The sequence below is a fragment of the Bos indicus x Bos taurus genome, chromosome 3, assembly GCF_003369695.1.
Source record: "Bos indicus x Bos taurus breed Angus x Brahman F1 hybrid chromosome 3, Bos_hybrid_MaternalHap_v2.0, whole genome shotgun sequence".
Classification (NCBI taxonomy): domain Eukaryota; kingdom Metazoa; phylum Chordata; class Mammalia; order Artiodactyla; family Bovidae; genus Bos; species Bos indicus x Bos taurus.
Window position 1 is genome coordinate 103035503 of NC_040078.1, and position 288358 is coordinate 103323860.

Below are 288358 nucleotides of genomic sequence, written 5' to 3' on the forward strand. Positions count from 1 at the left end.
TTTGTTTCCAAGGCAAACCATTCAATACCATGGTAATCCAAACCTATGCCCCAACCAGTAACACTGAAGAAGCTGAAGTTGAATGGTTCTATGAAGACCTACAAGACCTTTTAGAACTAACATCCAAAAAAGATGTCCTTTTCATTATAGGGGACTGGAATGCAAAAGTAGGAAGTCAAGAAACACCTGGAGTAACAGGCAAATTTGGCCTTGGAATATGGAATGAAGCAGGGCAAGGCTGATAGAGTTTTGCCAAGAGAATGCACTGGCCATAGCAAACACCCTCTTCCAACAACACAAGAGAAGACTCTACACATGGACATCACCAGATGGTCAACACTGAAATCAGGTTGATTATATTCTTTGAAGCCAAAGATGGAGAAGTTCTATACAGTCAGCAAAAACAAAACTGGGAGCTGACTGTGGCTCAGATCATGAACTCCTTATTGCCAAATTCAGACTTAAATTGAAGAAAGTAGGGGAAACCACTAGACCATTCAGGTATGACCTAAATCAAATCCCTTATGATTATACATTGCAAGCAAGAAATAGATTTAAGGGACTAGATCTGATAGACAGAGTGTCTGATGAACTATGGATGGAGGTTTGTGACATTGTACAGTAGACAGGGATCAAGACCATCCCCATGGAAAAGAAATGCAAAAAAGCAAAATGGCTGTCTGAGGAGGCCTTACAAATAGCTGTGAAAAGAAGAGAAGCGAAAAGCAAACGAGAAAAGGAAAGATATAAGCATCTGAATGCAGAATTCCAAAGAATAGCAAGGAGAGATAAGAAAGCCTTCCTCAGGGATCAATGCAAAGAAATAGAGGAAAGCAACAGAATGGGAAAGACTAGAGACCTCTTCAAGAAAATTAGAGATACCAAGGGAACATTTCATGCAAAGATGAGCTCGATAAAGGGCAGAAGTGGTATGGACCTAACAGAGCAGAAGATATTAAGAAGACATGGCAAGAATACACAGAAGAACTGTACAAAAAAGATCTTCACAACCCAGATAGTCATGATGGTGTGATCACTCACTTAGAGCCAGACATACTGGAATGTGAAGTCTAGTGGACCTTAGGAAGCATCACTATGAACAAAGCTAGTGGAGGTGATGGAATTCCAGATGAACTATCTCAAATCCTAAAAGATGATGCTGTGAAAGTGCTGCACTCAGTACACCAGCAAATGTGGAAAACTCAGCAGTGGCCACAGGACGGGAAAAGGTCAGTTTTCATTCCAATCGCAATGAAAGGCAATGCCAAAAAATGTTCAAACTATGCACAATTGCACGTATCTCACATGCTAGTAAAGTAATGTTCAAAGTCCTCCAAGCCAGGCTTCAGCAATATGTGAACCATGAACTTCCAGATGTTCAAGCTGGTTTTAGCAAAGGCAGAGGAACCAGAGATCAAATTGCCAACATCCACAGGATCATCGAAAAAGCAAGAGAGTTTGAGAAAAACATCTATTTCTGCTTTCTTGACTATGCCAAAGCCCTTGACTATGTGATTCACAGTAAACTGTGGAAAATTCTGAAAGAGATGGAAATACCAGACCACCTGACCTGCCTCTTGAGAAACCTATATGCAGGTCAGGAAGCAACAGTTAGAACTGGACATAGAACAACAGACTGGTTCCAAATAGGAAAAGGAGTACGTCAAGGCTGTATATTGTCACTCTGCTTATTTAACTTATATGCAGAGTACATCTTGAGAAATGCTGGGCTGGTTGAACCACAAGCTGGAATCAAGATTGCCAGGAGAAATATCAATAACCTCAAATATGCAGATGACCCCACCCTTATGGCAGAGAGGGAAGAGGAACTAAGGAGCCTCTTCATGAAAGTGAAAGAGAAGAGTGAAAAAGTTGGCTTAAAGCTCAACATTCAGAAAACTAAGTTCATGGCATCCAGTCCCATCACTTCATGGCAAATAGATGGGGAAATAGTGGAAACAGTGCCAGACTTTATTTTGGGGGGCTCCAAAATCACTGCAGATGGTGACTGCAGCCATGAAATTAAAAGACGCTTACTCCTTGGAAGGAAAGTTATGACCAACCTAGATAGCATATTGAAAAGCAGAGACATTACTTTGCCAACAAAGGTCCGTCTAATGAAGGCTATTGTTTTTCCAGTAGTCATGTATGGATGTGAGAATTCGAGTATAAAGAAAGCTGAGCACCGAAGAATTGATAGTTTTGAACTGTGGTGTTGGAGAAGACCTTTGAGAGTCCCTTGGACAGCAAGGAGATCAAACCAGTCCATCCTAAAGGAGATCAGTCCTTTAGGATGGGTGTTCATTGGTAGGACTGACGTTGAAGCTGAAACTCCAATACTTTGGCCACCTGATGTGAAGAGCTGACTCATTTGAAAAGACCCTGATGCTGGGAGGGATTGAGGGCAGGCGGAGAAGGGGATGACAGAGGATGAGATGGTTGGATGACATCACTGACTCAGTGGACATGAGTTTAGGTAGACTCCAGGTTTGGTGATGGACAGGGAGGCCTGGCATGTTGCAGTCCATGCATTTGCAAAGAGTTGGATATGACTGAGAGACTAAACTGAACTGAACTGAAGATTTGAGAAAGTCCTAACTGCCATACATTCAGGGCTTAGACTACTTACTATTGCTTGATTTTACAAAATATGAATATTACTTTTAGGTAAATCTGTGCTCCCACTAGCAATGTATGAAGTCCATGTTTCGTTGTATACTGGCAAACTCTGATATGTTGTCTTAAAAACTCTGCCAGTTTCTGAACATGAACAAGTGTTATCTCACTGATGTTTTATTTGCATTTCTTTGGTGCCTACTGTGGTGTTATTTCCCCATATGTTTATTAATTATATGATTTTTTAAAAAGAACTGTTATCTGCTTTCCTGATTGTTTATATTTTCTTTCCAGTTTGTCAAAGCTCCTTCTGTGTTAATGATTTTATTCATATGTCTATATGTATGTTGCAGTTATGTGCCCTGTGTTGTTATTTGTCTTTAATTTTGTTTCATTATTTATAAAACACTCTAGCACCTGGATGGTAGAATTGTATAATACATTGGGGATGTTTTGAACCTGCACCCTTGGCATGGCCCATGTCCTCTCATGGAGGGGACAGACATTCATGTTATATTTTTTGGTCAGCCTGGATGATTATTTTGCAAGGAATTTCGTAGGCAATGAATATCAGTAAGAGGCTTGGAAAGATGAACCCAAGGGGGCAACATGTTGGCTTATGGGACAAGTTTCCAGAAACTCGTGGGAATTGCTTTGATGAGTGCTGAAGTTCCTTGGCACCTAGCAGTCAGTAAATATAGGTGATGCTCAGTACATAACCCTGCAGATCTATGAAACATGGGAAAAAAGGATTCATATCTGTAAAGATTCTATGAGAAATAAACATTGTTTCAGGGAAAGTCCCTTCAAGCAAGAGAGAACAGAGCAAAAACTCCCCACTGAATATTTAACCTCTCTCTCTTAATTCTCTAATTTTTGCATCCAGGGGTTGTACTCACCTCCCCCCCACCACACACAATTTCTCTCATCCTTAAGTGGACAAAGTCCCTTCTCCTTGAGACTACCCAAGAGAGGCTATAGTTTTCAAAAATGGACACTATTATTAGTAGAAACAAGGAGAAAAGGGAAATCAAGAGTATAAAACTACAAAAGAACAGAAAAAAATGGTGGTAAAAGAATTTTTGACTTTCTCAGACAACTTCAATTGACCCTAGATGATCTAACTGACACAGCTTGTGAATGGGTTATGTAGGTTCATTTCCTCCTCTTCAAGTCCCTTCTGCACCTTAGAATCTCCACTTAACCATTTCTGAGTTTCTCCTTCTTCCTCTCTCCCCCCTTCACCACCCATTTTCCCCTTTCTCTCTAGAGATCCATTCGCTTCCACAGACCAGGAAGATCATGGCCATATAAGAGTTGGTAATTCATCCCTGAGTAAAAAATTTTAGAAATTAAAACTAACATTTGCTAAAAAATTACTGTATGACAATTCTGTACCTTTAGTGTACTATCACATTTAATTATTACAACTTCCTTGTGAGGAAGAGGTCTAAACCTTAGAATTAAGTTAAATGAGCTGCAAGAATTCAGGTGCCTAGTGAGTGGTAAAGCCAAGTCTCTCATCCTGGTCTGCCTGGCACTAGAGTTCAGGCTCTTGACCACTGTGTTAGATCTGGATCCTCTTTGTCTCAAACCATACCACCATACATAATGCTGATGACCAAGCACCCTATTCTCTCCCACAGGCCCAGGGTGGACAGTTAGCTATATGAAGACCATCACTTCAGGTCTCGTGAAAGTGTGTTTGAGGAGTTGATGAGTGTGTGTTCTGCATTGTAAGACTTTCCAGATCTTCATCTTTAGAGTGTCACTCTGGGGCCCTGCCCCTTCCCATCAGTTTGAGGAAAGCATTTTTCACATCCTTATTCCTCAGACTGTAGATGACAGGGTTGAGGAAGGCTGTGGCAATGTTGTAGAAAAGGGCCATTTTCTTGCCACTGTTTGACAAGGAGTCAGAGCCAGGGCTCATGTACATGATGATGCATGGAATAGCAAACATGGTGACCACAGTGATGTGGGAGGCACAGGTGGAGAAAGCCTTTATCCGCCCCTGGGCTGAGTGGATCTTCATGATGGTGGCAAAGATGTTGACATAGACAAGGACAATCAGGGAGAGTGGGACCACAATGACATTGAAGCCGGTGATGAAGTCCACCAAATCATTGAGGGATGTGTCTTCACAGGCCAGCTTCAGGACCGCAGGGACCTCACAGAAGTAGTGGTCAATTTCATTAGGACCACAGTAGGAAAGGCGCATAGCAAAGAAGGTATCAGTCAGGCCACCCAGCACACCATAGGCTGCACAGATGCCCACCATGAGAAGGCACACCCAGCGGCTCATGATGACCTTATACCAGAGAGGGTGGCAGATGGCCACGGACCTGTCCACTGACATGATGGAGAAAAGCCAGGACTCAGTGATCCCAAAGAGGAGGAAGATGTACATCTGGGCCACACATCTAGCAAAAGAGATGGCTCTCTTCTTGCTGAGAATATGCACGAGCATCTGGGGCACAGTCGTGGTGGTGTAGCACATGTCCAGCATGGAAAGGACACTGATGAAGAAGTACATGAGCGTGTGGAGGCGTGTGTCCTGGTGGATGAGGGTGATGAGGAGGCTGTTGCTCACAAGGATCAGCAGGTAAAAGACTAGAAAGAAGGTGAAGAGCAGAGGATTGGTCCTGGGGTTCGAGGCAAAGCCCATTAGGATGAATTCTGTCACAGTGGACTGGTTGAGTTCCTGCATTGTGCTCTGCCTGTTTAAAGAGTTTGAAGTATATGTAATTTATTGGGTTTCAGTGCCAGGGAATTTTCACACTTATTTCATTTATGTCTCCTAACAGGAAGTTTAAATTAGCAGTTGGGGGTACTACTGGATATGTTCCCATAATAACTTGAATGATTTTGGGGGTTGGTTTGGGATTAAGTTGAGGGTCATTGTTATGAAACGGAGAAGACTAAGTCAGGGACGTGCTGTATTCGATGTTCCATTCTGTTAACTCCCTTCCTGAGACAAAATTACTTTTCTTTCTGTTATTCATCCCATTTTCTGTTTTTCTTGGGACAACAGAGGTTTCTAAGCCTTGGTTTAAGGATCAGGATTAGGACTATTATACTCATTATTTGGGTGAAGGTTTTTATCACTGTTAGGATTAGCATTTAGAATTGGGGATTAAAGTGAATTCTGCATGAAGTTTTGACTTCATGCTTAACATTTACCTTTCTCTAGTGAACAAAACTTTACTGGTATTCATTAATGATGTCATTGATTCATCATGTTTTCGCCCAAAACTTACCATTTGTTATAAATCAGAGAGGTAAGGAAGAGTTAAAAATAATATGGGCGGAAAAGTGATTTCACACAGTCTACCAAGATAAATTCTAAATATGTCAAAGAGTTTAACACAAAAAATATGATTATAAAGCAACCTAGGAGAAAATACACATGGGTGAATATTTATTTTATGATGGGACAGAGAAAGGCTGTTGGCATCACCAGAATGTTCTAAGTCCTTCAACCTCATGGTGTTGACCCTTTTTCCTCTAATAAGCAAACAAAGCAACATTTGAGTTGCTCTATATTTCCTCAGTATTGTTGAGGGATTCTTATGCATTTCTATTCATTTTGTTCTAAAATCTGTGCTGCTGTTCAAACCTTGACCCCCCCTAATTGACCTTCTTGTGTCAGTACTGACCTCCTCAGTGGTTCACCCCTATTCTCTTTCTCCTTTATGCCCCAAAGTTCACCAACACAAGGATGCTATTTGTAAGACTCAACCTGAAGGTGTAGGTTAAAGGATGATGACATACACTGAAGCACAGAACAGAAAATGATTTTACAAATGAACACAGTATTGTAAAGTCCGTAAGTCATCTGTGCAGCAGATTTTCCTCTCTATCCTCCAGCCAGCTCTTTCTAACATCCTTCCTGGAACTTCTTCTCATCTCTTTTTTGTCTCCCTGCTCTATGTTTCTCCTTACTCCTATTACCAGGGCAACCAGCCACAAACCCCCAATTCCTCTAACTCAGTGCTTTTAGACTTTCCTGTGCTTCAGAATCACCTGAAGGGCTTGTCAGATGCTGCTATGCCTCATACCAAGTTGTGGTTTGGAAAATCTTGCGTGGAGCCTGAGAATTCTCATTTCTAATAAGTTGCTAGGTAATGCAGATTCTGGGGGTCACACTTTGAGAACTGATCTACTTAGTTGTAAAGGGAAATTTGGTTCTTTCACAATTTGCCTGTCTCTACATTATGCTCAAGCTGCTATGTTCCCCATGACCCAAACCAATATTTTCTTTCTTTCACGTAAGCATAAAAATAAAGGAAGAAAATTAAAGAAAAAGATGAATACTCCTGGATACATAAAAAGGAAATTTTTCTCTAAGTTAAAAAAAAAATGAATAATATCTGTTGCATATGTGGAATACAAGTGATTAATATCATTAGAATATAAAGATCATTTCATCATAAAGAAAAAAAATAACCAAGAATATGAATAATCCATTTACAAAAGAGGAGATTAATGAACTATGAAAATTTAAACTTAATAGTAGTCAAAGACTGAAAATTAAAACATCAATGAAATAGTTTTAACCTAACATTGACAAAAAATTATTTTAAAATGATAATATCTGGCATCAACCAGCTTACAGAAAAAGAAAAATTCTTATATATTGATACGAGAATTCATATGGGAGTAAATTACTCTACTCTTTCTGTAGGAAAATTTGACAGTATGTAATTTCACCTGTCATAGCTCCTTGGAAGAAAAGCTATATATGACAAACCTAGACAACATGTTAAAAAGCAGAGACATCACTTTGACAACAAAGGTCCATATGGTCACAGCTATGGTTCTTCCAGTAGTCATGTTCTGATGTGAGAGTTGGATCATAAAGATGACTGAGTGCCAAAGGATTTATGCTTTTGAACTGTGGTGTTGGAGAAGACTCTTGAGAGTCCCTTGGACTGCAAAGAGATCAAACCAGTCAACCGTAAAGGAAATCAAATGTGAATATTCATTGAAAGGACTGATGCTGAAACTGAAGCTCCAATACTTTGGCCACTTGATGTGAAGAACTGACTCAGTGGAAAAGACCCTGATGCTGGGAAAGATTGAAGGCAGGAGGAGAAAGGGATGACAGAGGATGAGATGGTTTGGATGGCATTACCGACTTGATGGACATGAGTTTGAGCAAGCTCTGGGAGTTGGTAATGGACAGGAAAATCTGGCATGCTGCAGTCCATGGGGTCGCAAAGAGTTGCACACAACTGAGTGACTGAACTAAATGGAACTCACCTTTAAGAATTTTGCATAGGGAAAAATGAGAGATGTGGGGAGAGACTTTCTTCAAGAAGGTTTATTAGAGTATTATTTCTAATGGGTAAAACTGGACAAAACATAAATGTCCTATAACAGGTAGTTGGTTAAATCAATTATGGTCTATTAATATGATTAAATACCTTGTAGCCTTTAAAAATGGGCTTCCTGGGTGGTTCAGTGGTAAAGCACCTGCCTGCCAAGCAGGAGACACAGGAGATGTGGTTTTGATCCCTGGGTTGGGAAGATTCCCTGGAAGAGTAAATGGGAACCCACTAAAATATTCTTGCCTGAAAGATTCCACAGACAGAGGAGCCTGTTGGGCTACAGTCCATGGGTTGCAAGAGTCAGACACAACTGAGCAACTGAGCACCCACACACCAACCTTTAAAATAATGTTTTGTAGATTATGTCACATTGTAGAGAAATGCTCTAACAGATTGTTAAGTTAAAAAGTAGAATATGAAACTATATATATCCCAATCCTAATAGTACAAAGATTATACGCACAGACTAAGAATTGGAAATAATTATACAAAAACATTAACAGTGGTGATTTCTGGTGATTAAATTTACAGGTGATATTTTAAAAAATTCTTTGTTGGTGGTGGTGTTGAGTTGCTCAGTCATGTCTGACTGTTTGCAACTCCATGGACTGCAGCATGCCAGGCTTCCCTGCCCTCCATCATCTCTTGGAGCCTGTTCAAACTCATGTCCATTGAGTCAGTGATGCCAAATCAACCAACCATCTCATCCTCTATTGTCCCCTTCTCCTCCTGCCTTCAGTCTTTCCAAGGATCAGGGAATTCTTTGAACTTTCCAATTTTTATACAATAAACATAAATAACTTTTATAATAAGGAATAAAGTTTGAGTGATACTTCAAAGATAGAATATATAGGGATTTGGCTTCTCCATTCAGACTAGTTAGATAAAAGGGTGGATATGAGAGCGGAAGATCAGAGATGGAGAAAGACATGTTGGACCTAGATAAAACTGGAAGAGGATGGAAGGGAGAGCTTCTCCTTTTTTCTGAGCTCATCCCCTCCACTGAGCTGCACTTGGAAATCAGCTTATATAGATTAATACACATACATTTACTGCTTAAGGTGAAAGTCTTTTGTATAGGAGATAATCCTGAGAGATGGAAACCCTTGAACAAAGTTCCTGGTGATGAGAGGCTGCCTAGTTTTTACCTCCAGCTTGTACCTGCAGGGTTGGGGTAGAGGAGATGTGGGTGACAGAACTCTGCCTCCTGGGACTCCTTGCCCTACGAAGAGTTTGTGTCTTTGTCCTAAGTGGAGCCTGGGGACTGATTCCTGCCATTACTTCGCTTGGCTGGTTTGCTCTGTGTCTTAAGGGTCATTTACTTGACCTCTCTGAACCTCGGGTTCTGACCCTGCCACAACCAGATTTGACAAAGAAACGTTACCAATGAGTAGTCAGAAATGAATTCAGTTCAGTTCAGTTCAGTTGCTCAGTCATGTCCGACTCTTTGCGACCCCATGAATCGCAGCACGCCAGGCCTCCCTGTCCATCACCAACTCCTGGAGTTCACTCAAACTCACTGTCCATCGAGTCAGTGATGCCATCCAGCCATCTCATCCTCTGTCATCCCCTTTTTCTCCTGCCCCCAATCCCTCCCAGCATCAGAGTCTTTTCCAATGAGTCAATTCTTCGCATGAGGTGGCCAAAGTACTGGAGTTTCAGCTTTAGCATCATTCCTTCCAAAGAACACCCAGGGCTGATCTCCTTCAGAATGGACTGGTTGGATCTCCTTGCAGTCCAAGGGATTCTCAAGAGTCTTCTCCAACACCACAGTTCAAAAGCATCAATTCTTCAGCACTCAGCTTTCTTCACAGTCCAACTCTCACATCCATACATTACTACTGGAAAAACCATAGCCTTGACTAGACGGACCTTTGTTGGCAAAGTAATGTCTCTGCTTTTGAATATGCTATCTAGGTTGGTCATAACTTTTCTTCCAAGGAGTAAGCGTCTTTTAATTTCATGGCAGTCACCATCTGCAGTGATTTTGGAGCCCCCAAAAATAAAGTCTGTGTGATTGCAAATTCCTGGTAGGGGTGAGCCGCTAGTTGCCAAATTGGTTATAGCTGGGGCTACCAGCCTTGTTCCTTGTTAGGATGTAGAAATTAGAAAAAAATTGTTTTCTTTTCGCATTGGACCCTTATATTTATCTTCTACTCACATACCTACTCTCCTGCAGCACAGGTTAAGAGACAGAAGACTCAAAGTAGTCTTGAATTTTCACTTTTGACATTGAGAGCCATGATTCTGAGCAGGTAATTGTTTCTTATCTGTAAAAGAGGAGGTTTATTGCAATAATACATGATTCTGTCAAGATCTGAAGATACGTTTTCTCCTCCCTTCTCCTGTCGTCAGCTCTTCCCACTTTCCCTGATACCCTCCTGCAGCATCAGCACCAACCTGCAGGGGCTAAGAATGACTCAGAAATAGATAAAACTAGAGAGCAACAAAAGCAGAAAGAATGATGGGAAAAGATACAGAAGTTCAGAAGGCAAGAAGAAACACAAATACAAGAGGCAAGAAGGCAGAGAGAGGCACTGAGAACCAGAATCTGGGGCTGGGGACACAAACAGGAAGAGAGGAAAATGGATGGTGGGCATGTAATTGACATCAACAGGAGGAGAAGAGGAGACTCAGAAGGAGGAAGAAGATGGGACAATGTTTTTTCTCTTTGTGTAAGGAGTGGACAAAAGACTAGAGGAAAGAGGCAGAGAGATATGAGACCCAAAGAGTCAGGGGACAGAACAAGATGAAGACACAAAAGGAGAAAGAGGCAGAGAGGCAAGGGAAAGACAGAAAGGGATGTCGGAGAGGCCGGGAAGGTGGAGTGTGAGCCAGGTCTGAGAGAAAGAGGCACCAGAGGTCAGAGCAGGTTGTGACTGGAACAGCAAAGAGCCTCCAGAGACCAGACAGGGGGAAAGAGAAACAGGCAATCCACAGGGCAGGTGGAGAGAGGAAGGGACAAAGCCAGTCTCCCAGGGAGAGAGAGGATCTGGAAGAGAGGGCAAGGGCAAAAAGAGAGGGGCAACTGCAGAGAAGGGAGAGCAGGACAGAGGGGTGGAGGCAGAGAGAGTGGGAAGGTGAGGGAGATTCACAGACAGTGGAAGAAGGATGGCAGAGAACCGGGCTTCCAGGCTAGACCCAGAAACACTTGTGAGTCAAGGGGGCAGCTGCAGACTAAAGAGAAGAGGTAAAAAGCAGGGTGGCTGGAGATGACTCTACTGCAGGCAAATCCAGTAGCACAGTGAGCAGTAAACATATGTCAAGTTGGAAAGAAAGGCAGAGAGTGAACTGAAGACCCAGTCAAACAGAACGCTAAAGCTACATACTCAGGAAAAAAAGTCAGGGGATAGGGGATAAAGACTTTGGATGCAGAGAAACACAGAGACAGCGAACAGAAATAGAAGCAGAAGGAGAAAGATGGAGATGGATAGAGAGTAAGAAAGAAAAGGAAAAGCAGAGACAGAGAGATAATAACAGACGCAGAGACAGAGAGATAATAACAGACCCAGAGACAGAGAAAGGGATGGATGGATACACAAAGAAAGGGATGGATGGACACACTCACATAGATGTAGAGAGAGAGAGACCAAAGTGAGCGGGAACTGCAGACCAGGCTGGGCTCCACCCCAGAGCTCCCAGCATGGCTTGGGAGCAGTTCAGGCTGACTTGCTCTACAGAATGGTTGGGGCACTGTTGTCACGATCTTGTAACTCTGCTGGGAAGGGGGTTATGGGCAGAGCTCCCTCAGATTCAGGGGCCACTCATGAGTGGCATGTGGCCCCAGGGCTCTAGCCAGGAGCCACAGCTTCTGCAGTCCTTTCCTGTGGTCAGGGAGGAAGAACCAGAATCCCATTCAGGAGCATCACTCCTGCTCAGGCCAGGCCCTTCTGGAAGCTCAGGTAGGGTAGCCAGAATGTAAGGCTCAGCTGGGACAGGAGTGTTGCCGAGGGGAAGGCATGTCCTGGGACTCAGGATGTGCTCAGAGGACAGGTCTTTTCTCAGCTGCTCCTCCTTCCCCAGGAAAAGAAAAATGAGCTCTCCCGGGAGGTGTAGCATGAAGGCCATGAAGTGGTCCTCTCTCTCTGCCAGGTGGCATTCCCAGGGCTCTTTCATCCATTAGAAACTGTAGGCAAAGTGTCTAGGGTCCTGGAAATTTAATCTACAGACATATTAGAGACATGAATGATATTTGAGTCAAAATAAGGATCCCGCAAAATAAAATTAGTAAATAGCTAAATAACTAGTAAATAGAACTTTTTATCAGTTAGTCAATGGCAATTCATTCAACTCTTAGATAGTCATATATTAGAAGTGATATTTTCATTATATTTGATGTAGGACATGGTACATTTATGGTGCCCATGAAGCTACCCATTGGCCTCTTCAGTCTCAGACCTATAAGGGTGTATTCTGTCATTTCAAGTCAGTTGATGGGAAGCTTTTCTCAAGCAGAAGAGAAGGGGCCAGGTGCCTTTGTGGCCCCTCACTTGGCAAGGACTGTAGCATCAAGGACCTGTGATGGGAAACAGGAAGAACTTGCCTCCTGCAATTTTGAGAGAGTGAGGTAACAAGGAAGTCTTTGGAGCCCCCTTTTTGATATCTCTGGCCAAGGGGTAGTGAGCTCAGTCCTGCCTGAAGGCAAAAGAAACTTCAGGCTCCATCCTTCCTGAGCATGAGAAGGTCTCCTGCCCACACAGAGCCCAGGGGGATTGGAGTTACATTTGTTTCTTGGGCCAATATTTCCCCACAGGAGCCAGACTGGGGTTTGGGCTGAAAGCTGGGAGACCCAGGGGAGAGACTGATGACAGCAGAGCCCATTTGCAAAGCCTGGCTTCTGGGAAAAGCAGTCTCCTTAGGAGGGGGCACCAGGCACATTCCAGCCCTCACTGTGTCCTACACTCCCCAGATGAAGTCCCTTCTTTCTCCTCCTTACTGGTCACTCGAACAATTCCTACTGGGTGACAGTTTCTCTTCTGCTCCCTAGATCCTGATCCTGACCCCAGTGTGGAGTCCACTGCGGCACTGACTAGGTCCTGGAGGCCTCTTCCTCCACTGGAGGGGAGTTCAGGGTTTGGTGTTTTCCACGTCCAGCTAAATCTGACTTCAGCTCCCTCTGAGACCCTCAGGTCTCAAAGGAAGGTCTTTGCTTGCCTCCCATTCTATCGTCATATCTCTGGAAGGCTGTATCCTTCCTCACATTCCCCTGGCCCAGCCTGGAACACTCTTCCCCAGGCTGCCCACTCCAAGCAACCAAGGTTTCCAGGTGTGTGACCTACCTCACTTCTCAAATGGCAGGGCATGGATTCAACAACAGGCTCTGGGGGCGGTAAGCATTCCCATGGCTGCTACAGCCAGCTTTCTAACCTGCAGTTCTGACTTTCCTCCCCCTGGCCACAGCCCACATTGGTTCCATGTGTAGTTCCTTCGTCCAGCTGCCAAAGACCTTCCCGCCCTGAATCTTGTCCACCTCCGCAGCCTTCTGTCTTGCAGATCAAGGAAATCTTTGACATATGTTTATTTGATAAAAACCATAAGGAAAAGACTCATAAGTTCATTAAGAATTCTATTCATTATAAGTCATTATGCTATTCTATTCATCAAAAAAGTGAAAAGAATGCTTTTCAGCAGTGAAAAAAATCAATGAGGAAAAATGTCAAAACATAATGAATGAGTGAATAAATCAAGTAACAGAAGTAACATACTGTGTAAATGAATTTTAAAAATCATGGAAACAATAAATTGCTTAAGAATTGTGTTACATTTTTCAAAATATTAATAAAAGCAATTAAAAACATTTAGACCTTAAAGTGTTAACTATTGTTGTCTCCAAGTCTAAGATAATAGCTATGTGTTTGCATCTATTATATAATTTTAAGAATTAACTTATATGACTTTTGCAATAAAGAAAACAAGTAATAAACTGAGAGAAGATATTTTCTTTTTAAAATATTTATTTGTTTGGCTGTGCCAGGTTTTAGTTGTGGCATATGAATCCTTAATTGTGGCATGTGGGATCTAGCGCCCCAACCAGGGATTGAACCCAGGCTCCATGGATTGAGAGCATGGAGTCTCAGCCATTGAACCACCAGGGTAGTTCCCAAGAAGATATATTCAGAGCATGAGAATAATAGCGAACATATGATAAGCTACAAATTAAGAAAAGGTGAACATATCTCATACTCATTGAACAGTTAGTATTTGTTTTTTATTACAATAAGTGCTTTCATGTATTATCTCATTTAACCCTTCTAATACCCCTCTGGGAGAAGGCAATGGCAACCCACTCCAGTACTCTTGCCTGGAAAATCCCATGGACGGAGGCTAATAGGCTCCATGGGGTTGCTAAGAGTCGACACGACTGAGCGACTTCACTTTCACTTTTCACTTTCACGCACTGGAGAAGGCAATGGCAACCCACTCCAGTGTTCTTGCCTGGAGAATCCCAGGGACAGGGGAGCCTGATGGGTTGCCGTCTATGGGGTTGCACAGAGACAGACACGACTGAAGCAACTTAGCAGCAGCAGCAGCAGCAACACCCCTCTGAAGTCTATGGTGTGTTCTTTCCATTAACAGATGAGGCAACTGAGACTCACAGAAGTTAGTAACTTGACCATCATCACTGAGTTAGTAAAGGGTTAGCTGAGGTTAGAATACAGAAATCTGATTCCAGGGTTGACTTCACTACTCATACTACCAATGATCTTATGAAAAGATGTTAAATTCACTAGCAATCAGGGACTTACAAATGAAGCAAAAACAATGTCACCATTTTCCATCTATGAGATAGATAGCAACTTTAGAATGATTGAGACAGATGATATTATCAAGTGTTGATGAGAATGAATGGTGTACATTAGTATAACTACTCAGAATAATAATTTAGGAGTATGTAGTAAATTTGAAAGTTTTAAAATCCACCACATTCACTGGAAAAAATACTTACCTATGGAGAAATGTCCAAAGACATTTGTCACAGAATTGTTTAAATAGTAAAAAGTTGGAAATGAACAAAAGTTCAATAATAAAGAATTAGTAAATGAAATGTGGCAAATTAAAATGCTTGTTAAAGAGAATGAGTTAGGGACTACCCTGGTGGGTGAGAACCTGCCTAAAGCAGGGGAAATGAGTTTAATCCCTGGTCTAGGAAGAATCTGCATGCCAGGGAGCAACTAAGCCCATGTGCCACAACTACTGAGCCTGTGCTCTAGAGACTTCAAGATGCAACAACTTAGCCCACTCAAACTCCATGTCCATTGACTTGGTGATGCCATCCAACCATCTCATCCTCTGTCATCCCCTTCTCCTCCTGCCTTCAATCTTTCCAAGCATCAGGGTCTTTTCCAATGAGTCAGTTCTTTGCATCAGGTGGCCAAAGTATTAGAGCTTCAGCATCAGTCCTTCCAAAGAATATTCAGGACTAATTTCCTTTAGGATTGACTGGTTTGATCTCCTTGCAATTTAAGGGACTCTCAAGAGTCTTCTCCAACACCAAAGTTCAAAAGCATCAATTCTTTGGCTCTCAGCATTCTTTATGGTCCAACTCTTACATCCATACATGACTACTGGAAAAACCATAGCTTTGACTAGATGGACCTTTGTTGGCAAAGTAATGTCTCTGCTTATTAATAAAATCTTAAATGCATACAAAAAATTCTATGGATATAATAATATGTAAGCAACAGTTTTAAAACACCATGAATAGACCACAATTTAATGATAGTGGTTGACTCAGAGTCCATTATTTCTAAAATGTCCTAACTGGTAAATGTGGGACCTGATTTCCAAAATCCTCTTCTTATTTGTTTTGGGGTTTGGCCTGCAGAAGTGAAGTAGCCGTTCTTATTGTTGGATTGAAAGTCTTCATGATCAGGTATAGTGATGGCTAGACACTGAGGCTCATTTAGTCTTAGTTTGTCCTTATTTGTAAGCTTATTTTATTGAAAGCTGACCCTGGAACTAATAGTAAAGCCTGGACTACACCTAAATCCTTGGCTGTGGACTCTCAGAGGCAACAGGTTTCCAGAGACCTCTTTAAGAGTTCCCCTGTCATGGTTCAGTGCTAAGGAATATGTCTGCCAAGCAGGAGATATGGGTTTGATTCCTGGGTTGAGAAGATCCCCTGGAGAAGAAAATGACAATCCACTCTAGTATTCTTGCCTGATAAATCTGATGGACTGAGGAGTCTGGTGGGCTAGTCCGTGGAGTTGCAAAGAGTTGAACAGGACTTAGCTACTGAGCACACAGGAACAGCATTAGGGATGGATAACGTTTTGGTATATATGTGTGTGTGTGTGTGTGTGTGTGTGTGTGTGTGTATATAATACAATGGAATATTATTCAGCCATAAAAATAAACAAATTGAAGTCAGTTCTAATGAGGTGGATGAACCTGGAGCCTGTTATACAGAGTGAAGTAAGTCAGAAGAGAAAAACAAATATCTTATATTAAAGCATTTATATAGGTTCTAGAAAAATGGTGCTGATGAACCTATTTTCATGGCAGGAATAGAGATGCAAACATGGAGAACAGACTTGTGTACACACGGGGTAAGAAGAGAGTGGGACTAGTTGAGAAAGCAGCACTGAAGCGTATACGTTCCTTTGTATATAAAATATATAGCTATTGGGAAGTTGCTGTATAGCATGGGAAGTTCAACTTGGTGCTCTGCGACAACCTAGAGGGGTGGGATGGGGCAAGGGGTGGGAGGAAGGTTTGAGACGGAGGGGACATGTGTATACTTATTGCTGATTCATGTTGTTGTATGGCAGAAGCCAACAAACATTGTAAAGCAATTATCTTCCAATTAAAAAACATTAAAGAGAGAGAGAGTTCCCCTGTCAATGAAACTGAGTCAGCTGAAGTGATGTGGATGAACTTAGAGCCTGTCATACAGAGTGAAATAATTCAGAAAGAGAAAAACAAATATCACATATTAATGCAAATATATGGAATCTAGAAAACTGGTACTGATGAACCGATTTTTGTGGCAGAAATAGAGGTGCAGGCATAGAGAATGAACTTATGGACATCGGTGGGGAAGGAGAGTGGAGGAAGAATTGAAAGAGCAGCGTTGACATATACACACTGCTATGTGTAAAATAGCTAGCTGGCAGGAAGCTGTACAGCACAGGGAGCTCAGCTCTGTGCTGTGATGACCTAGAGGGGCAGAATGGGATGGTGGGAAGGCGGCTTAAGAAGGAGGGGGTATATGTATGCATATAGCTGATTCGCTGTGTTGTCCAGAGAAACTAATACAACATTGTGAAGCAATTATATTCCAATTAAAAAAGATCGTTCCCCTGTTATAGTGTGTTAATGGATTGGATCTGGGGCTTCTCACACCTTCCTGTAAGCTCTGACTTGTCTGCCTTTACCAGTAGATCATGATAAAGTACTAGTGACTTTATTCTGATCCTCCAGTGCCCCCTCCTCAGTCTTGCCACAGTTGTGTAAGGTCTCATCCCTAAAATAAATTCTTAATCCATAGCACATGCAGTGTCTATGTTTCTTGAATGAACTCCAATTGCTACACATAACAAGTTTGTGCAGAGCTAGCCTGCCAGGCATGACCTTATAGCAGGCACCTCCTCTGCCTGGTGGAAAACTTGAACCAGCTCGATTTAACCAAAATGGTAGTAGCTCTGAACTTGCAAAGCTTCTTGAACTGTGAAATAGAGGAACTATATTGGGGACTGGCCCTGCAGGTCACTAGAGGTTGGCCAGGAGATACCACTTACTCAGGGCTCAGTACAATTCAGTCACTCAGTCGTGTCTGACTCTTTGCAACCCAATGGACTGCAGCACGTCAGGCTTCCCTGTCCATCACCAACTCCCGGAGCTCACTCAAACTCATGTCCATTGTGTTGGTGATGCCATCCAACAATCTCATCCTCTGTCATCCCCTTCTTCTCCTGCCTTCAATCTTTCCCAGCATCAGGGTCTTTACCAATGAGTCAGTTCTTTGCATAAGGTGGATAAAGTATTGGAGTTTCAGCTTGAGCATCCGTCCTTCCAATGAATATTCAGGACTGATTTCCTTTAGGATTGACTGGTTTGATCTCCTTGCAGTCCAAGGGACTCTCAAGAGTCTTCTCCAACACCACAGCTCAAAAGCATCAATTCTTCGGTGCTCAGCTTTCTTCATAATTTCTCCAACTCTCACATCCTTACATGACTACTGTAAAAACCATAGCTTTGACTAGATGGACGTTTGTCAGCAAAGTAATGTCTTTGCTTTTTAATATACCGTCTAGGTTGGTCATAGCTTTTCTTCCAAGGAGCAAGCATCTTTTAATTTCATGGGTGCAGTCACCATCTGCAGTGATTCTGGAGCCCAAGAAAATAAAGTCTCACTGTTTCCATTGTTTCCTCATCTATTTGCCATGAAGTGATGGGCCCAGATGCCTTGATGTTAGTTTTTTGAATGTTGAGTTTTAAGCCAGATTTTTCACTCTCCTCTTTCACTTTCATCAAGAGGCTCTTTAGTTCTTTGCTTTCTGCCATAAGGGTAGTGTCATCTGTGTATCTGAAGTTATCAACATTTCTCCAGGCAATCTTGATTCCAGCTTGTGCTTCCTCCAGCCTGGCATTTCTCATGATGTATTCTGCATAGAAGTTATATAAGCAGGGTGACGATATACAGCCTTGACATACTCCTTTCCCAATTTGGAACCAGTTCATTCTTCCATGTCCAGTTCTAACTGTTGTCTCTTGACCTGCATACAGATTTCTCAGGGGGCAGGTAAGGTGGTGTGGTATTCCCATCTCTTTCAGAACTTTCCACAGTTTGTTGTGATCCACACAGTCAAAGGCTTTGGCATAGTCGATAAGGTAGAAATAGATGTTTTTCTGGAAGTCTTGCTTTTTTGATGATCCAACAGATGTTGGAAATTTGATCTCTGGTTCCTCTTCCTTTTCTAAAACCAGCTTGAGCATCTGGAAGTTCATGGTTCATGTACTGTTGAAGATTGGCTTTGAGAATTTTGAGCATTACTTTGCTAGCCTGTGAGATGAGTGCAATTGTGGTGTAGTTTGAACATTCTTTGGCATTGCCCTTCTTTGGGATTGGAATGAAAATTGACCTTTTCCAGTCCTGTGGCCACTGCTGAGCTTTCCAAATTTGCTGGCATATTGAGTGCAGCACTTTAACAGCATCGTCTTTTAGGATTTGAAATAGCTCGACTGGAATTCCATCACCTCCAATAGCTTTGTTCATAGTGATGAACAAAGGCTTAGGGCTTCCTAAGGCCCACTTGACTTCACATTCCAGGATGTCTGGCTCTAGGTGAGTAATCACACCATCGTGGTTTTCTGAGTCATGAAGATCTTTTTTGCATAGTTCTTCTGAGTACTTGGCACTTTAATGTGGGGACAGCATCCATTGTGTTCATCAGAAGCAGACCTAGCACTTCTGTGATCAACACTCCCATCACCTTCTAGCAGCCAGAAGAACATAAGGTATCCCATTAGAGACACAGAGGAATCTGTAACTGCAACCAGTTCTGACAGGTATCCCTCTGGGAACAGATGAGGACTCCCTGTAAGAGGAAAGTAATGGAGTAAGGGGTGATGTGCCTGGTGCTTCTGCTCTGCAGGTCTCTAGTAATCATGACCCCCAGAGCTGGAGACAATGTCAGAGGTCATCCAGGTAGGTTTCCTGGGCTGCGTCAGCCTCACCTCCGCTGCCCTCTTGACCAGGTTCAGAGTGAATAACCACTTCTACATCCTTATTTGTAGCCTGCTGCTGAGCTGAGTATATCCGGGATTGAGTTGAAATTTTCTTTGCTGGTTTTCCTGCTTTCAGCGTTGACTTTCTGTTTGACCACGTGTTCTAATGGAGCTAAAACCTAGAGTATGAACACGGCTGACTGCATAGAATTAAATGTCTTCTGCAATGCTCTGGCCATAGACTGGGCATTGTGAAGGTCTTTGCTACTATACAACCAGCACCTAGACTGATTACTATCAATTGGTCGTGTGAAATATGAATGTGCTTTTTAGGTCAATCTGTACTCCGACTGGCAATGTATGAAAATCCATGTTTTATTGTGTTCTCAATTTATTATTGAGGCCACCTCTCCTCTATTGTGTAAACTCTGCCAGATTCTAAAGGTGAAAAAGTGGTATCTCACTGATATTTTAAATTGCATTTCTTTGGTGCCTATTATGGTATGATTTCCCCATATGTTTATTAACTTTTTGGACTTCTTTTTTATAAAGTGTCATATCTGTTGCCAGTTTTCCTAAGTGTGTATATTTTTCTTACCAATTTGTAAGAGCTTCTTTTGTGTTAATGATTTTATTCATGTGTCTATAAGTATGTTGCAGTTATATGCTTTGTGTTGCTATTTGCCTTTAATTTTGCTTCATTATTTATGCAATGCTCTGGCTCCTGGATGGTGAGTTCGGGTAATAGCTTTGGGGAATTGTGAACCTGCACCTTTGACAGGGAGCCTGACCTGTTACAGAGGGAACAGACATTCATGTTATATTTTTTGGTAAGCCCAGCTGATTTTTTTTGTAAGGAGTTTCATAGACAGTGTACATCAGCAAGAGGCTGGGAAAAACCCAAAGGGGCTCCATGCTATCTTGTGGGACATGCCTCTAGAACATCAGGGGAATTGCTTTGTTGGGCTCTGAAGTTCCCGTGGCAGCCAGCAGTCAGTAAAGATGGGTGATGCCCTGTACCATGACCCTGCAGATTGATGAAACATGGGAAAAACAATTCATATTTGTAAAGATTCTATGAGAAATAAACATTGTTTTGGGGAAAGTCCCTTCAAGCAAGAGAGAACAGAGCAAAAAAACTCCGCTGAATTTTTAACCTCTTTCTGAACTCCCTAAATTTTGCATCTGGAGGTCACATTGTATTCATCCTCTAATTTTTCTCATCCTTAAGTGCGCAGAATCTCTTCTCCTTGAGATTATCTAGAGAGGCTATTGTTTTTAAAAATGGATGTCATTAGAAAAAAAAAGGAGAAATGAAGAGAGAAAAATATGAGAACAGTAAAAAATGGTCATAGAGGAAAATTTTGCCCCTTTCTAAGATACTAATAACTTCAACTGATCCCAGATGCTCTAACTGGCGCAGCCTATAGATGGGTACACATAGGCTCATTTCATCCTTCTCAAGTTCTTTTCCAACCATAAAAATTTCCGCTTTACAGTTTCTGAGTTCCTCCTTCTTCCACTCTCCGACTCCATCACGCTTTTTTTTTTCACTGTCTCTCTAGGGATTCAGTCACCCACTAACCAGGAAGATCATGGCCATTTAAGGGTTGATAATTCATCCACGAGTAAAAGATATTGAAATTGAAACTAACATTTCCTAAAAAATTACTGTATGTCAGGCTCTGTACAAAGAACATTTTGTGTATTATCTCATTTAATCATTACAACTTCCCTCTAAGGGAGAGATACAAACCTTAGAGGAGTTAAGTGAGCTGTAAGAATTCACATGCCAAAAAATTAATAAATAAAAACACATGATTAATTATGTTAATAGAAAAAATTCACATATCTCATAATTGATAAAGCCAAATGTGCCATCCTGATCTGCCTGGTGCTAGAGTCCTGGCTCTTGACCACTGTGTTAGATCTTCTGGATCGTCTTTGTCTCAAACCACAGCACCATAGACAATGCTGATTGCCAAACACACTGTTCTCTCTCACTGAGGAGTTGAATGGTTAGCTTTATGGAGACCATCTCTTCCAGGTCTTATGGAAGAGTCTTTAGGGAGTTGGTGAGTGTACGCCCTCATGTAAAATTTCCCAGATCTTAATCTTTAAAGTGTCACTCTGGGGCCCTGCCCCTTCCCATCAGTTTGAGGAAAGCATTTTTCACATCCTTATTCCTCAGACTGTAGATGACAGGGTTGAGGAAGGCTGTGGCAATGTTGTAGAAAAGGGCCATTTTCTTGCCACTGTTTGACAAGGAGTCAGAGCCAGGGCTCATGTACGTGATGATGCACGGAATAGCGAACATGGTGACCACAGTAATGTGGGAGGTACAGGTGGAGAAGGCCTTGATCCGTCCTTGGGCTGAGCGGATCTTCATGATGGTGGCAAAGATGTTGACATAGACAAGGACAATCAAGGAGAGTGGGACCACAATGACATTGAAGCCGGTGATGAAGTCCACCAAATCATTGAGGGATGTGTCTGCACAAGCCAGCTTCAGGACTGCAGGAACCTCGCAGAAGTAGTGGTCAATTTCATTAGGACCACAGTAGGAAAGGCGCATAGCAAAGAAGGTATAGGATGGACCACCCACTACACCATAGGCTGCACAGATGCCCACCATGAGAAGGCACACCCAGGGGCTCATGATGACCTTATACCGGAGAGGGTGGCAGATGGCCACGTACCTGTCCACTGACATGATGGTGAAAAGCCAGTGCTCAGTGATTCCACAGAAAAAGGAAGATGTACATCTGGGCCACACATCTAGCAAAAGAGATGGCTCTCTTCTTGCTGAGAATATGCACGAGCATCTGGGGCACAGTCGTGGTGGTGTAACACATGTCCAGCATGGAGAGGACACTGATGAAGAAGTACATGGGCGTGTGGAGGCGTGTGTCTTGGTGGATGAGGGTGATGAGGAGGCTGTTGCTCACAAGGATCAGCAGGTAAAAGACTAGAAAGAAGGTGAAGAGCAGAGGATTGGTCCTGGGGTTCGAGGCAAAGCCCAACAGGATGAATTCTGTCACAGCTGAATGGTTAAGCTCCTGCATTGTGCTCTGCCTGTTTAAAGATTTTGAGGGATATGTAATTTATTGGGTTTTGGTACCAAGGAACTTTCACGCTCATTTTTCATTCATGTTTCTTAACAGGAAGTTTGGGCTAGCAGATGTGCACTACTGGAGAGGTCCCTGTAGTAGTTTGAGTGGTGTCAGCATTTGGTTCTGGATTAAGTTACAGTCATGGTGATGAAAGAGTGAAGGCCAAGTCAAGGAAATGCTGTGTGCTGTGTTCAATTCTGTCTCTTCTTTTCCAGAGACAGCTTTGCTTTTCTCAGACTTATTTGTTCCATTTTATGATTTCTCCTGGGACAGCAGAGGTTTCTAAACCTTGGTTTAAAGATCAGGATTAGAACTATTACACTCATAAAATGGGTTAAGCTTTTCATCACTGTTAGGGTTATCATTAATGTTAGACTTTTTCTGGTGAATGAAACTTTACTGCTGTTCATTAATTATGTCATTGATTCAACATAGTTTTTGCCAAATGCTTATTATTTGTTGTAAATCAGGGGGGCAAGGAAGAGTTATAAATGATATGGGTAGGAAAATGATTTCATGCAATCTACCAAGATAAATTCTAAGTATGTTAAAGAGTGAAATGCAAGAAATAATATAGTAAGACAATCTTGGAAAAATATATGGGTGAATATTTATTTTATGGTGGAAGAGATGCCTTTAAGCATCAACTGATTGTTCCAATCCCTTCAGCCTCTTGTTGTTGACCCTTATCCTCTAATAACCAAACAAAGCAACACAGCTCCTCATCAGACCTGCTGTCTATTTACTCAGTAGTTTTGAGGGCTCCTTGTGATTCCCAGGTCATTTTGCTCTAAAATCCTTGGTCTCATTGAATCCTTGACCTACCTTGCTGCCTTGCTTGTGTGGGTACTGAACTTTTCAGTGGTTCATCCCTATGGTCTTTCTTCACCATGTCCCCAAACCTCACTAACACAAGGATGATATATGTAAGACTTGTCCTAAAGGTATGGGTAAAAAGAAAGATTTATAATGCAGTACAGAACAGAAAACTCTTTTTTTAATGAACATTTAATGCTGTATAATTCCTAAGTTATCTGTGCAACACTTCTTCCTATATAGCTCTCAGCCAGCTGGCAGGTGACTGGAGACTAGTCTACTTCTTGGAACCTCCTCCCATCTCCCCTTGTCTCCCTGTTCTAGGACTCTCCTTACTCCTGTTACCTGGGCCATGAGCCATGAATCCAATGCTTCCAAGTCAGTGCTTTCAAACTTGACTGTGCTTCAGAATTACCTGGAAGGCATGTCAGATGCTGCTGCTGTGTGTCATAAGGAGATTTGAATTGGAAGATGGGGTTGGAAAGTGAGAATTTGCATTTCTAATAAGTTCCCAGGTTCTTCACATGCTGGGGGTCACAGGTTGAAAACTGATCTACTTCATGGTAAAGAGAAAGTTGGTCCTTTCTGAATTTCCCTGTCTCCACATTATGCTCAATGGCATTATGCTCATTGCACATCCTCTATCTAAATGCCACTATTCAGTGTTTTCATTCTTTCGTTTAAGCATAAGAATAAAGGAAGAAAAGTAAAAAAGAAAAAATAAATATTTTTGGCAATATAAATATAAAAAATAATTTTTTCTTTAAGTTAAAAAAAGAATAATAGTTGTATATGTGGGATACAAGAAAGAGCAAGGAAATTTCATATAAACATCTACTTCTGGTTCATTGACAACACTAAAGCCTTTGACTCTGTGGATCACAACAAACTGTGGAAAATTCTTAAAGAGATGGGAATACAAGACCACCTTACCTGCTTCCTGATAAACCTGTATGCAGGTCAAGAAGTAACAGAACCAGACATGGAATAATGGGCTACTTTCAAATTGTGAAAGGAGTACATCAAGGCTGTATATTGTCAGTCTGCTTATTTAACTTCTCTGCAGAGAACTTTCATGCTAAATCTTGGGCTGGATGAATCACAAGCTGGAATCAAGATTGCCAGGAGAATTATCAACAACCTCAGACATGCAGATGACACCACTCTAATGCAGAAAGTGAAGAGGAACTAAATAGCCTCTTTATGAGGGTGAAAGAGGAGAATGAAAAAGCTGGCTTAAAACTCAACATTCAAAAAACTAAGATCATGGCATTGATCCCATCATTTCATGGCAAATAGATGGGGAAAGAATTGAAGCAGTGACAGATTTTGTTTTCCTCGGCTCCAAAATCAATGCAAATGGTGACTGCAGCCACAAAATTGAAAGACATTTGCTCCTTGGAAGAAAAGTTATGACAAACCTAGATACCATATTAAAAAGTAGAAACATCACTTTGCCAGCAAAAGTCTGTATAGGCAAAGCTATGGTTTTTCCAGTAGTCATTTATGGATGTAAGATTTGGACCATAAACAAGGCTGAGTGCCAAAGACTTGAAGCTTTTGAATTGTGGTGCTGCAGAAGACTTTTGAGAGTCTCTTGGACAGCAGATAGATCAAACCAGTCAATCCTAAGGGAAAACAACCCTGAATATTCATTGGAAGGACTGATGCTGAAGCTGAAGCTCCAATACTTTGCCCACCTGATGCGAAGAGCCCACTCATTGGAAAAGGCCCTAACGCTGAGAAAGATTGAGGGCAAGAGGAGAAGGAGATGACTGAGGATGAGATGGTTGGGTGGCATCACTGACTCAATGGACATGAATTTGAGTAAACTCCAGGAGACAGGGAAGGACAGGGAAGCCTGTCATGCTGCCATTTACAGAGTTGCAAAGAGTTGGACATGACTTAGTGACTGAACATTAACAACAATGTGGCCTACAACTTATTAAAATGATTAGAATATAAAGATCATTTCTTCATAAAGAAAAGACTAATAACCAAAATTGAGACATGCATAATCAATTCACGAAAGAAGAGATTCATAAATAATGAACCCACAAAAGTTTAAAGACTGCCTGTTAAAACATCAGTGAAAGAGCCTTGAACCTATACATTGGCAAAAAATTCTTTTAAAATGATAATGCCTGACATCCAGTTTACAGTAAAGGAGACATTCTTGTATGTTGATATGAAAATTCATATGGGAAATAAATGACTGCAATCTTTCTGCAAGAAAATTTGACAGTATGTAACTTCACCATTAAGAATTTTTCCTAGGGAAAAATGAGACATGTGGGGAGAGAGTTGCATTGGAAGGCACAGTCTTAACCACTGGGCCACCAGGGAAGCCCCCAGTGATACTGTGAAGATGGAATATATAGGGATTTAACTTCTCCGTTCAGACTAGCTAGGTAAAAGGGTGGATATGAGTGAAAGATCAGAGATGGAGGAAGACGTGCTGGACCTAGACAAGACTGGAAAAGGACAGAAGGGAGAGCTTCTCCTTTTGTCTGAGCTCATCTCCTCCACTGAGTTACACTTGGGAATCAGCTTATATAGCTCAATGCAAGTACATTTACTGCTTAAGATAAAAGTGTTTTGAATAGGAAATAGGTCCTAAGAGAGAGATAATTGAACAGGTCCCGGTTGGTGAGAAACTGCCCAGTTTTTACCTCCAGCTTGTCCTTTCAGGGTGAGGGTAGAGGAGATGTGGGTGACAGGACTCTGCCCCCCAAGGACATCTTGGCCTTTGATGAGTTTGTGTCTTTGCCCTAAGTAGAGCCTGGGGACTGGGTTCTAACTTTACTTTCTTGGCTGACGTATTATGTGTCTTAAGGGCCAGTTGCTCGACCTCTCTGAACCTTAGGTTCTGACCCTGCCACTCCAGGTGTGATAATGACCTGTGACCAATGAAAAAACAGAAATGAATCATGTGATTGCCAAGTCCTGGTAGGGATAAACCTCCAGATTCCATTGGCTGGATCTGGGGCTAGAGATGCCAGCCTTGGCTTCTTGTTAGGATATAATAGAAATCACAGAAAATTTGTTTTTGTTTTAATTTTGGACCCGTATACTTATCTTTTATTCAAATACCGACTCCCTTGCAGCACAAGCTAGGAGACAAAAGACTCAAAGTAGTTTTGAATTTTCACTTTTGCTGTTTACTGCTGTCACTCTGAGCAAGTAATTGTTTCTCATCTGTGAAATAAAACAAGAGGTTCATTGCAATAATACATGGTTCTGTCAAGTTCTGAAGATATGTTTTTCCTCCTTTCCCCTTTCTCCAGCTCTCCCTGCCCATCCCCTCCTCCAGCATCATCACAGGCCTGCAGGGACTAAAAATGACCCAGGCCATGCTCAGTGTGTGCATGCTCTGTCACTCAGTCATGTCCAATAAACAGACAAAACCAGAAAGAAACAAAAGCACAGAGAATGATGGGGAAAGATAGAGAGGCCCCAAAGGGAGGGAGAGACACAAACACAATTGGGAAGAAGGCGGAGAGAGGCACAGAGAACCAGAATCTGCAAGTGGGCTACAGACAGGGAGAGAGGAAAATTAATGCTGGGAGTATAATTGACATCAGTGGGAGGAGAAGGAGGGGGCTCAGCAGGAGGAAAAAGGTGGGAGATTGTTTCTTCTTCTCTTTGTGAAAGAAGAAGTAAAAAGACTAAAGGAAAGGGGCAAAAGACATGGAGACCCTGTTGGAGAGTCAGGGGGATAAAACATGGTGAAGATGCAGACGAATAAAGATACAGGGAGACAAGGGAGAACACAGGAGGGAATATTAGAAAAGCTGGGAAGGTCGTGTGTGAGCCAGGCCTGCGAGAAAAAGGCACCAGAGGGCAGAGGAGGGCAACTGGAGCAACAGAGAGCCTGCAGAGGCCAGACAGGGGAAAAGAGAGACAGGGCAATCTACACGGCAGGTGGAGAGAGGCAAGGGCAAGTCTCCCAGGGAGAGAGAAGGAGATGGAGGGGAGGGCAAGAGCAAGAAGATGGGGTGACTGCAGGCAAGGGAGGGCTGAACAGAAGGGTGGAAGCAGAGGGAGCCGGAAGGTGAGGGAGATACACAGACAGCGGAGGATGAGGGCAGAGAACTGGATTCCAGGGGGAGACCCAGAGAAACCCTGCAGGGACGATCCCTGTGAGTCAAAGAGGCAGGTACAGAGCGAGGAGAAGAGGAGAGAAGCAGGGAGGCTGGAGATGACTGAGCTACAGGCAAATCCAGTGGCACAGCAAGCAGTAAACTGATGTCAAGAGGCCAGAAAAAAAAAAAAAAAGGCCCAGAGTGAGCTGAAGATCCAGTCAGGCAGAACACCAGAGCTACACACTCAGAAAGAGGATCAGAGAGATGAATGAAATCTTTGGAGGCAGAGAAGCCCGGAGACAGCAAACAGAAAAAGAGACAGAAGGAGGCACGTGGAGAGGGATGGAAAGTAAGAAAGAGAAGGAGAGGCAGAAAGAGAGAGAGAGAGAGATAATAATAGACCCAGAGACAGAGGAAGGAATAGATAGACATAAAGAGAAAAAGAGGCAGACTCAGCCAAGGAGATACTCACATAGATGTGGGGAGAGAAAGCAAGGTGAGCAGGAACAATGGACCAGGTCCTACCTGGAGCTTCCTGCAAGTCTGGGGGTGGGGGGCAGTTGCAGCCTGGCTTGCTCCCCAGAATGTCTGTGGGCACTGCTGTCCTGAGATTATAAACTGTACAGGGAAGGGAGCGGTGGGCAAAGCTCCCTCAGTCTCAGGGGACCACTCCTGGGTGACATGTGGCCCCAGGACTCTAGCCAGGAGCTAAGTTCCTTCAGTCCTTTCCTGCTGGGGAGGAAGCCCCAGGCTCCCACTCAGTAGCATCACCCCTGCTCAGACTAGGCCCTTCAGCAGACCCAGGGAGGGCAGGGGGAATGTAAGGCTCACCTGGGACAGGACTGTGGACGCTGGAAAGGAGGCATGCTTGGGAACTCAGGAAGGACCCTGAGGGCTGGATCTTTTCTCAGCTGCTCCTCCTTTCACAGGAAAAAAAAATGAGGCCCCCCTGGGAGGTGTAGGGTGATGAAGGCTGTGAAATTGTCCTCTCCTTCTGCCAGGGTGCATCCCAAGGGCTGTTTTATCCATTAAAAACTGTAGGAAAATTTTCTAGGGCCCTAAAGCTTTAGTCTACAGACATATTAGAGTCACAAAAGATATTATCGACTCAAAGATAGGGACCCCACAGAATCAAAAGTGGTTCGCTGTTAAATACAACATTTTATCAGTTAGTCAGTGGCAACTCATTAAACCTACATATAATCATATCAGAAGTGATATATTAATTATATTTGATGTGGGACATGGTACATTTTTTTGTATCTAGTAAATAACAGTGCCCATGAAGGGTTGAAACTACCCAGTGCCTCTTGGGTTTCAGCCCCGTGAGGGTGTGTTCTGTCATTTCAAGTATTTGGTGAGAAGCTCTTCTTAGAGAGGAGAGAAGGGACCAGGCTCCCAGTGTGACCCCTCACTTCACAAGGTCTGTAGCACCGAGGACTTCAGACAGGTAACAGGAAGAACTTGCCTCCTGCAATTGTGAGTGAGGCAGTGGTAAAACCTTTTGGAGCGTCTTTGTGATGTCTCGGACCAAGGGGTAGGGAGGAGTTCAGTCCTGCCTACAGGGCAAAAGAAAATTCAGGCTCCATCCTTCCCAAGCATGAGAAAGTCCCCTGCCCACACACACCCCAGGGGAACTGGAGTTACATTTCTTTCTAGGCCAGGTATTTCCTCACAGGAGCCAGACTGGGACTTGAGGTGAAAGCTGGGAGCCAACAGGGGAGAGCTGATGAGAGTGGAGCCCAAGAGCTTAGCTTCTGGGACAGCAGGCTGCTTAGGCTGGGCCACTTGGCTCATTCTAGCCCCAACTGCACTCTGTACTCCCCAGATGAAGTCTCTTCCCTCTCCTCCTTACTGGTCATGCCTGTGACCACACAGAGTGCCGAGCATTTCCTCCTGGGTGATGGTCTCTATCCTGCTCCCCACTCTCCTGATCCTGACCCCAGAACGGAGTCCATTGCAGCACTGACCAGGCCATCCCCTCTTCCACTCAAGGGGAGCTCAGGGTTTCATGGCATCCACGTCCAGGTAATTCTGACTTCAGCTCCCTCTGAGACCCTCAGGGCTGAAGGCCTTTACCTACTCCAAAGGGAAGCGCCAGCCCAGGGGACTCCTCACACCTCTGGAAGGCTGTTTCTTTTCTCACATTCCACTGGACCAGCCTGAAAAGCCCTCGCCTAAGCTGTCTACCTCAAGGAATGAGGGTTTCCAGTTCTGTGACATTCACATGGTGGCTGTAGCCATCTTTCTAATCTGCAGCTCTGATTTTGTTCCCCCTGTCCCAGAGGCCTCATTGGTTTCCACGTGTGGAATTTAGTCTCAACTCCTTAGTTCAGATGCCAAAATCCTTCTTGCTCTGAATCTTGTCCATCACTCCAGTTTTCCTTCCTGCAGCTCAATGAAGCCTCTGACAAATGTTCATCTAAGAAAAATCATAAGGAAAAGACTCATGAGTTCATTAAGAATTTGATTCATTCAAAGTCATTATTCTATTCATCAAAAAAAAAAAAAATGAAAGGAATACTTCTCAGGAGTGAAAATAATGAACATGGAAAAAATATTAAAACCTATATTGAGTGAAAAAAAATCAAGCTACAAAAGAATATATATATTGTGTAACTCAATTTTAAAAATTATAGAAACAAATAATAAATTATCTAAGAATTGTGTTATGTTTCTTCAAAAATATTAATGAAAACAATTAATAACATTAGACCTTGAAATGTTAGCTATAGTTCTTCTTGCTTCTTCTGTCTGCTCTCTGGTGAATGAGGCTAAAAGTCTTGTAGAAGATTGTTGATTATAGAAGAACTATGATCTGGCAACTGCCTAATGAAAACCACCTCACAGAAAGTTAATCAAAATGAAAATGACAGAGGGTTAGGTCCCAGATTTAGGAACAAGCTAAAATCCCAGAAAACCAACTAAATGAAGTAGAGATAGGCAATCTTTCAGAAAAAGAATTCAGAATAATTATAGTGAAGATATCCAGGACCTAGGAAAAGCAATGGAGAAGATGCAAGAAATGTTTACCAAAGACCCAGAAGAACTAAAGAACAAACAAACAGAGATGAATAATACACTAGAAGGAATCAGTAGTAGAATAACTGAGGTGGAAGAACAGATAAATGACTGGAAGACAGAATGGTGGAAATCACTGCTGAAAAACAGAAAGAAGACTGAAAAAAAGTGAAGGCAGAGTAACAGAACTCTGGGACAACATTAAATGCACCAACATTCATATTATAGGCATGAAGGAGAAGAGAGAAAAGACCTGAGAAAATATTTGAAGAGATTATAGCTGAAAACTTCCCTAACATGAGAAAGGAAATATTCAGCCAAGGCCAGGAAGCACAGAGAGTCCCAGGCAGGATAAACCCAAGGAGGAACACACTGAACAGATAATAATCAAACTGACCAAAATTAAAGATAAAAGATTAAAAGCAACAAGGGAAAAACAACAAATAACATACAAGGAAACACCCAAAAGGCTATAAGCTGATTTCTCAATCGAAACTCTACAGGCCAGAAGGGGATGGCACAATATATTTAAAGTGATGAAAGAGAAGACTCTGTAACCAAGAATACTCTACCCAGCAAGACTCTTGTTCAGATTTGATGGAAAAATCAAAAGCTTTACAGACAAGCAAAAGTTAAGAGAATTTAGTACCACCAAACCAGCATTATAGCAAATGCTAAAGGAACTTCCCTAGGCAGGAAACACAAGAGAAGAAAAAGATCTACAAAAAATAAAAGTCACTAACTTGTGTCCGACTCTTTGAGACCCCATGGACTGCAACATGCCAGGCTTCCCTGTCCTTCACTATCTCCCAGAGTTTGTTCAAATTCGTGTCTATAGGATCATACATATTGATAATTATCTTAAATGTAAATGGATTAAATGCACCAACCAAAAGACATAGACTGGCTGGGTGGATGAAAATATGTGTATGTATGCATTTCCACTTACCACATCACTCTACTTAATCCCTAAATTGTATGTAATTATTTTATACTGTTAGGTTAATCATGTTTCCATTATGGCTTGCAATTGTAATTATCTTTTTTTTTTTTTTTTTGGTCTGGCTATTGATTGTGAAAACTGATAAACCGCTTTTACTATTGTGATTAGATTTGTGTTTTAGATGCTCAGTTGTGTACAACTCATTGTGACCCTGTGGGCTATAGTCCACCAGTCCCCTCAGTCCATGGAATTCTCCAGGCAAGAATACTGGAGTGCGTAGCCATTCCCTTTTCCAGGGGATCTTCTCAACCCCAGGATCAAATCAAGGCCTCCCACTTTGTGGGCAGATTCTTTACCTTCTTAGCCACCAGGAAAAGCCGGTGTAACTATTATTCATTTTAATACAATTGTATCACAATTGGTCAACAGAGGATAATAGAATTCTATATCACTAAAACTACCATTTAATAGAAAAACCTGTAATCACTTTTTAAAATCCAGATGCACATTAGAATTATCTTGGAGTTTTTTGAAAAATACAAATGCCCAGGTATTGTTTTCTTTCTCCAAAGCTCCAGATGTGATTCTAATGAGCAGCCGTGTTTAAAAACTACTGAACTATATATCTTTCACTTTTATCTAGTTTGTTTCACTTTTTTCTATTTCATATTCAGTACTCCCATTTCATCTAGTTTATGTTTCCTAATTTCTCTCTTATTTTTTGTTGTTCTTTCTCAAACCTTTACCAAGTATAGTAGAAAAGCTATTATATACATATATTACTAAATAGTACATTTAATATTAATATTAAATTCAATAATAATTAATATTAAATATTAATTAAACATATACATTCAATATATATTTTAGAAAACTTACGAATTTTTGCCTGGCTAAAAGTTTTATGACTTTTTGGTTTCATTTGTTTGACTAAGATGAATAGAATGCTAGATTTCTAATTTATATTCACTCAATACTTTGATGTAGCTCCATTTATTCTGGCATCTAGTATTACTGCTAATGGCAAAGGGCATGGCAACCCATTCCAGTATTCTTAACTGGAGAATCCCATGGACAGAGGAGCCTGGCTGGCTGCAGTCCATAAGGCTGTAAAGAGTCAGACACAACTGAGTGACTGAGCATGCATGCATTACTGCTAAAAGTCTAGAAAGCTTTTTATCTTAGTGATTTTTAAAAAAAACAAATTTGAATGAGGCTTGACACTTCTGATCCCATTCTGAAAATATAAAGAAATGCTATGTTGTAAAAATAAAAAACAATCAATGCTAACTATAGGGTTTTAATCTGTTGTACCTGTCACTTCCAGAGCATCTCCCTCTTCTTTGTTTATTTTGGCTTCCTCCGTTTGCAAGTCTCTTCAGTGTCTAATTTCCACCCTGACATAAGGAGGTGAAGGTGGTCACTTATTTAGGCTCACTTGTTCAGTTGTGCTGTGGGGAGGGAGGAACACTACAAACAAATATCACTAGTGTGGGGGCACTACTTGCAGTGTATGGACCACTCACTAGTGTGGGGGGACTACTTGCAGTGTATGGACCACACTGGGTTTGCCCCAGCTCATGGTGCCTGTGCTTTCCCCCTCTACACTGCTCAGGCTCCATGTTGCTCTGAAGGGAAACTGTCCAAAGCGGGCCCTGGGTTGCGTGCTCTTCTCAGGTCTAAGCTGCTGAGGTTCAGGTTCTGGGGTACTCCACAAAGACACAGACTCGGTTGGGCTTGCATTTTGTGCCCTTCCCAGGTCCGAGGAGCTCAGGCGACCAGATGTTTGGTGAGCACACTATTCCAGGTGTACAGTGCGTCTTTTCACCTACCCAGTCCCAGCTGCTTGATTTCCTGGGTGCGCTGCAAAAGCGCCATCTCAGGTGTGCTGTGTGTCTCCTCTGTGGGGCTGATCTCAAATGGATGAATTCTTAGAAAAGTATAACCTTTCAAAATTGAACCAGGAAGAAATAGAAAATCTTAACAGACCCATCACAAGCACGGAAATCAAAACTGTAATAAAAAAATCTTCAAACAAACAAAAGCCCAGGACCAGATGCCTTCATAGCTGAATTCTACCAAAAATTTAGAGAAGAGCTAACACCTATCCTACTCAAACTTCCAGAAAATTGCAGAGGAAGGTAAACTTCCAAACTCATTCTATGAGGCCACCATCACCCTAATACCAAAACCAGACAAAGATGCCACAAAAAAAGAAAACTACAGGCCAATATCACTGATGAACATAGATACAAAAATCCTTAATAAAATTCTAGCAAACAGAATCCAACAACATATTAAAAAAATTATACATCATGACCAAGTGGGCTTTGTCCCAGGGATGCAAGGATTCTTCAATATTCACAAATCAGTGTGCTACACCACATTAACAAATTGAAAGATAAAAACCATATGATTATCTCAATAGATGCACAGAAACCCTTTGACAAAATTCAACATCCATTTATGATAAAAACCCTCCAGAAAGCAGGCATAGAAAGAACATATCTCAATATAATAAAAGCCATATGATAAGCCCACAGCAAACAGTATCCTCAATGGTGAAAATTTTAAAGCATTTCTCCTAAAGTCAGGAACAAGAAAAGGGTGCCCATTCTCACCACTACTATTCAACATAGTTTTGGCCACAGCAATCAGAGAAGAAAAAGAGATAAAAGGAATCCAGATTGGAAAAGAAGAAGTAAAACTCTCACTGTTTGCAGATGACATGATCCTCTACACAGAAAACCCTAAAGACACCACCAGAAAATTACTAGAGCTAATCAATGAATATAGTAAAGTTGCAGGATATAAAATTAACACACAGAAATCCCTTGCATTTCTATACACTAATAATGAGAAAACAGAAAGATAGATTAAGGAAACAATTCCATTCACCATTGCAACGAAAAGAATAAAATACTTAGGAATAAATCTACCTAAAGAAACAAAAGACCTATATATATAAAACTATAAAACACTGATGAAAGAAATCAAAGATGACACAAATAGATGGAGAAATATACCATGTTCATGGATTGGAAGAATCAATATAGTGAAAGTGAGTATACTACCCAAAGCAATCTATAGATTCCGTGCAATCCTTATCAAGCTACCAACGGTATTTTTCACAGAGCTAGAACAAATAATTTCACAATTTGTATGGAAATACGAAAAACCTCGAATAGCCAAAGCAATCTTGAGAAAGAAGAATAGAACTGGAGGAATCAACCTGTCTGACTTCAGGCTATACTACAAAGCTACAGTCATTAAGACAGTATGTCACTGGCAAAAAGATAGAAATATAGACCAATGGAACAAAATAGAAAGCCCAGAGATAAATCCACGCACCTATGGACACGTTATCTTTGACAGAGGAGGCAAGAATATACAATGGAGAAAAGACAATATCTTTAAGAAGTGGTGCTGGGAAAACTGGTCAACCACTTGTAAAAGAATGAAACTAGAACACTTTGTAACACCATACACAAAAAATAAACTCAAAATGGATTAAGGATCTAAACATAAGACAAGAAACTAAAAAAGTCCTAGAGGAGGTCGTCTCCAGGAGCCCTTAGAGACAGAGTCCCTGGCAGCGGCAGTGGCGGCAGGGGCAGTGCACTGGCAGATTCATTCCATCACCTAAAAACTGGTGAAAACCATTAACTGAAGATGTCGAGCAAGACAGCCAGTACCAACAACATCGCCCAGGCACGGAGGACTGTGCAGCAGTTGAGAATGGAAGCCTCCATCGAGAGAATAAACGTTTCAAAGGCATCAGCAGACCTCATGTCCTACTGTGAGGAACACACCAGGAATGACCCTCTGCTGATGGGGATACCAACTTCAGAAAACCCTTCAAGGATAAGAAGACCTGCACCATCTTATAGAGAAGTAGTGAAGTGGATCCTCCCCTCTTCTCAACAAAGCAAATGATGAGCAGCTCTTTGAAAAGATTTACCTTCAGCTTATTTGGTAACCACTGCTAATAACTAAAATGCTCTTAACTTGGATTATGGACTCTGAAGTCTTTACCTTCCAAGTTTTTCTTTCTCTAAATAAAAAAAAAAAAACTCCTAGAGGAAAACATAGGCAAAACACTCTCTGACATAAATCACAGCAGGATCCTCTATGACCCACCTTCCAGAGTAAAGGAAATAAAAGCAAAAATAAACAAATGAGACCTAATTAAACTTAAAAGCTTTTGCACAACGAAGGTAACTATAAGCAAGGTGAAAAGACAACCTTCAAAATGGGAGAAAATAATAGCAAATGAAGCAGCTGACAAAGAATTAATCTCAAAAATATACAAGCAGCTCCTGCAGCTCAATTCCAGAAAAATAAATGACCCAATCAAAAAATGTGCCAAAGAACTAAACTGACATTTCTCCAAACATACAGATGGCTAACAAACACTTGAAAAGATGTTCAACATTACTCGTTATCAGAGAAATGCAAATCAAAACCACAATGAGGTACCATCTCATGCCGGTCTTAATGGCGGCTATCAAAAAGTTTACAAACAATAAATGCCAGAGAGGGTGTGGAGAAAAGGGAATCCTCTTACAATGTTGGTGGGAATACAAAGTAGTACAGCCACTATGGAGAACAGTGTGGAGATTCCTTTAAAAAATGGAAATAGAACTGCCATATAACCCAGCAATCCCACTACTGGACATACACATCGAGGAAACCAGAATTGAAAGAGACACGTGTACCACAATGTTCATCACAGCACATCACACGTCCCCTTCTCCTCCTGCCCTGAATCTTTCCCAGCATCAGGGTCTTTTCAAATGAGTCAGCTCTTCACATCAGGTGGCCAAAGTATTGGAGTTTCAGCTTCAACATCAGTCCTTCCAATGAACAGCCAGGACTGATCTCCTTTACGATGGACTGGTTGGATCTCCTTGCAGTCCAAGGGACTCTCAAGAGTCTTCTCCAACACCACAGTTCAAAAGCATCAATTCTTCGGCGCTCAGCTTTCTTTATAGTCCAACTCTCACATCCATACATGACCACTGGAAAAACCATAGCCTTAACTAGAGGGACCTTTGTTGGCAAAGTAATGTCTCTGCTTTTGAATATGCTATCTAGGTTGGTCATAACTTTCCTTCCAAGGAGTAAGCATCTTTTAATTTCATGGCTGCAGTCACCATCTGCAGTGATTTTGGAGCCCCCAAAAATAAAGTCTGACACTGTTTCCACTGTTTCCCCATCTATCTGCCATGAAGTGATGGGACTGGATGCCATGATATTAGTTTTCTGAATGTTGAGCTTTAGGCCAACTTTTTCACTCTCCTCTTTCACTTTCATCAAGAGGCTCTTTAGCTCCTCTTCCCTTTCTGCCATAAGGGTGGTGTCATCTGCGTATCTGATGTTATTGATATTTTTCCCCACAATCTTGATTCCAGCTTGTGCTTTCTCCAGTGCAGCGTTTCTCATGATGTAGCATATAAATTAAATAAGCAGGGTGACAATATACAGCCTTGACATACTCCTTTTCATATTTGGAACCAGTCTGTTGTTCCATGTCCAGTTCTAACTGTTGCTTCCTGACCTGCATACAGGTTTCTCAAGAGGCAGGTCAGGTGGTCTGGTATTCCCATCTCTTTCAGAATTTTCTGCAGTTTACTGTGATCCACACAGTCAAAGGCTTTGGCATAGTCAATAAAGCAGAAATAGATGTTTTTCTGGAACTCTCTTGCTTTTTCCATGATCCAGTGGATGTTGGCAATTTGTTCTCTGGTTCCTCTGCCTTTTCTAAAACCAGCTAGAACATCTGGAAGTTTACAGTTCACGTATTGCTGAAGCCTGGCTTAGAGAATTTTAAGCATTACTTTAGTAGCATGTGAGATGAGTGCAATTGTGCGGTAGTTTGAGCATTCTTTGCATTCCCTTTCTTTGGGATTGGAATGAAAACTAACCTTTTCCTGTCCTGTGGCCACTGCTGAGTTTTCCGTATTTGCTGGCATATTGAGTGCAACACTTTCACAGCGTCATCTTTCAGGATTTGAAATAGCTCAACTGGAATTCCATCACCTCCACTAACTTTGTTCATAGTGATGCTTCCTAAGGCCCACTTGACTTCACATTCCAGGATGTCTGGCTCTAGGTGAGTGATCACACCATCGTGATTATCTGGGTCATGAAGATCTTTTTTGTACAGTTCTTCTGTGTATTCTTGCCACCTCTTTCTTAATATCTTCTGCTTCTGTTAGGTCCCTACCATTTCTGTCCTTTATTGAGCCCATCTTTGCATGAAATGTTCCCTTGGTATCTCTAATTTTCTTGAAGTGATCTCTAATCTTTTTCATTCTATTGTTTTCCTCTATTTCTTTGCACTGATAACTGAGGAAGGCTTTCTTATCTCTCCTTGCTATTCTTTGGAACTCTGCATTCAAATATTACTCAGCTATTAAAAATAATGAATTTGAATTAGTTCTAATGAAGTGGATGAAACTGGAGCCTATTATACAGAGTGAAGTAAGTTAGAAAGAAAAGCAACAATACAGTATATTAAGGCATATATATGGAATTTAGAAAGATGGTATCGATGACCCTATATGCAGGACAGCACAAAAGACACAGATGCAAAGAACAGACTTTTGGACTCTGTGGGAGAAGGTGAGGGTGGAATGATTTGAGAGAATAGCACTGAAACATGTTTATTACCGTATGTGAAACAGAATCGCCAGTCCAGGTTCGATGCATGAGACTGGGTGCTCAGGGCTGGTACACTGGGATGACCCAGAGGGATGGGATGGGGAGGGAGGTGGGAAAGGGGTTCAGGATGGGGAACACATGTAAACACATGGCTGATTCATGTCAATGGATGGGAAAAACCACTACAATATTGTAAAGTAATTAGCCTCCAATTAAAATAAATAAAGTTAAAAAAAAACAGGAAATTAACATGTGATACAGTATTGTTAACTAAAGTACAGACTTTATTCACATTGCATGAAATTTTATGCTAGTGTCCATTGTTTGATTTCATATCTTTTTCAAGATTTCACATTGTATTTAGTTGCATTGAGTAGCTTCAGCTGCATGCATCAAATTCTGATAAATTCTCTTTTCATTTTGATTTTCTTACAAATATCTCTAATTTTTCTTATTATGGTTTCTTAGACATACATAACTTTTAAATGCAGACATTTAAATTTCAAATACATGTTTTTAAAGTATCTTTAATATTAATTTCTCATTTTGATATTAATTTCTTATTTAAATGCTTTCTTCTTTGCAATCACCCTTTATGTTTTTTCAAACTTTTAACTTTATGGAGGCTTTCAATGGCTAAGTCAAAGATCTCTCTTGGTAAGTGTTACATTGCACTTGAAATTATGTGGGTTATTTTCAAATATTTTTTGATATTGATTTCTAACATAGTTCCATAGTGATAAGAGAACAGATTCTGTATAACTTCAATACCTGTAGACCATGAAATGCTTGTACCTTGTTTTATGTCCCTGGATATGTTCCAGGGTCTCCTAGTTTAGTCTAAGGGAACTTGAATAGAATTTGTATTCTGCTGTTGTGTGAAAATTGTTTAAATCTTAATCATGTTCAATTGGCTCATAGTGATATTCAGGTCTGCTATATCCTTCTACTTCTTTGTGTATTCATCCTATTAACTTTCGACAGCTTGTTATTTATTCCAAGTAAAAATTTTAATTTATCTACTTAAAAATGATTGTAATATATAGTGGAAATATATGTAACTTTGTTCTGTATTTTCCAAGTCTCCTATAAGTGTGTTATCATACTTTCATAATTTAAAAAATACAAAAGAAGCAGAAAATAAATAAATGTTAATTGTAGTTATCTCCAAATCTAAGGTAACAGTTTTTTGTTTGTATTTATAAATGCAAAGTTTTCAGAATACATATATACTACTTTTGCAATAATGAAAACAAGTAACAGACTCGGACAAGATGTTTTCTTTTTTTTTTTTTTTTTTTCTATTTTTATACATTTGGCTGTGCCAGGTCTTAGGCATGTGAACTCTTAATTGTGATCTGTGGAATCTAGTTCCTCCACCAGGAATGGGACCCAGGCTGCCTGCACTAGAGTACAGAGGTCCAGCCACTGAGCCTCCATGAAAGTGCCCGAGGAGATATTTTCAGTGCATGTAATAGAGCAAGAACAATAGCCAGAATATTTAATAAACCATAAATAAGAAAAGGTAAACATATCTTGTATTCATTGAACACTTACTATTTTTTATTATGCTAAATGCTGTACATGTATTATCTCATTTAATCCTCCTAACACCCCTCTGGGAGAAGGCAATGGCACCCCACTCCAGTACTCTTGCCTGGAAAATCCCATGGATGGAGGAGCCTGGTGGGCTGCAGTCCATGGGGTGGCTAAGAGTTGAACACGGCTGAGCGACTTCACTTTCACTTTTCACTTTCATGCATTGGAGAAGGAAATGGCAACCCACCCTTGTTCTTGCCTGGAGAATCCCAGGGATGGGGGAGCCTGGTGGGCTGCTGTCTATGGGGTTGCACAGAGTCGGACACGACTGAAGCGACTTAGCAGCAGCAGTAGCAGCAGCAACACCCCTCTGAGATCTATAATATATTCTTCCCATTAACAGATGAGGAAACTGAAACTCACAGAAGTTAGGTAACTTGCCCATCATCACTGAGTTAGTAAAGGGTTAGCTGAGGTTAGAATACAGAAGTCTGACTCCAGGGCTGACTTCACTGCACAATACTACCAACAGTCTTACGAAAATATGTTAAATTCATTAGCAATCAGGGGATTATAAGTGAAACAAAAAATGTCACCACTTTCCATCTATGAGATAGACTCTTTTAGAATGGTTTAGATAAACAACATTATCAAGGGTTGATGAGAATGAAAGTTGTAGATTGGTATCAGTACTTAGAAGGATAGTTTAGGGGTATCTAGTAAATTGGAAAGTTCTAAAAACTACTACATTCACTGCTATACATGCGTCTTGGTAAAAATTTTTACATATGGAGAAATGTCCAAAGAAATTTACCACGATATTATTTAAATAGCAAAAAATTAGAAGTAAACAAATGTCCAATGATAAAGAATTAGATAAATGAGATGTGGTAAAATGCTTAAAATTCTTAAGAGAATTATTTAGACCTTTAAGTATCCAGTGGGGGATGTCAGAACCATGATGCTGAGTTAAATTTTTTCATAGTGGGACTGATATCTTGATACCATTATAAAATGTTAAGTTTATACAAAAACAATTTTGTCTATTGGTTATGGATGTGATTACATGTAAGCAAAAGCTTTGAAACATAAGAGAATAGACGTCAATCTAATAAAAGTGGTTGATTCAGAGAAGCTGGAAATTGTCAAAGAGCACTTCAATTTTATCTGTAATTATTTAACCCTTTTCTAAAGTATAAAAAAGACTCTGACTAAATATTGCAAAATACTAACATATTTATTTTGAGTGTGAGAAAACAGAGAAAAGAGAAAACTCTTTTCTATAATTTCTTTCTGCATATTTCTGACTGTCTGATATCTCATTATATACCTAAACATAAAAAGAGAGATACATAGGAAACTTCCTTGCTGGTCCTGGTTAAGAATCCATGCTTCCAATGCAGGGGACCCAGGGTCTATCTCTGATCAGGGATGTAATATCCCACACGCCATGGGGCAGCTAAGACCCAGGCATCAACTACAGAACCCGCATGCCACAACTAGAGAAGTGCATGTGCCACAGCGAAGACTCAGCCAAAGACACACATGAAGAAGAGCCAAAAAAAAAAAAGATGCAGGTATATATACACATGTATTTTCTTTTATGAAATGTATATTTATAAAAGTGATATTTAAAGTATAAAATCAGCTAAGAGTCAGTTTCACAAGTTGAAGAGAATATTATTGGCCATATTGTTCTACAGATGTGTCTAAAATAACTCTAACTTAGATTTTATACCACTAAGTGCAAAAAGCAATGCTAATATTACTTCTGAGTGCTTGTCAGAGAGTAACGCAAGACTGTTCCTACATAATATGTCCACTCTTTTTGTCATCTTCACCCCCAATCCTTTACACCATTGAAAAGCACATATGCATGATAAACACTTGGCCATGATATATTGAACTGACATAATTTTCCAGAGTTGAGGAGAGAACCAAGGAAAAACAATAAAGCAATAACCTTGGACTGTAAGGACATACTTATCGTAAATCAAATCCTTTGTCTTAAATCCTCGACTGAGTCTGTAGGCAGTAGTAGCTGAAAATTTTCCAACCAGTGGGGAGAACTTCAGGGTGACCTCACCCTTTTTGGGAAGTTCAAAGACCCAGAAATGCTGGCCAGAACCTGATGTACTTTCATGATACCACATGAGCCTCATCAAGTCGGCCCATGATTCTGGACAACTTCTGAAACATCCTGGGTCATTGTGCTGTCCCTCTCTGGCCAAGCACTTTCAGAAAGGCCCTCTTTACATCTTTGTTCCGGAGACTGTAGATGATGGGGTTGAGGAAGGCAGAGACAACATTGTAGAAAAGGGCCAGCTTCTTGTCTCTCTCTGGGTCATACCAGGACCCAGGCCTCATGTACATGATCATGGCTGGCCCATAGAACATGGTGACCACAGTGATGTGGGAAGCACACGTGGAGAAGGACTTGAGTCTCCCCTGGGGTGAGCGGATGCTTAAGATGGAGACAAAGATGCGAACATAAGAGACCAGGATGAAGGAAAGTGGTATCAAAAGCAAGATGAAACCCAGGATGAAGTCCAACCAGTCATTGAGGGATGTGTCTGCACAAGCCAACTTCAGGACAGCAGGGACCTCACAGAAGAAGTGGTTTATCTTGTGGGGGCCACAATAAGGCAGACGCATGGTGAAGACAGTATAGATCAGGGCCCCAGCTATGCTAATAAGCCAACAGACTGTGACCATCTTGATACAAATAGGATAACTCATCAGTAGAGTATAGTGAAGGGGGAAGCAGATGGCCATATACCTGTCATAGGCCATAATGGCATAGAGGACACACTCAGCAATGCCCAGGATCAAGAAGATGAACATCTGGGCTGCACAAGCTCCCCAGGAAATGGTCCTCCTTGGATATACCAGATTAATCAACATCTGGGGCACAGTGGTGGTGACATAGCTCATGTCTACCAGGGAGAGGATGCTGAGAAAGAAGTACATAGGCATGTGAAGGTGTGTATCCAAGTAGATCAGGGTGATGATGAGTCCATTGCCTAGAATGGTGATAAAGTAGAGGATAAGGAAAAACGTGAACAGAGCCATTCTGACCTGAGACTCACTGGAGAAGCCAAGGAGGATGAACTCAGATACGGAACTGTGGTTCTCCTTGCCAAGGCTCTGCATGGTGGTCTGCCTATCAAGGAGACAAAGACCAATCTATTCTTTCCTCAGCCTTGGGGGAAGGAGGACACAGCTGACTGAACCAGAGCCACACACAGCCCCTTGCACAATAGCTTGAGATTCAGTCAAATCTTTGTTGAGTTGGGTGAAAAGGTGTAGTAAACTAAGGTAGCTCCTGAACTGGGAGAGCCATCAGAAGATCTGGATTTATGCTTGTAACAGAATATAAGATGCTCACAGGTCCTTCCCTGGAACCCACCTTCATCTATAGAAGGCAAGGCATTAGATAGCTATGTCTGAAGCAGGGGAACCCAGCCAGCCTCTGATCACTGCTAAATGCTTCCAAGCGCGTATACTTGTCTTGGTCTGGAGAACAATTTTCTGCTGAAAATTTTAAATGATGACATTGAAAGTCTGTGTCACTGGGCCGTCGGTGCTTGAGGTACAGTCAATCCAGAGCTGCTGTGCTGGCGACCCGAAGTCACAGGGGAGCTGGAGTTGTAGAGAACAGTGGAGGTCTTACAGAGATGAGAGCCGGCATGCTGGGAAGGAGAGAGCAGAGACCTCACAGCCCCGAGAAATGGAAAGAGTGATTTTGATTCCTAACTTGTCCTGAGGTCTGTGATTGAATGTCTGTGGGATTTTCTGTCAAATCCTTATAATTACCACCCTATGATAACATTTAAAATTCAGCTCTTCCTTCAGACAGAAGGCTGTCAATTACCCATCTGTGTGAATTTGGGCGAGTCCCTTCACCTCCAATGGCCTCAGTATCTTCCTCTGTTAGAAATGAAACATCCATGGCACAGGGTAATAGAAAGAGGCATATGACATACCCTATCTCAATAAATTTTGCAAAATACCAACACTAGACAAGTAAAAGGGTTGGTATAAGTGGGAGGACTCTGGAAATCAGAAGAGTGGGGCTGGTCATAACTCTGCACCTAATTCGCTGTGTGATTTTGGGTAACTCTGGTGGTCTTGATGACTCCAAGGGACTCTTCTGGGTCTGCTATTCTCTGGTCCAAGGAACACCTGGCTGGAGACCTGTGATAGCATCAGTGTCATGAGAACCAAGGGGAGGGCTGGGCTGAGCAGTCAGCTGAACAGGGTTGTGTTAGCAGGAGATTCCTTCCAGGAGTTGGAGACACGAGACCAGGGCATAGATTCAGGTGTCAACACACCTTCATTTCATATCCTCTTTACCCACTCGTAAGTCACTTAGCCTCTCAGGGTCCCTTGTGCTTTATCTGTAATACCTCGTCCAGAATGGAGTTTGTGTGAAATGCATCTGGTCTATGGAAAGTGCTCAATAAATGGTAACAATTTACATAAGGTAGTCTTAGTGGAAGTAGGAATGAAGGGAGAATTGAGGAGCCATCGTGATATTTTCAAGCATCTAAGTTCCAGAGGACAATACTGAAAACAAGACTATGAGGCCTGATTGCTGCAGAATTCTGGTGAAGGGTGAGGGATGAAGAAGTTGTCTGAGGCTATGAGCAAAAGAAGACAGTGTGATATTTTTGTGCTGAGCTTTAGGGAACACCAGTAACTGGACAAAAATAAATGGAATAAGAAGGAAAATGATTCAGGTCAGGAATGTTTATGAAGAGAAGAGAACTAGGAAAGCTCAGCATCTTGGACTTTCAGAGGGGTCACATTCAAGAGACAAGGATTTGTCAGCTGTGCAAACAGCTGAAGCCAGAATGATGAGGGATGAGAATGGGGAGAGGCTCACATCCTCCATCTCATTAGTCCACATCCAGATCTGGGCTTCCTGGTCCACCCACCAGCAGATACTGCTTCATCTTTCATGCCCATTCTCATGCCTCCTTAGACTATACTAAGACATTTCTCTTCTGGTTCTGACCAATTTTCAAGTCTATAGCATTTTTTGTGACTCAATGAGAGTTCTGAGCCATGATGAGCAGGACCACCAAAACATCCTCATCTGAGCATCTTGGGGGCCCCTCTTCTCTGACCCACAGATCCTCCAAGCTGCCTGGCTTTCTCAGCACCTGCCACATATGCCATGCAAATCTCACCATTCTTTCCTTAAACTGTTTATCTGTTGGGATGTCTCCCATGATCCCTTCTTCCTCCTCACATCCCACCAGCTCTCAAAGCCCAGTTTGGGGTTCCCTCCTCCTCACCTGACCAGTCAGCCTTGTGGGGTTTGTGTATTGTCTTCCCACGCAGGCTACAGGCAGAGGCTGTGTCCATTAGACCTATCTCTCCACCATATTTAAGTGAGATCAACCGATTTCTTCTGGAGCCCTGTTCCAGGACTAGTTTTCTCTGCTTTAAGACCAGACTCTGCTCTGCCTTCCTCCAAGCTAATGAGTGGTGGTCCCAGGCCTTATGCTAGATTCTCTGGGTGCACAGCTTGCCAGGCTCTTAGCCACTGCTCTCTCTGCTGCCTCCCTCAAAGGCACACATGAAGGAAGAATTACATCAGCCTTTGAACTATGAGAGCTCTGTTTCTAATATCTGCCCTCCTTTCCTCCTGCCAACCCTTCACTTGTCCTTCTCAGCCTCTGCTCTTCTAGTAGACAAGAAAAAGAAGAGGGACTTCCCTGGTGGTCCCATGGCTAAGACTCCTCACACCTAATGGAGGGGGCCCAAGTTTGGTCCCCGGTTGGGGAACTAGATCCCACATGCTGCAGCTAAGTCCTGGTGCAGTCAAAGAAATAAAAACATTTTTTTTTTTTTTAGAAAAAGAAGAAAGAAGATCCCTTGTCAGGGGTCCCCCAGAGTGCCCCAGGACCAATTTAGGGAATGGGGGTAGGTGATGCTCCTGAGGGCCACTGTTTGAGTTTGAAAATGGCCATGGAGTTGCAGTAGAGATTCTACTCCTGTTTATGAGGGCAGGAGCCTCCTCCCCCTCCCCCAGGGAGTGGGGCAGAGAAGACTAGGGTGATCCCTTGTCCATTCTTGGGGGTGCCCTAAGAAGGTAACTCACCTAGTTCATCCCTCATTCCTACTTACAAGTGAACAGCGCGCCATTCTTCACCCCCTTCAGCCCTGCAGCAGCCTTCGCCTGGTGTCTCTTGGTCTCAGTGGTGCAGTGGAAAGCGGTCTCTCTTTCTCCTTTGCACGGTAGCCCTACTAGGGAGATCTGTGCCTTTATTAAGTGTGTCAAATGCATAGCATCCCTGGAGGGAGGGCATTCTAGCAGGCAGACCCAGGGGCTTCCTTCATATCAGCATGGGGTTGGAGAGTAGATTTCCTATCCCTGAAAGCCCTGAAGATCTCCTGCCCATGCTGGTACATGCAGCACAGAGCCACTGGGCTGGGTGAAAGGCACAGGCAGGAAGCTTAATGCCCCCAAGGCATTTTGGGCTCAACTTCTGGAGTTAGTGAGCCGGGCATCCTTCCAAAATCTCCATGTAGGGACTGAAATTCCTTCCCACTGAGACTTTGAGGAGGGAGGAGTCTTACGGTTGAGTGGCTATATCCCTGTGTGACACAGTGACAGTACCAAAACAGTGTGCTTTGTTTCCTTCTGAAGCAATTTTGTTTGCCTTTTAAATCCATATTCATCTTATCCAAGGCCACCTATGGAACAGAGATAAAACTGAGGCTTGGATATAGACAACATAAATGCCGCTAATACAGAGGAACTAAAAAGCCTCTTGATGAAAGTGAAAGAGGAGAGTGAAAAAGTTGGCTTAAAGCTCAACATTCAGAAAACAAAGATCATGGCATCTGGTCCCATCACTTCATGGGAAATAGATGGGGAAACAGTGGAAACAGTGTCAGACTTTATTTTTCTGGGCTCCAAAATCACTGTAGATGGTGACTGCAGCCATGAAATTAAAAGACGCTTACTCCTTGGAAGGAAAGTTATGACCAACCTAGATAGCATATTCAAAAGCAGAGACATTACTTTGCCCACAAAGGTCCGTCTAGTCAAGGCTATGGTTTCTCCAGTGGTCATGTATGGATGTGAGAGTTGGACTGTGAAGAAAGCTGAGTGCTGAAGAATTGATGCTTTTGAACTGTGGTGTTGGAGAAGACTCTTGAGAGTCCCTTGGACTGAAGGAGATCCAACCAGTCCACTCTGAAGGAGATCAGCCCTGGGATTTCTTTGGAAGGAATGATGCTAAAGCTGAAACTCCAGTACTTTGGCCACCTCATGTGAAGAGTTGACTCATTGGAAAAGACACTGATGCTGGGAGGGATTGTGGGCAGGAGGAGAAGGGGACGACAGAGGATGAGATGGCTGGATGGCATCACTGACTCGATGGACATGAGTCTGAGTGAACTCCAGGAGTTGGTGATGGACAGGAAGGCCTGGAGAAGGAAATGGCAACCCACTTCAGTATTCTTGCCTGGAGAATCCCAGGGATGGGGGAGCCTGGTGGGCTGCAGTCTATGGGGTCGCACAGAGTTGGACACGACTGAAGCAACTTAGCAGCAGCAGCAGCAACCAGAGAGTCAGATAGAGTCAGAAATATGCAGAAAGAAATTATGGAAAAAAATAAAGCAAAGATCCCATTTTCTCACATCCAAAATTAAGACATCAATATTTTGCCATATTTAGTCTGAGTCTTTCTTTTCCTTTTATAAAAACGAGACTCAGTTCAGATCAGTTCAGTCGCTCAGTCGTGTTTGGCTCTTTGCGACCCCATGAATCACAGCACGCCAGGCCTCCCTGTCCATCACCAACTCCCGGAGTTCACCCAAACTCATGTGCATTGAATCGGTGATGCCGTTCAGCCATCTCATCCTCTGTTGTCCCCTTCTCCTCATGCCCCCAATCCCTCCCAGTATCAAGGTCTTTTCAAATCAGTCAGCTCTTCACATCAGGTGGCCAAAATATTGGAGTTTCAGCCTCAGCATCAGTCCTTCCAATGAACACCCAGGACAGGTCTCCTTTAGGATGGACTGGTTGGATCTCCTTGCAGTCCAAGGGACTCTCAAGAGTCTTCAACACCACAGTTCAAAAGCATCAATTCTTCAGCACTCAGCTTTCTTTATAGTCCAACTCTCACATCCATACATGACCACTGGAGAAACCATAGCCTTGACTAGATGGACCCTTTGTTGGCAAAGTAATATCTCTGCTTTTCAATATGCTATTTAGGTTGGTCATAACTTTCCTTCCAAGGAGTAAGCATCTTTTAATTTCATGGCTGCAGTCACCATCTGCAATGACTTTGTGGGGAATTTGAAGTGATCAAATCACCATCAGCAGTGATTTTGGAGCCCCCCAAAATAAAGTCTGACACTGTTTCCACTGTTTCCCCATCTATTTCCCATGAAGTGATGGGACCAGATGCCATGATCTTAGTTTTCTGAATGTTGAGCTTTAGGCCAACTTTTTCACTCTCCTCTTCCACTTTCATCAAGAGGCTTTTCAGTTCCTCTTCACTTTCTGCCATAAGGGTGTTGCCATCTGCATATCTGAGGTTATTGATATTTCTCCTGGCAATCTTGATTCCAGCTTGTGCTTCTTCCAGCCCAGCGTTTCTCATGATGTACTCCGCATAGAAGTTAAATAAACAAGGTGACAATATACAGCCTTGACGTACTCCTTTTCTTATTTGGAAGCAGTCTGTTATTCCATGTCCAGTTCTAAATAGTTACAAATAAAGTTGACGTGCTCTTGAACTCAGCTCCTCTGAATCAACTGCTATCATTAAATTGAAGTCTACTTAGTGTGTTTTAAAGCTTTAGCGTACGTATAAATTTATCCATAATCAATACATACAATTGTTTTTGTATGAACTTGAAATTTTATAATGGTATCAAGATATCAGTTCTGTTCTGAAAAATTTAACTCAACATGATGTTTCTGATATCTCCCATCAGATACTTAACAGGTCTAACTCATTTTGTAAAAAGCATTTTGATGTATCACATTTCATTTTATCTAATTATTATGGAACAGTTATGCATTTAAAATTTTTCACTACTTAAACAATCTGTGACAAATATATTTAGACATTTCTCCATGTGAAAGTGTGAAAGTGTTAGTCACTCAGTCGTATCCGACTCTGCAACACCGTGGACTGCAGCATGCCAGGCTTCTGTGTCCATTGAGTTCTCCACACAAGAATACTAGAGTGGGTAGCCATTTCCTTCTCCAGGGGATCTTCCTGATGCAGAGATTGAACCCAGGTCTCCTGCATTGCAGGAAAATTCTTTACCATCTGAGCCACTTCATTATTTAAACAATTCTGTGACAAATGTATTTAGACATTTCTTCATAGGTAAGTATTTTTTCCTAGGATTTATGCATAGCAGTGAACTTGACAGAGTTTACAATCCAAGAATTTTCAAACTTATTAGATGCTCCTAAACTATTCTTCTAGGTATTTATGCCAATCTACACCTTTCCTTCTCATCAACACTTGTTCCGACCTAACAGAAGCAGAAGATATTAAGAAAAGGTGGCAACAATACACAGAAAATCTATACAAAAAGATCTTAACAACCCAGATAACCACAATGGTGTGATCTCTAACCTAGAGCCAGACAACCTGGAGTCCAAATTCAAGTGGGCCTTAGGAAGCATCACTACACATAAGCTAGTGGAGGTGATGGAATTCCAGTTGAGCTATTTCAAATCCTAAAAGATGATGCTGTGAAAATGCTGTACTCAATATGACAGCAAATTTGGAAAGCTCAACAGTGGCCACATGACTGGAAAATGTCAGTTTTCATTTCAATCCCCAAAAAGGGCAGTGCCAAAGAATGTTCAAACTACCACACAGTTGCACTTACCTCACATGCTGGCAAAATAATGCTCAAAATTCTGCAAGCGAGGCTTCAGCAGTACGTGAATTGAGAACTTTATGCTGGATTTAGAAAAGGCAGAGGAACCAGAGATCAAATTGCCAACATCTGCTGGATCATAGAAAATGCAAGAGAGTTCCAGAAAAATATTTACTTCTACTTTATTGACTATGCCAAAGTCTTTGTGTGGATCACAACAAACTGTGGAAAATTCTTCAAGAAATAGGAATACCACACTACCTTACCTGCCTCCTGAGAAATCTGTATGCAGGTCAAGAAGCAGCAGTTAGAACTGGACATGGAACAATGGACTGGTTCCAAATTGGGAAAAGAGTACGTCAAGGCTGTATATCGTCACCATGCTTATTTAACTTCTATTCAGAGTACATCATGAGAGATGCTGGGCTGGAAGAAGCACAAGCTGGAATCAAGATTGCCAGGAGAAATATCAATAACCTCAGATATGCAGATGACGCCACCCTTATGGCAGAAAGGGAAGAGGAACTGAAGAGACTCTTGATGAAAACCAAAGAGGGGAGTGAAAATCTTGGTTAAAACTCAACATTCAAACATGGCATTTGGTCCCATCACTTCATGGCAAATAGATGGGGAAACAATGAAAACAGTTTCAGACTTTATTTTCTTGGGCTCCAAAATCACTGCAGATGGTGACTGCAGACATGAAATTAAAAGACACTTACTCCTTGGAAGGAAAGTTATGACAAAGCTAGACAGCATATTTAAAAGCAGAGACATTACTCTACCAACAAAGATCCGTCTAGTCAAAGCTACGGTTTTTCCAGTGGTCATGTATGGATGTGAGAGTTGGACTGTAAAGAAAGCTGAGCACCAAAATATTGATGCTTTTGAACTGTGGTGTTGGAGAAGACTCTTGAGAGTCCCTTGGACAGCAAGGAGATCCAACCAGTCAATCCTAAATGAAATCAACACTGAATATTGACTGGAAGGACTGATGCTGAAGCTGAAGCTCCAATACTTTAGCCATCTGTTGTGAAGAACTGACTCATTTGAAAAGACCCTGATGCTGGGAAAGATTGAAGGCAGCAGGAGAAGGGGACGACAGAGGATGAGATGGTTAGATGCCATCACTGACTCGATGGACACGAGTTTGAGCAAGTTCTAGGAGTAGGTGAGGGATAGAGAAGCCTAACGTGCTGCAGTCCATGGGGTCAGATAGAGTCAGACATGACTGAGAGACTGAACTGAACTGAACACTTGATAATGTCATTTGTATTGACCATTCTAAAATTGATATCTACCACATAGATGGAAAGTGGAGGGCATAGTTTTCGGTTTCATTTATAATCCCCAGATTGCTGGTGAATGTAACATCTTTTCATAAGATTGTTGGTAGTATTGAGTAATGAAGTCAACCCTGGTGTCAGACTTCTGTATTCTAACCTCAGCTAACCCTTTACTAACTCAGTGATAGTGGGTAAGTTACCTAACTTCTGTGAGTCTCAGTTGCCTCATCTGTTAATGGGAATAATATGCCATAGACCTCAGAGGGGTGTTAGAAGGACTAAATGAGATAACACAAGTAAAGAATTTATTGTAATAAAGAAACAATACTAAGTAATCTCAATGAATATGAGATATTGTTTATCTTTTCTTATTTGTAGTTTATTATATATCTTGGGATATTATTCTTTGTCTATTACATACATTGAAAATATTTTCTCTCAGTTACTTGTTTGCTGTTCTGTGCTGGGCTTTGTCACTCAGTTGTATCTGTCTCTTTTTGACCCCATGGACTGCTGCATACCAGGCCTCCCTGTCCATCACAATATCCTGGAGTTTGTCCAAGTTCATGTCCATTGAACTGGTGATGCCATCCAACCATCTCATCCTCTGTCACCCTCTTCTCCTTCTGCCTTCAGTCTTTCCCAGCAACAGGGTCTTTCCCAGCAACAGGGTCTTTTCCAATGGGTTGGCAGTTCGAATCAGGTGGCCAACATATTGGAGCTGCAGCATCAGTCCTTCCAGTGAGTATTCAGAGTTGATTTCCTTTAGGTTACTACTCTAGTATTCTTGCCATGAGAACCCTATGAACTGTATAAAAAGGCAAAATACAGTATATGTTTGTTCTCATAATTGTACATGCAAACAAATACTCATTACCTTAGACTAGGAGATAACCACAGTTAATCTTTCAGAGTCTAAAATCTTTAAAATTACTTTTATAAATATTTTTTAAAAATAACAACACAATTCCTTAAAAATTTATTATTTGTTTCCATGATTTATAAAACTGAATTTCACAGTATTTATTCTTTGGTACGGAGAAGGCAATGGCACCCCACTCCAGTACTCTTGCCTGGAGAATCCCAGGGATGGGGGAGCCTGGTGGGCTGCCATCTATGGGGTCACACAGAGTTGGACACGACTGAAGTGACTTAGCAGTAGCAGTAGCATTCTTTGGTAACTTGATTTATTCACTCAATATGGGTTTTAACATTTTTGCATGTTGATTTGTTTTCACTGCTTGAAAAGTATTCTTTTCACTTTCCTGATGAATAGAATAATGACTTTTGAGTGAATAGAATTCTTAAAGTGAGTGAAGTCGCTCAGTCGTGTCCGACTCTGCGACCCCATGGACTGTAGCCTACCATGGGATTCTCCAGGCAAGAGTACTGGAGTGGGTTGCCATTTCCTTCCCCAGGGGAATCTTCCCAACCCAGGGATCGAACCCAGGTCTCCCACATTCCAGGCAGACGCTTTAACCGCTGAGCCACCAGGGAAGCCCTATAGAATTCTTAATGACTTTGTAAATCTTTTTTATGGTTTTTTTTTTTAATAGAAACATATGTCAAAGATTTCATTGAGCTGTAGGAGAGAAGGCTGGGCAGATGGACACAATTCAGGGCAAAAAAGATTTTGGCAGCTGGACAAAGGAGTTGAGATGAAACTTCACACTTGGGAACCAGTGAGGACTCTGGAGCTGGGCGAAAAAAGTCAGAGCTGCATATTAGAAAGATAGCTACAAAGAAGACATACGGATGGCTAACAAACACATGAAAAGATGCTCAACATCACTCATTATCAGAGAAATGCAAATCAAAACCACAATGAGGTACCCTTTCATGCCAGTCAGAATGGCTGCTATCCAAAAGTCTACAAGCAATAAATGTCAGAGAGGGTGTGGAGAAAAGGGAACCCTCTTACACTGTTGGTGGGAATGCAAACTAGTATAGCCACTATGGAGAACAGTGTGGAGATTCCTTAAAAAACTGGAAATAGAACTGCCTTATGACCCAGCAATCCCACTACTGGGCATACACACTGAAGAAACCAGAATTGAAAGAGACACGTGTACCCCAGTGTTCATCACAGCACTGTTTATAATAGCCAGGACATGGAAGCAACCTAGATGTCCATCAGCAGACGAATGGATCAGAAAGCTGTAGTACATATACACAATGGAGTATTACTCAGTCATTAAAAAGAATACATTTGAATCAGTTCTAATGAGGTGGATGAAACTGGAGCCTATTATACAGAGTGAAGTAAGCCAGAAAGAAAAACACCAGTATAGTATACTAACACATATGTATGGAATTTAGAAAGATGGTAATGATAACCCTGTATGTGAGACAGCAAAAGAGACACAGATGTATAGAACAGTCTTTTGGACTCTGTGGGAGGGAGAGGGTGGGAAGATTTGGGAGAATGGCATTGAAACATGTATAATATCATATTTGAAACGAATCACCAGTCCAGGTTCGATGCAGGATACAGGATGCTTGGGGCTGGTGCACTGGGATGACCCAGAGGGATGGTACGGGGAGGGAGGTGGGAGTGTACCTCAGGAAGGGGAACATGTGTACACCCGTGGCAGATTCATGCTGATGTATGGCAAAACCAATACAATATTGTAAAGTAATTAGCCTCCAATTAAAATAAATAAATTTATATTAAAAAAAAGAAGATAGCTACAGCAGCTGTCGGAATGCTTATAGCCCCCAGAGCCTGGTTGTTGAATTTAGGTCCTGCCACTTGAGAAAGAAGGTGGGTCACAGACCTGGAGACCTTGTCACTTGAGGTGGGTAACCTGGAAGAGGACATTCCAGGTTGGGCCAGGGGAATGCCAGAAAAGAAACAGCCCTCCACAGGTGTGAGGAGGCCCCTGGGATAGGGGATTCCCTATGGCCCATGCAAAGACCTTCTGCCCTGAGGACCTCAGAGGGATCTGAGGCCAGAAATCCCTGATGTGGACACCACCAAACCCTGAGCTCCCCTCCAGTGGAGGAAGGGGCCTCCACGGCTGGTCAGTGCTGCAGTGGACTCCACACTGGAGTCAGGATCAGGACAGTGGGGAGCAGGAGTGAGACTGTCACCCAGGAGGAAGAGATTGAGTAGCCAGTAAGCAGGAGAGTGCAGGGTGCAGTCGGCTGGAGTGAGCCTGGTGCCCCTGCCTAAACAGCCTTCTGTCCCAGAAGCCAGGCTGTTGGATTTCACTCTCATCAGCTTTCCCGTGTGTGGCTCCCAGCTTTCAATCCAAGCCCCAGTCTGGCTCCTGTGGGGAAATGCCTGGCCAAGTAACAAATGTAACCCCAGTCCACCTGGGCTGTGTGTGGGCAGGGGACCTTCTCATGCTCAGGAAGCATAGAGCCTAAAGTTTCTTTTGCCCTCCGGCAGGACTGAACTCCCTAACCCTTCGCCAGAGACATCATAAAGGAGGTCCAAAGGCTTCCCTGTTGCCTCACTCTCTCAAAATTACAGGTGACAGGAACTTCCTATTTCCTGTCTTAAGTCCTTGGTGCTACAGTCATTGCAAAGTGAAGGAAAATACAAGGAGCCTGTCCCCTTCTCTCCTGCCTGAGTAAAGCTTCTCACCAAGTTACTTGAAATGATAGAACACACCCTCAGAGGCCGCTGGGTAGTTTCAGAACTCCAAGGGCACCATTGTTTACTAGATACTTATTAAAATGTACCACATGTGTGCATGATAAGTCGCTTCTGTCCTGTCTGACTCTTTGCTACCCTATGGACAGTAGCCCGCTAGGCTCCTCTATCCATGGGATTCTCCAGGCAAGAATTCTAGAGTGGGTTGCCATGCCCTCCTCCACAGGATCTTCCTGCCCCAGGAAATGAACCTGCATCTCCTGTGGTTCCTGCACTGCAGGCAGATTCTTTACCACTGAGCCACCAGGGAAGCCCAAAATGTACCACGTCCCACTTGAAATATCTGAAAGAAGATTTAAGAGTCTAATGAGTTGCCAGGGACTAGCTGATTAAATGTTGTATTTAATAGTCATTTGACTCATCACTAATTTTATTCTGTGGAATCTCTATTTTCGGACCAATAATATCTTTCTTATCTCGAATATGTTTATAGACACTGAAAGCTCAAGGACCCTAGACATTTTGTCTGTAGTTTCTCATGGATAAAATGGCCCTGGGAATAACACCAGGCAGAGGGAGGGGACCATTTCATGGCCTTCATCACCCCACACCTCCCAGGGCCTCATTTATTTTCTCCTGGGGAAGGAGGAGCAGCTGAGAAAAGACCTGCCCTCAGGGCCCTGCCAGGACACGCCCCCACCCCCACCCACCCCCAGCACTACACTCCTGTCCCAGCTGAGCCTTACGTTCCCCCTGCCCACCCTGTGCTTCCAGAAGAGCCTTGTCTGAGCAAGGGTGATGCTCCTGAGTGGGAACTTGGGTGCTTCCTCCCTGGCAGGAAGGGGCTGCAGGAACTGTAGCTCCTGTCTAGAGCCCTGGGGCCACATGTCACTCAGGAGTGGTCTCCTGAGTCTGAGGGAGCTCTGCCCACAGCCCCCTTCCCAGCAGAGTTATAAGCTCAGGATAGCAGTTATAAGCCCTGAACCATTCTGGGGAGCAAGCCATGCTGCTGGCTACCCCGCATGCCCAGCCTTGCCTGGAGCTCTGGGCAGGACCTGGTCCACAGTTCCCGGTCATCTCGGTCTCTCTCCCCACGTCGGTGTGAGTGTGTCCGTGGCTGTCTCTGCCTCTTTCTTTCTGTGTGTCCATCCAATAATTTCTCTGTCTCTGGGTCCGATATTATCTCGGTGTCCTGCCTTTCCTTCTCTTTCTTACTTCCCATCCCTCTTCATCTGGCTCCTTCAGCCTCTGCTTCTGCTGGCTCTGTCTGGGTTTCTCTGCCTCCAAAGATTTTGTCCATCTCTCTAGTCCTCTGACTCTGGCTCTGGTGTTCTGTCAGACGGGGTCTTCTGCTCACTCTGTGACTTTCTTTCCCTCTTGATGTCTGTTTACTGCTCACTGTGCCTCTGGACTTGCCTGCAGTGTCGCCTCCTTCAGACATCCTGCTTCTCTCCTCTTCTCCTCACTCTGTACCTGTTCCTTTGACTCACAAGGATCATCCCTGCGGGGTCTCTCTAGCTTTCCCCCTGGAGCCCAGTTCTCTGCCCTCATTCTCCACTGTCTGGGAATCTCCCTCACCTTGCTGCTCCCTCTGTCTCCACCCCTCTGTCGGGCTCTCCCTTGTCTGCAGTCACCCCATCTTCTTGCTCTTGCCCTCTCTTCCAGCTCCTTCTCTCTCCCCAAGAGACTGGTCTTGCCCCTGCCTCTCTCCACCTGCCCTGTGGATTGCCTGTCTCCCTTTTTCCGCTGTCTGGTCTCTGCAGGCTCTTTGCTGTTCCAGTCACAACCTGCTCAGCCCTCTGGTACCCTGTTCTCATAGTCCTGGCTCACATGCCATTCCAAGAATCTCTGACATTCCTTCTTGTCTTTTCCTTTGTCTCCCTGACTTTTTCCTTTTGTGTTGTTCTGTCCTCTGACTTGCCCCTTGGGTCTCGTGTCTCTCTGTCTTTTTCCTCTAATCTTTAGTCTTCTTCTTACACAAAGAGAATAAACATTCTCCCATCGTCTTCCTCCTTCTGAGCTCCCGCCTTCTCCTCCTGTTGATGTCAATTACATGCCCACCATCCGTTTTCCTCTCTTCCTGTCTGTGCACCACCCCCAGATTCTGATTCTCTGTGCCTCTCTCTGCCTTCTTGCCGTTTGTGTTTGTGTCTCTCCCTCCCTTCAGGGTCCTCTCTATCTTTTCCCATCATTCTCTCTGCTTTTGTTGCTTTCTAGTTTTATCTGTTTCTCTGGCTTATTTTTAGCTATGCAGGTCTCTGCTGATGCTGGGGGAAGGGAAAGGGAAAGAGCTGGAGAAGGTGAAGGAAGGAGAAAGCATACCTTCAGAACTTGACAGAATCATGTATTATTGCAATAAAGCTTTTTTTTTTTTTTAATTTTACAGATAACAAACAATTACTTGCTCAGTCGTGGCAGTAAATGGGAAAAGTGAAAATTCAAAGCTACTTTGAGTTTTCATCTCTTAGCCTGCACTGCAGGAGACTAGGTATGTATTGTTGCTTAGTCACTAAGTTGTGTCCGATTCTTTTGCGACTCCATGGACTGTAGCCCACCAGGCTATTCTGTCCATAGGATTTCCTTGACAAAATTACTGGAGTGGGTTGCCATCTTCTTCTCCAGAGGATCTTCCTGACCCGGGGATCAAACCCATGACTCCTGTACTCCTGTATTGGCAGGCGGATTCTTTACCCCTGAGCCACCAGGGAATCCTATAGGTATGTGAATAGGAGATAAATATAAGGATCCAAAGTTACAAAGAAAACCAATTTTCTCTAATTTCCATTACATCTAACTATGGCCTGAGGCTGGCACACCCAGCCCCAGCTCCAACCAATTTGAGGACTGGGCACTCATTTCTACCAGGACTTGTCAGTCACACAATCCCTTTCTGTTTCTTCATTGGCAACAGAAAATGAAAGTGAAGTTGCTCAGTCATGTCCGACTCCTTGTGACCCTATGGACTGAAGCCTACCAGGCTCCTCCGTCCATGAGATTTTCCAGGCAAGAGTACTGGAAGAGCCATTTCCTTCTCCAGGGGATCTTCCTGACCCAGGGATCGAACCCAGGTCCCCTGCATTATAGGCAGATGCTTTTACCATCTGAGCCACCAGGGAAGCCATTGGCAACAAGTCATCATCAAATCTGGCTGTGACAGGGTCAGAACCTGAAGTTCAGAAAGGCCAAGCAAACAGCCCTTAAGACACACAGCAAATCAGCCAAGGAAAGTAAAGGTAGAAACCATTCCCCAGGCTCCATTCAGGAAAAAGACACAAACTCATCAAGAGAAAAAGGAGTCCTGGGGAGCAGAGTCCTGTCATTCACATCTCCTCCTACCCTCAACCTGCAGGCACAAGCTGGGGATGATGACTGGGCAGCTTCTCATCACCAGAGACCTTGTTCAAGGATCTCTATCACTCAGGACCTATCTCCTAGTCAAAACACTTTAACCTTGACCAGAGAATGTACTTGCATGAAACAGTTGATTCCTAAGTGTAGGTCAGTGGAGGGGATGAGCTCAGACAACAGAGAAGCTCTTCCTTCCATTCTCCTTTAAACCTTGCTAGGTCCAGCATGCCTTTCTCCATCTCTAATCTTCCTCTCTCATATTCACCCTTTTATGTAACTAGTCTGAATTGAAAAGCCAAATTCCTGTATATTCCATCCTCAAAGTATCACTCAGGGACTTCTCTGGCAATCCAGTGGTTAAGACTTTGCCTCCCAATGCAAGGAATTCTGGTTCCACTCCTGGTCTGGGACCTAAGATCCCACGTGCCTCACAGCCATAAAACCAGGACATAAATAACAGAAAGAAAATTATGAGAAATTCAATAAAAACTTTAAAAATGGTCCACAGCAAAAAAAAAAAAAAAGTTCACTTGAACTTTATTCCTTATTATAAAAATTGCTTGTGTTTCTTGTAATAAGTTTGGAAAGTTCAAAGAACTTTAAGAACTAAATATCACCTATGAATCTAATCACCAGAAATGACCACTGTTAACCTATTTCATATATTTCTTTTAAATTTTAGTCCAATTTTATAAATCATTATAATATTTGAACTGGGTCATATATAGTTTCCTATTCTGCTTTTTAACTTAACAATCTGTTGAAGCATTTCCCCATAATGTGAAATAGCCTGCAAAGTACTATTTTAAATGTTATAAGGTATTCAATTATATCAGTAGACCATAATTTATGTAATCAGTCCCCTGTTATAGGATATTTAAGTTGTGTGCAGTTTTCCCCATTAGAAATAATACTGCAATAAACCTCCTTGATGAAAATCTCTCCCCACATCTCTCATTTTTCCATAGGCAAAATGAGCCTTCTAAATTAAAACTCTGTGTGAGGCACAATAGCATCTGACAAACCATCCAGGTGACTCAGATACACAGTGAAGTTTGAAGCACTGAGTTAGAGGCACTGGGTTTGTGGCTGGTTGCCCAGGTAATGAAAGTAAGGAGAGTCCTAGAATAGGGAGACCAGGATAGGTGGGAGGAGGTTCTAGGAAGAACAGTCTCCAGTCACTTGCCAGCTGGCTGGGAACTAGAGATGCAAAACTGTTGCACAGATAACTTAGGGACTTTACAACATTAAATGTTCATTTTAAAAATAGTTTTCTGTTCTGCACTACCTCATAAGTCATCTTCCTCTTACCCATACCTTCAGGGCAAGTCTTACAAAGAGCATTCTCGTGTTGGTGAGGTTTGGGGGCATGAAGAAGAAAGAGCATAGGGATGACAAGAAAGGCAGTGAAGGGAATCAAAAATTCACTGAGAACAAGGATTTTAGAGCAAAATGACCAGGAATGCCCAAGAAATCTTCAACAATACTGGGGAAATATAGAGCAGCTAAGATGAGGAGTTCTGTTGCTTTGTTTGGTTATTAGAGAGAAAAGAGTCAATATCATGAAGCTGAAGAGCCTTGAACAGTCAGGTGAGGCTTCAAGGCCTTTCTCTGTCCCATCATAAAATAAATATTCACCCATGTATATATTCTCTTAGGTTGTTATAGTTTCATTATTTGCCTTGAACTCTTTAAAGTATTTAGAATTCATTATAGTCGACCGTGTGAAAACTTTCCCACTCATACTGTTTTTGACTCTTCCTTGTTCCTCTGATTTATAACAAACAGTGAACATTTGGCAAAAACATATTGAATCAATGACATAATTAATGAACACCAGTAAATTCCATTCACCAGAAAAAGTAAATCTTAAATTCTATCGCTAAACTTTACAATAGCCTTGACTTTAATCACCATTTACAACCTTAATGCCAATCCTAACAGTAATAAAAACAACAACCCAAATAATGAGTGTAATAGTCTTAACTCTGATCCCTGAAGTGAGTCTTAGCAAGCTCTCTTGTCTCAAGAGAAACAGAAATTGACGTGAACAACAGAGGAAAAAGCATGACTGTCTCAGGAAAGGGAGTAACAGAATGGAACATAGACTACGGCACTTCCCTGACTTGGTCTTCACCATTTCATCATGATGACCCTCAACTTAATCCTGAACCAAATCCCATGAACAGTAGTGCCCCCATCTGCTAATCCAAACTTCCTGTTAGGAAACATAAATCAAACTAGGATGAGAATCCCTTGGCACCAAAATCCAATAAATTACATATCCCCCACTCTTTAAACAGGCAGTGCACAATGCAGGAACTCAACCAGTCCACTGTGGCAGAATTCATCCTAATGGGCTTTGCCTCGAACCCCAGGACCAATCCTCTGCTCTTCACCTTCTTTCTAGTCTTTTACCTGCTGATCCTTGTGAGCAACAGCCTCCTCATCACCCTCATCCACCAGGACACACGCCTCCACACGCCCATGTACTTCTTCATCAGTGTCCTCTCCATGCTGGACATGTGCTACACCACCACGACTGTGCCCCAGATGCTCGTGCATATTCTCAGCAAGAAGAGAGCCATCTCTTTTGCTAGATGTGTGGCCCAGATGTACCTCTTCCTCCTCTTTGGGACCACCGAGTACTGTCTTTTCTCCATAATGTCTGTGGACAGGTACGTGGCCATCTGCCACCCTCTCCGGTATAAGGTCATCATGAGCCCCTGGGTGTGCCTTCTCATGGTGGGCATCTGTGCAGCCTATGGTGTGGTGGGTGGTCTGTGTTTTACCTTCTTTGCTATGCGCCTTTTCTACTGTGGTCCTAATGAAATTGACCACTACTTCTGTGAGGTCCCTGCGGTCCTGAAGCTGGCCTGTGCAGACATATCCCTCAATGACTTGGTGAACATCATCACCGGCTTCAATGTCATTGTGGTCCCACTCTCCTTGATTGTCATTGTCTATATCAACATCTTTGCCACCATCATGAAGATCCGCTCAGCCCAAGGACGGATCAAGGCCTTCTCCACCTGTGCCTCCCACATCACTGTGGTTTCCCTGTTCGCTATTCCATGCAGTATCACGTACCTGAGCCCTGGCTCTGACTCTTTATCAAACAATGGCAAGAAAATGGCCCTTTTCTACAATATTGCCACAGCCTTCCTCAACCCTGTCATCTACAGCCTGAGGAACAAGGATGTGAAAAATGCTTTCCTCAAACTGGTGGGAAGGGGCAGGGCCCCAGAGTAATGCTTTAAAGATAAAGATATGGGGAGACATACAATTCAGGAGTTGCACTCGCACCAAAGACTCTTCCATAAGTCCTGAAGTAATGGTCTCCATAAAGCTAATGCTTCACTCTGGCTCAGTGGGAAAGAACAGGGTGCTTGGCAATCAGCATTATCTGTGGTGATGTGGTTTGAGACAAAGATGATCAGGAAGATCCAACACAGCGTTCAAGAGCCTGGGCTCTAGTGCCAGGCAGACCAGGATGAGAGACTTGGCTTTGCCAATCACTAGGCATGTGAATTCTTACAGCTCTTTCAGCTACTTTAAGGTTTGTATCTCTTCTTCATAGGGAAGTTGTAATAATTAAATGAGATAATACCGATACAACAAAGGTACTTAGTACAGAGCCTGCAGATGTTAGTTTTAATTTTCAAGAGTTTTGACTCAGGGTTGAATTATCAATCCTTAAACAGCAGTGATATTCTGGTCTTTGGAAGTGACTGGATCCCCAGAGAGAATGGGAATCAAAAGGGTGTTGTAGGCAGAGAGTGGAAGAAGGATAAACTCAGAAACGTCAACTGGAGATTCTTAAGGTGCAGAAGAAACTTGAGGAGGAGGAAATGAACCTATATAACCCATCTAAAAACTCAGTCAGTTAGAGCCTCTGGGGGTCAATTGAAGTTCTCTCAGAAGGGGAAAAATTATCTTTTATGACCATGTTTTTTTGTTCTCTAGATTTCCTTGTTTCTAATAACATGCATTTTTGAAAACTATAGCCTGTCTTGGGTAATCCCAAGAGAAAGGGACTCTAAGGATGAGGGAAACTAGAGTTAGGAGGATGAATATAATGTGACCCCCAGATGCAAAATGTTGGGAGCTCTGAGAGAGGTTACAATTTCAGTGGGGAATTTTTTGTTGTGTTCCTTCTTGTTTGAAATGACTTCCCTGGAACTGTTTATTTCTCAGAGAATCTTCACAAACATGAGTTGTTTTTTCCCACACTTCACCAACCTACAAAGATCATGTTACTGGGCATCACCCATATTCACTGCCTGCTGGCTGCCACAGAAACTTTAGCATACAACAAAGCTCCCATGAGGTTCTAGAGGCATGTCCCATAAACTAACCTGTAGCCCCTTTGAATTCTTCTTTCTGAGCCCTGTGTTGATGTACACTGCCTGTGAAATCCTTCGGGAAAAAATAATTAACTACTCTGGCCAAAAAATATGACACGAGTGTCTGTTTGCTTCCGGAGAGGCCATGGCCCATGCCGAGAGTGCAGGTTCACAATATCCCCACAGGTATTACCAACCCAACACCCAGAAGTCAGAGCATTGCATAAATAATGAAGTAAAATTAAAGGCAAACAACAACACAGGACATATAAATGCAACATATTTACAGACATGAATAAAAGCATTAACACATAAAGGACTCTTGGGAAGTGGTAAGAAAAAATACAAACACTCAGAAAAACTAGCAACAGGTGTGAACAGTTCATGAAAACAAAATCCAAATAATCAATAGAGACATGGGAAAATCAAGCACAGTAGGGATCTAAGAAATGAAAATTAAAATATCAATGAGATACTATGTTTTCACCTTTTGAAACTGGCAGAGTGCTTAAACAGACTCAGAGGTGGCTGAAAGTGAAAGTAAAGTGAAAATAGCTCAGTTGTATCCAACTCTTTGCAACCCCATGGACTATACAGTCCATGGAATTCTCCAGGCCAAAATACAGAAGTGGATAGAATACAATAAGACATGGATTTTCATACACTACCCACGGGAGTACATATTGACCTAGAAAGCATATTCATATTTTGCACAACCAAGTAATAGTAATTAGTCTAAATTCTAAGTGTATGGCCGCCAGGACTTTCCTAAAACCCAGTCTGTGGCCAGAGCTTTGTAGAAAATAAAAGGTTTATTTATATGCAGTCAGCCACATTAATAGTTTAGGTTTTAGCACAATTTGAATGTGTGGTAGGACAGAAAGTAAGTTAACTGACAGCAGAAAAACCAGCAAAGCAGATTTCTTCTCAATCCCAGATGTACTCATGCTCAACAACAGGTTACCAAATGGAGTATTGGAAGCAGTCATTCACTCTGAGCCTGGTGTAGAAGGCTGCAGAAGTGAGGCCCACAGGTATGAGGTGACCTACCTAGATGACCTCTGACACTGTATCCAGCTCTGAGGATCATGATTACTCAGTTCAGTTCATTTCATTTCAGTTGCTCAGTTGTGTCTGACTTTGTGACCCCATGGACTGCAGCACGCCAGGCTTACCTGTCCTTCACCAACTCCTGGAGCTTGCTCAGACTCATGTCCATCAAGTCAGTGATGCCTCCAACCATCTCATCCTCTGTCATCTCCTTCTCCTCCTGCCTTCAATCTTTCCCAGCATCAGGGTCTTTTCCAATGGGTCAGTTCTTCGCATCAGGTGGCCAAAGCATTGGAGTTTACCAGATTACTAGATTTGTAATTACTAGATTACTAGTAACCAGATTTTACCAGATTACTAGATTTGCAAAACAGGAGTGCCAGGCACATCACCCCTTCCTCCATTGTTTTCCTCTTACAGGGAGTCCTCAAACATTCCCAGAGCAGTATCTGTCAGAATTGGTTGCAGTTTGATGAGGGAATTCCCTGGTGGTCAAGAATCTGTCCTTCCACTATAGGGGTCATGGGTTCAATTCCTAGTTGGAGAACTAAGATCACACAGACCATGCCATGTGGCAAAAAAAAAAAAAAAAAATTGGTTGTAGTTATAGATTCTCCTGTGTCTTAATGGATTTTATGGCTGCTAGCAGTTGATGGGACTGGTGCTCACAGAAGCGCTAGGCTCTGCTTCTGATGAACACAAAGGATGCTCTTTCCATATTAAAGTGCCACTGGCATTGAGTAAGTAGTATCTCATGGGCAGGCTCCAATAACTTGCAGGGCTCAGCCCCCAGTTAGCTCCTCTACTTCACAGTTCAAGGAGATTTACCAGATTAGAGGTACTACCATTTTGGTTAAATTCACTTGGTTTGTGGTTTCCGACAGGCAGAAGAGGTGGCTGCTACAAGGCCATGTCAGGCAGGCTAGTCCTGTGCAAGTTTCCTATATGTAGCACTCAGGTTCACTCAAGAAAGATAACTTCTGGACATGCTATGGATAAAGAGCTTATGTTAGGAATTAGACCTTACACAACTGTGCCAAGAACTGGGGAAGTGTCATTGGAGATGAACTAGAAGGGTCATTGGAGGATCAGAGTAAAATCATTACTCATTCATCTTGAACCGCTGGTAATGTTAGACAAGTCAGAGCTTGTAAGAAGATCTGAGAAGCTCCAGATCCACTTAATAGATCATAACAGAGGTCTTAAAGAGGTTTCCGGAAACCTATTGCCTTTGAGTGTCCATAGCCAAGCATTCACTTGTGGTCCAGGGGTTACTGTTGGTCCCAGGGCCAGCTTTTGGTAAAATAAGCTTACCAAGGAAAACAAGGACAAACTAAGACCCAATGATCCTCAGCGTCTAGCCATCACTTTATCTGATCATGAAGACTTTCACGCCAACATTAAGAACTGCTACTTCACTTCTTCAGGCCAAATCCCAAAACATACAAAGAAGAGGATTCTGGAAAACAGGACCCACCTTTACCAGTTAAGGATTATTTTAGGAATAATGTATGTATTTTAGGAACTGAAACTTACACAATTGTGGGAGGAAGTGTGACCCAAGTTGACAATATCACAATCCAGCCGCCTTTATGGCAAAACATCTTTATATTTTTCATTTCTTTTTTATTCAGGAATTATTGGAAGTAGTTTTCAAATTTCGAATATGGGGAGGGACTTTTGTTTCTGGACATGATTAACATGTATTAGAACTACCTTCCATTATTAAAAAAAAAAAAAACTAACTATAAAGCAGAAGAAAATTTATGAAGCAATGCTTTTCAGGCATTGGACAACAGACAGTATGTATCAGTTTACCAGGGTTGCCATAACAAAATACTGTAGAATGAGTGGTTTAAACAAGACAAATTTATTATCTCACAGCTCTGGAGGCTGGTACAAAAGTAATTGCAGTTTTGGACTGTGATTTTTAAATCACTGTAACTAAGCTTAAAATAGGGTTGATTAACCTTATTAATCAAAATATGAACAATTACAATCAACACATTTTTGCCAATGAGAAATAAGTTTGCTTATTCCTATAGCATAAAAATCCATGCCTTGGGATTCAGCGAACTCTTGGAAAGCATTTTCTGTCTCCTGCTGGTTGTGGAAATGGTTTCTCTGCAAAAAGTTATCGAGATGCTTGAAGAAGTGGTAGTCATTTGGCAAGAAGTCAGGTGAATATGGCAGATGAGGCAAAACTTCATAGCCCAATTTGTTCAACTTTTGAAGCACTGGCTGTGCAATGTGCTGCTGGGCGTTGTCGTGGAGAAGAATCGGGCCCTTTCTGTTAACCAATGCCAGCTGCTGCTGGTGCAGTTTTCAGTGCATCTCATTGATTTGCTGAGCTTGCTTCTCAGATATAGTGGTTTTGCTGAGATTCAGAAAGCTGTAGTGAGTCAGACCAATAGCAGACCACCAAACAGTGACCATGACCTTTTTTTGGTACAAGTTTGGCTTTGAAAAGTGCTTTGGAGCTTCTTCTCAGCCCAGCCTCTGAGTTGGTTGTCACTGTTTATCATATAAAATCTGCTTTTCATTACACATCACAATCCAATGGAGAAATGGTTGTCGTTGCATAGGATAGAGAAGATGACACTTCAAAACAACGGTATTTTTGATTTGTGGTCCCCTCATGAGACACCCACTTATCGAGCTTCTTCACCTTTCCAATTTGCTCCAAAGGCCAACCAACCATAGAATGGTTGATGCTGAGTTCTTCGGCAACTTCTCAGGTAGTTGTAAGAGGATCAGCTTTGATGATTCTCTTAGCTGGTCGTTGTCAACTTCTGATGTTTGGCCACCATGCTCCTCATCGTCAAGGCTCTCGTCCCCTTTGCAAAACTTCTTGAACCACCACTGCACTGCAGGTTCTTTAGCAGTTCCTGAGCCAAAGGCAGTGTAAATAGAACAAGTCCCTGTGTGGGGACTGAAATTCCTTCCCACTGAGACTTAGTGGAGGGAGGAGTCTTACAGCTGAGTGGCTACATCACTGTGTGGCACAGTGACAATACTAATACAGTGTGCTTTGTTTCCATCCAAAGCACTTTCATTTGCCTTTTACATGCTTATTCATCTTATCCAGGCCACTTATGGAGCAGAGATAAAACTTAGGCTGGATATAGATAATATAAATGCTGCTAATACTTATTAGTGCCCTCATAACTAGCCAGGCTTCAGCAATATGTGAACCGTGAACTTCCAGATGTTCAATCTGGTTTTAGAAAAGGCAGAGGAACCAGAGATCAAATTGCCAACATCCTCTGGATCATCAAAAAAGAAAGAGAGCTCCAGAAAAACATCTATTTCTGCTTTAGTGACTATGCCAAAGCCTTTGACTGTGTGGATCACAATAAACTGTGGAAAATCCCAGACCACCTGACCTGCCTCTTGAGAAATCTGTATGCAGGTCAGGAAGCAACAGTTAGAACTGGACATGGAACAACAGACTGGTTCCAAATAGGAAAAGGAGTACGTCAAGGCTGTATATTGTCACCCTGCTTATTTAACTTCTATGTAGAGTACATCATGAGAAACGCTGGGCTGGAAGAAGCACAAGCTGGAATCAAGATTGCCGGGAGAAATAACAATAACCTTAGATATGCAGATGACACCACCCTTATGGCAGAAAGTGAAGAGGAACTAAGGAGCCTCTTCATGAAAGTGAAAGAGAAGAGTGAAAAAGTTGGCCTAAAGCTCAACATTCAGAAAACAAAGATCATGGCATCTGGTCCCATCACTTCATGGGAAATAGATGGGGAAACAGTGGAAACAGTGTCAGACTTTATTTTTCTGGGCTCCAAAATCACTGTAGATGGTGACTGCAGCCATGAAATTAAAAGACGCTTACTCCTTGGAAGGAAAGTTATGACCAACCTAGATAGCATATTCAAAAGCAGAGACATTACTTTGCCCACAAAGGTCCGTCTAGTCAAGGCTATGGTTTTTCCTGTGGTCATGTATGGATGTGGGAGTTGGACTGTGAAGAAGGCTGAGTGCTGAAGAATTGATGCTTTTGAACTGTGGTGTTGGAGAAGACTCTTGAGAGTCCCTTGGACTGCAAGGAGATCCAACCAGTCCATTCTAAAGGAGATCAGTCCTGGGCTTTCTTTGGAAGGAATGATGCTAAAGCTGAAACTCCATTAATTTGGCCACCTCATGCGAAGAGTTGACTCATTGGAAAAGACTCTGATGCTGGGAAGGATTGGGGGCAGGAGAAGAAGGGGACGACAGAGGATGAGATGGCTGGATGGCATCACTAACTCGATGGACATGAGTCTGGGTGAACTCCAGGAGTTGTTGATGGATAGGGAGGCCTGGCATGCTGTGCAAAGAGTCAGACACGACTGAACTGAACTGAACTGAACTATCCAGGGGCTTCCCTGGTGGCTCAGTGGTAAAGGACCCACCTGCCAATGCAGGAGATATGGACTTGATCCCTGGGTCGAGAAGATCCCCTGGAGAAGGAAATGGCAACCCACTTCAGTATATTTGCCTGGGGAATCCCATGAAGAGAGGAGCCTGGTGGACTACAGTCCATGTGGTTACAAAGGGTCAGGCACGCGTTACCAACTAAACAACAACAGCACTATTTTCAAAGACCATGTACCTAATTGTGGTCTAAATGCTACTAAATCTATTACTATAGCAACCACCACATATTATTGAACACTTACTCTTTTTAAATTTTTTAATTGGAGGAAAATTGCTTTGTAATGTTGTACTGGTTTTTGCCGTACAACAATGTGAATTAGCCATAATTATGCATATTGAACCTCCTTCCCCTCCCTGTGTCCCACCCCTTGGTCATCACAAATTGCCAGGCTGGGCTCCTTGTGCTCTAGATAGATAACTGACGAGCAGCTTCTCACCAGTTACCTACTTTACACATGATAGTTTCAATATATTGATGCTACTTTCTCCATTTGCCCCACTCTTTCCTTCCCCCACTGTGTCCACAACTCCATTCTCTACATCTGTGTCTCCATTCCTTACCTGCATATAGGTTCAACAATACCATTTTTCCATGTGCCATATATATGTGTTAATATACAGTATTTATTTTTATACTTCTGACTTATTTCACTCTGTATAACAGGCTCTAGTTTCATCTACCTCACTAGAACTGACTCAAATTCATTCTTTTTTATGGCCGAGTAATATTCCATTGTATATATGTACCACAGCTTCTTTACCCACTCATTTGTAGATGGGCATCTTGGTTGCTTCCATGTCCTGGCTATTGTACAGTGCTGCAATTAGCATTGGGGTACATGTATCTTTTAGAATTGTGGCCTTCTCAGGGTATATGCCCAGTAGTGGGATTGCTGAGTCATATGATAGATTTATTCCTAGTATTTTAAGGAATCTCCATACTGTTTTCTATAATGGCTGTATCAGTTTATATTCCCAACAGCAGTGTAGGAGGGTTCCCTTTCTCCACATCTTATCCAGCATTTATTGTTTGTAGATTTTTTGATGGTGGCCATTCTGACTCGTGTGAGGTGATACCCCATTGTAGTTTTGATATGCCTTTCTCTAATTATTAGGGATGTTGAGCAGCTTTTTATGTGAACACGTACTCTTATCAGATGCTACACTGGGTGCTATGCATAATGTAATTAATCCTCAGGACAAGGTAGGTAAGTCACTTGATTTGTCAGCAGACACAGAGAGTTTAAGAGAATTAAATGACTTATTCATACCACATAGCAAATAAATTGTGTAGTAGGAATTTGAACTTGGATCTTCCAGATTCCAAGTCATTCTACTGTAGCATCTCTGTTGCAATGCTGACTTACAGGGTATGTATAGTCAGATGATAGCATGTCTGCAAGGCTGGGTGTAGGAACCAGGTGGTCAGAGGCCAGGACAGAGGCACAGTCTTCCTTGGACCCACTGGAAGGATGCTCCCCAGCAAAGTACCCTCTTGGGTCCTACTGGAACTCTAGGAGAGAAAAGCATCAGACTAGGTTGGCTTCGTTAACTGCTGCAGTTATGTATTTTACCCATGATGCCACTCTTTCTTGTGCAACACAGAAAGCAAAAGACCAGACAGCCAGACATACTGGTGGCTGAATGCAGCCTCACTGGAAAGGAGCCTGTTTCGTGGGTGGGAGGCAATGACCAATTGTGAGAGATGATCTAGCCCTTCAAGGTGGAATTCAAATTCTGAAGGGTGTGGTGATGAAGGTGAAACTCAGGGCAAGGTGAAGTACAGCTTGGGCACCTGGGGACTTAAGGCCAACGCAGAATACTTTTACCTTGGTAGAGGCCAGTGATGAATCCAGGTGGAGTGACACTTAGTGGTAAAAGGGTATCTGTCTGTAGGAGGATGGCCTGAGCCACTGCATGGTAACTGAGCACAGAACTGGATGAGTCCTGCTATGGAAGGGGTTCTAGAAAGGGCATGTCATCTTAAAACAGGTCCCCAAGGCAAAGACCAAAAAAGTCCTATTAGTATCCATATAACTGGAACATGAAGTTGGACAAAGCAGCAGCTGAGCATGCCTGGATGTTATCTCAGAGTAATGGGCCGGAATGCTTAGGTGCCCAGAGAAATAGCACATTTATCCAGGTAAGATGGATTTTAGGGCTAAAAAGTATCAACTATAGTGCTTGTTTCCAACTATGGGGAGAGAGTAGGCTAGCCAAGGATGGGATTGGATAGGGTGATCGCATACCCTAGTTTTCATGGGACAGTTACGGTTTATGCCTATTATAGATCAATTAATTTCTGTAATTAGTTAAAACTCTGCCTTTCACTCTCGAAGTGTGTCTGAATTTGGACATTGTATTGTTTCAAAGATTAGAAGGCCATGGACCTGGTAGATACCTGATATGGGGCAGCCCTGCCCATGGAACATGCCATAGATACTGTGTAATATACTCATAAATTAAAAAAAAATTTAGTTGAAATGAAGAATCAAAAATTTTACATAGAATCACAAAAGTCTCTGAATTGCCAAAGGAATATTGAGAAAAAGACCAAAACTGGGGATACTATACTCTCTGCCCAGACTATATATGAAGAAGATAAAAGTACTAATTCTGAAAGATACATGAAACCAATTTTTTATAGCAGTATTATTTATAATATTCAAGATACAGTCGTAGATCTTGATATATTTTATCTCTTGACAATTTGTTTCCTTCTCTGGATATGGTTCTGAAGCCCCAGAAAATACAATGCCTCTCTCTCTTTTGCAACACAGAAAACAAAAGACTAGACAACCGGACAGACTGGTGGCTGAATGCCGACTCCACTACTTCCTAGCCATATGGCCTTGTACAAATCACTTTCCCTCTCTGAGCTTCATTTTCATCCTGTTTAGAATGGAAAGCAGTGCTATGAGTGTTAAGAAGTTACCTGTAAGACACTTAGCACAGCTTATGGTACACAGAGGGGCTCAGTCAGTGGTAAGTCTTCTGACAGCAAAAAGTGAGCAATATTAAGGGCCAGCCCTGATCTCTGGTGTGACACCCAGACATCTTGTGGTAGGGACAGGAGCCTGGAAGCCTGCGACCACAGTAGAGGACCCCTGCCCAGGCCACACACTTCTCTAGCTGGTGGGAGGAGACACTGCCTGTGTGGTGGCAATGTCCTTCCTCCCTTAAAGAGAGTGGGCCTCATGAATGTGACATTCTTGGATTTCAAGCAGAGATTTACTGTCCAAGAGGGGACTGCACCTCCTTAAACAGATAAACAAACAAGGAAGTTTGTCTAATGTGACAGGCAGTGCTGTGTCAACTGTTTAGTGTTGTTGCCTCACTGAATCCTGATCTAGGTTCAAATCCCCATTTGGTCTCTATTAGAAAATCAGGCAGCAACTGGGCTGCTTCTGAGGTGCTGCTTGAGTAAGTTCCAATAAGGGCCACCATCACCCCATTAAGGCTCAGCTCCTGGACTGGGTCGTCTTTGCAGCTCAAGATCTAGTCCTCTTCCCAGTCCTGGCCACCCCAGATCCATTGCTGCTTGTGGCATGGACTGAGTGGGGCCGGGTTTCCCTTGGCTCCAATGGGGCATTGTGAGGCTGTCTTGGGAAACCCAGCAGACAATTACTTAAGCAGACTTCTCTCTGTCCTGTCTCAGGGGCAAGCCTGCGGGCAAGCACTCCTCATGAGCAAAGTCCAGGTTTCCCCAGTCTTTCTGCCTGACCCAGCAAATCCCCAACCAGCCAAGAGAGCTTGTCTTCTCCATGTAGAACCCCAGGACTGGGACATCCAGTCTGTGTCTTGACCTGCTCACTCCCCAGGGTGGGTATCTGCAATCTCCCTTTTCCCAGGTCTCCTCTCAGGGGCACAGGGCCTGACCCGATCACTTTTCTTCTATTTTCACCCAGTTACATGTATATGTTTCTTAAAGACCTGGTCGTACAGGAGTCCCTCTGCTGGTTTCCAGTTCGTTTTCAGAAAGAATTATTCCATATATAGATGTATTTTTGATGTGTTCATGGGGATATGTGAACCCCATACCCTCTTACTTCGCCATCTTGATCTCCTCCCATTGAAGACTATTCTTTCTTCATGTTTATTTATTTCCATTTTCTGTTGTGATCCCCCATCTATCCACTCATTATATCCGTATTTTCCTTCAACAATTCTTTAGTGTGTTTATTAGACAAGCTGTTTTAAAGTTTTTCTGTTAATTTCAATGTCCACATCATTTCTGTGAATGTTTCTGTTGACTGTTTTTTCTCTGATTCTGAGTTACTTCCTCCTGCTTCTTTATATGTCTAGTAAAATTTGATTTTTTTTTAGGGAATTATTTCAACTTACAGGATGCTACAGAGTTGATAGTCTGCATTATGTTGTTTCCCTTCAAAAAATGTTGAAGGTTGTCTGACAGAGCGCTAACTTATTGTCATATCAGTTTGATCCTGTTGAGGCTTTGCTTTTGGCTCTCACAGTAAGTCAGGAGCAACTCTTCCTTTAAGGACTGAATAGCTCTACTCCTAAGATAGAGTTATTTTGGGACCCTGGAGTATATAGTGAGTTAGCTCCACTTTGGATGACGACTTCAGTGTCTCCCTGCATGGTACAAGCACCTGAATTTTCATTCACTTCACAGACCCAAGTAGTTGTTTCTTCCATGTCTCATTTCACCCTGTGTGTATGCTTGTCAGTGATTTGCTAATGGCTGAAGGAGGCCTCTATGTAAATTTCTGGAGTCCTTTTTCTGTAAAGTTTCTTCTTCTCTCAAACCTGTGTTTCACAAATTCCTCACTGTCTCAACAGCTCACAGTTCTGATCTTTGTTTCACCCAGTATAGGAATTACTGCTCTCTGCTTGGTTTCCACTTACTTGTGGCCACTTGCTTGTGGTACCCTTGGCCAAAAATCTCTTCCTGCATATCTCCTTTTTTTTCAAGAATTACTGTCTTACTCTGTGTTTTGGACTGAATTGTGTCTGCTCCCTACTGTTCCAATTTCATATGTTGAAGTCCTAGCCATTCCATATCTCAGAATGTAACCATGTTTGGATATAGGCCCTTTTAAGAAATGATTAAATTAAATTGAGGACTTGACTGTGGACTCTCAAAGGCAACAGGTTCCCAAGGAGCTTTTTAAGCACTCCCCTGTTATGGCCTGTTAAATGACTGGATCTGGGGCTTCTCAGATCTTCCTGTAAGCTCTGACTTCTCTACCTTTGCCCAGTGATTCATGATGAATGAATAGTGATTTTACTCGGATCCTCCAATGCCCCTTCCAGGTCTTTACTTCCCCAGTTCTTGGGACAGTTGTTTAAGGTCCCTTAAAAAAAATAGTTTTTTTTTTTTACCCATAGCATGTGAAGTGGCTATCTTTTTTAAGGGAACACTGACTGCTATGTATAGCAAGCCTATGCAGGGCTAGCCTGCTTGGCATGGCTTTGTAGCAGCCACTCTTCTGTTTGGTGCAAACCTTGGACCACCTGAATTTAACCAAAAGGTAGTATTTCTGATCTTGCAAAGCTTCTTGAACTCTGAACTAGAGGAGCTAATTGGGAGCTGGTCCTTGCAGGTCACTGGAGCCTGACTATCAGATACCACTTACTCAATACCAGTGACACTTTAATGTGGGGACAGCATCCATTGTGTTCATCAGAAGCAGAACCTGGCACTTTCTGTGATCACCACTCCCATCACCTGCTAGTGGCCAGGAGATAATTATGCATCCCATTAGAGACACAGAGGAATCTATAACTGCAACCAGTTTTGATAGGTACCACTCCGGGAACAGGTGAGGACTGTCTATAACAGGAAAGTAATGGAGGAAGGGGTGATATGCCTGGTGCTCCTGCTCTGCAAATCTCTAGTAATTATGACCCTCAGAGCTGGAGACAGTGTTAGATGTCATCCAGGTAGGTCTCCTGGGCTCTGTGGGCCTCATCTCTGCAGCCTTCTTGACCAGGTTCAAAGTGAATGACTGTTTCCACAACTCCATTTGACAGCCTTCTGGTGAGCATGAGTATATCTGGGATTGAGTTGAAATCTAATTTGCTGATTTTTCAGCAGTCGGTTGACTTTAAGTTTGACCACACATTCAAACTGAGTTGAACTTAGAATATAAACATGGCTGACTGCATAGAAATAAACTTTTATTTTTCTTCCCTGCAATGCTCTGGCCACAGACTGGGCCTTGGTAAAGTCCTGACTGCCATACAATCAGGGACTCAGCTAATTACTATCACATGGTTGTGTGAAATATGCATGTGCTTTTTAGGTCAAACTGTACTCCCACTGTGTTATGTTAGTTGCTCAGTTGTGTCTGACTCTTTGTGACTGCATGGACTGTAGTCCACCAGGCTCCTCTGTCCATGGTATTTTCCAGGCAAGAATAGTGGAGTGGGTTGCCATTTCCTTCTCCAGGGGATCTTCCCCAAGCAGGGATTGAACTTGTGTCTCATGCATTGGCGGGCAGATTCTATACCACTGTGCCACCTGGGAAGCCCTATTTAAGTGAAGTGGAAGTCGCTCAGTCACGTCTGACTCTTTGTGACCCCATGGACTATACAGTCCATGGAGTTCTCCAGGCCAGAATACTGCAGTGGGTAGCCTTTCCCTTCTCCAGGGGATCGTCCCAACTCAGGTTCGAACCCAGGTCTCCTGCACTGCAGGCAGATTCTTTACCAGCTGAGCTATCAGGGAAGCTCATACTCCACTTAGCAATGTATAAAAATCAGTGTTTTATTGTTTTCTGGCCATCTCTGGTTATTGTTTAAATATTCTTCCAGTTTGTAAAGGTAAAAAATGATATCTCATTGGTATTTTAATTTGCATTTCTTTGGTGCCTACAGTGGTGTGATTTTCCCATGTTTATTGTTACTTGGATATCTTTTAAATAATGTGTTCATATCTGTTTCCAATTTTCCTGAGCGTTTGTATTTTTTTTTTTACCAATTTGTTAGAGCCCCTCTGTATTAATGTTTTTATTCACATGTCTGTAAATATTTTGCAGCTATATGCCCTGTCTTTTTATTTTCCCATAATTTTGCTTTATTGTTTATGCAACACTCTGGCTCCTGGATAGCAGGGTTAAGTAATATCTTCAGGGACATTGTGAACTTCCACCCTTGGCATGGAACCTGGCCTCTCATGGAGGGGACAGACATTCATATTATATTTTTTGGCCAGCCTAGCTGATTTTTTTCTGAAAAGAGCTTCGTAGGCAGTGTATATCAGCAAGAAGCTAGGAAAACAGAACCCAAAGGGTCTGCATGTTTGTTTATGGGACATGTTTCTAGAACCTCATGAGAATTGCTTTGTTGGACGGTGAAGCTCCTGTGACAGCAAGTAGTCAGTAAATATGGGTAATGCCCAGACTGGTGAAGCCTGGGGGGGAAAGCAATCAAGTTTGTAAACATTCTATGAAAAATAAACATATTTTCAGAGAAAATCCCTTAAAAAAATTGGGGAATAGAGCAAAAAGTTTCCCCACTTAATTTTTAACTAAAGTCCCTTTTTTTTCATTGTCACATTATAGTCATTCCTCTCCTCTCTAATTTCCTACATCCTCAAGTGGACAGAATCCCTTTTCCTTGAGATTACCTAAGAGAAGCTATAGTTTTCAAAAATGGACATTATTAGAAACAAGAAGGAAAGGGAAATCAAGAGGTATAAAACTACAAAAGAACAGAAAAAAATGGTCATAAAAGAATTTTCAACTTTCTAAGATAACTTCAATTGACCCCAGATGCTCTAACTGGCACAGTTTGTAGATGGGTTATATAGGTTAATTTCCTTTTTTTCAAGTCCCTCTGCACCTTAAGAATCTCCACTTTACAGTTTCTGAGTTTCTTCTTCCGTTCTTCCCCTCCACCAGCTTTTCCCCACCCACCCGCCAACTTTCTCTTTAGGGATCCAGCAACTTCCACAGATCAGGAAGATCATTGCCATTTAAGGATTGATAATTCATTCCTAGTAAAAGTAACATTTGCTAAAAGAAATTATCTATGCCGTGCTCTGTACATTTTCTGTATTATCTCATTTAATCATTGCAATTTCTCTCTGAGGAGAGATACAAACTTTGGGCAGTTAAATGTGTTGCAAGAATTCACATGCCTAGTAACTGGTAAATCCAAGTCTCTCGTCTTGGTCTCTCTGGCACTAGAGTCCAGGCTCTTAACAACTGTGTTAGATCTTCCTAATCATATTTGCCTCAAACTACAATGCCATAGAAAATTCTGATGATCAAGCACCTTGTTCTCGCTCACTGGGCCAGGGTGAAGAGTTAGCTTTATGAAGACCATCTCTTCAGGACTGGTAGAAGAGTTCGGGGTGAGTGTGCATCCTGCATTGTATGGCTCCCCACATCTTCATCTTTAGAAAGTCACTCTGGGGCCCTGCCCCTGCCCACCAGTTTGAGGAAGGCCCTGTTCACATCTTTGTTCCTTAGGCTATAAATGACAGGGTTGAGGAAGGCTGTGGCAACGTTGTAGAAAAGGGCCATTTTCTTGCCATTGTTTGACAAGGAGTCAGAGCCAGGGCTCATGTACATGATGATGCATGGAATAGCAAACATGGTGACCACAGTAATGTGGGAGGTACAGGTGGAGAAGGCCTTGATCCGTCCTTGGGCTGAGCGGATCTTCATGATGGTGGCAAAGATGTTGACATAGACAAGGACAATCAGGGAGAGTGGGACCACAATGACACTGAAGCCAGTGATGATGTTCACCAAGTCATTGAGGGATATGTCTGCACAGGCCAGCTTCAGGACTGCAGGGACCTCACAAAAGTAGTGGTCAGTTTCATTAGGGCCACAGTAGGGAAGGCACATAGCAAAGAAGGTATAGGACAGACCATCCAGCACACCATAGGCTGCACAGATGCCCACCATGAGAAGGCACACCCAGGGGCTCATGATGACCTTATACCGGAGAGGGTGGCAGATGGCCACGTACCTGTCCACGGACATGATGGAGAAAAGACAATACTCAATGATCCCAAAGAGGAGGAAGATGTACATCTGGGCCACACATCTAGCAAAAGAGATGGCTCTCTTCTTGCTGAGAATATGCGCGAGCATCTGGGGCACAGTCGTGGTGGTGTAGCACATGTCCAGCATGGAGAGGACACTGATGAAGAAGTACATGGGCGTGTGGAGGCGTGTGTCCTGGTGGATGAGGGTGATGAGGAGGCTGTTGCTCACAAGGATCAGCAGGTAAAAGACTAGAAAGAAGGTGAAGAGCAGAGGATTGGTCCTGGGGTTCGAGGCAAAGCCCATTAGGATGAATTCTGTCACAGTGGACTGGTTGAGTTCCTGCATTGTGCTCTGCCTGTTTAAAGAGTTCGGGAAATATATGATATTTGGGGTTTTGGTGCCAACGAATTTCACTCATTTTTCATTTATGTTTCTTAACAGGAATTTTGGATTATTAGATGGGGGCACTACTGAATACATCCCCATAGTAGTTTTGTTAGGGGAAGCACACTGACTAAAACCGCCCACCCTGGCCAGGCACCATAGTAACCATTTACATGAGTTGTTTTATGCAGGAGATCCTCGTAAGGAACATGGAACTAATAAGCCACCACCAACCGGAAGAGTTCAGGAAACGTCAAAAGGAGACACCACACATCCGACCACCTCCCAGAATCCTTCTGTCTGGCATCCATCTTGGTTGAACAAGGCATGCACCACCAGGAAGGATTCTGAGCCAGAATGATTGGCTAAAGACATCCCGGAAACTAATCCCATCATCATAAAACCTGAGACTTCCAGCCATGTGGCAGAGCTGTTCTCCTGGGTTCCCTTACCCTACTGCTCTCCACTCAGGTGCCCTTTCCCAATAAAATCTCTTGCTTTGTCAGCACATGTGTCTCCTTGGACAATTCATTTCCAAGTGTTAGGCAAGAGCCCAGTTTCAGGCCCTGGAAGGGGTCCCGTTCCTGCAACAGTTTGAGTGGTGTCGGGGTTTCGTTCAGATGTAAGCTGAGGGGCATAGTGATGAAATGGAGAAGACTGAGTCTGGGAAGTGCTGTGTGCTGTGTTCCTTCCTGTCTCTTGCTTTCCCAAGATAGCTTTGCTTTTCTCTCTATTATTCATCCCATTTTCCATTTTCTCTTGTGACAACAGAGGCTGTTTAGCCTTGATTAAAGATCAGAGTTAAGACTATTACACTTATTATTTATGTTGAGGTTTTCATCACTGCTAGGATTACCATTGAGGTTAGAATTGGGAATTCAAATCAATGCTATGTAGATTAAAGTTTATAGTTAATATTCAAGATTTAACTTTTCCTGGTGAAAGAAACTTTACTGGTGTTCAGTAACTATGTCATTGATTCAACATGTTTTTACCAAATGCCTACTATTTGTTATAAATCAGAGGGGCAAAGGAGAGTTATAAATCGTATGGGTGGAAAAGTGATTTCACACAGTTAAATATGTTAAAGAGTTAAATGCAAAAAACAAAAGTATAAGGTAACCTAAGAGAGAATATATGAGTGAATATTTATTTTATGATGTGACAGAGAAAGGCCTTCAAGCATCACTTGAAGGTTCCAAGTCCTTCAGCCTCTTAGTGTTGACCCCTTTCCCTCTAATAAGCAAACAAAGCTGCACAGCCCTCATCTGACCTGTTCCATATTTCCCTAATGTTGTGAAGGATTCTTGTGTATCCCTGGTCATTTTGCTTCCTAATCCTCACTCTCATTGACTCCTCAACTCCCCTTATTGCCTTCCTCATGGAGTACTGACCTTCAGTGGTTCATCCTTATTCTCTTTCTCCATTATGCCCCTAAACCTCACCAACACAAGGGTGTTATTTGCAAGACTTGTCCTGGATGTATGGATAAAAGGAAGATGACTTACAATGCAGCACAGAAGAGAAAACTATTTTTAAAATGAACATTTAATGTTGCAAAGTCCCTAAGTTATCTGTGCAGAGGTTTTTCCTCTCTAGCCCCCAGCCACCTGCATATGATTGGAGACTGGTATCCTTCCTGGAACCTCCTCCAATCTTCCCTTGTCTTCCAGTTCTAGGACTCTCCTTACTCCCGTTACCGGGGCAAGCAGCCATAAATCCAATTCCTTTAACTCAATGCTTTCAGACTTACCTGTGATTCAGAATCACCTGGAGAGCTTGTCAGATGCTCCTGCACTTCATATGGAGTTTTGATTTGGAAAGTCTTGGGTGGAGGTTGAGAATTTGCATTTCTACAAGTTCCCAGGTAATGCAGATGCTGGGTCCACACTTTGAGAACCAATCTACTTAATTGTGAAGAGTAATTTGGTTCTATCTCAATTTCCCTGTCTCTACACTATACTCAAGCTGCTCACATTCGTCCTGCTTAAATGCCAATACTTTCTTGCTTTCTTGTGAGCATAGAAATAAAGTAAGAAAAGTAAGAAAAATATGAATATTTTTGGCTATATAATAACTTATGTATAATAACTTATGTAAGTTAAAAAATGAATAATAAGTTGTTGCATATGTGTAATACAAGTGATTAATATCATTAGAATATAAAGGTCTCTTCTTTGTAAGGAAAAAACTCATAACCAAGAATGAGACATTAATAATCAATGCACAAGAGATTAATGAAAAAATGAATCCACCAAAGTTTAAACTTCCTAATAATTAAAGACTGCAAATTAAAACATCAATGAAATAGTTTTAACCTGACATAGGCACAAAATTCTTTTAAAATGATGATGCCTGGCATTGACCAGTTTGCAGTAAATGAGAAATTCTTATATATTGATTTGGAAATTCATATGAGAAGCAAATTACTCTGTTCTTCTGCAGGAAAATGTGATAGCATTTAATTTCACCTTTAAGAATATTGCATGTGGAAAAATGAGAGATGTGGGGAGAGATTTTCATCAAGGATGTTTAATTGCAGAATTACTTTTAATGGGGAAAACTGGATAGAACCTAAATGTCCTATAACAGGGGACTGGTTGAAATAATTTATGGTCTATTGATATGATTGAATACCTGATAACCTTTAAAATAATATTTTGGAGACTATTTTGCATTGTGGAGAAATGCTCCAACAGATTGTTAAAAAGCAGACTGAATCTTAACAGTATACAAATTTATATGCACAGCATAAAAATTAGAAAGAAATATACCAAAACCTTACAGGGGTCATTTCTGGTGATTAGATTTACAGGTGATATTTATTACTTAAAGTTCTATGAACTTTCCAAATTTCATACAATAAACATAAATAATTTTTATAATAAGGAATAAAATTCAAGTGGTACTTCGAATTTGGAATATATAAGGATTTGGCTTCTTCATTCAGACTAGTTAGATGAAAGTGTGGATGTGAGAGAGGGAGATGAGAGATGGAGAAAGACATGCTGGGCCTAGACAAGACTGGAGGACACTGAAAGGGAGTGTATCCTGTTGTCTGAGCTCAACCCCTCCACCGAGCTACACTTGGGAATCAGCTTATACAGTTTAATACAAGTACATTTGCTGCTTAAGGTAAAAGTGTTTCGGATAGGAGGTAGGTCCTGAGTGGTGGAGATCCTTGAATGAGGTCCCTCGTGATGAGAGGCTGCCCAGTTTTTACCTCCAGCTTGTACCTTCAGGGTGAGGGCAAAGGGGATGTGGGTGACAGGTCTCTGCTCCCCAGGACTCCTTGCCCTAAGATGAATTCATGTATTTGTCCTAACTTTTTTCTTCTGCACTTTGTGCTGTGCTTGCTAAGTTGTTTCAATCATGTCTGAATCTGTGTGACCCTATGGAGTGTAGTCCACCAGGCTCCTCTGTCCATGGGATTCTCCAGGCAAGAAAACTGGAGTGGGTTGCCATGCCCTCCTCCAGGGGATCTTCCTGACCCAGGGATCAAACCCATGTCTCTTATGTCTCCTGCATTGGCAAGTGGGTCTTTACCATTAGCACCACATGAGTAAGTGAAAGTCATTCAGTTTTGTCCAACACTTTGTGACCCCATGGACTGTATAGCCCACCAAGATCCTCTATCCATGAAACTCTCCCAGCAAGATTACTGGAGTGGGTAGCTGTTCCCGTCTCCAGGGGATCTTCCCAACCCAGGGATCAAACCCAGGTCTCCCATATGGCAGGAGGATTCTTTACCATCTGAGCTACCAGAGAAGCCCCATATATTTATCTTCTTCTACATACCTACCCTTCTGAAGCACAGGTGGAGAAACAAAAGGCTCAATGTAGTTTTGAATTTTCACTTTTGCCATTTACTGCCATGATTCTGAGTAGGTAACTATTTCTTAACTGTAAAAAAAAAAAAAAAAAGAGAGAGAGAGAGAGGTTTATTACAATAATATATGATTCTTTCAAGTTCTGAAAATATGTTTACTCCTCTCTTCCTTTTCCTTAGCTCTTCCCCCACCACACACACCCTCCCCCAGCATCAGCACAAACCTTCAGGGGCTAAGACTGACCTAGAGAAACAAATAAAAATTAGAAAGCAACAGAAACAGAGAAAATGATGGGAAAAGATAGAGAGTTCCAGAAGGGAGGAAGAGACACAAACATATGTGGCAAGAAGACAGAGAGAAGAATAAACCAAAATTTGAGGGATGGGGGATACACAAGGAGAGAAGAAAACGGGTGCTGGGAGTGTGATTAACATCAACAGAAGGAGAAGGAGATGGCTCAGGGTTCCAGTGGCAGATAGAGAAGCACTGCAAGGGCAGATCCTTGTGAGTCAAAGGACGATGCTGCAGGCAAATCCAGACCATAGCAAGCAGTAAACAGACATCAAGAGGGAAAGAAAGTCACAGAGTGAGCTGAAGACCCAGTTAGACAGAACACCAGAGCTACACAATCAGAAAGTGGATCAGAGAGATGGATGAAATCTTTGGAGGCAGAGAAGCCCAGAGACAGCAAACAGAAAAAGAGGCAGGAGGAGACACATGGAGAGGGATGGAGATAACAAAGAGAAGGAGAGGCAGAGACAGAGAGATAATAACAGACCCAGAGACAGAGAAAGGAAAGGATGGACACACAGCGAGAAAGAGGCAGAGACAACCATGGACACTCTCACATAGACATGGGGAGAGACACCAAGATGCACAGGAACTGTGAACCAGGTCCTACCCAGAGCTCCTGGCACGACTGGGCATGGGGGGTCAGCCGCAGCCTGGCTTGCTCCCCAGAATGGTTGTGGGCGCTGCTGTCCTGAGATTATAACTCTACAGGGAAGGGAGCTGTGGGCAGAGCTCTCTCAGACTCAGGAGATCACTCCTGAGTAACATGTGGCCCCAGGGCTCTAACCAGGAGCTAAGTTCCTGCAGCCCCTTCCTGCTGGGGAGGGAGCACTAGGTTCTTGCTCAGCAACATCCCATAGGAGTTCAGTTCTGCCTGGTGGGAAAGAAACTTCAGGCTCCATTCCTCCTGAGCATGAGAAGGTCCCCTGCCCACACACAGCCCAGGGGCACTAGAGTTACATTTGGTTCTTGGCCCAGTGTTTCCCCACAGGAGCCAGACTAGGGGGGTTTGGGATGAAAGCTGGGAGACCCAGGGGAGAGGCTGATGAGAGTGGAGCCCATCTGCGGAGGCTGGCTTCTGGGAAAGGCAGTCTCCTTAGGTGGGGGCACCAGGCACATTCGAGCCCTCACTCCCCAGATGAAGTCTCTTCTTTCTCCTCCTTACTAGCCTTCTTCTTGGGTGATGGTTGCTCTCCTGCTCCCCACTATTCTGATCCTGACCCCATTGTGGAGTCCACCTCAGCATCGATCAGGTCCTGGAGGCCTCTTCCTCCACTGGAGGGGATCTCAGGATTTGGTGAATATAACTTCAGCTCCTCTGAGAACCTCAGGGCTGAACGTCTGTACCTGCCCCCTACCCCAGGGGTCTCCTCACAACTGTGGAGGGCTGTTCCTCTCCCACATTCCCCTGGCCCAGCCTGGAACTCATCTCCTAGTCTGCCCACCCCAAGCAACCAGGATTTCCAGGTCTGTGATTCATTTGCCTTCTCAAGTGGCAGGGCCTGGACTCAAAGAGCAGACTGTGTGGTCAGTAAGCATTCCCATGGCTGCCACAGCTGGATTTCTATCCGGCAACTCTGCCTTTGTTCCCCTTCCTTCAGAGTCCTCACAAGTTTCCATCTGGGGAATTTAGTCTCAGCTCCTTAGTCCAGCAGCCAAAACCCTTCCTGCTCTGAATCTTGTCTACCTCCCAGCCTCTCCTCTTGCAATTCAATGAAATTGTTGACATATATTCATCTAAGAAAAAACATAAGGATAGATTCATAAGTTTATTAAGAATTCTATTCATATAAAGTCATTATTCATTTCTATCCATCAAAAAGTGAAAAAAAATTTTCAACAGTGAAACCAAATGAAAACAGAAAAATGTTAAAACCTATACTGAGTGAATAAATCACGTGACAGAAGAATAAATACTGTGTAATTCAATGTTAAAAATCATGGAAACAAAAAATAAATTGTTTAAGAATTGTGTTACGTTTCTTAAAAATATTCATAAAGACAATTTTAAAAAATTTAGACCTTGAATTTTTAACTGTAGTTATCTGCAAGTCTAAAGTAATGGGTATTTGTTTGCATCTGTTATAAAATTTTAAGAATAAACATATATGACTTTTGCAACAAAGAAAAAAAATAATAAACTGAGAAGATATTTCAGTGCATGTAACAGACAAAGAACATTATCCAATATATAATAAATTACAAATTAAGAAAAGGTAAACAGTATCTTACATTCACTGAATACTTATTATTTGTTTTTTATTATGATAAATGCTTTACACGCGAGAAGGTAACAGGCAGGAAGGCTAGGGGTCTCCAAAAGCAGGATATAGGCTGCAAGTGTTAGACATTTTTTATCTCTCTCTTAAGCAGCAGGAGGAAACAAACAGGTGTCAGATTTTAATCATCACTATGAACAAACCTAGTGGAGGTGATGGAATTCTAGTTGAGCTATTTCAAATCTTGAAAGATGATGCTGTGAAAGTGCTGCACTCAACATGTCAGCAAATTTGGAAAACTCAGCACTGGCCACAGGACTGGAAAAGGTCAGTTTTCATTCCAATCCCAAAGAAAGGCAATGCCAAAGAATGCTCAAACGACCGCACAATTGCACTCATCTCATATGTTAGTAAAGTAATGCTCAAAATTCTCCAAGACAGGCTTCAGCAATACATGAACTGTGAACTTCCTGATGTTCAAGCTGGTTTTAGAAAAGGCAGAGGAACCAGAGATCAAATTGCCAACATCTGCTGGATCATAGAAAAAGCAAGAGAGTTCCAGAAAAACATCTATTTCTGCTTTAGTGACTATGCCAAAGCCTTTGACTGTGTGGATCACAATAAACTGTGGAAAATTCTGAAAGAGATGGGAACACCAGACCACCTGACCTGCCTCTTGAGAAACCTATATGCAGGTCAGGAAGCAACAGTTAGAACTGGACATGGAACAACAGACTGGTTCCAAATAGGAAAAGGAGTACATCAAGGCTGTATATTGTCACCCTGCTTATTTAACTTATATGCAGAGTACATCATGAGAAACGCTGGACTGGAAGAAACACAAGCTGGAATCAAGATTGCCGGGAGAAATATCAATAACCTCAGATATGCAGATGACCCCACCCTTATGACAGAAACTGAAGAGGAACTAAAAAGCCTCTTGATGAAAGTGAAAGAGGAGAGTGAAAAAGTTGGTTTAAAGCTCAACATTCAGAAAACGAAGGTCATGGCATCTGGTCCCATCACTTCATGGCAAATCGATGGGGAAGCAATGGAAACAGTGTCAGACTTTATTTTTGGGGGCTCCAAAATCACTGCAGATGATGACTGCAGCCATGAAATTAAAAGACGCTTACTCTTTGGAAGCAAAGTTATGGCCAATCTAGACAGCATATTAAAATCAGAGATATTACTTTGCCAACAAAGGTCCATCTAGGCTATGGTTTTTCCAGTGCTCATGTATGAATGTGAGAGTTGGACTGTGAAGAAGGCTGAGCGCCGAAGAATTGATGCTTTTGAACTGTGGGTGTTGGAGAAGACTCTTGAGAGTCCCTTGGACTGCAAGGAGATCCAACCAGTCCATTCTGAAGGAGATCAGTCCTGGGTATTCTTTGGAAGGACTGATGCTAAAGCTGAAACTCCAATACTTGGGCCACCTCATGCGAAGAGTTGACTCATTGGAAAAGACACTGATGCTGGGAGGGATTGGGGGCAGGAGGAGAAGGGGAGGACAGAGGATGAAATGGCTGGATGGCATCACCGACTCGATGGACATAAGTTTGAGTGAACTCTGGGAGTTGGTGATGGACAGGGAGGCCTGGCATGCTGTGATTCATGGGGTGGCAAAGAGTTGGACACGACTGAGCGAGTGAACTGAAACAAATTTAAAATATTTCTTTTATTTTTTTTTTCTTTTTAAATTTTATTTTATTTTTAAACTTTACAATATTGAATTAGTTTTGCCAAATATCGAAATGAATCCACCACAGGTATACCTGTGTTCCCCATCCTGAACCCTCCTCCCTCCTCCCTCCCCATACCCTCCCTCTGGGTCATCCCAGTGCACCAGCCCCAAGCATCCAGTACTGTGCATCGAACCTGGACTGGTGACTCGTTTCATACATGATATTATACATGTTTCACTGCTATTCTCCCAAATCTCCCCACCCTCTCCCTCTCCCACAGAGTCCATAAGACTGATCTATATATCAGTGTCTCTTTTGCTGTCTCGTACACAGGGTTATTGTTACCATCTTTCTAAATTCCATATATATGCATTAGTATACTGTATTGGTGTTTTTCTTTCTGGCTTACTTCACTCTGTGTAATAGGTTCCAGTTTCATCCATCTCATTAGAACTGATTCAAATGTATTCTTTTTAATGGCTGAGTAATACTCCATTGTGTATATGTACCACAGCTTTCTTATCCATTCATCTGCTGATGGGCATCTAGGTTGCTTCCATGTCCTGGCTATTATAAACAGTGCTGCGATGAACATTGGGGTACACGTGTCTCTTTCCCTTCTGGTTTCCTCAGTGTGTATGCCCAGTAGTGGGATTGCTGGGTCATAAGGCAGTTCTATTTCCAGTTTTTTAAGGAATCTCCACACTGTTCTCCATAGTGGCTATACTAGTTTGCATTCCGACCAACAGTGTAAGAGAGTTCCCTTTTCTCCACACCCTCTCCAGCATTTATTGCTTGTAAACTTATGGATCGCAGCCATTCTGACTGGTGTGAAATGGTACCTCATGGTGGTTTTGATTTGCATTTCTCTGATAATGAGTGATGTTGAGCATCTTTTCATGTGTTTGTTAGCCATTTGTATGTCTTCTTTGAAGAAATGTCTATTTAGTTCTTTGGCCCATTTTTTGATTGGGTCATTTATTTTTCTGGAGTTGAGCTGTAGGAGTTGCTTGTATATTTTTGAGATTAGTTGTTTGTCCATTGCTTCATTTATTATTATTTTCTCCCATTCTGAAGGCTGCCTTTTCACCTTGCTAATAGTTTCCTTTGTTGTGCAGAAGCTTTTAAGTTTAATTAGGTCCCATTTGTTTATTTCTTTTAAAATTCTGTGTTGCCATGATGATACCTTGTTCCACCTGAACTTAACTTTTCTCAAACCTTGAGCTAACCAATGTGTTTTTCTTTTTCTTTTTTAATTTATTTACTTTAATTGGAGGCTAATTACTTTTCAATATTGTAGTGGTTTTTGCCATACATTGACATGAATCCACCACGGGTGTACACGTGTTCCCCATCCTGAATCCCCCTCCCACCTCCTTCCCTGTACCATCCCTCTGGGTAATCCCAGTGCACCAGCCCCAAGCATCCTGTATCCTGCATCGAACCTGGACTGGCAATTCATTTCTTATATGATATTATACATGTTTTAATGCCATTCTCCCAAATCATCCCACCCTCTCCCTCTCCCACAGAGTCCAAAAGACTGTTCTATACATTTGTGTCTCTTTTGCTGTCTCACATACAGGGTTATCATTACCATCTTTCTAAATTCCATATATATGCATTAGTATACTGTATTGGTGTTTTTCCTTCTGGCTTACTTCACTCTGTATAATAGGCTCCAGTTTCATCCACCTCATTAGAACTGATTCAAATGTGCAATGTGTTCTTTTTAATGGCTGAGTAATATTCCATTGTGTATATGTACCACAGCTTTCTTATCCATTCGTCTGCTGATAGACATCTAGGTTGCTTCCATGTCCTGGCTATTATAAACAGTGCTGCGATGAACACTGGGGTACACGTGTCTCTTTCAGTTCTGGTTTCCTTGATTTGTATGCCAGCAGTGGGATTGCTGGGTCATAAGGCAGTTCTATTTCCAGTATTTTAAGGAATCTCCATACTGTTCTCCATAGTGGCTGTACTAGTTTGCATTCCCACCAACAGTGTAAGAGGGTTCCCTTTTCTCCACACCCTCTCTGACATTTATTGTTTGTAGACTTTTAGATAGCAGCCATTCTGACTGGCATGAAATGGTACCTCATTGTGGTTTTGATTTGCATTTCTCTGATAATGAGTGATGTTGAGCATCTTTTCATGTGTTAGCCATCTGTATGTCTTCTTTGGAGAAATGTCTGTTTAGTTTTTTGGCCCATTTTTTGATTGGGTCATTTATTTCTCTGAAATTGAGCTGCAGGAGTTGCTTGTATATTCTTGAGATTAATTCTTTGTCAGTTGCTTCACTTACTATTATTTTCTCCCATTCTGAAGGCTGTCTTTTCACCTTGCTTAGAGTTTCCTTCATTGTGGAAAAGCTTTTAAGTTTAATTGGGTCCCATTTGTTTATTTTTGCTTTTATTTCCAATATTCTGGGAGGTGGATCATAGAGGATCCTGCTGTGGTTTATGTCGGAGAGTGTTTTGCCTATGTTCTCCTCTAGGAGTTTAATAGTTTCTGGTCTTACATTTAGATCTTTAATCCATTTTGAGTTTATTTTTGTGTATGGTGTTAGAAAATGTTCTAGTTTCATTCTTTTACAAGTGGTTGACCAGTTTTCCCAGCACCACTTGTTAAAGAGACTGTCTTTTCTCCATTGTATATTTTTGCCTCCTTTGTCAAAGATAAGTTGTCCATTGGTGTGTGGATTTATCTCTGGGCTTTCTATTTGTTCCATTGATCTATATTTCTGTCTTTGTGCCAGTACCATACTGTAGCTTTCTAGTACAGCCTGAAGTCAAGCAGGTTGATTCCTCCAGTTCCATTCTTCTTTCTCAAGATTGCTCTGGCTATTCGAGGTTTTTGTATTTCCATACAAATTGTGAAATTATTTGTTCTAGTTCTGTGAAAAATACCATTGGTAGTTTGATAGGGATTGCATTGAATCTATAGGTTGCTTTGGGTGGTATGCTCATTTTCACTATGTTGATTCTTCCAATCCATGAACATGGTATATTTCTCCATCTATTTGTGTCATCTTTGATTTCCTTCATCAGTGTTTTATAGTTTTCTATATATAGGTCTTTTGTTTCTTTAGGTAGATTTATTCCTAAGTATTTTATTCTTTTCATCACAATGGTGAATGGAATTGTTTACTTAATTCCTCATTCTGTTTTCTCATTGTTAGTGTATAGGAATGCAAGGGATTCATGTGTGTTGATTTTATATAACGCAACTTCACAATATTCATTGATTAGCTCTAGTAATTTTCTGGTGGTGTCTTTAGGGTTTTCTGTGTAGAGGATCATGTCATCTGCAAAAAGTGAGAGTTTTACTTCTTCTTTTCCATTCTGGAGTCTTTTTATTTCTTTTTCTTCTCTGATTGCTGTGGCCAAAACTTCCAAAACTATGTTGAATAGTAGTGGTGAGAATGGGTGCCCTTGTATTGTTCCTGACTTTAGGAGAAATGCTTTTATTTTTTCACCATTGAGGATAATGTTTGCTGTGGGTTTGTCATATATAGCTTTTATTATTTTGAGGTATATTCCTTTTATTCCTGCTTTCTGGAGGGTTTTTATCATAAATGGATGTTGAAATTTGTCAAAGGCTTTCTCTGCATCTATTGAGATAATCATATGGTTTTTATCTTTCAATTTGTTAATGTGGTATATTTGTGATTGATTTGTGAATATTGAAGAATCCTTGTATCCCTGGGATAAAGCCCATTTGGTCATGATGTATGATCTTTTAAATATGCTGTTGGATTCTGTTTGCTAGAATTTTGTTAAGGATTTTTGCATCTATGTTCATCAGTGATATTGGCCTGTAGTTTTCTTTTTTTGTGGCATCTTTGTCTGGTTTTGGTATTAGGGTGATGGTGGCCTCATAGAATGAGTTTGGAAGTTTACCTTCCTCTGCAATTTTCTGGAAGAGTTTGAGTCGGATAGGTGTTAGCTATTCTCTAAATTTTTGGAACCAATACAATATTGTAAAGTAAAAATAATAATAATAATAATTTTTAAAAAATAAATTTGTGGTAGAATTCAGCTGTGAAGCTCTCTGGTCCTGAGCTTTGGTTTGCTGGAAGATTTCTGATTACAGTTTCAATTTCCATGCTTGTGTTGGGTCTGTTAAGATTTTCTATTTCTTCCTGGTTCACTTTGGGAAAGTTGTACTTTTCTAAGAATTTGTTGATTTCATCCAAGTTGTCCATTTTATTGGCATATAGTTGCTGATAGTAGTTTTTAATGATCCTTTGTATTTCTGTTGTCTGTCGTGATTTCTCCATTTTCATTTCTAATTTTGTTGATTTGATTCTTCTCCCCTTGTTTCTTGATGAGTTAAGCTAATGGTTTGTCAATTTTATTAATCTTCTCAAAGAACCAGCTTTTAGCTTTGTTGATTTTTGCTATGGTCTCTTTTGTTTCTTTTACATTTATTTCTCAGTGCATTTTTCTTATGAAAATGTTTTTCTTCAGTTCAGTTCAGTCTCTCAGTTGTGTCCAGCTCTTTGCAACCCCATGGACTGCAGCATGCCAAGCTTCCCTGTCCTTCAGCAACTCCCAGAGCTTACTCAAACTCACGTCCATCGAGTAGGTGATGTCATCCAACCATCTCATCCTCTGTTGTCCCCTTCTTCTCCCACCTTCAATCTTTCCCAGCATCATGGTCTTTTCCAATGAATAAGTTCTTCACATCAGGTGAAGATCATGTCATCTGGTCCCATCACTTTGTGGCAAATAGATGGGGGAAACAATGGAGACAGTGAGAGGCTTTATTTTCTTGGGCTCCAAAATCATTGCAGATGGTGACTGCAGCCAAATTATTAGAGTTTCAGCTTCAGTATCAGTCCTTCCAATGAATATTCAAGATTGATTTCTTTTAGGATTGATCCAAGGTTGGATCTCCTTGCAGTTCAAGGGACTCTCAAGAGTCTTCTCCAACACCACAATTCAAAAGCACCAATTCTTCAGCACTCAGCTTTCTTTATAGTCCAACTCTCACATCTGTACATGACTACTGGAAAAACCATAGCTTTGACTAGACAGTCCTTTGTTGGCAAAGTCATGTCTCTGCTTTTTAATATGCTGTCTAGGTTAGTCATAGCTTTTCTTCCAATGAGCAAGCGTCTTTTAATTTCATGGCTGCAGTCACCATCTGCAGTGATTTTGGAGCCCCCAAAAATAAAGTCTCTCACTGTCTCCATTGTTTCCCCATCTATTTGCCATGAAGTGATGGGACTGGATGCCATGATCTTGATTTTCTGAATGTTGAGTTTTAAGCTAGCTTTTTTACTCTCCTCTTTCACTTTCATCAAGAGGCTTTTTAGTTCTTCTTTGCTTTCTGCCATAAGGGTGGGGTCATCTGAGTATCTGAGGTTATTGATATTTCTCCTGGCAATCTTGATTCTAGTTTGTGCTTCATCCAGTCCAACGTTTCTCATGATGTACTCAGCATATAAGTTAAATAAGCAGAGTGACAATATACAGCCTTGACGTACTCCTTTTCCTATTTGGAACCAGTGTGTTGTTCCATGTCCAGTTCTAACTGTTGCTTCTTGACCTGCATACACATTTCTCAGGAGGCAGGTCAGGTGGTCTGGTATTCCCATCTCTTTAAGAATTTTCCACAGTTTGTTCTAATCCACACAGTCAAAGGCTTTGGCATAGTCAATAAAGTAGAAGTAGGTGTTTTTCTGGAGCTCTCTTGCTTTTTTGATGATCCAGTGGATGTTGGCAATTTGATCTCTGGTTCCTCTGCCTTTTCTAAATCCAGCTTGAACATCTGGAAGTTCATGGTTCACATACTGCTGAAGCCTGGCTTGGAGAATTTTGAGCTTTACTTTGCTAGCATGTGATATGAATGCAATTGTACAGTAGTTTGAACAATCTTTGGTATTGCCTTGATTTTCTTAAGCTATGTTAATAAACTATGTATTTACCCTAGACTCTGTCTTCAAGTCAGTTCCGCCTAAGATTCAAAGCTGACTTGACAAACCAGTATGTTTTACTCCTGCAAATGGTCTCTTAAGCTATGTTAATGAGACTATGTATTTGCTTGAAAAACTGCCTTTCTTCAAGATTCACATCAATAGTTTTATGGCCCCAGACAACTCACCTTGTGCCAATGTTATCTCAAAATGCATGTTGTGGGTGAGGGGCTTGGTGCCAGTCTCTGAGTTTTGAGACATTTCCTCTCTCTAATTAGCAGCCTGCTAGTAGCTATATAACATCAGCTAAAGACTAGCAGGGGGGCACTCTTTCTGCCCCCTTTTGGTGTCTATGTCAGAAGCTTTCTCTTTTATTCTTTAATAAAACTTCACTACACAAAAGCTCTGAGATCAAGCCTTGTCACTAGCCCCAGATCCAATTCCTCTCCATTGGAGACCAAGAATCCTGGTGTCTTTCACAGCTCAGCAACAACCTTTCACACATATTATCTCATTTAATCTTTATAACAACCCTCTGTGATCTATAGTATATTCTTCCTGTTAACAGATGAGGAAACTTAGAGAAGTTAGGTAACTTGCCTATCATCGAGTTGGTAACATATAGAGCTGAGGACAAAATACAGCAGTCTGACTCCAGGGCTGAATTCACTATGCAATAATACCAACAAGCTTATGAAAAGGTGTTAAATCCACCAACAATGAGAGAACTCTGAATAAAACAGGAAATCATGTCACCACTGTCGATCTGTGAGATAGAAACTTTAGAATGGTGGAGATAGATAATATCATCAAGTGTTGAAAATGAAAGTTTTAGACTTGTATAACTACTTAGAAGAATAATTTAGGAATGTCTAGTAAATTTGAAAGTTCTAAACTCTGCCATATTCAGGTTACACATAAAAGTCCTGGAAAAAATACTTACATAGGAAAAAATGTCTAAAACATTTGTGGCAGAATTGTTTAGATAATGAAAAACTGAAAATAAACAAATATTCAATAATAATTAGATAAATGAAATGCAGTACATACATTAAATGCTTGTTAAAGAGAAAGGGTTAGGCCTATATGTGTTCAGTAGGTAGATGTCAGAAACATGATGTTGAGTTAAATATTTTCAGAGTGGTACTGATTTCTTGATATCATTATAAAATTTTCAGTTCAGTTCAGTTCAGTCACTCAGTCATGTCCGACTCTGCAACCCCATGAATTGCAGCACGCCAGGCCTCCCTGTTCATCACCAACTCCCGGAGTCTACTCAAATCCATGTCCATTGAGTCGGTGATGCCATCCAGCCATCTCATCCTCTGTTGTCCCCTTCTCCTCCTGCCCCCAATCCCTCCAGCATCAGAGTCTTCTCCAATGAGTCAACTCTTCACATGAGGTGGCCCAAGTATTGGAGTTTCAGCTTTAGCATCAGTCCTTCCAATGAACACCCAGGACTGATCTCCTTTAGGATGGACTGGTTGGATCTCCTTGCAGTCCAAGGGACTCTCAAGAGTCTTCTCCAACACCGCAGTTCAAAGCATCAATTCTTTTGTGCTCAGCTTTCTTCATGTCCAATTCTCATATCCATACATGACCACTGGAAAAACCATAGCCTTGACTAGACGGACCTTTGTGGGCAAAGTAATGTCTCTGCTTTTGAATATGCTATCTAGGTTGGTCATAACTTTCCTTCCAAGGAGTAAGTGTCTTTTAATTTCATGGCTGCAGTCACCATCTGCAGTGATTTTGGAGCCCCCCAAAATAAAGTCTGACACTGTTTCCACTGTTTCCCCATCTATTTCCCATGAAGTGATGGGACCGAATGCCATAACTTCGTTTTCTGAATGTTAAGCTTTAAGCCAACCTTTTCACTCTCCTCTTTCACTTTCAACAAGAGGCTTTTGAGTTCCTCTTCACTTTCTGCCATAAAGGTGGTGTCATCTGCATATCTGATGTTATTGATATTTCTCCCGGCAATCTTGATTCCAGCTTGTGTTTCTTCCAGCCCAACGTTTCTCATGATGTACTCTACATATAAGTTAAATAAGCAGGGTGACAATATACAGCCTTGACGTACTCCTTTTCTTATTTGGAACCAGTCTGTTGTTCCATGTCCAGTTCTAACTGTTGCTTCCTGACCTGCATATAGGTTTCTCAAGAGGCAGGTCAGATGGTCTGGTATTCCCATCTCTTTCAGAATTTTCCACAGTTTATTGTGATCCACACAGTCAAAGGCTTTGGCATAGTCAATAAAGCAGAAATAGATGTTTTTCTCGAATTCTCTTGCTTTTTCCATGATCCAGCAGATGTTGGCAATTTGATCTCTGGTTCCTCTGCCTTTTCTAAAACCAGCTTGATCATCAGGAAGTTCACGGTTCACGTATTGCTGAAGCCTGGCTTGGAGAATTTTGAGCATTACTTTACTAGCATGTGAGATGAGTGCAATGGTGCGGTCGTTTGAGCATTCTTTGGCATTGCCTTTCTTTGGGATTGCAATGAAAACTGACCTTTTCCAGTCCTGTGGCCACTGCTGAGTTTTCCAAATTTGCTGGTGTATTGAGTGCAGCGCTTTCACGGCATCATCTCTCAGGATTTGAAATAGCTCAACTGGAATTCCATCACCTCCACTAGCTTTGTTCTTAGTGATGCTTTCTAAGGTCCACTTGACTTCACATTCCAGGATATCTGGCTCTAGGTCAGTGATCACATCATTGTAATTATCTGGGTTGTGAAGATCTTTTTTGTACAGTTCTTCTGTGTATTCTTGCCACCTCTTCTTAATATCTTCTGCTTCTGTTAGGTCCATACCATTTCTGTTCTTTATCGAGCCCATCTTTTCATGAAATGTTCTCTTGGTATCTCTAATTTTCTTGAAGAGATCTCTAGTCTTTCCCATTCTGTTGTTTTCCTCTATTTCTTTACATTGATCATTGGGGAAGGCTTTCTTATCTTTTCTTGCTCTTCTTTGGAACTCTGCATTCAGAAACACTAAATAGACATTGATATAATGATACTGGTAGATTCAGAGGAGCTGGGAATAATCAAAGAGCACTTCAAAGACCAAATTAATATGGCAAAATAGTAAACATGTTTTGCTATACTCTTTTCTATAAATTCTTTCTGCATATTTCTAACACTGACTCTCTCATTATATAAATATACATAGAGAGAGAGATGCAGATAGATAGATAAATATACATGTATTTTTCTTTCATGAAATAGACATTTTTATTTTCTGAGAGTAAAAGTGATATTTAAAATGTAAAACCAGGTAGGAGTCAGTTTTACAACCTGAGTCAGACCAAATTGTTAGCCACACTGTTCTACAGATGTGTTAAAAATAATTCTAGCTTACATTTTATAGCACCAAGTGCAAAAAGCCATGCCAATATTACTTGTGAACCCTTGTCAGACAGTAATGCAAGACTGTTCCTACATAATCTGTCTACTCTTTATGTCATCTTCACTCCCAACCCTTTAGACTGCAGAAAAGCATGTATGCATGTTGAATGTTTGACTATGATTATATTGAACTGATAAATAATTTTCCAGAGAGGTGAGGTGAGAACCTAGGAAAACTGCCGGGGTCCAGCCCCGGCTGATCCAGGGTATTTGAAGGAGAGATGGCATCGGCGACCTATTCAAATATTCATAAAAGATATAAAGAGTAATAGAATGAGGATAGCTCAGCAGGAAAATTCAGTGGAGAAAAGAGGCTGAGTAGCTTGGTTTATGCGGAAAATCAATATAACCTGTGACACCAGGTTAGCTCTGACCACGGAGGCCGCAGGCGCCCTCTCGAATAGCGGAAGGTGCCCTACCTTAGACACCTTCTCGAGTGGGTCTTAGAAGCCCAGGCAAATAAATGGTCGCAGAGGACCTCCGCGCTCCAGATGGAGACTCAGCTGGAAATTGAGGAGAAGAATGACATGGGGAGACCAAGCTTTGGTGAGCAAGGCCCGTAGCTTTATTTTCAACAGAGGCTTTTATACCCTAAGTTACACATAGAGGATAATAGGGGATGCAAAGTCAGCAGTCTTTGATCTTTATCAAAAACCAGGGTTTCTTTCCTGCAAATTTATCGTATACAAATGGTTTAGGTGATTTACATCATCTTCTGGCCAGAAGGCCTATTAACATTTTATGACTCTTGAAAAAGGTTTGTCAACCGTAAGACTTATTTTCTCTAAGAGTAATTATTTTAAGGTTTGGCGCCATCTTCTGAAAGTGTTAGATAAAATTGCATTCCTATAGGGCAGAGGTGTAATGGGTTTACAACAAAGGAAAGAATTTATTACCTTAAAGGTCTAAAGTTGCTTACAACAAGGCCACTACTTATTTTTTCTACATACCAACTATATTAATTAATACACATTCAAGGATACAATACAGGGGATGTGGAAACTTGGCAGCAAGCATTGGCTCATCAATGAAATCTTTTACTAGTTTTATTTTGACAGTTTCTAACTCTCTGAGAGGCTCTAAGCTATTTGAATATCTTAAGCTTCCCGTGCCTCTCGAGGCTGGGAGACTGTAAACAATCGTATGCATAGCTGAAGGAGTCTGGGTAAACTTGTCAGGCAAATTAGAGAGCTATCTGAGGGGTTTGGATTTAAACACTCCTAATTGCCCAGGAACTTTATTAATTGGAGCTGTAAGTTAACTCTTTGACAGAGAGAGCGAGATGGTGGTGGGGGACAGCCCCCAGTAAAGTCAGAGCTGAGAGCACAAAGCAATAAAGTAGGCAGACTCTGGTTTTGGGGGGTAGATGCTCAAGAATATCCAGGGGGACTCCTGAGGCTCGATCCCGCCTTTGCGTATGCCGAGCCTCCTTCCTCATGACCTTTGTCACGAGTGGAATGCCTCTCGCCGGCTCCCAGCAGAAAACCAATAAATCAATGGCCTTGGACCATAAGGACATCCTTGTTATCATAGAAATTCTTTGCCTTCAATACTCAACCAGGTCCATTAACGGTAGCAGTTGAAAAGTTTTAAACCTATGGGGAGGACTGCAATGTAAGAGCGGCCTCACCTTTTCTGGGTGTCTCATAGATACAGAAAGGTTCAGATTGGGCAGAAATTATGTGCTTTAATGATACCACATGAGCCCCATCAGGTCTGTCCATGATTCTGGACAACTCTGAAACATCCTGGGTCATTGAGCTGTGCCTCTCTGGCCAAGCACTTTCAGAAAGGTCCTCTTTACATCTTTGTTCCAGAGACTGTAGATGCTGGGGGTGAGAAAGGCAGAGATGACATTATAGAAAAGGGCCAGCTTCTTGTCTCTCTCTGGGTCATACCAGGACCTAGGCCTCATGTACATGATCATGACTGGCCCATAGAACATGGTGACCACAGTGATGTGGGAAGCACATGTGGCAAAGGATCTGACTCTCCCCTGGGATGTACAGGTGCTTAAAGTATAGGCAAAGATGCAAACATAGGATGCCAGGATGAAGGAGAGTGGGATCAAAGGCAGGATGAAACCCAAAATAAAGTCCAACTGGTCATTGAGGGATGTGTCTGCACAAGTCAACCTCAGGTCTTTAAGCACTAGCTCCCTGGACGCCCTGCTTGGCCCCTGCAATAAACTCTGCACTTTCCTTTATCACAGCCCAGTGTCAGGAGATTGGCGTTACTGCTCAGGTGAGCAGACCCAAGTTTGGTATGGCAATAGAATTTCTTTCTTAAAGCTCTGGTAGAATTCACAAATAAAGCCATCTAGGTCTAGAGTTTTCTCTGTGAAAAAATTTTACTCAACATTCCATTTAAAAAATAGATATATGGCTATTTGGGTTTCTTATGTATTTTCCAATGAGTTTTGATAGTTAATATTTTTCAATGAATTTGTTCATTTTTTTAAGATATATATTTTTTGGAATTAAGTTCTTCATACTATTTTCTTATTAATCTTAGCTTCCCTCATCCTCTGGTGTTTCCTCATATGCATGCACTGATCAGCCCTCATCTGAAGACTGGAGAGGGGCCTTATGTGGATTCCTGGGCTTGCTCTCTGTGAGGCTTTCCTCTCTAGTCCTCTGCTCTGAATTCTAGCCACCTTGACCTCTGTCTTAGTCAATTCAAGCTACTATAATAAAATACCACAGACTTGGTGGTTTAAATAACAAGCATTTATTTCTTGCAGTTCTGGAAGCTGCAGGTTGGAGATCAAGGTAAAATGTTTATCACATATTAAGTTTTTAAAAGGTAGAATACTTGATTCATTAGGATTTGCCTGCACAACCCAGAAAACCCATCTAACAGTTGTTCAGATATACAAGAATTCATTTTTTCACTAAAGAAAAAACCTTAAATGGTAAATGCATCATGTATTAGCTCATAGATGGATGATGTTGATGAGAGGACCCCTGTGATTCTCTGAGCTCTTTCCTCAGGATCTCAAGACAGGTGCCCATTTCCACTTATGGCATCTCATTCATGGTGATAGAAAGGAGGTTTGAGGGAAGAGGTTTGTATCATAGTCACTTATTCCCTTTTTGTAGGAAAATAAATATTTCACTAACATTCCTCAGCTGAATTCCTCTGGAGTCTTGCTAGAAAGGACCAGCTTACGTCGCTGCCCTCACTGAGAGGAATTCTGGGAAAGGGGGAAATGGAACCACAATGTCTGGGCTTGGTCCAGGATGTATTCACTGCACCTAACAAGGGTTGTCAGCGAGAGGATGATTCTCTCAGCAAAGAAGGAGATGGATAGTCATTCAACTAGCGTCTGCCATGATAAAATGTATGTAAAGCGTGATATCACTGAGGTGAGAAAAAAATCCACTTTCATTTAAGGATAGGAAAAAATTTGAGAAATATCCACAAGTCATAACTAAAATTTTCTTTGTCATGTGGAAGGAACTAGAAGGTAATTATGTTCTCTTTTCTACCTTCCTGGGTCTGTGAACTTTCCTTGATGAACACGATCACTGTTGTAACTCAGAAACAAGGGAAGACTCTCTCAGGAGTTATCCTGGGTGTGAAGGAATCCATGGGGGAAGGACCTTCAGACTGAGAATCAGAATTTTCGATTTCCCATTCAGCCTCCACCACCTTGCAGCTCGGGTAGAGTCTGGAGAAACAACTCAGGACCCTGGAAATTCTGCAGTCCAACTTAGGGGGAGGGGTGTTAGTAAAGCCTAGGGAAGGGCTGCAGGTGAGAGACTTGGGTGGTCCTGACTTGTCATCCCCACTGCCCACATCAAGCAGAGAGTGCTTGAGGCCGTTTACAATCAAGCAGACCTAGATTGGGATCTCAGCCATTTGACCTTGGAGATGGCATTGCATGGCTCTGAACTTTGGTGTCCTCATCTTGAAATTGGAAATAATATGCTTCCTGTACAGAGTAGTTGGAGGACTAAATGGAATGATGCCTCTGAAGTGCTGGGCACACAGAAGGTGTACAGTAAATGTTGGTTCCTTTCCCGTCCTCCTTGTCTAGCCCCAGGAGTACATGTATCCGATGGAAGCCCCCAAAGAGCTTGCTGCCTTCAAAAGTTGCTGCTCTTGAGTTTAGAGTGAGAGTCAGCCACTTTCCACTGTACGTGTGACTCTGTCCTTCCCACCCTAGAGGCTATGAGGCTCCCCGCCTCTGGTCTGACTTGTGATGGATCATGACAGTGGGTTCAGTGCTGGTTAGGAGCAGAGCCTGGTGGTCTGACAAGAATCCCAGCTCCTCACAGCCTACTTAGTGCTCCAAGTTTCCTTTTCTGTACCTGTAAAATGAGGGTAATAATACTGCATGAATTTAGGATACATCAAATGTCTGGCCCATAATCACTGCTCGACACAAAGAAACCCAATGAGAAGTATTGTTATGCTACGGGGAACACAGCTCCATTTCAAAGAGAGGAAGCTAAATGACTTGGCCAGGTCACAGTGACCGGATCGCTCTGATGACAAATCCCTGTGCATCTGATGTTTCCCCAGAGGTTGTTCCTGGGAGCCCTTAGCCACTGAGCAGAAGGGTGGGGCCATCCCTGTGATGCCAGCCAGAAGTCTCTTGGGGCTGCTGCCTGGCATTAGATGCAAGAGATGGGAGTATGGATCAGCTTAAGCAGAAAGGGCGGAATCAGGGCATCAGAGCTTATCAAGGGGAAGAGGATGACCCAGACAGCCCCACTTACCCTCATAAGCAGAGGTGAGACAGGTAAGCCTATGACATTGAAGTGCAGACTGGGGACTCAGGAGAACAAGGGAGAGGTGGGAGAGTGCAGGGGCAGAGTCTGAGGCAGAGGGGTGCTTCAGAGAGCACATCACTGGGGTCATAATGGACCATTACTTAGCTTTAGCTCAGAATGAGAAAGTATTTTATGAAGGGTAGATTCAAGGCTACATAAGCTTCCTTGAGAGGTAAGGAGCCTGATGTCCTTGGAAGAATGTGAACAGGAGCTGGAGCATCTGTTGCCAGGTAGGCTACAGAGAAGATGTGTGCCCTGCTAGGGGCTGGATTCTCCAAGACTGCCTCCAGTCCCAAGTTCTGATGAATCTCTGAAGTTGCCCAGAATAGATCTGTGGGGTGTCACTGAAGACTCAGGGAGAGACCTGCAACACGGAACACAACAAAGCAAGATGCTCTGGACTGCTTGCTCTGGACCTGGGCCCGAAAATATTCTGAGCTCAGCATCAGCCACTGTAGACTCAGGCCCCTCCCAGACACAGACCTGAGAAGGACTGGGTGAGCCCTATTTGACAGGGAGGGGAAGACCAGGGCTGTGTCAGGGTCATACTCTGAAGGCAGCATCTGCCTGCAGTGTATGGGGAGGCTGAAAGTTTCTGGCATTTGTGCAAAGTGTGCCCTGGCAAAAGTGGGTGGATGAAGGTGGCAGCTGCCCCAGGCTTTCTCCAGAGGCTCTTGAGAGCCAACACTGCTCCCTGGGGGTAGGCTCCATGGGCTCTCTGGCCCATGGTTCTGTTTTCAGTTTTCAACCTTTTTCAGTCTAGTGGTACTGCCCAGCTCTTTTCCTTCTTCCCACACTGAGAGATTCAGAGCACTTGGGGCCAACTCTCTCAATCTTCCTCCTTTAACCACCTTATGCCCTGATTTCTCCCGGGTGACTTGTGACCTCTAGACACAGGTAATCTTCTCTGCATCTCTGAGGAACGGGAACAAAAAGTGTAGGGAGAGAAAGAATGTCTATATTCTTTCTTTTCTGTTTTTACACTGGCTTCTCCACATCTCCCTGTATGTAGATCATTCAATAAGCACTTACCAGATCTTACCATCTGTCAGGCTCTGCATTAAGTAATGAAGTTACTATGGGAAAAAAATAAAATTATGCACAGTGAAGTCAAACTGCTTATGGGGGATATGTCTGACTTGCAGAATTTCCAAGTTTTCTTTGGCTTGCCTTAAGTTAAGACAGAACCCAAAGAGCTGGCCAGCTGACATCCTGGAGTTCTGGGTCCTCATCTCTGCGACAAAACCCCACTGTGACTTGGAATGCATCTCCTTTCCATGTCTCCTCCTTGTGCCTGGCATCTCGGGCCACTGTGGTGCCCTGTTTCAGTCCTTGCAGCAGCTGGAGATCTCTTTAAAATGTCTGATCTACCTTGGAGTCTGGTGAACAAAACTGAGCCTTGCTTTAAGGAGTAAAGCCAGGGTATTTGTCTACCTCTCTTAGACTTTTCCCTGTAGGCAAGGGAGTCACCAAAAGGTTAAAGGGGGGCCCAGTCAGATTTTTGTTTTAGAACAGGTACTCTGAAGGCCGGGGCAGAGAAAATGGGCTGAAACCAGACTCTTAATAGCAAACACATTCATTGACTATATGTGAAAACTGAAAACTTAGAAATGGCAGCAAGCACATTTGCCAACTCTTGGCGCCAAGAGAGAATATTCTCATATCTTTGGAATTCCTCTAAGGAAGAATGTTGCTTGTAAGATAGATATTTTTATTCCCATTTTACAGTTGATGTAACTGAGGCCTAGGAAGCAAACAACCCAAGTTCACATAACAAGTAAAGCCAGAATCAGGATTCAAATAGAACCTACTGCCTCTAAATCTTTTGCCCTTTCCACACTACTCTGTGGTTTCTCTTCTTGGAAACCACCTACCCCAAATACATAATACTTTATATGGAAACTGAGGCCAACTTGTTGGTACAATGTGACCTACAAAGTCTCTATCGTGCAAGGGATTTAGTAAGAATAATTACCTGCCAGCTACTGGATAATGTCTGTGAAGGTCTTAGAAAAGGGCCTAGCATATGGGAGGTTCCAACTGTGTGCAGTCCTTTAGCCGAAGTCAAGAAGCCATCCACTGTGGTGCATGTAGACACAGGTTCTTGTGAAGACTCATTCAGGGTATCTGAAGGAAAACAAGCAGCTTGGAGAACAAATAGGTTGAGTCAAATAAAATTGTTCCAGGAGAAGGAATAACACTGACAGCATCGAGACTGCTTCACTCCCTGAGCACTGGCAATACACACGACACCTCTTCAGTGATGCTGGCTTCTTCCTGTTCTCCATGAAGAAATGAAGGTTCAGGAAGGTTAAGTTGGGGAAGAGCTAAGAGTCAGTAAGAAGCTAAAGGACGGAATGAAATGCTGGCTTTTGTGGGGAGAAGAAACAGAAGGTAGGCCTCTAGGGGAGTGGAAGTTGATTGTGAGCATCAGATATGGTGAAGTCGTTCTCAAGATGTTTGCTTGCATAGCTTGGACCTGAATCCCAGTCCCTGTATATGGAGAACCATCCAGAAATGCAATTTACATTTATTACGTATCTATCACATTAGGTCCTCTGTGTGATGATTTCATGCCAAAATATCACTCAATCTTTGCAGCAAATTTGTAACAAAGAGATAATTACTCTCATTTTGTACTCAAGGAAGTGGCCTCAAAGGGTTAGAGGGCGGGGTAAAGGGCTTACTCAAGGTCATTCACTGAATAAACCTTAAAACCGGGACTTAGAACCCAGTGCGCCTTCTAACACACCATGACTTGTGATGGAGTAGGTGATGGTCAGAGAGCTGTCCTTGCTGGGAGCAATCTGAGGGTGTAACTAAAGTGGAAAAATAAATTGATGTCCTCAACAAGACCAAGTAGTTTTTCTCACTGTAATTTGCCAAATTGCATAATCTGTATGACAATGTTTATCTCTAAACACCTGGCTGCCTTACTAAGGAGAAGGGGATGCTAAGAGGAGGTAGAGATCCCCTGCCCAGTGCTTTCACTTCATAGCTGAGTAAAGTGAGGCTGAGATGAGCAACTGCTGGTGGGCCAGAGGCAGAGCCAGGCCAGATGTGGAAGCCCTTTCCTCTTCATAAATTTCCTGCGAGTGGTGGCAGTGGACAAGGGGAGGTAAAACAACCTGTCGTGGGGTCACGATGTTTCATTATAACTGGACACTGACCACTACCCCAACCCCATCAGCAACCCTTATCCGGGTACGTAGTTCAGCTAATCTTCTGTCTAAATTGGTGTCTTTCTTTTTCATTCAGAAGTAGAACACAATGCAAGAGACTAATCAGTCTTCTGTGACTGAATTCATCCTTCTGGGTTTCTCCTTCAGCCCCAAAACCACTCCTCTATTTTTCTCAGCCTTCCTGACAACCTACCTGTTGATCATTCTGGGCAATGGTTTAATCATCATCCTCATCTCCCTGGACTCGCACCTCCACACACCCATGTACTTCTTCATTGTCACCCTTTCCACGTTAGATCTGGGCTATGCCACCACAACTATGCCCCAGATGTTGGCACATCTGGCAAGCCAGAAGAAGACCATCTCTTTTGCCAGCTGTGTGGCCCAAATGTACATTTTCTTGGTGTTAGGTGTTACTGAGTCCTGGCTCTTTGCCATCATGTCTATAGACAGGTATGTGGCCATCTGCCACCCACTCAGGTACAAGGTCATCATGAGTCCATGGCTGTGTAGGGTAATGGTCTTGTTCTGTGGACTCTGGGGTGTCGTCTCAGCTCTTGTCTACACTGTTTTTGCCATGCGTCTGCCCTACTGTGGTCCCAACAAGATCAACCACTTCTTCTGTGAAGTCCCTGCTGTCTTGAAGCTGGCTTGTGCAGACACCTCAGTCAATGACCAGGTAGACTTCATTCTTGGTTTTAGTGTCATCCTGGTTCCACTTTTTCTCATCCTCGTCATTTACATCAATATCTTCATTGCCATCTTAAGGATTCGTTCAGCCCAGGGGCGGCTGAAGGCCTTCTCCACCTGTGCCTCCCACATCACTGTGGTCACCGTGTTCTGTGTGCCAGCCATGGTCATGTACATGAAGCCTGGCTCAGAGGCCTCCCCAGAAGAGGACAAGAAGCTGGCCCTGTTCTACAATGTCATCTCTGCCTTCCTCAACCCCATCATCTATAGCCTCCGGAACAAAGATGTGAAGAGGGCTTTCCTTAAGGTGATGGGCTGGCGCAGAGCCCCAGAATGAGGCTGTGAAAGAGGTGCTGGGGGCTCAGAGGAACAAGACTCATGATACACAGTCAATGCCTTAAACACTCATTCATATGACCCAGCAGCACCACTACACCATCCCCATGCCCAGCCAGGAGTCTCAGCTTCATTCAGGCCCTTGGGGAGCAGACCTACCACAAAATCTCTTCCAAGCATATCAGTCTTTTATTTTCATCTTGTTCTAGTCTTGGTGATTTACAAAAGAAGGGTCTCTGAGACACTAAAATCTTTGATTGAGACAGAGGAATGAGCATTGGGGAATGACCTGTGGCTGAATCTTGAGAAAGGTACATGCCCTCTGGAAACTGCACTCGTGGTATTAGGTCAGATGGAGAGAAGGGCGAGGACACTGACATCGCAGGATTCCTGGCCAAGGGAGGAGACAGGGTGAATGAGGCCGTGTACAATCTGGCCCCCGTGGCCTCCCCAGGCTCATCTCACTCTGGTCACTCTGCTCCTCTTTCTCTCACTCCAAGTGAGCTGGATTTCTGTCTTTGCCTTGGAGGTGCAAAGACATGCTCTTTCCCATTCATTTCAGGGTTTCTACATAAGCTATTCCTTCTCTTCTCACCCTTAACCTCACCCCTTTATGCCATTGATGTCCTGTTCATCTGCCAGGTCTTGGCTTAAACTGCAGCTGCTCAAAGAAGCCTTTCCTTGAGCTCCCAGAGTGAGTTAGCCTTCCAAAGCATGCAGTACCTCTCATAATAATAAAGGCACATGATTCTGAGTTCTCTATTAGACAGCAAATTAGTAAATCCACAAGGCAGGATCATTATTGTCTAGTTGAGTGCTGTATCCCTCGAATCTAGCCCATGCCACTTATCTACTAGCCTTCAATGGATATTTTATGAGTGAAGGAGTAACAGTCCACCCAAACAGTCGGAGAGGGAAGATGAAGTCAGTAAGTGGAAAAGTTGATGGATTCAGACTAGCAAAATGTAAGAAATAGTGGCAGATGCAAAAAGTGTGTGTGCATACTCAGTCGTGTCAGACTCTTTGTGACCCCATAGACTGTAGCCTGCCAGGCTCCTCTGTTCATGGAATTCTCCAGATAAGAATGGGGAGGAGATAAAAAGGATTATATCTTGTTCAGCTATCATCACATAGAAGAAATGTTTTGCTTTTGTTATTAATAAATATGAATTGAATCATTTTCATCATCAAACTAGCAAGGATTAGGAAAATGATGATGCCCAGTGCTGGGAAGTGTGCAGGAAGACTTACACTCACGTTTGTTACTGAAAAGAATATTATTGGCTCTACCTTTTCAGAGCAGTGCCTTCTACAGAGTAGGCACTCAATATATCTGTTAAATAAGGAATTATGTCTGTATTTATTAAATACTTATGTGCCAATAAAGTTTTAAGAATTTTATATATGTTCATTTATGAAATAAAAATATCATATGACAAGCATATAACAATCTGTATCATACCTTCACAGTGTTGTTATAAACAGGTCCAGAAATTTCACTTCTAGGAATTTGTCCTAATGTGACAGAGTCCCAGCTTGCTGACTGAGGAGATGGTAGATTGATGTCTCGAAAGAAGCATCTTATCTATCGAAGTCTGGATGCCAGGTTCTTTTGTATCAGAGATGGGGGGAGGTGAGGAAACAATATAAAAACACCATTTAATCTTGCAAGAATCTCCCAGAATGGCAAGTCTCAGGCAGGGAATGTGTTAATTTCTTCCTTCCTGACATCTACACAAGTACAGAGTTCTGAACAGATGCACTTTAACAGTCAGGTAGAGGGGCAAGTCCCTTGGACAGCAAGGAGATCCAACCAGTCCATCCTAGAAGAAATCAGTCCTGAATATTCATTGGAAGGACTGATGCTGAAGCTGAAACTCCAATACTTTGGCCACCTGATGTGAAGAACTGACTCATTTGCTGGGAAAGATTGAAGGCAGGAGGAGAGTGGGACGACAGAGGATGAGATGGTTGGATGGCATCACCGACTCAATGGACATGAGTTTGAGTAAACTCTGGGAGCTGGTGATGGACAGGGAAGCCTAGCATGCTGCAGTCCATGGAGTCACAGTCGAACTCTGACTGAGTGAGTGAACTGAGTGAGGGGGCAAGATTCTGAGGCAGGCCATTATGTATGATTATAATAACAAAAGCAATGAAAAGCAAGTCAAAGTGACAGTTCCAACAGGGAGTCAGAACTGGCTTTTCCTGGCAATACTAAGAACAAAATCAGAAACACGGACCAAATTTTATGTTCAAATATGTTCATCAGACTCTTTGTGACCCCATAGATTAGCCCTCCAGGCTCTTCTGTCTATAGGGTTCTCCAGGCAAGAGTACTGGAGTGGGTTGCTGTGCCCTCCTCAAGGGAATCTTCCCGACTCAGGGATGGAACCCCAGCCTCTCATGTCTCCTGCAGGCAAATTCTTCACCACTAGCGCCACCTGGGAAGCCCAAGATCCCACGTGCTGTGGGGCAAAAGAGCCCACGTGCCTCAACTAGAGAGAAATCATGCTCCACAATGAAAGGTCCCACATGCCATAACGAAAATCCTGCATACCACAGCTAAGACTCAAAGAAGTCAAAAATAAAATAAATAGTAGAATAAATATTTAAAAAAATGACTGGAAACAGCTGCAAATATGATACATCAACTTTATGAAACAGTATGCAACTAATATTATCTATCATATTTAAAGCATTATTTAATTACAGTGAAAAGTATATATAACATTAGGTGGAAAAATTCAAAATGTAAATTTGTATGTATAAAGTTAATCCAATTTTTATAAAAATGCATACATTCATTTTTAAAAGCCTGAAAGGATATACATTAACATGTTAACATTGGCTCTCTCTGGGTAGTAAGATACCAAGTGATTTTTATTTTGGGTCATATTTTTCTCTACTTTCTAAAATTTCTACAATCAGCACAGATTGTCTTTATAGCAGAAAGAAATAAAGATGACTTGAAAAATATCTGTTATCAGAGAAAAGAAGGTGAGCCATGATGTTGGCATCATTTATTCATTCATCAAACAGAAATTGATGCTTACTGGAATTGCATGTCAGGCTTAATGCTAGGTTCTGTGGATGCAGGCATAAATAATGCAAGTCCCAATCTAATGGGGGAGAGACACATACCAAGACAAGGATGTTATAAGGTGCTGCTGGAAACATATTCAAAACTCTGAAAGAGTGGCAAGGAGGTGGTCCAGGCTCTAAAGACAGAGTTAAAGTTCTGCTGGGTTTTCAAAGCATGAGTAGAAGTTTGATAATTGGATTAAAGGGCAGGGAGCAGAGGTTGAAGTGTTCTGGAAGAGGAAATAGGATGCTGAAAGCCTAGAGACACAGAGGTTTTGGAGAATGGGCAGAGTGGCTGGAATGTAGGCCCAGGCAGGGGAGAGTAGATGTGACAGATAGGGCCTGGAACATTGTGTTGAAAAAATTAGATTTTTTTCTCTAGACAAGCACTTTTCAAGGATGTTACCTGAAACTCTGGTCCTGAGAAACATTTTGTGACAAAAAGATTTCTTGTCCAAATAGGCTTAGAAACATTGTTCTATTCATGCTTCATGCAATAGTAGAGAGTCTTGAGAATTCCGAGATTGTCTTTAGAGCCTGGACCACTTCCTTGCCACTCCTTCAGAGTTTTGAATGTGTTCCCAGCGGCACCTTATAACATCCTTGTCTAAGTATGTGTCTCTCCCCTACTAGACTGAGACTTGCATGATTTATGCCTGCATCCACAGAACCTAGCATTAAGCCTGACATGCAATGCCAGTAAGCATCAATTAATGTTTGATGAATGAGTAAATAGGAAGCAAATAGGTAAATGAGCAATGAAAAACAAGGAAAATACACACTGAGTCTATTTAACATAATATTTATCAAGGTTGAGTCATAAAACCCTTGCTTTCAGGAACATTTATTAGTTAATTAAACTTTGTTGTTGTTTAGTTGCTCAGTCATGTCCGACTCTTTGTGACCCCATCGACTGCATCACGCCCGGCTTCCCTGTCCTTCACTATCTCCCAGAGTTTGCTCAGATTCATGTCCATTGAGTCGATGATGCCATCCAGCCATCTCACCCTCTGCCATCCCCTTCTCTTCCTGCCTCCAATCTTCCTCAGCATTAGGATCTTTTCCAATGAGTCAGTTCTTTGCATCAGATGGTCAATGTATTGGAGTTTCGGCTACAGCATCAGTCCTTCCCATGAATATTCAGGGTTGATTTCCTTTAGGATGGACTGGTTTGATCTCCTTGCTGTCCAAGGGACTCTCAAGAGTTTTCCACAGTTCAATGTATATGCAGAGTACATTGTGCAAAATGCCAGCCTGGGTGCATCACAATCTGGAATCAAGATTGCTGGGAGAAATATTAACAACCTCAGATTTGCAGATGATACCACTCTAATGGTAGAAAGTGAAGAGGAACTAAAGAACCTCTTGATGAGGGTGAAAGAAGAGAGTGAAAAAGTTGGCTTAAAGCTAAATATTAAAAAAACTAAGATCATGGCATCCAATCCCATCACTTCACACCAAAAAGATGGGGGAAAAGACCAGCAGAGCAGCTAAAACTTGGGTCCTGGTATTAACTGCTTAGCTGTACTCATCTAGCATGCCCCCACATGGAGGTCTGAGTAAAGGGACAAAACTTCACACTGCTTCTGTAGTTCTAGTTCCCCCCAAATCTTAGGATTCCTTGGGGCATGTTCAGCCCTTCTATCTCTAGTCTGATGACTCCCTCCTTACTGAACCTTCCCCTGAGGAATGGTATCCCTTAGGATTAGAAGCCTCCTAAGGTGACATCAGGATCTATTTGGCTGCATCCTTAGGGACTCTGATCCCCAATACCCATGGGCCTCATTAATACACCAGCTAGGTATTTCCCAGGGAGCTGCTGAGATGTGGCAACTTCTCGAGAGTAGCTAAAACAGGATTCTCTTATACCCAAGGCAGTTGTGGGACATGGGTGTGGAGGAAGGGTGTGTATTGGACTTGGGATAAGGTGAGAGTGAAAAGACAGGTAAGGGGCATGAAAGACAAAACCAGAATCCTGGGAAGGGTTCTCCCACCAGATCGCTGTCAGCAATAGTCCTAACAGAACATCACCTGTAGATGGTGCAGAAGCAGCAGAGCCCAGTGAAGAGTGGCCTTTGGAGAAAGATCTGGGTTGTGCCCTTTAATACTGTGCAACATCAGAAAAGCTATCCTGTTTCCCAATATCCTTTTTTCTAAAAATTCATAATTTTTGATAAAAACTTGTTGTGGGATAAAATAGTAATAATAATAGTAACTACTGGCTTTAGAGCAATACTCTGCAGGCATAGTGTTAAGCAACTTTACATGTGCTATTTCAATTAACCATCAGGACAATACTTTGAGATTAGTACTATCATCATCACAGGTTTCTAGGAGAGGATGTAGACACACACAAGAGGTAACTCTCCCAAGGTCACTCTACTAATGAGCGATGGAGTCAGTACTCAGACCCAAGTCTGATTCTAGTGCCATGTGTGCTGTGTCCAGTTATTCAGTCGTGTCCGACTCTGGGACCTCATGGACTGTGGTGCCATACTCTTAATCGTTTTCTTATCCTGGGTGTAAACTAATTGGCCCACAATGAGCGCTTAGTGAAAATGGGTTCTGTCTCTGGTTCATCCCCTATCTAATGACATGTCTAGTTGCCCAGACTAAGCCTGGAAGAGAAGCACATTTGAAGAAGATAATACAAGGACTGCCTGTGTGTTCTTGATTTCATTTTTTCTGTTTTCAAACTTTATTTCAGTTACCAACTTGCTGAGAAGAGGATTTTAGTTATTCTGGACATGGATAACCCAGGTAGACATCACCAAGAAGATCTGGGTAGTAATTTTGAAAGAGAAAGTGATGGGGAAACCATTGGACTGGGAGTCCAGTCTTGCAACAAACTCACTCTTATGCCATTGGCATAACTTCTTAAAGTCATTAATTTGACATTCATTAGCAACGACCCATACCTTGTGCTAAGAATTGGAGACAGAAAGGTAAGATATGGTTTTTCATCTTCAAGGAATTCCACAAACTTGTGTGTGTGTGTGAGAGCATGGGGAATAATAAAAGTACATTAAAGGTGTTATCAGAGCCCAGAGGAAGAAGTTATGAGGGGAATCACAGAATACTTCCATGATTAGGGTTTTTACCAAGAGATGAAAGCAGAGGAGGGCATTTCATCTGGAGGATGATTTAACATTAGCAGTAATAATAACTGACACATTGCTATAGTATTACATACACTTAAAATATCATTTAATCTTCACAAAAACCTTCAAGTTATATGTTATTCTCCCAGTCTTAGAGACGATGAAATAGGGTTTGAGATTAATGGCTTTCTCTGGGTTGTGCTGTTGGTAAGTGGCAAAGCGAAACTCAAACCAAATTTGACCCCAGAGCCTCTACTCTCTCCTTAGAACATACTGCCTCATGAGAAATAGATTTGTGAAAGGACCTGGAATATTTGGAGGGTCATGAATGAGCTGGTTTGCTTTCAGCTAGAGTCAGCAGACCTTTCTTGTAGGGGACCAGATCATAAATATTTTAAGTTTTGTGGGACATACATGATCTCTATTAGAGTTTCTCAACTCTTGTTGTAAGGCAAAACAGCCACAGACATAAATGAATATTTTTTCAACCATATTAAAAAGCAAAAACCATTCCATTCCTAGATAGCAAGCCATATAAAGCACACAAGGTGAGTAGGTAAGTAATCAAGTTACTTACCAGGTTAGGTAAGAATTAAGTTCCAAAGTTACCTACCAGGTAGGTAAGAATCAAGTTCTTACCAGGTAGGTAAGATGAGTAGGTAAGTAATCAAGTTACCTACTAGATAGATAAGAATCAAGTTCCAAAGAGCTTTGAAAACCAAGCTAAGGAAATTAGACATTAGCTCATAAATAATGGGAGTTGCTTTTTTTTTTTTTAGGGTTTGTAAACAGGGAAATATCATGATCATCTCTGTCTTTTTTGAAACTCACTCTGGCAGTGTGTAGATTGGGTTGGATGAAAGAAAGGCTAGAACAGGAAAGATCAGGGAAGATACTCCTGTTCTCCTTCAGTGAAAATATTCTTCTGAAATGTTTCTCATCTCGACTTTGTCTTGGATGTTGTATAGTCCTCCTGTGATTTAAATATAGTTGCTACTTAACAACTTTTAAAATTGTATTTTCCTAATTTGATTCTTAGAACATTCTCTCAAAGGACACAAGAATAAAGAATTTTAAACAAGAAAGAATAACAAAGATTTAATGCAAGTTTTATAATAGTGTTTTCCCTTCAGCTTGTAGTCTACTATTTTTCTTAACCTTTCTTCTTTCTGGAAGAGACTATGTGGGACCTTCTGGGGGGCAGGAGAACAACCCTGCCTGGATACCAATCATAGCTCCCAAGGGAGCTCCATATCTGCACAAATAAGACAGTAGGAACTTAAATTATATCTTGAATTTTTACATTACACTTGATAAATACTGTTTTCTCACTTTCTTTCAATCTTCTTTGGTTCTCATTATTAGCATATGACTTTGTTTTGAAACCTAGCCTCTGTTATGAGGTTGGGTACATAGTGAGAAGTCACCCCTAAAATCATAGATTCTCTGAATCTTGGTGTCATTGAGCTTTAGAATCTTAGGATGTTTATGGCAAAGTTGAATTTTAATGTAGTACATCATGATTTCACATCCAAAGCAGTGATACCACACCTGAGTGACATGGCCTTACAGCTTATGCTTGAAAACTAAAAATGGAGATACTACTCATTATTGAGTAGTATTACTCACTAGAAGTTTCTTGCCTTTTTTTTGTAACTGAGCTTAAAATTTCCCCTTTTACAACTTTTGCCACACATTTCTAATTTTCTTCCCTCCAGGAACATACAGTACACATTTCTACCTTTTTCTGCATGACAACCTTCAGAATATTTAGTGAGCTCTCTTAAGTTCCTCATAAGTCTCCCAGCTAAGCTTTCTCAGTCTCTTCCATTCTTCCATAAATAACAAGGTTTCATGGATTCCTTACTGATAAGCTCTTTTCTCTGTATAGAGAAGCTCTAGTTTGTGTTTTTTTCCTTTTAAATTGCAGGTTCAAGAGTTAAAAACAGTTCTCTGGGTGGCTCTTGGTTTTTTTGCTTAACTCTGATAAATACCAGTTTCCTTAGTTGTAAAATGCAGCTAATAGTAGGTATTGACTTTGTGGGATGACCATGGATAATGTATGTAAATGGTCTGGACCAGTCCGTGTTCAGAAATCTGGTGTTGTTTAGTCTCTAAGTCATGTCTGATTCTTTTGCAGCCCTATAGACTGTAGCCCTCCAAGCTCCTCTGTCCATGTGATTTCTCAGGCAAGAATACTGCAATGGGTTGCCATTTCCTTCTGCAGGGGATTTTCCCAACCCAGGGATCAAACCTGTGCCTCCTTTGTCTCTTGCATTGCAGCTGGATTCTTTACCACTGAGCCACCAGGAAAGAAATCTGTTGATAGATATGTAAATCCAAAGGAAAGCCTCAGAATGAGGTCAACTCCATTGCTAGCTCACTAGGAAGCAAAGTTCAGCAACAAGGATAGCTCCCATAAGTACAAATAGCAGCAACTGGTGCCCTTGGTGGGCCAGCTCGGACTCAGCCCTTTCATTTATCCGGCACTTAAAATACCTACTATACGCTAGGCACTGCTCTAGAATCTGGTAACATACAATAAATCAAGAAGATAAAAATTCCTGAATTCTTGTGAGGGAAACTGATGATTTCGAAAAATTATTTTGTACATTAGAAGTTGCTATTATGAAGATAGATAAAACAGAAAATGTACGGAGTATGGGATATTTCAGATTCAAACAGGATGATCAGGAAAGATTCAAGTCTTCCCTGCAAAGATCACAATTGAGTAAATTCTTGAAGGAGAGAAGAGCATGAACCATATCCACTAACTCTTATACTACTGCAAAGAGCCTCTAATGTGAGTATTAATATCATTTTTCTCATTTATCCAAGCCTGAGTCCCGTCCACAGCTTTATGTAGTGTTATTTTAACACAAATTGAGAGCTATCAGCCAGCCTTGTCATGCCATTGCAATGCTTTAAATGTTGAAATTCTGATCCAAAGTTTTGAGATTCTCTATGAAAACCACTTGATAATTTGCAATGTTTTGCAATATGAACTTTCTGCTCTCTATAAGTGTTGATACACAGGTCAGCTCTTTCTCTCATAATGTTACCTAAAATGGGTCTATTTTGTGCTTGTGTGTTCTTAGTCACTCAGTTATGTCCAACTGTTTGTGACTCCATGGACTATAGCCCATCAGGCTCCTCTGTCCATGGGATTTTCCAGGCAAGAATACTGGAGTGGATAGCCTTTCCCTTCTCCAGGGGATCTTCCTAACTGAGGGATCAAACCCAGGTCTCCTACATTTGCAAGTGGATCCTTAACCATCTGAGCCATCAGGGAAACCTGCTAAACCCTGCATGAAATTGGTGTGAGGGACACATTTGGGACTTGGACTTTGAGTCCTGGCTCCGTCATTTACTCTGTCTGACACTGGACAGGCGATTTTATGAAAAGGAAGTAGTGATACTGACCTCAGTGGGTTGTGGTGATAATCAAATAAGATCACCTTTATTAAAACATTTTCATAGAATGCCATTTCATAAAAGACGATTTCCTTCTTTGGTGTCTGGAAAAGGTGTGTATCTAGCAGTTATGGTTCTGTTGCAAAAGGACTAAGAAAAAAGGACCGGTCAGTATTGTGTTCTGCTGTCTAGGCCTCAACGTGAGATCTAGCATGGAGTTCAAATCACCTGAAGATCCATTCCCACCCAATACTCAACTCTCTCCTGTGAGCAACATGGCTGTGGAGGAGTCCTTACTAGTTTTCAAGAAAAGCTTCGAGACACACAGGCACCTAATTTCCAGGTAAATAAGCTTCATTTTCTTGAGAAATGCCAGGAGCACAAACATGTTCTCTAGGTTTCGATTCTTGAGTCTCTGGCTGTCTTTATACGTCAATTTATCTTTATAGTTGTAACCACTGCAGGTAATGCTGGAATGGTGGGGGTGAGGGAAATAAAAGTTCTAGAGGAAAGATTTCTTTTCCCAAAAAAAGCTTCCTTGAAACTCCCCCTTTTTCTGAAAACTAATGGTATGTGGCCTTTCAAAATTATAGCATCAGAGAGGAAGACAAAGGCAAGAAGCAAGGGTTTTTGTTTGTTTCACATTTACACTGTCCTTGGTAGCACCTGCTTGTCTTGACATTTGAAAGAATGACTTTAGGAACTATAGAGTGCTCTACAACTTTTTGGTTTACCGTAAAACATTTTACATTTCCCTAGCCTCCTTCCTTTGATTTATGGGATGGGTACTAGTGTGCGTTCTTCAAAATAAGATTTATGCCATGTACAGTTTTTCCATTGGGCCCTTGGAACTTTATTAAAGCTAGTTAGACAGATCAAAATCATTTCTATAATCCTTATCAAGTGCCTAGAGCAATGCGAAGCCAATTTGGATAGAATGTTCCCTGGCATGGAGGAGGAGATCTTGGTTTGATTGCTTTCTTAGTTCTGCGATGCCTTCAGTCCCTGCAGCTATGGATCTTACATGGCATTCTCTCACTGAGACTGCAGGGTATTTAGGAATATGTCCTCTTCTCTCCCCAGAAGGAAGGCCACCCATAGCCAAGGTTGGAAAAATCAAAGCTCTGTAACCGAGTTTATCCTCCTGGGCTTCTCCAGAAATCCCAGAACCAATTGGATCCTTTTCTTCCTCTTCCTCTTCCTTTACTTATTTACAGTCCTGGGCAATGGTGTCATTGTTACTTTGATCAGAGTAGACGCACGCCTCCACACCCCCATGTACTTCTTCCTGAGCATCCTCTCTCTGCTGGATCTCAGCTATGCTACCACCACAGTGCCCCAGATGTTGATCCATCTAGTAAGCAAGAGTAAAACCATCTCTTATGTTGGGTGTGTGGTCCAGATGTACATTTTCCTAACCTTGGGCATCACTGAGACCTGGATTTTTGCAGCTATGGCCTATGACAGATATGTTGCCATATGCTACCCACTCCATTATAGGGTCAAGATGAGCCAAACCCTGTGTGTACTCCTGGCAGTCAGCTCTGCCTTTTGCGGTCTCACCTGTGCCCTCGTCTACACAGTCTTTGCAGTGAATCTGCCCTACTGTGGCCCCAATGAAATCAACCACTTCTTTTGTGAAATTCCTGCTGTCTTGAAGTTGGCTTGTGCAGATACATCACTCAATGACCAAGTGGACTTTATCTTGGGCTTTATCTTGCTCCTGATTCCATTGTCCCTCATTCTGGCCTCATATGTTCGCATCTTCACTGCTATCCTAAAGATTGGCTCCACCCAGGGGCGAATCAAGGCCTTCTCCACCTGTGCCTCACACATCACTGTGGTCACCATGTTTTGTATTCCATGCATGGTCATGTATATGAGGCCTGGCTCTGAGGCCTCCCCAGAGGATGACAAGAAGCTGGCCCTGTTCTACAATGTCATCTCTGCCTTCCTCAACCCCATCATCTACAGCCTCCGGAACAAGGATGTGAAGAGGGCTTTCTTCAAGTTAGTTGGAACGAGTGCAGACACTCAGTAAGCCACAGATGAGGGCTGTCTGTGGTGCCTCTGGTCTCTGTCTATGACACTCACACGTTCACTGAAATCACTGGACTTAAGAAGGAGCCCAGGATAGGGAAGATATCTACAAAAAAACACTTTTTCATTTTATTAGGCTACTGGAAACATTAGGAAAGAAAGAATTGTGTTCAGGGATGAAACACATCATTGACTTTCTGTTGTTTTGAAAACGTCAACTCATTTCTCTGAGGTTTAATTTTTATATCTGTACAATGTGTTCCAGAATATTCTTTGGGCCTAAATAAGAACTACCTTTATCGATCACTTTCTACATGACAAGCATTGTCTAAGTACTTTATATGTACTTTATATTTTAATTCTTATAACAACTCCAGAGGTATGTATAATGATTTTCTTCATAAAGTTTAAAAATAGCAGCAACAACAACAAAAAAAAACTTAGGCACAAGATTAAACAAGTTGCAAAGGCCACCCAGCTGGAAAGTAACACAATTGAGATTTGACCCCAGGTAGTATAGTTCCAGAGTCCAGGCTCTTCTCTAGTATATCATGCCATATCTCAAGGATTCATTAGAGCTTTTGGAGGCTCAGCTGAGATAATAGATAGGATACCATTGAGGAAAATTCAAAATATTTAGGATTATGATTTTAAGTCATAGCTATAGGGTCAGATCCATCAAGTCAGAGCTCTGCTGGCTAATTTAGATCTTCCTCAGCAGCGTTTCATAGCCTAAGCAAGTAGCATCTTGCAGTGGAATAGTAACTTCTCAATAAATGTTTGTTGAGTGATTTTCTGGCCCTTCTCCATCCCTGGTCTGTCCACTTCTGCAGTTCTTTTAGTTCTTCACTTTCATGGATCCCTCTCTGATTTCCATTGTACCTACCCCACCATGGCTTTCAGCAATCCAGATCTTTATTTACAAAAAGAGTATGTTGGTTTCCATAACTGACTTACCCTTAAATTTCCTCTGCCACCTTAGAGAACAAGGGGAAGGGCCCCAAACTTTAGTCTTGACTTAATTTGTTGAGCTCTTGGAAAAACCACCTAATCTCTCTGGAGCTCAAGCCCCTATCCATAAAATGGAGTCTGATGTGGAGATAATGACTGTACTATAATATTAATTTTAGGTTCAAGTAGAAATAGGCCTTAGAACTTAAATAATTATATAAATTTTATCATTAGATAGTCATTGTCTTCAAAGCCAGATACCTTAGAAAATAGTTATTACCTTATTAACTGTAGCTTGTATTTGTCAACTACAATGTTAATATCAGGCTTATTGTGAGGTCAGAATATATGGGTTGGATACTAATGATGGTAACTGAAAGCATATAAAGGCTTCCTTGGTAGCTCAGATAGTAGAGAATCTGCCTGAAATGCAGGAGACCTGGGTTTGATCCCTGGGTCTGGAAGATCCTCTGGAGAAGGGCATGGCAACCCACTCCAGTATTCTTGCCTGGAGAATCCCATGGACAGAGGATCCTGGCGCACTATAGTCCGTGGTGTCACAAAGAGTCAGACACAACTACACAACTAACACTTTCTCCTTCATACCTTCAGCACACACACACACACACACACACACACACACAAACACACATCAAAATTAGTGGGATGCAATCACATCAGTTTTCATTCCAATCCCAAAGAAGGGCAATGCTGATGAATGTTCAAACTACTGCACAACTGCACTCATCTCACATGCTAATAAAGTAATGCTCAAAATTCTCCAAGTCAGGCTTCAAGAGTACCTAACCATGAAATTCCAGATGTTCAAACTAGATTTAGAAAAGGCAGAGGAAACAGAGATCAAATTGCTAACATCCGTTGGATCATTGGAAAACAAGGGAATTCCAGAAAAACATCCACTTCTGCTTTATTAGTGGCTTCCCTGGTGGCTCAGATGGTAAAGCATCTGCCTGCAAGGCGGGAGACCCAGGTTTGACCCTTGGGTTGAGAAGATCCTCTGGAGAAGGAAATGGCAACCCACTCCAGTACTCTTCCCTGGAAAATTCCATGGACAGAGGAGCCTGATAGGCTACAGTCCATGGGGTTGCAAAGAGTTGGACATGACTGAGCGAATTCACTTTCTTTCTTTCTGCTTTATTGATTACACCAAAGCCTTTGACTGTGTGGATCACAACAAACTGTGGAAAATTCTTAAAGAGATGGAAACACCAGACCACCTTAACTGCCTCCTGAGAAATCTGTATGCAGGTCAAAAATCAACAGTTAGAACCAAACATGGAAAAATAGACTGGTTCCAAATTGGGAAAGCAGTAAGTCAAGGCTGTATATTGTCACCCTGCTTATTTAACTTATATGCAGAGTACAGCATGAGAAATGCTGGACTGGATGAAGTACAGGCTGGAACCAAGATTGCTGGGAGAAATATCAATAACCTCAGATATGCAGATGACACCACCCTTATGGCAGAAAGTGAAGAGGAACTAAAGAGCCTCTTGATGAAAGTGAAAGAGGAGAGTGAAAAAGTTGGCTTAAAGCTCAACATTCAGAAAACTAAGATCATGGCATCCAGTCCCATCACTTCATGGGAAAAAGATGGGGAAACAATGGAAACAGTGAGAGACTTTATGTTTTGGGGCTCCAAAATCACTGCAGATGGTGACTACAGCCATGAAATTAAAAGACGCTTGCTCCTTGGAAGTAAAGCTATGATCAACCCAGACAGCATATTGAAAAGCAGAGACATTATGTTGCCAACAATAGTCCATCTAGTCAAAGCCATGGTTTTTCCAGTAGTCATGTATGAATCTGAGAGTTGGACTATAAAGAAAGCTGAGCACTAAAGAATTGATGATTTTGAACTGTGGTGTTGGAGAAGACTCTTGAGAGTCCCTTGAACTGCAAGGAGTTCCAACCAGTCAATCCTAAAGAAAATCAGTCCTGAATATTCATTGGAAGGACTGATGCTGAAGCTGAAGCTCCAATACTTTGGCCACCTGATGCAAAGAACGGACTCATTGGAAAAGACCCTGATGCTGAGAAAGATTGAGGGCAGGTGGAGAAGGGAATGATAGGGAATGAGATGGTTAGATGGCATCACTGACTTGATGGACATGAATTTTCGCAAGCACTGGGAGTTGGTGATGGACAGGGAAGCCTGGCGTGCTGCAGTTCATGGGGTGGCAAAGAGTTGGACACGACTGAGCAACTGAACTGAACTGAACTGAACTGAATCACATCAGCTGCCACATTAACCAGGAACTAATCTCGTGCTATCAAAGTAAATTTAAATTTCTCTCACTCTGGGGTCAGATAAATATTAATTGCTTTGTAAAAAGCAATACAAGATAAATCTTGTAAATCGGCTACTCTCTACAAGTCTAATAGGATTCAATTATCAAAATATTCTAATTGCACTTAGTTGCTTAGAAACAAGTTTTATTTGTAGACCAAGGATTATCTGGATGTTGAGAAAAACGAGAGGGTACTAAATGCTAAGAGTGCATTTTGTTTATTAGCAACTTTCTCAAGAAGATAAATTTAGGGGAGTTGACAGCCTGGAGAGCTCTTAGCAATCCCCAAGCATTAAGGGAACATAGGCCCTAAGAGTGATATGGATGGATTGTGAGAAGGGAAGAACCTACTCTGGTCCCAGGGTTTCCTGCCTGAAGGCTGTAGCCTCTAAGAAGAGAAGTGCAGGGGAAAGAGGAGCCTTGATTTTCTGGAGAAAAAAAGAATGAAATTGTCAGCAAGACATTCTGACTGTGTTTCCTGAGGACTTATTAAGAAAATTGTTCTGGGGCCATTAGAAAGGATATGTGAGAAGATTTCCCTGGCAGTCCAGGGGTTAGGACTCCATGCTTCTAAAGCACAGGGTGCAGATTTGATTCCTGGTTGGGGAATTGAGATCCTACATGCTGCATGGCACGGCCAATAAATAAATAACTAAAAAGGAAGGGTATGTGAGGATTATCTGCTGAAATGACTGGACCTTATTTTTCAGAGCTCTCAGGGCAGTAGAAACCCACAGCAGGCCCCTCTAATTTCCCCACCTCCCAACATGATCCCTTACTCTGGGCTAGTCCTGACTCCCCAGGTCTTTGCATAGGCTACCCCACCTGGAGTGTCCTCTCCTCACTCTCGCCTACTGTCCCCTTACTTGTTCATCAAGGCCTCGTATGGGTCTCTTCTCAGGAAGCTTTCTAACTACTTTCATCTAGGATGAAAGATTTTTTCTACTCCCCAAACTCAGTGCCACCAACTAAGCACTCAACTTTGGCCTCAGAAACACATGGAGATCTTAAAGGCTCTAACTTTCGTCTCGTCCCTGAGCCCCTTTGAGAACAAGAACTACTAACACATCATTCAGATGTATTTGCATAAAGCTATTTCAAATGTTTATGACTTTGAATGTCCTTTCCCCACAATGATGATTTGGAAAAAAAAAAAAACCTCAGTGAACTGGAAATAAAAGGAAATTTCCTTATTCTGACCAAAAAAAAAAAAAAAAAAATCTATATTAAAAACCTCCGACTAACATCACAAAATGATGAACAATTAAATGTTTTCCCTCCTAAAATCAGTACCAAAATAAGGATGCTTGCTCTCAACAATCCTATTCAAAATAGCATGGTAAACTTTAGCCAGTATAACAAGGCTAGGAAAGAGAATACAGGAAAGGAAGAAGTAAAATTTCATCTATTTTCAAATAACCTAATTGTCTATGTAAAAAATCAAGGATTCTACATTAAAACTCCTATAATTAATTAATTTAGTAATGTTACAGGATTCAGGATGAACACATAAAAATCAATTTTATTCCTATATACTAGCAATGAACAATTGGAAACTAGAATTAAATACATAATATTATTTATGATGGACTTCCCAGGCAGTTCAGTGGTAAAGAATCTGCTTGCTAATGCAGGAACCGCAGGAGATGCAGGTTCGATCCCTGGATCAGCAAGATCCACTGGAGAAGGAAATGGCAACCCACTCCAGTATTCTTGCTGAGATAATCCTATGGACAGAGGGGCCTGGTGGGCTACAGTCCATGGGGGCTGCAAAGAGTCAGAAAAAACTGAGCAACTGAGCATGCATGAACACTATTTTTAACTTCATAAAAGTCAAATGCTTAGACATAAATTAACAAAACATGAACTATCATACCCTTCAAAACAGCCTAAAGACGGTAGATTTTGCAGTAATAGAGATAAAAGGCATGACATCATCCATTAAAGAACCATGACATTAGATTTACATCTGGAATGATCACTCTGGCTCTCATGTGGAAACTAAATTGAAAGAGAAGGATACCAGCTGCTGCACTCACTCAGGCAGGAACAGATGAGAAGCTGAACTGTTGAATAAAAGAGCAGCTACTGAACATGAGAGGTTGGTATTAGATAAGAGGTCTTTATGAGGTAGACTCATTAGCTAGGTAGGTATAGGTAGCTCATTAGGAAATGGTGAGGTAGACAGAGGAGTCAAGGGTGAATCCCAGGTCTGGTTAATCAAGTGGGTGATGGGGGATGAGTGCAGAGTGTAGCCCTTTCCTGCCCTCCAAACCCATTCTTTATGGTGCATAGAAACTCTCCCTGGCTTGCCTGCCCAGGCCTCCCAACCCCCCGCCATTTCTCAATTCAAGCACTTGGTCTAATTGATATTCATATTTCTGGCCCTTTAGACTATGAAGCTGAGAAGGGAGCACCTGAGAGGAACAGGAGGCATTGGGATGGGAGGATCAGGCTCTTGAGTGTTTGGTCTTGAGTGCTACACTGGGAGGGTGAAAAGTGAGCTTGGGGCTTGGGAAGGCTGCTATGGGGCCTGGAGAATGCCACAAAGGCTCATTAAAACATCTGATCTGTCCTCCCTGAGGATCAGGAGCAGAATACTAAAGGAGGACCCAGCAGGCCCCCAGTGCATCCCACCCTGAGCCCAGCACCAGGTCAGGAGAAGGGCCTGAGGCAGGGAACTGAACCATGCTCACCCACTCCTGGGCAGCCCTGTGTTCCCCATATGTCTGACTGTGTGCCTGCCTGCTTCCACCTCCTTTCCATCCTTATCAGGCCACCCAGGCCTGTTCCCTGAACTCTGTCCTCCTCTGTTCGCTGACTTCTCTGTGTACAGTGGTCTATCCGACTCTTGGTCATTTTCTTTCCTTCCTTTTTTTTTTTTTTTTGAATATTCAGAGATTTAAATTTTATCTTATTTTTAAACTTTACAATATTGTATTAGTTTTGCCAAATATCGAAATGAATCCGCCACAGGTATACCCGCGTTCCCCATCCTGAACCCTCCTCCCTCCTCCCTCCCCTACCCTCCCTCTGGGTCGTCCCAGTGCACCAGCCCCAAGCATCCAGTACTGTGCATCGAACCTGGACTGGCGACTTGTTTCATACATGATATTATACATGTTTCAATGCTATTCTCCCAAATCTCCCCACCCTCTCCCTCTCCCACAGAGTCCATAAGACTGATCTATACATTGGTGTCTCTTTTGCTGTCTCGTACACAGGGTTATTGTTACCATCTTTCTAAATTCCATATATATGTGTTAGTATACTGTATTGGTGTTTTTCTTTCTGGCTTACTTCTCTCTGTATAATAGGTTCCAGTTTTCCGAGTGAGCTCCTCAGCTGAGGGAGAGAAAAGTAGAAGAAAGTGAAGGCTGTTGTATGGAGCTGAGGCATTTGACTCTCCTCTGAAGCCCACTGAGGATAGAAGTCAAGACACTGGTAAGGATAGATCAAGGTATTGATGACAAGTTAATAGAAGTTAGAACCTGGAAGGGGACATTAGAAGTAGGAAGAGCTGTGAAGTTCTTATTTAGGAAGGGGAGAGATGTAACTGCTTCTAAACAGGATATTGGTATCCTAGCACTCTTTTCTGGTACAGCCTTAGGCCAGGCCTTGGGATGGATGGGAAGAAGGCTCATAGTGGGCTTGAGCTCCCCATTCACTTGCTCCTGGTCCTTCTATCCCACTGCACATTCCTCAGTTTTTCACCATAAGACTATGAGTGGGATGCTTACTGAGAGACTACTACAGTGGTCCAGGCATCAGGTCCAGATGAAGCTGAAAGAAGAAGCGCACAGAAGGATGACCTAGAGAGAGTGAACCAGAGACCTTCCCACCTGACCAGCCGCACTAGTCCCAATGACACTTTGCTTGATCCTCTTATGGGGTCAGCAAGTTCACTATCTCCCAGGTCAGTTGATCCTATCCGTGATCTGCCCTCACTAATGTAAGTTAGTTATATTTTGCTGGAATTTACCTCCCTAGTAGAATTCGCAAGTGCACTTTTTAGGACCTGGAACAAGTCTCATCCATCTTCCACATGAAAGCCTTTCAGAGAGTAGGCCCTCAGCTTCCAGAATTCTCCTACCCTTTCATTCCATGTGGCAAACACCCCCACTTGCCTCAACTCTTCCTCACATCATGTTGTTTCCAGATGTTTCTCTATAACCTCTTTCAACTTACCTATCGTCCCCTTAAAACGTGGCCCCAGAAGGTGGTCTGGCTTCTACAGACACAATTCCATGATACCTCCTGTGATCTCACAGCATCTTTTCTCAGTTTTGTCACTTTACAATGATGTTTTAGGAACATCCTTGCATTGATCCCTTTCAGTCTTCAGTTATTTCTCAGCTGAGCTGGCTAGGTATGGCTGGCTTTGTGAGCAGAGGGGCAGGGAATTTTACATTGGTGCTACAGCATTTTTTGTTGTTGTTGGCGTACGCTTCTTGTTCTATCCAGTTGAGACTTGAAATCTGATTTGCACTGACATGATCAGATCTTCTTCCTCACCATCTACACAAGATGTGAAGAAAGAACCTGTGAGACTGGTCCATGGGAATGTATCTTGAATTTTCTGGTGCTTACAGTTAGATGTCAGACATGACTGAGTGCATACACACACACACAGTTAAATGATCTGTATCCTCCTCATTCATACATCTTCCCCTTTGTTTATGCTCTATTGAAACTGCCTCTCAAGACTTGTGTTCTTAGTTTTGTTGCTGTCTGCTTCCTCAGAGACCATGCACTAGCACCTCTTTCCCTTCTTTCGGACTTCCTCCAGTGTAATACACATTCTGAACTTTTACCTTAAGAAAATGACAAAGGAAACAAAGCACTCCCCTCACCTTATGTCCCAATCTTAGATATCTCCTCATCTCAGTCCTTCTCTTTATAGCCAAGTTCGCTCCTCATAACCCACTGATTTCTGCCTTCATCACTCCACAGAAATTTCCCACATCCAAGCAACTAATAAGTCTAGCATTATTGCATTTTTTGAAAAGTTTTAATTCCTCTTGCTCTCTCTATAGCATTTAGCATCATATACGCTCTTGGAGATGGTAGTTCCCTGAGCTTACACTGTCAAGCTCTCCTGCCTCCCTGGATGCTCTTGTTCAAGCCCATCTCTTCTCCTGCTGATCTCTCCAGTGTTCCTCCTCCCAGGTTGCGTCTTTGGAGCCTCTGTACTCTCTCTGAGGTACCCCTGAGAGTTCTCATCCATTCTGTGCCTTAATTACCTTCTAAAGTTTGATTTTCTGCTTAGATCTCTTTCCTGAGCTGCAAGGCAATCTGTCTAACTCTTTGATGATCAGATCCTCCAGGACACTCGATGTTTCAAACTCTGCATGTCTACAATAGAATTAATAATGACTTTCTGACCATTTTCTCCCCACCCCATCACTCTTTCTTTCACCTCCACCTGTCCTGTAATGGTGTTACTGTCAACTTAGCTTCCCAGGTCTGAAACCTCAAACTCATGCTTGTTTCCTCCCTCTTGCTCATCTTCTGTACCGCTCGGTTACCAAGTCTTGTCCACCTCTCTCTCTAATCTCTCTTCTCTTCTTTGTTGTCTGGAATGTTACCGTTCTCCTGTCTTTCCTTCATACCTCTCAGCTGGTCTTTCTCCAATGTCTTTTCCTAACTTCCACCCAAATAGTGATATTTCTAAAATCTAAGTAGGAAGTCAGGAAACACCTGGGGTAACAAGCAAATTTGGCCTTGGAATACAGGATGAGGCAAAGCAAAAGCTAACAGAGTTTTGCTCAGAAAACACACTGGTCATAGCAAACACCCTCTTCCGACACAAGAGAAGACTCTACACATGGACATCACCAGATGGTCAACACCAAAATCAGATTGATTATATTCTTTGCAGCCAAAGATGGAGAAGCTCTATACAGTCAGCAAAAAAAGACCAGGAGCTGACTGTGGCTCAGATCATGAACTCCTTATTGCCAAATTCAGACTGAAATCGAAGAAAGTAGGGGAAACCACTAGACCATTCAGGTATGACCTAAATCAAATCCCTTATGATTATACAGTGGAAGTGAGAAATAGATTTAAGGGACTAGATCTGATAGATAGAGTGCCTGATGAACTGTGGAGACAGGGTACAGGAGACAGGAGTACATTGTACAGGAAACAGGGATCAAGACCATCCCCATGGAAAAGAAATGCAAAAAAGCAAAACGGCTGTCTGGGGAGGCCTTACAAATAGCTGTGAAAAGAAGAGAAGCAAAAAGCAAAGGAGAAAAAGAAAGATATAAACATCTGAATGCAGAGTTCCAAAGAATATCAAGAAGAGATAAGAAAGCCTTCCTCAGTGATCAATGCAAAGAAATAGAGTAAAACAACAAAATGGGAAAGACTGGAGATCTCTTCAAGAAAATTAGAGATACCAAGAGAACATTTCATGCAAAGATGGGCTCGATAAAGGACAGAAATGATATGGACCTAACAGAAGCAGAAGATATTAAGAAGAGGTGGCAAGAATACACAGAAGAACTGTACAAAAAAGAGCTTCATGACCCAGATAGATAGTCATGATGGTGTGATCACTCACCTAGAGCCAGACATCCTGGAATGTGAAGTCAAGTGGGCCTTAGGAAGCATCACTATGAACAAAGCTAGTGGAGGTGATGGAATTCCAGTTGAGGTATTTCAAATCCTGAAAGATGATGCTGTGAAAGTGCTACACTCAACATGCCAACAAATTTGGAAAACTCAGCAGTGGCCACAGGACTGGAAAAGGTCAGTTTTCATTCCAATCCCAAAGAAAGGCAATGCCAAAGAATGCTCAAACTACTGCACAATTCCACTCATCTCACATGCTAGTAAAGTAATGCTCAAAATTCTCCAGCCAGGCTTCAGCAATACATGAACCATGAACTTCCAAATGTTCAAGCTGGTTTCAGAAAAGGCGGAGGAACCAGAGATCAAATTGCCAACATCCACGGGATCATCAAAAAAGCAAGAGAGCTCCAGAAAAACATCTAGGTCTGCTTTATTGACTATGCCAAAGCCTTTGACTGTGTGGATCACAATAAACTGTGGGAAATTCTGAAAGAGATGGGAATACCAGACCACCTGACCTGCCTCTTGAGAAAACTGTATGCAGGTCAGGAAACAACAGTTAGAACTAGACACGGAACAACAGACTGGTTCCAAATAGGAAAAGGAGTACGTCAAGGCTGTATATTGTTACCCTGCTTATTTAACTTATATGCAGAGTACAGCATGAGAAACGCTGGGCTGGAAGAAGCACAAGCTGAAATCAAGACTGCCAGGAGAAATATCAATAACCTCAGATATGCAAGTGACATCACCCTTGTGGTAGAAAGTGAAGAGGAACTAAAAAGCCTCTTGATGAAAGTGAAAGAGGAGAGTGGAGTCCCTTGGACTGCAAGGAGATCCAACTAGTCCATTTTAAAGATCAGTTCTGGGTGTTCTTTGGAAGGACTGATGCTAAAGCTGAAACTCCAATACTTTGGCCACCTCATGTGAAGAGTTGACTCATTGGAAAATACCCTGATGCTTGGAGGGATTGGGGGCAGGAGAAGAAGGGGATGACAGAGGATGAGATGGCTGGATGGCATCACCGACTCGATGGACATGTGTTTGAGTGAACTCCAGGAGTTGGTGATGGACAGGGAGCCCTGGCGTGCTGTGATTCATGGGGTTGCAAAGAGTCAGACGTGACTGAGCAACTGAACTGAACTGAAGCCTTAATGAATTATTTCTCTGCTTAAGACTCACCTGATGCTTGCCATGGCCTAAATGATCGAGTCTATGCTCATTACCAAGGTACCCAATACCTTTTTCTTCCTATTGTTTGCAAACCAGCCTGCCCTCAGACCTTATCACACGTGTCCCCTGGTTGTACAAAACTCTCTCTCGTTTGATCCTTTGTAACTACTACTCCATTTGCTTGCAAAACTCTTCCTAGTTTTCCAACTTCCTACTCTTCTTTGCTTAGCTAATTCCTATTCATCTTTTAAGATTCACATCATGGGCCCTGTTTTTGGAGAAGTTTAGCTTTCAAAGGCTAGTTCAGGTGCTTCTTTAATGGGTCCCCATGACCCTCTATACTTACTCTTGTCATAGCACTTACCACTTGAGTACCATTCATTGTTTATCTGTCTCCTTCCTATGTGTGTTCTTTGAGGGTAGAAATTTTTTATTTCTGTATCCCTAGTGCTTAACACAGCATTGGCTGCCAGCCCATATTTCCATCAGAGGGATAAATACATTGGAATGTGATTTGTGTCTTTATTCTTCTATTTCCCCCAAAACACTGTGAGCTTCTTCAGGATTAGGAGTATACCATGTTTGTTCTGGTCTCTTTCAGTTTTGTTTACCATTTGATATACAACACCAGGAAGATAATTTGACTGGAATGAACATCACTGAGCTTCCACTTTGTGCTAGCTACAGTGCTGTGTGTGCCATGCATATCATATATTACTTCTCACAGGTTCTGTTCCTGTTTCTGGTAGATATTATGTAGATTTTACAGAGAAGGAAATGAGGTTAAAGGAGACTAAATTACTTGAACTGGCCACAGTTGAAGTACCAAGACTTGAATGTCAATCTTCTGATTCCAAATCCCATGTTCCTCCACTAGAACCACTTCCTATGATGCCAAAAATGAAGAATCAGCTCTAACTTTTGAGATATAAACTAAACTTTGGAGCTCCCTGACTGTCATAAGTCTCGACTCTAGGAGAGAAAGAGACCCCAAAGTATAGATTACCACTGGGAAGGTATTCCCATCAAGCTGAAAGAATCAGAGATGCCAAAGCTGACTTCAAGCCAAAAAGACAGCTATTATTCTGCCTCAATTATAGTCTGAGGGTCAAGCAGGAAGACTTTTTTTCTGTTGTGAATAAGGCCAGGAAGAGGCCCAGTGGTGAGCAACTCCATCTGAAATAAAATCAGATATGAGGAAGCTTCCAGAGACACCAAAGATTCAAGAAACACAGACCTGGATAAAATTTTCAAAAAAATTTTCATATTCTGGAGTCATATAATCTTGCCCATATTTCTGACTTGCCCTGCCTGTATATATGTAGTGATTTGAAGTTTAAAGCACCAAAGGAAAGAGTTTTGAGTTATTTGTTTTTTGACAGGAGGGAGAAGGAAACTTCAAATCTTCGTCATCACACTCTACACTGAAGACTAAGGCAGAAGAACCTCAAGCAATGTGCTATGTGGTTGTGGCTCCTGAAGCACAAGAGAGCAGATGGCCTTGCTAGGACTAAGAGAGGAAACACAATGAGAAACTGGAAGTTCTGATGAAAGATTCACACTTGAGAGAATGAAAATCTCATAAAGTTTTCCCTGCCCTTCCCTAATTTAACCTCATCCTAGACAGACCTCAGTCAATGACCTGATATTAGTCCCGAGTGAGAAGGGGACGACAGAGGATGAGATGGCTGGATGGCATCACTGACTCGATGGACGTGAGTCTCAGTGAACTCCGGGAGTTGGTGATGGACAGGGAGGCCTGGCGTGCTGCGATTCATGGGGTCTCAAAGAGTCAGATACGACTGAGCGACTGATCTGATCTGATCTGAGTATCTAAATAAAATCATCGACCTTGCCAACAACTGAACAATCATGGTGATTGATATGCATCCTAAGCTGGGACAATAGTTGGTTCATTTCTCTTTCTGCAGCTGTAGGAGAATGCAGGATTTCCTCTGGGAGAACCAGAGCTCCGTGTCTGAGTTCATCCTTCTGGGCTTCTCCAAGGATTCCCAAATTAATACAATCCTCTTCAACATCTTCCTCTTCCTCTATGTCTCTACTCTTGTGGGCAATGGGCTCATTGTCACCTTAATCCACCTGGACTCCCGCCTCAATACACCCATGTATTTTTTCCTCAGTGTCCTCTCCATGCTGGATATGAGCTATGTCACCACCACTGTGCCCCAGATGTTGGTGCATCTGGTCTGTCAGAAGAAAACTATCTCTTATGTTGGGTGTGTGGCCCAGATGTACATCTTTCTGGTGTTGGGCATCACTGAGGGCTGGCTGTTCTCTGTCATGGCCTGTGATAGATATGTGGCCATCTGCTACCCACTCAGGTACAATGTTATCATGAGCCCATGGCTGTGTGGGGCAATGGTGGTCTTTTGTGGACTGTGGGGGGTGAGCTGCTCTCTAGTTTACACTGTCTTCACTATGCGCCTGCCCTACTGTGGCCCCAATGAGATCAACCACTTCTTCTGTGAGGTTCCTGCTGTTCTAAAGCTGGCCTGTGCAGATACATCCCTCAATGACCAAGTAGATTTCATCCTAGGTTTCATCCTTCTTCTGGTACCCCTTTCCTTCATTCTGGCTTCTTACATCCGCATCTTTGCCACCATATTGAGAATTCGCTCGGCCCAAGGTCGGCTCAAGGCCTTCTCCACCTGTGCCTCCCACATCACTGTGGTCACCATGTTCTGTGGACCCGCCATGTTTATGTACATGAACCCTGGGGCAAATGCCTCCCCAGAGTGGGACAAGAAACTTGCCCTGTTCTACAACGTCATCTCTGCCTTTCTCAACCCCATTATCTATAGCCTCAGAAACAAAGATGTAAAGAGAGCTTTCCTCAAGCTAACAGGCTGGGGCAGGACCACTGAATGAGGTCACTGGAACACAGAAGGCTACGACCAGACCTGAAACCATAGGTTCTGTGGTCCTTCCACCCCATTCCCTACCATAACCCTATAGATAGGCAAGAATCACTGACTGTTAGGGGAGATGATATGGAAAGTAGGTACCTGGGTGGGACGTGATGACTCCAGTGGGCTCTCTTCAAACATCAAGAGACTAAACTATGGACATCTTGCCGAGGAAAGATCCATGTCTAATTTTTTCCTGTTTCCCCAGGGCCCATCAAAGAGCCTGACAAATCAAAGCATTTACTCAAAGCAAATGTTGAGTAACTGAATTCATGAGGATTGGACCTATTAAATCAACTCTAGGTAGATGGGACAAGATGGGTCATAGGACCCAGATTAGTGAACTTTATTTTATCTCAATAAAGAGCATCAACAGATCTAAAGAAACAGTTTCAGGGTAAAGGAAAGGTGACCTTTAGAATGGGATTCAAGGGTTGGTGATTGTCCATCCAGTATTTCCATGATGTGCCCCTGCTATGGTGAAGAGATACTTTGAGGGAGTCTCTCAGTGATACAGGTAAAATGTCACCCAAAAGAAATTGTAGTGGGTCAGAGCTCATACTTTGCAGCAAGCCATCACTTTGTAGGATTGTTGTGAGAAGTCAGTGTAGGTAACATTCTCAAAACAGTGCTTGATACACTGCTTGCTTTACATAAACATTGTCCTTCTTCTTGTTATAGTTGACTTCTTTTTCCTAACACCTCAGTTACCAAGCAAACAACTGAGACCATTTCCACTTACAGACAGTAGCCATTCTGCTCTCTGGAAAGGGATAGCTCGCAATACAATTGAAAAGGTTGGTATTTGTGTATACTTCATCCTTACGTGGATTTAGTGAGTTCGGTAAGTAGGATCTGTCACCAAGAAGCTTATCAGCGAAACTATAGAAAAATAATATCCCTTCAAGATACCAAAAGAGAGGCCCTGATTGCAAACAACCACTGCTCCTCAAGGATACCTCCATTGATATTCTCCCAGGGTAGAGCTTTCAAAATAAATATTTGTCTATATCTGAATTGAGTAATGATGGTGTTAGTAGAGTACTTTATTCAAGAGGATATCAACAGGTATGGAAAGAGATGGATATCATAAAGGGTGCTGGTTCCTCTTACCAGTGCCAGAGCCTTTTACCCATGGCTGTGGCCCCTGAGAGTCCCCAGCACCCTCTAGGAGGCACAGAAAAACTGCTCCACAGAATCTTAGGAATTGTACTGGCCACACAGCATCTATCATACCAAGAAAGGCAGGTAACACCGCAGTGAGGCCTGAGTCAGAGAAGTAAGCTTTCACCTTTAAAGAATCACCTGCAAGTTTTGGTTTCACTCTTTCTACTAACTAGAGAACAAACAAAAAGGAGGCAGGAGTTCCTGGCATTTATTTTATCCTTGTCATCATCCTGACATCCCACAGTTCATAGAGCCATCCCAGTCTTTCCCATTCCAAATTTAGCTTTGAATTTGAAAGTCTAGATCACCTAGTGGAACGAAGGACAGGTTATTCAAGGAAACGGTGCCATGGCGAAATATTGTCAAATTCTTACTTTGAACCCACAGGAAATTTAAAGCCATTAGGCTCCCTTCTGACAAATATTAGGCCTTTTTAGCATCAGAATTGTTGAATCGACATTAATTAACAGTCCTCAATAAAAAAAGTGATGGTTCCCATGAAGGTGATACAGATTCAATCTAACTGAATATCAGTGAAGCTGCTTTGGACTCAGTAAGAAAGTACTGGTGATTGTGGTGTTGATGACAGAATGAATATAACTTGTAGAGGAAGAATAATGTTTGACCTTCCCACTCCACAGCATATTATAGGATGTTTGTTGACCATGTTTTGAAAAGTAGTAAGGAACAGGGTTTGAGGAGAGATCCTGGGGCACTGGGAGAGCAAGTGAGCAGGAGTCATGTACAAAGACTGGAAGGATGCACCAAGTCCCCCAAATCACAAACGCAAAGGAAGGATAGGAGTTGATGATGCTATCCAGGCTACATCAAGATACTAGTGGGATGATAGGAAAAAATGGGAAGACAAAAGGGTTTGATTAGGCCAGACAACAGCATGGTAGGATTAGAAGTTGAAGAGAACAAGAAGAGACTGGGTTGCGGAAAATTTAGAATTGAGAGTGAAAACTCTTGAAAGAGTTTATGAATAAGCCCATCTGAGAGTGTTGTCCCTAGGGAAGTTTCAGATTTTTGGTAAAGAGATAGAAGGCAAATTCAATGAAGAGATTTGGGGTGTGGTTTAATTTTAGGAAACAGGATTTCCGAGAGAAGTTACAGGGAGAAGAGATGAAGCTCAGTATGGGATGGAACATATGGGATGCATGGATGCTCAGTGGCTGAATATTTTGGTAGGCCAATATTTTGTATTGGCCATATTTTTGGCCAATACATTGGCCAAAGATGAAACAGACAAAACAGGCTTGGAAACCCAGCTCCTTCGTTTACCATTTTTGAGACTTTGGCTGTGGTTCCTAATCACAATGAGCATTTGTAATTCGAGCTTCAGATTTTCTCTTCAGTAAAATGGAGATAATGATACTTATTTTGAAAGGTTTAGAGAGATTGTAGCTTTCTAGGTCCAAAAAAAGAGATACCTCTTTAGGTCCAAAAGATTACACAAGGGAAACTTGATGTAAAGGAGTGTTAACCACAATAAAATAACATATAAGTAACTCAGCGTGGTACCCAAGGGCCGAGGGATAGTAGCCAAGGAAGAATAGACCTGGGAGGGATTCAGACCTCATTGGAGAAGGTATGGTTCAGGCACTGAATTGCAAAGGAGTTCACGGATTTCTTCTTGTTCTTCCCTGTAGCTCAGATGGTAAAGAATCTGCCTGCAATGTAGGAGACCTGGGTTCGATCCCTGGGTCTGGAAGATCTCCTGGAGAAGGGAATGGCAATCCACTCCAGAATTCTTGCCTGGAGAATTCCATGGACAGAGGAGCCTGATGGGCTACAGTCCATGGGATCACAGATGGTCGGATACAACTGAGTGATTAACATTTACTTACTTCATGGATTTAGACAAGCCAGAGTTAGTCTGGAGTTGCTAGGCAACCTATAGGTCACCTTTCAGGGTGCAAGTAAGCTGAAACTATATATTTTTAAAGAAATATGTGTTGGACATTTTTAGCTATTGGTTTGCTTGCATTCTCTGAATTCTGAAGCTATTTTAGTAGCTTTGGAAAGTTCAGTTCAGTTCAGTCACTCAGTCGTGTCCGATTCTTTGTGACCCCATGGACTGCAGCACGCCTGGCCTCCCTGTCCATCACCAACTCCCGGAGTTCACTCAAGCTCATGTTCATTGAGTCAGTGATGCCATCCAACCACCTCATGCTCTGCCATTCCCTTCTCCTCCTGCCTTCAAACTTTCCAGCATCAGGGTCTTTTCAAATGAAAGTTGACTTTGGAAAGTTCACTCTTTTTAAACAATATCTTCTTTATTTTTTTTTTAATTTTCTCTTTCAACTACTTACTTTTGTAAAACACAATATGGCTTTATCACTAGGAAATGAGGAAACAACACAACTGCACTCTTTGCCACATATATGTGAACTGAATAACATGTGCAGTGACCGACAGTCTTTGAAAGAAGTGATAACCGTTCACTAATCATTATGCATCTGCTATTTATGTAGTGATTTATGGCCTGAAGAGCTGGTAGTAAGCTGTATTTACTCAGTTATTTGGTGAACAGTGTTGTTGAGAAACTACTATTATTCAATTTCACCTTGAGAGCTGAAGTCCATGCATGTTTGTAGTTGCTTAGTCGCTACGTTGTATCCGCCTCTTGTGATCCCATGGCTTTAGCCTCCCTGGCTCCTCTGTCCATGGGATTTTCCAGACAAGAATACTGGAGTAGGTTGCCATTTCCATCTCTAGATCTTCTCAACCCTGGGATTGAACCTATGTCTCCTGCATTGGCAGGCAGATTCTTTACCACTGAGCCACAAGGGAAGTCCCCTATGCATGTTAAAATCATGCAAAACAAGAACACCCTGGACTCGGTATTGGGAACTGCTGGTTCCTGCCTGTCTTTCAATGTATGGAATTGTATTTTAAACCAATATGAGGGGTAATACTTCCTACACCCTGCTTACACTTTATTTAAGGGCTGTAATGGCAGAGGAAGTGATGTAAATGAGTTCTTTGAAGTATATCTCTCAAATTAAGTGAATCAATTCCATTTTCTATGCAAAAAAAGAAAAAGACAGAGGAGCAGGAAAGAAGGAAGGTACATAGTTTTCAAATCCTTTAAAGTACTTGCATCAGTAACTTACTATTGGCCTTACCAGTGTGAACTGCTGTCAGACTGTGTTCTCTTTTCCCAAAACTCTCAATACGTCCCATGTATAATCCAAAATCTCTGGTTAATTACTTATTAATTATTATGTGTGCTAAGTTGCTTCAGTTGTGTCTCTGACTCATTGCAACCTTATAGACTGTAACCTGCATACTATACATTAACCCATTCAATATGGTGTAGATTGTCAAATATAGATCAGGGTAAAACACTGTGGTATTCAGAAAATGTGACCTGTTTGCTCAAATTTTTGGTCATTGAAATTAATTTACAAAAATAAAATTCACTCTTTTTGCACTAGAAAGTCATTTTCATAAAGCTGTAAGAAAGGAAATGATGCAAAAAAAAATTTTTTTTTTCTGCTTGAGAATATATAGTTCTCAGATATCTCTAGCTTCCTAAAAGTATGGTTTCTAAACTGGAATGGACAGAAGGAGAGTCAATAAGCTGCCTTCAACACAGAGGAAAGTCTAACGGCTAAGGGGGCCTGCCCGCCTCGTCCCCTAGCATTTGAGAACCTCTCAAATATGTACCACCAGGGTTCAGCAGACATTAAGAAAAACCACCTCATCCAGCAAAAGAATCCTTTTGCTGGGTATATTCTTGCCATATGGCAGGCAATGTTCTAAGGGTTTTGTATATATAGTACCTCACTTAATGCTGACAGGAACCCTCTTTGGTAGATACTATTATTACTTCTATATGCAGATTACAAAGTATAGAAAAACAGCAAGTATGAAGCAGAGCCAGGTGTCAAACCCAGCAGCATGGCCCCAGAGTCCACATTATCAACTTCCACGTGGCTCAGCACGAACAAAGGAGGCTGAAATACACAGGGAGGGGCTGAGAAAACAGAATGAAGAGAAGAGAAGAAAACTTTTTAAAAACCAAAACTATAAATCATTTCCTGAAAGATATAATTAAATATATCATCTATAGAATAAGTAAATGATATGAAAGAAGAGCAATTAAAGAATACAGAACTCTCAGGTGATAAAATAAAAAATTAAAATTAAAATAAATATTCAGTGACATGGTTAGAAAAAAAAAATCAAAGAAATCTTTCTTCTAATTAGAGCTAAATCAAAAAAGGTTCAAATCTGAGTAATAGAAATTCCAGAGTTAGAACAAAGAAAATAAGAGGGAAGTTGTAAAATAAAATTTCCCATAATTGTAGAATCTGAATCCTTCCAAATTCCCTAATCCAGGAATGAAAACAGGCCCACACCAAAGCAAATCACCACAGAACTTCAGATGCTGGGAGAAGGAAGCTTCTAGAGAGGAGAATGAGAACTAGCATGGCACTGATTCTCAATGGCAGCACATGGGGCTGTGAGGCAAAAAAGCAGTGCCTGCAGTATTCTCAGGAATAATCCCACACCAGCCAAATTAAAGGCAACTGCAAGATGCAAGCAGACACAAGTCCATCTCCCATGGCCCCTTTCCTACCAGAAAGTGGTATACAGCAGAAGAAGGCACAAGCTAAGACAGGAAAACATGGGATCCAGGAAATAGTGGACCCAAACTAGAAGCTCTAAAGAGACAGGGGACAGGTGTATGACAGATCTAGATTAGAGTGGGGAAATTATAAGGTGGATAAGATGGCAAAACATCAAGAAGAAATAAGGATAAAGAAGGAAAACAAGGCACAGAGAAAGATATAAGGTGATAATTAACTCAGGAAAAAAACAAAAGCTGTACTACAAAGTAAAGTATTTTATAGTATACCTACTGTAAAATGATTGGTATTTAAACAATCGTAATGACATAAAACAAGACTGGGAGCTGACTGTGGCTCAGATCATGAACTCCTTATTGCCAAATTCAGACTTAAATTGAAGAAAGTGGGGGAAACCACTAGACCATTCAGATATGACATAAATCAAATCCCTTATGATTATACAGTGGAAGTAAGAAATACATTTAAGTGACTAGATCTGATAAACAGAGTGCCTGATGAACTATGGATGGAGGTTCGTGACATTGTACAGGAGACAGGGATCAAGACCATCCCCATGGAAAAGAAATGCAAAAAAGCAAAATGGCTGTCTGAGGAGGCCTTACAAATAGATGTGAAAAGAAGAAAAGTGAAAAGCAAAGGAGAAAAGGAAAGATGTAAGCATGTGAATGCAGAGTTCCAAAGAATAGCAAGGAGAGATAAGAAAGCCTTCCTCAGCAATCAATGCAAAGAAATAGAGGAAAATAACAGAATGGGAAAGACCAGAGATCTCTTCAAGAAAATTAGAGATACCAAGGGAACGTTTCATGCAAAGATGGGCTCGATAAAGGACAGAAATGGTATAGACCTAAGAGAAACAGAAAATATTAAGAAGAGGTGGCAAGAATACACAGAAGAACTGTACAAAAAAGAGCTTCATGACCCAGATAATCATGATGGTGTGATCATTCACCTAGAGCCAGACATCCTGGAATGTGAAGTCAAGTGGGCCTTAGGAAGCATCACTATGAACAAAGCTAGTGGAGGTGATGGAATTCCAGTTGAGGTATTTCAAATCCTGAAAGATGATGCTGTGAAAGTGCTGCATTCAATATGCCAGCAAATTTGGAAAACTCAGCAGTGGCCACAGGACTGGAAAAGGTCAGTTTTCATTCCAATCCCAAAGAAAGGCAATGCAAAGAATGCTCAAACTACTGCACAATTCCACTCATCTCACATGCTAGTAAAGTAATGCTCAAAATTCTCCAAGCCAGGCTTCAGCAATATGTGAACCATGAACTTCCAGATGTTCAAGCTAGTTTTAGAAAAGGCAGAGGAACCAGAGATCAAATTGCCAACATCTGCTGGATCATCGAAAAAGCAAGAGAGTTCCAGAGAAACATCTATTTCTGCTTTATTGACTATGCCAAAGCCTTTGACTGTGTGGATCACAATAAACTGTGGAAAATTCTGAAAGAGATGGGAATACCAGACCACTTGACCTGCCTCTTGAGAAACCTATATGCAGGTCAGGAAGCAACAGTTTGAACTGGACATGGAACAACAGACTGGTTCCAAATAGGAAAAGGAGTACGTCAAAGGCTGTATATTGTCACCCTGCTTATTTAACTTCTATGCAGAGTACATCATGAGAAACGTTGGGCTGGAAGAACACAAGCTGGAATCAAGATTGCCAGGAAAAATATCAATAATCTCAGATATGCAGATTACACCACCTTATGGCAGAAAGTGAAGAGGAACTAAAAAGCCTCTTGATGGAAGTGAAAGAGGAGAGTAAAAAAGTTGGCATAAAGCTCAACATTCAGAAAACTAAGATCATGGCATCTGGTCCCACCACTTCATGGCAGATAGATGGGGAAACAGTGGAAACAGTGTCAGACTTTATTTTTGGGGGCTCCAAAATCACTGCAGATGGTGACTACAGCCATGAAATTAAAAGACGCTTACTTCTTGGAAGGAAAGTTATGACCAACCTAGATAGCATATTCAAAAGCAGAGACATTACTTTGCCGACAAAGGTCTGTCTAGTCAAGGCTATGGTTTTTCCAGTGGTCATGTATGGATGAGAGAGTTGGACTGTGAAGAAAGCTAAGCACTGAAGAATTGATGCTTTTGAACTGTGGTGCTGGAAAAGACTCTTGAGAGTCCCTTGGACTGCAAGGAGATCCAACCAGTCCATCCTAAAGGAGATCAGCCCTGGGTGTTCATTGGAGGGACTGATGCTGAAGCTGAAACTCCAATACTTTGGCCACCTCATGTGAAGAGTTGACTCATTGGAAAAGACCCTGATGCTGGGAGGGATTGGGGGCAGGAGGAGAAGGGGACAACAGAGGATGAGATGGCTGGATGGCATCACTGACTCCATGGACATGAGTTTGGGTAAACTCCAGGTGTTGGTGATGGACAGGGAGGCCTGGCGTGCTGCAGTTCATGGAGTTGTAAAGAGTCGGACACGACTGAGTGACTGAACTGAACTGAACTGAACTGATACCTCTATCACATCTGCAGATGCTTGCCTAGGTCTCTAGCATGGAACAATACATCCCCTGTATCCCCGCCACCCACACACACTCTGTTACACACCCAACCTTTATTCCCACATTAAGATTCAGTGGAAACAGTGACAGATTTTATCTTTGGGGTCTCCAAAATCACTGCAGATTGTGACTGCAGCCATGAAATTAAAAGACACTTGCTCCTTAGAAGAAAAGCTATGACAAACCTAGACAGCATATTAAAAAGCAGAAACTAGTTTGCCAACAAAGGTCCATATAGTCAAAGCTACGGTTTTCCAGTAGTCATGTATGGATGTGAGAGTTGGACTGAGTGCTAAAGAAGACTGAGTGCTGAAGAACTGATGTTATTTAACTGTGGTGTTGGAGAAGACTCTTGAGAGTCCATTGGACTACAAGCAGATCAAGCCAGGCAATCCTAAAGGAATCAGTCCTGAATGTTCATTGGAAGGACTGATGCTGAAGCTGAAGCTCCAATCCTTTGACTACCTGATATGAAGAACTGACTCATTTGAAAAGACCCCGATACTGGAAAAGATTGAAGGCAGGAGGAGAAGTGGACAACAGAGGATGAGATGGTTGGATGGCATCACTGACTCAATGGATATGAGTTTGAGTAGGCTCCAGGAGTTGATGATGGACAGGGAAGTCTGGCGTGCTGCAGTCCCCGAGGTCACCAAGAGTCAGACACGACTTAGCAATTGAGCAACAACAACAAGGATCCAGCTTAGTATCCATTCCACTAGGAGGCCTTTTCAGACCTATTCCACCATCTCCCACTCCCAAACCTTGATTAGGTGCTTTCTCTATTTCTCAGAACCCCTTGTGGTTATTGGCAAGTTATAACCCTGGTAATCCTAGAAGGTTCTGATAAAAGGTTTAGGCTCTAGCATCTCGGGGAAAAAATTTTCCCTCTCATATTAACTTTGTTCTCACTCATTGACCTGGAATATCTATTATAAAGTATGGATAAAGGTATGAGTATATAACCTCCTTTCAGAAATAGTAATAGCTAATGTTATTCATGGGGTTACAAAGAGTCGGACACGACTGAGTGACTGAACTGAACTGAATGTTTAGAGAAAACTTTCTATGTGCCAGGCATTGCTATATGAACTTATCCTCATAACAACTCATTGAGGTAAGTACTAGTACCTCCATTTTTATAGATGGAAAAAAATAAACTAAATCATACAGAAAGTAAGTGATTCACTCCAAATTATAGGATTTCTGTGATGGACCTGGGATTTGAACCAAGGCATTTTGGCTTCAGAGCCAACTCTTAATCATTACATTCTCCTGCTACATGGAAACAGGCTCTAATTGGGAGAGGTAAAGAATGCAAACTGCGCCTGTCTGCTCCTCCATTTGAGTCCCTTGAAGTTTGGCACGAGATACTACACAATCATGGCCTATAATTTATGACCACCAGATAAGACAGAATCAGACTCCTCCTAGGACAAAGAGCTAAGCTGGCAGCCATAGACTCTCTCTCCTGATAAAGCTTCCTCCATCTCCCCCATCACTTGGATGTGGGAGCCATGGGGTTGCATTGGAAGCAGAGGGAATCCATAGAAAGAGACTTGGGAAATACCATCCTGCATGCCATCCTCAGTCACTTCAGTTGTGCCCAACTTTTTGTGAACTATGGACTATATAAGCCACCAGGCTCCTCTGTCTATGGGATTCTCCAGGCAAGAATATTGGAGGAGGATATGCCCTCCTCTAGGGGATCTTCCCGGCCCCAGAATTGAACCCATATCTCCCATGTCTCCTGCAGTGCAGTCAGCTTCTTTACCCACTGAGCCACCTGGGAAGTCAATTACTGGATTAGAGCTTAGTAAATCCTTGTAAAAGCCTCCCTCCGACTCTTTGCGACCCCATGGACTGTAGCCTACCAGGCTCCTCTGTCCATGGGATTTTCCAGGCAATAGTACTAGAGTGAATTGCCATTTCCTTCTCCAGGGGTTCTTCCCAACCCAGGGATCAAACCCTAGTCTCTGGCATTGTAGACAGACGCTTTACCATCTGAGCCACCAGGGAAGTCCAGTTACCGGATTAGAGCTTAGTAAATCCTTGTAAAAGCCTCCCTCTTAGTCAACCTTGATTTCCGTAGGAATGGGGACATTATTTAATGGAAAAAAAAAAGTCTCCTAAGATTTCGTTAGCCCAGCAGTCTCTGTCACAACTTGCAACAGCCAAGGTCTTTAGAGAACAGGGGAGTGGGTCCTAATCATTGTGGTCGCTGATATCATTGTTAAAAGCTTCTCCCAGCACAACCATCATTGTCCTTTCATGACATCTCTTAGCTGGACTTGGAGATCTGGAGCTTAGGAAATTCATCTTCTGTTTCTAACTCCTAGAACATGGGTTGGCAGAGAGGACCTTCCCATATATATTTCCTAAATGAACAAATGGAAGAAGGTGGAGGTCTAGAAAGAAAAAAGGGGAAGGGACAGAAGTATGAGGTGAGGAGGAAAGAAGAGTGGGGAACAAGGGAGGGGCTAGAGGGATGTTGGGCACAGCACAGAGAGGACCCAGTGGCTGGGTGACCTGGCCACTGCTGACCTCCAGCCCCCACAGATGTCTGGATCCCACCCATAGCCCCAAGCCCAGTGACCATCTCACCCTCTGGAATCCACAGAAACAGGTCACGGAGAGAGACAGCCACTTGTTCTTAACGGAAAGAGACTGAACAGGAAGTACTCAGGGCAACTGATTCCAATGAGGCAGGATTCCAGGCAACCCAGTCTCCAGAAAAACACTAGGCTTCTGAGAGGTGGAAGGATGAACTCCTTGCCTTTTCTCCATTGTTCAGCTCCTTGCACTTGACCTGACCAGCCCTGGCTCCTAAAGGCCGTGCCTGTCAGGTTCTCAGGTGTAGATGGAGGGAGCCTCAGCCAATTCAAGCTCCTCTCAATGGACCAAGCTACTGAGGCTTTATGGTCCTGCTTCCTTACCAGACTTTCCTGGGAGAGCAAGGGGAGGACCATCCCCCTCCCTCCTGCCACTACCATCCCTGTGCCCCGTGAAGATGCCAGTTGGAATTCCCTGAATGTTGTCAACAAGAACCCTACAAGGAAGAGGTCCCTGTGGACAGAGCAGGAGAAAACCTCCCTATTGGGAAGGCATAGTGACCTGTCAATTTCCTTTTCCAGACTTCTGAGGGATATGACCAGCCTAGGGGAGAGGATATTATACCTGGTCTTCTCATAGAGATGTTAAGAACCGAAGGCCTCGTGTTGATTCTCCTCTTACCTCCAAAACCCCTGTGCCCAAACTTGTCAATTAGAACATGTTTGGGTCACACCCTTATTTCTTCTGAACAAACTTGAGCAAATCAAAATCTCCCTCTATTCCTGACCAGAATAACAACTCTACTGAACTCTAACAGAAATTCTTCCTGCTGTCCCAGAGCCGGTTCTGATTACCAGTGGGGTTGGGCCAGCCATTGGTAGGAGGAGGAAGGCTGGACTCTGGATGCTGAATTTTGAGTCAGGTGGGCCTGCAGACCTCAAGGAGAAGAGGGTGGGCTGGCAAGAGAGGAGAAGCTAGGGCTGTGGCAATCCTAACAACCGGGGACTCTCTGTGGAGGTTGAGAATGCCTCTGGAAGAGACTCTTGTGGGAATTAGCTCTCATTTGCTAAAACAGGTACCTTAGAAGGTTTCTGGGTTTGTGTCTGGGGAGGGAGCTGAGGGAAATGGCAGGAGGTGATGATGGTACTAATGATCAAGAGCACATTAGTGGTCCTTCGGGACAGCCTCACACACAAAGCACTTTCATGCATATTTTCTCGCCAGGTCCTCCTGGCACACCTGGGAGGGAGTGTTGTGATCCTTGTTTTACAGATAATGACAATGATGGCGACCCACTGAGTGCTCATGATGGGCCAAGTCTTGGAATCAGTGATGCTCATTTTAGTCACTTCACTGCTAAGTCATTAAGGGCCTTCAAGGTCAGCATGTCCATTTCCTTACTCTCTTTTACAGCCATGAAAATTAAAGCTCAGAGAAGCAAAGTCACTGCCCTGCATGAGTTAGTGTAGGTGATTCAGACTTAGAAATCCTGCCTCCTAGCCATGTCCCCATTCCATTGACCTCACACTTCTTCTGCTTCATTCTCTATGAATTGGCAGAAAAAGCTGTCTACCTGTCCAGTGATAATTAGTTAATTTCAGCCATCTCATCATGCATGCCCTCAACATTTTTATCCCTGGGAATTTGTATCCCCCAGTGCTGTAAATCTTGTTTGAGCCAATGAAATACACAAAGCTCAGATAAGGTAATAGGATAGTAATAATAATGATAAGAACAGCAACAACAAAACAATAACAATAGTGATGTTAATTATTATGTGCACATGCATGCTAAGTCACCTCTGTGGGGTCCAACTCTTTGTGATGCTGCAAGCTATGGCCTGCCAGGCTCCTCTGTCCATGGGATTTTCCAAGCAAGAATACTGGAGTTGGCTGCCATTTCCTTCTCTGGTTATTATAATAATAGTAAAACGTTATAGGTATTGTTTCATATGTGCTTTACTTATAATAACCCATGCAATATTCAAAGGTCTCAAGAAGACATCTCATCTTGAAATTCAGTGGAAACATTGTTTTGACCACCAGTGGAAACACTCAGTACTGGGACACTAACATCTTCAAGCTAGCAGAGCTCAGAGTTCCTGAAATAGGAAACACATATTCTGTGAGTGAGTTACTGGGTATAAGAGTCACAGAATCCACTCCCATTTCACGGCTTGATTCCCATGTCCATGCATTCTGGCACTGAGGAAACAATGCCATATAGTCTCTGACTCAAAACTTAAACTTAGCATCATGTTTAAAGAAATATGTAAGATAGGGTCCTATTCTTTCACATTGTTGTTCCCTACCAATAGCGATAACCGAATCTTAATAAGTCATTTCATCCTTCAACTTGTCCAGCTTATTCCAAGTGTTGGAGGCTAGTTAAGGTCACTGATTCTATAATTATGAACCCACAGAAGTGAAATGAGTTTCTTGATCAGATGCAATGCTGTCGGGATTCTCTGATGGTGGATTAGGCACACTGTGAATTCATAGATAATGATGCTAGCAAAAGCTTTGTGGGCAAAGGAAGCAAATTCATATCTAGAATCTGTATATGTTCCCATGAAGACAAATCACTGTCCCCTCCCTGATGGAAGAGATCCAATATAATCAAACCGCCACCGGTGACAGCTGTTCTCCTGAGGCATGGTGTCATAGGCTTGATCTCTGCTATTTGTGACTTAAGCACTCATCAGTAGTGGCAAACAGGTCAGCCGTGGAAAAAGGAAACCCTGGTCCTAAGCCCGTATGAATAGCCTCCATCCTCGCTTAATGGACGTTTTGCTCATATGCCCACTGAATGAGGGTCTCGGGAAAAAGCCCAACTGACATTCACAGAACGTGTCATTTTTCCCACCTGATTTGTCTCCTCTGAAGCTAACAGCCTTTCATGAACATTCACTTGGGACACACAGATTGTGTCCACTCTAAGGAGGTCCATCCACATATCTCTCCTTTCCCCAAACTTTCTTGCCACCAATCTTTGTATCTTGTGGCATGGTTACTTAGTAGCTTTTGCTCATTTTTGCATTTTCCTATGGAAATCAATCTGTGAAAACTTTCTATCTTTAAAAGTTTTAATTTTGGTAATGTATGTCTCCCTTGGAAAATATCCATTCCATCTAAGTTTGCAGTTTTATTTGCATAGGGATCAGTAAACAGAGAAAGCAGAGTTGGGGAACTTAAGTTTCTTGCATAGGAATACACAGCTGATAAGTGGTAGTTTACCAATCTGCCCAAACAGCAACTTTGAGATCATTAGTGCAGAAATGGATCAAAAGGGAAAAGAATTGGAGAGGCTGACATTTCAGTCTAGTAGCAAAATATTTCCCCCAAATAGATGAACTGAGTCCCACCAGACAGGTGCTATGATCCACTCTGCCATTTTCTTTGTTCAAGGAAACAGGAAAAAGTAAAAATAAAACAAAAAACAACAATCCTCATAGCGACCAAATTAACAGAGAATTAATTAACAACATTTTTTTAACTCCACCCCTTAGTACTTGTACACTTCCTAAGAACTGCTGGTTTGTGGACTGCAAATTCCATGAGGACAGGTGTTGTGACTCTCTGTCACCAGCACCAGGAATCAGTGATGACAGTCGACAATTAATGGCTCCCATCAGTGAACTACAGGGAATCAGAGATACTGGTAAAGCTGGATTAAAACTCTGATAGCTTCCTTGATTGCTCCCTTTTTTACCTCCACACCCAAGTCATCACATGCTCTTGCTTCTTTCCCTGTCACTTCAGCACTTCCCCACTCACTGCCACCATCAAGTCTAGAATCTCAGAAATTATGCCTAGGTCTACCCCCACTAAATGTTCCTCTTTAACCCAACCCCCTCATCCATGGTCCCAAGCCATGCTTCTGAAAATACTGAGGCACCCTCTCTCCTCTACTCTGGTCCATATCCCAGGTTCTTAAAAATAGAGATTGTCTATCTTTAAGATAAAATCTATTATCCTGAATTACAAACTCTATTACTATCTACCCAAGTAGAGAGACAAAAAAAAGCTCATCACTTCACCCACAAGACTCTCACTACTACCCTGATTCCTGACTCTAGCTGTAGCAGAGCCACCAGGTAGACTCCACACCTTCTGGAAGGAACTCCAAGAGCCAATAAGACCTCTTCCATAGTATCCAGGCAACCCCCTTCCCCAAAGCCAGAAACAGAAAGTTCTCAAAATTTTAAGTCCTTCCCACCAGCCACATAGCTCCCTACCCTCTCCCTGGATGGAGGGAACGCTCCAACAGCCCATGGGACCCTTCACTTTCTGCCTGAAACCTCCTGGAAAAGTTGCCTGGAACTTTGCCACACCACTGGTGCTGTGGTACGCACCTACCTAAACCCCTGCTTAGCTCAGCGCTGTTACATCTTCCATCCGCAAGACATCTGAGCTTTCAATGAGGCCAGAAAGAAAGCTAGATTCCCATGCTAACTCTGAGGCTTGTGCCAGGGTTCTTATAGAGTCTCATATGTCATTTAGGTCCCTAGAAAGAATCAGAGGCACTGCTTACAATGTACTATACCTGTAACAACTTTAATTCTTCTATGGCTTTGTAATTCACCCTATGGTTCACAGAAAATACACTAGTTTATAGCATTTGATTTCATGCATTTCACCTACTGTGACACAGAATTTTGGAGACACAGAGGTCTTAGAGACCTTTCAATTTGAGGTGCTCATTCTATAGATAAATTAAGTGAGATCCAGAGAAAGGAAGTAAATGGCCCAACCATTTAGCAAGGTTGGGACTAGAACGCAGGTCAATTAATGTCAAGTTTGGTTCCTTCCACAAGATGATGTATAGTACAAGGTATCAGCCCCATAAACCATATTGCTTCCATGCATCAGGCCAGGTCCATGGGTTACATTGGCTCCACATACCATTGGCTTAATTTTCAAAGTTGGTCACACATATTTATTATTTTCCTGTACCACTATGATTGCCTACTACTTGACGTTCTGCTATGTCCATATACCACATCACTTTCAGGTACCATGCTTCACGGTAGTTACATGCATACTATTGGTCCCAGTGCCTCCGTTGTAGATTATATTATCACCCACAGTATTTGCTCCTCTCACTGTAGAGGGAATACACATCCATCCCCATGCCACATGACTTGCATTACTTTTCTGTGGGAAGAAAATACTTCCTGGCCTTTTTTCAGAAGGCCTACACATAGGACTTGCTTTGGCCAATAGGATGTCAGCACAGAGATGTGTGTTCAGTTCAGTTGCTCAGTCGCATCCACCTCTTTGCCACCACATGGACTGCAGCACACCAGGCCTCCCTGTCCATCACCAACTCTGGGAGTTCACTCAAACTCATGTCCATTGACATGTGTGTTACTTCTGAGCAGAAGCTTTAAGTGTCTTCATGTATTTCAGCCATTGTTCCCTTCTCTTTCTCATAAGTCTGACCTTTTCCAGATAGGGCCTCCTCCTTCAGGCCGGATCCAAGAATCCAATGGCAGAAGGCCACAGACTACTTACAGCTGATTGGAACATGACAAATAAATGGACTTTTACTGTGTGACCCCATGAGATTATGGAGTTGTTTCTAACTGCACCACAATGTAGAAAGATGATCAAGACAGCCATCCATGGTTTCATGTTCCACATTTGTTCCACTGACCAAGTACTGTGTTGGTTCTATTGTATAATGTTGGCTTCATATGTTATAGATGCTGTCCCTTTCCTCATCAATGAACACTTTACCTCAGACTCCTCCTGTCTCTCAGTTCAGCAGGCCAGTCTACCTCCCCATCACTTTGAGAAAAGCCCTCTTCATGTCCTTATTCCTCAGACTGTAGACCACAGGATTAAGCAGAGCAGTGAAGACATTATAAAAGAGTGACACCTGCTTGTCTTGCTCAGGGGAATAGCTTGAATTGGGCCTCATGTAGAGGTAGGTGGCTGGAGCATAGAAGAATGTGATCACAGTCAGGTGGGAGGCACAGGTGGAGAAAGCCTTGCAGCGGGCCTGCATGGACTTCAACTTGAGAATGGCCTGGGCAATACGGATGTAGGAGGCCACAATGATCAAGAGTGGGGCAACAACCATGAAGACACTGATGACCAGGTCCACCATTTCAATGACGTGGGTATCCATGCAAGCCAAATTTCGTACTGAGGGGCCTTCACAGAAGTAGTGGTTGACCATATTGGGCCCACAGTATGGCAGTCTCATGGTGAAAAAAGTGTGGATCAGAGAGAAGAAGAAACCACAGGCCCAGGTCCCAGCTGACAGTCGTGTGCACAGGCCCCAGCTGAGGATGACAGTATAATGCAGTGGATAGCAGATGGCCACATACCGGTCAAAGGCCATGACGACAAATAAAATGCACTCAGTCAGGCCCACGGCACCAAAGACATACATTTGTAGCCAACAAGCAGCAAAGGAGATGGTCTGGGATTGAGAAAGAAGATGCACCAGCATCTGGGGCACAGTGGTGGTGACATAGCCCATATCCAGCAGGGAGAGGATACAGAGGAAGAAGTACATGGGAGTGTGGAGATGCGTGTCCAGGCATATCAGGGTGATGATGAGCCCATTGCCAAGGACTGAGCTCAGGAAAAGAAGAAGGAAGGCACTGAAGAGGGTCCTGTTGGTCATGGGGTCACTGGAGAAGCCAAGCAGGATAAATTCAGAAACCCAGCTTTGGTTCTGCCCTGGAGGCATCCACATGGTGGGCCTATAAGAGAATGATATGCATTTAAATATCACCTAAGATATGATAGTTTAGTAAGATCTGGAGGGAGGCAGCTGTAATATTAATTCTGAGCCCACTACCTACCTACTACCTTTTACAGTTACTTCACTTTCTGAGCCTCAGCCTCTTCTTCTGTAAAATGTGGCTAATAATACTCATCTCTCAGGGTGTTTAGGAGGAGTTGGGGAGTTGTATGTGAATCATCTCCTACAATGCCTTAAAACATTAAATAGTAGTAAATGCTCATTTGCAATCTCCCCAGGCTTATTCCCAACCCCTCAGAGCAAAGATTAGTTGCTCAAATGTCTAGTAACAATCAACTTAACACAGCATCTGCTCCAGCCCCCAAAACCTGCAGATGTGAACTTCCTGTCTACCTTAGAGATCATTTGTCTGGATGTGCGACAAGCCTCTCCTCACCCTGTAAATTTGTCTCTTTGACAGCTGACGATAAGAGGCATTACCAATAGAGGGCGGGGCTTCCTTGTTGGCTCAGGAGGTAAACTATCTGCCTGCAATGCAGGAGACCTGGGTTCGATCCCTAGGTCAGGAAGAGCCCCTGGAGAAAGGAATGGCAACCCACTTCGGTATTCTTGCCTGGAGAATTCCATGGACAGAGAATCCTAGCAATGTGATGATGGTAGGAGGGAGGCTCTGAGGTTGAAGCTTCAATTCTCCTTCCTCAGTTGCTCAACTAGAGAGCCACTGGGTTGGTAGCGTCCAACCACAGTCACATACTCAGGCCACACACACTCTCCCTACCAGTGGTCACTTCTAGGAGAGCTCTGGCCTGTGGCTCCATCCCCACTCCCAGTAGCAGACTGTATCCTGTGGCAGTCACACCCTTTTTGAAAAAGTCTGAGCTCAGTCTTCCTTTTTCTGATCAGGGAAGATAGATAGTGGTGTCAAGAGCAGGGGGAAGGAGGGAAGTAACTCTTAAATCCTTAGTCTCAGTGTACTCTTCTTTAGCAGTAAGGCAGTAGCTGCTTTTTCTTTTTTTAATTGCTACTTATGGATCTCTTCAAGTTCTTTTCTAAGGCTTTTAGCAGTTATCAACCTTTAACTAGCTAACAATTCTGTATAGTAAATTTTCCCTGTTCACATCACTGGCATGTTCTGTCTCTTCTCAGGATTGAACTGATGCAGATGCTAAATCTATGGGGAATGAATTTGATAAAGAACAGACTGTTATATAATTACAAGCTATCTATCCATAAAGTAATTATTAATTACAAAAGTAAAAAGTGGTAGCTATCAGTGGAGAAACTGAACAACATCTTAACTGAGTGATTACAATTAATGACACCGATAAGGAGCAGATAGACACCTGGTGTTTCCATATGTGAAAACCAACAATGACTTATATATTGTTTCAGAACAAAGAAACAAAACCTGAATCTAACCATGAGAAAACATCAAAGAAACCGAAGTTGAGAAATATTCTACAAAATAACTAGCTTCTGAAAGTGAGAGTCGCTCAGTTGTGTCAATTCTTTGCAACCCCATGGACTTCTCCAGGAATTCAGTCCTGGAATTCTCCGGGCCAGAATACTGGAGTGGGTAGCCGTTCCCTTCTCTAGGGGATCTTCCCAACCTAGGGATTGAACCCAGGTCTCCCACATTGCAGACAGATTATTAACCAGCTGAGCCACCCTAGTCTTCAAAAATATCTATCATGAAAGACAAAGAAAGTTCTAATCTGTAATAGAGGCAAGGAGACTAAAAAATGTATAACAACTATTGCAAAATGTAAAACCGGAAGAGTGGAATACTACAAATAACATTAATTTGACAACTGGTAAGCCTGGAATTTTAATTAGATTAGTTTAGATAAGTATCAGTGTTAAAATGCCTGAGTTTGACAACTACTATGTGAGAGAATATCCTTATTCTCTTACATTTTAGAAACTATTCTCTGAAGTATTAAAGGGTAAAGGAACATGATGTTTACAAATTATTCTCAACTAGTTCTGAAAATTTACAGTAACAGCAAGCTAAAAATTTAACACATCTTGTCATGGGACATACAGGTTTCTTTGTAGTATTCTTTCAGGTTTTCCGAGGGTTTTTATTCTAATCCCAAAGTTTTCATTCAAATCCCAAAGAAAGTCAATTCCAAAGAATGTTCAAACTACTGCACAATTGCACTCATCTCATACACTAGTAAACTAATGCTTAAAATTCTCCAAGCCAGGCTTCAACCGCACATAAACTGAGAACCTCCAGAGGTTGAAGCTGCATTTAGAAAAGGCAGAGGAACCAGAGTTGAAATTGCAAACATCCATTGGATCATCAAAAAAACAAGAGCTCCAGAAAAAAATTCTTCTTTATTGACTACACCAAAGCCTTTGACTGTGTGGCTCACAAAAAACTGTGGAAAATTTTCCAAGAGATGGAAATACCAGACCACCTTACCTGCCTCCTGAGAAATCTGTATGCAGGTCAAGAAGGAACAGTTAGAATAAGACATGGAACAACAGACTGGTTCCAAACTGGGAAAGGAGTACGTCAAGGCTGTATATATTGTCACCCTGCTTATTTAACATCTATGCAGAGTACATCATGCGAAATGCCAGGCTGGATGAAGCACAAGCTGGAAAGAGGAGCGTGAAAAAGCCGGTTTAAAACTCAGCATTCAAAAAACTAACATTATGCCACCTAGCCCCATCACTTCATGACAAATAGATGGGGATAAAATAGAAACAGTGAAAGATTTTATTTTCTTGGGCTCAAAAATCACTGTAGATGGTGACTGCAGCCATGAAATTAAAAGATGCTTGCTCCTTGGAAGAAAAGCTATGACCAACCTAGACAGCATATTAAAAAGCAGAGACATTAATTACTTTGCCAACAAAGGTCCATCTAGTCAAAGCTATGGTTTTTCCAGTAGTTATGTATGGATGTGAGAGTTGGACTACAAAGAAGGATAAGGCTGAAGAATTGATGCTTTTGAACTGTGGTGTTGGAGAAGACTCTTGAGAGTCACTTCGACTGCAAAGAGATCAAATCAGTCCATTCTAAAGGAGATCAGTCCTGAGTGTTCATTGGAAGGACTGATGTTGAAGCTGAAACTCCAATACTTTGGCCACGTTATGCAAAGAGGTGGAAAAGACCCTGATGCTGGGATAGATGGAAGGCAGGAGGAGAAGGGGACAATGGAGAATGAGTTGGTTTAATGGCATCACTGACTCGATGGACATGAGTGAGCAACCTCTGGGAGTTGGTGATGGACATGGAAGCCTCGAGTGCTGCAGTCCATGGGGTCACAAAGAGTCGGACATGAAAGAGTGACTGAACTGAACTGAACTGAGGGTTTTTAATTCCAGAAAAAAGATTTTGAAAAAAATTTAAATGTGAAATAAAAATTCTTTCAGAAAAATAAAAAGTAAAATAATTTAAAGGGAGTTCTTCAGGCGGAACAAAAGTGACAGAAACACAAAAATGCAAAAAGGAATGGAGAGTCTCTCGAGGAAAGGGTAAATATAAAGTAATAATGAATATAAATCAATAATCAAGTTTTGTGAGATTTAAGACAAAAGACTAGAGATTATGGCAACAGTACACAGCAACGAAAGGGGTAAATGGAGTTAGGATCTAAATATTTAGCATAATTAGAAAAATGGTAAAACTAATATCTAGCATTTTTTCTGCTCAGTTACTCAGTTGTGTCTGACTCTTTGCAACCCCATGGACTGCAGCATGACAGGCTTCCCTTACATCATCTCCCAGAGTCTGCTCAAACTCCTGTCATTGAGTTGATGATGCCATCCTACCATCTCGTCCTTTGTCACTCACTTCTCCTCATGCCTTCAATCTCTTCCACCATCAGAGTCTTTTCCAATGATCACTTCTCTGCTTCTGGTGGCCAAAGTATTGGAGTTTCAGCTTCAGCATCAATTCTTTCAATGAACATTCAGGGTTGATTTCCTAGGATTCACTGGTTTGATCTCCTTGCAGTCCAAGGGACTCTCAAGAGTTCTCCATCACCATAGTTCAAAAGCATAAATTCTTCAGTGCTCGCCCTTCTTTATGGTCCAACACTCACAACCATACATGACTATGGGAAAAGCCATATCTTTATATAGACATTTGTTGGCAAAGTAATGTCTCTGCTTTTTAACATGCTGTCTAGATTGATCATAGCTTTTCTTCCAAGGACCAAGCGTCTTTTAATTTCATGGCTGCAGTCACCATCTGCAATGATTTTGGAGCCCAAGAAAATAAAATCTGTCACTGTTTTCATTGTTTTCCCTTCTATTTGCCATGAAGTGATGGGATCAGATGCTATGATCTTCATTTTTTGAATTTTGAGTTTTAAACCAGCTTTTTCACTCTCCTCTTTCACCCTCATCAAAAGGCTCTTTAGTTCATCTTTGCTTTCTGCCATTAGAGAGGTATCATCTGCATATCTGAGGTTTTAATATTTTTCCTGGAAATCTTGATTCCAGGAGACTAAAGCTTGTGACATCCAGCCCAGATTTTCAAATGATGTACTCTGCGAGTTAAATAAACAAGGACAATATGCAGCCTTGATATACTCTTTTCCCAATTTGAAACTAGTCCATTGTTCCACATCCTGTTCTAACTGTTGCTTCTTGTCTTGCATACAGGTTTCTCAGGAGGCAGGTCAGGTGGTCTGGTATTCCCATCTCTAAGAATTTTCCACAGTAGCTGAGATCCACACAGTCAAAGAATTTAGCCTAGTCAATGAAGCAGAAGTGGAAGTTTTTCTGGAATTCTCTTGCTTTTTATATGATCCAACAGATGTTGGCAATTTGGTTTCTGAGTCCTCTGCCTTTTCTAAATCCAGCTTGTACATCTGGAAGTATGGCTTGAAGGATTTTGAGCTAACATGTAAAATGAGCACAGTTGTGCAGTAGTTTGGACATTCTTTGTCATTGTCCTTCTTTGGGGTTGGATAAAAACTGACCTTTTCCAGTCCTTTGGCCACTGCTGGGTTTTCCAAATTTCCTGGCATACTGAGTGCAGCACTTTCACAGCATCATCTTTTAGGATTTGAAAATGCTTAGCTGGAATTCCATCACCTCCACTAGCTTTGTTCATAGGTGGGCTTCCTAAGGCCCACCTGACTTCATGCTCCAGTATGTCTGACCCTAGGTGAGTGACCAAACCTTGTGGTTATCCAGGCTATTAAGACCATTTTTGTACAGTTCTTCTGTGTATTCTTGCCACCTCTTCTTAATCTCTTCTCAGATCTGTTTCACCATCTCCCACTCTCAAACGTTTATTAGATTGTTTCTCTGTTTCTTAGAACTCCTTGTGGTTTTTGGCAAGGTATAACCCTAGAATGTTCTAGATTGTTCTGATATAAAGTTTGAGCTCTAATACATTGAGAAAAATTTCTCCCGCTCATGGTAACTTTATTCCCATTCAGTGAGTTGGAATATTTATAATAAAGTATGGATAAAGGGGTGAGTGGCAGGCTCCCCCGTGGCTCAGTCATAAAGTATCTACCTGCAAGGCAAGAGTTGCAGGAGACACGAGTTCAATCCCTGGGTCAGGAAAATCCCCTGGAGAAGGGAGTGGCAACCAACCCAGTATTCTTGCCTGGAGAACCCCATAGACAGAGGAGCCTGGTTGGCCATAGTCCATAGTGTCTCAGAGAGTCAGACATGACTGAAGCGATGGGCAGGCATGCACAAAGGAGTGAATATATAAACTTCGTTCAGAGATATTAATAGCTACTGTTTAGTGAAAAGTTTCTGTGTGCCAGGCATTGCTACATGAATTGATCTCAGCCTCATAGCAACCCATTGAGGTAAGTACTAGTACCTACACTTTTAAGATGGGAAAAAACAAACTAAGCCATAGAGAAAGTAAGTGATTCACTCCAAATTAAACTGTTTGCGTGATCGAACCTGGGGTTTGAACCAAGGCAGTTTGGCTTCAGGGCCAACTCTTAATTGTTAATTTCTCCTGCTGGAGGTGAACAGGCTCTAAGCAGGAGGGCCAAAGAATGCAAACTGCCCCCATCTGCTCCTCAATTTGAGCTTCTTGAGGCTTGGCACAAGGTACTTTAGAATCATGGCCTACATGTTACAGCCACCAGATGAGAAAGAATCAGATCTCTCCTAGGATAAGGGAATAAAGTGGCAGCCACAGACTATCTCTCATGATAGTGTCCTCCATCTGCTCCCATCACTTGGAGGTGGGAAACCATGGGGTTGTACTGGAAGCAGAAGGCATCCATAGCAAGAGACTTGGGAACTGATTACCATACTAGAACTTAGTAAATCTTTGTCAAATCCCCTCTCTTAGTCAACCTTGATTTCCAAAGGGAATGGGGACAGTCATTTAGTGAAAATTAAAAGTCTCCTAAGATTCCATTAAGCCAACAGTCTCTGTCCTAATTCACAAAAGCCCAGGTCTCTAGTGAAGAGGGGAGTGGGAACTAATCATTGTGGTCGCTGATGTCATTGGTGAAGGCTTCTCCCAGTATAACCATCATTGTCCTTTCATAATGTCTCGTATCTGGACTTGGAGATCTGAAGCTCAAGAAATTCATTTTCTGCATCTAACTCCTAGAACTTGGCTTGGCAAAGAGGACCTGTCCATATATAGTTCCTAAATGAACAAATGGGAAAAGGAAGAGGCCTAGGAAGAAAGAATGGGGAGGGGACTGAGATGTGAAGTGGGGAGGAAAGAAGAATGAGGAACAAGGGAGGGGGCTAGAGGGATGTTGGGGAACAAGCATGGAGAGGACCCAGTGACTGAGTGACCTGGCTACCTCTGAACCCCAGGCCCACAGATGTCTGGATCATACCCATAGCCCCAGCCCAGTGACTACCTCACCCCTCACTCATTCACACATCACAGAGAGACTGTTACTTGTCCTGAAGAGGAAGAGACTCAACAGGAAGCACCCAGGGCAACTGAGTCCAGTGAGGCAGGATTCCAGGCAACCCAGTCTCCAGAAAAACACTAGGCTTCTGAGAGGTGGAAGGATGAACCCCCTGGCTTCTCTCTATGATTCAGCTCTTTGCACTTGACCCGGCCAACCCTGGCTCCTGAAGGCCTTTCCTATCAGGTCCTCAGGGTTAGATGGAGGGAGGCTTGGCCCATCCATCCTTCTCTCAATGGACCAAGCTGTTGAGGCTTTATGTCCTGCCTCCTTACCAGGCTTTTCTGGGAGACAGAGGGGAGGGCCATCTTCCTGCTTCCTGCCACTGTCTCTGTCCCTGGTGGGGATGCCAAGATGGAATTCTCCAAATGTTGTCAACAAGAATCCCACAAGAAAGAGTCCTTTAGGGTTAGAGCAGGAGAAAACCCACCCCGTTGGGGAGACACAGTGACCTGTCCTTTCTTTTTCCAGCTTTCTGAGGAATATGACCAGTCCAGGGGAGAGGAAATTATACCTGGTCTTCTTGCAGAAATGTCAAGAACTAAAAGCCTCATGTTGATTCTCTTCTTACTCCCAAGCCCCTGTGCCCCAATGTGTCAATTAGAACATGGCTGAGTCATACTCCTATTCTTTATGGTGGGAGATTCTGAGCAAATCAAAATCTTCCTCTGTTACTGACCAGAATAACAACTCTACCTGAACTCTAATTGAATTTCTTCCTGCTGTCCCAGAGCTGGTTCTGATCACCAGCAGGGTTGGGCCAGCTGGGGCATTGGTAGGAGGATGAAGACTGGACTCTGGATGCTGAATTCTGAGCCAGGTGGGCCTGCAGGCCTCAAGCAGATGAGGGTGGGCTGGCAAGAGGGAAAAAGCTAGGGCTGCGGCAGTCCTAACAATGGGGGACTCTCTGCGGAGGTTGAGAATACCTCTGGGAAGGACTCTGGCAATTATCTCTTGTTTGCTAAGACAGGTGCCCCAGAAAGTTTTCTGATTTTATGTCTGGGGATGGAGCTGAGGGAAATGGCAGGAGGTGGTGATGGTAATAATGGTCAAGAGCATCTCAATGGTCCTCTAGGACAGCTCCATGCACAAAGCACTTTCATGTGACTTTTCTCACCGGGTCCTCCCAGTACTCCTGGGAGGGAGGTCTTATGGGAGGGCAGTGTCGTGGTCCTGGTTTATAGATGATGACAATGATGTTGGTTCACTGAGCACTTGTGATGGGCCATGTACTGAGGGAGTCAGCAATACAGGTTTTGGTCATTTAGTGCTCTCTAAGGGATAAAGGGGCTTCAAAGTCAACATGTCCAGTTCCTTATTCTCTTTTACAGCCATGAAAACTACAGCTCAGAGAAGCAAAGTCATCGCCCTGCAGGAGTTAGTGTAGGTGATTCCGACCTAGAAGTCCTTTTTCCCAGTCAGAGACCCATTCAATGGACCACAGCCTCCTTCCCCTGCTTCATTCTCTAGGAGTCTGAAGAAAAACTGTCCACCTGTCCATCTCATCGTGCATGCCTTCAACATTTCACCCCTGGGTGTTTGTATCCCCCGATGCTATAAATCTTGTTTGAGCCAATGAAAGTACACAAAGTTCAGACAAGGTAATGGTATAGTAATAATAATGGTAAAGAAAAAAACAGCAAAACAATAGCAACAGTGGTGATAATGATTACGGTTGCATGCATGCTAAGTCACTTCAGTGGTGTTCAACTCTTCATGATCCTATGTATTGGAGCTGCCAAGCTCCTCTGTCCATGGGATTCTCCAGGCAAGAATACTAGAATGGGTTGTCATTTCCTTCTCCAGAAATTACTATAATAATAGCAAAACCTTATAGGTTTTGTTTCTTATGTGCTTTACTTACAATAACCCATTTATATCCATCTAGAGATGACTTCTCATCTTCAACTTCACTGGGAACATTGATTTAACCACCAGTGGAAAAACTCTCTACTGGGACACTAAGATCTCCAAGCTAGCAGATTTCAGAGTTCCTAAAATAGGGAAAAATATTCTGTGAGTGAGTTACTGGGTATAAGTGTCACAGATTCCACTTCCATTTCACTGCTTGATTCCCATATTTACGCATTCTTGGATGGGAGGAAACAGCGCCATATAGTCTCTCTCAAAGCATAAACTTAGCATCATGTTCACTTTAAAGACATATGTAAGATAGGCCCTATTCTTTCAAGGAATTTTTACTGACGTGTAACAATAACTGAGTCTTAATAAGCCATTCCACTTTTCAATTAGGCCACCTTATCCTAAGCAATTCCAAAGAATGCTCAAACTACCACACAATTGCACTCATCTCACACGCTAGTAAAGTAATGCTCAAAATTCTCCAAGCCAGGCTTCAGCAATATGTGAACCGTGAACTTCCTGATGTTCAAGCTGGTTTTAGAAAAGGCAGAGGAACCAGAGATCAAATTGCCAACATCTGCTGGATCATAGAAAAAGCAAGAGAGTTCCAGAAAAACATCTATTTCTGCTTTATTGACTATGCCAAAGCCTTTGACTGTGTGGATCACAATAAACTGTGGAAAATTCTGAAAGAGATGGGAATACCAGACCACCTGATCTGCCTCTTGAGAAATTTGTATGCAGGTCAGGAAGCAACAGTTAGAACTGGACATGGAACAACAGACTGGTTCCAAATAGGAAAAGGAGTTCGTCAAGGCTGTATATTGTCACCCTGTTTATTGAACTTCTATGCAGAGTATATCATGAGAAACGCTGGACTGGAAGAAACACAAACTGGAAACAAGATTGCTGCAGAAATATCAATAACCTCAGATATGCAGATGACACCACCCTTATGGCAGAAAGTGAAGAGGAACTAAAAAGCCTCTTGATGAAAGTCAAAGTGGAGAGTGAAAAAGTTGGCTTAAAGCTCAACATTCAGAAAACGAAGATCATGGCATCCGGTCCCACCACTTCATGGGAAATAGATGGAGGAACAGTGGAAACAGTGTCAGACTTTATTTTTCTGGGCTCCAAAATCACTGCAGATGGTGACTGCAGCCATGAAATTAAAAGACGCTTACTCCTTGGAAGGAAAGTTATGACCAACCTAGATAGCATATTCAAAAGCAGAGACATAACTTTGCCAACAAAGGTTCGTCTAGTCAAGGCTATGGTTTTTCCTGTGGTCATGTATGGATGTGAGAGTTGGACTGTGAAGAAGGCTGAGCGCCAAAGAATTGATGCTTTTGAACTGTGGTGTTGGAGAAGACTCTTGAGAGTCCCTTGGACTGCAAGGAGATCCAACCAGTCCATTGTGAAGATCAGCCCTGGGATTTCTTTGGAAGGAATGATGATAAAGCTGAAACTCCAGTACTTTGGCTACCTCATGCGAAGAGTTGACTCATAGGAAAAGACTTTGATGCTGGGAGGGATTGGGGGCAGGAGGAGAAGGGGACGACAGAGGATGAGATGGCTGGATGGCATCACTGACTCGATGGACATGAGTCTCAGTGAACTCTGGGAGCTGGTGATGGACAGGGAGGCCTGGCATGCTGCAATTCATGGGGTCACAAAGAGTTGGACATGACTGAGCGACTGATCTGATCTGATCTGATCCTAAGTATACAAAAAAGATCTTCATGACCCAGATAACCATGATGTTGTGATCACTCACCTAGAGCCAGACATCCTTGAATGTGAAGTCAAGTGGGCCTTAGGAAGCATCACTACGAACAAAGCTAGTGGAGGTGATGGAATCCCAGTTGAGCTATTTCAAACCCTAGAAGATGATGCTGTGAAAGTGCTGCACTCAATATATCAGCAAATTTTGAAAACTCAGCAGTGGCCACAGGACTGGAAAAGTTCAGTTTTCATTCCAATCCCAAAGAAAGGCAATGCAAAGAATGCTCAAACTACTGTACAATTTCACTCATCTCACATGGTAGTAAAGTCATGCTCAAAATTCTCCATGCCAGGCTTCAGCAATACATGAACCATGAACTTCCAGATGTTCAAGCTGGTTTTAGAGAAGGCAGAGGAACCAGAAATCAAGCTGCCAACATCTGCTGGATCATCAAAAAACAAGAGAGTTCGAGAAAAACATCTATTTCTGCTCTATTGACTATGCCAAAGCCTTTGACTGTGTGGATCACAATAAACTGTGGAAAATTCTGAAAGAGATGGGAATGCCAGACTACCTGGCCTGCCTCTTGAGAAATCTGTATGCAGGTCAAGAAGCAACAGTTAGTACTGGACGTAGAACAAGAAACTGGTTTCAAATAGGAAAAGGAGTACATCAAGGCTGTATATTATCACCCTGCTTATTTAACTTATATGCAGAGTACATCATGAGAAACACTGGGCTGGAAGAAGCACAAGCTGGAATCACGATTGCCAGGAGAAATATGAATAACCTCAGAGATGCAGATGACACCACCCTTATGGCAGAAAGTTAAGAGGAGCTAAAGAACCTCTTGATGAAAGTGAAAGAGGAGAGTGAAAAAGTTGGTTTAAAGCTCAACATTCAGAAAACTAAGATTGTGGCATCTGGTTCCACCACTTCATGGCAAATAAATGGGGAAACAGTGGAAACAGTGTCAGACTTTATTTTTGGGGGCTCCAAATCACTGCAGATGGTGACTGCAGCCATGAAATTAAAAGACGCTTACTTCTTAGAAGGAAAGTTATGACCAACCTAGACAGCATATTAAAAAGCAGAGATATTACTTTGCCAACAAAGGTCCGTCTAGTCAAGGCTATGGTTTTTCCAGTAGTCATGTATGGATGTGAGAGTTAGACTATAAAGAAAGCTAAGCACCAAAGAATTTATGCTTTTGAACTGTGGTGTTGGAGAAGACTCTTGAGAGTCCTTTGGATTGCAAGGAGTCCATCAGTCCATCCTAAAGGAGATCAGTCCTGGGTATTCACTGCAAGGACTGATGCTGAAGCTGAAACTCCAATATTTTGGCCACCTGATGAGAAGAGCTGACTCATTGGAAAAGACCCTGATCCTGGGAAAAATTGAGGGCAGAAGGAGAGGGGATGACAGAGGATGAGATGGTTGGATGGCATCACCAACTCAATGGACAGGAGTTTGGGTAGACTCCAGGAGTTGATGATGGAGAGGGAGACCTGGCGTGCTGTGGTTCATGGAGTCACAAAGAGTCAGACACGACTGAGCGACTGAACTGAACTGAACTGATCCTAAGTTTTGGAGGTTAAGTAAAACTATTGATTCTATAATTATGAGCCCATAGATGTAAAATGAGTTTCTTGATCAAATACAATGCTGTGGGGATGCCCTGATGGTGGGATTAGGCATGCTCTGAAATCAAAGATCATGATGCTAGCAAAAGCTTTATGGGCAGGGGAAGAAAATCTGTATCTAGAATCTGCTTATGTTCCTATGAAGACAGATCATTGTCCCCTCCATGGTGTAAGAGATTCAGTGTATCATACTGCCACAGGTGGCAGCCTGCTCTCCTGGAGAATGGTGTCATAGAGTTGACCTCTGCTCTTTGCCCATGAAGCACTCGTTAGTAGTGGTAGCCAGGTCAGCTGTGGAAAGGGGAAGTCCGTTTTGAGCCCATGTGGACAGCCTCTATGCTGGCAACATGGGCACTTTGCTCATGTGTTTACTGAACAAAGGTCTGGGGGGTAAACCTGACTGACATCCACAGAGTGTGTCATTTTGTTCCACCTGATTTGTCTCCTCTGCAATTGATACTTTTTTATGAATATGCATGTGTGACACAGTCTGTGTCCACTCTGAGGAAGTCCATCCACATACATCTCCCCTCTCTCCAAACTTTCTTGCCAGATTTCTTTGAATCTTGTAGTGAGGTAGTTATTTAATAGCTTTCTCTGGTTTTCTCATTTTCCTATGCATCAGTCTGCTAACACTTTCTATCTTTTAAAAGTTTTAATTTTAGTAATCTACATTTTCCTAGAAAAACATCCATTGCCTCTAAGTTTGCAATTTTATTTGCATAGGGATCAGCAAACAGAGAAAGCAGAGTTGGGGGACTTATGTTTCTTGCACAGGAGTGCACAGCTGTTAAGTGGTAGTTTACCAATCTGCCCAAACAGAAACTGTGAGATCATTAGTGCAGAAATGGATCAAAAGGGCAAAGAATTAGAGAAGCTGATGTTTCAGTCTACCAGCAAAATATTTCCCCCAAATAGATGACCTGAGTCTTACTAGACAGGGGCTGTGACAACTCTCTGCTATTTTCTTTGTTTAAGGAAATAGGAGGACAAGTAAAATAAATAAATAAAACAAAAAAACAACAACCCTCATAGAGACCAAATTAAAACAGAATTAATTAACAATATTTTAAAACCCCACTCCTAAGTACCTATACAATTCCTAAGAACCGCTGGTTTGGGGACTACAAATTCCATGAGGATGGGGCTGTGACTTCCTGTCACCAGTGCCAGGGATCAGTGATGACAGCTGACAATCAATGGCTCCCACCAGTGAATTATAGGGAAGTAGAGATAGTGGTGAAGCTGGCTTAAAACCCTGATAGTTTTTTATTTCTCCCTTTTCACCAACACACCCAAACCATCATGTGCTCTTGCTTCTTTCCTCATCACATCATTCAGCATGTCCCTACTAACTGCCACCATCAAGTCTAGCACCTTCAGAAATTATGCCTAGGTCTCCCCACTAACTGTTCCTCTTCACTCCAGTCCCCTCATCGGTACTCCCAAGCCATTCTCCTGAAAACACTGTGGCACCTTCTCTCCTCCACCCCAGTCCTCATCCCAGGTTCTTTTTTTTTTTTTTCATCCCAGGTTCTTAAAAATAGAAGTTTTCTATCTTTAAGATAAAATCTATTATCAGTGTTTTATAGTTTTCTACATTAATCAAAGATGACACAAATAAATGGAGAAATATACCATGTTCATGGATCAGAAGAACCAACATAGTGAAGATGAGTATACTACCCAAAACAATCTATAGATTCAATGCAATCCCTATAAAGCTACCAATGGTATTTTTCAGAGAACTAGAACAAATAATTTCACAATTTGTATGGAAATACAAAAAACCTTGACTAGCCAAAGCAATCTTGAGAAAGAAGAGTGGAACTGGAGGAATCAACCTGCCTGACTTCAGACTATACTACAAAGCTACAGCCATCAAGACAGTATGGTATTGGCACAAAGACAGAAATATAGATCAATGGAACAAAATAGAAAGCCCAGAGATAAATCCACGCACATATGGACACCTTATCTTTGACAAAGGAAGGAAGAATACAGTGGAGAAAAGGCAATCTCTTTAACAAGTGGTGCTGGGAAAACTGACCAACCACTTGTAAAAGAATGAAACTAGAACACTTTCTAACACCATACACAAAAATAAACTCAAAATGTATTAAAGATCTAAATGTAAGACCAGAAACTATAAAACTCCTAGAGGAGAACATAGGTAAAACACTTTCTGACATAAATCACTGCAGGATCCTCTATGACCCACCTCCCAGAGTAATGGAAATAAAAGCAAAAATAAACAAATGGGACCTAATTAAATGTAAAAGCTTTTGCACAACGAAGGAAACTCTAAGCAAGGTGAAAAGACAGCCTTCAGAATGGGAGAAAATAATAGCAAATGAAGCAACTGACAAAGAATTAATCTCAAAAATATACAAACAGCTCATGCAGCTCAATTCCAGAAAAATAAACGACCCAATCAAAAAATGGGCCAAAGAACTAAATAGACATTTCTCCAAAGAAGACATACAGATGGCTAACAAACACATGAAAAGATGCTCAACATCACTCATTATCAGAGAAATGCAAATCAAAACCACAATGAGGTCTGTCATTCAACCACAATGACTGTCATATGGCTGCAATCCAAAAGTCTGCAAGCAATAAATGCTGGAGAGGGTGTGGACAAAAGGGAACCCTCTTACACTGTTGGTGGGAATGCAAACTAGTACAGCCACCATGGAGAACAGTGTGAGATTCCTTACTACTACTAGTACTACTACTACTAAGTCACTTCAGTTGTGTCTGACTGTGCGATCCCACAGAGGGCAGCCCGCCAGGCTCCCCCATCCCTGGGATTCTCCAGGCAAGAACACTGGAGTGGGTTGCCATTTCCTTCTCCAGTGCATGAAAGTGAAAAGTGAAAGTGAAGTCGCTCAGCCGTGTTCAACTCTTAGAGACCCCATGGACTGCAGCCTACCAGGCTCCTCTGTCCATGGGATTTTCTAGGCAAAAGTACTGGAGTGGGGTGCCATTGCCTATTCCTTAAAGAACTGTAAATAGAACTCCCATACAACCCAGCAATCCCACTGCTGGGCATACACACCAAGGAAACCAGAATTGAAAGAGACAGATGTACCCCAGTGTTCATCGCAGCACTGTTTACAATAGCCAGGACATGGAAGCAACCTAGGTGTCCATCAGAAGATGAATGGATAAGAAAGCTGTGGTACATATACACAGTGGAATATTACTCAGCTATTAAAAAGAATATATTTGAATCCGTTCTAATGAGGTGGATGAAACTGGAGCCTATTATACAGAGTGCAGTAAGTCAGAAAGAAAAACACCAATACAGTATATTAACACTTATATATGGAATTTAGAAAGATGGTGACAATGACCCTATATGGGAGACAGCAAAAGAGACACAGATATAAAGAACAGACTTTTGGACTCTGTGAGAGAAGATGAGGTTATGATGATTTGAGAGAATAGCATTGAAACATGTATATTACCATATGTGAAATAGATGATCAGTCCAGGTTCAATGTATGAGACAGGGCACTCAGGGCCAGTGCACTGGGATGACCCTGAGGGATGGGATGGGGAGGGAAGGGGGAGGGGTTCAGGATGGGGAACACATGTACACCTATGGCTGATTCATGTCAATGTATGGCAAAAACCACTACAATATTGTAAATTAATTAGCCTCCAATTAAAATAAATAAATTAATTTTTAAAAAATCTATTATCATCTTGAATTACAAACTCTGTTACTATCTATCCAAGTAGAAAGACAAACAAAACCTCATCACTTCACCCACAAGACTCACTCTTCACTACCCTGATTATTGACTCTAGTTGTAGCAGAGCCACCAGGTAGACTCCACACCTTCTGGAAGGAACTCCAAGAGCCAATAAGACCTTTTCCACAGTATCCAGGCAATCCCTTCCCCACAAAGCCAGAAACAGAAAGTTCTCAAAAGTTTTAAGTCCCTTCCACCAGCTACATAGCTTCCTACCCTCTTCCTAGAAGGCAGGAACACTACAACAGCCCATGGGACCCTTCACTTTCTGCCTGAAATATTCTGGAAATGCTGCCTGGAACTTTGCCACACGATTGGTGCCAGTACTCATCTACACAAGCCCGTACTTAGCCCTGTCCTGTTACATCTCTCATCCCTAAGACTTCTGGGCCATCAATGAGGCCTGAAAGAAAGCTGGATTCCCATGCTAACTCTGAGGCTTGTGCCAGAGTTCTTATAGAATCTCTTATGTCATTTAGATCCCTTGAAAGAATCAGAGGCACTGCTTAAAATGGACTGTACCTGCAATGACTTTCATTCTTCTGTGGTGTTTTAATTCACCCTACGGTTCACAGAAGATACACTAGTTTACTGCATTTGGTTTCATGCATTTCACCTACTGTGACATAGAATTTTGGAGACACAGAGGTCTTAGAGACCTTTCAATTTGAGGTGTTCATTCTATTTATGAGTAAGGTGAGATCCAGAGAAAGGAAGTAAATGGCCCAAAGTGACATAACCAGTTAGCAAGGTTGGGACTAGAACCCAGGTCAATTAATGTCAAGTTTGGTTCTTTCCACCCATGATGCAGAGTACAAGGTATCAATCCCATAAACCATATTGCTTCCATGCATCAGGCCAGGTCCATGGGTTACATTGGCTCTGTATACCATCGGCTTAATTTTCAATGTTGGTTGCATATATTTATTATTTTCCTGTACTACTATGATTGCCTACTACTAGACATTCTTCTATGTCCATACACCACATCACTTTCGGGTACCATGCTTCACGGTAGTTACATGCATACTATTGGTCCCAGTGCCTCCATTGTAGATTACATTATCACCCTTAGTATTTGCTCCTCTCACTGTAGAGGGAATACACATCCATCCCCATGCCATGTGACTTGCATTATTTTTCTGTGGGAAGAAAATACTTCCTGCCCTTTTTTCAGAAGGCCTACACATAGGACTTGCTTTGGTCAATAGGATGTCAGCAAAGAGACATGTGTTACTTCTGAGGAGAAACTGTAAGAGTCGTCATGTATTTCAGCCATTGTTCCTTTCTCTCTGTCATAAGTCTCGCATGTTCCAGATAGGGCCTCCTCCTTCAGGCTGTATCCAAGGGTCCCATGGCAGAAGGCCACAGTCTACTTGCAACTGACTTGGAACATGACAAAAATATGGATTTTTACTGTGTAATCCCATGAGATTATGGAGTTTTTGTTAACTGCATCACAATGTTGAAAGTTGATCAAGACAGCTGTTCTTGGTTTCACGTTCCACATTTGTTCCATTGACCAAGTACTATGTTGGTTTTATTGAATAATGTTATTTTCATATGTTATAGATGCTGTTCCTTTCTCATCATTGAACACTTTACTCCAGACTCCTCCTGTTTCTCAATTCACCAGGCCAGTCTACACCCCCTCATCACTTTGAGTCCTTGTTCCTCAGACTGTAGACCACAGGATTAAACAGGGAAGTGAAAGCATTATAAAGAGTGAAATCAGCTTGTCTTGCTCAGAGGAATAACTTGAGTTGGGCCTCATGTAGAGGTAGATGGCTGGAGCATAGAAGAATGTGATCACAGTCAGGTGGGAAGCACAGGTGGAGAAAGCCTTGCAGCAGGCCTGCATGGACTTGAACTTGAGGATGGCCTGGCAATATGGATGTAGGAAGCCACAATGAGCGACAGTGGAGCAACAGCCATGAAGACACTGATGACGAGGTCAACCATCTCAATGACATGGGTATCCATGCAAGCCAAGTTTTATACTGAGGGGCCTTCACAGAAGTAGTGGTTGACCATGTTGGGCCCACAGTATGGCAGTCTCATGGAAAAAGTGTGGATCAGAGAGAAGAAGAAACCACAGACCTAGGTCCCAGCTGACAGTCATGTGCACAGGCCCCAGCTGAGGATGACAGTATAACGCAGTGGATAGCAGATGGCCATGTACTGGTCAAAGGCCATGACTACAAGGAAAAAACACTCAGTCAGGCCCACGGCACCAAAGATGCACATTTGTAGCCAACAACCAGCAAAGGAGATGGTCTGAGATCTAGAAAGAAGATGCACCAGCATCTGGGGCACAGTGGTGGTGACACAGCCCATATCCAGCAGGGAGAGGATACAGAGGAAGAAGTACATGGGAGTGTGGAGATGCATGTCCAGGCATATCAGGGTGATGATGAGCCCATTGCCAAGGACTGAGCTCAGGAAAAGAAGAAGGAAGGCACTGAAGAGGGTCCTGTTGGTCGTGGGGTCACTGGAGAAGCCACGCAGGATAAATTCAGAAACCCAGCTCTGGTTCTGTACCAGAGGCATCCACATGGTAGGGCTATAAGACAATCACATTCATTTAAATGTCATCTAAAATGTAATAGTCTAGTAAGAACTGGAAGCAGACCAGCTATGATTTTTAATTCTGATCCCATTACTCACCTAGTGCCTTGCACTTACCTAACCTCTCTGAGCCTCAGTCTCCTCATCTGTAAAATGTGGCTAGTAACACTCACCTCAATGGCAACCCACTCCAGTACTCTTGCCTAGAAAATCCCATGGGCGGAGGAGCCTGGTAGGCTGCAGTCCATGAGGTCACGAAGAGTCTGGCATGACTGAGCGACTTCACTTTCAATTTTGACTTTCATGCATTGGAGAAGGAAATGGCAACCCACTCCAATGTTCTTGGCTGGAGAATCCCAGGGATGGGAGAGCCTGGTGGGCTGCCGTCTATGGGGTCACACAGAGTCGGACACGACTGAAGCAACTTAGCAGTAACACTCATCTCTCAGGGTTTTTAAGAGGAGTTGGGGCGATCCATATGAAGCATCTCATGTAAAAAGTGCTTTTAAAAAGTGCCAGTCATCCAGTTGTATCTGACTCTTTGCAACCCCATGGACTGTAGCCACCAGGCTCCTCTGTCCATGGAATTCTCCAGGCAAGAATACAGGAGTGGGTTGCCACTCCCTTCTCCAGGGGATCTTCCTGACCCAGGGATTTAACTCAGGTCTCCCACATTCTTTATCATCTGAGCCACCAGGGAAGCCCAAAGCATCTCATCCAATTCACTAAAGAGCAGTAAAATGCTCATTTGCCATCTGTCCAGTCTTACTCCCCACCTCTCAGTGGACAAACTAGTGACTCAAATGTCTAGCAACAATTTACACCACATCTGCTCTAACCGCCAAACCTGTAGAGGTGGCCTTATCTTCTTCCTTCTCCTTCTTCCAGATCATTTGTCTGGATGTGTTACAAGCCTCTCCTCACCCTGTAACGTCAGTTTTGGCAGCTGAATATGGGAGGCATTACCAGTAGAGGACGATAGAGGGGCATGTGATGATGGAAGAAGGCATGTACTTAAGGTGGTTCTTCAGTCCTCCGTTCCTGATTACATAGGTGGAGAGCCAGTGGGTTGGTGTGGACCAACTGCAGTCACATACTCAGTCACACATACCCTCTCCACCTAGGGGCCACTTCTATGCAAACTCTAGTATGTGGCTCCACTCCCACCCCCAGCAGCTGACTGTGTATCCCTGTGGCAGTCACACCCTCTTTGAAAAAGTCTGAGATCAACGTAAATAGATACATCCACTATGAAGAACAGCATGGTGGTTCCTTAAAAATCTACTGATGAAAATAAAACTACCATATCCCCAGGAATATCCACTCCTGGATATATATACTGAGAAAAACAGAATTCGAAAAGACAGATGTCCTTTGTTCATCTCCATGTTCACATCCCCATGTTCACTGCAGTACTACTTACAATAGCCAGGACATGGAAGCAACCTAGACGTCCATCCACAGAGAAATGAATAAAAAGATGTGGTACATACATACAACAGAATATCACTCAGCTGTAAAAAGAAACAGAGTTGTGCCACTTACAGAGACATGGATGGACCTAAAAACTGTCACACAGAGTGAAGGAAATCAGAAAGAGAAAAACAAATACCATATAAATCACTTATATGTGGAATCTAGAAAAGTGATACAGATGAACTGATTTGCAAAGCAGAAATAGAGACAAAGATGTAGAGAACAAGTTCTTGGACACTAAGAGGGAAGGGATGGGTAGGATGAACTGGGAGACTGGAATTCACATATATGTAAAACATATAACTAATGAAAACCTACTGTATTAGCTCAGGGAACTCTAGTCAATGCTCTCTGGTGACCTAAATGGGAAGGAAATGAAAAAAGAAGGGATAGATGTATACATATAGCTGAATCAGTGTAAAAGAACCATTCTCTAATTTAAAAAAAAATTAATTTAAAAAGACAAAAGAAAAAAAAGAAAAAGAAAAAGTCTGACCTTAGTCTTAATTTTTAGGGGAAAAGGAGGGCTGTCAGGAACAAGAGGAAGAAGAAAGCGCTTCTTAAATCTTTAGTCCCTTTATGCTATTCCTCAGCCATAAGGTAGTAGCTGCTTTTTTTTTTTCAAATGCTATCCTTGGTTCTCTTAGAGTTATCCCTTTTATCAGTTATCTACCTTTTACTAATTAAAATTCTGTGTATTAAATTTTCCCTGTTCACATTACTGATGTGATGTGTCTCCTGCAAGGATCTTAACTGATACATATGCTAAATCTATGGGGAATGAGATTGATAAGGAACAAAATAATACAGAGCTATAAGCTAACTAGCTATATAGTAGTTATTAATTACAAAAGTAAAAAGCGATAGCTGTCAGTGGAAAAACTGGACAATATCTTAGCTGAGTGATTACAGCTGATACCACCAAAAAGAATCAGATAGATACAATGTGTCTCCATATGTGAAATCCTAACAATATCACTACAGATGGTGACTGCAGCCATAAAATTAAAAGACACTTACTCCTTGGAAGGAAAGTTATGAGCAACCTAGATAGCATATTCAAAAGCAGAGACATTACTTTGCCAACAAAGGTCCGTCTAGTCAAGGCTATGGTTTTTCCTGTGGTCATGTATGGATGTGAGAGTTGGACTGTGAAGGCTGAGCACCAAAGAATTGATGCTTTTGAAATGTGGTGTTGGAGAAGACGCTTGAGAGTCCCTTGGACTGCAAGGAGATCCAACCAGTCCATTGTGAAGGAGATCAGCCCTGGGATTTCTTTGGAAGGAATGATGCTAAAGCTGAAACTCCAGTACTCTGGCCACCTCATGCGAAGAGTTGACTCATTGGAAAAGACCCTGATGCTGGGAGGGATTCGGGGCAAGAGGAGAAGGGGATGACAGAGGATGAGATGGCTGGATGGCATCACTGACTCGATGGACGTGAGTCTGAGTGAACTCTGGGAGTTGGTGATGGACAGGGAGGCCTGGCGTGCTGCAATTCATGGGGTCACAAAGAGTTGGACACGACTGAGCAACTGATCTGATCTGATCTAAACAATATATCATCTACATATTACCCAAGCCAGGGGTCCCCAACCCCAGGTCCCAGACTGGTACCTGTTTGCGGCCTGATAGGAACCATTCCACACAGCAGGAGGAGAGTGGTGGGCCAGCAAGTGAAGCTTCATCTATATGCACAGTCGCTGCCCGTCACTGGCATTACCATCCGACAAGAGCTCCACTTCTTGTCGGATCAACGGTGTCACTAAATTCTCATAGGAGCACAAATCCTACTGTGAACTATGCATGGAAGGGATCTAGGTTATATGCTCCTTACGGGAATCTTCCCCAAATTATCCCCCACCCCTAGCCCATGGAAAAATTGTCTTCCACAAAACTGGATTCTGATGCCAAAAAAAAAAAAGGTTGGGGACCACGGATTTAAGCCAAAAAAGTAAAACCTGAATCTAATCCTGAGGAAATATCAAAGAAACCTAAATTGACGAAATATACGATAAAAGAACTAGTTCCTAATCTTCAAAAAATATCTACCATGATAACACAACATTGTAAGTTAACTATATTCCAATAGAATTTTTTTAAAAAGCTATTATGAAAGAACATGAAAAGCAAAGAAATCTATACTAGATGGAAGGAGACTAAAAAAAATCTTAACATCTAATGCAAGATGTAATCCTGGAAGAGGAATTACATTAGTTTGACAATTGATAAAAATAGAATATAAATTAAATTAGTTTAGGTAAGTTAATGTTAAATTAATTAATTCAGGAAATGTTAAATTTCCTGAATTTGATAACTACTATATAAGGAGGATGGGCTTCCCTGGTGGTTCAGTGGTAAAAAGTCTCCCGGAAATGCAGGAGCTGCAGAAATCTCAGGTTCGATCCCTGGGTTGGGAAGATCCCCTGGAGAAGGGCATGACAACCCACTCCAGTATACTTGCCTGAGAAATTCCGTGGACAGAGTAGTCTGGCGGGCTATAGTCCATGTGGTCACAACAGAGTTGGCCACAAATTAGCCACTAAACAACAACAACAAAAATATAACAGGATGTCCTCATTCTCTTGCATCTTAGGAACTATTCTCTGAAGTAGAAAAAGGGTAAAGGAACATATCTGCAAATTATTCTCAAATAGTTCTGGAAATTACAATAACAACAATGCTAAAAATTATTCAATTTCTAGGTATGGAACATAAAGGATTTCTTTGCAGTATTCTTTCAGATTTTCTGAGTGTTTCAAAACCATTGCCAAAAACAGCTTTTTTTTTAAATTTTATTTTTAAACTTTACAATATTGTATTGGTTCTGCCATATATCGAAATGAATCCGCCACAGGCATACACGTGTTCCCCATCCTGAACCCTCCTCCCTCCTCCCTCCCCATACCATCCCTTTGGGTCATCCCAGTGCACCAGCCCCAAGCATCCAGTATCGTGCATCGAACCTGGACTGGCGACTCGTTTCATACATGATATTATACATATTTCAATGCCATTCTCCCAAATCATCCCACCCTCTCCCTCTCCCACAGAGTCCAAAAGACTGTTCTATACATCAGTGTCTCTTTTGCTGTCTCGTATACAGGGTTATTGTTACCATCTTTCTAAATTCCATATATATGCGTTAGTATACTGTATTGGTGTTTTCCTTTCTGGCTTACTTCACTCTGTATAATAGGCTCCAGTTTCATCCACCTCATTAGAACTGATTCAAATGTATTCTTTTTAATGGCTGAGTAATACTCCATTGTGTATATGTATCACAGCTTTCTTATCCATTCATCTACTGATGGACATCTAGGTTGCTTCCATGTCCTGGCTATTACAAACAGTGCTGCGATGAACATTGGGGTACACGTGTCTCTTTCAATTCTGGTTTCCTCAGTGTGTATGCCCAGTAGTGGGATTGCTGGATCATAAGGCAATTCTATTTCCAATTTTTTAAGGAATCTCCACACTGTTCTCCATAGTGGCTGTACTAGTTTGCATTCCCACCAACAGTGTAAGAGGGTTCCCTTTTCTCCATACTCTCTCCAGCATTTATTACTTGTAGACTTTTGGATTGCAGCCATTCTGACTGACGTGAAATGGTACCTCATAGTGGTTTTGATTTGCATTTCTCTGATAATGAGTGATGTTGAGCATTTTTTCATGTGTTTGTTAGCCATCTGTATGTCTTCTTTGGAGAAATGTCTATTTAGTTCTTTGGCCCATTTTTTGATTGGGTCATTTATTTTTCTGGAGTTGAGCTGTAGGAGTTGCTTGTATATTTTTGAGATTAGTTGTTTGTCAGTTGCTTCATTTGTTATTATTTTCTCCCATTCTGAAGGCTGTCTTTTCATCTTGCTTATAGTTTCCTTTGTTGTGCAGAAGCTTTTAATTTTAATTAGGTCCCATTTGTTTATTTTTGCTTTTATTTCCAATATTCTGGGAGGTGGGTCATAGAGGATCCTGCTGTGATGTATGTCGGAGAGTGTTTTGCCTATGTTCTCCTCTAGGAGTTTTATAGTTTCTGGTCTTAAGTTTAGATCTTTAATCCATTTTGAGTTTATTTTTGTGTATGGTGTTAGAAAGTGTTCTAGTTTCATTCTTTCACAAGTGGTTGACCAGTTTTCCCAGCACCACTTGTTAAAGAGATTGTCTTTTCTCCATTGTATATTCTTGCCTCCTTTGTCAAAGATAAGGTGTCCATATGTGCGTGGATTTATCTCTGGGCTTTCTATTTTATTCCATTGATCTATATTTCTGTCTTTGTGCCAGTACCATACTGTCTTGATAACTGTGGCTTTGTAGTAGAGCCTGAAGTCAGGCAGGTTGATTCCTCCAGTTCCATTCTTCTTTCTCAAGATAGCTTTGGCTATTCGAGGTTTTTTGTATTTCCATACATATTGTGAAATTATTTGTTCTAGCTCTGTGAAGAATACCGTTGGTAGCTTGATAGGGATTGCATTGAATCTATAAATTGCTTTGGGTAGTATACTCATTTTCACTATATTGATTCTTCCAATCCATGAACATGATATATTTCTCCGTCTATTAGTGTCCTCTTTGATTTCTTTCACCAGTGTTTTATAGATTTAATGTGAAATAAAAGCTTTCCAGACAAACGTAAAGTGAGATTATTTAAAAAGAGCTCTTCAGGCGGAAAGAAAGTGACAGAAACACAAATGAAAAAAAGAAAAGTCCTTCAAGGAAAGGATAAATATAAATTAATAATGAATATAAATGGATAATAAAGTTTTGTGGGATTTGAAACAAATGAAATACTAAAGATTATGGAAACAATAGTGTAAGAAATGGAAGGGATAAATAGAGTTAGTGCTCTATATATTTAGTATAACTGGAGAAATGGTCAAACTAATCACTTGCATTAGACTGTGATAAGTCAGAGATCTATGTTATAATATCTGGAAAAATTAATAAAAGAATAAATAATGTATAGCCAATAACATAAAATAGGAGAAAATTAACTATAAAAATGTTCATTAATCCAAAATAGTGCTTTATTGAGAGAGAAAAAAATCAGACGTAAAACAGGCAGGTCAGTAGGAAATAAACGGAACTTAACTATGTAGGTAATTACTTTAAATGCAAAAGAACTAAGTATTTTCATCAAAGGCATATTTTCAAACTGAGTTTTTAAAACACCCTACATATTATTCACAAAAAATTTACCTGTTCATTCTGAAATATATAAATATATCAAATCAACATGTTGTTTGTCTTAAACTTACACAATGTTATATCAGTTATATCTCAATAAAGCTGGGTGGGAGAAAAGAAACACATTTTAATATAAGGTTATAGAAATACTAGGAAGTAAATGTATCATGTAAATATTAGCCAAAACTAACATCATAGCTTCATGAAACATTAGTCAAAATTGATTGTATGGTGCATCATAAATGTAGGCTCAGAAAACTCCAAAGCTTGGAAATCATTCAGAATATACTCTCTAAACCATGAAACTGGTTACAAATTAATTTCAAAATAAATATAATGGGTAAATACCTGACTCCTTTGAAGTTGGCATACATTTCTAAATAAGCTATGGAATAAACAGAAATCAAAATGAAAATTACTATATATTTAAATAAATGATGATGAAAATAAAACATTATCAGTGTTTGGGGGAAGTTTATAGCTTTAAATGTATATGTTAGAATACACTTAAAAGGCTAAAAATTAATCAAATAAACTTTCATCTCAAGAAGCTGGAAAAGGAGCCCCAAATCAAACCCAAAAGAAGGTGAAGGAAGGAACTAATAAAGATAAGAGCAGAAAACAAGGAAATGGTAAACAAACTTACAGTGAAGAAAAATTTACAGAGCTGAAAGTGGATTCTTTGGAATAATATAAAGATCCTTAGCAAGACTGATAAAGAAAAATAAATAAAACACAAATCATCAACATCAGAAATGAAATGGGAACATTACTATAGATCCTACAGTCATTTAAAAGCTAACTTTAAAAACTACAAACAACTTTATAACAACAAATTTGACACTTAAAATAAATGGACAAATGTTTTAAAAAACACAAATTACCAAAACTGACAAAGGAAAACTAAAACTCAGAAGAGTCTATCGTCTTTCCAAAACACTTAATCTGTAACTGTAAACTTTCCTAGACTGAAAACTCTAGGCCCAGACAGATTAACTGATGAGTTTTTCAAACATTTAAGAGAGGAATAATATCAATCATAACAAGTTTATCAAAGCATAGAAAAAGAGGCAAAGTTTCTCAACTCACTTTATGAGATCAGCATAATCTTAATACCAAAATATAACAAAGACATTACAGGAAGGAAAACTCATAAATTAATTTCTCTCATTGGCATTACTGCAAAATTCATTGTGTGTGTGTGTTGGTCGCTCAATCATGTCTGACTCTTTGCAACCCCGTGGACTATAGCCCACCAGGCTCCTCTGTTCATGGGATTTTCCAGGCAAGAATACTGGAGTGGGTTGCCATTTCATTCTCCAGGGGATCTTCCCAACCAAGGACTCAAACTCAGGTCTCCTGCATTGCAGGCAGATTCTTTACTCTCTGAGCCACTGGGGAAGCCACCAAAATTCATTCAGTTAAGTTCAGTTCAGCCACTCAGTCGTGTCCAACTCTTTACGACCCCATGAATCACAGCACGCCAGGCCTCCCTGTCCATCACCAACTCCCGGGGTTTACCCAAACTCATGTCCATCAAGTTGGTGATGCCATCTCATCCTCTGTCGTCCCCTTCTCCTCCTGCCCCCAATCCCTCCCAGCATCAGGGTCTTTTACAATGAGTCAACTCTTCGCATCAGGTGGTCAAAGTATTGGAGTTTCAGCTTCAGCATCAGTCCTTCCAATGAACACCCAGGACTGATCTCCTTTAGGATGGACTGGTTGGATCTCCTTGCAGTCCAAGGGACTCTCAAGAGTCTTGTCCAACACCACAGTTCAAAAGCATCAATTCTTCGGCGCTCAGCTTTCTTCACCAAAATTCATTAACAACATAGTAATAAATTTAATTTAGCACTGTATTAAAAAGGATAAAACATCACAATCAAATTGGGTTTATTACAAGAATTCAAGGTTGGTTTAGCATTTGATATATAATTTAATTCATCTGATAATGAAAGTAAAAGAGAAAAATTATGTGATTACATCAATATATACAAAAAAGCAACCTGCTGCTGCTGCTGCTAAGTTGCTTCAGTCATGTCCGAGTCTCTGTGACCCCATAGACGGCAGCCCACCAGGCTCCCCTGTCCCTGGGATTCTCCAGGCAAGAACACTGGAGTGGGTTGCCATTTCCTTCTCCAATGCATGAAAGTGAAAAGTGAAAGTGAAGTCGCTCAGTTGTGTCCGACTCTTAGCGACCCCATGGACTGCAGCCTACCAGGCTCCTCCACCCATGGGATTTTCCAGGCAAGAGTACTGGAGTGGGGTGCCATTGCCTTCTCCAAAAAAGCAACCTAGTAATACTCAATTATCAATTCAAATTCAAAAAAAACCTCTTAGGAAAGTAGAAATAAAAGGTAACTTCCTTAATGTGATAAATATGATCTCCAGAGGAAGCAATCTACTGCAAATGTCATACTACATGGTGAAATACTAATAACTCACTAACAGTGAAAGTGAAACAAAAGTGTTCACTATTACCATTTCCATTAACCATTATACGAATGGTCCTACAGGCTTCCCTGGTGGCTCAAATGGTAGAGTCTGCTGGCAGTGCTGGAAACCCGGGTTCGATCCCTGGGTCAGGAAGATCCCCTGGAGAAGAAAATGGCAAACCACTCCAGTATTCTTTGGAAAATCCCATGGATGAAGGAGCCTGAGAGTCGGACACGACTGAGCAACTTCACTTTCTTTCTTTCTAATGGTTCTAGTCAGTGAAATAAGTCAAGAGAAAGAAACAAAAGACTAAAGAAATGGAAAGGAAGAAACAAAACTGTCTTTATTTGCAGAATACTTGATTGTGTAGGTAGAAAAATTTTTAAAGAACCCAAAGACAAACTGGAATTAGCAAGTACATGAAAATCGAACATATTGCTCTATATCAGCAGCTCGAAAATAGTTCATAAGAGCATTTTATAAAAGAAAACCTGTAGTAAAACTTTTAATAAAATGTATGTAGAAAAACATTATTTAAAGAAATTAAGGTAGAGCCAAGTAAATGAAGGAATATGCCATCTTCATGCATGGGTTGGACAATTCAACTTTACAGGATACAAAATTGATTTATAGATTAAATGCAATCCTAGTCTTAACCCTAATAGGTTTTTCTACAGAAAATTGACAACCTGAATATAATATTTATATGGAATTCTGGAGAATCTTGAAGGAAAAAAACCAAAGTTGGAGAACTTACCAGATATTGACTTATTATAAAGCTGCAATAATTAGGCAAGTATGAAACTGACACGAAAATAAACAAATGGATTGATGGAACAGGGTACAGAACAGACCTATGAATATATAGTCACCTAATTTATAATAAAGTTGATACTACAATGCAATGGGGACTTTTCAACAAATTCTGCTGGATCATGCAGATATTCACACAGGAAAAAAATGTTGAAACCTACCTCAAAAATTATATTGTCACCCTGCTTATTTAACTTATATGCAGAGTACATCATGAGAAACGTTGGGCTGGAGGAAGCACAGGCTGGAATCAAGATTGCCGGGAGAAATATCAATAACCTCAGATATGCAGATGACACCACCCTTATGGCAGAAAGTGAAGAGAAACTAAAAGCCTCTTGATGAAGGTGAAAGAGGAGAGTGAAAAAGTCGGCTTAAAGCTCAACATTCAGAAAACTAAGATCATGGCATTCAGTCCCATCACTTCATGGCAAATAGATGAGGAAGCAGTGGAAACAGTGGCTGACTTTATTTTTCTGGGCTCCAAAATCACTGCAGATGATGATTGCAGCCATGAATTTAAAAGACACTTACTACTTGGAAGGAAAGTTATGAACAATCTAGATAGCATATTGAAAAGCAGAGACTGCTTTGTCAACAAAGGTCTGTCAAGTCAAGGCTATGGTTTTTCTAGTGGTCATGTATGGATGTGAGAGTTGGACTATAAAGAAAGCTGAGTGCGGAAGAATTGATGCTTTTGAACTGTGGTGTTGGAGAAGACTCTTGAGAGTCCCTTGGACTGCAAGGAGATCCAACCAGTCCATCCTAAAGGAGATCAGTCCTGAATATTCATTGGAAGGACTGATGCTGAAGCTGAAACCCCAATACTTTGGCCACCTGATGTGAAGAGCTGACTCATTGTAAAAGAGCCTGATGCTGGGAAAGATTGAAGGCAGGAGGAGAAGGGGACGACAGAGGATGAGATGGTTGGATGGCATCACCGACTCAATGGACATGGGTTTGGGTGAACTCCAGGAGTTGGTGATGGACAGGGAGACCTGGCGTGCTGCGGTTCATGGGGTCGCAAAGAGTTGGACACAACTGAGTGACTGAACTGAACTGAACCTCAAAAATTAATCCTGATATATTATAGTTTTAAATGGTAAAATAGAATAATAAATTTTTAGAATCAAACGCAGAAAAATATCTATGTCACCTTGCAATAGGCAGAAATTTCTTAAACAGAGCACATAGAGAAAAAGATGATAAATTATATATTTTATGTAATTACATTATAGATAATTACATATAATTTCATATATATCATTATATACAATTATATACACAGATTATAGTAAAATTAAGAACTTAAAATTTATATCCAGAATAAAAAATTCTTTAAAATAAACAAAGGCTACCAAATATAATAATAAGCAAAAGATTTTAAAAGGCACTTCACAAATGAGGCTATCTAAACAGACAGTAATCAAATGAGACTCAGCATCATTAGTCATCCAGGAATTGCAAATTAAGACCACAGCACAACACCACTATACACCCACTAGAATGGCTAAAATGAAAAATACATGGTGTTGGCAACAGTAACCAGAATTTTCTTACACTGCTGATGAGAGTGTATTATTATTGTATTATTAATTATTAATATTAATTAAAATAATATTAATATAATTAACATAAAATTATTAATGTTATTCCTCTGGAAAACATCTGATGGTATCTCTTAAAATTGAACATATGCATTCCATATTGCTTAGCAATTCTATTCCTAACTATACTTCTCCCTACTTATAGATACACATATATATTCTAGGAAAATATTAGTTGTTAGTCCCTCAGTTGTGTCTAACCCCATGGACTGTAGCCCACTGGGCTTCTCTGTCCATGGAATTCTCCAGGCAAGAATGCTGGAGTGGGTAGCCATTCGCTTCAGCAGGGGATCATCCCAACCCAGGGAATTGAACTTGGGTCTCCTGTATTGCAGGAAGATTCTTTACCATCTGAGCCACCAGGGAAGCCCATATTCCTGGGAAGACATGTACAGAAATGTTCAAAATCACTAGAAAAAAGGCCCCCGATAGGGAACTACCCAAGTTTCAATCAACAGTATAATGGATAAAAGCACTGTAGTATGTTTCTATAGAGGTTACCTTTTGGGAGGATAAAACCTCACAGGAGACATCAGGCCATCCTCAGTCTTCACTATCCCCAGGCCTCACTATCCCCAGGCCCAGCTCCTCACCTGACCAATGGACCACCTACAATCCCTCAAAGCCATCCCTTCCTTTGCCCTGGCTTAGGAGCCCAGCATTTCTCACCCATAATCCTGCAGAAGTCCCTCCTTAGTCTCCCTGCCTCTGGACCCTTTTCCTTTAGTGCATTCTCCATATGGACTACTTCAAGTTATTGTTCAAAATATAACACTGACCTAGCTGTCTCCTGTTTAAAACCCTTTAAGGGTTCCCAATGCCAGATAATGTTTGACACCCACATAGAACCCCTCCTAAATGACCTACACCCTTCAGACTTCTTTCGCCTCAGCGCCCAACTCCGTCCCTCATCCCATCTTTTCCATACAAGCATGCCCAGAGTCATGTATGTCTCTGCCTCTATCACATCTTCAGACCCTTGCCTAGGTCTTTATAAAGCATGGAAGAACACAACCCCTGCATCCTTGCCGCCCACACATACTCTGTTACACACCCAACGTTTATTCCCATATTAGGACTCAACTCATTTATCATCCCACCAAGAAGCCTTCCCAGACCCACTCCATCTCCCAAGCCTTGGTTGGATGCTCTCTCTATTTCTCAGAATCCATTGTGATTATTGGCAAGTTATAACCCTAGTAATCCTAGAAGGTTCTGACATAAAGTTAGAGGTCTAATATCTTGGAAAAAATTTCTCCCTCTCATGTTAACTTTACTCCCACTCATTGAGTTGGAATATCTATAATGAAGTGTGGATAATGGGGTGAGTTTATAATATGCCTTTCAGTAATAAGAATACCTAATGTTTAATGAGCACTTTCTATGTGCCAGGCATTGCTACACTAACTTTATCAAATCCTCCCAACAACTCTTTGAGGTAAGCACTAGTACCTCCACTTTTACAGAGAAAAGAAAACCAAATCATAGAGAGACTAAGTGATTCATTCCAAATTATACGATTTGTATAATGAACCCAGGATGTGAATCAAGGCAGTCTGGTTTCAGAGCCAACTCTTAACCAGAATCTTCTCCTGGTTCTGGTGAACACTCTCTAAGTGGGAAGGGTAAAGAATGCAAACTGCCCCCCTTGCTCCTCAATTTGAGCTTCTGGAGGTTTGGAATGAGATACTATAGAGTCATGGCCTATGTGTTACAGCCACCAGATAAGATAGGATAAGACCCCTCCTAGGATAAAGTGCTAAAGTGGCAGCCACAGACGATCTCTCATGATAAAGTTTTCTCCATCTGCTCCCATCACTTGCATGTAGAAAGCTCTGGGGTTGCACTGGAAGCAGAAGGCATCCGTAGCAAGAGACTTGGGGACTGAGTACCATACTAGAACTTAGTAAATCTTTGTAAAAAGCCTCCCTCTTATTAGTCAACCTTGACTTCCATGGGAAGGGGGACATCTTCTAGTGGAAAAAAAAAATAAAAAGTCTCCTAAGATTCCATTAAGCCAACAGTCTCTGTCCTAATTCACAACAGCCCAGGTCTCTAGGGGACAGGGGAGTGGGAACTAATCATTGTGGTCCTGCTGTCATTGTTGAGGGCTTCTCCCAGCATAACCAGCATTGTCCTTTCATAATGTCTCTTAGCTGAACTTGGAGGCCTGAAGCTCAGGAAATTATTCATTTTCTGTTTCTAGCTCCTAGAACGTGGTTTGGAACAGACGAACCATCCATACATATTTACTACATGAGCAAATGGAAGAAAAAAGAAGATCTAGGAAGAAAGAATGGGATGTGAGGTGGGGAAGAAAGACAAGTGGGGAATGTGGGAGCTGCCTGGAGGGATGTTGGGGCAGAAGCACAGAGAAGACCCAGTGGCCGGGTGACCTGGCTACTGCTGACCTCCAGCCCCCACAGATGCCTGGATCCCACCCATAGCCCCCAGCACAGTGACCACCTCACCCCTCAGGCATTCACAGGTTACAGAGAGACTGTCACTTGTTCTTAAGGGAAAGAGACTGAACAGGAAGTGCCCAGGGCAACTGAGTCCAGTGAGCCAGGATTCCAGGCAACCCAGTCTCCAGAAAAGCACCAGGCTTCTGAGAGATGGAAGGATGAATCCCCTGCCTTCTCTGCATTGCTCAGCTCTTTGCACTTGACCTGACCAGCCCTGGCTCCTGAAGGCCTTCCCTTCCAGGTCCTCATGTGCAGGTAGAGAGAGCCTTGGCCAGCCCAAGTTCTTCCCAATGGGCCAAGCTGCTGAGACTTTATGCCTCCTTACCAGGCTTTCCCTGGGAGAGCAAGGGGAGGGCCACCCCTGCCTTCTGCCACAACAGACCCTATCCCTTGTGGGGATGCCAAGATGGAATTCTCTGAATGCTGTCAACGAGAACCCCACAAGGAAGAACCCCTTGGGGACAGAGCAGGAGAAAACCACATCCTGGTTGGGGAGGCATAGTGACCTGTCTTTATATTTTTCAAGTACCTGGTCCACTTGCAGAGATCCCAAGAACTGAAGGCTTCATGCGGATTCCTCTCTTCTCACCCAAACCCCTGTGTCCCAACTTGTCAATTAGCCCATGTCTGAGTCACACTCCTATTTCTTACTGAACTACATTGAACAAATCTTACTCCATTCCCCACCAGAACAACACCTTGAACACGATGATACTTATGAGTTGGCCATGGAGAACTACACAGATCTTGAACCAGGTCCTGGAAGACAGCATCTGAAAAGTATCATCAGTCACATGTTACATACAAGGAAGTTGAAGTCCAGTGCAGGCGGGAACCTGCCCAAGGATTCACATCTTCTGAGGGCAGAAACAGAATCTGAATCAGGATCTGTCATGTCCTAGTGACCGTTCTAATAAACTGCTGTTATTCTGAACCTGTTTGCACATCTAAAAACGATGATGGTATCTTAATAACCCTAACATTCTGGGGTTGCAGGAGAATTAAATGAGATAATGTGTTGAAAGCCCTGCATAGGTCCTGCCCATGCCTCCCATTGCTCAGCTCCTGTCTTGCCTTCTGTCTGGGCCTCGGTTCTCCATTCATTCAGGAAGAGAAGGTTGGATACAGAGGTCCTGCCCAGTCAACCACAGGTCACCGGAGTCAATCACTGACTTTTCAGAAGTGTGTGGAACGGTGTTAAATAAGGTCATTATTAAAGTTAAGTTACATAAACAGTAATTAATTCAAGTATGTTAGAAACAAAGCTCAGTGAACCTTGAAAGCACAATGGTGTGTGCAGTAAGTTAGGCAGAGAAAGACAAACACTGTATGATCTCACTTACACGTGGAATCTGAAAACATGCAACTCTTAGAAAGAGAGAGTACAGTGTGGCGGCCTGGGGCTGGGGGCAGGAAAATGGAGAGAGGTTGGTCAAATGGGACAAGTTCTCAGTTATAAGATAATAAGTTCTGGGGATCTAACCCTCAATATGGTGACTATCGTTAACAATACTGTACTGTATACTGGAGAGTCGCTATGAGAGTAAAGCTTTAACGTTCTCACTATAAGAGCAGCAACGGAACGGTAGGGGTGCGGTGAAGCAATGCATGCGCTGTGCTGTGCTTAGTTGCTCAGCTGTGTCCAACTCTTTGCAACCCCATGAACTGTAGCCTGCCAGGCTCCTCTGTCCATGGGGATTCTCCTGCAAGAACACTGGAGTGCATTGCCATGCCCTCCTCCAGGGGATCTTCCCAACTCAGGGATCGAACACTGGTCTTCCACATTGCAGGCAGATTCTTCACTATCTGAGCCACCAAGGAAGCCCAAAGTAATGCATAAACTAACTTTATCATGGTAACAGTTTCACAATATATACACGTATCAGTTCATCACATTGTACAACTTAAACTTACAGAATATTATATGTCAATTAAATCTTGATAATTTGGGGTGAAAAAAAAAAAATTCAATTTACAGGAAAAAAAAAAAAAACCCAGAGGTTAGAAACAAAAGCCGGGGGACTTCTCTGGTGGTTCAGTGGTTGACACCTTGCCTTTGAATACATGGGGTTCAGGTTTGATCACTGGTCTAGGAGATAAAATCCCACATGCCTTGTGGCCAAAAATCTAAAAAATAAAACAGAAGCAACATTGTAACAAATTCAATAAAGACTTTTAAAAATTGTCCATATGGAAAAATAATTTTAGAGAAAAAAAACTGAAAACTCTTCACATCTTTATTCTACTACAATCCAGATATCTGTTCTCTGTGTTCTAACAGTTGTTTGAATCTACTGGATTTGTACAGTGGAAATAATCTAATCATGGAGTGCTCTGAACATCTATCCCTAGGTCTGAGTTCAGTGATGTCATGTTTGCTTGAAATCTGGCCATGACGGGTGTATCTACTCAACACGGAATCCAGAAAACAATATAAGTCAGAATTCTTCCCCACCTCCCAGAATTTATCGCTAGATGCTTCCCAGCACACCGCTGCTTCCAGTCCTGAGTCCTAAGGACTCAGACTGCATCCAGACATCTCAGGATGACCTAGTGCTGGAGGCTTCCAACTCTGCTATTGCCAGGGGTTGGGGGAGCCAGCAATGAGCGACCCTCATCCAGGAGGAGCCCAGCCCAGCAGCTCAGACCCTCTCAGCCCAGTCCTCTTGCCTGGCCCTGGCAGAGGCTCCCAGACAGCGAGACACAGCCTGGCACTGTCCTCTGGACCCTCGCCAGCCTCCTCACAGCCCTCAGCAGGGCTGACCATGGCACGTGGAAGACCAGCTCTGCACTCAGGGAGCTCCCAGGCCCCACTGGCTCCCACCTTTAGGGATGAAGCCCAAGCACACTCAGAGCCTACTTTGCACAGGTCTTGGGAGGCAGGGATTTGACAGATGAGAAAACAGGGTCAGAAAGGGTAAGGAACTTCTCCAAACAAGATCAGAGAGGCTGATAACAGGAGGAGCCCAGAAGCACGTGGAGGCCACTGCTACCCCCACTTGGCTCTGTCTTCTGAGGCAAGGTTCAGTTTCCATTTCTCTAAAATGCGGAAGACGCTTTTCTTCTCTCACAGGTGATGATGCAGATCCAGTGATGGTACACGTGAGCCCGATGCTCAGCACAGAATAACCACTTCATGAAAGTTAGTCCCCTCCCTGTGTCTACTTCCTGATCCCCCTTCCCATTCCTTCTTCCTGGAATCACAACTTACAGGGAGGGGACACATTTCCTCCTTCATGGCATCTCTGATCCACTGTGTGCCCCTGAACTGTCCCTGGGGTTAGGAGTACCTGAGGATTCCATCCGGGTACTTCAGGTTCCTTGGGCAGGGGGGATAGGGGGCTGGCAGGGGCAGACTCTGATCCCAGGGCTCCCTGCAATCCTCAGCTCTTCCTCAGACTCAGCTACAGTCTCAGAGGACTAAACTGTGGGAGTCTTCTCCTGTTCCCCAACTCCCTCAACCCATACATACACATACATCTTCCAGCCTAATGGGCCCAGAGATTCAGGAAGGAGAGGGAGTTGGGTCCAGGACTCATGACAGATGAAAACTTGCCCTGTCAATCCTTCTGTTCAGAACAGGAATGGCAATTATAACCAACTCTTCCCTGAGCCAATGCCCTAACCCCTCTTCCCCCATGTCACTGACCCTCACTTCTGCTCAGAAGAGGTAAGCCAGGCAGGACCTATCTGTCCACTGGATGGATGAAGAAACTGAGGTCCAAGGAGGTGCAGTGACTTGCCCGAAGTCAGAAGCAATCCAAGAGCATAGATAAGATGAAACTCAGGCCATCCTGTCTCCTTAAATGACAGAATTACTTAAAGACTGCCAAGCTTCATCCTACCCTCCATATCCCAGTAAAGTGATGTGACCTGGAAGAAATGAAGGTGAAAGCAAAAGTCGCTCAGTCATGCCCAACTCTTTGCAACCCCATGGACTGTGCAGTCCATGGAATTCTTCAGGCCAGAAAACTGAAATGGGTAGCCGTTCCCTTCTCCAGGGGAACTTCCCAACCCAGGGATCAAACCCAGGTCTCCCACATTGCAGGCAGATTCTTTATCAGCTAAGCCACTTGGGAAGAATACTAGAGAGGGTAGCCAATCTCCTCTCCAGCAGAAGAAATGAGGGATTTGGCTAAAACCATGCAACTAGATAATGTTGCTGGCCAAAATCTTGGCTTTGTCTTCCAAAGCCAAATTAAAAAATACAGAGACAGGGTTTGAAGGAAATAGAAAGGTGGCTTTAGTTCTCATCCAGCCGAGAGGGGAACGCAGTAGGCTCCTGCTTGTAAGACTCCCCTCCAATAAGAAATCTAGGGGCTTATATAAGATAAAAGCTTGCAGTCAGGAGTTAATGATGAGGAACAAAGGTGTGAGGGTCTTGTCTTCCTCCTCTTGTATTGTTTCAAAAACAGTCATAGGCTGGCACAGTAACCCAGTAATTGAGTCTGGCAGTTTGGTCACCTCCTTTCTGACATGTTAAAAAGAAAAATGTCAAGGCTGTAGATTGTTACCCTGCTTATTTAACTTATGTGCAAAGCACATCATGCAAAATGCCCAGCTGGATGAATCACAAGCCAGAATCAAGATTACTAGGAGAAATACCAATAACCTCAGATATGCAGATGATACCACCCTAAAGATAGAAAGTGAAGAGGAACTAAAGAGCCTCTTGTTGAAGGTGAAAGAGGAAAGTGAAAAAGCTGGCTTAAAACTCAAAAAACAAAGATCATGGCATCCAGTCCCATCACTTCATAGGAAATAAATGGGGAAAAAATGGAAAAGGTGACAGACTTTTAGAAGGTGACTGCAGCCATGAAATTAAAAGATGCTTGCTCCTTGGAAGAGAAGCAATGACAAACCTAGACAGCATATTAAAAAAACAGAGACATCACTTTGACAACGAAAGTCTGTATGGTCAAAGCTATGGTTTTTTACAGTACTCATGTACAGATGTGAGAATTGGACCATAAAGAAGGTTGAGTGCCAAAGTTTGATGCTTTCCAACTGTGGTGCTGGAGAAGACTCTTGAGAGTCCCTTGGACAGCAAGGAGATCAAACCAGCTAATCCTAAAGGAAATTAACCCTAAATATTTATTGGAAGGACTGATGCTGAAGCTAAAGCTCCAATACTTTGGTCACCTGAGGTAAAGAGCTGACTCATTGGGAAAAATCCTGATGCTGGGAAAGATTGAGGGCAAGAGGAGAAGAGGGCAACAGAGGTTGAGATGGTTGGGTGACATCATCAACTCAAAAGACATGAACCTGAGCAAACTCTCGGAGATGGTGAGGGCTTGCCTGATAGCTCAGTTGGTAAGAATCTGCCTGCAATGCAGGAGACCTGGGTTCAATTCCTAGGATGGGAAGATTCCCTGGAGAAGGGATAGGCTACCCACTCCAGTATGCTTGGGCTTCCCTTGTGGCTCAGCTGGTAAAGATTCCACCTGCAATGCCAATGGCACCCCACTCCAGTACTCTTGCCTGGAAAATCCCATGGACAGAGGAGCCTGGTAGGCTGCAGTCCATGGGATCGCTAAGAGTCAGACACGACTGAGCGCCTTCACTTTCCCTTTTCACTTTCATGCATTGGAGAAGGAAATGGCAACCCACTCCAGTGTTCTTGCCTGGAGAATCTCAGGGACGGGGGAGCCTGGTGGGCTGCTGTCTATGGGGTCGCACAGGGTCGGACACGACTAAAGCGACTTAGCAACAGCAGCAATACCAGAGACCTGGGTTTTATCTCTGGGTTAGGAAGATCCCCTGGAGAAGGGAAAGGCTGCCCACCCCAGTATTCTGATCTAGAGAATTCCACAGACTGTATAATCCTTGGGGTCGCAAGAAGTCGGACACAACTGAGTGACTTTCACTTCAAAGGAGATAGTGAAGGACAGGGAGGGCTGGCGTGCTGCAGCCCATGGGGTCACAAAGAGTCAGACACAACTGAGCGACTGTGTCAACAACAACGAATAAGAGGAAGAGGGCTATAAGTTGAGCACCAGATACAGGGTGTATTTAGCAGAGTCAAAGGGTAATCGGTGAGAAATGTAGCTCCTGTAGATAGAAGGGCAGAAAGGTAAACTTAGTTACAGACATGCAGAGTTAGAAGCAGTTAAATAAAAAACTAGGAATGTTCAGTCTTGCTCACTGGTCTCTTTATCTTCTTTGTTCTCAGGAAAAGGAAAGAAAATTCATTCCTCTTTTTTTCTCCTTTTCACTGCAACAATAATGCAATAATGGGAGAGCCAGCAACAGAGCCCGGCGCGACTAAAGTCTAATATCTGAAGACTAAAGACTAAAGTCTAATATCACAGACTTTAGTGCTTGAGTCTATGGCTCCACCTGAACTCTAACTGAAATTCTTCCTGCTGTCCCAGAGTTTGTTGTGATTACAGGTGGCATTGGGCCAGCTGGGGGGTTGGAATGAGGGAGAAGACTAGACTCTGTGTGCTGAATTTTGAGCCAGGTGAGCCCACTGGCCTCAAGGAGAAGAGGGTGGGCTGCCAAGAGAGGAAAAGCTAGGGCTGTGGCAATCCTAATATCCAGGGACTCTCTGTAATTAGCCCCAGGCTGAGAGTGCCTCTGTGAGGGACTCTGTGAAAATTAGCTTTCCTTTGCTAAGACAGGTGCCCCAGAAACTTCTTTGGATTTAAGTCTGCAGCAGGAGCTGAGGGAAATGGCAGGAGGTGGTAATGATCAAAAGCGTCTTAGTGGTCCTTTGGGACATCTTCACACACAGAGCTTTTTCTTTTATGTGTGAAAAAGCTTTTCTGACCAGGCCTTTTCTCACCAAGTCTTCTCAGCACACCTGGGAGGGAGGTGTAATGGTCCCCATTTCACAGGTGATGGTGATGATGACAAACTCTTACTGAAGCCTTGCCATGGGCCAAGTCCTGAGGGAGTCATAGATGTTGGTTTTGGTCATTTCAGTGCTCAAGTCATAAAGGGCCTTCAAGGTCAACATGTCCAGTTCCTTACTCTCTTTTACAGCCATGAAAATTAAAGCTCAGAGAAGCAAAGTCATTGGCCTGCTTGAGGTACTTAGGCAATCAGAACCTAGAAGTCCTGCCTCCCAGCCATGGACTCATTCCATTGACCCATGCTCCTTCCTCTCCTTTGCTCTCTAGGAATTTAAGAAAGACCTGCTCATCTGTCTAGTAATAATGAGTTAATGTAGGTATCTTATCATGCATGCCTGCCCTCAGCATCTTCATTCCTGGGGTTTGCATCCCCCAAGACTATAAATCTTGTGTGAGCCAATGAAAGTACATGTCAGTCAGACAAGCAAATAGGATAGTAATAATAATGATAAGAACAACAACAACAACAACAAAAAAGAACAACAACAAAAAATGATGATCATAATTATAATAATAATAATTCATGCTCAGTTGTGTCTGGCTCTTTGTGACCCCTGGACTGTAGCCCTCCAGGCTCCTCTGTCCATGCAATTCCCCAGGCAAGAATAGTGGAGTGGGTTGCCATTTCCTCCTCCAGGGGATCTTCTCCACCCAGGGATCTAATCTGTGTCTCTTGCATCTCCTGCATTGGCAGGCGGACTCTTCACCCTCTGGGCCACCTGGGAAGCCCATAATGATAACAGCAGAACCTTACAGGTACTATTTCTTATATGCTTTACTTACAGTAATCCATTTAATATTCAAACGTCTCAAGATGACGTCAAATTGCAATTCAATGACATCACTGTTTTGTCCACCAGCGGAAACACTCTCTACTAGGGTATGAAGATCTCCAAGTTAGCAGAGGTCAGAGTTCCTGGGAGAGGGAACAAATATTCTGTGAGTTATTGGGTGTAAGACTAAGAGCATCCACTCCCATTTCCAGGGTCCATGCATTCTAGCTATGGGAGAACCAGTGTCATATAGTCACTGACTCAAAGTATAAACTTCATCACTTTATTCCTTACTTTTATTTTTGTAATTTGTATTATTTTGGGCTGCATTGGGTCTTTGTTGTTGCACAGGCTTTCTCTAGTTGCAGAAAGCGGGGCTACTCTGCAGCTGCAGTGCATGGGCTCTTCATTGCAGTGGCTGCTCCTGTCGTGGAGCAGTCTCCAGCAGTTGCCGCACAGGGGCTCATTCGTTGTGACTCTCGGACCCTAGAACTTGGCAGGTGTCAGTAGTTGGGGGTGCAGGCTCAGAAGTTGCAGCTCATGGGGTCTCGAGCACAGCCTCGGTAGTTGTGGCTCATGGACTTAGTTGTCGCATCATGGCATGTGGAAAATTCCCAGACCAGGGGTCAAACCTAAGTCCCCTGCATTGGCAGGCTGACTCTTACCCACTACACCACCATGGAAGTCCCACGCTCACTTTAAAGGAGTATGTAAGACAGGGGCCTATTCCTTCAAGGCATTGTTACCTGCGAACAGCAATAACTGAGTCTTAATAAGCCATTCTACCTTTCAGTTAGGGCAGTTTATTCTAAGTGTTAGAAGTTACATAAGGCCATTGAGTCTATGAGACCAAAGCTGTAAAATGAGTTCTTTGACCAGATGCAATGCTGTGGGGGTTCCTTGATAGTGGCTTGGGCACTCTGAATTCATAAATAATGATGCTAGCAAAAGGTCTATAATCAGGGGAAGAAAAGCATATCTAGAATCTACCTGTTCCTATGAAGACAGATCACTGCCCACTCCATGATGAAAGAGATCCAATATAATCAGGTGCCAGCCTGCTCTCCTGGGGAATGGTGCCATATAGCTGACCTCTGATATCTGCTGAAGAAGCACTCATCAGCAGTGGTAGCCAGGTCAGCCACAGAAAAGGGAAGTCCATGCACTGAGCCCACGTGGACAGCTTCTATCCTTGCCTTCACCGACATTTTGTTCACGTGCCTACTCAGTAAGTGTCTGGGGAGAAAGCCTGAATGACATCCAGAGAGCGTGTCATTTTTCCCCCCTGATTTATCTCCTCTGTAGCTGATACCCTTTCATGAACATTCATGTGGGACACACATAGCTGATGTCCACTTGGAAGTTCATCCACATACGTCTCCCCTCTCCCCAAACTTTCTCGCTACCAATCTCTGAATCTTGTTATGGAGTAGTTATTTAATAGCTTTCTCTTGTTTTCTTATTTTCCTATGCAAATTAGCTGGTTTAAACATTCTATCTTTAAAAGTTTTAATTTTGGTAATCTACATTTCCCTAAGAAATTATTCATTTCTGCCGGGGACCAGCCCCGGTGGATCCAGGGAATTCGAAGCGGGGACGGCATTGGCGAGGATCAGGAAACAATTGCTTAATTAAATGTTAATTAAGGATATAAAGAGTAATAGAATGAGGATAGCTCAGTAAAATTCAGTGAAGAAAAGAGGCTGAAATAAGGATAGCTCAGTGAGGAAATTCAGTAGAGAAAAGAGGCTGAATAATTCAGCCAGAAGGTAAGAGAAAGAACGACATGGTGAGACCAAGTTTCGGTGAACAAGGCCCGCACTTTATTTTCCAAAGTAGTTTTTATACCTTAAGTTATGCATAGAGGATAATGGGGGAAGGGGTAGAGTCAAGCAGTAAGCCAGGCTTTCTTCCTGCAAACTTATCATATGCAAAAGTTTAGGTGATTTGCATCATCTTCTGGCCCGGAGGCCTTTTTCTCTAAAGGTGATTATTCTAAAGTCAGGCGCCAGCCTCCAAAAAGCATTAGATGAAGTTGCATTCTTACAGAGCAAAGGTGTGGTGGACTATAACAAGAAAAAGAATTAACTCGAGGGTCCCAGGTTACAAACATTAAAGCTACTACTTACACCAATTATATTAATCAATACACTGCCAGGGACACAGCAGATAAGGGATATGGAAACTTAGCAGCAAACATTGGCCCAACAAGTGAAAATCCCTTCACCAATACAATTTCTAATCAATCTTTTAACTGCTCAAAGGAATGTGTATTTAGACAGTTTAGAACATCTCCTGCCTCTCACAGTTGGGAGTCTCTGAACAGTCACACGTGGCCAGAAAAACCTATTCAGGCAGGCTAGAGGATTTCCAAAGGAGTTTGTAGGTTGAAACACTGTCACACCCAAGAATTATTAACTGGAGCTGTAAGCTAACTCTTTTTTCAGAGAGAGGTAGTGGGGGACAGCCCCCCGTAAAGTCAGAGGTGTAGGTGAAAGCACAAAGCAGAAAGTAGGCAGACTCTGGTTTTGGGGGTAGATTGCTCGAGAATTTCCAGGGAGACTCCTGAGGCTTGATCCCGCCTTTGCGTATGCCAAGCCTCCTTCCTCATGACCTTTGCCAGGGGCGGAGCTCGCTCCCCGCACATTTCATCTAGTCTGCAATTTTATTTGCATAGGGATCAGCAAACAGAGAAAGCAGACTTGTGGGACTTAAGTTTTGTGCACAGCAAAACACAGCATATAAGTGGTAGTTTACCAATCTGCCCATTTACCAATCTACCAACCAATTTAATGATGTCAGAAACCTTGAGATCATTAGTGTAGAAATGGGTCAAAGGGGCAAAGAATTTGGAGAGGCTGACATTTCAGTTTAGCAGCAAAGTATTTCCCCCAAAGAGATGACCCGAGTCCCACCAGACAGAATGGTGTTATGACCCACTTTGCTGTTTTCTTTGTTCAAGGGAACAGGGGGAAAAATAAAAAATAAAAATAAAACAAAAGCCAACAACTCTCATAAAGTCCAAGTTAACAGAGAATTAATTAATAACATTTTTAACCTTAAGTATCTATACACTATATACTCCCAAGTGTCTATACACTTTCTAAGAACAGCTGGTTTGTGGACTGTAAATGTCCATGAGGGCAAGGGCTGTGACTTCCTGTCACCAGTGCCAGGGATCGGTGACAACAGTTGACAATCAGTGGCCCCCATCAGTGGACTGCAAGCAAAGACAGTGGTACAAGTAGTTTAAAATGTTGATAACTTCCTTGATTTCTCCCCTTTCCACCTACAAGCCAAGCTATCAGATGCTCTTACTTCTTCCCTCAAAACATCTTTCAGCATCTCCCCGCTCACTGCCACCATCAAGTCTAGCACCTTCAGAAATTACGCCTAGCTCTCCTCTACTGAGTGTTCCTCTTCAGTCCAATCCCCTCATTGATACTCTACAAATGCTGTGTTACCCTCTCTTGTCTACTCCATTCCTTATCCCTCATTCTTAAAAATTAAGGTTGCTTCTATTTAAGGTAAAATCTATCATCCTGAATTACAAACTCTCTTACTATCTGTCCTAAATGATCACACTTTAGCCACAAGACTCATCTCCCCATTACCCTGGTCCCTGGGACCAGGTAGACTTTGCCACCAGGTAGACTTTGCACCTTTTGGAAGGAACTCCAAAAACCAGGAAGACCTCCTCCCCATTTTCCAGGCAGTCCCCTTCTCCACAAAGATAAAGCAGGAAACTTTCAATAGTTGGAAGTCCCTTCCACCAGCCACATAGCTTCCTATCCTTTCCTCAGATGGAGGGAACACCAACAGCCCATGGGACCCTTCACTTTCTGCCTGAAACCCTCTGGAACTGCTGTCTGGAACTTTGCCACATCATTGATGCCGCAGAACACATCCATTCAAATCAACACCGAGCCCAGCCCTGTTATAACTCTCAGTAAGTGCTTTGGAACCATCAATTCAGTTCAGTTCAGTCACTCAGTCGTGTCCGACACTGTGCAACCCCATGAATCGCAGCACGCCAGGCCTCCCTGTCCATCACCAACTCCCGGAGTTCACTCAGACTCACGTCCATCGAGTCAGTGATGCCATCCAGCCATCTCATCCTCTGTCGTCCCCTTCTCCTCCTGCCCCCAATCCCTCCCAGCATCAGAGTCTTTTCCAATGAGTCAACTCTTCGCATGAGGTGGCCAAAGTACTGGAGTTTCAGCTTTAGCATCATTCCTTCCAAAGAAATCCCAGGGCTGATCTCCTTCACAATGGACTGGTTGGATCTCCTTGCAGTCCAAGGAACTCTCAAGAGTCTTCTCCAACACCACAGTTCAAAAGCATCAATTCTTCAGCACTCAGCCTTCTTCACAGTCCAACTCTCACATCCATACATGACCACAGGAAAAACCATAGCCTTGATTAGACGGCCCTTTGTTGGCAAAGTAATGTCTCTGCTTTTGAATATGCTATCTAGGTTGCTCATAACTTTCCTTCCAAGGAGTAAGCATCTTTTTTTTTTAAACTTTACAAAATTATATTAGTTTTGCCAAATATTGAAATGAATCCGCCACAGGTATACATGTGTTCCCCATCCTGAACCCTCCTCCCTCCTTCCTCCCCATACCATCCCTCTGGGTGGTCCCAGTGCACCAGCCCCAAGCATCCAGTATCGTGCATCGAACCTGGACTGGCAACTCCTTTCATACATGATATTATACATGTTTCAATGCCATTCTCCCAAATCTTCCCACCCTCTCCCTCTCCAACAGAGTCCATAAGACTGTTCTATACATCAGTGTCTCTTTTGCTGTCTCGTACACAGGGTTATTGTTACCATCTTTCTAAATTCCATATATATGTGTTAGTATACTGTATTGGTGTTTTTCTTTCTGGCTTACTTCACTCTGTATCATAGGCTCCAGTTTCATCCACCTCATTAGAACTGATTCAAATGAATTCTTTTTAATGGCTGAGTAATACTCCATTGTGTATATGTACCATAGCTTTCTTATCCATTCATCTGCTGATGGACATCTAGGTTGCTTCCATGTCCTGGCTATTATAAACAGTGCTGCATATAATAGCGTCTTTTAATTTCATGGCTGCAGTCACCATCTGCAGTGATTTTGGAGCCCCCAAAAATAAAGTCTGACACTGTTTCTGCTGTCTCCCCATCTATTTCCCATGAAGTGATGGGACCGGATGCCATGATCTTTGTTTTCTGAATGTTGAGCTTTAAGCCAACTTTTTCACTCCACTTTCACTTTCGTGAAGAGGTTTTTAGTTCCTCTTCACTTTCTGCCATAAGGGTGGTGTTATCTGCATATCTGAGGTTATTGATATTTCTCCCGGCAATCTTGATTCCAGCTTGTGTTTCTTCCAGTCCAGCGTTTCTCATGATGTACTCTGCATAGAAGTTAATTAAGCAGGGTGACAATTTGGAACCATACTACCACACAAATTTGTGCCTAAGTGCTAGAGGCAAACCCCACTCCAGTACTCTTGCCTGGAAAATCCCGTGGACAGAGGAGCCTGGTAGGCTGCAGTCCATGGAGTCGCTGAGGGTCGGACACGACTGAGCGACTTCACTTTCACTTTTCACTTTCATGCACTGGAGAAGGAAATGGCAACCCACTCTAGTGTTCTTGCCTGGAGAATCCCAGGGATGGGGGAGCCTGGTGGGCTGCCGTCTGTGGGGTCACACAGAGTTGGACACGACTGAAGCAACTTAGCAGCAGCAGCTAGAGGCAAAATTTCAATCCCACCAAAAGTTCACAGCTCTCTAGTCATTCATTATTCCTAGATGCCCACATGTCTTTAAAACCTTTTCTCATCCCTCAACTGCCCAAATCCCTACTTCTGCCTTTCCCCAGTTTTCTCTGTCTTCTCAACATCAACCCCACTATCAGCAATCACCTCTGCCAACATCCTCTACCTAGAATTCTGCCTGGGATACCACATGCCCTACAGCTCTCCAAGAGGGAAGTTCTTTTTCCTCACTCCTGACCTATGAGTTCCCAAACATTCTCTTGGGGCTTCCCTCATAGCTCAGAAGGTAAAGAATCTGCCTGCAATGAAAGAGACCAAGGTTCGTTTCCTGGGTTGGGAAGATCCCCTGGAGAAGGAAATGGCAATCCACTGCAGTATTCTTGCCTGGAAAATCCCATGGATTTTCCCACCATGAAGCCTGGTGGGCTACAGTCCATGGGGTGGCAAGAGTCTGATACAACTTAGCGACTAAAGCATCACCTCATACCCAATGACCTTTTCTCCCACCCACTTTCCAGGCACTTTAAGTCACACTCACAGCAGAACTTATCACCCATAAAACTGCTTCACTTCCCCAGTAAGAATCTAAGCATTCCCACTGCACTTTGAATAAGTAAACACTTCTCATATGGATCTAGAAGACTGTCCTTCGCCTACCTCTCAATGTTATCTCTGCCTCTCCTGCTCACTTGCCTGTGACCACATGAGCCTTCTTCCAGAGCTGCAAACAATGCAAAGTCCTTTCTGGACTTGGGGCGTTTGTACCTGGAGTCCTCTTGCCAGAAATGCCCTTCTCCTGGCTCTCTGCTTGGATGACACTCATCCTCAGGTATGCTACATCTGAATTCCTGACCAATACCTTATATGTCAGCTCTTGGTAAGTAGGTTTCCCGCCTCCATTTTCTCTATATCCGTAGAACACTGTTTGTTTCCTAAGAGGTCTACAACTTCATTTTTCAGTAGCTAAGCTTAATTTCTATTTTGACCTATTATTCCACTGGTGGGAGAAATAAAAGAAACTAGCATGACATTTCAAAGCAATTATATTCCAATTTTTTAAAAAGGGGTAACCAGGGTTAGCTGCTGAGGGAGAAAAAGAGACTTCTCAGGTGTTGCTTCCTCTCTCCCTGATGTTAAGCTCTGGAGAGAATACAAAGTGCTGAGATATGCAGTAGTGATGGTAGTGGGGTGAGGTGTAGCCTGGTTCCTAGTGTCTGGCACCCACTGAGAGAATCTCCCTCCTATGAGGCCATCAGTCTCCACAGGTCACTATGGCACCTTCATTCAGTTCAGTTCAGTTCAGTTGCTCAGTCGTGTCCGACTCTTTGCAACCCCATGAATCGCAGCACTCCAGGCCTCCCTGTCCATCACCAACTCCCGGAGTTCACTCAGACTCACGTCCATCGAGTCAGTGATGCCATCCAGCCATCTCATCCTCTGTCGTCCCCTTCTCCTCCTGCCCCCAATCCCTCCCAGCATCAGAGTCTTTTCCAATGAGTCAACTCTTCGCATGAGGTGGCCAAAGTACTGGAGTTTCAGCTTTAGCATCATTCCTTCCAAAGAAATCCCAGGGCTGATCTCCTTCAGAATGGACTGGTTGGATCTCCTTGCAGTCCAAGGAACTCTCAAGAGTCTTCTCCAACACCACAGTTCAAAAGCATCAATTCTTCAGCACTCAGCCTTCTTCACAGTCCAACTCTCACATCCATACATGACCACAGGAAAAACCATAGCCTTGATTAGACGGCCCTTTGTTGGCAAAGTAATGTCTCTGCTTTTGAATATGCTATCTAGGTTGGTCATAACTTTCCTTCCAAGGAGTAAGCATCTTTTAATTTCATGGCTGCGATCACCATCTGCAGTGATTTTGGAGCCCAGAAAAATTAAAGTCTGACACTGTTTCCACTGTTACCCCATCTATTTCCCATGAAGTGATGGGACCGGATGCCATGATCTTCGTTTTCTGAATGTTGAGCTTTAAGCCAACTTTTTCACTCTCCACTTTCATTTTCATCAAGAGGCTTTTTAGTTCCTCTTCACTTTCTGCCATAAGGGTGGTGTCATCTGCATATCCGAGGTTATTGATATTTCTCCTGGCAATCTTGATTCCAGCTTGTGTTTCTTCCAGTCCAGCGTTTCTCATGATGTACTCTGCATAGAAGTTAAATAAGCAGGGTGACAATATACAACCTTGAGGTACTCCTTTTCCTATTTGGAACCAGCCTGTTGTTCCATGTCCAGTTGTGATATTATAATTTCCTTACTGTAAACCTCTCCATGTATCTGTCTTGGTTTCCATGGGGCCTGGTACTGGTTGGATCCATCTTAATGAATGCTCAAGAAATATTGGAATTGACTCATCCCACGATCTGGGTCACCAGTGATGCATGAAAGAAAGTTGGATGCCCGTGCTAAGTCTCAGGCTCAGAGCCCCAAGTAGGCTGCACCCAAGCAATAACATTTATTCTTCTATGCTTTTCTAATATATTTTAGGGTTCACAGAAGATTCACAAGTTTTTCTTGTGAGAAGAATCACACAAGATTCACAAGTGAATTCACAGAAAATTCACAAGTCACTCCACCTACTGTGACATAGAATGGCATTACCAACTCAACAGACATGAGTTTTATCAAACTCCAGGAGACAGTGAAGGCCGGGGAAGCCTGGGGTGCTGCAATTCATGGGGTCACAAAGAGTCAAACATGACTTAGTGACTGAACAATGAAAAAATATAATTTTATATAGGATATTGCCATAAGTTGTATTTTTCTCCTATGCATACATATTTTACTCACATGGTTCCATGCTGTATATTCTTTGCATTAACCTGTTGTATAACATATTATTCTATTTTTTTTCTGATTATTCTGTCAGATTCTTCAAAAAAACGTATTAAAACATTAGGGAGGGAGGTGGGAGGCAGGTTCAAGAGGGAGGGGACATATGTATACCTATAACCGATTCATATTGATGTATGGCAGAAACCATCAAAATATTGTAAAATAATTATCCTCTAATTCAAAAAAATTTTTAAGGGAAAAATGAATTAAAACATTAACAAATGTTTGAGAGTATTAATACAAATCATGTGTTAATATTTCAGCCATTATTCCTTTTTCTCAGTCATAAGACTGGCATTTCCAGATAAGACCTCCTCCTTCAGGCCGGATCCAAGAATCAAATGGCAGAAGATCACAGTCTACTTACAACTGACATGGAAAATGAACAATAAATGAACTTTCACTGTTGTAAGCCACTAAGACTAGGGAGCTATTTCTCATTGCACCATAACGTAGCAAGTTGATCAAGATAGCCATGTTAGTTTCATTTCCCACCTTTGTTCAACTGACCAAATACTACATTGGTTCACATGTATAATGCTGGTTTCATACATTATAGATACTCCACCTTTTCTCGATATTGGGCATTCTATCTTAGATTCTGCCTGTCTCCTAATTCAACAGATCACTCTACTCTTACCCATCACTTTGAGAAAAGCCCCCTTGATGTTCTTGTTCCTCAGACTGTAAACCACAGGGTTGAGGAGGGCAGAGAAGACATTATAAAAGAGTGAGATCTGCTTGTCTCGCTCAGGGGAATACCTCGAATTGGGCTTCATGTGGATGTAGATGGCTGGAGCATAGAAGAATGTGATCACAGTCAGGTGGGAGGCACAGGTGGAGAAAGCCTTGCAGCGGGCCTGCATGGACTTAATCTTGAAAATGGCCTGGGAAATACAGATGTAGGAGGCCAGAATGAGTGAGAGTGGGGCAACAACCATGAAGACACTGATGACCGAATCCACCATTTCAATGACATGAGTATCCATGCAAGCCAAATTTCGTACTGAAGGGCCTTCACAGAAGTAGTGGTTGACCATGTTGGGCCCACAGTATGGCAGTCTCATGGTGAAAAAAGTGTGGATCAGAGAGAAGAAGAAACCACAGGCCCAGGTCCCAGCTGACAGTCGTGTGCACAGGCCCAAGCTGAGGATGACAGTATAACGCAGTGGATAGCAGATGGCCACGTACCGGTCAAAGGCCACGACGACAAATAAAATGCACTCAGTCAGGCCCACGGCACCAAAAATGCACATTTGTAGCCAACAAGCAGCAAAGGAGATGGTCTGAGATCGAGAAAGAAGATGCACCAGCATCTGGGGCACAGTGGTGGTGACACAGCCCATATCCAGCAGGGAGAGGATACAGAGGAAGAAGTACATGGGAGTGTGGAGATGCGTGTCCAGGCATATCAGGGTGATGATGAGCCCATTGCCAAGGACTGAGCTCAGGAAAAGAAGAAGGAAGGCACTGAAGAGGGTCCTGTTGGTCGTGGGGTCACTGGAGAAGCCATGCAGGATAAATTCAGAAACCCAGCTTTGGTTCTGCCCTGGAGGCATCCACATGGTGGGCCTATAGGAGAATCACATTAATTTAAATGCCATCTAAAATATGATAGTTTAGTAAGATCTGGCAGCAGAAGCTCTGGGATTTTAATTTTGAGCCCACTGCTCATTTAGTGCCTTGCAGTTACTTAACCACTCTAAGCCTCAGGCTCCTCATCTATTCAGTTCAGTTCAGTTCAGTCCCTCAGTCGTGTCCGACTCTTTGCGATCTCATGAACTGCAGCACACCAGGCCTCCCTGTCCATCACCAACTCCCGGAGTTTACCTAAACTCATGTCCATTGAGTTGATGATGCCATCCAACCATCTCATCCTCTGTCATCCCACCATCTCATCCTCTGTCATCCCACCATCTCATCCTCTGTCATCCCTTTCTCCTCCTGCCCTCAATCTTTCCCAGTATCAGGGTCTTTTCAAATGAGTCAGTTCTTCGCATCAAATGTGGCTAATAACACTCCGGAAGCTGGTGATGGACAGGGAGGCATGGCATGCTGCAGTCCATGGAGTCTCAAAGAGTCAGACAGGACTGAGCAACTGAACGGAATAACACTCATCTCTCAGGGTTTTTAGGAAGATTTGGGATGATGTATATGAAGTATCTCATATTAACACAATGCCTTAAAACCCTAAATAGTAGTAAATGCCCATTTGCAATCTCCCCAGTCTTACTCCCCACCCCTCAGTGGACGAACTGGTCACTCAAATGTCTAGCAACAATCAATTTACAGCTATCCACTCCAGCCCCCAAACCTGCAGAAATGGCCTTCCCTTCTGCCTTAGAGATCATTTGTCTGGATGTGCTACAAGCTTCTCCTTACCCTGTAAACTTGTCTCTTTAGCAGATGACAGTGGGAGGCATTTCCAATAGAGGGAGATACCAGGGCAATGAAATGATGGCAGCAGGAAGGCGCTTAGGTTGGGACTTCAATTCTCCTTCCTTAGTTACTCAGGCGGAGAGCCAGCTGATTGGTGTGGACCAGTCATGGTCACATACTCAGGCTACACACACTCTCCCCACCCAGTGGCCACTTCTAGGAGAGCTCTGGCCTGTGGCTCCATCCCTACTCCCAGTAACAAACTGTATTCTTGTGGCAGTCACACCCTCTTTGAAAAAGTTTGAGCTCAGTCTTTTTTTCTCTGGTGGAGGAAGATAGGAGAAGAGCAGGAGGAAGGAGGAAAGTATCTTCTAAATCCTTAGCCCCTGTGTATGCTTCTTAAGCCACAAGGTAGAAGCTCCTTTATATATAAATTTATATATATATATATATTCCTATTTCTAGATCTCAGAGACTTCTCTTTTATCCCTTTCAGCAGTTTTACCAGTTAAAATTTTACCAGTTAAAATTCTATGTATTAAATTTTCCCTGTTCACATTACTGTTGTGTTCTGTCTTCTGCCAGGATCCTAATTGATGCAGACGCTAAATCTATGGGGATGGAATTTGATAAGGAATAGAATTTACACAGTTACAAGACATCTATCCATAAAGCAATTACAAAAGTAAAAAGTGGTAGCTATCAGTGGAAAAACTGGACAACATCTTAACTGAGTGATTAAAATTAATGTCACCAATAAGAAGCAGATAGACATTATGTGTCTCCATATGTGAAAATCTAACAATATATCACCTACATATTTTCAGCCAAAAAAAACAAAATCTAAATCTGATCATGAGTAAACATCATAGAAACCTACACTGAGGAATATTCTATAAAGTAATTAGCTTCTGATCTTTAAAAAATAACTGTCATGAAAGGCAAAGAAGGCTAAGAATGTATAATAGACACAAGGCAATTAAAAAATAACAACTAATGCAAAAGTAGACCTTCCAGGGGGAATGCTACAAATAATATTAATATTAGTTTGACAATTGATAAAACTGGAATATGAGTTAGATTAGTTTAGATAAGTGTATCAGTGTTACAATCCCTGTGGTTGATAGCTACTATATAAGAGAATGGGCTCCCCAGGTGGCACTAGTGGTAAATGCAGGAGGCGTAATAGACAGGGTTCAATCCCTGGGTTGGGAAGATCTCCTGGAGAAGGGCATGGCAACCCACTCCAGCATTCTTGCCTGGAGAATCCTACGGACAGAGGAGTCTGGCAGGCTATGGCCCAAAGGGTCGCACAAAGTCAGATACAACTGAAGCGACTTAGCACATAATACATAAGAGAATATCCTATTCTCTTACATATTAGGAACTATTCTCTGAAGAATTGGAGGGTAAAGGAACATGATATTTGTAAATTATTCTCAGAAAATTCTGAAAATTATAATAATAACTGCTGAAAATCAATAAATCCAAGTATTAGGGGCATACAGGATTTCTTTGTAGTACTCTTTCAGCTTCTTTGTTGGTTAAGTCACTTCCAAAAAAAGTTTTTAAAAATAATTTTTAATGTTAAATAAAAACTTTTTCAGACAAACAAAATATGAGATCATTTAAAAGGGAGTTCTTCACACAGAAAGAAAGTGTCTGAAACACAAAAATGCAAAAAGAAATGAAGAGTCCCTCAGGGAAAGAATAGATATGTATTAATAATGAATGCAAATCAATAATAAAAATTTGTGGGATTTAAAACAAATCAAAGACAAGATATGGCAAAGAACAAAAGAATAAGAAATAGAAGGGGTAAGTAGAGTTAGTGTTCTAAATATTTAGCATAACTGGAAAAGGGGTAAAATGAACCACTTGCATTAGACTGTGATAAGTCAAAGATTTATGTTAACGTATCTAGGAAAAATCAATAAAAGAATAAATAATATATAGCCAACAACCTAAAATAGGAGAAAATGAACTAATAAAATATTCATCAATCCAGAATAATGCTCTTTTGAGTGAGGAAAAAGATCAAATATAAAATAGATAAGTCAATAGAAAATAGTGGAATTTAGTATGTAGTTAATTACTTTAAATGAAAAAGGACTAAAGATTTTCATCAAAGGTTATTTTCAAATGGAGTTTTTAAAACCTACATGTTATCCACCAGAAACATTATTTGCTCGTTCTGCAATATGTAAATATGTCTAAATAACATGTTGCTCAAGTTAACAATGTTACATCAATTATACCTCAATAAAGTTGTATTTCTTTTTGAAATACACCTTAATACAAGGTCAGACACTCTAGGAAGAAAAATTGCCCTGCAAACATTAACCAAAAGAAACTTTGTAGCTTCATAGAGCACTTATAGAAATTAACTGTGTGTTACATCATAAGTGTAAATTTTAAAAAATCCAAAGGGTGAGAATCATTCAGAGTATACTCTTAACCATGAGATAGGCTAGGAGTCAAAGTAAATATAACAGGTAAGTACCAGACTCGTTCAAAATTATTATAGCATATACTTCTAAATAATTTATGGGATAGAAAAAATCAAAATGGAAATTAGTATATGTTAAAATAAATAATGATGTAAATAACATTATCAGAGCTTAGGAGAAATTCTCTAGTCTTAAATCCATATGTTAGAATATGCTAAAATAAAAATTAAACAACTAAACCTTCATCTCAAGAAACTAGAAAAGAAGCCCTAAATCAAAACCAAAAAACAGTTGAAAGAAGGAAATAATAAAGATATGAGCATAAAACAAGGAAATAGTAAACAAGGCTACAATCAATAAAAACTGACAGAGCCTGAAGTTCACTTTTTGAAATAATTTATAAGCTATTAGCAAGATTAATAAAGAAATTATATAAAATACAAATTACCAGCATCAGGGGTGAGGAGGGGAACATTACTATAGATCCTACTGTCATTTTAAAGCTAATTTTAAAAATTACAAACAATTTTATTACAATAAATGTGATAATCAAACAAAAGGGACAAATGGAAACACAAATTACCAAAGCTGACAAACAAGAACTCAGAAGTTCTTCTGAAAACTTCAGAAGAACAAATCAGAAGAATCCACTATCTTTCCAAAAAGGTGAATCTATAATTTCCTAGAGAGAAAACTTTAGATTCAAGATAGATTTACTGGTAAATTTTTCTAACATTTAAGAGAGGAATAATAGCAATCATAACAAATTCTTTCAAAGCATAGGAAAAAAATGTGAATATTAACCAACTCATTTTATAAGACTAGTATAAACGCAATAAAAAGAATAACAAAAACATATAAGAAGGAAAAAGCACAAATGAATCTCTCTCATGGGGACTGCTGCAAAATTTCTTTACAACATATTAGCAAATTTAATTTAGCAATATATTAAAAAGGATAATATATCACAATCAAATTGGGTTTATTAAAGAATTCAAGGTTTATTTAGTAAACAATGTAATTCATCTGATTACAGGAAGTAAAGGAGAAAAATTATGTGATTAACTTGGATATAGAAAAAGCATCTGGCAAAAAAAAAGTCAACTGTCAATTAAGATTATAAATAAACTTTTTAGTGAAGTAGAAACAGAAGGGAACTTTCTTAATGTAATAAATATCATCTCCAGTAAAGAAGAAGCAGCCTACAGCAACTATCATACTACCTGGTGAAGCACTGATAACTTACTCTCTAACACTGGTAGTCTCTAACCTAGGTAGTGAGATAAGTCAAGAGAAATAAACAAAAGACCAAAGGATTGGAAAGGAAGAACGATCATTATTTGCAGAACACCTAATTGTATAGGTAGAAAATTTTTACAAACCCAAAGAGAAATTGGAATTAATAAGTATACAAAAACCCAACATCTCTCTCTATACCAGGAGCTAGAAAATTACTTATAAGAGCATTTAAAAAAATAAACATGTATTAATAACTTTAATAAAATATGTGTAGAAAAACATTATTTAGAGAAATAAAGGTAGAGCCAAGTAATTGGAGGAATATGCCATGTTCGTGCATGAGGGGTATGCAGGACAATTCAACATTATCAATATGTTTAATTGATTTATAGATTCAGTCCCCGTCTAAACCTCAACAATATTTTTCCATAGAAAACTGACACGTTGGTTGTAATATTTATATGGAAATTCTAAAGAATCTTGAAGGATAAAACAAAACCTGAAGGACTTATCAGATATTAACACTTACTATGGGGCTTCCCTGATGGCTCAGTTGGTAAAGAATCTGCCTGCAATGCAGGAAACCCCAGTTTGATTCCTGGGTTGGGAAGATCCCCTGGAGAAGGGATAGGCTACCCACTCCAGTATTCTTGGACTTCCCTTGTGGCTCAGTTGGTAAAGAATTCACCTGCAATGCAGGAGACCCTAGTTAGATCCCTGGATTGGAAAGATCCCCTGGAGATGGGAAAGGCTACCCACTCCAGTATTCTGGCCTAGAGAATTCCATGGACTGTATAGTCCATGGGGTCACAGAGTCAGACGTGACGGAGCGACTTTCAACACTTACTATAAATCTGCAATAACTAAGCTAGCATGACATTGGCACAAAAATAAACCGGAGATACTATTTATGGAACAAAATAGAGTCCATCACAGACCTGTGAATATAGAGCCATTTGATTCATGACAAAGCTGATTCTACAACACAATGTGGAAAGCATGGTCTTTTCAACATATTCTGCTGGATCCTGTGGATATTCACACAGGCAACAAAAATTCATTAAATCCTACCTCACATGGTACACAAAAGCTAATTCCAGATATACTATAGCTTTAAATGGTAAACAAAAAACAAAGATTTTTAGAATCAAACACAAAAACATATCTATGTCATCTTGTAATAGGCAGAAACTTTTAAACAGGGTGCAAAAAAGCACTAGCCATAGAGAAAAAAAATGATAAATTATTTATCTTGGTATAATCATATATACCACATATAATTATATAAAATTATATACATATATATACACACACATATATATATATATATAGGCTTCCCTTGTGGCTCAGATGGCAAAGAATCTACCTACAATGCAGGAGACCAGGTCTTAATTCCCAACAGCCCAGGTCTCTAGGGGACAGGGGAGTGGGAACTAATCATTGTGGTCCTGCTGTCATTGTTGAGGGCTTCTCCCAGCATAACCAGCATTGTCCTTTCATAATGTCTCTTAGCTGAACTTGGAGACCTGAAGCTCAGAAAATTATTCATTTTCTGTTTCTAGCTCCTAGAACGTGGTTTGGAACAGACGAACCATCCATACATATTTACTACATGAACAAATGGAAGAAAGAAGGAGGTCTTAGGAAGAAAGAATGGGATGTGAGGTGGGGAAGAAAGACAAGTGGGGAATGTGGGAGCTGCCTGGAGGGATGTTGGGGCAGAAGCACAGAGAGGACCCAGTGGCTGGGTGACCTGGCTACCGCTGACCTCCAGCCCCCACAGATGCCTGGATCCCACCCATAGCCCCCAGCACAGTGACCACCTCACCCCTCAGGCATTCACAGGTTACAGAGAGACTGTCACTTGTTCTTAAGGGAAAGAGACTGAACAGGAAGTGCCCAGGGCAACTGAGTCCAGTGAGCCAGGATTCCAGGCAACCCAGTCTCCAGAAAAGCACCAGGCTTCTGAGAGATGGAAGGATGAATCCCCTGCCTTCTCTGCATTGCTCAGCTCTTTGCACTTGACCTGGCCAGCCGTGGCTCCTGAAGGCCTTGCCTGTCAGATTCTCAGGTGTAGACAGAGGGAGCTTCAGCCAATCCAAGCTTCTCCCAGTGGGCCAAGCTGCTGAGGCTTTATGGTCCTGCCTCCTTACCAGGTTTTTCTGGGAGAGCGGGTGGAGGGCCATCCTTCTGCCACCTGCTACCACCATCCCTGTCTCTGGTGGGGATGCCAAGATGGAATTCTCTGACTGTTGTCAACAAGAACCCCACAAGGAAGAGGTCCCTGTGGACAGAGGAAGAAAAAAACCACACCCTGGTTGGGGAGGCATAGTGACCTGTCTATTTCCTCTTCCAGCCTTCTGAGGGATATGACTGGCTCAGGGGAGAGGCTATTGTACTTGGTCACCTCGTAGCGATGACAAGAACTGAAGGCCTCATGCTGATTGTCCTCTTACCTTCTAAACCTCATGTCCAACTTGTCAATTAGACCAAGAATGAGTCAAATCCCCATTCCTTATTGAACCACCTTGGGGAAATCAAAATCTTCCTCCATTCTGCAGAACAACTTGGACATGATGATACTTATGAGTTGACCATGGAGAACAAACCTTATACAGATCTTGAACCAGGTCCTGGCAAAAGGTATCTGGAAAGTAGCATCAGCTTCATGGTACGTACAAAGAAGTCAAGGGCCAGTGGAGACAAGAAACTGCCCAAGGACTCATGTCCTCTAAGGGCACAAAGAGAATCTGAATCAGGATCTGTCATGTTCTAGCTCCCGTTCTCTTAAACTTGGGTTATTCTGCCTCCATTTTCACCTCTGGAAAATGACAGGAATAATATCTTAATAACCCAACTTTCTGCGGTTGTTGAGAGAATTGAATGAGACAGTGTGGTGAAATTCCTGCACAAGTCTTGCCTGTGCTGCCCATGACCGAGTTCCCATCCTGCCTTCTGTCTGTGCCTCGGTTCCCCATCCCTTCAGGAAGAGAAGTTTGGGTTCAGAGGTCCCTCTCCGTCAGCCACAGGTCACCAGAGTCACGCACTGACTTTTCAGAAATGCTGTGGGATGGTGTTAAACGAGGTCATTACTGAAGTTGAGTACATAAACTGTAATTAAGTCAAGTATGTTAAAAACAAAAATCAATGGACCTTGAAAGCACTATGCTATCTGAACTAAGTCAGGCAGAGAAAAACAAACACTGCGTGATCTCACTTACATGTAGAATCTAAAAGCATGAAATTTGTAGAAGCAGAGTAGAGTATGGATGCCAGGAGCTGGGGGTTGGGGGGTGGGGTGGGAAATGGAGAGGGGTTGCTCAAAGGGCACAAAGAAAGTCCTGTGGATCTAACCAACAGCGTACTGACTCCAGTTAACAATACGCTATTGTGTACTGTAAGAGTGAGGTTTTACACCAAAATAGCAACAACAAGTAATGGTGAGGTGGAGGAATGCCTAAACTAACCTGATTGTGGTAATTGTTTCGCAATATATAAGTGTATCCATTCACTCACTGTACTCCTTAAAGTTACACATAGTTATATGTCAATTAAATCTTAACAGTTAGGAGTGAAAAAAGAAATGAAAAGTCAGTTTATAAAATGAAACAAACAAGCAAACAAAAAGGGTAGAAACAAAAGCTCAAAATTCTTCACATCCTGATCATTCTACTACAAAATGCAAACATCCGTTTCCTGTGTTTCAGAAGTTGTCTGCATCACTGGATTTTGATAATGGAAATGCTCTAATAATGGAGAGCTCCATGATCTCTCCCTACCTCTGAGATCAGTGACATCTTGTTTGCTTAACATCTGGCCACAATGGGTGTATCTACCCAACACAGAAACCAGAAAACAATACAACTCAGAACTCCTCCCTCCCCTCCCAGGATGGATTGTTAGGTGCTTCCCAGCACACTGCTGCTTCCAGTCCTAAGTCCCAAGAAGCCAGACGTCTCAGGATGACCTAGTGCTGGAGGCTTCCCACTCTGCTATTGGCAGCGGTTGGGGGAGCGTGCAATGAGCTACCCTTGTCCAGGAGGAGCCCAACCCAGCTCAAACCCTCTCAGCCCAGTCCTCTTGCCTGGCTCCCAGACAGCGAGACACAGCCTGGCACTGTCCTCTGGACCCTCGCCAGCCTCCTCACAGCCCTCAGCAGGGCTGACCATGGCATGTGGAAGACCAGCTCTGCACTCAGGGAGCTCCCAGGCCCCACTGACTCCCACCTTTAGGGATGAAGCCCAAGCACACTCAGAGCCTACTTTGTACAGGCCTTGGGAGGCAGGGATTTGACAGATGAGAAAACAGGGTCAGAAAGGGTAAGGAACTTCTCCAAACAAGATCAGAGAGGCTGATAACAGGAGGAGCCCAGAAGCACGTGGAGGCCACTGCTACCCCCACTTGGCTCTGTCTTCTGAGGCAAGGTTCAGTTTCCATTTCTCTAAAATGCGGAAGACGCTTTTCTTCTCTCACAGGTGATGATGCAGATCCAGTGATGGTACACGTGAGCCCGATGCTCAGCACAGAATAACCACTTCATGAAAGTTAGTCCCCTCCCTGTGTCTACTTCCTGATCCCCCTTCCCATTCCTTCTTCCTGGAATCACACCTTACAGGGAAGGGACACATTTCTTCTTTCATGGCATCCCTGATCCACTGTGTGCCCCTGAACTGTCCCTGGGGTCAGAAATACCTGAGCATTCCATCCGGGTTCTTCTGGTTCTTTGTGAGGCAGATGCGGGGGACTCTGATCCCAAGGCTCCCTGCAACTGTCAGCTGTTCCCCAGACTCAACTACAGTCTCAGAGGACTGCCCTGTGGGCGTCTTCTCCTGTACCCCATCTTCCTCACCGCCCCCCACTCCCCCGCCATACACACACATATGTCCTCCAGCCTGATGGGCCCAGAGATTCAGGGAAGAGAGGGAGTTGGGCCTAGAACTCGGGACAGATGAAAACTTGCCTTGTTAATCCTTTTCTTCAGAACCAGAATGGCAATGATAACCAACTCTTCCCTGATCCAGGCCCTGACTCCTCTTCCCCCGTGTCACTGACCCTCACTTCAGCTCTGAAGAGATAGCCCATGCAGGACCCACTTGCCCATTGGATAGATGAAGAAATTGAGGCCCAAGGAGGTGCGGTGACTTGCCTTAAGTCAGAAGCAATCTAGGATCAAAGATAAGATGAAACTCATGCCATTCTGACTCTTTAAATGACAGAATTACTTAAAAGACTGTCAAGCTTGTTCCTACTATCCGTCTACTCTCCATACTCCAGGTAAGTGATACGATCTCGAGGAAATGAGGGATTTGGCAAAGACCATGCAGCTAGATAGTGGGAGAGCCAGAAACAGAGCCCGTTACGAACCTCTTGGGCTAGGGCTGTGTCCACAATATCACAGGCTTCAGTGCTTGTGTCTAAACTAATGGCTCTACCTGAACTCTAATTGAAATCCTTCCTGCTGTCCTGGAGCTGGTTGTGACCACCAGTGGGGCTGGGCCAGGGGGTGGGGGTGGTTGGTATGAGGAGCAAGACTGGACTCTGGATGTTGAATTTTGAGCCAGGTGGCCCTGCAGGCCTCGAGGAGAAGAGGGTGGGCTGCAAGAAGGGAAAAGCTAGGGCTGTGGCAGTCCTAATATCCAGGGACTCTGTAATTAGCCCCAGACTGAGAATGCTTCTGGGAGGGGTTCCATGGGAATTAGCTCTCCTTTGCTAAGACTGGTGTCCTAGAAAGTTTCTGGGTTTATGTCTGGGGAGGGAGCTGAGGGAAATGGCAGCAGTTGCTGATGGTATAATGATCAAGAGCATCTTAGTGGTCCTTTGGGACAGCCTTGCACACAAAGCACTTTCAGGTATATTTCTCATCAGGTCCTCCCAACACACCTGGGAGGGAGGTGTAATGGTCCCTGTTTTACAGATGATGACAATGATGGAAACAGATAAGAGCACTTGTCATGGACTAAGTCCTGAGGGAGTCATTGATGCTGGTTTTGGTCACTTCACTGCTCTCTAAGTCATAAGGGGCCTTCAAGGTCAACATGTCCAGTTCCCTGCTCTCTGTTACAGCCATGAAAATTGAAGCTCAGAGAAGGAAAGTCACTGGTCTGCAAGAGGTAGTGTGTAGGGGATTAGAACCTAGAAGTCCTGCCTCCCAGCCACGGACCCATTCCACTGACTCTGTGCTCCTTCCCTGCTTTGTTCTCTAGAAATTTGAAGAAAGAGCTGTCCATCTGTGGAGTAATAATTAGTTAGTTGCAGGTATCTTATCATGCATGCCCTCAGCATCTTGATTCCTGGGTATTTGTATCCCCCAAGACTAAATCTTGTGTGGAGCCAATGAAAGTACATGTAGGTCAGAGAAGATAATAGGATTGCTGCTGTTTGGTCACTAAGTTGTGTCCAGTTCTTTTGTGACCACATGTACTATAGCCCGCCAGGCTCCTTCTGTCCATAGCATTTCCCAAGCAAGAGTGCTGGAGTGGGTTGCCATTTTCTTCTCCAGCAGATCTTTCTGACCCATGGACCAAACCTAGATCTTCTGCATTGGCAAGCAGGTTCTTTACCACTGAGCCACCAGAAAATCCCCTGAAAGCGTTAGTCACTGAGTCATGTCCGACTCTTTGTGACCCCATGGACTGTAGCCTACCAGGCTCCTCTGTCTATGGAATTCTCCAATAATGTCAACAACAAAACAATAACAATGATGGTGGTAATAATAATGAGAGCAAACCTTATAAGCATTGCCTCTTAGGTGTTTTGCTTACAATAATCCATTAAATATTCAAAATATCCTATGAGTTAATATGCAAAATATATAAACAGCTCATATAACTCAATATCAAAAAAATCCAATCAAAAAATGGAAGACCTGAATAGACAGCTTTATAAAGAAGACAGATTGATGCCTAACAAGCAAGTGAAAAGATGCTCATCATCACTAATTATTAGAGAAATGCAAATCAAAATATCAGTAAAATATCACCTGTTAGAATGAATATCATTAAAAATCTACAAATAATAAATGTTGGAGAAGAGGAGGCACAGAACACTTGCACACTGCTGGTAGGAATGGAAATTGGTGCAGCCACTGTGGAAAGTATATGGAGGTTCCTTTAAAAATTAAATATACAACTGCCATATGGTCTAGCTATTGCACTCCTGGGTATATATCCAGGAAAAAAAAAGGAAAAACATGAATTTTAAAAGCTACATGTTCAGAACAGCACTACTTATAGTAACTAATATATGGAAGCAACCTAAATGTCCATGTACAGATGAATTGATAAAGAAGTGATGTATACATACAATAAAATGTTATTCAGCTCCAGCCATAAAAAAAGAACGAGATTCTGCCATTTATAGCAACATGGATGGACCCAGAGAATATTATGCTTACTGAAATGTCAGACAAAGACAAATACTGCATGATAACACTTACATCTAAAAAGGAATCTAAAAAGTAATATGCATTAATGCATATGCAAAAAGAAATAGACTCACAGTTACAGAAAGTGAACTAGTTTTCTATGTGAAGAGGAAAGGGAGAGGGGCAGATTAGGGATATGAGATTAAGACATACATATTATGTATAAACTAGATAAGCAACTAGGATATACTGTATAGCACAGGAAATTAGAGCCAGTATCTTCTAATGACTTTTACTGGAGCATAAGGAACTCAAAAGCCTCTTGATGAAAGTGAAAGTGGAGAGTGAAAAAGTTGGCTTAAAGCTCAACATTCAGAAAATGAAGATCATGGCATCTGGTCCCATCACTTCATGGGAAATAGATGGGGAAACAGTGGAAACAGTGTCAGACTTTATTTTTCTGGGCTCCAAAATCACTACAGATGGTGATTGCAGCCATGAAATTAAAAGACGCTTACTCCTTGGAAGGAAAGTTATGACCAACCTAGATAGCATATTCAAAAGCAGAGACATTACTTTGCCAACAAAGGTTCGTCTAGTCAAGGCTATGGTTTTTCCAGTGGTCATGTATGGATTGAGAGTTGGACCGTGAAGAAGGCTGAGCACTGAAGAATTGATGCTTTTGAAGTGTGGTGTTGGAGAAGACTCTTGAGAGTCCCTTGGACTGCAAGGAGATCCAACCAGTCCATTGTGAAGGAGATCAGCCCTGGGATTTCTTTGGAAGGAATGATGCTAAAGCTGAAACTCCAGTACTTTGGCCACCTCATGTGAAGAGTTGACTCATTGGAAAAGACTCTGATGCTGGGAGGGATTGGGGGCAGGCGGAGAAGGGGACGACAGAGGATGAGATGGCTGGATGGCATCACTGACTCGATGGACGTGAGTCTGAGTGAACTCTGGGAGTTGGTGATGGACAGGGACGCCTGGCGTGCTGCGATTCATGGGGTCGCAAAGAGTCAGACACGACTGAGCGACTGATCTGATCTAATCTGTAAAAACGCTGAATCACTTTGTTGCACACCTGAAATTAATATAATATTGTAAATCAACTATACTTCAATTTTTTTAAAATTCCTATGACAGGTGCTGTAATCTTCATGATTTTGCAGATGAAGAAACTGAGTCATAGAGATTTAGTAGTGTGACAAATGTCCTATAGCCACTGGCAGATTAGGACTATAAATGGTGTGATGTTACAAGTTTAACAACTGGACTTCCCTGGTGGTCCAGTGGTTAAGAATCCACCTTCCAATGAAGGGGACATGGGCTTGATCCCTGTTTGGAGAACTAAGATCACACACCTCAACTACCAAAGTCCATGTGCTCTGGAGCCCACGTGCCACAGCTGGAGAATCTGTGCCCTACAATGGCAGATCCCGCATCCAGCCGTCCTGGTTCTGAGTCAAGGGCTTGTTTCCATGGCACCAGTCTCTCCCAGAACACAAAACAGGAAAAGAGGAAATCCACATCTGTTGAGGCTCAGAAAAGTGATGTGACTTGCCCACCAACACAGCTCACAAGTAGTAGATACAAGAATTAAATCCTAGTGGGCTGACTGCATTACTTCTGTGTTCCCGTCTCACCTGCAAAGCTCAGAGGAACTACCAGGAGCATACACAGGAGTGTTTTGAAACTCAGGATGTAGAAACAGGAGGGACAGGGAACAAGAGCTCTGGGAAGTCAGTTGTGATAGGGTTTGAGGAAGAGTTCTAGTGCTCAGACCTGTGCTGCCCAGAAAACCAGGAGGTAGGGTATATTAGTTTCCTGTTGCTGCTGTAACAAACTGTCACAAACTTAGTGACCTTAAATGACACAAATGCATTCTCTCATAGTTCTGGAGGTCAGATGCCCAAAGTGAACCTTGAGCTAAAATCATGGCGTTTGCAGGTTTGGTTCTTCCTGGAGGCTCCGGGGGAGAATCTCTTCCTGACATCGTCCAGTTTTCAGAGGCTACTTTGGTGTCCCTTGGGTTGCAACCACATCACTCCAACCTCTGCTTCCATATTCGCATCATCCTCACCCCCTTTGACCTTCTTGCCTTCCTTCTAATAAAGACCCTTGTGACTATATTTAGAGCCCACCTGGTAACCCCAGGATCATCTCCCCATCTCAGAAGATTAATCACACACACAAACTCTGTTTTGCTATATAAGGTAAAATTCACAGGCCCCAGGACTTAGGACATCCTTGGGGAGCCATTTTCCAGCCTACAACACAGGGTCTCCAAAAAATCCCCCTCAGTCACTCCCCTAGACGTTTCCTGGTTTGCTGAGGCCCCAGGAAGCTCATCAGCACGAAGCTAATCCAGCAGGCAAATGTGCTCTCTAGAAAGTACACAGAGTCGGTGTAAGAGATGCATGGTAACTTGAGGCTCCACCAGGATTTCCAACCCAGACTCTACTTTTGAGTGTGGGGCCGCCTCATCTCTTTGTCAGTGACAATAACAACTGCAAAAGTCCTCAGCCTCCCAGGAATGCAAGATTAGTTTATCACTTGAAAATCAATTAATGTAATATACCATATCAATGGAATAAAACACAGAAACCACATGAGCTCTTACCATGTATTTCAATTTAAAAATGAAATTAAGCAAAGTCTCTTTATAATAGAATCAAAATAATGAAATCCTTAGGAATAAATTTAATAAAAGAAGTACAAAACAATACTCTGAAAACTATAAAACATTGTTTAAAGAAATTAAGATGATCTATATACATAGAAAGACATCTCAGGTTCATGTATCAGAATAATAAACTCTGTTAAGATGTGAATATTTCCTAAATTGTCTACAGATTCAACACAACCCCTATCACAATCCCACTGGCATTTGGCAGAAATTGGAAAGTTGATCCTAACATTCGTAACAACCTAGATGGATGGGATGGGAAGGGAGGTGGGAGAAATGTTCAAATGGGAGGGGACATGGGTAAACCTATGGCTGATTCATGTTGATAGAAACCAATGCAATACTGTAAAGCAATTATCCTTCAAATAAAAATAAATAAAAATTTTAAAAAGGAAGGGAAAAAAATATTCATATGGAAGGTTAAGGCACCTAGAATAGGCAAAACAGCCTTTGACCAATTTTAAAAGTTACTACAAAACTATAGTAACCAATAATCAAGACACTGTGTTAGTGTCATACGGATTTGCCTATAATTCAGTAGAATAGTATTGATAGTCCAAAAATAGATGTTCACATTTATGGTCAATTGATTTTTGACAAGGATAAATTTTCCAAGATAATTTAATGAGGAAAGAATAGTCCTTTTTATAAAACAAAATTCACATTTTATTTAGGTTGAAATAAACTATACAAAATTTATTTTCTTCACCAAAAATAACAGCAATATTTTCTGTATTATTCCTAGATAAACTACAAAACACTTATTTTTGTAGGTTTTCTAGGCTTTGCTTGTAAATCGAGATGAGGCAGTAGATACAGTCATGGAAATAGACAAATCAGTTGTCGGTATCCATGGCCTCTGATCCTCTCTTGACCATGAAACGGAAGTGTTCAACATATACCTGCCAAAAAGCTTACAAAGACGTAGGCTCAATAAAGGAATGCAAACAGCAATAACCAGATGTGGAACAACAATGGCAGGCTCTTCCATTCAAACTTTAACTTATTGCTTTAACTTCATTTGATAAAGACAAAATCTACACTGAAATCCTTGTTTGACAAGCTCACACGTTTCTCTTACAGTCTGATAATTTTCTTAACTGTCCTTTACAGATTTTTAATAGCATACTTAAAACTTGTACTATTCAAAAGTCAGTCACGAGCTTCATTGTAACATTTTACAAAATGTGGTCCTTCCTTCCATACCTCCTCTAATTTTATTTTTTCAAAGATCTGATAACTTAATACCTGACAATTGGATCCACAGAGATAAACATAATGTCTAAAATAACTAAAACAATTCCAAAGTGCCAATAGCAGAGATCACATAAAAATGTAACATGGTACTTTAAATGCTATATTCTGGAAGAACAGTTTGGTCTCCAAAGCATGGGCATTCAAACAGGCCATTTAAACAGGCAAATTATCAATGACTAGTGAACTCAATGGGAGGCCTACAGGTCAAGATATTCAGTGATTATGTGGCCTACCCTTACAATTTTTCTGCAAGATATTTTAAAATTTCTGTATTACAGGTTTTTTTCAAATATCAAAGAGAAAGTCTAGGTTAAAAATCTCTTAGATATTCTCAATGGTTTCTGAATTATCTGCCGGAAGCTCTGACTTACTTGTATAGAGTTTGATATACGTATCGAACATTAAATCCAAGTCATGTTTTATATCAAAATTTATGTTAAGCAAAGCCAAGTTACTTGACATTTGATGTGTCAAAGTGCTCCTCAAGTATGCTTTGAGACGCTTTCGCCCACTTTCTAGTGTTCATTCTCAACTTTCATCACAGGAAGAATGCATAGGACCTGCAGCAATGCATAAACATTAGGAAAAAACTTGATGTCTGGTAGATGAAGGGCTTCATAAATAGTGGATGGAAGTTCTATATCTTTCCCTCTGTGTTTCCATTTGATTCTCCAACAATGCAGCTCAGCAGTGTGTCAGAATTAGGTAACTCACTTCGGTACATGTCAGCATGGTGCTCTTCTGATGTATTGAATTTGAGCTGTCCCATGATAGAGGGTACAAGGGATAAGCATTTAAGAGCTTTGTGGTGCTGTTCTGAGAATATATCTTTCAGTTCCTGAATAATGTGTTCCACAGTTGGCACACTTAGAGTTTCTTTATAGTAACTCTCAGAGGTTAGCTGCGGAGAAGGCACTGGCACCCCACTCCAGTACTCTTGCCTGGAAAATCCCATGGACCGAGGAGGCTGGTAGGCTGCAGTCCATGGGGTTGCTAGGATTCGGACACAACTGAGCAACTTCACTTTCACTTTTGACTTTCATGCATTGGAGAAGGAAATGGCAACCCACTCCAGTGTTCTTGCCTGGAGAATCCCAGGGACGGGGGAGCCTGGTGGGCTGCCATCTATGGGGTCGCACAGAGTCGGACACGACAGAAGCGACTTAGCAGCAACAGCAGCAGCACAGGTTAGCTGAGATTCCGGGTTACTGTGCTGAGCTCTGTGAAATTTCCCTGGGAGTTTCATCTGAAAACAGTTTGGTTGTCAAATCTGTGGCTTCCTCAAGCCAAAGTTCATGATAAACTTCAATATTCCCCATCACTTCATTTAGTGAATGCAGTCAAGCTACTGGTTGCAAAAAAGCCATCAGAAGTTTGCCCCTGAAGATTTTTCCCAAAGCCTCTTGGAAAAGATAAAACATTTTAAAGAACAATAATGGTAACGATGAAATAAAAATCTGTTACCACACTATAGAGCACAAATGCTCAGCCAGCTATACAGTTATTCCATCTAACATTTGTATCAATATTTATGCCATCTAAACTTAAAAAAGGGGCTTGTGGGAGGTCCACTAAGATTTCAAAAGCATCATGCCTATCTGTCCACTGAGAATGGCAAATTTCCTTCAGTTCTTTTCCCCTTTCTTCATTGTTCTGAAAGAGGACAAAAATTACACTTTCAAGCTCTAAAAGCTATTGTGGTGATTGATGGAAAAAAGAACAAACTTCCTCAATTGTTCCTAATGAGACAGATACTCCCATAACAGGCACTGATTTTGCCAACAACATATTTAAGGCACAAGAGGAGCAGAGTGTGTAGCTTGGGGATATTTCTCTAAAAGTCTAGAAGCAACAACTTTCATTTTGGATAAAAATCCACTAGACACAATGTAAGCCTGGCCACAACAGTACTCCATGTTTAATCCCCATTTCTCAGTTGTTATAGTGTGAAATTTCTGCATCAGCTTCATAAGACAGAAAGCCTACAAATTCCTCTCTCAGGTTGGGAGCTTCATCAACAAACCTCACCCACACAGGCAGGTGCTCTTCCCCTGTGATGTCCACCACATCAGTGATGACGAAAAAGAAGTGAGAATCTCTCACTTACCTGAGGGTTTCTTCCCAAATGTAGCTCTCACAGATCTCTAGCATCTATCTCTGCTGTTTTGGAACAGAACAGTGTGTTAACTGCTGTTGTCTCAAAGCGCTTTCTCAGAACCTCTTCACCAAAACTGATCTGGCACTCTAGCAGCACTTGAAAGCTATCAGGAATAAAAAGACTTTCTTGGATTTCATCAGCTTCATGGCCGTCCAGAGGTATGTTTTGTTTTCCCATAAGAATCAAAATTTTAGATAAAGATTTTAAGTATTCTTTGTTTTCCTTCTCTTCAAGAGTTAAAGATAAAATGTCTTCATCCTGCTCTTTACCCCCTCCTTCTGCACTGGAATTTTGAGCATTGCTGTTGTTTATTTCCTTATGTTTTGGTTCCTGTTCAGAAGTTTCATCAACAGGTCAAGGCCTTTTAAAAAGGCATTCAGAAGTTGAGTCGTTAACACGATCACTTTTTTTCTGTTTCAGTGTCTCAATTTCACCTTCACTCAATTCTTTTTACTCGTTTTCTGTGTCTACTATGTGGATTATTCAAATGGCTGCTAAGATCGAATACTATTGGTATTGCATTATCTCGGAGAATGGTCCCATTAAGGACTAGTTCTGCAGATCATAGAAGTTTCAAAGTGTTTGGCACACGGTTGATAATGTTTATTTAGTTGATTAGGTATTTTATCTTCCAAGTCTGCTCGCCTACAGTTCACCACCTACTTCTGGCATCTGGCCAGATCCCGCGGGAACCTGAAGAAGGCCAGGTCAGACTGCATGCTCTTCCCAGCACAGCTGGGGGCAGCGCAGAAGTTCCACGTTGTCTGCCTGCCGCCAGCCCAACCCCACCACCCCTCTCCCCCCACCTCCCTCGCCTGCTCAGAGCAGCCTGCCTGCCCTTCAGGGCCAGGGAGGGAAGAATAGTCCTTTTAATAAAATGTGCTGAGACAATGAATAGTCATGTTCAAAAGAATGAAGTTGGAACTCTACCTCACATCATTTACAAATATCACTTCAAAATGGAGTAAAGACCTCAATATACCAGCTGAAAATATAAAACTTGTAGAAGACAGCAAAGGGTAAGTCTTATGATCTTGGATTAGGCAATAGTTTCTTAGGACCCCAAATACACAAGCAACAAAAGAAAAAATAAGGATTCTTCAAAATTAAAAACATTTGTGCTTCAAAGGACACCATCAAGAAAGTAAAAAGGCAACCCATGGAATGGGGCTGCCAGAAATATTTGCAAATCATATATGTGAAAAGGATTTTATCTACAATATAAAGAACCCTTGTGCTTAGTCGCTCAGTCATTTCTGACTCTTTATGACCCCTAGGACTCTTTGTGACACCGTGGACTATAGCCCACCAGGCTCCTCTGTCCTTGGGGATTCTCCAGGCTAGAATACTGGAGTGAGTTGCTGTGTCCTCCTCCAGGGGATCTTCCCAACCCAGGGATCGAAGCCAGGTCTCCCACACTGCAGGTGGACCCTTTACCATCTTAGCCACCAGGGAAGCCCAAGAATACTGAAGTGGATAGCCTATCATTTCTCCAGTGGATCTTCCCTGCATTGCAGGCAGTCTTTACCAGCTGAGCTACAATAAAGAATCCTTACAATTCAATAATAAAGACACAAGTAACCAAATGAAAAAATGGGCAAAGGATCTGAATGAACATTTCTCCAAAGAAGATATACAGATGTCCATTAAGCACATGAAAAGATGTTCAAGGTCACTGATCATCAGTTCAGTTCAGTTCAGTCCCTCAGTCATGTCTGTCTCTTTGCAACCCCATGGACTGCAGCATGCCAGGCCTCCCTGTTCATTACCAACTCCCAGAGCTTTTTCAACCTCATGTCCATCAAGTCGGTGATGCCATCCAATTATCTCATTCTTTGTCGTCCCCTTCTCCTCCTCCTTTCAATCTTTCCCAGCATCAGAGTCTTTTCAAATGAGTCAGTTCTTCACATCAGGTGGCCAAAGTATTGGAGCTTTAGCTTCAACATCAGTCCTTCCAATGAATATTCAGGACTGATTTCCTTTATGATTGACTAATTGGATCTCCTTCCAGTCCAAGGGACTTTCAAGAGTCTTCTCCAACACCACAGGTCAAAAGCATCATTTCTTTGGTGTTCAGCTTTATTTATGGTCCAGTTCTCACATCCATACATGACTACTGGAAAAACCACAGCTTTGACTAGTCGGACCTTTGGTGGCAAAGTAATGTCTCTGCTTTTTAATATGCTGTCTGGGTTGGTCATAGCTTTTCTTCCAAGGAGCAAGCATCTTTAATCTCATGGTTGCAGTCACCATCTGCAGTGATTTTGGAGCCCAAGAAAATAAAGTCTGGCACTGTTTCCATTGTTTCCCCATCTATTTGCCATGAAGTGATGGGACTGGATACCATAATCTTTGTTTTCTGGATGTTGAGTTTTAAGTCACTTATCATCAGGGAAGTACAAATGAGAAAACAATGAAATATTACTTTACCCCCACTAGGACGGCTATAATCAAAAGCACGGATAATAGCAAGTGTCATGGAGAATGAGAAGAAATTGGCTCTCATTCATTGCTGGTGGGAAAGTAAAATGGTGCAGCCATTTTCGAAACCAATCTGGCAGTTCCTGCAAAGGTGAGACATAGAACTAACACATAACCCAGCCATTCCACTCCAAAGTGTATGCCTAAGAAAAATGAAAACCTATATCCACATAAAAAGAATGTTTATAGCCACACTATGTATAACAGCTAGAACGTGGGAAACCAGATTGTTGCCCTAATGGTCTGGGAGCGAGCGACGAGAATGAAGACAGAACACAAAATCTGGTGCAGTGGGTCAGGAGACCTGCAGCGTCTACTGGACTGAGGTGCAGAGTCCACTCTGAGTCCAGATTTTATTCCTAAATGCAGACTACAAGAATTTCTTTGGCCTTATCTTTCTCAAGACATATTCTGTTTCAACCACATACTCCTAAATGTCATGGATTACACTGACATAGTCCAGATTTCCTTATTTTTATCCCAGGCCATTTCCTTTTTGGGCAAGTCTCGAGAACAATCAGCAAGTGTGTAGGCAGCGTTCATGCCTGGCGCCGACCCAGTGTTCCAAAGTCCATGCTTTCATGATCCCAGTCATACTCCCTTCTGGGTCTGGCCTTGGGGTTTGTAACAAGGCTATTATTCTAAGAAAAGCGTGAAAGATAATTATTAACATAGTTTCTTAATATATGCTGTTTTTCCAGGTTCTATTTCTGTGGAACTTCTCAAGGCTGAGAAAGTACGTTATTAGGAATTCCCACTACACCAGATGGTCAAACCCAAAAGATGAGTGGATAAACAAAATGTGGTATAAATGGAATATTATTCAGTCATAAATGGAATAAGAGCCATCCAGAAATGGCTATTATTTAGCCATGAAAAGAAATGAAGTACTGATACATGCTGCAACATGGATGAATCTTAAAGAGGTTATGTTAAATGAATGGAGCCAGCCACAAAAGACCACATATTGTGTGATTACATTTATATGAAATGTCCAAAACAGGCAAACCCATAGAGGCAGGAAGCAGAATAGTGGATCCCTAGGGTTAGGGGGATGCAGAGAATGGGGGGTGATGGCTAAAGTGTATGGGATTTCTTTTTTTTGTTTGTTTGTTTATTTATTTTTAATTGAAGAATAATTGCTTTACAGCATTGGTTGGATTTCTGCCACACATCAACATGAATTAGCCATAGTTGTACACGTGTCCCCTCCCTCTTGAACCTCCCTCCATCTCCCACCCTTTCCCATCCCTCTAGGTTGTTACAGAGCCCCAGTTTGAGTTTCCTGAAGAATAATGGAAATGTTTTAAGTTAGTTGTGGTAACAGTAGCATAACTCTGTGAATACACTAAAAACCATGGAATTGTTCACTTCAAATGGGTGAATTGTATGGTATATAAATTATATCCAATAAAGCTATTAAAAATTTAAAAGAATTGACAATAGAATGAGAGCAAGAAAGCAAGAGTCCTCGACCTGCCCAGCAATTCAGTTTCTCTTTAAACATCATTCTATCTGCCACTGCTAGCAACTCTGTGATGGAGGAACTACCTCTTTTTAGAGCTATTGCAGTTGTGTGACAAACCCTATCTCCAAAAGGAAAGAAGGAAACCAGCTTAGGTACCTACCTATGCCAGGCTCTTCACACATCATCTCATTTAATCCTTGAAATACCCTGTAAAGAAAGAAAGTATTATTACCCAGTTTTACAGATAAAGAAACCCAGGCTCAGAGAAGCATACTATATGTCCTAAGACACACAGCTACAACATGACTAAGCAGAATTTGAACTCAGTCTGTTTGATTCCGTTGCTGGTGCCCTTTCTCCAATGCCACCCTAGTGCCCAGGATCTGAGTCCTGTGTCCCAGCTGCTGAACATCTGCTCATACTCCAGCCCCCTCCCCAGCCCCAGGCTGCTGCTCTGTGACGGTTTCCAGCCCCTTCTCCCTGCACTGTACACAGAGAACAAAGACTCGTGCTGGAACCACAGCCAGCTGGCCTGAGTCCCCAGGAGAAGCAATTCCAGTGCCAGAGAAGCCCGCCTGTGCCTAAGGAAGCCCTGGGGGCCCCAGAGGAATGGAGAAAACGCCCACTCCCCACGGCAAATGGGCCAGACCAGAGACTCTATCCTGCCCACAGAGGTAACACCTGAGAGGGGTGGGGAGAGCCCAGTCCTCCCACAGGAACTCATGGCTAGAATCCTCACCTTGGAGCAGAAGTCTCCGCAGTGAGACAGCAGCGGAACAGGAACATTCTCTAGTGAGAGCAGTCAGGAGGTCTGGCCTGTGCTGGGAACCGAGACTCTGGATTTCCAAACCAGCCCAGAGGTTCATTCCCAATCCTTACCCCTTCCTGGGAGATGATCCCATCAAGTTTGGGATGGCCCACCTGGCATCCACAACCCCTTCCCGTCAATGACTGTGATCTGAGCTGGGAGAAGGGGCTTTCCCTAGGAAGGGAGATGGGCCAGAAGGAATATAGGGATGCAGAAGATGCGGGGAGGTGGGGGGGACTGAGTCACCACAATCATCTTTACCTGACAGCCAGGCCTTGAGGGCAGGGTTTTTCTGCTTGGCCCAGCCAATTGGCCCCTAGGGTAGCCTAATGGGATGAGGCCAGTGACTGCTGGGTGGAGCTGGCTCCTCTTAAAGAGAGGGAGAGTTGTACCAGACTCAGCCTGAGCTGCAGGGCCATGGTCAAGATGAGAGGTAAGGAGGGTCCCTCCTCTGAATCTGAGGGAGAGGCACCTGAGGAAGGAGGTATTGGATGCTGAAACAGGGCAGAAGAGCTAGATTGTGGAGTGGGGGTGGCTGGGGGGAGGGTGAAATGGGTCCAAGAGGGAGTCTGGGCATAGGGCCAGGCTAGGGAAAGAGGGGTGCGTATGAGATGGGACGGGAGCTAGGTCAGGGGCTATGAGTAGGTCAAGGTGTTGAAAGTGAGTCAAGAGGATAGATACAGATCTAGAGAATGCATTTGGAGGTTGGGCCCACTCAAGGGGAAGGTCATGGGGACTGAGACAGAATGGAAATCACACAGGGAGATGGGAAAACCTGTCCCAGGTGGAAAATGGATTTCAGAGGTTGAGGTAGGCCTGGTGGGGCTGCTGGGAGGCTTGACGCTCTGTCCCACGGGGCATGGTCACTCCTCTCCTCTTTCCTGAGAAGTCGCCCCTTCAGAAGGCCCTTCTAGCATTGGGAATGGCCTGCACTGGGAACCAGCGGGGTCTCTGCTCCTCCTCAGTGGGTGGCCCCTGAAGACCCCTTCTCTTCTGAGAGCTTCAGCTGTGCTGCCAGTACAAAGACTGGACTAAGGGGATTCTCACCCGCCAAAAAACCTAGAGCTAGTGAGGGGGCACTCCATGTGTCACAGCTCCTGGCTGTTCCCTTTAGAGCCAAGTGGCACCAAGGAAACCACACAGACTCTCTTCCAGGGTTTCAGACTCTTAGGGGAATATCTCTGTACATCAGAATAGTTATTTGTATAGGAGAAAACCAAGTCACTCTGGACTTACGTTATGTATTAACTATGGTTTTCAATCTTGACTGCACATTAGAAAACATAGAATGTTTTGAAGAAAATACTGTGAGGCTGGAGAAGAACAACAGGACTAGCAAGTTCCTGTGGGGCATGAGTAGTCATTGAGAAAGTGGTCATAATTCCCCTACTCCCCTTCCCCGAAGAGAACTGTGCTACACACACACACACACACACACACACACACACACCCTCTCACAAATGCACACATTTCCAAAGAATACAGACACCCTCAGGCTCCCCAGTCCCACCTCATGCTCAAACACACACAGGGAATCAAACAAAGAACACAAGCAACCAAATTCTCTCTGAAACTCAAGCAAATGCATACATATCATTCTCCCTCCTCCAAACACAGGCCAACGTGCACTATTTCTACAACATCTCTCACTTTTCTGTACAGATACACCCACACATTTACTCGGGTACCTACACTGTTCCACAACATACTCATTTCACATAAAATCACAAACAATGCACAGTTACACAGGGCAATGACCCAGACTCGCAACCACAGCAATTTTATCATAGACAACCTCATACACACACACTCACCATCAGAAGCAGGCACATTTACCCTCCAATAGGAAGCTGCACACAACCAGGATTTTCCAATCACACCCACACACGTGAACATTCACACCCACATAACTAAAGCTAGCATAGTTCACACATCATTCATATCCCACACAACACAGACACAGACACAACCACAAACGCATGTTTGCAAGTGCACAGTGGACAGACACTCCTGACCTTACCACTCCCACTCATCCACACAGACGAGGATGACAGACACAGACAGGTAGGGCAGGGTGCACAGCCCCAGCCCCCATTCCTTTCTCTGCCCCAGGAATCCTGATCCTGGGGCTTTTCTTGGCCACTCCCAGCTGCCTTGGCTACTATGAGGACTTGGCTAAGTGTTTCCACGACCCTGAATATGAGTCTATCCTTGTCACAGCCCAGGAGGGCCTCCACACCTCCCCAGTGCCCAAGCGCATAGTGGTGGTGGGAGCTGGCATGTCAGGGCTGACCGCGGCCAAGGCCCTGCAAGATGCGGGCCATCAGGTAAGCTGGTGTGGGAGGGGCCTCAATCATTCACCTCCACTTTACTTCGTTGGGTGAAAAAAAAAAAGGAGTGGGGTTACAGCCAACCTTTAGACAACTGAGCATAACCCACTGGGGCTCTTAGCCCCTAGTTATTGTTCCTCAAAAAACTGCATCCCCTGAGACTTAACTGCAACTTGTGTTCTTTTGGAAATAAAAGCAGAGAAGGGCTATGCTAGCCAGAAAGGGCCAAGAGGTGTTCTGACCCCTGCAACCCTGGAGCCCTTCTGCATCACCTACATTACTCAGGTCCCTCTGGGAGAAAACCCCACTCTGCCCAGTTTGGTTATCCTGCACATTCAGGGACCTACCAGTGGGAATTCTAGAATAGAACCTGTGGCCAGGCCAGGTGGGAAAAGGGAGTAGATGACTCTGGGAGTGACAGCAGCCTCCCTGGATACTAGGTAACCATCCTGGAAGCCAGCAACCACGTCGGGGGTCGAGTGATGACATTCAGGAACGAGAAGGAGGGCTGGTACTATGAACTGGGGCCCATGCGAATCCCAAAGTCCCACAGGTAAGTCTCAGGACAGGGATGGAGCAAAAGGCAAGGAGGAAGAATTAAGAGGAGTAGAGGATGGGCTGCTGCCACTGTGTCAGATCCCTTTCAGACTCACTGTCTCATGCGATTCAATCCTGCAAGTCTGGTCCCCCAGCTGACAGAGATGATCAAGGCTCGGAGCTTAGGGTGATACAGAAAGTGGAAGATCCCAAACTAATAATGACCATTTGTTGTCCGACTCTTTTATGACCCTGTGGGCTATAACCTGCCAGATTCCTCTGTCCATGGGATTCTCCAGGCAAGAATACTGGAGGGGATAGCCATTCCCTTGTCCAGGGAATCTTCCCAATCCCAGGGATCCAACCCAGGTCTCTTGCATTGCAGGCAGATTCTTTACAGTCTGAGCCACCAGGGAGGCCAGATACTATTTTAAGCTATAAAATAAATAATAATAATAGTAGCTGTCATTCGCGGACACCTACTATGTGCGTGGCCCTGTGCTAAGTACTATATGTGCATTATTTCATTTGACTCTCACAACCCTACAATGTAATACTCTTATTTTTCCTATTTACAAATCAAGAAATTGGGCTCAGAGATATTAAGTGACTGACTTAAGGTTCTCCTAGGAGGAAGTGACAAAGCTCCTCAAAATCAAGGGAGTACCTGGCACCAAAGTATATGCTCAATTTCTAAATCAGAATCTGGAAGACAACCTGGCCCCCAGTTCTGGGGCTTGTAAGACAAAAAGATCCTTTGCCTGGTGCCCCACCACATGCCTCATTTTTTGCCTTAAGTGGAAACTAAACCCAAGATTTCCCTACAAACACTATCCTAAACCAAACCAAAAATTAACAGTAGCAGCCCAAAGTAGGAGTCTTTAGATATGGCCTCAAACTTACTTAGGGCTTCTCTGGTGGCTCAGATGGTAAAGAATATGCCTGCAAGGCAGGAGAACCTGGGTCGGGACAATCCCCAAGAATACCTTCTCCAGTATTCTTGCCTGAAGAATTTCATGGGCAGAGGAGCCTGGTGGGCTACAGTCCAAGGTGTTGCAAAGAGTCGGACACAACTGAGCGACTAACACTTTCACTTTTAAAGCTTACTTAGAAATGGAATTTTAAATTCTGCTTGAAACAAGATGTCTTGGGCTCTGTAGTTGAGCTCTATATGCTGGGATTTCCTTAAGGGCCTTCTTTCAGTCATGGGGAAAACCTACTCCCTGTCTCCCTCAGTGCAAAAATAGGAGAAAAAGAACCAATGCAGCAGTAAGAGAAGGCAAGGTTAGAGATGAGGCGGCAGTCGGTCTGGGCTCCTTGGGCACACGAAGAAACTGGTTTTCCTGGAAACAGTTTCTACTGTGAGGTAAGCAGGAAAGAGGTGTCACATGGATGAGGGCCATGTTGAGCCTGTGTCTGTTCCAGGTTGGTCCACACCTATGTCAGGAAGCTGGGCCTGAAGCTAAACAAGTTCCTCCAGTACCATGACAACACCTGGTTCCTCATCAACAGAAAACGCTACCGCGCCGGGGAGGTTAAGGCCAACCCAGAGCTTCTAGGCTATTCCATGAATCCAAGAGAAAAGGGCAAGAATGCTATAAATCTCTTCTACCAGTCCATTGGCAAGGTGACTCCTGCCTCCTCCCTCTCCCCACCTCCCCCCGCTGCCACCCCAGGGTCAGGAAAAAACAGGTCTGGCCAAAAGTCACCTTGCAAGTTAGGTGACCATCCATCAGGCCACCTTACTCCTACCTGATACTCTTATCATTGGTCTATTTTCCTTTTAACACCCCCTAAGAACGTTGCCACCCGAGCCCTAGTGCCCAGCTCCATCTCTTCTGTCCCGTGTGGACTAATCATCCATTCCTTGGTTAAGCAGTAGAAGGAAGGGGAATCAGCCGGTAATCCAATCCTTGGTAATGAATCAGTCTTCCTGGATTGAAGTAAATGTCTTCACCTTTAAATTAAATGAAGGAGATATCTGGGGGGAAAGAGAAAATTTAGGAGGTGGAAACTCCCTCCCCCTTTTCCTTCCATCTACTTCCTCTTAGTCCCCACCCTCTTCACAGAATCATCCAGAGAACCCAGAAGTCCCGCCTCTGGCTCTGTGACTTTCAAGTTGCTACCCCTTGCTCTTCTCTACAGCTCAAAAGCCTGAAAGAATTAAACTGCAGCCACCTGATGTCCTTTTATGATTCTTACTCCACCAAGGTGAGTGAGGCAAAGTCCCAAGATAGGGATGAAAGGGGGTCTGTGCTCAACCTAGACCCCTGGGATTGTCCCCTCCCACCAGGACCTTCTCCCAGTGCCCAAGGCTTCACCTCCCTGGAGTCCCCTCACCCCTGCTTCAACCTTGCCTACCCCAGGCCCCTACTGAGGCCCTTCCTACATACTGTGTCCTCTATCTGATGCTTCCATCCAGCAGGCTTACCTGCTGAAGGAAGGGATGCTGAGCCAAAGAGGAGTAAAGATGATCAGGGATGTGATGAATGAGGATGCTGGATACTACAAGTCCCTTCTGGAGTCCCTTCGGATGGACATGATCTTCACAAGTAATGAGTAAGGCTGATCTGGACCAGACCTTGAGTCTGCCCCTTTCTCAAACACGCAGAACAGAGAAAGGGGACTTTGATTACTGAGTAGTTCCTATGTGCCAGGTGCTATGCTAAGCATTTTCCAAGGATGATCACATTTAATGCTATGATCACTTGGAAGGTAGGGCACTATAATTCAGAGTCATGTTACCAGTGAGGAGGCTGAGGCTCAGAGAAGTCATGCAACTCAGATTCACACAAGCTGGGCAAGGGCTGGAACACGTAGGTCTGCAGGATGCCTCCTGGGATGCAGAATTGCATGGTGGCTGAAGCCATGGGTTTTTCTGCTAGATTGCACATGTCATTGGGAGAAAGTCCCTTTTTTCTGGGTGTTCATTTTCCAGACTATAAAAGTAAGCAATGAACCCTCCCTCACAGAGGCTAGTTAAGGTGAGATGTGTGAAGTGCACAGACTTCCCCGGTTGCTCAATGGTAAAGAATCTGCCTGCAATGCAAGAGACCCAAGAAACAGAGGTTCCATCTTTGGGTGCGGAAGATCCCCTGGAGAAGGAAGTGGCACCCCACTCCAGTATTCTTGCCTGGAGAATTCCACGGACAGAGGAAACTGGTATGCTACAGTCCGTGGGGTAACAAAAGAGTCAGACACGACTGAGCACGCATGAAGTATCCACCACATACTGCAGGAGGCCCGTTTCCTCCCTTTTTGGACTGGGATCGCTGCTGGCAACTCAGCAGACTGACTTTGTGCCTCCCACACTCCCCTCCTCCTCCTTCCCTCTCTTCACCACTACAGCTTTTCCGAGATCACCGGTGGCTTTGACCAGCTTCCCAAAGCCCTTAACGCCAGCCTGAAGCCTGGCACCATCCGTCTGGGCTCCAAAGTGGAGAAGGTAGTAAGAGATGGGCCTGAGGTTCGGATTTCCTACCGGATGGGAGAAACCAACTCTACCCTGCACACCCTCACCGCAGACTTTGTCATCATCTCCGCCTCAGCCAAGGCGACGCATCTCATCACCTTTGAGCCCCCGCTCTCCCAAGACAAGATGGACGCGCTCCGTTCAGTGCATTATACCAGCGCCACCAAGGTGGTTCTGGCATGCAACGAGTCCTTCTGGGAGCGGGACGGCATCCAGGGCGGGGTCTCCATTACCGACCTGCCCTCCCGCTACATCTACTACCCCAGCCACCGCCTCCCCAGCGGCAAGGGCGTCCTGCTGGCCTCCTACACCGTGGACAAAGACTCCCTCTTCTTCATATCCATGCAGCGGGACCAGGTGGTGGATATCGTCCTGAGGGACCTGGCGGCGGTGCACCAGATTCCCAAGGAGGAGCTGCGGCGCATGTGCCCTTCTTCTGTGGTCAAGCGCTGGTCTCTGGACCCCCTCTTCATGGGCGCCTTTACTGAGTTCACACCCTATCAGTTTGTGGACTATTCACAGCAACTTTTCCAGCCAGAGGGCCGTATCCACTTTGCTGGCGAGCACACCTGCCTGCCCCACGCCTGGATAGACACAGCTATCAAGTCCGGCCTCCAGGTAGCCAAGAACATCCAGGCTGCCGTGGACAAAGAGATCACCGAGAGATAGAACCCTTCACCAACAGTCACAATCATTTCTAACCCTAAGAGAAATCCCTGAGGGAATCTGGCAGGAAGCAGCCTGTGAGGTGGGAGTTGGAGGCAGAGACCCTGGCGAGACTTCAGTGTTAGTTTCCCTGGCCCACAAACAGGATGCTCCAAATACCAGACAAAGACCCCAGCTGGCAAATTCATCCCCTTTCCTGCTTCTCTCTCCTGCAAGCCCTTGAGAAGGGTCAGCAGAGTCAGGGTATTTGGAGGGATAGGGGAAAAAAATCAAGGATGGAGGTACTAGAATCAGACCTTAGCTTGCATAATAGTAACAGGCAAAAGAGAAAGATTTCAACAACTCCCAAATTTCTGACATCTACAATTAGAAGCCCCTAAAGGAACAGACAAACTCAAACCACAGCACTGTTAAAACACAGATTAGCCACATGAACCCACAGTGCAGCAAACCCCATCATTGAGTGCCTGAGCCAGGGGCCCCACATCTTAGTTCAGCTGGAGTCAGGGTGGATGGGAGATAACAGTTCTTTTTTGCTCTTTTTTGAGCCCGCAAAACAGGACCTGGCTTCCTAGGCATCTCCTGGCCCATGGACTTTTTATCTCCGCCCTTATCTCCTCATCACCAATTAGAACTCACCTCCCTGCCTCTGCCTGTCCAGTCCACACATCCGCCTAGGAGGATACCAAGTACATTCTAGATGTTCCCTCCACACTCTGTTCCTCATTAACATCTGCCCTGTCCTTCCAGGCCTAGCTGAAAGTGTTCCCTCTCCCCAAATCCTTTCTTAATGACCAAACTTAGACCCCCAAGGACCTCTTTCCTTTGAGCTACAACCTTTTCTACCTAGAGTCCTAAACATCTGGACTGTGGAACTTCTGGTACTATTACCTCTTATTTATCCAAGTAGACAGAAGTAAATAAAGTGGTAAACCCTCTCATTAGACAGCTTTCCTACCAGGAGGACTCAAGATCAGCATGATGTCCTGAAAATGGCATATTTATAGGAAGAAGGGATAGAGGGAGGAGACATTTTCTTACTGCATTTGGTCCATTGTTAAAACCCCAGCCTACTTAATTTGGGTTTTCTATGTACCTCTGTATCAGTCAGGGCTTTTTCCAATTCAGGTGCTGGAAATCAAACCCAAACTACCTTAGGGAAAAGGCAATGTTTTGGCTCGCATATCTGAAAAGTCCAGGATGAAGCTTACTTCACCAAGACTAATTGTGTTCAGGAACTGATAAGTCATCACTAAGCTTCTCTCTTCCCACCTCTTGATTCTGCTTTCCTAAGTTAGTGTCCATATTGAGTTGAATGATGGTCCCCAAAATTCATATCTACCCAAAACCTGTGAAGGTGATTTTATTTGGAAATAGTCTTTGCAGATGTAATCAAGTTAAGATGAGGCCATATTGGATTTGTATGGTCCCTAATCCAGTAACTGGTGTCCTGATAGAAGGGAAATTGAACACAAACATACACAGAGGGAAGACAGCCATGTGAAGATGGAGGCAGATTGGAGTGATGCATCTACAAGCCAAGGAATGCCAAGGATTGCAGAAACCTCCAAAAACTAGGAGGAGGCATGTAACAGACTCTGCCTCAGAGCTCTCTGAAAGAACCAACCTTGTGACACTGGTCTTGAACTTCTATTCTCCAGTGCTGTGAGAAAATAAATTTCTGCTGTTTTAATCCACCTAATTTTATGGTAATTTGTTTCAGCAGCCCTAGGAATCTAATACAGCTTACTTCATTCTTCTGGCAAGAAAGACAGTCAGAAGCAACTCCAAGATTATATCTTCATAGGTTTCCATTCAAGGGGAAAGAAAGGGCTTCTTTCTCCCAGGTTGTTTTAGTTGCTAAGTCGTGTCCAGCTCTTTGCGACCCCATGGACTGTAGCCCATCAAGTTCCTCTGTCCAAGGGATTTCTCAGGCAGGAATACTGGAGTTGATTGCCATTTCCTTCTCCAGGGAATCTTCTTGACCCAGGGGTTGAACTCACGTCTCTGGCTTGGCAGGAGGATTCTTTATCACTGAGCCACCTGGGAAGCCAGAGCATTCATTTATATTTTCATCCTGTCCATCCATGCTTAGTTGGGCCCACCTCTCAACCTAGAAAGTAGATCTTGTGATCAGCAGCCAGTGAAAGGGAAGAATGGGACAATCTTCTAAGAATTATAGGCTGGACAGACAAATAAAGCAGATGGATATAACTCTAGGCTGGGCTAGGGAATACAGCTGAGCCATTCCAGGCCTGAATTAAATCAGCTCCCTTGGAGTTTCCAGTGCAAGATGATTCACCACCAACAGTCATGATGCACATGGTGAACTCCCTAGAACCTGTCTACACCAAGGGAGGAGTCACTTTCCAAACTGTCTTCTGGGCTGTTTATCTTTAATAACCCCATTAGTATCATGACAAAGGCCATACCTTCTTGAGGCTCTTAGAAAAAAGGAGGAATCCTGACCCAGTGAAGTCCAGGCAGAGAAAGAAGAAGAAGGTGGGACTCGGGGAGAGCAAGGTCCCTGGGGAAGAGCTCACCATAAACCCCCTCGGCCCTGAAGAAACAAATCAGGGAAGAGCAGAGGCAAGAACAAGGAAGCAAAGGGCTCTTTGCTGGCCTCTGCCCATCGGAGATAAAATTGAGGCCCCAGGGGCATGGAAATCAGCTGTGCAAAGAGGATTAAGTAGCGGGAGAGGAGAATGGAGGATGGAACCACAGACCCAATCTGTAGTTTGGAGGGAAATGACTCCCAGCATTTGGGTGGGAGTATTAGGCAGAAGATAAAAATGTTCAGAGATAGTTTTTTGTTGTAGAACTGCCACATGAGGTTCTCAGTGACAAAAATCTGAAATCAAATCTGAGTGATTTAAGTTGAAAAGGAATTTGAGGAAGACTGTCAAGAGGCTCACAACACTAACAGGAGCATAAGTGGGTAGATGCCAAAGGAGACCTGTGACCTGAGCCATAGCCGAGCTCCTGCCACAGGGGCAGCCCCATAGACGGCACTGTGGCCAGGGAATGCTGCTTTGGCCATTGGACCACCACCATGCTCTCGTCTACTGCTGCTAGAGCTATCTCTGTCTAATGCTTTTTCATTTCCTCCAGACTCAAAATCATGGATGGGAGCATCCTAGCTGAGCCTAGGTCAGCACCCACTCGCTGGCTTCAGGGTCAGGGAAAGCAAGTAACCAGTAATACTCTAGCTTTTGGAGTGGGAAGTGAGGTATTGTCTTTCATCAGATCTTACTGTGGTGGGTTCTCCAGGCACAGGAAGCAACCAAAAGGCAAAGTCAAGGTAAGCCCCTAAGGGAAGGACAGGGCACAGACCAACTCTGCCACGTGAGCCACTGAACCTCTCTGAGTCTCACTTCCTCAGCTGATCAATTAGGATAATACCCCAGCATATCGTGGCTGAAGGGATTAGAGATCATGTACTTGGAGGTACCTGGAGATTTGTGTGTGCATAGAGCATGCATGAGGCCTTTGCCTCCAGTGCACTGAGAGAGGAATTATTCCCAGGTTAAGGGTGAGGACACAAAGCTTAGTGGGATAGAGTGACTCGCTGAAGATTCTACAGCCGGGTGTTGGAAGAGAATTCACAGCCAGGACTGCCTGACTCAGAAGTCTAGCTCTTGCCACAGCACAATGCTGCTAGTCTTGGAGACAGAAATTGTTAGTGCATGTTGGGAAGCATAGTACAAAATAGCCGTAAAAGGAGAAAGTCCTTGGGAAAATGGCGAAGGGCCAGAAGTACCCGGCTTTGTACTGCGGACAGAAAAACATGTCCTGCCTTTGGTTATGCTCAGCGCCAAGATTTAATAATAAATAGGGATATTACTTGAGAAAATGGGTTGTGGGATAAGCACATGAGTCACTTAGAGCCCGCTGTCCTTGAAATGTTTTTACTGATTATGTGTTAACCCCGTATGTGCTCTGCTGGCCGTATACTTTAAGCTCTTTGTTCCTGCTTCTATAAAAAGGCTTGACTGCAGAAATAAACTTGTCAGTCCTTGCAAGAGACTGTCCAAGTGTCATTCTTTCAGGTTTGTCGCTTCCAAGTCCCAGGGAGAAAATCCCCAACAGTGCAAGTTCCTGTGCCCAACACACAATGAGGCCAAACTGAAACATCGAAGTTTGGAGCAGAGAAAGGTTTATTGCAGGGCCATGCAAACAGATGGGGGCTCATGCTCTAAAAAGCCCTGAACTCTCCAAAGGGTTTCAACAAAATATTTTTTAAAGCCACATGCGGGGCAGAGCACAGGGCCAGTTGGGTTGCCAGGTCTGTGATCAGCTTGTGCACAGTTCTCTGATTGGGTGATGGTGAGGTAACACGGTGGTGTTACAGGGGTTAACATTAACAGTCCTTAGGCTTCAGGAGGCCTGGGGCTATATGCTCATGGTCATCAAGTGGTTAATATCTTCCATTTGGTCGGGGGCTGGGGGCTCGTATCTGTAAAGCAACTCAGGAAATGTGCATCAAATACTGTTATTTAGGTACTTCAGGGGCTTTCCTGGTGGCTCAAACAGTAAAGAAACTGCCTGCACTGTGGGAGACCCGGGTCCAATCCCTGGGTCAGAAAGATCCCCTGGAGAAGGCCATGGCAACCCACTCCAACATTCTTGCCTGGAGAATTCCATGGACAGAGGAAACTGGTGGGCTACAGTCCATGTGGTCACAAAGAGTCGGACACAACTGAGCAACTAACACTCACTTTTTTTGTTTTTTTCAGGTACTTCAGAGGGAAGCTAAAGCAGAGAATATGAGGGAAAGGCCTGTCCTAGGAAGGCTCCATGGGTTCTACTTGGTTACAAAATGACTGGCCTGAAAGAGATGGGGCAAAATTCAGACCAAGAAGACACTGAGGCAGGCAAGGTGGTAGGAGCCTATGAGGGAAGAGATGAGCATAGGCTAGAATATTATCTCTACAAAGCTATGCTCCCTCATTTCCTTTCTACATGCTTTCTTGAGGGGAGAAAGAAAAGAGTGGAGTAGTGACTCTTAAAACCTTAAAACAGCCTCACTCCAGATCTCTACTACAAATTTCAGTGAGTAACGTTTTTAATTTCTGCATCAAAACCTGGGAACACTCATAGAAGGGTGAGTGCATAGAACAGCTATATGTAACATATGCCTTAACCAAAGCAACGGTTGAGAATGGCTCCAGTAACTCTCAAGAGGTAAAAACATGCCACATTCTACCCCAGAATGTACCACCCACACAAGCCACATGGAGGTCTAACTCTGGGAATCCCAAGCTGAAGCTTTACTCTGTGAGTATGCGGAGTCAAGTAAAGTCTCCCTTGGAATCCCAGGGCATGACATCTTCTCTTCCTGCCACCAGAGATCTTCTTAGAACCCAGGGAGTACATCAAGGGCCAGGTGCCAGAACTGTAGATTAAGAAGCAAGTTAGAACTTGGAATTGGGCCCCTTCAGATGCCAAGAATCTGTTAACAGGCCTCAGGGGAAAGGATGAGGAATGAGAGGTGGAGGAGAAGGAAGGGGACCCGGTCAGGAACAAAAACTCAGTACCTTTCCACCCTCCTTTACCAAACATTTTATATTCATCATCGATTGTTCGTCTTCCTGCTTGACAGAGAAGGAATTGAGGCTGTGCAAGTGAGAACAATGCAGCATGCAAGTGTAAGCACCTGGACTAGTTGGTCACAATAACAGCCATCATTGTTGAGGCTTACTTCTAACTGAATCCCCGCCCAATGCCCCACAAAAACCAAGCTCTATGAAACAGGCACAACTATCACCTCCATTTTACAAATGAAGGAACTGAGAAGTAGAAAGCTTAGTTTGTTTAGCTTTTATTTGGCTGCACCAGGTCTTAGTTGCGGCTCGTGGACTCTTCATTGCTGCATGTGGGACCTTCTTTGCAGCATGCAGAATCCTAGCTCCTTGGCCTGATCTAGGATTGAACCAGGGCCGCCTTGTACTGGGAACACAAAATCTTAACCAACAGACCACCAGGGAGGTCCTAGAAAGCTTGTTTTGCTCTAAGTTGCATAAACAGGATTCTACATCTGACGCCCTGCGTGTATTCAAAAGTTTAAATTTTTAGTTTCACATGTAAATTACAGAATTATGGATAGAGGTTTGTGAATTGTACAGGAGGCAGTGATCAAGATCATTCCCGAGAAAAAGAAATGCAAAAAGACAAAATGGTTGTCTGAGGGGGGCTTACAAATAGCTGAGAAAAGAAGAGAAGCTAAAGGCAAAGGAGAAAAGGAAACATATACCCATTTGAATGCAGAGTTCCAAAGAATAGCAAGGAGAGAGAGGAAATTTTTTCTCAGTGATCAGTGCAAAGAAATAGAGGAAAACAATAGAATGGGAAAGACTAGAGATCTCTTTAAGAAAAGTAGAAATAACAAGGGAATTTCATGAAAAGATGGGTACAATAAAGGTAAGAAATGGTAAGGACCTAACAGAAGCAGAAGATATTAAGAAGAGGTGGCAAGAATCCACAGAAGAACTGTACAAAAAAGATCTTCATGACCCAGTAGCCATGATGATGTAATCACTCACCTAGAGCCAGACATCCTGGAATGTGAAGTCAAGTGGGCCTTAGGAAGCATCCCTACAAACAAAGCTAGTGGAGGTGATGGAATTCCAGTTGAGCTATTTCAAACCCTGAAAATGATGCTGTGAAAGTGCTGCACTCAATATGCCAGCAAATTTGGAAAACTCAGTAGTGGCCACAGGACTGGAAAAGGTTAGTTTTCATTCCAATCCCAAAGAAAAGCAATGCCAAAGAATGTTCAAACTACTGCACAATTGCACTCACCTCACATGCTAGTAAAATAATGCTCAAAATTCTCCAAGCCAGGCTTCAACAGTACGTGAACCATGAACTTCCAGATGTTCAAGCTGGATTTAGAAAAGGCAGAGGAACCAGAGATCAAATTGCCAACATCTGCTGGATCATGGAAAAAGCAAGAGTTCCAAAAAAACATCTATTTCTGCTTTATTGACTATGCCAAAGCCTTTGACTGTGTGGACCACAATAAACTGTGGAAAATTCTGAAAGATGGGACTACCAGACCACCTGACCTGCCTCTTGAGAAATCAGTATACAGGTCAGGAAGCAACAGTAAGAACTGGACGTGAAACAACAGACTGGTTCCAAATAGGAAAAGAAGTCCATCAAGGCTGTATATTGTCACTTTGCTTATTTAACTTATATGCAGATTACATCATGCAAAATGCCAGGCTGGATGAAGCACAAGATGGAATCAAGATTGTCGAAAGAAACATCAGTAACCTCAGATATGCAGATGACACCACTCTTATGGCAGAAAGCAAAGAAGAACTGAAGAGCCTCTTGATGAAAGTGAAAAAGCTAGCTTAAAACTCAACATTCAAAAAACTAAGATCATGGCATCTGGTCCCATCACTTCATGGCAAATACATGGGAAAACAGTGGAAACAGATTTTATTTTCTTGGGCTCCAAAATGACTGCAGATGGTGACTTCAGCCATGAAATTAAAAGACGCTTGCTCCTTGGAAGAAAAGCTATGATCAACCTAGACAGCATATTAAAGAGCAGAGACGTTACTTTGCCACCAAATGTCTGTCTAATCAAAGCTATGGTGTTCCCAGTAGCCATGTATGGATGTGAGAGTTGGACTATAAAGAAAGCAGAGTGCCAAAGAATTGATGCTTTTGAACTGTGGTGTTGGAGAAGACTCTTGAGAATGCCTTGAACTGCAAGGAGATCAAACCAGTCCATCCTAAAGGAAATCAGTCCTGAATACTCGTTGGAACGACTGATGCTGAAGCTGACACTCCAATACTATGGCCACCTACTGCGAAGAACTTACTTATTGGAAAAGACCCTGATGCTGGGAAAGATTGAAGGTGGGAGGAGAAGACGACAACAGAGGATGAGATGGTTGGATGACATCACAGACTCGATGGACATGAGTTTGAGCAAGCTCTGGGAGTTGGTGATGGACAGGGATGCCTGGTGTGCTGCAGTCCATGGAGTCGCAAAGTGTCAGACAAGACTGAGGGACTGAACTGAACTGAACTGTAAATTACATAAAAATATCTCCCAGATTCCTTGCAGTAAAAGTGAGCTAGTCCAAACCAGAACCAGACCTAGTTGCCATTCCCTTCTCCAGTGGATCTTCCTGACCCAGGGATCGAAACCAAGTCTCCTATGACTCCTGCATTGCAGGTGGATTCTTTACTGTTGAGCCACTGGGGAAGCCCATTATTATTTTTAAACTACTTAAACCAAAGAATCAGAATGCTGCTTCTTCCTTGAGCCTCTATTTGTCTGAAGGGCTTCCATTCAATACCAAGGATGTGACCCTATCTTTTCAAGGTTAGAAAAGAAAGAAATAAAATTTCTGGTGATGCTTGACGGAGATGTAAGTTAAACTTCAGGAAACACTTTCAACTATGCTCCGGGGAAGGTTGGGAAATTGCTTTCTCTGGAAATGTTCCCATCCTGGAGCCCTGTGAGCAGGGGGGTGGAGGAGTGAGAATCAGCCACTGTGCTCCAGGCTGTTGTGCACCAGGCAGGTATTGGAACTGAAGCTTCCCAGTCTTAGCCAGTGCAATGGAAATGCTGATTCCTCTATGTATGGCAGAGCTAGAGTAGGTCAATGAGACCAAGGCTGAGTTCCTAAGCTACTCAAAAGAAGAGGACAATTCAGCAGGAAAGTTCTGACCTAACAGCCCATCACCACCAGTGTGCCACACTCTAAGCCAAGAGGAAGGCAGGGAGTGTTTATGGACTGAATGTGTGCTTAAAGATCACGAAGCCATTCCCCATTTTTAAAATAAGAAAACTGAAAAAGTCCAGAGGAATTAAAAACACAATCAAGGGAAATAGAATAACTTCCCAGTTTGGTTTGAAGAATAACTAAAGAGGACTTTTAGAAGTGAAAAATGTAAATTATATTAAAAACATAAGGAAAGATTTATGAGGCTGACATGCTGCCTAATGCACAGGGATAGATTTAATAGAAGGTTAGACTTGATTAAAACATAATTAGCAAACTGGAAGAAAGAGCTAGAAAAAAATTGTCTCTATTTAAATACAAATTGCTTAGAAACAAAGACATGAAAATATGAAAAATAACTTAACATTATTTCCCTTGATTGTGTTTTTAATTCCTCTGGAGGAACAGAACCGTGAACAGAACCTCACTAAAAGATCTTCCAAAGGATGTACTTCAGGAGGAATGATTCCAGAATCAGGATGGGGAACACATGTACACCCATGGCCGACTCATGTCAATGTATGGCAAAAACCACTACAATATTGTAAAGTAATTAGCCTCCAATTAAAATAAATAATTTTTTAAAAAAACAGAATATTTCAAAGAATATTAAAAGCATGAAGTAAATCTAAATAAATTCCAACTGTGTAAAACAATAGTAACTGTGGCCATTTTTCAATGTTAAAATTTTTAAAGATAGAACCAAAATCCCAGACAACAATAACCTATACGCCAGGAGGAAGATGATTGGAGATAAAATATAATGTATACCAGTAAATGAAATAACACAGTACAGCTGATACCAAAAAAAGTCTACTAAAGTCACTGCTGTCAAGATTTAAAAATCTTTAACAAGTAACTTCAGTTGAGTTCAGTTCAGTCACTCAGCCATGTCCAACTCCTTGTGACACCATGAATCGCAGCATGCCAGGCCTCCCTGTCCATCACCAACTCCCAGAGTTCACTCAGACTCACATCCATCGAGCTGGTGATGCCATCCAGCCATCTCATCCTCTGTCGTCCCCTTCTCCTCCTGCCCCCAATCCCTCCCAGCATCAGGGTCTTTTCCAATGAGTCAACTCTTTGCATGAGGTGGCCAAAGTATTGGAGTTTCAGCTTCAGCATCAGTCCTTTTAATGAACACCCAGGACTGATCTCCTTTAGATTGCACTGGTTGGATCTCCTTGCAGTCCAAGGGACTCTCAAGAGTCTTCTCCAACACCACAGTTCAAAAGGATCAATTCTCCGGTGCTCAGCTTTCTTTACATTCCAGCTCTCACATCCATACATGATCACTGGAAAAACCATAGCCTCGACTAGATGGACCTTTGTTGGCAAAGTCATGTCTCTTCTTTTGAATATGCTATCTAGGTTGGTCATAACTTTCCTTCCAAGGAGTAAGCGTCTTTTAGTTTCATGGCTGCAGTCACCATCTGCAGTGATTTTGGAGCCCCCCAAAATAAAGTCTGACACTGTTTCCACTGTTTCCCCATCTATTTCCCATGAAGTGGTGGGACCGGATGCCATGATCTTCGTTTTCTGAATGTTGAGCTTTAAGCCAACTTTTTCACTCTCCTCTTTCACTTCCATCAACAACAGGCTTTTTAGTTCCTCTTCACTTTCTGCCATAAGGGTGGTGTCATCTGTATATCTGAGGTTATTGATATTTCTCCCGGCAATCTTGATTCCAGCTTGTGCTTCTTCCAGCCCAGCGTTTCTCATGATGTACTCTGCATAGAAGTTAAATAAGCAGGGTGACAACATACAGCCTTGACGTACTCCTTTCCCTATTTGGAACCAGTCTGTTGTTCCATGTCCAGTTCTAACTGTTGCATCCTGACCTGCATATAGGTTTCTCAAGAAGCAGGTCAGGTGGTCTGGTATTCCCATCTCTTTCAGAATTTTCCACAGTTTATTGTGATCCACACAGTCAAAGGCTTTGACATAGTCAATAAAGCAGAAATAGATGTTTTTCTGGAACTCTCTTGCTTTTTCCATGATCCAGCGGATGTTGGCAATTTGATCTCTGGCTCCTCTGCCTTTTCTAAAACCAGCTTGAACAGCTGGAAGTTCACGGTTCACGTATTGCTGAAGCCTGGCTTGGAGAATTTTGAGCATTATTTTACTAGCATGTGAGATGAGTGCAATTGTGCAGTAGTTTGAGCATTCTTTGGGATTGGAATGAAAACTGACCTTTTCCAGTCCTGTGGCCACTGCTGAGTTTTCCAAATGTGCTGGCATGTTGAGTGCAGCACTTTCACAGCATCATCTTTCAGGATTTGAAATAGCTCAACTGGAATTCCATCACTTCCACTAGCTTTGTTCATAGTGATGCTTTCTAAGGCCCATTTGACTTCACATTCCAGGATGTCTGGCTCTAGGTGAGTGATCACACCATCGTGATTATCTGGGTCGTGAAGATCTTTTTTGTACAGTTCTTCTGTGTATTCTTGCCACCTCTTCTTAATATCTTCTGCTTCTGTTAGGTCCCTACCATTTCTGTCCTTTATCGAGCCCATCTTTGCATGAAATGTCCCCTTGGTGTCTCTAATTTTCTTGAAGAGATCTCTAGTCTTTCCCATTCTGTTATTTTCCTCTATTTCTTTGCATTGATCGCTGAGGAAGGCTTTCTTATCTCTCCTTGCTATTCTTTGGAACTCTGCATTCAGATGCTTATATCTTTCCTTTTCTCCTTTGCTTTTTCCATCTCTTCTTTTCACAGCTATTTGTAAGGCCTCCCCAGACAGCCGTTTTGCTTTTTTGCATTTCTTTTCCATGGGGATGGTCTTGACCCCTGTCTCCTGTACAATGTCACTAACCTCCATCCATAGTTCATCAGGCACTCTGTCTAACTTACCCATACTATTATTCCCTTTGTTAGTACCAAATTCTTCTCTTGTTTTCCTTCTTTTTCAATTTTTAAATTGGAGGATAATTTCTTTATAATGCTGTGTTGGTTTCTGCTTTACAATGCTGTGTTCTGTTTCTGCTATTTTACACATTGTGATGTATATATTTCAACACCATTCTCTCAATTTGTCCCAGCCTCTTCTTCCCTCCGTGCGTCCCACTGTGTCCACGAGTCCATTCTCTACTTCTGTGTCTCTATTCCTGCCTTGCCAATTGGTTCATCAGTACCGTTTTTCTAGATCCCATATATATGCCTTAATATACAGTATTTGTTTTCCCTTTCTGATTTACTTCACTCTGTAAGACAGGCTCAAAGTTCACCTACCTCACTAGAACTGACTAACATTCGTTCCTTTTCATGGCTGAGTAATATTCCATTGTATGTATGTACTAAAACTTCTTGATCCCTTCATCTGCTGATGGACATCCAGGCTGCTCCCATGTCCTGGTTATTTTAAACAGTGCTGCAATGAACACTGGGGCACACGTGTCTTTTTCAGTTATTGTTTTCTCAGGGTATATGCCCAGAATTGGAATTGTTGGGTCGTAAGGTAGTTTTATTCCTAGTTTTTAAGGAATTCACACTGTTCTCCATAGTTGTTGTATCAATTGACATTCCCACCACAGCAAAAGAAGGTTCCTTTTTCTCCACACCCTCTCTAGCATTTATTGTTTGTAGATTTTTTTATGACAGCCATTCTGACTGGTGTGAGCTGACACCTCATTGTAGTTTTGATTTGTATTTCTCTAATAATGAGCAATTTTGAGCATCTTTTCATATGTTTGTTGGCTGTCTGTATGTCTTCTATGGGTAAATGTCTATTTAGATCTTCCGCCCATTTTTTTATTGTTATTTTTCTGATACCAAACTCATGAACAGCTTGTATATTTTGAAAATTAATCCTTTGTCAGTTGCTTCATTTACAATTATTTTCTCCCATTCTGAGGGTTGTCTTTTCATCTTGTTTATAGTTTTCTTTGCTGTGCAAAAGCTTTTAACTTTAATTAGGTCCCATTTGCTTATTTTATTTCCATTACTCTATGAGGTGGGCCAAAGAGGATCTTGCTGTGGTTTATATCAAAGAGTGTTCTGCCAATGTTTTTCTCTAAGAGTTTTGTAGTTTCTGGTCTTACAATTAGGTTTTCAATTCATTTTGAGTTTTTTTGTGTGTGTATGGTGTTAAGAAGTGTTTAATTTCATTCTTTAACATGTAGGTGTCCAGCTTTCCCGGCACCATTTATTGAAGATGCTCTCTTTTCTCCATTGTATAGTCTTGCTTCCTTTGTCAAAGATACGGTGCCCATAGGCATGTAGGTTTATCTCTGGGTTTTCTATCTTGTTCCATTTGTCTATATTTCTGATTTTGTGCCAGCACCGTACTGTCTTGATTGCTGTAGGACATGTTATAATGGCTATCATCAAAAAGAACAAATGCTGGTGAGGATGTGGAAAATAGTATGGAGATTTCTCAAAAAAATACAAATAGAACTGCCATATGACCTGAAAATTCCACTACAAGGTATATACCTGAAAAAAAAAAAAAAAAACACTAATTCAAAAAATGCTGTTCATTGTGACATTATTTAGAGTTGCCAGTTATGGAAGCTACCCAAGTATCCATCAACAGATGAATGGATAAAGAAGATGTGGTATATATACAGGGGAATATTCAGTTCAGATCAATCGCTCAGTCATGTCTGACTCTTTGCGACCCCATGAATCGCAGCACGCCAGGCCTCCCTGTCCATCACCAACTCCTGGAGTTCACTCAGACTCACGTCCATAGAGTCAGTGATGCCATCCAGCCATCTCATCCTCCGTCGTCCCCTTCTCCTCCTGCCCCCAATCCCTCCCAGCATCAGAGTCTTTTCCAATGAGTCAACCCTTCGCATGAGGTGGCCAAAGTACTCAGCCATAAAAAGGAATAAAACTTTGCCACGTACAGCAACATGGATGGACCTGGAGGGCATTATGCTGAACGAAGTGTCATACAGAGAAAGACCAATACTGTAGGACATCACTCGTACATGGAACCTAAAAAATACAACAAATAAGGGAATAAAACAAAAAGGAAGCAGACAGAGATATAGAGAATGAACTAGTAGTTACCATGGGGAGAAGGGAGTGAGGAGGGAACATATCAGGGGATTTTTTTAAAGGATTATTATGGGGTTATATGAAATCATGTACATGAAAATTTGAAAATTGTAAAGCACTATAGAATTTAAGGAATCTTTCACTGAATTAAAAAATTTAATAAAACATTTTCCCTTAAAAAAGAAAATAGACCAAGAAAAACAAATACTGTATGATGTTGCTTATATGTAGAATATAAAATATAAAACAAAGTACTGAAAATAACAAAAAAGAAATAGATTTACAAATTCAGAGAACATATTGTAGGTTAGCAATGAGAAGGGGGAAGGGAAGGAGTAAGACAGGGATAGAGGATTAAGAGGCAAAAAAGACTACGTGTAAAATAAATAACCTACAAGGATATATTGTTCAGTGAAGGTAATATATACAATATTTTATAGTAACTATAAATGTAGTAAAACCTTTAAAATTTATGAATCACTATGTGGTATACCTATAACTTGTATAATGTTGTACATCAACTATATTAGATCAATTTAAAAAAATTTTAAAGACATGCTAAGGGAGTAGATTTAAAAGTTCTCACCAAAACAAATACATGGTAACTATGTGAGGTTTTGGATGTGTTAACCAACACTATCGTGGTAATCATTATGTAATAAATAAATATCTCAAATCATTGTGTTGTACACCTTAAATTTATACCATGTTATATGTCAATCATATCAATAAAGCTCAAAATAAATGAATAAGTAAATAAAAATAAAAAGTCTTAAAAACTTAAAAAAATGAAACTGTTGTGTTTATTTTAAAAAATGATGCTTGGAACAACGGAGAGTTATATGTAAAAAAAATGAGATTAGAACATTTCTTCACACTGTATGCAAAAATAAACTCAAATGAATTAAAGAGCTAAATGTAAATTCAAAAACCATAAAACTCCTAGAGGAAAACATACACAGAACACTCTTTAGCATAAATTGAGGCAATATTTTTCTGGATCTGTCTCCTAAGGCAAAGGAAACAAAAATAAACAAATGGAAAATAATTAAACTTAAAAGTTTTTGTACAGCAAAGGAAACAATTGATAAAAAGAAAAGATAATCTATTTAATGGGAGAAAATATTTGCAAAAGATATGACCAATCAGGGGTTAATATTCAAAGTTTATAAGCAACTTATACAACTCAGTATCAAAAAACAAATAACCTGATTACAAAATGGGCAGAAGACCTGAATAGACACTTTCCCAAACAGGACCTGCAGACGGCCAACAGGCACATGAGAAGATGCTCAACATTGCTGGTCCCCAGGGAGCTATAAATCAAAACCACAATAAAATATCACCTCACACCTGTCAGAATGGCTATCATCAAGAAGACCACAAATAATATATATTGGCAAGGATGTGGAGGAAAGGAAACCCTAGTATACTTGTTGGTGGGAATAGTAACTGGTACAGCCGTTGTGAAAGACAGTATGGAGTTTACTCAAAAAACTAAAAGTAGAACTACTGTATGATCCAGCAATTCCACCCTTGGGTATAATTCTGAATAAAACAAAAACACTAATTCAAATCCAAATATTCAGAGCAGCACTATTTAGAGTTACCAAACTCTTAAAGCAACCTAAATGTCCATTAACAGATGAATAGATAAAGAAGATATGGTATGTATATATATAATGGAGCATTATTATGTGCCATAAAAGGAAAGAAATTTTGCCATTTGCAACAACATGGATGGAACTGGAGGGTATTATGCTTAATGAAATAAGTCAGAGAAAGACAAATACTGTATGTTATCACTTATGTGTGGGATATAAAAAATAAATAATAATGAGAGCCTGGATGGGAGGGGAGTTTGGGGAGAATGGATACATGTATATGTGTGGCTGAGTCCCCTCACTGTCCACCTGAAACCATCACAACACTATTAATCAGCCATAGCCCAATACAAAATAAAAAGGTTTTTAAAAAATGAATAAATATGACAAAACAGAAAGACTCAGATATAGAGAGCAAACTAGTGGTTATCATTTCCCAGGGATGGAGGAGGGGAAAAAAGGGGGTAAGGAATTAAGAAGTACTATCATTTATAGAATAAAGATACAAGAATATACTATATAGCACAGAGAATGAAGCCAATATTTTATAACTTTAAACAGCATAAAATCTATAAAACTATTGAATCACTATGTTGGACATCTGAAATTAATATTGTAAATCAATTAAGCCTTAATTTTAGAAAATGAACATATTAAAAACCTTAAGCTTAGATAGAGAGACAGATAAAGTTTAGACAGACTGAAAAAGGAAGTTCTTGGGGAACTGAGCGCAGAGGTACGTCTAGGTTCTAGGAAATTTTTTTTTTAAATGAGCTTTGTCCCCAGGATATCTATAAACAAGGAAGACATTGAAAGTTTCTATAAATTGAGCTAATGGTTAGATCAATCAATAAATAACTTACATAGAACACTCTGTATTCAAACTGTGTATGGGTACAAGGAAAGGGAAGGGAAAGCAAACACATATTTACTTAGCACAATAGAATCCACTGTTCAAAGTTGAGTCTGTCTTTCTCAGTACTCCCACCCAGCCATGAGGATCTTCAAGTTATGCAAAGTGGTAGAGTTGAGCCTTTTCTGAAAATTAATTAGGTCAGTCCCCAGTGAGCTTCCAAGGCACAAGTGGGTTACCAGATCAAAATGCTATAAAAAATATTTACATTCAGGAGTACTTACTGAGAATGTACTAATTTCCAGTCACTTCTCTGAATCCTGTACATATATATGAATAAGCCTCTCAATAACTGTAGTAGGTGGATACCACTTTGCCCGTCATCTTACTGGTGAAGAAACTGAGGCATGAAACATTAAGAAATTTTCCCGAAGCCAAAGAATAAGAATGTGGTGACGCTATCATTCAAAGCCAGGCAACCATCCAATACAAACTGGATCATAAATCAAATGTGAATTTAAGTAAAAATAAAACTTTTAGCGTTATCTGATGGTGATGTCAGCGAGACGGCAGAAGGTCCAGGCCCCCTTTCCTCCATGGAAACATCAAGTAAACAACAACAGATTGACCAAAAATACTGCTGTGGGAGCTTGAGAAAACAGTCAAGGATCTTCAGCAAGCAAGAAAATGCCCAAGTTTTAAGCAACACTTAAACAGAATATTTCATGGCATTTCTGTGCACTCTTGCTGACTCAATAAAGGGGAAGTCACCTAATACCTGGTTCTTACTTTGAACGTATTTACAGTATTCTGGCATGACTAGGGACTACCCTGGCAATGCCAGAGAATGCTCAAACTACCCCACAATTGCACTCATGTCACACGCTAGTAAGGTAATGCTCAAAATTCTCCAAGCCAGGCTTCAGCAATATGTGAACCGTGAACTTCCTGATGTTCAAGCTGGTTTTAGAAAAGGCAGAGGAACCAGAGATCAAATTGCCAACATCCGCTGGATCATGGAAAAAGCAAGAGAGTTCCAGAAAAACATCTATTTCTGCTTTATTGACTATGCCAAAGCCTTTGACTGTGTGGATCACAATAAACTGTGGAAAATTCTGAAAGAGATGGGAATACCAGACCACCTGACCTGCCTCCTGAGAAATCTATATGCAGGTCAGGAAGCAACAGTTAGAACTGGACATGGAACAACAGACTGGTTCCAAATACGAAAAGGAGTACGTCAAGGCTGTATATTGTCACTCTGCTTATTTAACTTATATGCAGAATACATCATGAGAAACACTGGACTGGAAGAAGCACAAGCTGGAATAAAGATTGCCAGGAGAAATATCAATAACTTCAGATATGCAGATGGCAACACCCTTATGGCAGAAAGTAAAGAGGAACTAAAAAGCCTCTTGATGAAAGTGAAAGTGGAGAGTGAAAAAGTTGGCTTAAAGCTCAACATTCAGAAAACGAAGATCATGGCATCCGGTCCCACCACTTCATGGGAAATAGATGGGGAAACAGTGGAAACAGTGTCAGACTTTATTTTGGGGGGCTCCAAAATCACTGCAGATGGTGACTGCAGCCATGAAATTAAAAGACGCTTACTCCTTGGAAGGAAAGTTATGAGCAACTAGATAGCATATTGAAAAGCAGAGACATTACTTTGCCAACAAAGGTTCGTCTAGTCAAGGCTACGGTTTTTCCTGTGGTCATGTATGGATGTGAGAGTTGGACTGTGAAGAAGGCTGAGTGCTGAAGAATTGATGCTTTTGAACTGTGGTGTTGGAGAAGACTCTTGAGAGTCCCTTGGACTGCAAGGAGATCCAACCAGTCCATTCTAAAGGAGATTGGTCCTGGGTGTTCTTTGGAAGGAATGATGCTAAAGCTGAAATTCCAGTACTTTGGCCACCTCATGTGAAGAGTTGACTCACTGGAAAAGACTCTGATGCTGGGAGGGATTGGGGGCAGGAGGAGAAGGGGACGACAGAGGATGAGATGGCTGGATGGCATCACTGACTCGATGGACGTGAGTCTGGGTGAACTCCGGGAGATGGTGATGGACAGGAAGGCCTGGCGTGCTGCAATTCATGGGGTCACAAAGAGTCGGACACGACTGAGTGACTGAACTGAACTGAACTGAGGGACTACCCAAGAGACTGATTTCTGCTTCTTCTGACTTGAGCTCAGATGGAAAGAGCGACAGAGTTTGAATATCAGGCTGCTGAAGGCAGCGGTACGTGCCGTGGCACATGCAAACTTCAGAGGAACTGCAGACCCATCAGCGGTTGGAGGCAAGAAATACAGGCAGAGTACTGCGACAGAACATTTAAGGCCCTGAGGAGCAGCAGAGGTGAGATTCCTAGGGAAATTAAGACATTTAAAAGCAGCTGTGGGGAGTTTCCTGGCAGTCCAGTGGTTAGGACACCATGCTTCCACTGCAGAAGCCAGGGGTTCAATCCCTGGTTGGGGAACTAAGATCCCACAAGCTGAGCATAGTGCAGCCAAATAAATAAAAGCAGCCGTGAAAGCACATGAAAAGCACACAGCTAACATCATATAACGACAGAACACCGAAAGCTTTTCCTTTAAGATTAGGAACTAAACAAGAATGTCCATTTCACCATGCTATTCAACATAGTACTGAAAGCCCTAGCCAGAGAAATTAGGCAAGAAAAAGAAATAAAAATCATCCAAATTGGAAAGGAAGTTAAATTACCTCTGTTCACAGAAAGCATGACATTATATGTAGAAAAACCTAGATTGCTCGAACTAATAAATGAATTCAATAACAATCCAAGATACGAAACCAACACAAATATCAGTTTTATTTGGATTTCCCTGGTGGCTCAGATGGTGAAGCGTCTGCCTACAATGCGGGAGACCCAGGTTCAAGCCCTGGGTCAGGAAGGATCTCCTGGAGAAGGAAACAGCAACCCACTCCAGTATTCTTGTTTGGAAAATCCCAAGGACGGAGGAGCCTGGTAGGTTACAGTCCATGGGGTTGCAAAGAGTCAGACATGACTGAGCAACTTCACTTTCACTTTTCACTTTCATGCACTGGAGAAAGAAATGGCAACCCACTCCAGTGTTCTTGCCTGGAGAATCCCAGGGACAGGGGAGCCTGGTGAGCTGCCATCTATGTGGTCACACAGAGTCGGACACGACTGAAGCAACTTAGCAATAGCAGCATGGTCACAAGAAGGCTGTGATCTATGAAGGGGAGAATATTTTTTTTTAATCACACTTTTTATGCACTTTATATATTTCTGTCTCTACCATGGCTTTTTGCAATTCTGTGGAGTTTCTGTTTTGTTTTATTGTTTCTTTAAAATATTTTTAATTGAAAAAGTTTTTTATATTTATTCTTTTGTTTCCTTTTCATATTGTTCTTTTTCCTGTCATCAGTTTGATTCAATCGTTCAGTAATGTCCGACTCTTTGTGACCCTATGGACCAGCACACCAAGCTTCCCTGTCCATCATCAACTCCTAGACCTTGCTCAAATTCATGTCCATCGAGTCAAGGATGGCATCCAACCATCATCTCATCCTCTGTTGTCCCCTCTCCTCCTGCCCTCAATCTTGCCCAGCATCAGGGTCTTTTCTAATGAGTCAGTTCTTTGAATCACATGGCCAAAGTATTGGAGCTTCAGCATCAGTCCTTCCAATGAACATTCAGGACTGATTTCCTTTAGGATGGACTGGTTGGATCTCCTTGCAGTCCAAGGGACTCTCAAGAGTCTTCTCCAACTTTATAGCCCAACTCTCACATCCATACATGACTACTGGGAAAACCATAGCCTTTACTAGATGGGCCTTTGTCAGCAAAGTAATGTCTCTGCTCTTTAGCATGCTGCCTAGGTTGGTCATAGCTTTTCTTCCAAGGAGTAAGCATCTTTTAATTTCATGGCTGCAGTCACCATCTGCAGTGATTTTGGAGCCCAAGAAAATAAAGTCTCTCACTGTCTCCATTGTTTTCCCACCTATTTGCCATGAACTGATGGCACCAGATGCCATGATCTTAGTTTTATGATTGTTGAGTTTCAAGCCAGATTTTTCACTCTCCTCTTTCACCTTCATCAAGAGGCTCTTTAGTTCTTTGCTTTCTGCCACAAGGGTGGTGTCATCTGCGTATCTGAGGTTATTGATATTTCTCCCAGAAATCTTGATTCCAGCTTGTGCTTCATCCAGCCTGGCATTTTGAATGATGTACTCTGCATATAAGTTAAATAAGCAAGTACACCCTTGATGTACTCCTTTCCCAATTTGGAACCACTCCATTGTTCCATGTCCGGTTCTAACTGCTGCTTCTTGACCTGATACAGATTTCTCAGGAGGCAGGTCAGGTGGTCTGGTATTCCCATCTCTTTAAGAATTTTCCACGGTTTATTGTGATCCATACAGTCAAAGACTTTGGCATAGTCAATAAAGCAGAAATAGATGTTTTTCTGGAACTCCCTTGCTTTTTTGATGATTCAATGGATGTTGGCAATTTGATCTCTACTTCCTCTGCCTTTTCTAAATCCAGCTTGAACGTCTGGAAGTTCACAGTTCATGCACTGTTGAGGCCTGGCTTAAAGAATTTTGAGCATTACTTTGCTAGCGTGTAAGATGAGTGCAATTGTGCGGTAGTTTGAACATTCTTTGGCATTGCCTTTGGGACTGGAATGAAAACTGACCTTTTCCAGTACTGTGGGCACTGCTAAATTTTCCAATTTGCTGGCATATTGAGTGCGGCACTTTCATAGCATCATCTTTTAGGAGTTGAAATAGCTCAACTGGAATTCTACCACCTCCACTAGCTTTGTTCACAGCAATGCTTCCTAAAGACCACTTGACTTCTTCGCATTCCAGGATGTCTGGCTATAGGTGAGTGATCACATCATCGTGGTTATCTGGTCATGAAGATCTTTTTTGTATAGTTCTTCTGTGAATTCTTGCACCTCTTCTTTGTTTTTAAATTTTATTATTATTTCTTTTTACTTTACAATATTGTATTGGTTTTGCCATACATCAACATGCATCCGCCACAGGTGTACACATGTTCCCATCCTGAACCCCTCTCCCACCTCCTTCCCCATACCATCCCTTCAGGTCATCCCAGTGCACCAGCCCCAAGCCTCCTGTATCCTGCATCGAACCTGGACTGGCGATTTGTTTCTTATATGATATTATACATATTTCAATGCCATTCTCCCAAATAATGCCCCCCTCCCTCTCCCACAGAGTCCAAAAAACTGTTCTATACATCTGTGTCTCTTTTGCTGTCTCGCATACAGGGTTGTTGTTACCATTTTTCTAAATTCCATATATATGCATTAGTATACTGTATTGGTGTTTTTCTTTCTGGCTTACTTCACTCTGTATGATCGGCTCCAGTTTCATCCACCTCATTAGAACTGATTCAAATGTATTCTTTTTAATGGCTGAGTAATACTCCATTGTGTATATGTACCCCAGCTTTCTTATCCATTCATCTGCTGATGGACATCTAGGTTGCTTCCATGTCCTGGCTATTATAAACAGTGCTGTGATGAACATTGGGGTACACGTGTCTCTTTCAATTCTGGTTTCCTCAGTGTGTATGCCCAGCAGTGAGATTGCTGGGTCATATGGCAGTTCTATTTCCAGTTTTTTAAGGAATCTCCACACTGTTCTCCATAGTGGCTGTACTAGTTTGCATTCCCACCAACAGTGTAAGAGGGTTCCCTTTTCTCCACATCCTCTCCAGCATTTATTGTTTGTAGACTTTTGGATCGCAGCCATTCTGACTGGTGTGAAATGGTACCTCATATGGTTTTGATTTGCATTTCTCTGATAATGAGTGATGTGGAGCATCTTTTCCTGTGTTTGTTAGCCATCTGTATGTCTTCTTTGGAGAAATGTCTATTTAGTTTTTTGGCCCATTTTTTGATTGGGTTGTTTATTTTCTGGAGTTGAGCTGTAGGAGTTGCTTGTATATTTTTGAGATTAGTTGTTTGTCAGTTGCTTCATTTGATATTATTTTCTCCCATTCTGAAGGCTGTCTTTTCACCTTGCTTATAGTTTCTTTTGTTGTGCAGAAGCTTTTAATTTTAATTAGATCCCATTTGTTTATTTTTGCTTTTATTTCCAATATTCTGGGAGGTGGGTCATAGAGGATCCTGCTGTGATGTATGTCGGAGAGTGTTTTGCCTATGTTCTCCTCTAAGAGTTTTATAGTTTCTGGTCTTATGTTTAGATCTTTAATCCATTTTGAGTTTATTTTTGTGTATGGTGTTAGAAAGTGTTCTAGTTTCATTCTTTTACAAGTGGTTGACCAGTTTTCCCAGCACCACTTGTTAAAGAGATTGTCTTTTCTCCGTTGTATATTCTTGCCTCCTTTGTCAAAGAAAAGATGTCCATAGGTGCTTGGGTTTATTTCTGGGCTTTCTATTTTGTTCCATTGATCTATATTTCTGTCTTTGTGCCAGTACCATATTGTCTTGATGACTGTTTGCCACCTCTTCTTAATAGCTTCTGCTTCTGTTAGGTCCATACCATTTCTGTCTTTATTGTGCCCATCTTTGCATGAAATGTTCCCTTGGTATCTATAATTTTCTTGAAGAGATCTCTAGTCTTACCCATTCTATTGTTTGCCTCTATTTCTTTGCATTCATCACCGAGGAATGCTTTCTTACCTCTCCTTGCTATTCTTTGGAACTCTGCATTCATATGGGTATATCTTTCCTCTTCTCCTTTGCTTTTAGCTTCTCTTCTTTTTTCAGCTATTTGTAAGGCCTCCTCAGGCAAGCATTTTGCCTTTTTGCATTTCTTTTCCATGGGGATGGTCTTGATCCCTGTCTCCTGTACAATATCACGAACCTAGGTCCATCAGGTTCATCAGGCACTCTGTCTATCAGATCTAATCCCTTGAATCTATTTGTCACTTCCACTGTATAATCGAAAGAGATTTCATTTAGGTCATACCTGAACGGTCTAGTGGTTTTCCCCACTTTCTTCCATTTCAGTCTAAATTTGGCAATAAGGAGTTTATGATCTCCACCACAGTCAGCTCCTGGTCTTGTTTTTGCTGACTGCATAGAGCTTCTCCATCTCTGGCTGCAAAGAATGTAATCAATCTGATTTCGGTGTTGACCATCTGGTGATGTCCATGTGTAGAGTATCCTTTTGTGTTGTTGGAAGAGGGTGTTTGCTATGACTAGTGCATTCTCTTTGCAAAACTCTATTAGCCTTTGCCCTGCTTCATTTTGTACTCCAAGACCAAATTTGCCTGTTACTCCAGGTATCTCTTGATTTCCTACTTTTGCATTCCAGTCCCCTCTGATGAAAAGGACATCTTTTTTGGGTGTTAGTTCTAGAAGGTCTTGCAGGTCTTTACATAACTGTTCAACTGCAGCTTCTTCAGCATTACTGGTTGGGGCATAGACTTGGATTACTGTGACAGTGAATGGTTTCCCTTAGAAACAAACAGAGAGCATTCTGTCGTTTTTCAGATTGCATCCAAGTACTGCATTTTGGACTCTTTTGTTGACTATGAGGGCTACTCCATTTCTTCTAAGCGATTCTTGCCCACAGAAGTAGATATAATAGTCATCTGAATTAAATTCACCCATTTCAGCTCATTTTAGTTCACTGATTCCTAAAATGTCGATGTTCACTCTTGCCATCTCCTGTTTAGCCACTTTCAATTTGCCTTGATTCATGGACCTAACATTCCAGGTTTCTATGCAATATTGCTCTTTACAGCACTGGACTTTACTCCAGCACCAGTGACATCCACAACTGGGTGTTGTTTTCACTTTGGCTTTGTCTCTTCATTCTTTCTGGAGTTATTTCTCCACTGATCTCCAGTAGCATATCAGGCACCTACCAACCTGCAGAGTTCATCTTTCAGTGTCCTATCTTTTTGCTTTTTCATACTGTTCATGGGGTTCTCAAGGCAAGAATACTGAAGTAGTTTGCCATTCCCTTCTCCAGTGGACCATGTGTTGTCAGAACTCTCCACCATCCATCTTGGATGGTGGAGAGGTGGCCTACACGGCATGGCTCGTAATTTCATTGAGTTAAACAAGGCTGTGGTCCATGTGATCAGTTTGATTAGTTTTCTGTGATTGTGGTATATTTTCCTGCTGTAATTATTTTTTAACATATGTAAATTATTTTATATTCCTCTATTTAACTTTGCTCTTCTATTCTTTCTTTCCTTTCTGTTTTTCATGATGTTTGTTAGTTTCTTTTGTTTTCTTTAGTTTATTCCCCAGTTGGCACCTTGCTTTGGTTTTGTTTCCTGGTTTGTGCTCTAGTTAGCTTTGTTTCTAATTGGTTGATATTATTTTTGGTTTCCTTTGCTTGCCAGGTCAATCTCCTGTATTTTCTTTTCTTTGGACTGTTTTGGTTTTGTTTGTGTGTATACATGTGTGTGTGTGCTCCATTATTTTTGATATTATTTGTCTGATTTTGTATTTACCACTTGTCTGGGGTTCACCTTTTTCTTTTTTTTTTTTTCTTTTTTTTTATGTTTTATTTTATTTATTTATTTTTTTTAATTTTATTTTATTTTTAAACTTTACAATATTGTATTAGTTTTGCCAAATATCGAAATGAATCCACCACAGGTATACCCGCGTTCCCCATCGTGAACCCTCCACCCTCCTCCCTCCTCTCCCCTCCCTCTGGGTCGTCCCAGTGCACCAGCCCCAAGCATCCAGTACCGTGCATCGAACCTGGACTGGCGACTCGTTTCATACATGATATTATACATGTTTCAATGCTATTTTCCCAAATCTCCCCACCCTCTCCCTCTCCCACAGAGTCCATAAGACTGATCTATACATCTGTGTCTCTTTTGCTGTCTCGTACACAGGGTTATTGTTTCCATCTTTCTAAATTCCATATATATGCGTTAGTATACTGTATTGGTGTTTTTCTTTCTGGGTTACTTCACTCTGTATAATAGGTTCCAGTTTCATCCATCTCATTAGAACTGATTCAAATGTATTCTTTTTAATGGCTGAGTAATACTCCATTGTGTATATGTACCCCAGCTTTCTTATCCATTCATCTGTTGATGGACATCTAGGTTGCTTCCATGTCCTGGCTATTATAAACAGTGCTGTGATGAACATTGGGGTACACGTGTTTCTTTCCCTTCTGGTTTCCTCAGTGTGTATGCCCAGCAGTGGGATTGCTGGATCATTAGGCAGTTCTATTTCCAGTTCTTTAAGGAATCTCCACACTGTTCTCCATAGTGGCTGTACTAGTTTGCATTCCCACCAACAGTGCAAGAGATTTCCCTTCTCTCCACACCCTCTCCAGCATTTATTGCTTGTAGACTTATGGATCGCAGCCATTCTGACTGGCGTGAAATGGTACCTCATTGTGGTTTTGATTTGCATTTCTCTGATAATGAGTGATGTTGAGCATCTTTTCATGTGTTTGTTAGCCATCTGTATGTCTTCTTTGGTGAAATGTCTATTTAGTTCTTTGGCCCATTTTTTGATTGGGTCATTTATTTTTCTGGAGTTGAGCTGTAGGAGTTGCTTGTATATTTTTGAGATTAGTTGTTTGTCAGTTGCTTCATTTGCTATTATTTTCTCCCATTCTGAAGGCTGCCTTCTCACCTTGCTAATAGTTTCCTTTGTTGTGCAGAAGCTTTTAAGTTTAATTAGGTCCCATTTGTTTATTTTTGCTTTTATTTCCAATATTCTGGGAGGTGGGTCATAGAGGATCCTGCTGTGATGTATGTCGGAGAGTATTTTGCCTATGTTCTCCTCTAGGACTATAAAACACCTTTTGCTTCTTTTTTTGTTCATTTTTATGTGTTTGTTTCAATCCCCTTTAATGCTATAACAAATGACTTGTAGAGTCTAGTTCCCCATCCAGAGGTTGGGCCTGAGCCTTTGGAGTGGGAGCACTGAGTCCAAGACCCTGGACTGCCAGAGAATGCCTAACCCCAGGGAGTATTATTTAGTGAGAATTCCCATGAAAGCCTCCACTTGTATACAATACCCAGCAACATCCAGTGCAGGATGCCTCACCCAAACAATAAGCAAGACAAAAACACAAACCCAATCATCAGCAGACAGGATTATCACCACACACAGCCCTGCCCATCAGAAAAAAAAAAAAAAAAAACTCACTTCCTCCCACCAGAACACAAGCACAAATCACATCCAACATAAAGCCTACATAAACCACTGGCCCAACCTTACCCACTGAGGGTAGAAACCAAAAGGAAGAAGGAATACAACCTTAAAGCCTGGGAAAAGGAGACCTCAAACACAGTAAGTGAGAAAAAAATGGAAAAGGCAGAGAAATATTGTGCAAATGAAGGAACAAGGTAGAAACTCACAAGACCAAATAAACTAAGAGGAAATAAGTGAACTACCTGAAAAAGAATTCAGAGTAATGATAGTAAAGATGATCCAAAATCTCAAAAACAGAACAGAGAAAACGCAAGAATCAATTAACACATTTAACAAGGACCTAGAAGAAAACACAAGAGAAGGAAAAGCTCTACAAAAATGAACACCAAAATCATTCCCTCTAAGATCAAGAACAAGACAAGGTGTCCACTCTCACTACTATTATTCAACATAGTTCTGGAAGTCCTAGCTATGGTAATCAGAGAAGAACAAGAAATAAAAGGAATCCATATTGGGAAAGAAGAAGTAAAACTCTCACTGTTTGCAGATGACATTATACCATACATATAAAACCCTAAAGATATTACAAGAACATTACTAGAGCTAATCAGTGAATTTAGTAAAGTCTCAGGAAACAAAACCAAAACACAGAAATCACTTGCATTCCTATAAACTAACAATGAAAAATTAGAAAGAGAAATTAAGGAATCAGTCCCATTTACCATTGCAACAGAAAGAATAAAATACCTAGGAATAAACCTACCTAACGTGACAAAAGTGGCCACAGGAATGAAAAGGTCAGTTTTCATTCCAATCCCAAAGAAAGGCAATGCCAAAGAATGTTCAAACTACTGCACAATTGCACTCATCTTACACACTAGCAAAGTGATGTTCAAAATTCTCCAAGCCAGACTGCAATAGTACATGAACCATGAACTTCCAGATGTTCAACCTGGATTTAGAAAAGGCAGAGGAACCAGAGATTAAGTTGCCAACATCCGTTGGATCATCAAAAAAGCAAGAGAGTTCCAGAAAAACATCTATTTCTACATTATTGACTATGCCAAAGCCTTTGACAGTGTGGATCACCACAAACTGTGGAAAATTCTTAAAGAGATGGAAATACCAGACCACCTGACCTGCCTTTTGAGAAATCTGTATGCAGGTCAGGAAGCAACAGTTAGAACTGGACATGGAACAACAGACTGGTTCCAAATTGGGAAAGGAGTACATCAAGGCTGTATATTATCACCCTGCTTATTTAACTTATATGCAGAGTACATAATGAGAAATGCTGGGCTTGATGAAGCAAAGCTGGAATAAAGATTGCCAGGAGAAATATCAATAACCTCAGATATGCAGATGACACCACTCTTATGGCAGAAAGCAAAGAAGAACTAAAGAGCCTCTTGATGAAAGTGAAAGAGGAAGGTAAAAAAGTTGGGTTAAAGCTCAACATTCAGAAAACTAAGATCATGGCATCTGGTCCCATCACTTTATGGCAAATAGAAGGGGAAACTGTGAGAGACTATTTTGGGGGGCTCCAAAATCACTGCAGATGGTGACTGCACCCATGAAATTAAAAGACACTTACTCCTTAGAAGAAAAGTTATGACCAATCTAGGCAGCATATTAAAAAGCAAAGATGAGACATTACTTTGCCAGCAAAGGTCCATCTAGTCAAAGCTATGGTTTTTCCAGTAGTCATGTATAGATGTGAGAGTTGGACTATGAAGAAAGCTGAATGCAGATGAATTGATGGTTTTGAACTGTGGTGTTGGAGAAGACTCTTAAAAGTCCCTTGGACTGCAAGAAGATCCAACCAGTCCATCCTAAAGGAAATCAGTCCTGAATATTCATTGAAGGACTGATGTTGAAGGTGAAACTCCAATACTTTGGCCACCTGATGCAAAGAGCTGCCTCATTTGAAAAGACCCTGATGCTGGGCAAAATTGAAGGCAGGAGGAGAAAGGGACAACAGAGGATGAGACGGTTGGATGGCATCATCAACCTAATGGACATGAGTTTGAGTAAACTCCGGGAGTTGGTGATGGACAGGGAGGCCTGGTGTGCTGCAGTACATGGGGTTGCAAAGAGTAAGACATGACTGAGCGACTGAACTGAACTGAATGTGACAAAAGAGCTGTATACATAAAACTATAAGACACTGATGAAAGAAATCAAAGACAACATAAACAGATGGAGAGATATTCCATGTTCCTGGGTTAGAAGAATCAATATTGTAAAAATGATAATATTACCAAATGCAATCTACAGATTCAATGTGGTCCCTACCAAATTACTAATGGTATTTTTCACAGAACTGGAAAAAAAAATCTCACAATTCATATGGAAACACGGAAGACCTAAATAGCCAAAACAATCTTGAAAAAGAAGAATGGAGCTGAAAGAATCAACCTTCGTGACTTCAGAATATACTGCAAAGCTACAGTTATCAGGACAGTATGGCATTGGCACAAAAACAAAAATATAGACCAATGGAACAACATAGAAAGCTTAGAGATAAATCCATTCACCTATGGTCACCTTATCTTTGACAAAAGAGTCAAGAATATACAATGGGGCAGACAGTCTCTTCAATAAGTGGTGTTAGAAAAACTGGACAGCTACATGTAAAAGAATGAAATTAGAACACTTCCTAACACCACACACAAACATAAACTCAAAATTGATTAAAAGCCTAAATGTAAGACCAGAAACCATAAAACTCTTAGAGGAAAACATTGGCAGAACAGTCTATGACATAAATCACAGCAAGACCTTCATGAACCACTTCCTAGGGTAATGGAAATAAAAACCAATATAAACAAGTGGGACCTAATTAAGCTTAAAGCTTTTGCACAGCAAAGGAAAGTAACAAGATGAAAATACAACCACAGAATGGGAGAAAATAATAGCAAATAAAACATCTGACAAAGGATTAATTTCTGAAATATATAAGCAGCTTATGCAATTCAATAACAGAAAACAAGCCAACCAAAATAAACAAGTGGGACCTAATTAAGCTTAAAGCTTTTGCACAGCAAAGCAAAGGAACAAGATGAAAATACAACCACAGAATGGGAGAAAATAATAGCAAATAAAACATCTGACAAAGGATTAATTTCCAAAACATACAAGCAGCTTATGCAATTCAATAACAGAAAACAATCCAATCAGAAAGTGGGCAAAAGACCTAAATAGACATTTCTTCAAAGAAGACATCCAGATGGCTAATAAACAGAGGCAAAGATGCTCAAAATTGCTCATTATTAGAGAAATGCAAATCAAAACTACAATGAAATATCACTTCACACTGGTCAGAATGGCCATCATCAAACAATCTACAAACAATAAATGCTGGAGAGGGAGTGGAGAAAAGGGAACCCTCTTGCACTGCTGGTGGGAATGTAAATTGATACAGCCACTATGGAAGACAGTATGGAGATTTCTTTTAAAAACTAGGAATAAAACTACCAGATGACCCAACAATCCCACTGCTGCACTGATTACCTGAGTAAACCATGGCTGAAAAAGGCACATGTACCCCAATGTCCATTGCAGCACTATTTACAATAACTAGTACATAGAAGCAACCTAGATGTCTGTCAACAGATAAATGGATAAAGAAGCTATGTACATATATACAATAGAATATTATTCAGCCATAAGAAGGAATGCATTTGAGTCAGTACTAATGAGATGCATGAACCTAGAGCCTATTATACAGAGTGAAGTGAGTCACAGAAAAACAAATTACCCTATATTAATGCATATATATGTAATCTAGAAAGACAGTACTAATAAACCCATTTTCCAGGGCAGCAGTGGAGACACAGACATAGAGAACAGACTTATGGACACGGGGGGTGGCCGGTATAAAGGAGAGGGTGGGACAAATGCAGAAAGTAGCATGGAAACATGTGCACTAACATACGTACAAACAGATAGCCAGTGGGAACTTGATGTATGACTCAAGAAACTCAAACCAGAGCTCTGTGGCAACCTAAAGGAATGGGATGGGGTGGGACGTGAGAGGGATGCTCAAGTGGGAGGGAGCGTATGTATACCTATGGCTGATCCATGTTGATGGATAGCAGAAGCCAACACAGTATTGTAATTATCTTTCAGTTAAAAATAAACAAATTTTTAAACATTAAAAAACAGAAAAGGTCTTAATGACCTGGATAGCCATGATGGTATGCTAGCGCACCTAGAGCCAGACATTCTGGAATGTGAAGTCAAGTGGGCCTTAGGAAGTATTACTATGAACAAAGCTAGTGGAGGTGATGGAATCTCAGCTGAGTTATTTAAAATCCTAAAAGATGATGCTGTTAAAGTGCTGCATTCAATATGTCAGCAGATTTGGAAAACTCAGCAGTGGCCACATTACCAAAAAAGTTCAATTTTCATTCTAATCCCAAAGAAAGGCAATGCCAAAGAAACTTCAAACTTTCATACAATTGCACTCATTTCACACACTAGCAAGGTAATACTCAAAATCCTTCTAACTAGGCTTCAGCTTGAACCAAGCACTTCATGAACCAAGAGCTTCCAGATGTACAGGCTGGATTTTAAAAGGCAGAGAACTCAGAGATTAAATTGCCAACATCTATTGGATTATAGAAAAAGCAAGGGAATTTCAAAAAAACATCTGCTTCATTGACTATGCTAAAGGCTTTGATTGTATGGATCACAACAAACTAGAAAATTCTTAAAGAGATGGGAGACACCTTACCTGTCTCCTGAAAAACCTATATGCAGGACAAGAAGCAACAGTTAGAATTGGACATGGAACGATGGACTGGTTCAAAATTGGGAAAGGAGTACATCAAGACTGTATGTTGTCACCCTGTTTATTTAACTTATATGCAGAGTACATCATGTGAAATGCCAGGTTGGATGAAGCACAAGCTGGAATCAAGATTGTTGGAGGAAATATCAACAACCTCAGATATGCAGATGATACCACTCTAATGGCAGAAGGTGAAGACGAATGAAAGAGCCTCTTGAGGGAGGTGAAAGAGAAGAGTGAAAAAGCAGGCTTAAAACTCAACATTCAAAAAGACTAAGATCATGGCATCTGGACCATCACCTCAAGGCAAATAGATGAGAAAGAGTGGAAACAGTGACAGATTTTATTTTCTTGGGCTAGAAAATCGCTGCAGACAGTGACTGCAGCCATGAAAATAAGACACTTGCTCCTTGTAAGGAAAACTGTGACAAACCTAGACGACATATTAAAGCAGAGACATCACTTTGCCAACAAAGGTCCATAAAGCCAAAGTTATGGTTTTTCCAGTAGTCATGTATGGATGTGAGAGTTGGGCCATAAAAAAGGCTGAGCGCAAAGAATTGATGCCTTTGAACTGTGATGTTGAAGAAGATTCTTGAGAGTGCCTTGGATAGCAAGGAAATGAAACCAGTCAATCCTAAAGGAAATCAGTCCTGAATATTCAGTGGAAGGATTGATGCTGAAGCTGAAGCTCTAATACTTTGGCCATCTGATGCAAAGAGCTGACTCACTGGAAAAGAATCTGATGCTGGGAAAGATTGAGAGCATGAGAAGGGGGCAAAAGATGGTGAGATTGTTAGATAGCATCACCGACACAATGGACATGAATTTAAGCAAACTCAGAGAGATCGTGAAGGACGGGAAAGCCTGATGTACTGCAGTCCATGGAGTCACAAAGAGTCAGACATGAGAGTGACTAAACAACAACAAATCCAAAATATACAGTAATTCTTAACACTCAACATTAAGTAAACAAACAACCTGATGAAAAAAATGGTCCAAAGATCCTAACAGATGTTAGCTATTATACATCTATTATATATAACTATTATACATAACTGACACCATCTTGGGCCCTTACAGTTTCTCCTGTCTTTCCACTAATCCTAACCAGGACTGTACTGTGTAGTAAATGGCTTTTCTGTCATCATGGACTTTATAGCTAGTAGATATTGTTTAATAATCATTAGGACCAAGAGGACTCTATGCTCTGTTAGTCTCTAAACAATAATGAAAACCTTCACAACATATTCCCAGCACCCATAAGACTACCCATTCATAAATCTTGGCTTAGAAATGCACGTTCTGTTTCCAAGCACCCACCCCCACCCTAGGTTAAATATACAATTGTCCCAATTGCACTTTGGTGGAGACAGAGTTCAGCTGCAAATGCTTCTAGATCACTGTTCGCTGGATGACAGTCCCACCCTGTGATAACTTAACTTACAATAAACTGATTCACTGCTTAAATAGAGCTGTTTGCCTCACTTTTCAGTCTCAAGATGCCTTCTCAGTTCAGTGGGCACTTTTCTTTCCCTCTGTCCTCCAACAACAAAGACTCCACCCAAGAAGATATACTGATGGCAGATAAGCATAGGAAAAGATGCTCTGTATCATATGTCTTCAGGGAAATAAAACAACAATGAGATGTCACTGCACACCTGTTAGAATGGTCAGAATCCAGAACACTTACAACACCAAGTGCTAGCAAGGATGTGGAGCGCCAAGGACTCTCATTCATTACTGGTGGGAATGCAAAAATGGTACAGCCACTTTGGAAGACAGTTTTCTGACTTCTTACAAAACTGAATGTACAGCCCATCAATCACATATGTTGGTGTCTATCCAAAGCTGTTGAAAACTTATTTTCACACAAAAACCTGCACATGATGTAAATATCAGCTTTATTCATAACTGCCAAAACTTGAAAACAACCATGTCCTTCACAGGTGAATGGACAAACTGTGGTATATTCAGACAACAGAATATTATTTAACAGCATTAAAAAAATGAGCTATCAAACCATGAAAAGACACGGAGGAAACTTAAGTGCATATTACTAGGTGAAAGAAGTCAGTCTGAAAATGCTACATACTGTGTAATTCTAACTATATGACATTCTGGAACAGGTAAAACAATGGAGACAGTTCAAAAGATCAGATATTGCTGGGGGAGGTTTTAAAATGTGATTTTTCTATAGCAATAAAATAAATCTGTAATTTTAAAACCTTTTCACAAAAGAAAACTTCAGGTACAAATGCCTTCAATCATAAATTCTACCAAGTATTTAAAGAAGATACATTAATCTTACACTAACTCTTCCAGAAAAGTATAAGAGATGGAAACACTTCCCAATTAATTTTATATGGTTAGCATATTACTGATATTAAAACTTAAGGGTATAATAAGAGAAGTAAATTATAGCCCATTCTCACTCATTAACATAGATGCAACAAACACTGCTGCTGCTGCTAAGTCGCTTCAGTCGTGTCCGACTCTGTGTGATCCCATAGACGACAGCCCACCAGGCTCCCCTGTCCTTGGGATTCTCCACGCAAGAAACCCTAAACAAGATATTAATAAACCAAAAATAACTCTTGATATAGTAAAGATATATAGATTATGACCAATTTGGTTTTGTTCAAAGAATGTAAAGGTAGTGTAACACTAGAAAATCAATATTTTGCCATATTAACAAGAAAAAATCAAATCATCTAAAAAATGTAGGAAAAAAGTACCTATACCTCAATATCATTTATAGTTTTTTAATCTTAAGAAAATAAGAATAGATTAGATAACAAATATCTATGAAATATCTATGGTAAACATCACATCTAATGATGAAGGAATGAGAATGTTCCCTCTGAGATTAAAACAAGAAAAGAATACCCACTACTACCACTACTTCTTTTAACACTATGCTGTACTAGAAAACCCAGCCAGTTCAGTAAGGCAATAAATAGAAACAAAAACATAAAGATTAGCAAAATAGAAATGTAATTTTGAACATTCTTAGATATGACTGCATACATAAAAATCTGAAAAATTATTAGAACTAGCAAAGTTGCTAGAAATAGGCCAATATTGTTGTTGTTCAGTCGCTAAGTTGTGTCCGACTCTTTGTGACCCCGTGGACTGCAGCATGTCAGGCTTCCCTGTCCTTCACTATATCCAGGAGATGCTCAAATTCATGTCCATTGAGTCAGTAATGCTATCTAACCACCTCATCCTCTGCCTCCCTCTTCTCCTTTTGCCTTCAATCTTTCCCAGCCTCAGGGTCTTTTCCAAGGAGTTGGTCAATATATAGAAATACTAATCATATTTCCATACCAGCAAAGAACTATAAGATAAAATTTTTTTAAAATACATTTTATAGTTGAATAAAAAATTTCAAATACCTAGCAACAAATCTGACAAAGATTGTGCAAAACCCACATACTGGAAATAATAAAACATTGAGTGAAATTTTTAAATTTTTTATTTTATTTAAAATTTTTTAATAATTTTATTTATTTTTTGCAGTGCTGGGTCTTCATTACTGCGAGGGCTTTTCTATAGCTGTGGCAAGTGGGAGCTACTCTCTAGTTGCCATGTGCAGGCTTATTGCGGTTGCAGAACATAGGCTCTAGGGTGCAAGGGCTTCAGTAGTTGTAGCAATGGGCTCAGCAGTTGCGGGTCCCAGGCCCTAAAGCACAGGCTCGTCAGTTGTGACCCACAGGCTTTGTTACTCCTTGGCATGTGGGATCTTCCCAGATTAGGGATTGAACCCATGTCTCCTGCATTGGCAGGCAGATTCTTCACCACTGAACCACCAGGGAAGCCTGAGTGAAATTTTTTAAACTCAAAAAAATGGAGGGATGTGTAAATGTTCATAGATTAAAAGACCTAGTTTCAGGAAGATATGATTACTCCCATATTAATTTTCAGTCAATGGACTCCAAATCCCAAAAGAATGTACATGTGTCAGTCAGTAATTTCACAGGTGGAATCTAACTTTAAATGTGGAAGTGCAAGGGTCCAGGAATAGCCAACACGTGGCTGAAGAAACAAACAAGGTGAATAGACTTGCTCTACTGGATATCATGACTTAATATAAGCTACAGTGATTAAGACAGGGTGGAACTGATACAAAGGATAGACAAATAGACTAATGAAATAAAATAGAAAACCCAGAAAGAAGCTTGCTTTATGACTACAGAGAAGGGGAGAAAGGATGTCTTTAAAGTAAATGCTGTTGAAGCAAATAGGTATGTGTAGGGGGAATAACTTGACACAAAAAAGTCCCCATATCAGACACAAAAAAGTCAATCTTAGACAAAGCGACAACATAAAAGGTTAACATAAAAGAACACCTGCATTTCACTGGGGTAAGGAATGATTTCAAAAGCAGAAAACAAGAAAGTTTAACCATTAATAAGTTAAACAGCATTAAATGTAAGATCCGTTCATCAGAAGAAGTCAAAGTGGGGAAATACTTGAAATACATATAACAAAAGACTCATGTTTAGAATATGTAAAGAACTCATACAAATGATCAAAGAAAACCCAGTAAAAACATGGGTAAGAGACTTGAACACACATAATAAAATAAGAAATATAATTTTCCAGTAAACATGAAAAAAATTCCTTAACCTCAGTAGTCATCAGATCAGATCAGATCAGTCGCTCAGTCGTGTCCAACTCTTTGCAACCCCATGAATCGCAGCACGCCAGGCCTCCCTGTCCATCACCAACTCCCAGAGTCCACTGAGACTCACGTCCATCAAGTCAGTGATGCCATCTAGTCATCTCATCCTCTGTCGTCCTCTTCTCCTCTTGCCCCCAATCCCTCCCAGCATCAGAGTGTTTTCCAATGAGTCAACTCTTCGCATGAGGTGGCCAGAGTACTGGAGTTTCAGCTTTAGCATCATTCGTTCCAAAGAAATCCCAGGGCTGATCTCCTTCAGAATGGACTGGTTGGATCTCCTTGCAGTCCAAGGGACTCTCAAGAGTCTTCTCCAACACCACAGCTCAAAAGCATCAATTCTTTGGTGCTCAGCCTTCTTCATAGTCCAACTCTCACATCCATACATGACCACAGGAAAAACCATAGCCTTGACTAGACGAACCTTTGTTGGCAAAGTAATGTCTCTGCTTTTCAATATGCTATCTAGGTTGGTCATAACTTTCCTTCCAAGGAGTAAGCGTCTTTTAATTTCATGGCTGCAGTCACCATCTGCAGTGATTTTGGAGCCCCCAAAAATAAAGTCTGACACTGTTTCCACTGTTTCCCCATCTATTTCCCATGAAGTGATGGGACCGGATGCCATGATCTTCATTTTCTGAATGTTGAGCTTTAAGCCAACTTTATCACTCTCCACTTTCACTTTCATCAAGAGGCTTTTGAGTTCCTCTTCACTTTCTGCCATAAGAGTGGTGTCATCTGCATATCTGAGGTTACTGATATTTCTCCCGGCAATCTTGATTCCAGCTTGTGTTTCTTCCAGTCCAGTGTTTCTCATGATGTACTCTGCATAGAAGTTAAATAAACAGGGTGACAATATACAGCCTTGACGCACTCCTTTTCCTATTTGGAACCAGTCTGTTGTTCCATGTCCAGTTCTAACTGTTGCTTCCTGACCTGCATACAGATTTCTCAAGAGGCAGGTCAGGTGGTCTGGTATTCCCATCTCTTTCAGAATTTTCCACAGTTTATTGTGATCCACACAGTCAAAGGCTTTGGCATAGTCAATAAAGCAGAAATAGATGTTTTTCTGGAACTCTCTTGCTTTTTCCATGATCCAGTGGATGTTGGCAGTTTGATCTCTGGTTCCTCTGCCTTTTCTAAAACCAGCTTGAACATCAGGAAGTTCACGGTTCACATATTGCTGAAGCCTGGCTTGGAGAATTTTGAGCATTACCTTACTAGCATGTGACATGAGTGCAATTGTGCGGTAGTTTGAGCATTCTTTGTAGTCATCAGGGAAATGCAAATTAAAACTATACTCCCCCCCCCCCAAACTAACCACAATTTAAAAATAAAAAAATACCAAATACTGAAGAGGATGTAGAGCAATAAAGGTTCACTGGACTCTAAAACTTTTAGGGTGTAACCAAAACATCATGGGCATAAAGGAGTCAACCAACACTTATTGAAACCTGTGTCAAGTTCTGTGCTGGGGGTAAGACATATAATACAAGACAGTTCCTTCCACCAAAAATCTAACCTTCAGGAATCCCTCACCCCTCAGTGCAAGTAGATGTGGGCTTTGGCTAAATGTTAAAATATTTTTACGGGTTTATCCACCCAACTATATTTATAAACTCCTGTTTCTTTGGTGGTCTTAAACGATCCTAGGTAGATAGCCTATTTCACTATGGATACATATCTTTTGAGGGTTCCAGAATAAACTATACAGGAAGTAAACACACAAAAAATTAAAAGCACTAAAGGTTTTCAGCCTAATGCTGGGGTGAAACAGTGGGGAAGAGGCACTGAGCCATTTAACAACATGAAGTGTTACGCTGTGACTTTTACGATTATGGATTCAAACTCATGGTACTGCACAGGGAATGCTGCTCAATGTTCTGTAATAACCTCAATGGAAAAAGGATTTTTAAAAGAATAGATACTTATATAACTAAATCACTTTGCCCTATACCTGAAAGTAACACAACATTATTAATCAACTATGCTTCCATAGTTGATTAATAAAAATAAAATAAATAAAATTTTTGGAAAACCTTATAACTCTAGCAGCAACTTGAAAGCTTTAATAGAGAGCTCTGGCATCAACATCAGGAAAAAGAAAGATAGCAAACAAAAAAAAATAATTTTCAAGCTTTGAGTTGAGGTTCAGACACGGTGACAACACATTCACCAATCCTATCCAAACACCTCACCTCCAAATTAGAGACGACCTTGGGGCAACCTCAACTTCTGCCTGTTTAAACATTCTCTACAACAACGTAATTGATCACAAGGATGGAGTCACAGGAATCATAAGCAAAAGTCACAGATCGAGTTGCTAAACTCAGAGAATCGTAAATGTCTCAGGGGCATTGTATATTAACTGACTCATTACTTGCAAGTTATTCATTACCTGCAAGAGTATTAGCTCTGATTTTTATAACACTGAGAATTTATAAATGTTAGAATATAGGCACACAGGCTTAAAACAGATTCAGGATTGAAAATACTCTATTACCTACTTGCTTACATCTCTACTGTACTGAGTGTGTTTATGTGGGTACTATCTAAAAGAACATGACATCTTGGATATCTACCTCAGAGGGAGGTTCTGCTACTTTAGGGAATTGTTGACTGGACTTTGGAGTTGAATTCTTTTTAAGGAAAGAAAAATTAACCCTGGGATATGTCTGTATTTTATTTGGGGGGGTGGGTAGTTTGTTGGTGGTAGTATTTCTTAATTTTTAGCTTGGGGAAGTAGATGTTTTTATAAATTTTTTTTTTAATTTTTTATCTTCCCCATAGTAGAAGTGATAGTCAAAGGGGTCAGAATAAGAGAAAAGGGAAAAAATAGAACTGTTGAAGAGGGCTGCCTAGCCCCAGTCCTGTCCATCAGGAAGCACATTCAGCAGGGCACCAAGACAAAATCACTTAAACTTTCTCCTTTGTTTGTAAAGTTACTTAGGTGTTCTTTGCTTGTACAAGTAGCTTTCTGCTGCATTTGGTGTGGAGGCAGTCAGGTACTGGCTCCCCAAGCCTGTCCCTGCTCTTCTCACAACCCTTAAGCAGGGCTGAACTCAATAATTTTGAGCAAATGTCACCTTCCCCTGTGAGTGACATGTCTAAAATCTTTTTTTAAAAAAACTATTATTTGCAGATCAAAGGTGAAAGAATGAGGAGGCATTTTTGCCAAACATGTCAAATGCAGATTGAGGTGTTTGTGTATGTGTCTCCCTCGATTTCCTCAGAAATGAGATATCTTTTAATTCTCAGTCCAAAATTAAGAGAGAGGAGGGATGTTGCAAAAAGCAGGTATAGTGGAAGGTAAAATCACTGCCTCACCCTTCGCCCTGAACCCTACAATCTGAACCCTTCCAACATCCTCAGCCATGAAGTTAAAAGCCGCTTACTCATTGGAATAAAAGTTATGACCAACCTAGACAGCATGTTAAAAATCAGAGACATTACTTTGCCAACAAAGGTCCGTCTAGTCAAGGCTATGGTTTTTCCGGTGGTCATGTATGGATGTGAGAGTTGGACTGTAAAGAAAGCTGAGCCCCGAAGAATTGATGCTTTTGAACTGTGGTGTTAGAGAAGACTCTTGAGAGTCCCTTGGACTGCGAGGAGATCCAACCAGTCCATCCTAAAGGAAAGCAATCCTGAATATTCACTGGAAAGACTGATGTTGAAGCTGAAACTTCAATATTTTGGCCACCTGATGGGAAGAATTGACTCATTAGAAAAGACACTGATGCTGGGAAAGATTGCAGGCAGGAGAAGGGGATGACAAAGGATGAGATGGTTGGATGGCATCACCGACTCAATGGACATGAGTTTGAGTAAACTCTGGGAGTTGGTGATGGACAGGGAGGCCTGGCATGCTGCAGTCCATGGGGTCACAAAGAGTTGGATACAATTGAGCGACTGAACTGAAGTGAACATCCTCAGGCTTTTACGAGGATATAATCAATAAGGTAACAATTTCAGATTTAAGATATCTGCTTTAGAGAGTTGGCTATAATTCAGGGTAGTCTTTATACATAAGTAAGACACTTCAGAGAGAGACACATTGTCCATAGAGCAAACAGGATTTCTATCCTACAATTAGTCCATGAAGCTGCAAGGGATGTGTGTGTGTTAGTCACTCAGTCATGTCCAACTGTTGCGACCTCATGGACTATAGCCTGCCAGGTTCCTCTGTCTATGGGATTTCCCAGGCAAGAATACCGGAGTGGGTTGTTATTCCCTTCTCCCAAGGATCTTCCCGAACCAGGGATGGAACCCAGGTCTCCTGCATTCCAAGCAGTCTCCTGTGTTGCAGGCATATTCTTTACCAACTGATCCACCAAGGAAGACCCCCACACTGGGAGCAATGTTGTGTTTTTTCGGCTGTGTGGGTTCTCTGATGTACTGCAATTTAGGAGCTATGACTAAACCTCTGACCACACTCTGGGCACTCATGGGCACTTATGGGGCCTCACTCATGACACACTAGTGTGCGTCAGCTGATGCCAGAGGAAGCTGGAACTGTAGCGCCAGTGATTCCGTTGGTGTCTAATAAAATTTGAACTGTTACTGAAATATTTCCCACAGTCTGGGCAATAATATTTCTCTACTGGGTGGATCAACTGATGCTTCATAAGGTGTAAGCCCTGAGTAAAATTCCTTCCACACTTAAAAATACATACACAGCTCCACACAGGACCATTCATGACTTGCAAATGGCCTTATGTTGTCCTCTTCAGGGGTAGTTATTCTCTGTTGATGTTCCAGAGATGGTATTTCATACTCAGTTTAGAAGTCTTCTCTCTGATAATCCTACGCTGAAGGCAAGAATGCACCATCAATCAACTCTTTTTTCAAAAACATAGTGGAATTTTTTCTGATGATAAAAATAACATATAACAGACCCCATGGATTGTATAGTCCATGAATTCTCCAGGCCAGAATGAATTCTCCAGGCCAGAATACTAGAATGGGTAGCCTTTCCCTTCTCCAAGGGATCCTCCCAATCCAGGGATCAAACTCAAGTCTCCTGCATTGCAGACAGATTCTTTACTGGCTGATCCACAAGGGAAGCCCAAAAATAACATTTGCTTATTATTGAAAAAATGCAGACAGTACCAATATAGATTCCTTCTATATACACTATTTGATAATCTACTTTCCCCCTCAATGTATAGTGGGCATCTGTCCATGCCTAAAATGTAGCTTTACATCATTTTTCACTTGTATACTGGTATTCTATTATACAGATTAAAATGAAGTGGTTATGAGCATCTCCTTTGGAATCAGATTGTCAAGAATTCAAATCCCAACTTTACCATCCATTGGCAGTAGGACCTTGGACAAATTATTGAATATCTCTCAGTCTTATTTCCTTTACGTGTGAAAGGGACATTATAACATCCAACACAAATGTGAAAATTAAATGAAATAATGCCCAAAAAGAAATTTCAGAATACCTAATACATAATAATGGGTCTTCCTGTTGGCTCAGATGGTAAAGAATATGGCTGCAATGTGGGAGATCCGGGTTTGATCCCTGGGTGGAGAAAATCCCTTGGAGAAGGGAATGGCTACTCACTCCAATACTATTTCCTGGAGAATTCCATGGACAGAGGAACCTGGTGAGCTACAGTCCATGGAGTTGCAAAGAGTTGGACATGATTGAGTGACTAACACACACAACACAATGCCTAAAAAGAAATTTCAGAATATCTAATGCATAATAATAGCTTAATAGATTATAGGAACTATCTTTGGAAGGATTATATTTTATTTTAAATAATGGCCTATCAATGGACACATAGATTATTTCTAATTTTTCTTTAAGAAACAATGACACAGTACATTCCTCTTCATATAGAAATTTTTTCCCATTTGTGTAATTTGGTTTTTAAAGTTTAATCTATGAAATGAAACTCCTGGGTCAAAAAATATCAACAACATAATGTTTCTAACCTCTAACCTCTACCAAAGGTTTCACAGCATTAAAACTGAGAGAACTATAACACATAGATAGTGCACAGACAAGGCTGAAGAATAGGAGCCATGCAATGGAGAAATCAGGAAAAGAGATAGTCTGTCTTGTAGGAATAGTTGAATAGCATCATTGACTCAGTGGACATGAACCTGGGCAAACTCCAGGAGATAGTGAGGGACAGGGGGGCCTGGCATGCTGCAGTCCATGGGGTTGGAAAGAGTCAGACACGACTTAGCAACTGAACAACAACATCTTGAAGAAACTTTATTGTACAGGAGAGACGGAGTGAAGAAAGTATAGTAGAACAAGCTCAGAAGTCAGACAGTCTAGATTCAAACCCTTATCTGTCTATATCAGCTGTGTAATCTTGGACAAATAAGATTTTCCAAATCTAAAATATTTTAAGATGATAATAATATAAATTTGTTAACTGAGGAATCAACTAGTATATCTGAAGGGTTTTTAAAATTTTTGTTAATCTATTTATTTTTGGCTGTGTTGGGTCTTCATTGCTGTACACGGACCTTCGTTTTGGTGAGCGAATAGGTATACTCTCCATTGTGGCACGTGGATGATAGCATGCAAAAACAGAGAGCTGTAGACCAATTTCGTTTATGAATATAGAGAAGAAATTCCTAAACAAAGTACGAGCAAAAATTGAAAGCCAGTAGAGTTCTGAAAGAATAATGTCATACCCAAGAAGTAGTTGAGTAATGTGGCAAATTTGAAAACTTTCACTGTCTCATTTTCCTTTTCTGTAAAACAAGATGGTAATAATACAGTAGGAGCTAACTCATAGGGATGCAGTATTGGGTTGAACATAAAGAACTAAGAACACTGCTGCTATATACCAAATGCATAATAAATGCTAATTATTAATATTATCATCATCATCACTTACCACCACTGGAACACAAGGATGGTCTGAATTCAGGTAAAGAGAAAAACCCTAACCTTAATCTCTCTCAAAAGTCCTTTCACAAAACTCAACTTTCGTTTCTTTTACAAATACTAAACCACATTGGGAATTTCCTGGAGGTTCAGTGGTTAAGACTCTGTGCTTCCACCACAGGGGGCGCAGGTTTGATCCTTGGCTGGGGAACTAAGATCCTGCAAGCCATGTGGCCAAAAAACTAAAACTAAACATAAAAATACTAAGCAGTCTAGAAATGTAAGTAAGCCCAATACATACCCCTAAAACTACAGAAAAATATCATTCTTGAAGATATAGGAATACTTCAGAGACATTGAAAATTTGGTTTCAGATCACAACAATAAAACAATTGTCACAGTAAAGTGATTATCACTATAAAGCAAGTCTACCTGAATTTTTTGTTTTCCTAATGCATATGAAAGCTGTTTACACTATACTGTGGCCTATTAAGTTTGCAATGTCACATTATGTCTAAAAAAAAATTTTTTTTTTAGGTTTTTAAATTAAACCTAATTTAAAAATAATGCTGTTGGGGGAATTCCTTGGTCCTCCAATGGTTAGGATTCTGTGCTTTTACTGCCAAGGTTGAACTGCCAGGATTGAACTGCCAGGGTTCAATCCCGGGTGGAGAACTAATACCCCACAGGCCACACGGTACAGAGCCAAATAATTCTAGTAAATACTGTTGTGGAACTGGCATCAATAGATTTGCTCAACACAGAGTTGCCACAAACCTTCAGTCTGTAAAAAAAAAAAGCAGCACCTGTGAATCAGAATCAAGCAAAGCACAATAAAACAAGGTACGCCTGTATCTACTATCACTGCTGCTGCTCTCCATTTTCCTGGATCTCTTAGCCAATGCAATAAGTCAGGAATAAGAAACAAAAGGTATAAATACTAGAAAATAAGAGGCAAAACTGGCTTTTTTTTGCAGGTAATCTAAATAGTCAGAAAATCTGAGACAGGACAATGAATTGGGAAAACTATTGGAATTTTTTTTAATTTAGGACAAGCATGGAAACTGAGTGCTTAGTGCGATGACCCACACAAAAGAAAGTCAAAGTGTTAGTCGCGCGGTCATGTCCGACTCTTTGTGACCCCACAGACTACAGTACACCAGCTTCCTCTTCCTCTACACCGGAGTGGGTAGCCACTCCCTGTTTCGGGGGATCTTCCCGACCCAGGGATCGAATTCAGGTCTCCAGCATTGCAGCCATACTCTTTCCCCTCTGAACCACCAGGCAAGCCCAACTCAATACAAAAAAACATACAAAATCTGAGCCTCAGAACCCACACCAACAAAACAGAGATTATGATATTGTAATCATAAAATAAATGTAAATAGAGTATTTAGCAAAATGCTTGCCATATGGTACGCCCTTTATAAATAAATCATTATGAGAATTCAGTCATTTGTTTGAAAGCTTGCTCTGGAAATAACATACTTATATACCTAGTATACAATAAAGTTGTTCAGATTTGATTAACAGAGGATACTACCTTTTCATAAATTTGTTTCTTTAAATAACTGGGATATTTACAGCAATAAGCAATCCATGTTTTACGTGGTTCAGATCCCACACTGAAAGCATTTTGCTGCCATCTGGTGACTGTATCTTTTTAAAAGTGCAGTCAAGTTTGGAAAGCTCTTCACAATACAAACTGCAAACATAACTCTGAATTATAGTAAATCTAGTGGCACATTTTTGTCCAGAGACAAACTGACCTTACAATGTTAGGAGATTCAATTACTAATCAAAGATAGAAATTTGAGAATCAAACTTGCCAAACAACTTCAGAAAATACTTAAAGGAAAGCTCAACTCTCTTTGTTACTGCTCACAGGCCACATTCTAAGGAGACATGGCTAAGAGTTCATCCAGCAAAAGACAGGATTATTCTGGGATGGAGAGGATGATGTTGAGGCATAAGGGAAGTCTGGTTGATGTGGGCTTTATGATATAAAGGCAAAAAGCATGAGCTCTGGAGTTAAGACCTGGGTTTGATTTCTACCATCATCATCACTTACCAACCATGTGACCCAAAGCAAGTTTCTGATCCTCAGTTCATTTTCTTACCTGTAAAATGTGAAGAGTACCAACTTGGCAAGGTTACTAGGAAAAAATGAAAAGTTCAGTCTGTTCTGCTCCAAAAGTTCAGTCTGTTGTGCTCCAAATTAGCTCCAAAGCTAGTTTCTCAAACACAAACTAGTTCTTTCATGACTGGCTTATGGGGAAATTATGCCACTATTATTCAAAAGTTGTACTGGCTCAGACATAATTTTCCAGAACGTTAATGCTTTGCACCACCAACTAACAACAACATCTGAATTTAAATAAACTAACAGACTGAATGCAGCAAACTAAGGGATAAGTGTGTATGACCCATCTTGCACATGATAGCTGTTTTCCCCACATTCTTCCTCTTGGCCACAGCTTTGTCATGGAAACAAATGATGTGAAGTTGTCCCAATATTTGTGTATCTTGCTCTCATCTCCATAATTCACCTACATCCCTTTTTTATATCCCATTCATCAAGTTACCTCAGCTTTGTAGGCTAAAGTCCTAAATTCGTCAAGGTATTTATTTATTCATTAGGAGTTTAGCATATCTTTTTAACAATATTAGTATATTTATTAGGATTATCTTTGCATTGCTTTTCACAATATTAATTCTTCAATCCAAGAGCATGGGATATCTTTCCATTTCTTTGCATCACCTTCAGATTTCTTCCTCAGTGTCTTATAGTTTTCTGAGTATAGGTCTTTCATCTTCTTGGTTAAGTTTAATCCTAGGTATTTTAATTCCTTTTGATGCAATTTTAAACAGGATTTTTTTTTACTTTCACTTTTTAATATTTATTATTAGCGTCTGGAAAGGCAACGATTTCTGTACATTAACCTGTATCCTGCAACTCCACTGAATTCATCAGTTCTAATAGTTTTTGAGTGGAGGCTTTAAGGTTTTCTATACAAGTATCATGTCATCTGCAAATAGTGAGTGATAGTTTTACTTTTTCCCTTCCAAACTGGATCCTTTTTATTTCTTTTTCTTGTCCAATTGTTAAGGTTTTGATATTTGCAAATGCACACACAGTGACTTTATCACATTGCCACTGGGCCAACACAGATGGTAAGCTTTCATCAACTTCAAGGAACACTCCACTTGCAAAGGAATCTAAAACATGAAAAAAATGTGCATGAAAAAAATCAATTAGAAAATCAACACAATAACATTTTTAACCCTTATAACAACCCTATGACAGAGGTACCACTATTATCTTACTTTTGTAAGTGAACTAAAGCACAGAGAGGTTAAGTAATTGGCCCACAATCACAGAGTTAATCAGGGTTAGAGCTGATTAACAGAGTTCAAAGCCAGGAGTCTGGTTCCAGACCCTTTTAAGTGGCCCTTGACTTCAGGGCTCTATACCCAAAACCAATACAATATTGTAAAGTAATTAGCCTCCAATTAAAATAAATTGGAGGCTAATTTAAAAAGAAAAACAACTGAAGACTGTTTAAAAAAATACAAATAAATAAATAAAATACCCAAGCCACACACATTTATACTATTCACCCAAGGCAAACTACATAATGCAGGTCATCATCAGAAAACCTCAAGGCCTCCAGCTAGGTTTTAAGGAATTTGAATACCTGTATAAAAGGCCACTAATTTACCATATCTTAAAAATCAGAAATGTTAGTTCATTCTTCTGGCTGTTTGTTCTTTAAACCCTCACCTGGGTACATTTTCCTTCGGAGCATCAACTCTCTTGAGACCCAGTGCTCTCCACTGTTCCAGCCTGGAGAGAAGTGCGCCTTTAGAAAACAGGATACCTGCATACGGGGAAAGACAAAGGATATAGCTTTCCCAGTGCGCTGTTTCTAGACCCAGGGGTCAGGGACAAGCTGAGATAATTGATCATGCCACGCAATTTAAATCACCACTAATTAGTCTTAAATGAAATACTCCACCTTAGACAATTTGGACTTTTTTTCCTTTGAAAACCTTCAGTTAATATCTATCTTCCCCTATAAAACTATAAGCTCCTGAGAGCAAGAGCCAGGTTGCTTTTCTCACCGTTAACATCCCCAGCACTTGGAATGGTGGATGGCGCAAAGCTTTAACACTAAATAAAAACTGAAATAATCTTTAAAGACACTTACTCAGGCAAATTTACTTTGTAAATCAAGAACATAAGGAAATGGAAATTTTTATGTAAAAATTGCTAAAGGGACTTCCCTGGTGGTCTAGTGGTTAAGACTTTGTGTTAAGGAAATCAGTCAGGAAATCAGTCCTGAATATTCACTGGAAGGACTGATGTTGAAGCTGAAACTCCAATGCCATCTGATGCAAAGAACCAACTCATTGGAAAAGACCCTGATGCTGGGAAAGATTGCAGGCAGGAGGAGAAGGGGACGACAGAGGATGAGATGGCTGGATGGCACCACCGATGCAATGGATATGAGTTTGAGTAAACTCCGGGAGTTGGTGATGGACAGGGAAGCCTGGCACACTGCAGTCCACGGGGTCGCAAAGAGTCGGACATGACTGAGCAACTGAAATGAACTCAAGGTTCTATGGAGTTTAAAAAAAAAGACATTCTGCAAGAGCTTAAAAAGAACAGATAGAACAACATAGATCCCTCCAAACTTGAGTCAACCAAATACACCAAAGGTTATCAGATATACCTACCCCTCATAGCTACCCCCCAAATCTTCTGACATCACACTGGTTTTTGTTGTTCAGTCGTTCAGTCATGTTCGACTCTTTGAGACCCCATAGACTGCAGCACACCAGGATTCCCTGTCCTTCACTATCTCCCGGAGTCTGCTCAAACTCATGTCCATTGAGTCGGTGATACTATCCAATCATTTCATCCTCTGTTGTCCCTTCTCACACTGTATACATATACTTTTTATTACTGTAACAGACACATCCACTCTCCCTCAACCAAGTTCCCTGGCTGCCTATTACTGAAACTATGAAGCCAGAGGTAAACTCAACATCCAGAGCTGACCGGCACAGGGGCCAGAGTCACTCCAAAACACAGAGCAGGTACTTGATACTGATTAATCAAGAGCCAGCCCAGGGACTCACAGATGGGGCAGGGAGCCAATCATCTTTGCCCCAGCCAAGTTTTCCTAAATACAAATGAATAAAGCTCTAGGGTAGAAAATCATTTTGTATGTCATTCAAGTAGAAACTGTTTGCCTATGGTACAAGATGAGGACAACACAGCAATCATAAGATGCACAGAACGGCTGTCTAAATTCATCACACATTTTAATCAGAGTATAATTGCTTTACAATGTCGTGTTAGTTTCTACTGTACAACAAAGTGAATCAGCTGTATGTATACATACATCCCCTCCTTCTGAGCCTCCCTCCCACCACCACCCCATCCCACCCGTCTAGGTCATCACAGAGCAACATAAGTTCATCACACTTTAACTACAGAAGTATCCTGGGATCCCCAGATCACTGAACTAGAAGTTATATAATTATTGTCAGCATTTCTATTTGAATATTTATGAATTGAGTTAGTCTCAAGGCTTCACCCCTTGACTGGAATAAACCTGGTCAACCATCACCTGTGGGTCTTGGATGGCATCTCCCTGTCATGGAAACTCTGGGACTCCCAGAGCCATGGCCCTTCCCCTCATACCTTCCCCTTGTATTAACTCTACTCTAATCCTGCTTTGGTCCCATGTTTTTATTCTCCTTTTCTGAGTTTGGAAGTCTGAGAAATTTATAATTCCTTCCAGCCCTGGATCTTGTAGTCTAGTGAATCAGGATAAGTTCTTAAAGTCCACAGAAAATTTTTACAAAAAACACATACTTCCATCAAATCAAAACCTCCAAGATGAAACTGGAAAAACTCTCCAGGTATGTGATGGAAACCTTGATTCAGAATAGTTAAAATGGTGGCTACAGATTGTTAGTCTGCAGGCAAACTTTATCTGGGAAATACTAAAGGCAATTAAGGGTAAGTGGCAATGCAATGGGTGATTTCCTCAACACACACTCACCTGAAATGCTCCTCCATACCCACTGCATGTATTAAGCATTTCCTAGTGAGGATGGAACAATTGGATTTCATCTACCCCTCCAAAATCTTTATCTACTCGTTTTTCTCTTCTGCCAAATCCATCTACCAAACAAAGAAAAAAAAAAAAAAAAAAAACAAATAGAACACACTAATGTTTAAACACCAAACATAAGTTGGCATAGTGTTTGGGTGTCTATAAATGCGTGTCCATGAATAGTAAAGTGTGCCATCCTCCCTTACTTCCTAGAAGACATGGGTTCAAAACGTAGTTGTTTAACTGTTAAGCATTATTGTATCATGACAGGAAGATGAAAAAATAAGACACCTACCCCTTTCCATAGCTGAAGTCCTACCTGAGCCTCCCAGGGAGGCTGTGAGATAGTTGTGAAGTAACACATAAACCCAGAGTGGTGGACCTTGAGCTCAAGTCACCTCTTGCTTTGTTTTACATCCAAATATCCACAAGGAAGACTGGAGTTTTTACATCCAAATAGTTTTTTTTTACATCCAAATAGTTTTTACATCCAAACATTTGGAGTTTACATCCAAATATCCACAAGGAAGACTGTGGCCTAGGAGTTTTCACCTCAAGTTTCAGAAAATCTAACTTCAGAGCTCAAGCAAAATTTCTCCTCTGCCTGTTGTTTAAAAAGCATAGCAAGATTGTGGTACCATGGAAAAGCAGAGAATAATCCTGGTACAGGTCAAAGTCCATGAAAGGGACAGAATTACTTGTGCATCTTTGTATCCACAGAACTAAATTCAGTGACCTGACTCTTAATAAATGCTTAAAGGATGGATGGATGGGTACATGGATGGACAGATGGTTGAATACATGGCATCTGCCAGAATAAGAGATGTGTACGGAACAGAAAACTGCAGTCTCTGAAGGAATTCAAAGCAGGTATGAAACTAACTTCTTCTTGAGGTCTCTTTGTTTCACCTGAGCACAGAATACGGTCTCCCTCTCCGCTGTGACCTACCATGATCCAAATCTGACCTTAAAAAGCAAAGGAAGACAGGAAAGGAATGGGAAGAGGGACCACAGCAAGACAAAGGTTAAGGAATCTATTTCCTGACATGCTGGTGCACAGGAATGATACATAATAAAAATCTAAGAGAATATTTTCAATACTTACTCAACAAAAATTCCATGTGATAAGCAAACTTGGTATTACAGTTTAACTGGCAGGGTGTTTTTTCTTCAATTCAGTTCAGTCGTTCAGTTGTACCCGACTCTTTGCAACCTCATGAATCACAGCATGCCAGGCCTCCCTGTCCATCATCAACTCCCGGAGTTCACTCAGATTCACGTCCATCGAGTCAGTGATGCCATCCAGCCATCTCATCCTCTGTCGTCCCCGTCTCCTCCTGCCCCCAATCCCTCCCAGCATCAGAGGCTTTTCCAGTGAATCAACTCTTCGCATGAGGTGGCCAAAGTACTGGAGTTTCAGCTTTAGCATCATTCCTTCCAAAGAACACACAGGACTGATCTTCTTTAGAATGGACTGGTTGGATCTCCTTGCAGTCCAAGGGACTCTCAAGAGTCTTCTCCAACACCACAGTTTAAAATAATGCATATGTAAACCTGACAATTTGCTGTTAGCTGCAATCCAATTTCATTGCGTGCTTAGCCACTCAGTTGTATATGACAATTTGCCCATGGACTGTAGCCCTCCAGGCTTCCCTGCTCGTGGGATTTTTCAGGCAAGAATACTGGAGTGGGTAGCCATTCCCTTCTCCAGGGGATCTTCCTGACCCAAGGATTGAACCAGGGTCTCCTGCATTGCATGCAGATTCTTTACCATCTGAGCCACCAATTTCATTAGAAGCACCCAAAAGATCATCAGCTTCGGAGCCCATCCACACTTCCGCTTAAGCACTGCCTTCTGATGTCTGGATTAAACTGAAGCTCCAGAAATGAGAATTCCCCCTCCTCAGGCCTTGGACATAGATGAACTCAGATAACCCAGTCACTGGCTCAGCACTAGCCAAGCAAAATTATTCTTCAAATAACTTGGCTCTCAAGTTACTTCACTGGTACAAGGCCTGACATAATCTGGATCACCCATTTAGAAAAACAAATTCTAGAGAAAGTGTCTTGTGACCTTAACTGAGACATTTCTGGTCAGGGTTTTAGGAGAACAGAGGAGGGCTCGCCACCCATCAAGGAGAAATTAAAGACAGCAAAGATTATTGTTTGCACAATAAATAGAAAAGACATAGAAACCTTCCTTTTTAAAAACAAGCTGTCTGGGGACTTCTTTTAAAAAACAGGTCCAGTGGTGAAGGCTTTGTCTTCCAATGGAGGGGGTGCAGGTTCAATCCCTGGTTGGGGAGCTAAGATCCCACGTGCCTTGCAGCCAAAACACCAAAACATAAAACAGAAGCAACAATTCCCTGATGGTACAGTAGATAAGAATCTGCCTGCCAATGCAGGAGACACGGGTTCGATCCCTGGTCCAGAAGGATCCCACATGCATTGGAGCAGCTAGGCCAGTGCACCATAGCCACTGAGCCTGCACTCTGGAGCCCAGGAGCTGTGACTACTGAACCCACGTTTCACAACATGAAAGTCACTGTGGCGAGAAGCCCCGCGCATCACTGCTGGAGAACGGCCCCCTGCTCACTGCAACCCCAGTGGAGGCTGCGCAGCAATGAAGACCCAGCACAGCCAAAAACAAAGTAAATATTTTTTAAAAATCTGCTCTACATAGAAACCATTAGAAATAGGGTCCCCCACCCCTGCCCTGCCCGCTTGCCTGGATGTCAACTTCAGTTCCTCCCTTCCCCTCAGACTATATCTCATCAATCACCAGGTCTTGCTAATGCTTCCTCCTTAGTATTTCTCACATTTAGCTGCCTCTTTCTGTCCACGTTGCCCCTGGTATATTTATGTAAGTAGAGCAATAGTGTAGATTACTGGTCAAGACAATGGGTTTCAAAATTAGACACACCAGGATTAAAAAACCCAGCTTCTGAGTCATCATGTGTGTGTGACCTTGAGCAAACTGCTTACCTGGTTTACACCTCAAGTTTGCCACATATAAAACAAAGATATCAGTAATCTCATAAGCTGTTGAGAGTAATAAACAAGATAACATTCATAAAGTATTTTGATAATGCTGCTGCTAAGTCATATCAGTCCTGTCCGACTCTGTGCAACCCCACAGATGGCAGCCCACCAGGCTCCTCTGTCCCTGGGATTTTCCAGGCAAGAATACTGGAGTGGGTTGCCATTTCCTTCTCCAATACATGCATGCTAAGTCGCTTCAGTCGTGTCCGACTCTGTGCGACCCCATGGACAGCAGCCCACCAGGCTCCCCTGTCCACAGGATTCTCCAGGCAAGAATACTGGAGTGGGTTGCCATTTCCTTCTCCATTGTCTAAAAGGTAACCAAAGGTAATTAAACCCAGAAGCAAGCTGAGAAAAAAAGAAAAAAAAAAAAACCCTAAAAAAAACTCAGAACTACTTCAATTACTCCTTTTTGAGCTAGTATTCCCATGCTGGTTCCAAGGGCGGGGAGAATTTCCTGACAGCCAAATGTACATCTTTGTTATAGATAAAGTTAGTTTTAACTCTTGGAGACTCTCACCCCCTTTTCACTAGATGATCAAGTTCAGGAAACCTACAGCAGAGTAAATCTTTCCCTTTACTCTAGGAAAATAATTTGCACATCATGCCCAGGAAAGTCCAACGGTCTGTTTCAGACTTTTTCAACAGAATTGTCGTAAGTGAAATTCTTACCCAGCACCATCTTTTCTGGCAATATATAAGCCACGTCTGACTATTCTCTTAAGTTCCCTTTTCTTACGCTTCTACTCTGTCTAGAACAAAAATATTTCAGCTCCTCCAAGTTTCTATTCCCTCTTTTCCTGAGTTTATATAGAAGGAGTGAAGAGAATCTGTGGAAAAGAAGTTTCATTTCAAAAAAAATGTGCCAAAACTTTCCCCTAGGAGAGTTTCTCTTCTTTCTCAGTCAAGTGGACTGATGGGACACTATTTCATGGAGCTTCTCCAATTAACTTAAAATATTTGGAAGTAATATGCACAATATTAATATTCTCCAGGCTCTGATGCCCATCTTATGGCTCACAATGGTAAATTATTTGCCAGGAATTAAACATAAATAAATTTAGTAGGTAAAGAGGTGAAATTTGGCCCTGTGGGGCCCTGAAATAGATATTATCAAAGATAATAATTACAAAAGCAGTAAGAAGTGCTGAAATCAATTGTGACATTTGGTCTTCTGAATATATAATTTACAAATAAGTTACGTGGGGTGCCATTGCCTTCTCCAAGTTACAAATTATATAGTGGTATTTCATATAAAATATACACATCCATTCTACTCATGTATAGTTGAACAGCTGTAAGAATAAAGAGATAGACCACGCATATGAAAATGTCCCTATTTTGTTACAAGTACTTCTAAGTAATGCAAATAAACTCTCCCAATAAGGGTAAACTGAGAGGAATTTTCTTGACAGATAGCAATGTAAATTAATTCCACTGACCACAGGGGTTTCTTTTGCATAGCCCTAGTTTCAGCTTGATCAGCTGATTTCATGAGCAGGCGTTAACTACAAATTTATAATATTTTTTTCTACACTTATTAACCCCACATTGGCAGAGGATTTCTTTCTCAGGCATAGTCCCAGCTTCATAACCAAAATCCCATGTTAGTTCTGTTCTTGCTTTCACATACCTGTCGCTGAAGTATTTTGATAATACTTGGCCATAAAGGATATCTTCAGATCTAGAATTAATCTCTCCCCTGGACTACTGAAACAGCCTTCTAATTGGCCTCCCTGCATGCACATTTACTTGTCTACCTAACTTTCCACTTTATTACCAATGTGAGTTTTCTAGAATCTGATTGTCACTCCCTACTTAAAAATCCTTCTATGGATCCTACTGCCCTCAGGATAAAGTCCAAGCTTCCTAGTGGTATACAAGACCCCTTTATTATCTGACCGCTGCCAACCTTCTCAACTTCAGTTCCCATCATTTACTCCGGGGACCACTCTCTGCAGAGCTAGACACGAGCAGGATCAGACTGTGAAGCTATTAAGATTTTATCCTATCTGTATTGACAAAAGCCCTCCAGGAGAATATGATCATAATTGCATAAATACAACCTCAAAGCAAAACCCCTAAGTGTCAATGATCTCATCAACTAACATTGATTTTTTTTTTTTTTTTTTTGGTTAGAGTTATTCCTATGCATGTTGATATTATTGTAAACAATCTCTCTTTATATAAATTTCCCAATTGGTTTGGCACAATACAAAATAAAAATCACGTCGGAAGCTGTAACATAAAATTCGACCAACTTACAAGATACACACACACATGCCCTCATGAGTAGCATTTCTCTTACTATAATATGGACAATGTGATTTCCCTCACTTTCCTATATCAAGTTTTTTCTTAATATTTATTTTTAAGTGTATAACTTTCTAAATTTTTTCAAAAGAAAAATGCTTGAAGAATTTAAAAGAATATTAAAATTTGAATCCTAATGTAATTTTAATTCTAACCCAATAGTTACAATAATAGTGTTAATAGTAGCTAATGCTTGTTTGTTGTTGTTGTTGCTGAGAGGCTGAATTTCCAAGTCTTGATGGGGAAATAAGATATTGCTATGAATTCTGGGACACACCCATTTAAGAGCATAGGAGCTCTTTCCTATTTTCACAATGAGCTGAAAACTGCCAATGCCTGCTCTAAGCAAATCCTTCCCTGTGCTAGCTGGGGAAGTTGGGTTAAGTCTTCATTTTCCACTTTATGTGTTTGGAGATGGCCTCCTGTCTCTGATACAGTCATGTGAAGAGCGATCTTTTACATAAGGTTCTGAAAATGGATAGATGATACAATCATATTAAAAGCCCCTCCAGCATCTTAAGGAACAAATACAAATTCACACATCCTGATCCTAACCCAGGAAAGTTCTGTACCAATGTCATACATACCCTTTCTCTAGAGAAATATTGATTTCACCTGCATTTAGAAAAGAGTTCTCTGATTTTCTAAAGATATCATTCTCAACTGAGACTTTTCTAATGAAATGGATGTTTTCATTTTTCCAATCAACCTTTACATGAACAATTTCTGATAAAATACAGCCAATTAGTAAATAAACATATGAAAAAGCATTAACAGTGGCAACCAAGGAAAAACAAATGACAGTAACATTCACTTTTTCCTAATGAGTGACAAGCTAATTTGGAAAGCAATTTGGTACATTAAAGTAAAATGTTTAAATACTTTGACCTCTCCTAGGATTTTATCCCATAAGAGTAATCCAAAATAATGGAAAAGTTATTTGCACAATGATGTTTCATGTCCATCCAGCATACAGTAAAGTTAAAAGCCACATAAATGAATAAGTATAAGGAAATATTCATTCAATGGAAGAATATTAAACAGTAACTAAAATTTTTATTAGTGGATAAGATTTTCAAATGTTGATCATCAGTGTTCTTGTAGTTGAATGACAATGATGGTTTGTTTTAAAAGACCATGCAATGACATGGGAAATGGTTATGACATTAAATAAGAATACAAGGTTAAAAGTTATATTGAGAGAAAAAAAGTTATATTGAGCGAAAAAAAAGTTATATTGAGCTATGACTGCAATCCATTCACTTTTACAGCAAACACATTACCTAGCCATATATAACCAGTTAACTGTTGAGTTAACATTCGAAATACAGTAGCCATTTCAATGTTGCTAAAATCCATTAGTTCTTTTTTTTAAATGTTTTTTACTGTGGCAAAAGTCACACAATATAAAACATACTATTCTAACCATAGTTAACTGTACCGTTTACTGGCACTAAGTACGTTCATGTTGCTGCTCAACTCTCACCACCATCCGTCTCCCTAATGTTAAGTCCTGCCCTCAAGGCCACAGAAGCGGAACCTGGAACCAAGGTCACCTCTGAACCTGACTGAGCCGTTTGGTGCATGCGTGCTACGTCACTTCAGTCGTGTCTGGCTCTTTGCGACGCTATGGTCTGTAGCACACCAACTCCTCTGTCCATAGGACAGGCAAGAATACTGGAGTAGGTTGCCATGCCCTCGTCTGCCAGGAGCCGGCATATTGCATACTGAGTGCATATTGCATATTGAGTGCAGCACTTTCCACAGCATCATCTTTCAGGATCTGGAATAGCTCAACTGGAATTCTATCACTGCCAGGAGCCAGCATGAGGAGCTCCACCCATGACAAAGGTCATGAGGAAGGAGGCTCGGCATATGCAAAGGCGGGATCGAGCCTCAGGAGTCCCCCTGGAAATTCTCGAGTATCTACCCCCAAAACCAGAGTCTGCCTACTTTCTGCTTTGTGCTTTCACCTACACCTCTGACTTTACGGGGGGCTGTCCCCTACTACCTCTCTCTGAAAAATGAGTTAGCTTACAGCTCCAGTTAATAATTCCTGGGTGTGACACTGTTTAACCTACAAACTCCTTTGGAAATCCTCTAGCCTGCCTGAATAGATTTTTCCGGCCGCATGTGATTGTTCAGAGCCTCCCAACTGTGAGAGGCAGGAGATGTTCTAAACTGTCTAAACACAGATTCCTTTGAGTAGTTAAAAGATTGATTAGAAATTGTATCGGTGAAGGGTTTTTCACTTATTGGGCCAATGTTTGCTGCTAAGTCTCCATACTCCTTACCTACTGTGTCCTTGGCAGTGTATTGACTGATATAATGGGTGTATAGAAATGTAAGTAGTAGCCTCAATGTTTGTAACCTTGGACCCTTGAGTTAATTCTTTTCTTGATTGAGCCCACCTCACCTTTGCACTATAGGAATGCAGCTTTGTCCAATGCTTTTTTGGAGGCTGGTGCCTGACTTTGGAATAATCACCTTTAGAGAAATACAAGTTTCTTAAAATGTTAACAGGCCTCCTGGCCAGAAGATGATGTAAATCACCTGAACTTTTGCATATGAAGTTTGAAAGCCTGGCTTCAATTAGAACCAGGAACTGCTGTCCTTGCATGACTCCACCCCTTCCCCCATTATCCTCTATGCATAACTTAAGGTATAAAAACTACTTTGGAAAATAAAGTGTGGGCCTTGTTCACTGAAACTTGGTCTCCCCATGTTGCTCTCTCTCCCAAATTCTGGCTGAGTCTCCATCTGGAGCTCGGAACCCGCCATGCTTGCTAATTATGCCTGGGCTTCTAAGATCTGACCAGGGAGGCCTCAGTGTCTCCTCTCCTTCGGGAGAACGGAAGGACGCCTGCGGCCTACGTAAGTGGTGCAAACTTCTTGTCTTGAAGTTTTATTGGTCTCCCGCGTAAACCAAGCTATTCAGCCTCTTTTCTCCACTGAATTTTCCTACTGAGCTATCCTCATCCTATTACTCTTTATATCTTTGATAAATATTTAAATAAATAGGTCGCCTATGCCATCTCTCCTTCGAATACCCTGGATCAGCTGGGCCTGGACCCCGGCAGGCTCGTCGTGGGGATCTTCCCAACTCAGGGATCGAACATGCATCTTCTTGCGGCTCCTGCATTTCAGGCGGATTCTATACCACTGAACCACCAGGGAAGTCTGAGCCCTTTTGTGAAGGAAAAAGTGAAAGTGAAGTCGCTCAGGCGTGTCCGATTCCTTGCGGCCCCGTGGACTGTAGCCTACCAGGTTCCTCCATCCATGGGATTTTCCAGGCAAGAGGATTGGAGTGGGTTGCCATTTCCTTCTCCAGGAGATCTTCCCAACCCAGGGATTGAGCCCGGGTCTCCCTCATTGTAGGCAGACACTTTACCATCTGAGCCACTGGGTTAGTCTTATTGCCAAAAGCCCCTCTGATCACCACTAACAAGCTTCAGTTCAGTTCAGTCCAGTCGCTCAGTCGTGTCCGACTCTTTGTGACCCCATGAATTGCAGCATGCCAGGCCTCCCTATCCATCACCAGCTCCTGGAGTTCACCCAAACTCATGTCCATCGAGTTGGTGATGCCATCCAGCCATCTCATCCTCCGCCGTCCCCTTCTCCTCCTGCCCCCAATCCCTCCCAGCATCAGGGTCTTTTCCAATGAGTCAGCTCTTCTCATCAGGTGGCCAAAGTATTGGAGTTTCAGCTTCAGCATCAGTCCGTCCAATGAACACCCAGGACTGATCTCCTTTAGGATGGACTGGTTGCTGACTCCCAATTAGGCTAAGGTGCCCACTCCAGTAAACACTCTATTGTGCCCCAATAAATCACCTAACACCAACCTTCCAGGAGTAATTTTCTTTGTCTTGAGGTTATAAAAATTGGCTATTTACCCCCCAAAACTGTCAACTCAGGAAGTCGGCCCACTGTGCTCCCAGTGTCCACATTATCTCTGCTCTTTGTTCTGAATAAACTCACTACCTTCTGAAATGCTCTGTGTCTGGAAATTCTTTTCCAATCCATGCTCGAGATGCCTCAACACCTAATTTTTTACCTTCCTAAATGGAAACTCTGTCCTCATTAAACTTCAACTCCCCATTCCCCTCCCCTACCCCACTCCCACCCTCTTGTCTGGCATCTACCAGTATACTTTCTGACTCCACGAATTTGACTATTTTAGGTATCTGCTGTAAGTGGAATCAAACAGGATTAGCCTGCACCTAATGCATATTGAAAAGCATTTTTAAATTTTGTATATATATTTATTTATTTTTGGCTGCACTGCATCTTTGTTGCTGCACGCAGGTTTTCTCTAGTTGCTTCAACTGGGGGTTTCTCCAGTTTCAGTGTGAGGGTTTCTCATTGCGGTGGCTTCTCTTGCTGCAGTCCATGGGCTCTAGGCCCATGGTCTTCAGTAGTTGTGGCACACGGGCTTAGTTTCTCCGAAGCATGTGGGATTTTCCTGGACCAGGAATTGAACTCATGTCTGCTGCAATGGCAAGGGGATTCTTAACCACTGGACCACTAGGGAAGTCCCTGGAATGCATGTTAATATATGTCCTACAAACAGATATTACCATTTTCCCCTCTATGCTATAAGTAGGTTATCATTAGTTATTTTATATATACTAGTATATACATGTTTTTAAAGAAAACTGGTTTAAATGCACCATTCAAAAAACAAAGATCATGGCATCCAGTCCCATCACTTCATGGCAAATTTGTTGTTCAGTCTCTCAGTCATGTCTGATTCTTTGCAACCCCATGCATTAGCAGCATGCCAGGCTTCCTTGATCTTCACAATCTCCAGCAGTTTGCTCAAACTCATGTACACTGAGTCAATGATGGCATCCAACCATGTCATCCTCTGTCATCCCCTTCTCTTCCTGGCTTCTCTTTCCCAGCATCAGGGTCTTTTCCAATGAGTCGGCTCTTTGCATCAGGTGGCCAAAGTATTGGAGTTTCAGCATCAGTCCTTCCAATGAATATTAAGGACTGATCTCCTTTAGGATGGACTGGTTAGATTTTCTTGCGGTCCAAGGGATTCTCAAGAGTCTTCTCCAACACCACAGTTCAAAAGCATCAATTCTTTGGCGCTCACCCTTCTTTATAGTCCAACTCTCTCATCCATACATGACTACTGGAAAAACCATAGCTTCGACTATATTGTTGGCAAAGCAGTGTCTCTGCTTTTCAATATGCTGTTTAGGTTTGTCATAGCTTTTCTTCCAAGGAGCAAGCGTCTTTTAATTTCATGTTTCCAGTCACTGTCCATAGTGATTTTTGTAACCCAAGAAAATAAAGTCTGTCACTATTTACATTGTTTCCCTGTGTATTCGCCATGAAGTAATGGGACTGGATGCCATGATCTTCATTCTTTGAATGCTGAGTTTTAAGCCAGCTTTTTCACTCTCGTCTTTCAGCCTCATCAAGAGGCTCTTTAGCTCCTCTTCACTTTCTGCCATAAGGGTGGTGTCATCTGCATATCTGAGGTTATTGATATTTCTCCCAGCAATCTTGATTCCAGCTTATGCTTCATCCAGACCAGCATTTTCACATGATGTACTCTGCATATAAGTTAAACAAGCAGGGTGACAACATACAGCCTTGACGTACTCCTTTCCCAATTTTGAACCAATCTGTTGATCAATGTCTGGTTCTAACTGTTACATGGCAAATAGATGGGGAAAAAATGCAAACAGTGACCGAAGAAGCTCCTAAGCACTTCCCAAAGCCAAACTTGCACCAAAAAAAAAAGGTCATGGTCACGGGTGATCTGCTGCCTGTTTGATCCACTACAGCTTTCTGAATTCTGGCAAAACCACTATATCTGAGAAACATGCTCAGTAAATCAATGAGATGCGCCAAGACGGCAATGCCTGCAGCAGATATTGGTCAATAGAAAGGACGAAATTCTTCTCCACAATAATGCCTGACCGCACATTGCACAACCAATGCCTCAAAAGTTGAACGAATTGGTCTACGAAATTTTGCCTCATCTGCCATATTCACCTGACTTCTCACCAACCAACTACCACTTCTTAAGCATCTTGACAACTTTTTGCAGGAAAAATGCTTCCACAACCAGTAGGAGGCAGAAAATGCTTCCAAGATTTCATTGAATTCCAAAGCATGGATTTTTATGCTAAATGAACAAACCTATTTCTCATTGGCAAAAATGTGTTGATTTTAATGGTTTCTACTTTGATTAATAAACATGTGTTTGAGCCTAGTTATAATGATTTAGAATTCTTGGTCCATAACTGCAATTACTTTGGGACCAACCTAGTAGTTCTCCAACCAGGAATGGAACCCAGGCCCCTGAAGTGGAAGTTCAGAGTCCTAACTAACCACTGGACTGCTGGGACATTCCTTGCTCTAATCTTTATTATTCCCTTCCTCTCAGTAACTTTAGTTTTAGTTTGTTCATTTTCTAATTCCTTAAATTGTAAAGTTAGGTTGTTCACTGGAGATCACTCTTTTCTTACTGTAGACATTTATAAACTTCTCCTTAGCTCCGCTTTCACTATATCTGATGTTTTTTATTTTAATGTTAAAGATTAAGGTATGACTGACATAAGTTTTGACATGTGTTTTTGTTTTCATTCATCTCTAAATATTTTCTAATTTCTCTTGTGATTTCTTCTTCGATCCACTGATTGTTTGAGTGTGTTAATTTCCACAAATCTGAGAATTTTCCCATTTTCCTTGTTACTGATTTCTAACTTCATCCTGCTGTGTCAACGAAGATACTTCGTATGAAATTTCAAATCCCCTGAGACTGCATCTGAGGCCTAACATACACTCTGTCCTGGAAAATGCCCTACATGCCCTTGAGAAGAATGTTATCCTGCTGTTGTTGGGTAGAGCATGCTGTGTATGTTGTTAGATCTAGTTGGTTAATTGTGTTTTGTCTTCTTTTTCCCCCATCTTGTCTGGTTGTTCTTATCGTGACTTTAATTCCAAGACAGTTTGCTTTTATTTCAGTTCTTGCCAGCCCACATTCATGCCTATAATTGGCAATACAGTTTTATACCAATTCTTATCTAACCATAAACAGAATCACAAGGAGCAAGATAATTTCTAAGACGACAGTCTATTTTTGGTCTTGCCTAATCATGTGTTTCTTCTGTTTCAAGAACCCTCTTCGCTTAATACTAGAGTTCCCAGGCACATCATTATCATCCATTTAATCTTAATTATGTGTGTCATAGAGCCTGCTCACCGCTGTCCCTTGGACTGTTCTCCTTTGCATCTTGAGACTCTATTCTAATTCAATCTTGAATTTGACAAAATATTTTCCTTAGGTAGAGACCATGTGTGGTCGTTTTTCTGAATCCTTGTATGTTTGAAAATGTTTTCCTTTGAAACAAACCCACAGGTATAGAGAACAAACTAGTGGTTACCAGTGGGAAAAGGATGGAGGGCCAGTATAGGGATGGGAGATCAAGAGGTGCAAACTATTGGGCGTAAGATAAGCTATAAGAATGTATTGTACAACACAGGGAAAGTAGCCAAAATTTTGTAATAACTAAATGGAGTATAACTTTTAAACTTGTATAAATACACTTATGGAGGAGAAACAACTAAATTTTTTTTTAAAGAAATAAAAATGTTTTGTTT

General features: G+C 42.0%; 9 protein-coding genes, 1 long non-coding RNA gene and 3 pseudogenes across 29 annotated transcripts; 7 read left to right on the forward strand and 6 right to left on the reverse strand.

The window, feature by feature from the left end:
* Positions 1-3740: 3740 nt before the first annotated feature.
* Positions 3741-5337, reverse strand: LOC113890526 (olfactory receptor 2D2-like). Its single transcript, XM_027538369.1, has one exon. It carries the CDS (start codon positions 5321-5323, stop codon positions 4385-4387), a length of 939 nt encoding a protein of 312 aa, XP_027394170.1. The 5' UTR covers positions 5324-5337; the 3' UTR covers positions 3741-4384.
* Positions 5338-21427: 16090 nt separating this feature from the next.
* On the reverse strand, positions 21428-24438 carry LOC113890527 (annotated as a pseudogene).
* Positions 24439-28010: 3572 nt separating this feature from the next.
* Positions 28011-220982, reverse strand: LOC113890028 (olfactory receptor 2D2-like). Of its 20 annotated transcripts, XM_027537561.1 has the most exons (8): positions 219486-220982; positions 218907-218953; positions 186663-186795; positions 104904-105050; positions 101209-101360; positions 100266-100309; positions 80896-80996; positions 75748-77064 (listed from the first exon to the last, which is right to left on the reverse strand). In XM_027537561.1, the coding sequence occupies exon 8, from the start codon at positions 77052-77054 to the stop codon at positions 76116-76118; it is 939 nt and encodes a 312-aa protein (XP_027393362.1). In that variant the 5' UTR covers positions 77055-77064; positions 80896-80996; positions 100266-100309; positions 101209-101360; positions 104904-105050; positions 186663-186795; positions 218907-218953; positions 219486-220982; the 3' UTR covers positions 75748-76115. The 20 variants fall into 20 exon arrangements, 10 of the variants coding, with proteins under 10 accessions (XP_027393362.1, XP_027393361.1, XP_027393368.1 ...); XR_003510408.1 differs by lacking the exons at positions 75748-77064; positions 218907-218953; positions 219486-220982 and adding exons at positions 28011-30052; positions 196028-197054; XM_027537560.1 differs by having other exon boundaries at positions 218907-220982.
* Positions 35225-35596, forward strand: LOC113890033 (annotated as a pseudogene).
* Positions 42005-42952, reverse strand: LOC113890358 (olfactory receptor 2A12-like). Its single transcript, XM_027538256.1, has one exon. The coding sequence runs from the start codon at positions 42950-42952 to the stop codon at positions 42005-42007; it is 948 nt and encodes a 315-aa protein (XP_027394057.1).
* Positions 60221-61183, forward strand: LOC113890030 (olfactory receptor 2D2-like). The gene has a single exon (XM_027537571.1). It carries the CDS (start codon positions 60221-60223, stop codon positions 61157-61159), a length of 939 nt encoding a protein of 312 aa, XP_027393372.1. The 3' UTR covers positions 61160-61183.
* Positions 102018-104021, forward strand: LOC113890029 (olfactory receptor 2A12-like). Its single transcript, XM_027537570.1, has one exon. The coding sequence runs from the start codon at positions 102504-102506 to the stop codon at positions 103440-103442; it is 939 nt and encodes a 312-aa protein (XP_027393371.1). The 5' UTR covers positions 102018-102503; the 3' UTR covers positions 103443-104021.
* Positions 112892-116477, forward strand: LOC113890026 (olfactory receptor 2A5-like). The gene has a single exon (XM_027537556.1). The coding sequence runs from the start codon at positions 114104-114106 to the stop codon at positions 115079-115081; it is 978 nt and encodes a 325-aa protein (XP_027393357.1). The 5' UTR covers positions 112892-114103; the 3' UTR covers positions 115082-116477.
* Positions 127928-129055, forward strand: LOC113890027 (putative olfactory receptor 2B3). Its single transcript, XM_027537557.1, has one exon. It carries the CDS (start codon positions 128037-128039, stop codon positions 128982-128984), a length of 948 nt encoding a protein of 315 aa, XP_027393358.1. The 5' UTR covers positions 127928-128036; the 3' UTR covers positions 128985-129055.
* On the reverse strand, positions 145167-147166 carry LOC113890031 (olfactory receptor 2A12-like). Its single transcript, XM_027537572.1, has one exon. It carries the CDS (start codon positions 146589-146591, stop codon positions 145659-145661), a length of 933 nt encoding a protein of 310 aa, XP_027393373.1. The 5' UTR covers positions 146592-147166; the 3' UTR covers positions 145167-145658.
* Positions 162729-165178, reverse strand: LOC113890032 (annotated as a pseudogene).
* LOC113890034 lies at positions 214872-218431 on the forward strand. The gene is made up of 3 exons (XR_003510415.1): positions 214872-214955; positions 217237-217369; positions 217980-218431. It is a non-coding gene; the product is annotated as an uncharacterized LOC113890034 (long non-coding RNA).
* On the forward strand, positions 219972-228252 carry LOC113890359 (L-amino-acid oxidase-like). Its single transcript, XM_027538257.1, has 7 exons — positions 219972-219987; positions 221628-221881; positions 222325-222437; positions 223847-224048; positions 224567-224632; positions 224847-224980; positions 225770-228252. The coding sequence occupies exons 1-7, from the start codon at positions 219972-219974 to the stop codon at positions 226560-226562; spliced, it is 1578 nt and encodes a 525-aa protein (XP_027394058.1). The 3' UTR covers positions 226563-228252.
* Positions 228253-288358: the final 60106 nt, after the last annotated feature.

Coding starts and splice junctions, on each gene's coding strand:
- LOC113890526 (XM_027538369.1), bottom strand. CDS start 5,323: ATGCAGGAACTCAACCAGTCCACTGTGACAGAATTCATCCTAATGGGC.
- LOC113890358 (XM_027538256.1), bottom strand. CDS start 42,952: ATGCAGAGCCTTGGCAAGGAGAACCACAGTTCCGTATCTGAGTTCATC.
- LOC113890030 (XM_027537571.1), top strand. CDS start 60,221: ATGCAGGAACTCAACCAGTCCACTGTGGCAGAATTCATCCTAATGGGC.
- LOC113890028 (XM_027537561.1), bottom strand. CDS start 77,054: ATGCAGGAACTCAACCAGTCCACTGTGACAGAATTCATCCTAATGGGC.
- LOC113890029 (XM_027537570.1), top strand. CDS start 102,504: ATGCAAGAGACTAATCAGTCTTCTGTGACTGAATTCATCCTTCTGGGT.
- LOC113890026 (XM_027537556.1), top strand. CDS start 114,104: ATGTCCTCTTCTCTCCCCAGAAGGAAGGCCACCCATAGCCAAGGTTGG.
- LOC113890027 (XM_027537557.1), top strand. CDS start 128,037: ATGCAGGATTTCCTCTGGGAGAACCAGAGCTCCGTGTCTGAGTTCATC.
- LOC113890031 (XM_027537572.1), bottom strand. CDS start 146,591: ATGTGGATGCCTCCAGGGCAGAACCAAAGCTGGGTTTCTGAATTTATC.
- LOC113890359 (XM_027538257.1), top strand. Junction 224,049..224,566: donor TCTACCAGTCCATTGGCAAG/GTGACTCCTGCC, acceptor TCTTCTCTACAG/CTCAAAAGCCTGAAAGAATT. Junction 224,633..224,846: donor ATGATTCTTACTCCACCAAG/GTGAGTGAGGCA, acceptor TCCATCCAGCAG/GCTTACCTGCTGAAGGAAGG.